The following is a 277,006-nucleotide window of genomic DNA, read 5'->3' as shown; positions in this document are numbered from 1 at the left end:
CCTGCCCCCAATCCCTCCCAGCATCAGAGTCTTTTCCAATGAGTCAACTCTTCACATGAGGTGGCCAAAGTATTGGAGTTTCAGCTTCAGCATCAGTCCCTCCAATGAACACCCAGGACTGATCTCCTTTAGAATGGACTGGTTGGATCTCCTTGCAGTCCAAGGGACTCTCAAGAGTTTTCTCCAACACCACAGTTCAAAAGCATCAATTCTTCGGTGCTCAGCTTTCTTCACAGTCCAACTCTCACATCCATACATGACCACAGGAAAAACCATAGCCTTGACAAGACGGACCTTACCTCAAACTAAAAAGCTTCTACACGGCAAAGGAAACAACCAAAAAAAAAAAAAAAAAAAGAAAAGACAATGTACAGAATGAGAGAAAATATTTGCAAACCAATAAGGATTAACCTTCAAAATATATAAGGAAACTTTTTCAAGTCAATAGCAAAAACCCCTCAAATATCCCAATTAAAAAATGGACAAAGGGGAGTTCTCTGGTGGTCCAGTGGTTAAGAAACCACCTTCCAATGCAGGGGACTTGGGTTCAATCCCTGGTAGGGGAACTAAGATCCCACAAGCTTCAGGGCAGCTAAGCCCAAGCACCACAACTAGAGCTTCTGAATGGTGCAGTTAAGACCTGGCACAGCCAGAAAGTATAAGGTTGAACTCAAAGTGGTGGCTGTCAGAGGCTACGAGGTAGGGGAAATGGGGAGAGGTTGGTCAAAGGATATAAGATGAACAAGTTCTGAGAATTTAATGATGCACTGCGTAGTCACTATAGTTAATAACTCTGTGTTTTGTACTTGAAACTTGCTAAGAGAGCAGATCTTAATTAACTTGATTTGGCAATCATTTCATAATACGTACATATATCAAATCATCATTTTCACACTTTAAATAATATTCACTTTTATTTGTAATACAGTTTAAATGTAATACAATTTTATTTGACAGATATACTTCAATAAAACTGGAGAATACAATTTTAGGAAAAAAAATAGGTGATTTTCCCCTACACTACCTACAATATCCAAAAGAAATTTCTCTCTGAAGGAAGATAACATCATCAAAAGCCTCAAATTATCTATAGTTCTTTTTTTTAAAAAACTATATATATTTTATTATTTATTTGTTTTATTTTTGGCTGCACTGGGTCTCCGTTGCTTTGCGAGGGCTTTCTCTCACTGTGATGCGTGAAGGTTGCCCTTTGTTGCAGTGAGCGTGCTTCTCATTGATGCAGCTTCTCTCGTTGCCTAACACAGGCTCTGAGCAGGCAGGCTTCAGTAGTTGTGGCACGTGGGCTCAGGAGTTTCAGTTCCCGGGCTCTAGAGCACGGGGTCAGTAGTTCTGGCACACGGGCTTACTTGCCCTGTGGCAGGTGGGATCTTCCTGGACCAGGGATCAAACTCATGTCTCCTGCATTGGCAGGTGGATTCTTTACCACAGAGCCACCAGGGAAGCCCTAAGATTGTTTTTAAATAAAATAAATTCAAAGAAAATAAAAGGAATCAGCAATAACAGCAGAAATTAACGAAACAAAAAACAAACTATAATACAATGTCTCAAAGCTAGACTCTTTGAAAAACTAAAAACAGAGAATACTCTGAAGATACTGATCACGAAAAAACAGAAATAAGTCACTACTCTGCCCTACAAAATTTTCTCTCTTTATACACCTTTTATAATATGACTGCTAACATAGAGCAAATTTAAAAATAATAACACTAATTACATATATTTTAAAAATTCAGATATAGTTCATATAGCAAAAAATTCAGTTTTATTTTTTAATGTGTATTTATTTATTTGGCTGCACCAGCTTTTATTTGCAGCATGTAGGATATAGTTCCCTGACCTTGGACCCACTGCATTAGGGGCACAGAGTCTTAGCCACTGGACCAGCAGGGAAGTCCTGTAATGTCTATTTTTGTTTAATTTTATTTTTACTATTTATTTATTTTGCTGCATCTGGTCTTAGTTGGGCACAGGGGATCTCCTCTGCATTATGTGGGGTCTCTCATGGTTGTACAGGGTCTCTCCAGTTGTGGCACATGGGCTTAGTTTCTCTGCTGGCACGCAGGCTCTTTCTGGATCAGGGATGGAACTCACATCCCCTGCACTGCAAGGCAGATTCTTTGCCACTGGACCACCAGGGAAGTCCCCTTTAATGTCTGTTTTAAAGTTTAAATTGGTATTTAATAATAATAATAAATAATAATAATAAAATAATCCAGCTCTCTTTTGGTTACTATTTGCATGAAATATAATTTTCTGTATTTTAATCTTCAACCTGTTTGTCTCTTTAAAGTGAGTCTTTTGTAAGCATATCATCAATTATTAAGATCCATAGTCATGCTGATTTTTCCATCAGCGCCTTAAGCTGTTCAAAATTGATATCATCCTCTTAACAAAACAAATTCCTTCTTCTTAATTCCTCTGCTTACCATCCCCATGTTGTTTTCACCTATATTTTTGTTTCAGAATTCTTAGTAACTGGCTAATAATAATGTTTCTTATATGCCAGTAATGTACAGGTTTAATTATTGTACATTTTAAAAAAACATTTCTGTATTTATTTATTTGGCTGCACCAGGTCTTCGTTGCAGCACCCAGGATCTCTAGCTGTGGCATGTGGGATCTAGTTCCCTGACCAGGGATCAAACCCAGGACCCCTGCATTGGAAGGGCAGTCTTAGCCACTGGATCACCAGGGAAGTCATTACATTTACAAGTGGTGGACAAGGGATGGATTTTTAATACATAGAGAATTCTTAAAAATCATTAAGACCAACAACCTAGTGCGAAAATGCACAAATGTTAGAGAACAAATGTCACTAAGAAGAGGAATATAAATGGTTCTTCAATTAGATGCTCAACCTCAATCATGAAATAAAATTGATGCCACTTTTCATCTATCAGGTTGGCAAAATTATAGTATTAATGCGGTGTTTGCCAAATTCAGACTGAAATTGAAGAAAGTGGAGAAAACCACTAGACCATTCAGGTATGACCTAAATCAAATCCCTTATGACTATACAGTAGAAGTGAGAAATAGATTTAAGGGACTAGATCTGATAGAGTGCATGATGAACTATGAATGGAGGTTCGTGACATTGTACAGGAGATGGGAATCAAGACCATCCCCAAGAAAAAGAAATGCAAAAAAGTAAAATGGTTGTCTGAGGAGGCCTTACAAACAGCTGTGAAAAGAAGAGAAGCGAAAAGCAAAGGAAAAAAGGAAAGATATACCCATTTGAATGCAGAGTTCCAAAGAACAGCAAGGAGAGATAAGAAAGCCTTCCTCAGAGATCAATGCAAAGAAATAGAGGAAAACAACAGAATGGGAAAGACTAGAGATCTCTTCAAGAAAATTAGAGATACCAAAGGAACATTTCATGCAAAGATGGGCTCAATAAAGGACAGAAATGGTATGGACCTAACAGAAGCAGAAGATAGTAAGAAGAGGTGGCAAGACTACACAGAAGAACTGTACAAAAAAGATCTTCACGACCCAGATAATCACGATGGTGTGATCACTTACCTAGGGCCAGACATCCTGGAATATGAAGTCAAGTCGGCCTTAGAAAGCGTCACTACGAACAAAGCTAGTGGAGGTGATGGAATTCCACTTGAGCTATTTCAAATCCTAAATGATGCTGTGAAAGTGCTGTATTCAATATGCCAGTAAATATGGAAAACTCAGCAGTGGCCACAGGACTGGAAAAGGCCAGTTTTCATTCCAATCCCAAAGAAAGGCAATGCCAAAGAATGCTCCAACTACCGCACAATTGCACTCATCTCACATGCTAGTAAAGTCATGCTCAAAATTCTCCAAGCCAGGCTTCAGCCATATGTGAACCGTGAACTTCCAGATGTTCAAGCTGGTTTTAGAAAAGGCAGAGGAACCAGAGATCAAATTGCCAACATCCGCTGGATCATGGAAAAAGCAAGAGAGTTCCAGAAAAACATCTATTTCTGCTTTATGGACTATGCCAAAGCCTTTGACCGTGTGGATCACAAGAAACTGTGAAAAATTCTGAAAGAGATGGGACTACCAGACCACCTGACCTGCCTCTTGAGAAATTTGTATGCAGGTCAGGAAGCAACAGTTAGAACTGGACGTGGAACAACAAACTGGTTCGAAACAGGAAAAGGAGTACGTCAAGGCTGTATATTGTCACCCTGCTTATTTAACTTATATGCAGAGTACATCATGAGAAACTCTGGGCTGGAAGAAGCAGAAGCTGGAATCAAGATTGCCAGGAAAAATATCAATAACCTCAGATATGCAGATGACACCACCCTTATGGCAGAAAGTGAAGAAGAACTAAAGAGCCTCTTGATGAAAGTGAAAGAGGGTGAAAAAGTTGGCTTAAATCTCAACATTCAGAAAACCAAGATCATGGCATCCGGTCTCATCACTTCATGGCAGATACATGGGGAAACAGTGGAAACAGTGGCTGACTTTATTTTTCTGGCCTCCAAAATCACTGCAGATGGTGATTGCAGGAATAAAATTAAATGACACTTACTCCTTGGAATGGTCTTGATCCCTGTCTCCTGTACAATGTCACGAACCTCATTCCATAGTTAATCAGGCACTCTATCTATCAGATCTAGGCCCTTAAATCTATTTCTCACTTCCACTGTATAATCATAAGGGATTTGATTTAGGTCATATCTGAATGGTCTAGTGGTTTTCCCTACTTTCTTCAATTTAAGTCTGAATTTGGCAATAAGGAGTTCATGGTCTGAGCCACAGTCAGCTCCTGGTCTTGTTTTTGCTGACTGTATAGAGCTTCTCCATCTTTGGCTGCAAAGAATATAATCAGTCTGATTTCGGTGTTGACCATCTGGTGATGTCCATGTGTAGAGTCTTCTCTTGTGTTGTTGGAAGAGGGTGTTTGTTATGACCAGTGCATTTTCTTGGCAAAACTCTATTAGTCTTTGCCCTGCTTCATTCCATATTCCAAGGCCAAATTTGCCTGTTACTCCAGGTGTGTCTTGACTTCCTACTTTTGCATTCCAGTCCCCTATAATGAAAAGGACATCTTTTTTGGGTGTTAGTTCTAAAAGGTCTTGTAGGTCTTCATAGAACCGTTCAACTTCAGCTTCTTCAGTGTTACTGGTTGGGGCACAGACTTGGATTACTGTGATACTGAAAGGTTTGCCTTGGAAACGAACAGAGATCATTCTGTTGTTTTTGAGATTGCATCCAAGTACTGCATTTCAGACTCTTTTGTTGACCATGATGGCCACTCCATTTCTTCTGAGGAATTCCTGCCCGCAGTAGTAGGTATAATGGTCATCTGAGTTAAATTCACCCATTCCAGTCCATTTCAGTTCGCTGATTCCTAGAATGTCGACATTCACTCTTGCCATCTCTTGTTTGACCACTTCCAATTTGCCTTGATTCATGGACCTGACATTCCAGGTTCCTATGCAATATTGCTCTTTACAGCATCGGACCTTGCTTCTATCACCAGTCACATCCACAGCTGGGTATTGTTTTTGCTTTGGCTCCATCCTTTCATTCTTTCTGGAGTTGTTTGTCCACTGATCTCCAGTAGCATATTGGGCACCTACTGACCTGGGGGAGTTTCTCTTTCAGTATCATATCATTTTGCCTTTTCATACTGTTCATGGGTTTCTCAAGGCAAGAATACTGAAGTGGTTTGCCATTCCCTTCTCCAGTGGACCACATTCTGTCAATTGTACAGGAGACAGGGATCAAGACCATTCCCATAGAAAAGAAATGCAAAAAAGCAAAATGGCTGTCTGGGGAGGCCTTATAAATAGCTGTGAAAAGAAGAGAAGCAAAAAGCAAAGGAGAAAAGGAAAGATATAAATATCTGAATGCAGAGTTCCAAAGAATAGCAAGAAGAGATAAGAAAGCCTTCTTCAGAGATCAATGCAAAGAAATAGAGGAAAACAACAGAATGGGAAAGACTAGGGATCTCTTCAAGAAAATCAGAGATACCAAAGGAACATTTCATGCAAAGATGAGCTCGATAAAGGACAGAAGTGGTATGGACCTAACAGAAGCAGAAGATATTAAGAAGAGATGGCAAGAATACACAGAAGAACTGTACAAAAAAGATCTTCATGACCCAGATAATCACGATGGTGTGATCACTGACCTAGAGCCAGACATCCTGGAATGTGAAGTCAAGTGGGCCTTAGAAACCATTACTATGAACAAAGCTAGTGGAGGTGATGGAATTCCAGTTGAGCTATTTCAAATCCTGAAAGATGATGCTGTGAAAGTGCTGCACTCAATATGCCAGCAAATTTGGAAAACTCAGCAGTGGCCACAGGACTGGAAAAGGTCAGTTTTCATTCCAATCCCAAAGAAAGGCAATGCCAAAGAATGCTCAAACTACCGCACAATTGCACTCATCTCACACGCTAGTAAAGTAATGCTCAAAATTCTCCAAGCCAGGCTTCAGCAATATGTGAACTGTGAACTTCCAGATGTTCAAGCTGGTTTTAGAAAAGGCAGAGGAACCAGAGATCAAATTGCCAACATCCGCTGGATCATGGAAAAAGCAAGAGAGTTCCAGAAAAACATCTATTTCTGCTTGATTGACTATGCCAAAGCCTTTGACCGTGTGGATCACAATAAACTGTGGGAAATTCTGAAAGGGATGGGAATACCACACCACCTGACCTGCCTCTTGAGAAATTTGTATGCAGGTCAGGAAGCAACAGTGAGAATTGGACATGGAACAACAGACTGGTTCCAAATAGGAAAAGGAGTTCGTCAAGACTGTATATTGTTACCCTGTTTATTTAACTTATATGCAGAGTACATCATGCGAAATGCTGGACTGGAAGAAGCACAAGCTGGAATCAAGATTGCCGGGAGAAATATCAATAACCTCAGATATGCAGATGATACCACCCTTATGGCAGAAAGTGAAGAGGAACTCAAAAGCCTCTTGATGAAAGTGAAAGAGGAGAGTGAAAAAGTTGGCTTAAAGCTCAACATTCAGAAAATGAAGATCATGGCATCCAGTCCCACGACTTCATGGGAAATAGATGGGGAAAAAGTGGAAACAGTGTCAGACTTTATTTTTCTGGGCTCCAAAATCACTACAGATGGTGACTGCAGCCATGAAATTAAAAGATGCTTACTCCTTGGAAGGAAAGTTATGACCAACCTAGATAGCATATTCAAAAGCAGAGACATTACTTTGCCAACAAAAGTTCGTCTAGTCAAGGGTATGGTTTTTCCTGTGGTCATGTATGGATGTGAGAGTTGGACTGTGAAGAAGGCTGAGCGCCAAAGAATTGATGCTTTTGAGCTGTGGTGTTGGAGAAGACTCTTGAGAGTCCCTTGGACTGCAAGGAGATCCAACCAGTCCATTCTGAAGGAGATCAGCCCTGGGATTTCTTTGGAAGGAATGATGCTAAAGCTGAAACTCCAGTGCTTTGGCCACCTCATGCGAAGAGTTGACTCATTGGAAAAGACTGTGATGCTGGGAGGGATTGGGGGCAGGAGGAGAAGGGGACGACAGAGGACGAGATGGCTGGATGGCATCACTGACTCGATGGACGTGAGTCTCAGTGAACTCCGGGAGTTGGTGATGGACAGGGAGGCCTGGCGTGCTGCGATTTATGGGGTCGCAGAGTCGGACACGACTGAGCAACTGATCTGATCTGATCTGACTCCTTGGAATGAAAGTTATGACCAACCTAGATAGCATATTGAAAAGCAGGGACATTACTTTGCCAACAAAGGTCTGTCTAGTCAAGGCTATGGTTTTTCCAGTAGTCATGTATGGATGTGAGAGTTGGACTGTGAAGAAAGCTGAGAGCCAAAGAATTGATGCTTTTGAACTGTGGTGTGGAGAAGACTCTTGAGAGTCCCTTGGACTGCAAGGAAATCCAACCAGTCCATCCTAGAGGAGACCAGTCTTGTGTGTTCATTGGAAGGACTGATGTTGAGGCTGAAACTGCAATACTTTGGCCACCTGATGCGAAGAGCTGACTCATTGGAAAAGACCCTGATGCTGGGAAAGATTGAGGGCAGGAGGAAAAGGGGACGACAGAGGATAAGATGGTTGGATGGCATCATCGACTCGATGGACATGAGTTTGGGTGGACTCCAGGAGTTGTGATGGACAGGGAGGCCTAGCGTGCTTCGGTTCATAGGGTCGCAAAAAGTCGGACACGACTGAGCAACTGAACTGAACTGAACCGAATGCGGTGTTGGTTTTAGAAATCATTCAAGCTTGGGTCTGATCTTCCTTTAAAAAGGTAAGAAATACCCAACCCAAAAGATTTGTCTCAGGAATAGCCAGGAGCCCAGTTCCAAGAACCCATTTTCTTAATCAGTGAACAGTGCTGCTTCCCACACACACTAGCAAAGAATTGAAAGCAAGTACTATGAGAATTTACATCAGGGCTGTCAATGTCAGCACTATTGACATTTGCCTGCATATGCGCTCAGTCACTCAGACATGTCTCACTTTTTGTGAACCCATGGACTATAGCGCACCAGGCTCCTCTGTCCATGGGCTTCTCCAGGCAAGAATACTGGAGTGGATTGCCATTTTCTCCTCCAGGCGATCTTCCCAATCCAGGGATTGAACCTGTGTCTTCTGCATTGGCAAGCTGATTCTTTACCACTGAGCTACCTGGGAAGCCCCCATTGACCTTTAGGTCTGGGTAATTCTTTCTGTTTATTTATTTGGCTGCATCTGGTCTTAGTTTCAGCACTTGGGGGTCTTTCCGCGAAGGGCACAGACTCTGTACCTGCGGTGTACAGGCTTAGTTGCTCTGAGGTCTGTGAGATTTTAGTTCCCTGACCAGGGATGTGTCTCCTGCATTGCACGGTGGATTCTTTACCACTGGACCACCAGAGAATTCCCCAGGGCTGATAATTCTTTGTCCTGGGGGCCTGTTCTGTGCATTGCAGGATGTTTTAGCAGCATCCTTGACATCTTTTCATTAGAAATCCTCGCTCCTCTCCCCAGTTACAACAGCCCAAAGTACCTTCAGATATCACCAACTGCCCCCTGGCAAAACTCCTGATAACCGTTGCCTTAAATATTCCTGCCTTTTAATGTAACCTAAGAGGTCATGAATACAATCTTATGTCTGAATCCTGTTGTCTATAATCCTGCAAAGCAGAAACACTCTAGGTATGCAATAATAGAGGAAAAGATTACATAGACCATAGTATATCTAGTCAGTGGACTGCAAAGCTGTTATTGATGCCCACCTGATGATGGAAACTAGAGGAAAAAAATCAACCCTGTAGAAAAATGGCTGTTTAAAAACTGAGAACTGGACTTGCCTGGTGGCACAGAGGATAAGAATCCACCTGCCAACGAGAGGGACACATGTTTCATCCCTGGTCCAAGATTTCACATGCCGCAGAGCAACTAAGCCTGTTTGCCACAACTACTGAGCCCATGTACGCGACTACTGAAACCCATGTACCAAGAGCCTGTGCTCCACGAGAGAAGCCGCCACAAGGGGAGCTTGCACACTGCAGCAGAGTAGGCCCCGCTCGCTGCAACTCCAGAAGTCCACACAGAGCAACTAAAACCCAGTGCAGCCAAAAATACATAAATAAAAGTATTTTTAAAAAAAGAATATATTAAAAATTGCTAATAACATGGTTATGATGTTAACTTTAAATATATACATAATTACATACTCAAATGAATAGAAAACTTAAAACCTGAACACAGATGTTTAAAGCAGCTTTATTCATAATTGCCAAAATCTGAAAAAGCAACCCAGATGTCCATTAGTAGGTGAATGGTTAAATGATGATACATCTGGACAACGCAATACTAGTCAGTGCTAAAAGGCACTGTCAAGCCAGGAAAAGACAATGAGGAACCTTAAATGCATATTACTAAGTGAAAGGAACCAACCTGAAAACAGCGCTGCATACTGCAGGGCTCCCAACTACGTGACATTTTGGAAAGGGCAAAACTATGGAAACAGTAAAAAGATCTGTGGTTGCCAGGAGTTATAAAGGGGAGGGAGGGAGGAATCTACAGGGCAGAGGATTTTTAGGACAGTGAGTACTCTGTATGCTACGTGATAGATCACAGATCGTAATAGTTACAACAGTTCATAGATTGTAACAAACCACCTGCTCAGGTGTGGCATGTTGATACTGGGGTTGGCTGTGCATGTATGGGGCCAGGGGGTATATGGGAACTCTGTGTACTTTCTGCTTAATTTTGCTGTGAACCTAACTGCCCTTACAAAGTCTGTTGGGGAAAAAAAAGCAGCTTCAGGCTCAAAACTTGTCTGACTTGTTCAAGTGTTATAGAAAAACACAAGCTTCATGGTCATTTCTTATTCAACTGCTTAGACACATAAATGATTTACTACAGTGACTTTCCTTTGGTGAAACATGGCTTCATCACAACCAATGAACCACCAAATGAACTGTTCTACATAGGATGAAGCAGTAGCAACATGTTCCTGTGTCAGGATAACAACAGAAGGGTTAGCATTACATTCAAACTTAGCTGAGCCTCTCAATACCTCTGATTCCTTGGACCTCTCAACCTCTTTGCTGCTATTTATTTGTAAAATGAGACTGTTACCTTAAAAATGATTATTATCTAAAAATATCTCAAATATTATCTAAAAATACCTGGTCCAAATGATGTCAGAGGAAAAATAAAAGAATTTTGTTTTCATGAAGAAAAATTACGTGCATGAATCTCAACTAAGTTCACAATGTTATCGATGTTTTGGTGGTAGTATTATAGGTAATTTTGTTATTCAAATTTTACCTTCTAAATTTGCCATAATAAACATGCATTATTTATATTCAAGAAATAAACATAGTTTCTTTTGGCCATCCCATGTGGCATGTGGAACTTGCCCAACTAGACACTGAACCCGTGCCCCCTGCACGGGAAGCACAGAATCTTAACCACTGTACTACCAGGGAAGTCCTAGAAATAAACACATTAAAAAAAAAGAAATCACAGCACAAAAGCTGTAGAAAAGAATATTTTATTGAAACAGTTTCTCAGTTAACAATGGAGCAAAGTACAATTTGACTCAAATCTGTCCAACCAGCCTCAACTGCTAGTGAAACAATTCAAACATATAGGACAGGATAGGAACCTTAGGGCACATTTCTGCCAATGTGGCAAAAAAAAAAAAAAAGAGAGAAAAAGAAAAAAAAGACAAGAGACAGATACAACCAGGCTCCCCTATGCCCTGGGAGTGGGGGTGGCAGCCCTGGCCCCTGCTACAGAAGGACCCTGGGGGGTGGGCTGCCCGACATCCACGTGGTGGCTAAAGGGCCCCCATCCCAGCAGAGCAATGCACTACAGAAAGGCCAGCCTGTACCCTCCTCCTTTGCCCACAAGGCCTGCCTCCAAGACAGCGAGATGGCAGTTCTACATTCACGCCAGTCTCTCCTGCCCCCAGGGTCTTGGGACAAGGGGCTCACAGTAGAAAGCACATTTTGGTCAGCCCAGGGGGCCAGGGAGTGAGGGAAAGGCTCTGTCTGAGAGGGCAGAACAACAGGGAGAGAAGTGGGGCAGAAGTCCAAGGGCCATGGAGTACCAGGCAACTGGGAAGATGCAGATTTCAACAGCTGCTTGCAGAATGCTGGCACCCTGCGCCAGCCACTCACACGCCTTTCCTGGCCCAGAGTCCACAGGTGGGAGCTACAGGGCTCTCACACATCTCACTCCCTAGAGAGGCGGCTGGATTCTCTTCACTTTCTCCCTGCCTACTCTGGCCACTGGGGTTGTACGTGTGGGTGGGAGTCAATCTCGAGTGACTTAGGCAGTCCAGATGGATGGGCTCTGGCCAAGAGGCAGAGGACTGTCCAACTTGCAAGAGAAAGGCAAGGAGACCCACAGGGGGGAGGCATGAAATAGGGGTTTTTAGGGGAAAAAACCTTGGAGGAGGCAAAAGTACAGATAGGAGCTCAGAAACCAAACCTGGAAAGCAAGGTTCTGCAGACACTGGCCTGTGTGGCATAGATCTCATGGTGGAAAAGGGAGGGAAGGACAACCAGAAAGGCCTGGAGACCCTCTAACAACCCAGGACACCCTTCCCACCACCAGGCCTGTCAGCCAACCACTGACGGCCGCACTCTCACCTACCCGCAGGCGAAGAATGAAGACAGAATAGTGATTTTTCCCAGACTAGGACCTGGATGGGTAGGGAATCAGCAGGTGGGGTTGGGGAACAAAACGATTTCAGTTTGAACCACAGAACTATTCCAGAAGGAACCGGTAAGCCGTCCCTTCCTTCCCCTTCTCCGCACCTCCAGTCGCAGGTGAGAGAAGAGGAACTGAAGCCTCTGGGGAGGCGGGGAACCAACCCTCCCCCAGTCCTTGGTGCTTAATAAATAGAGGTGGTGAGAGAAGGGGGCAGGGACGAGTGGGGAACTGGGAGGTTATAGTTCATCATTCTTCAAAGTTCGCTTCTGTCCTGTTGGCTGTTCCGGGTGTTCCTTCTGTTCGGATTCTGGGAGGAATTGGGGGAAGAGAGAAAAGGATGGAGGGAGGTGAGACAGAGGGAACAGGCCCAGCTCAGGGCAGGCACTGCCCTCCAGCACAGCCCACCACCTACACCCTCACCTGCTGCGGGACCCCCTAATTCCAGAGGCTCAGAGTCTGCTGCTTCAGGTCCTGCTTTGTGGAAAGAACAGGTTAGTGTCTGCAAGGAGGAGGAAGGGGCTAATGCAGGGGTTAGCAAACTTTTCCCGACAAGAGCCAAACAGTAAATGTCAGTATTTTAGGACCTGTGGGCCACACTTGGTCTATTCTGTTTTTGGAAATAACCATCTACAAGATGTAAAGGCCATTCAAAGCTCCAGGGCTGCCCAGAGAGAGGCTGTCCTGCTAGTCTGCTGACCCCTCAGGGCTAAGTGATGTCCATGTTCCCCATCCGCTTCCCCAGCTCACCAGTCTCTTTCTCAGGTTCTGGGATGGGCTTCGTGTCTTCAGTCTGGCCTGGAGGGAAACCAGGAGGAAAAGGTAGTCCCCGGAGGGAAGGGAAAGCTTCCTCCTGCCCAGTGATGCCTGAACCAGTCCTCTGGCCTCACCTGGTGGAGGGATGACCTTCTCACTCTGGTCACTGGTGCTGGCATTGAGGGGAGCCTCTGCCCGGGTCCCATTCTTGTCCCGGGGCCGGGGCCGGGGCTTGGCGAACTTGGCCTTATTGAGCAGATACTGCACCTCGCGGTCCAGGGCCGCCATCTTGGCCTCGATGTCTTTCGAGAGCAACACGGGCTTCTCTGTGGCGGGAAGCTTGGTCTGCTCGGCCACGGTTGTGTTCTTCCAGGCCTGTGGGCGAGGTCAGGACAGGCTCAGAGCCAGCAGATGCCTCTGTCCCGGATGAAACACACCCCAACCAACCTCTGGCTCTTCCCCTCAGACCTCAAATCACTGCCCGTCACTGTTAGCCCCCAAAGCAAACAGATACCTCAGGATGGCATTTGAGGCTCTCCACAAGGGAGTGCCAAACTGCCTATTTCTGGTTTCCATCCTATTTCTATGGACTAACCACAGTTGAACCTCTTATTTTTCTCATTTCAACCGCTTTGGTGCTCTGGTTCAAAAAACAGCCCCCACATCCAGAACGGCTTCTGCATCTCATGACAAGTCATTCTGAGATCCCCTAACCCTGCCCCAATTTCTGCATGCAGTTCAAGCCCCAGCTCCTCAGAGCAGCTCTCTCTGACCCCGCGGGGATGGGCTCTACTACCCCTCTAATCGACGACTCATGCCTATGACCCTGGTCTGGGACTGATTAGACGTGATCCCAAATGCAGCCATCTTTTGTCTTTCCAATGAGCTGCCAAGCCAGGAGGCAATGACTGCTGAGTCTCCATTTCTCCGCATCTCCCCTGCTGCCAAGGATGGCCCACCTTGCCAGGTAAGTCTCCAATTAAGTATTTATATGGGCATTACCCAGGTCTCATTGATGATTTTCTCTAACGTTGTCATCTCCACTTCAGTGAAGATCTGGTCCATCTCTGGGATGAGCCGGGCCCCCCTGCAGTCAGAGAGGAGACAGTCAGCCCAGGAGGGACAGGAGTGGGACTGAGTGGGGAAGAAGAGCAGAGGGGCTGCTCACTTGAGGAACATGCTGGAATGATTGAGGAGATTATCCAGGGCAGACAGCCGTTCGGGCCACTTCTTGCGCTCCTCCACCCGAAAAAACAGCCCGTGGCACAGCTTCCGTAGTTCAGCCAACTTCTCCTTCAACATCTGACGGACGTGGGGGTGGGAGAGGGCAGAGGGGTTAGGGGACGACAGCCTTGCATCCTTCTTTATGACCTCACACCCCAGCTCTCTTTCCTTTCCCCATCCTGCCCACCACGTCCTGGGAGCCCTCTCACCGCTGTGGTGGCCCCAAAGCCCTCATCCTCCAGCCAAGTGGACGTGGCACTGAGCTTCCCAGAGATGTCCTCACGCTGCTCCTCGGTCGACACTTCCTGGTACTCGGGCTGGTACAGCTTGTCCTGGGGAGGTGCACCAGAGCGCAAGTGTGCAGCAGGCCCTCGGGGCAAGGCTCTTGGGGCAGGACCCTCCTCCCCCACCCCGTCCCTTGTCCTGAGGCAGGCCTGTGTCCCAGCCCACCAACCTGGGTCTCAAAGATGAAGGCTTCCAAGCTGTTGGCTGCTTTCTCCCGTTCCTGCTTCTGCAGGTCCCGGAGTGTCAGGTCCTGGAGTCTGTGGCCGAGGGGCAGCAGGCGTGAGGGGTGCTGCTCCATACCCTGCGCCCACCCTCCGCACGCTTGCAGCCTTTACTCACTTCTGGGCCGAGCGGGCCAGCTGGTCCTCGGGCAAGTCAGGCAGGTCCAGGATGACCAGCTCCACTCCGATCTCCTCCACCATCCTCTGCTTCCGGGCTGGTTTCTGCTTCTTTTCTTCCTCCGGGGCTGGAGGGGCACCCTCAGACCCCGCCTCCCCCTTCTCGCTTGGCTTCTGTGGGGAAGAGACGAGGGTGTCAGGAAAAGCATGATCAGCCCTGCTGTCCTCCACAGGTGGGGATGGCTCTGGGGACAGGATGCACAGCAGGTGCTTGTCCTGTCAGCCTCGGGGTCCAGGCCGGCTTCACTCTGCCGAGAGCTCACCTGGGCCTCGGGCTTGTCCCCGCCGTCTTTCTCTGCAGCCTTTTCTCCTTCAGGGGCTGCAGCCCCCTTAGCCTCAGGGGGTGGGGGCGAAGAGGTGTCCTCCGCTGGGGCCTCAGCTTCCTCCTTGAGCTCTGCTTGCTCTCCAGGCTCATCCTTGCTCCCCTCAGCAGGCCCTTCCTCCTCCTCCTGGAAACAGACAGACACACCCTCTGAGGAGTCACCAGCAGGGCCCATGGATCAGGACTGGCTCTGCTTTGAAAGGCTCACTGCCTATGACATAGCTTGAGGGAGACAGAGGACCACTGTGTGGAAATGGGCAATGGGCGTCTGGACTGAGGCAGTCTAGCTGGACAAAGGAAAAGTGTCTGGAGGTGATGATGAGCCTTGGGATGGCTTAGAGTCAGTCCAGAGAAGGGTTTAGTGAACCCAGCTCAGGCTAAGAGAAAAGAAAGAAAGAAAGTTTCAGTCGTGTCCAACTCTTTGCGACCCCATGGACTGTAGAAACCAGGCTCTTCTGTCCATGTAATTCTTCAGGCAAGAATACTAGAGTGGGTTGCCATTCCCTTCTCCACAGGCTAAGAGGAGGCAGGGCCTATCACATCCTGAGAAGCTGGGATCAACACCCCAACCCCCAGTCTCTGCTGCTGCCGCCTGGTCCCATGCACCGTCCTCCATGCTCCCCTGGCTCCACCCTGGCCTTACCTGGACTGTGTCAGTACCATTTTCTTTAGTATCTGGTGTGCTGCCACCTCCAAACAGGCTGGAGATGGTGTTGCCAAGTTCTAGAAAGAGGAAAACCAAAAGACTTAAAGAGCGCCACAGAAGTGACTCCATCCCCAAACCTAAGGGGAAGGCCTGCCCACCTCCCTGGAAGGCACACAAGGACACTCTCTCACACATGTGCACACACTCATCTTACTGGTCAGAGTAGATTCCTCTTCTGGGCTGTCCTCCACCAGCGTCTCAAACACAGACTCCACCTGAAAACAGGGATCCGAGGTGAAGACAAGCACATGCTAACCCACCTTTTCTCCACAAACATCCTGCCTGGCGGGTCACTGTTTAGGCACAACCATGTGACTTCCAGCTGTGCTAGCCTGTCCTCTCCCCTGCCTCCTCCAAGGGCTCCTGGATGGAGTCTCCTCCACCCCTGGTTGATTACAAGCCCTTTGAGGAGGGGACTGGAGCTTCCCCCTCCTCACCCTCACACTCCTCCACTCAACAGAATGGGCCATGGTTGTCCACAGTATGTTCTAACAGATACAAATCCCCTGAACTGTTGTTAATAAGCAGGTTTCTCAGCCATCCTAGACCTGAAAACTACAACGTCCATGAGCATTCACAGGCTCTGAGATGGCCCACACCAGATCCCTTGTTAGCTCAAGATTTATCCAACTCCCAAACCCACTTTATTGACCATGTTTGAACACTACAAGGAACCGCTGTGGAAGAGGCTGGTGGTGCCTGGGCGGGGCCTGGCACAGGGGGGCTCCTGCTCTCACCCTGTCCAGGCTGAGCACACCACTCTCGTCCAGGTTGAAGTGAGCCTTGATGCCCTTGGACTCATAGTCGGGATACTTCTTGAAGCTCTCTCCCACACCTTTTAGCTTCACTGTGGTCAGATTCTGGGAGCCAAATACCCTGGGTGGGGAGGAGAAAGCCGTTCAGGGGAGCCCCCTGCAAGCCTGCCTCCAAGCTCTAGTCTACACAGCCTCTGGGTATGAGACACGGGGCCCTCCCCGAGGACACCCTCAGGATGGAAGCACCTCCCAGAGGAGAAGCTCAGCCCAAACCCAAGCCCACAGGCTGCTTCCCCTGTGTCACCCGCAGACCCCACGCCTCCCTCCCTGGAGTCCCCATCTGGCCCCACCCCCTCACCGAAGATCCTCAGGCCCCAGGAAGCCCAGGTCACCATAGTTGATGTGGAAGTTGAAGTCATGGCTGTAGCGGTTAAAGGTGATGACTTTGCGTTGAGGGTAGGGTCCCATGCGGGAGAAGAGGACGCGCTTATTGTGCTTCAGGCTGCGGACCCCAGTCTCCTCCTCCACCTCCCTCGTGAACTCCACCTACATGGCAGGAGAAGGGAGGCCCGGTGGAGAAGCAGAGCAGGGTTCGGGGTGGGGAATGCCGATGGCAGGAAGACAGAGGGATAGGCTTGAGCAGACAGTGGAGATGACCCTGGGAGAGGTATGGGGAGCCTTCCACCCCAGCACACTGGCTTACTCACCAGGATGGGGTAGATCACTGCATCCCGGACGACGAAAGGCTTCACTTTGAAGGCTTTGCTGAGCGCGGCCGCCTGGTACACAGCCCCCATGGCAGCAGCTTCGTCGGCATTGATGTTCTTCCCCAGCTCCTCCCTGTGAACATCCCAAGTCTCAGGACCATCCATCTGCAGCCTGGCCTGGCCCCCCTCCCCTCAGCCCTCCTGCTGCTCAGGCCCCATACTCACTTGCCCACAGCCTTCAGCAGCACCTCCTGCACTTTGGGGACGCGAGTGGCCCCGCCCACCAGGATCACCTGCTCAATCTCATCCTGTAGGGCGAGAAAGCGGGGGATGGGTCGGCTCCGAGGTCACCCTCCTCCTCAGCACAGACTCTTCTCTGACTTCTTCCCTCCTCCCTGCCACCTCTTCACTTTCCATCCTGTCTGCCTCCCCGCCACGCCCACCCCGATGACCCTGCCTCACCAGTTTCATCTCTGCACTCTGCAGCGCCTGCTGCACGGGCCCAGGGACCCGCTCAAACAAGTCTGCACACAACTCTTCAAACTCCGCTCGAGTCACCTTTGCCTTGAAATCCACATCGTCCATCAGGCCCTCGATCTGGGAAAGGAACAGGAAGGTCAGAGCACTCACCCAGGTCCTGCTCTCTGGGTGGGTGGGTCAGACACCAAGGGGACAAGATACTGGGAGGCAGGCAGAAAGCATGGGAACAAGGGATGGGCCACCCCAAAATCGAGCTCAGGGTGGTGGGGTCCTCCACCCTATGGTGGGGGGTGGGAAATCTTTGCCCTCAAGCAGCCGCGTGTGAGCACCTGGGCCATGTGATCGGCATTGGCGCTCAGAACGGTCTTCAGTCGATTGGCCTCACGCAGCAGCTTGGCCATGGCACGAGGGTTCTCTCGCACGTCCTTTGCTCTCTGACCCTTGCGCTGCTCATTGAAAAGCCCGGCCAGGTGCTCACGCAGGCGGAGCTCCATCTCCAGGCCCCCCAGGGTACGGTCAAACCTGTGCAGGAAAGGGAAGAGGGACAAGTGTGAGGAACACACGGGGTCCCTTCATCCATACAGGAACCTGGCTCTCACCCACACGGCTAACACCTCTCAGCCATAGTCCATCTGGCCATTTATTCAACTGTAACTACTACGCATCAAATTATGTATTTGTCTCTGGAAATACAATTGTAAGAAGGAAAAAAAAAGACAGGGTCCCTGCTATCAAACAGTTTATAATCGAGCAATCAACCACACTGTGAAATTTTAGCAATCCTCTGTGTTATAACAGACAGACAGATGATGCCACTAGAACATAGATAAGTGAAATTTCAGCTATTTAGAGATGTCTGGGAAAGTTCTGTGAAGAAGTGATGCTGGAGCTGAAACTTGAAGATGAGCTGGAGTTAATGAGGTGAAGAAGAGAGGAAAGAACATTCTAGGCAGAGGGTGAGGTGTGAGAGAACAAGAGTGTATAAGTTCAATGGAGGGCAAAGACGGCTGGAGTTCAGGGTCAGAGCCAAGCTGGAGTTGTCAGGGCACATACAGGTGGCTTTATAAGCCAAGATAAAGGTGTGGAGCCACCGAAGGGTTTCTAAAGAAATGAGATACAGACAGGTTTGAAAAGAACCCTCTAGCTGAAATGTGGAGAAAGAACTGGAGGGAGGCCACACTGGCAGCAGTGAGATATGCTATTCTGCAGGTGAGAGGGGACAGCAGTTCAGACTAATATGGAAGCGGTAAAGGTGGACAGAAAAGAATGGGTTCATGAAATAACGTAACATCAGCAACAAGGAAACCAAAGATACCAAGAACAAAGAAATAGTTGAAGCTAACACTCCTCACAGGGCCTATGGCCTTATGGATTTCCTCAGAAGCAGCTTGGGACATTCATTGCCCTCAACCTTCCCAAACTGTCTCCCCGCAACTCCATCTACCTTGTGCTCTTTGGGAGAGGTATCCTACAAAGACTGATGCTTTAGCCAGGAGAGTACTCCTGCAGGGAGCAGGAAAGAGAGGCAGCTGACCCTCCAAGAAGAAACCCGGACCCAACGGCAGCTCAGCAAGCAGCCCTCCTTGCAGCACCCACTTACCCCACACCCCGGATCTGCAGCTGTGGCTGGATCCCCGCATCCTTAGTCTTCACTGTCTGGTAGGTCACGATGGTGCACACAGTGCTGCCTGAGCCCATGTCATAGAACATGATATTCTGCAGAGACATCAAGGCCACTGTCACAGGAACCTAACACAACTCCAGGGTACCTGCCTGCCTGCCTCCAAAGGGCTGCACCGACTCAAATGAAAGCCAAACAGCTCAGCAAAAGGAGCTGAGAGGGGGCTGTTGCCGCATTTGTCAAGAGGCAGCATGCAAATAAGATGCAAAACAAGCCAAGTGGCTTCCATCATCAGACTGAGCCACCCTGCCAGGCCGGTCGGCAGCTCCCCCCAGCTCACCTGGGCAGTGCTGTTGATATCTTTCCTGCGGAAGACACCGTAGCTCAGGGCGGTGGCGGTGTTGTCATTGATGAGCTGCAGCACCTTGAGGCCAGCCATTCGTGCAGCCTGCAGCACGGCTCGGCGCTCAGCCTGGTTGAAGAAGGCTGGCACAGTGATCACTGCATCCTTGATGGGCTGCTCTACAGAGGAAAACAGAACAGGGTTCCCACCAGCTCCACACCTTAGATGGGGGTTTCTCAGTCTCAGCACAGCTGACATTTTGGGCTAGATAGTATTTTTTTCCTTGGCCGCACCACATGGCACGTGGGATCTTCATTCCCCAACCAGGGACTGAATCTGTGCCCCTGCAGTGGAAGCTCAGGGTCTTAACCACTAAACCACCAGGAAAGTCCCTGGGCCAGATAATTCTTTGTTTTGGGGGGCAGAGGTGTGCAGTCTAGGACATCTGGCAGCACCCGTGGCTTCTACTCAGTAGATGGCAGTGGCTGCAGCTCCCCAGTTGTGACAACCAAAAATGTCATCAGATGTTACTACATGTTCCTGGGGACTCAGACCTGCCTTCATTTGAGTCTCCAGGGAACGTGGCTGCCACTGGCCCCACCCTGGCCACCCACCTGCAAAATCTTCAGCCAGAGACCGGGAGTAGTTGAGAAGCATGCTGAGGACCTCCTCTGGCGAGAACTGCAGCTGCCTGGGGGAGGGGGATGGTTAGCGGCAAGGAAAGCCCGGCACCCACACAAGGACAGTGGTGAACACATGTTGACGGGGATCCCACCAGGCCCCGTGAGCCCACCTTCCCCAGCAGGGCACTCACGGGCTGATTTGGAAGTACACAGTCTGCCTCTGCGGGTCAAAGCCCAGCTCATGCTCGGGGAAACGAGCTTTGTAAAGGGCTACATGGGGGTTATTCTCCTGCTTCCCCAGGAGGTGCTGGAAGTAACGCAGTGTTGCCTTTGGGTTCTTGATGGCCTGAGAAGAGGTAAAGAAAGAGCAGAGTGTTAAGACCCCCAAACCTGCCATCACCTACCTTGGAGATCGATCAGGGAGCAGACTTGGGAGTCTGCCATCGCCTCTCCTCTGCCCACTGCTTCTGGGAAGGGGGTGGGCTGCGAGCTCACCATGCTGGCCGCACTGTCGCCAAAGAATCGTTCATTTTCTTTCAGGGTCACAGTCACTGGGGTTTTCCTCCGGGACTCCCTGAGGAAAAGACACTGGGGCCATGTGCCTACGGCACGGCGTGTTCTCAGGAGCCTTAACACCCCCACGTACATACAACACCCCACAACCGTGCAGACACAGAGTGTGTTGAGGCCACTACCAAGAACACACTTGGGCCTGGGGTGTGGACCCTCTTTTCCCCACCCGACCCTGGGGCCACCCTCACTTGTTCAAGACAATCTCCATGGGTACTCCAGGTTTGACGATGGCCACCTTCATAGACTCGCTGCCCAGGTCCACAGACATCACTGCCAGTGTGTCTGAAGGGGAAACAGATCTGTCAATTAGCCCCTCTTTCCCCGCCTTCTACCACTTTCCATGGAGAAGGTAAGACAGCAGCAGACAAACAAAAACGTCTGGGTCTGGCAACCTAAGAGCAGAAAGGTTTCCCATTCACCAGTCTCATTACCCCTGCCCGCCACATATCATCCATCATTCACTCATTTATATTTCTTTTGACGCCTCTGCTGGGGTACATACCACTCAGTGCCAACAGGTCTGCCAAGAGCACAGTCATCAAGGCCCAACAGGCTAGCCTCCTCGGCCTCTGCCTTCTGACTGTGGCTGCCATTGTGTCCCTAGGAGAGGAGAAAAACAACACTTGTAACTGGATGCCCTGAGTGAAGGAGGCAGAACCTCATCCACAACAGAGAAGCTTTAAAATTCATACCTACTCCATCCTCATCCAGGGCAGGACAGGGTACATCCCCTCCCTTCCCTTCTAATGAGAACCAAGCACTCTCACCATCTTCAGAAGTGACCACAGGAAGGCCCAGGTGAACCACCGGGGATCCAAGCCTTTGGCCACCACATCCCGAAACAGTGATGATAACAGGCCAGGAGGAAGGAGACCAAGGCCTTCCGCCCACTGTACAGGCAGCTCGACGGGCGCACCCCAGCACTATCCCTGCTCTCACACACCTGGGGTGCCGCCAGGGATCCCCGCTCAGGACTAGACTACCTCCCTACACCTGGAGCTCCCCCACTGGCGGGGAAAGCCTGGCCGGGCCTGAACGGGAACCGAGAGATGGTGACGCTGGAGGAGGCAGGGATGGAAGAAGGGCACGTCTCGTCCTCAGCATCCCTTCGGGTTGTCCCGCCCGCTCCCCTTCTCCATCCCATCCCGGCCCCGCTGCCTACAAACAGCCGCTGTGCCTGGAACGATAAGGTTCCGCGCCGAGAAGGCAGCGAGTATTCCGAATTCACCTAAGCCTCACCGGCCAAAGGCGGCGGCTCCCACTCCCGGAAACGGGTCCCAGCCCACCTCTAAGGCATGAGAGCACCCCAGGGACCGAGTTGCGGGGCCAAGCGTACCGGCGTCCGTGCGGCCCTCACTCCCGCTACTGACCCGCCCCCGGAGCTAGCACGTTGCCTCCTCTAAGGGGTGGCCGGCTCCCATCGCCATCCCCACCCCCGCTACCTCTTGCCTCCGCTCCCGTGGCCCCAGCTCTGGGACAAACGCAGCTCCGAACAAACCCACCAGGCCAGCAGCGCGCCCCCCAAACCCGCGCCCTCCACAACTCCTCTCCGCTTGCAAACTGTTACATTAGCCACCAACCTCTCCACGGCGTCTCGCGCACCAGCCGGCCCCGGACGCGGCGTGCGCTCATTGGAGCCTCTGCCGCCCGGCCCTGCGCTGCGGGCCTGGCCCCGCCCCCCAGCACCGCGGCGCGCGTACCCATTGGGCCACGTCCTAGACCCACCCCCTCCTCCGTCTCCGGCCGCCGCCGCGAAGGCGTAGGAGAGGCCAGTCCATCAGTTGGAGGAAAACTGCCGATGCCCGCCGCCGATTGGTCCACGTCACGCGCGGCCCAGCGTCTATCCCGGTGCGCTTAAGGGACCTTTCCGGCCGCGGCACCGAAGGTCTGATTGCCCGGGTCTGGAGTGGCCGGTTCCTGGAGCGAGTTGGCAAACGGGCGGTCCAGCACTCGGGCCTCTTCTTCTGGTCATCTGGGCTCTCCTTCCGAGGAGCAGGCATCCTTGCATCCCCGAGGCAGCCACGCGGAAGAGGTGCTAGCTTGCTGGTCGGTATTGAACTGCCCTAGGCTTTGGCTGGAAATCAGAGAACGACTTCTTAGTCCACCTCAACCCCCGCTTTCTTTCTTTGCGGAAACTAAAGCCACCAAGAGAGATGTTCGCTGATGAGTCGGAGATAACGCTTGTAATTAGTGGCAGAAGTTGGCCTGGACTCTTTACTCCAGTTTGAGAAAGAACATGCCGAACTGCAAATCCCTGACACAAAAGCCGCTTTTGTGAGGCTGTAATTGGTTAAGCACAGATGCACCACCTCCTGTTGCTCTTTCATTATGCCTGTGCCCTTTCTGAATTAAAGCACCTCGGAAAGGTATCTGGTGCTCTTAACTCCCCTCTCTGTACTTCACAAGCCCATAGAAATCTGCATGGTCATGAGAGCACACTTTCTTTTTCCAGTTTTATTGACATCAGCGCACTTTTCTTAAATACGGTATCACTGCTTCCTGTCATGAAATCGTTGCCTGGCCTCCCTTTACAGAAGGTTCTTGTGAAGGCCCTGGCTATGACAGCCCAGGAAATCTTATCTGGTCCTTTCCCTAGTTTTTTATAATGCTTAGGGTTGTTACAGAATCCAAGCTTTGTCTACTAGCCAATAGTTGGACGACAAAGTGTTCAGGCAAAGACTAGACTTTATTCGGAAAACCTGGCTACCAAGAAGATGGCAGGCTTGCACCCTAGAGTACCATCTGATTGGGGTCTGAATGTCAGTTTCTTTTATAGAACAGAGAGGAGGAGGTGGTGTGGAAGTAAAGTAAAAAGGCCATAAATCCTGCAAAATAAGCATCAGGGAAGGGATGTGTTAATTTCTTCTTTTCTGTAACCATTCACAGGTGGGCAGGGTCAGATGTATCAGTAGGAGCTGAATAAAGGCACTTTAACATTCAGGCAGGGGGGCAGGTTCCCCTAGCCAGGTCATTATATATTTGTACAGTTGTAGACAGCATCCTTTTAGTGACTAAAAGCGATGAAACGCAAAGGTTAAAGTAAACAGATCCAGCTGGGTTCAGATTTGAGTCTGGCGTCTATGCTTAGAAGATCAACCTACTGGCATATCAAGGGGAGGGCTGTTTTCCTTCCTTTTAAGAATAGTTCAGTCTTCAGGTAGTAGAGAAATTGGTAGAAATAGAAATTCGCTTGAAACTAACACAGTTTAATTACACAAATAATATACAAATGTAATGTTGTAAAAAGTTCTAATATGCCAGATAAAGTTAAATCTCTTTGATAATATCCACAATCTCTAGAGTTATCCGCTGTTATTAGATGTGTAACATTCTAGGCCTTTTTCTCTATTTACATACATGTATGCATCTTGAAACATGTAGCTTCTGTCTTTTTTAAATGGTAAAATGTTATACAATTAGCTTGTTTGCAACTTGCTTTTTTTTTCCTTTGGTTAAAATAAATCATGGTGTATTTTCCATACCAGTGTACAGATTCACCTTGTTTACTGCTATAGAACATTCCATAGCATGGGAGTTGTTTAGTCATACTGATGAACATAGAAGTTGTCATTTCAGTGCCACAGAGAACGATTTTGCTTATTTTCTAAGCCCGTTGTGGTGCGCAGGCTTAGTTGCCCAGTGGTCCATGGGATTTAGTTCCCCAACCAGGGACTGAACCTGTGTCCCCTGCACTGGAAGGCAGATTCCTAACCACTGGGCAACCAGCAAAGTCCCCAAGATTTTGTTTCTCAATAACTGACTCTACTTTTGACCACCTATTCAGTGGGGTGAAAGTGAAGTCACTCAGTTGTGTCTGACTCTTTGTGACCCCATGGACTGCAGCCTACCAGGCTCCTCCGTCCATGGGATTTTCCAGGCAACAGTACTGGAATGGGCTGCCATTTCCTTCTCCAATTCAGTAGGGTAGATTCTTTCAAACAGAATATGCACTTTAACATTTATTGGCCCTGTGCTGCATGCAAGCATTGTGCTAGGTGTTGGGATTCCAGAGATGGGGATGACCTTTCCTTCAGAGGTCAATCTGTTGGGAAACAAGTATGTTCACAGTTTTGCACACTTATTAAAAACCTATTGAATGACTTTCAGTTCAGTTGCTCAGTCGTGTCCAACTCTTTGCAATCCCATGGACTGCAGCACGCCAGGCTTCCCTGTCCATCACCAATTCCCGGAGCTTGCTCAAACTCATGTCCATTGAGTCGGTGATGCCATCCAACCATCTCATCCTCTGTCGTCCCCTTCTCCTGTCTTCAAAGTTTCCCAGCATCAGGGTCTTTTCCAATGAGTCAGTTCTTCGCATCATGTGGCCAAAGTGTTGGAGCTTCAGCTGGACCATCAGTCTTTCCAATGAATATTCAATCCATAGGATTGACTGGTTGGATCTCTTTGCAGTCCAAGGGACTCTCAAGAGTCTTCTCCAACACCACAGTTCAAAAGCATCAATTCTTCAGCGGTCATCTTTCTTTTATAGTCCAACTCTCATATCTATCAGAAGAACCATAGCTTTGACTAAACGGACCTTTGTTGGCAGAGTAATGTCTCTGCTTTTGAATATGCTATCTAGGTTGGTCCTAACTTTTCTTCCAAGGAGCAAGCATCTTTTAATTTCATGGCTGCAGTCACCATCTGCAGTGATTTTGGAGCCCCCCAAAATAAAGTCTTATCACTGTTTCCATTGTTTCCCCATCTATTTGCCATGAAGTAATGAGACCTGATGCCATGATCTTAAGTTTTTTGAATGCTGAGTTTTAAGCCAGTTTTTTCACCCTCATCAAGAGGCTCTTCAGTTCTTTGCTTTCTGCCATAAGGGTGGTGTCATCTGCATATCTGAGTTTATTGATATCTCTCTGGGTGGGCTTCCCTTGTAGCTCAGCTGGTAAAGAATCAACCTGCAATGCAGGAGACCTAGGTTTGATCCCTGGGTTGGGAAGATCCCCTGGAGAAGGGAAAAGCTGCCCACTTCAGTATTCTGGCCTGGAGAATTCCATGGACTATGTAGACCATGGGGTTGCAAAGAGTCGGACACGACTGAGCAACTTTCACTTCTTTCTCCCAACAACCTTGATTCCATCTTGTGCTTCATCCAGCCCGGCATTTCGCATAATGTGCTCTGCATATAAGTTAAACAAGCAAGGTGACAATATACAGCCTTGACGTACTCCTTTCCCAATTTGGAACCAATCCATTGTTCCATATCTGGTTCTAACTGTTGATTCTTGACCTGCATACAGATTTCTCAGAAGGCAGGTAAGGTGGTCTGGTATTCCCATCTGTTTAAGAATTTTCCACAGACTTTTGTGATCACTGGATGGCTTTACTGGGAGAGTAAGGAAGTCTGCCCTGCTCCTTATGTGAGCTCCCACTCCCAGAATATCCTTGGTGGGAGCACAGTCTGCAGCAGCTATGCTTCTCAACCTGGGTGTCTGTTCCCCCCCTCCACCCCGGGAGGGGCAGCAGGTGCAATTGCTCTGGGGAGTCACCTGTTTTGTTCTCTGACCAGATTGAAGTTTCACAAGAGCAAGGTGTAAAACAGTAGGAAAATTTTCATGTAGAACATCTGACTTAGATGAAACAAGACAGCTGCTTCCCTGGTGGCTCAGACCATAAAGCATCCACCTGCAATGCAGGAGACCTAGGTTCGATCCCTGAGTTGGGAAGATCCCCTGGAGGAGGGCATGGCAACCCACTCCAGTATTCTTGCCTGGAGAATCCCCATGGACAGAGGACCCTGGCGGGCTACAGTCCATTGGGTCACAAAGAGTTGGGTACGACTGAGTGATTAAGCACAGCACAGCACAAGACAGCTGAATCTACTAGTTCTGCTCCAGAACAACCTGTAATAACGTTTGAGGACTACCTCCCCTCCCCTACACTGTGCAGAAGCCCAAGGGAGAAAGCTGCCATCTCACAGAACATGAGTAAAATGAACACCTAAGTCAGAGCACATGCATACATTATATAACCATGTCACGGGCCGAGGCCAATGTCAATTATGGTGAACATCCTGGTCCAGGAGAATTTAAAATGTGTTGTCACCCAGTTACCCCATTCTTAGGTATATATCTATTTGAACATATTCATGAAGAGACTTTGTTCACTGAGACTTTGTAATAGCTTAATTCAAAATGCACTAAAATGGAATACTGCTCCAATGCCCAGCAATAACTGTATAGATAGGGAATTCCCTGGCAGTCCAGTGGTTAGGCCTTGGTGCTGTCACTGGTGGGGCCACAAGTTCGATCCCTTGGGGGAACTAAGATCCTGAGTGCCATGTGAAGTTGTTAAAAAAAAAAGTTGGATCAAATAAATAGTGGTAGATTCACACAATGGAATTCTATAGAGCAACTGGTCTCTTACATTCAACTGCTTAAATAAATCCCACACAGTATTCAGTGAAAGCAGACAGAAACCAGAGAGCACACAGTTTATGACTTCACTTGGATAAAGTTTAACAACAGGCAAAATTAAACTCTAGTCATAGAAGTTGGGATGGTACTTACCCTTTCACAGTAAGGAGAGGGCGTAAGGCTGGCTTTGGGGATGCTAGGTGCAATGGCTTTTGTGAAAATTCAGTGGATTGTAGTATGTACATTTAATCTGTTTGCATGTTACACTTCAATAACAATTTCAGAAATTATTTTGTATGTGTCACACAAAAGACTAGATGGTTTATTTACTGTAACTTTAGGCAGGAGAAGCACCAGGGTAAGTTTTTTTTTTCCTACTTTTATAGCAATATTTTTAGAATTACAGAAGAAATGTCTGTTGTGTAGCTCTCCTAGCCCTCAGTTTCAACATCTTTCAAAGAGGCATGCAGGTACATGCCTCACAGGTCATACCAAAAAGTGCCTGTGGGGCTCCTGGGCACAAGGGCTTTGTGTCCCCATTTCTTTGATTGTAGGAAACAGCCTTCATTCAGCCTCCATCACTTCCCCTGAGTTCCAGTAGGCAGATTCAAGCAGTTGTTAACTAGGGAAGGGAGGGGATGCGAGACCAGTCAAGAGCAGTCTTGGGGCAAGGTCCTGTTTCCCCATCAATGGATACACACAGTAGTCTTTGAGTTATTTTTGCAGATACTGAAACCCCTTCGAGGTGACAGAAGTTGACATGGTTAATGATGGTATACTGCCCACAAGCTTGTAGACCTCAGATTAGTTGACCTGAAGGTTAATTATGCTAATTTCTATTTGCATCACCATGAACCCATCAGAAGAATGTCCACAAGCTGATCACGCCCTCTTTGAACAATTACTATAAAACTCACTATCTTCTCCAAGTGGAGACACACAACTTTGAGGGTATTAGCCCACTGTGGCCCCCTTTGCTTGGCAAGCTAATAAAGCTATCCTTTTCCACTTCACTCAAAACTCTGAGATTTGATTCAGCACCTGTGTACAGAGAAGCTGAACTTTCGGCATCACAGGGTTGGTGTCAAAATTAAAGAAGGGGATAAAGTGCTTCACACAGTGCTAGGGAATCCTAAGCACCAAATATACATTAGTTAGCTTTTTTTCCTTTTCAGTCTAGAGAAATAAAACTAAAAGATATGCACTATTGCAGTGCTAAAAGCTTGGTTAAGTGCTTTACCAAATTCATGACGAAGGTTCCTCTTGCAGGCCAGATTTTCACAATCAATAATCAGCTAATTGCTCCTTTCTCCTGTTTTATGGTTGCCTTAAAGCCCTGCGCTCTCTTATACTGTAAGACCTCTGAGTTTTATTAGGTTGACCTTTTTGTTCCTAAAGTGGAAACTGCTGCTAGCCTTTTTAGGGGCTAAGAGAAAAAAAAACATAAGAAAATAGTTTCTACCCAGAGAGCCAGATGTGGGGGTAGGGTGGGGGGGAATGATAGAAAATAAAAATTTGCAGCTGCAACAATAAGTGTTCCTATTTTGCTGTAGTGGATATGACTGTTGTACGTGATAGGCAGCAGTTTGCTGAAGGGCAAAAGAGAGGGAATTGCTAGGTAATTCTTGATTCTGAGTCATGATCTCTTTAATTTCAAGCTAAAGACTCAAGTTGCTTCTTTACCTTTAGTCCCTTCAGAACTCCAGTTCTCAGAGTTTTGCAGAACTGGAAGTGACTTTGTACACACAATCACTTTCTGTGTAGTCTGCCTTCTTACATCCTCACTACACTGAAGTGCCTGGATTCAGACAAGCATACCTAAAAGACAAATCCTGGTGTATGTTCTGACAAGTGTAGCCTAGCTTCACACCCCCGGCAAGTTATTTAATTAAGGGTTAGGGAACTGAAGAATTCGTTTTATTTCCAAAAGACTTTGATGTTTTTGCTCAGGGAGAACCACCTGAATCTCTCTGAGACTCTGTTTCTCATCAGAGATAATGATACTTCTGCAGGTGGTTACTACAAAGAGTCAATGAAGAGTGAAAGCACCTCATTAGGTATAATTCACTACATGAAATTGAGGGCTGGTATCTGGAAAAGATGAAAACTCTAATTTGAAAAGACACATGTACCCCAATATTCATAGCAGTACAATTCACAATAGCAAGACATGGAAGCAACTTAAATGTCCATTGACAGACGAATGGATAAAGATGTGGTATAAAAAGATGTGATATATATTATCAGCCATACAAAGAATGAAATAATGCCCTTTGCAGAAACATAGATGGACGTAGAGATTATCATGCTAAATGAAGTAAGTTAAAGATGAGTATCATATGACGTCACTTATATATGAAATCTAAAAAAGTACAAACAAATGAACTTATTTAGAAAGCAGGAATAGACTACAGACATAGAAAACAAACTTATGGTTCAGATCAGAGATCAGATCAGTCACTCAGTCGTGTCCGACTCTTTGTGACCCCATGAATCGCAGCACGCCAGGCCTCCCTGTCCATCACGCAACTCCCGGAGTTCACTGAGACTCACGTCCATCGAGTCAGTGATGCCATCCAGCCATCTCATTCTCTGTCATCCCCTTCTCCTCCTGCCCCCAATCCCTCCCAGCATCAGAGTCTTTTCCAATGAGTCAACTCTTCGCATGAGGTGGCCAAAGTACTGGAGTTTCAGCTTCAGCATCATTCCTTCCAAAGAAATCCCAGGGCTGATCTCCTTCAGAATGGACTGGTTGGATCTCCTTGCAGTCCAAGGGACTCTCAAGAGTCTTCTCCAACACCACAGCTCAAAAGCATCAATTCTTTGGCGCTCAGCCTTCTTCACAGTCCAACTCTCACATCCATACATGACCACAGGAAAAACCATAGCCTTGACTAGATGAACCTTTGTTGGCAAAGTAATGTCTCTGCTTTTGAATATGCTATCTAGGTTGGTCATGACTTTCCTTCCAAGGAGTAAGCGTCTTTTAATTTCATGGCTGCAGTCACCATCTGCAGTGATTTTGGAGCCCCCAAAAATAAAGTCTGACACTGTTTCCACTGTTTCTCCATCTATTTCCCATGAAGTGGTGGGACCGGATGCCATGATCTTCGTTTTCTGAATGTTGAGCTTTAAGCCAACTTTTTCACTCTCCACTTTCACTTTCATCAAGAGGCTTTTGAGTTCCTCTTCACTTTCTGCCATAAGGGTGGTGTCATCTGCATATCTGAGGTTATTGATATTTCTCCCGGCAATCTTGATTCCAGCTTGTGCTTCCTCCAGTCCAGCGTTTCTCATGATGTACTCTGCATATAAGTTAAATAAACAGGGTGACAACATACAGCCTTGATGAACTCCTTTTCCTATTTGGAACCAGTCTGTTGTTCCATGTCCAGTTCTAACTGTTGCTTCCTGACCTGCATACAGATTTATCAAGAGTCAGATCAGGTGGTCTGGTATTTCCATCTCTTTCAGAATTTTCCACAGTTTATTGTGATCCACACAGTCAAAGGCTTTGGCATAGTCAATAAAGCAGAAATAGATGTTTTTCTGGAACTCTTTTGCTTTTTCCATGATCCAGTGGATGTTGGAAATTTGATCTCTGGTTCCTCTGCCTTTTCTAAAACCAGCTTGAACATCAGGAAGTTCACGGTTCACGTATTGCTGAAGCCTGGCTTGGAGAATTTTGAGCATTACTTTACTAGCGTGTGAGATGAGTGCAATTGTGCGGTAGTTTGAGTGTTCTTTGGCATTGCCTTTCTTTGGGATTGTACCAAACAGCAAAGGAAGGGAGGGATAAATTGGGAATTTGGAGTTAACAGATACACACTACTATATAAAGTAGATAAACAGCAAGAACCTACTGTATAGCACAGGGAACTATACTCAATACCTTGTAATAACCTATAATGGAAAATAATCTGAAAAAGAATATTTATATGTGTGTGTGTGTGTGTGTGTGTGTGTATGTGTGTGTGTGTGTGACTGAATCACCTTGATGTACACCTGAAACAATGTAAGTCAACTTACTTCAATTTATTTATTTATTTTTAAATCAACTTACTTCGATTTAAGAAAAAAGAAATTAAAAGCTCATTACTGTCAGGCCTTTTTATGTCTGTTTCCTATCGTGGTGGTCAAGCTCCCTGAAGAGCAGGCACCATGTCTATTTCATGTATATATGCTGGGCATTTAGTAGTTTCAGGAATACTAAAGACATATTTGTCAAAAAGAGGGAAGGAAGGAAGGCAGCAAGTCTGAAGAGGTGCATGGGTCCTCTGGAGGGCCAGTCTCTGCTTATGTACCCTCACCAACAGAAGATCCAGTGGCTTAGACATCAGAGCCTCTACCACTGGGCAGTAGGGGGAGCAAACGCATCAACAACAAAGATGTCATTCTGCTGTTCACATCTCTCTTTGCTTTCACTTTGCTTCCTTTAACAAGTATTATCCATAGCCTTAATAACGGACATAACTCAAAGGTGAAATTGGGTCCCATCTAAACCCTATTTGTGCTTCTGCTCAGAGACTGAGATTCAAAATGGTACTAATACCTGCATGACAAAGAAGAAAGAAATCTGGGCTATAAATCAGGAAATCTGTGTGCCCTACCCTCATTTATTTCTTTAGACAAATAGACATAACTTTTTCCATCAACTAGATCAAGGAGAGGGTAAGAGGAAAAGCATCCACATCCATTGCTTCAATCCACTTGGAGCATCTACTAGACTGTTAGACCTGGTTCTTGGTAAGCAACACACAGGCCCTGCTTGCTGAGAATCCGGGGAGGGAATAAAGCCTAACATGTTCTGAAAATAGGCTGTGGGGGCAGGAATGCAAAAATAAACTCCACAAATACTAATCATATGGCCACTTTTTCATATTGCATACTGTCTCAAATGACTGTGTCACTCCCATTTGTAGCTTCCAGTGGCGCAAAAACAGTAAGTACACTTGGAGTTTGCCACACAGACAGCTGGTTTAGCCCAAGTTGGGGCCCGATGGTACCATGAAGTGTCTTTGACCCTTGTCACCTGTAATATCACGCAACGGTCAGTGCCACGACTTCAAGGCTCTTTGCTATACTCTGCTTACACCCTGTCATTATGGCAAGGAGAGAAAGGCCAGGTTCTTGGAATTTGTGCCCCAGAAGTATTTCCCAGCTTCCTTAAGAGACATGTTTTAGGTGCCCAATAAACGCCATGCCTCTGACAGAGGGACACAAAAACACACTGACTATAGTTACAATCTGTACCTGGTGGCAGACACAAACCTCTAATATTATTTCTCGTTTCCTACAGCCGAAAAACCAGTTTCATATACACCCACTCACTTAGACCTCAAAACAGTCCTGTGATGCAGAAGGTAATTCACCTAGCTAGGCACAGCGGGTTACAATTCACAAACCGCGTGTCATCCCTCATCTTGATCCCTCACTGCCCGCCAATTTAATTAAAGAGGAAACTGATGCCCAGAGAGGTGAAGGTCTAGCTCTTAAGAAGCATTTCAGTCAAGGCACTTACAGAGCCGGCAAAACCGAGAACTGCGGAGCAAGCTGCGGGTGGTGAACCCTGCCTCAAGCGGCCGCGCCCACTGTCCAAGCAGCGGAAAACCGTCACTTCGAGAGGAGAGCGCAGGTGCACCAGACTCCAGGACGTCAACGGGTCATGTGATACGCCGGCTCCTGTCATGTGACCTCTTCCCCGGAGGCGGGGACCTTCGGCCAAGATGGCGACCTACCTGCAGTGGCGGCGCTTCGTTTTCTTCGACAAGGAGCTGGTGAAGGAGCCACAGGGCAATGATGGGGCTGCTCCCGGGGCCGCGCCTGCCTCTGGACCCGCTGCTTCCAAGTTCCTTTGCCTCCCTCCTGGCATCACAGTCTGCGACTCAGGCCGAGGGAGCCTAGTCTTTGGAGATATCCTTCTTCTGGAGCTGCCCCTTCCCTCCTCGAATCCCTGAAGAGATCCAGCTGAGATGAAATCTGTCCGTCAGAAGGGTTCGTGTTACGTGCCAGTTTCCTTTAGATGGGCGCTCGGTGTTCCTTCTGTGGTTTGAGGGAAGAAAGGAGGAAGTCCATTCTCTTTAACTTGTTGCCAAATGAGCGAATAATCCTGGGCAAGTCGTTTAACCTCTCTGGACTTCAATTTCCTTATCTGCAAAAGGGGCGTAAAATAACAGTTGGGCAAGGTTTTTGTTTTTAAGGTCGATCAAAAGAACAGATGCAAGTTGATTTTAAAAGATGAATCTGTAAGGTGTCATTATCTCCCCAGCCCATATTGTGGGGGAAGAGTTAAATGAATTTTTTTGCTTTGTTTTGTATAATGCTGCCCCTAAACTCTGGCCTTTCTACTGTTTTTAAAATGGGGAGTTTCCAGAGATGATATATGGGAAAACCCTTGAAAATTTTAAACACTTGTATAGATTTTGTTTTTTATTGTGCATGTGTGCTTAGTCATGCCCAATTCTTTGCAACTCCATGAACTGTAGCCCATGCAGGCTTCTCTGTCCATGGAATTTCCCAGGCAAGAATACTGGAGCGGGTTGCTATTTCCTTCTCCAGGGCACCTTCCTGACCCAGGGTTTAAACCCCTGTCTCTTGTGTCTCCTGCATTGGCAGGTGGGTTGTTTACTAGCTGAGCCACTGGGGTGCTGTGCTGTGCTCAGTCGTGTCCGACTCTTTGGGACCCCGTTTACTGTAGCCCACCAGGCTCCTCTGTCCATGGGGATTCTCCAGGCAAGAATGCTGGAGTGGGTTGCCATGCCCTCCTCCAGGGGATCTTCCCAATCCAGGGATTGAACCCAGGTCTCCCGAATTGCAGGTGGATTCTTCACCATCTGAGCCACCAGGGAAGCCCTGGGGGTAGTTGTTATTTGCGTTCTGGCCTAAATATTTAGTAAGAATCTCCCCTTGGAAAGGAGGCTCCTTGACTGCTCTGCACATATGGAAGGCCAGATCTGGTTCTTGCCCCGCTCCCTACAGCTTACGGGTTTCCAAGCCTACAAACTACGGGTGACACACCTGTACCAACTGAAGCAGCACAATATTCTGGCCTCTGTTGGTGAGGATGAAGAGGGCATCAACCCCCTGGTGAGTCCTAGAAAGGAAACAGGAAAGACCCAGAGGCCTGGGAATGATTATTTGCTGGAGAGTGACTAGCATTCACACATCTGAGATCTGTCCCCAGGTAAAGATCTGGAACCTGGAGAAGAGAGATGGTGGCAATCCACTCTGCACTCGAATCTTCCCTGCCATCCCGGGGACAGAACCGACTGTTGTATCTTGTTTGACTGTCCATGAAAATCTCAACTTTATGGCCATTGGTAAGAAGAAAGAAGGCAAAGCTAACACCCCATGATTCTTTATAGCTTTTCTTCAGAGTTGCTTCTACAGCTCATTTTCACTGTTTTCATGAGACCGTTTTGTACTGAAGTGAGGCCTTTTGAGATTTTAAAGTTTGGGATGGGATAGCATTTAGTTTTGTTCTTTGAAAATGAGTCCATGAGTCCTAATCCTCATGGTAACCCCTGGAGAGGTTGGGTATGAGGAGAAAGATGGTCACTTCTAAAAAGTGCCTCTAAAGGTCTTTTTCTGCTTCCGTGCCTTTTCACCCTCATTAAATACTGTTCCCTGCTCTCCTACAGGTTTCACAGATGGCAGTGTTACACTGAACAAAGGGGACATCACTCGGGACCGACATAGCAAGACCCAGATTTTGCACAAGGGCAGCTATCCTGTTACTGGACTGGCCTTTCGCCAAGCGGGAAAGACCACTCACTTGTTTGTTGTGACAACTGAGAATGTTCAGGTATGACCAGTGCCTCCTGGTATGACTGTTGGGGCAAGTAGGAAAGGCTCTTTTATTGCTCAGGGGGCTAGGGTAAGGAACTGACAAAAAAGATTCTTATATTTTTAATCATACAGCCTTGAGTCATTCGCCTAACTTAATATTTTATTTCTTTACTTAGGAGACTGAGAAGAGTTAGAGCTAGGAAGAGAACTCTTGGGCTTGTAGCAGAAGACATAAGTTTTTCTTCTAATAGGCTTGTTAAGCGACACTGGACAAATTACTTCTTTGGTTCTTGTGCTTCTAATATAACAGCTTATTTACACCAATAGTTTTGTTTTCTTTTTAGCCAGAGTTTTCTGATAAAGCAGTAAAATTCTCTTACTTGCCGAATATCTGTAGTAAGTAGTGATAGTGTATACAGAGGAAGAAAATGTGGGTTCTGCTTATATATTTAGTAGATGGTTGATGGTAATGGCCCATTTAATGGAGAAGGCAAGCATCCAGGTAAAGTCTTAAGGTGCTAAGAATTAAGAGAGCCAGTATGGAGGTGGGGATACCTTTGGGAACATTTAGATGCCACCTCCTCAGAGGGAGCCGGTTAACCCCCGTCTTACTTCTCACAGTCCTACATAGTTTCTGGAAAGGACTATCCTCGTGTGGAATTGGACACCCATGGTTGTGGCCTGCGCTGCTCAGCCCTCAGCGACCCTTCTCAGGACCTGCAGTTCATAGTGGCAGGGGATGAATGTGTCTATCTGTACCAGCCTGATGAACGTGGGCCCTGCTTTGCCTTTGAGGGCCATAAACTCATCGCTCACTGGTTTAGAGGCTATCTTGTCATTGTCTCCCGTGACCGGAAGGTTTCTCCCAAGTAAGGATTCTATGGAGAAGCAAAAGGGAGTGGGCTGGGCTTGTTCCTTAGAATTAACCTGATTTAAAACTCCAAATGCCTACATCCTGTCAACTTCCTACTTTGTACTTTTTGTAGAGGTGTTTACACCTAGACTCAGTTATAACTTTTTTTTGCTGAAGTGTGCTTTTGTTGCAGACATTCGCTGAGCAATCCTTTTGCACTAGAATGCTCCAGGGAATTTGGGACCTGCCATTGGGTTTTTTAATTACTTGGGCGAATTGAATTGGGTAGAGGAATAAGGGATTGAGTAGTGGAGAGATTGGAAAATGCTGGGAGATGCAACACGGGGTGGTTTTTTTTTTTTCCTGAGTCATCAGAAAGTGGGACAGAATCTTCAGCATGATGCAGGTGATCCTTGTCAGATATTAGTTTTCATTCAGTACTAAGCCTAGTGGACTACATATACCAGGCACTAATTATTTGTTAAATCTTAGATGTTGGAATGTACTTAAGTTTTCAGTCTGTTGCCTGTATTAATTATAGGATCCTTAAAGGTAAGACCAGGTCTACACATACTCTTCCCACAACTGCCAGCGCCATGCTGCATATTGCAGGATGAGCTGCTATCAGTGACTTATTCTGGGAGGAATAGGTAGCACCAGAGTTGTCAGGGGAAAGGAAATAGAGGGGAGCTGAGACTGAGGTGGTACAGATAAATATCTGGTGCCTTTTCTTTCCCACACAGGTCAGAGTTTACCAGCCGGGACTCCCAGAGCTCTGACAAACAGATTCTCAACGTCTATGACCTGTGCAACAAGTTCATAGCCTATAGCGCCGTCTTTGAGGATGTAGTGGATGTGCTTGCTGAGTGGGGCTCCCTGTACGTGCTGACGCGGGATGGGCGGGTCCACGCACTGCAGGAGAAGGACACACAGACCAAACTGGAGGCAAGGCCGCCAGGTCCCCAGAGCTGGCTGTGGGCACCCAGACACGGCTCTAGGAACAGACTCCCCAAGTCGCCTTGGCCAGGGTGTTTCCTTCCCTTTGGGTCATAGCCTTACTCAGCCTCTTTAGGGTAAGATTCCATGGTCAGTGGCCTGGGATGTGGCCTTAGAGGGAAGCAGTGGGTGGGGGTCCACTCTGCCCGACTGCAGAGAACCTAGTGAGGTGAGCTGATGTTAGTCTGGGGGTGTCTGGGGGTCTCACCCTAAGATCTAGGCTGATTGGAACTTCATAACCGTCAGGCTTGTGTGTTGTGGATGCATTCTGGGAAGGTGTCTTCTCAGGCCTGCTTCTTCCAGTTTTCTAATCTCTATTCCTTTCCAGATGCTGTTTAAGAAGAACCTATTTGAGATGGCAATTAACCTGGCCAAGAGCCAGCATCTGGACAGCGATGGGTTGGCCCAGATCTTCATGCAGTATGGGGACCATCTCTACAGCAAGGGCAACCATGATGGTGCTGTCCAGCAGTATATCCGGTCAGTCTGGAGGCGCTTTAGGATATACCTGTGAATGCGGGAACAGAGAGCCAGCTAGACTGAAACCTGCACTTGGGGACTGGGGTGGGCGGTGGACTCCATCATGAATTGTCCTTTTTTCCTACATAAATTGCGATGCCTCAGATGAGGAGACAGTATACCTTATTGGAAAGGGAATATTTAGGGTCAGATGCTACATGACCAGTGTGTAGTTGAGCTGATGATAAGTGAAAGTGCTAGTCACTAGTTGTGTTTGATTCTTTGCAACCCCACGGACTGTAGCCCACCAGGCTCCTCTGTCCGTGGAATTCTTCAGGCAAGAATACTAGAGTGGGTAGCCTTCTCCAGGAGGTCCTCGCAACCCAGAGACTGAAACCAGATCTCCTGCATTGCAGGTGGATTCTTTACTGTCTGAGCTACCAGGAAAGCTCTCAAGGAAGTTGAGCTGAAAAGTACCTGTTATTTTAAATGTTAGCTTGGCCTTTGTTAATACTCATTTTGATCAAATTCTTTAAAGGGGAAAGGGTATTCATCTCTTGTTTCCACAGTGTTTTCCCTTGGTACTAATTAGTTTTTTGACCTAGTGAAGAGTTCTAAGACCCTGTCTAGGTGTTTTGCCAACCTCTCTAGAATTCCTGTTTTCAGTCAAGTCTAAAAAAAACCAGTGTTCCGGAGCTTTGCTGCTCCTGTGGTCCCCAGTCTAGTAGCATCGATACTACCTGGGATTTTGTGAGAATTGCAGGGTCTCATGCCTCACCCCAGACCTGCTGAAACAGAATTTGCATTTTGAGACCTGCAAGTGATTCCTACGCACATGAAAGTTTGAGAAGTATGATGATCCTGATGCTGTTTGACACGTGTCTCCCTAGAACCATTGGAAAGTTGGAGCCATCGTACGTGATCCGCAAGTTCCTCGATGCTCAGCGCATCCATAACCTGACAGCCTACCTGCAGACCCTACACCGGCAGTCCTTGGCCAACGCCGACCACACCACCCTGCTGCTTAACTGCTACACCAAGCTCAAGGACAGCTCGAAGCTGGAGGAGTTCATCAAGGTGCAGGGTGGTGCTTTCAGAGGGTTCCTTGAGGGGCTTCACCAGGACTGCGGGGAGAGGGAAGAGCTGCCTGTATTTAGGGACCAGAATCCTCTGGTCTGTAGGCAAGGACGAGAAATAGTCTTTTCTGTGAGTTCTCTCCTGTCTCCCCTCTTTTTTTTTTTTTTGCTGTACTGTGCAGCTTGTGGGATCTTCATTCCCAACCAGGGATTGAACCTGGGCCCCCAGCAGTGAAGGCATAGAGTCCTAACCACCGGACCTCCGGAGAATTCCCCCACTTTTGTTTCTTGATGCCAGAAGTTCTCGTGGTATCTAAGCCCCAGGAAGCCCAGTGTCCCCAGAGGCATCCCTCTAACAGTAGAGGCGGAGGAACACTTACAGAGAGGCAGGATAACTCTGTTTTAAAAGCATCATTTTGGGGACTTCCTGGCAGTCCAGTGATTAAGACTTAGCTTCCACTGCAGGCGGCATGGGTTCGCTCCCTGGTGTGGGGCAACTAAGTTTCCACATGCTACTTGGTGTGGCCGAAAAAAAAAAAATCCACCTAACTATTACCTTAAGAATCTGGTCTTAGAATGAGATGCATATCTCCTTTCCCTTGCCCAGCCACAACCTCTCTGTGAATGGTTTTGTCTTATGTCTTCCTGACAGACAAAGAGTGAGAGTGAAGTCCACTTTGATGTGGAGACAGCCATCAAGGTCCTCCGGCAGGCTGGCTACTACTCTCACGCCCTCTATTTGGCTGAGAACCATGCTCATCATGAGTGGTACTTGAAGATCCAGCTAGAGGACATCAAGGTAGGTGAGCCTCCTGACTCAGGCAGGTCGTCGTCTTTTTCTGGTATATCCCTGGGATGGTGAAAGTGCCTCCTGGGACTTCCCTGGGGGTCCAGTGGTTAAAGAGTGTGCCTTCCAATGCAGTGAACATGGGTTCAGTCCTTGGTCAGGGAACTAAGATCCCACATGCTGTGGGGCCACTGAGCGCACACGCGCCACAACTGGAGAATCTGCGCAGGGAGCCCCAAAAAAGAAAATAGTAATAAAAATAAAGTGTGTTTTGATGGGTGAGGCAGGAGCATGCAATTCTGCTGCCCTTTCTGTCCCCACAGAATTATCAGGAAGCCCTCCGGTATATCGGCAAGCTGCCTTTTGAGCAGGCTGAGAGCAACATGAAACGCTATGGCAAGATCCTCATGCACCATATACCAGAGGAGACGACCCAGCTGCTGAAGGGACTCTGTACTGACTATCGGCCTAGCCTTGAAGGCCGAGGTGATAGGGAGGCTCCAGGCTGCAGGGTGAGGCCTCAGGGAGAATGGCTTTTGAACATATGGGGGTAATCTCAGGGGCATGGGTAGGCCCACTCACTCGGCCTCCTCTCTCATCCCTTGCCATCGTAGGCCAACTCGGAGGAGTTCATCCCCATCTTTGCCAACAACCCTCGAGAGCTGAAAGCGTTCCTAGAGCACATGAGTGAGGTGCAGCCTGACTCCCCGCAGGGCATCTATGACACGCTGCTTGAGCTGCGACTCCAGAACTGGGCCCACGAGGAGGATCCGCAGGTGAGGCCTGGCAGAGCCATCAGAGGTGTTGAGAAAAAGACAGCACTTCCATTTCTTCCCTGGTTGCCACTTGCTGCTCGCTTTAGATCAATTACACCTCACCCTGAGGGGCTAAATGGTTCCCCATGAAAAGGAAATTGAAGACTTTCTTGCAAGGAGTCAGACACCACTGAGTGACTTTCACTGCTGGTCTAAAACCAGAGTTTTAGGCAGGCTAAGACTCTTCACTCCCAATGTGGGGGGCCTGGGTTCAAACCCTAGTCAGGGAACTAGATCCCACATGCCTTCCCTGGCAACTAAGAGCCAGCGCAGCCTAAATAAATAAATACTGGGGAGAAAAAAGAGGAAATTGGAGTGAGGGGAAGAGTAGTTGACTTGCTGAGGGGTCACTTTTCCCCTAATGTCCGGCAGCTCCACCCTCCTCTTCTAGGTCAAAGAGAAGCTTCATGCAGAGGCCATCTCCCTACTGAAGAGTGGCCGCTTCTGTGATGTCTTTGACAAGGCCCTGGTCCTCTGCCAGATGCACGACTTCCAGGATGGAGTCCTTTACCTCTATGAGCAGGGCAAACTGTAAGAGTCAGGGGGTCCTCAGGGGAGGGGGCAGAGCTGAGTCACTCGCCCGAGTGAGGGCCGGCCGCTGACGCACACCCTGCCTGGCGCAGGTTCCAGCAGATCATGCACTACCACATGCAGCACGAGCAGTACCGGCAGGTGGTGGCCGTGTGCGAGCGCCACGGGGAGCAGGAGCCCTCCCTGTGGGAGCAGGCGCTCAGCTACTTTGCCCGCAAGGAGGAGGACTGCAAGGAGTACGTGGCAGCTGTGCTCAAGCACATCGAGAGCAAGAACCTCATGCCGCCCCTTCTAGGTACTCTGCGGGGTGGGCTGGGTGGCTAGGTGGGTGCAGGCTGCTGGCGGTCGGGCTCTGGGGCAGGGGTTCTTCAGCTCTGTCCAGAAAGCTGCATGCTTCATGGTTTTGCTTCCTCCCACCTCAGTGGTGCAGACCCTGGCCCATAACTCCACGGCCACCCTGTCTGTCATCCGGGACTACCTGGTCCAAAAACTGCAGAAACAGAGCCAGCAGATCGCCCAGGATGAGCTCCGGGTGCGGCGCTACCGAGAGGAGACCACCCGCATCCGCCAGGAGATCCAGGAGCTGAAGGCAAGGTACTTGGCATCCAGGAGTGTAGAGGTATCCAGGGATAAGCTTGTTCTTCACAGGGTGTCATTTTTTACACACAAAGGTTATATGGAGTGAGTTTCAACATTTCATTCTTGAAGATCTGTTTTAATGGGGGAATTCCAAAGAATGATTTATTACATAGAAGATGATTTATTGGGTTTTGTTATCTTGTAGCAGGTACTTTTCTCTCTAGATACGCCTGTATTTTACCTTTCCTAAACACACATCTAAGTTGTGGTGGGAAGCCCTCGGAAGTAAAAAACGACAAAAAAGTGGATAGTTTACAAGTATTTATAGTAGACATTAACCCTTTACTTTGCCATTAGCTTTATAAAATAATTTGTTATTGTTCTTTAGTTACTAAGTCTTGTCCAGTTTCTTCATTCCATCAATATTTACTGAGTCCGTTTTGCCTTAAGCCCCATTCTTAACACATAGAAAAATCCCTGCCTTCACAGAGCTTACGTTGTGGAGGTAGAGACAGACAGTAAACGTGTTAAATAAGCAAACTATTGTAGTGTGTTCCATGGTGCTAAGTTCTAAGGAGAAAATTGAGGAGGAGGAATAGGGTGAGGGGTTTAGGTGTGTTGTAATTGATAAAGTGGCCAGGAAAGGTCTCGTTGAAAGGGAAAGGGTCACATGAGATTAAGACCTGAAAGACAATTCAGTGGCAATAGTGGAAATTGAAAGAGAGATAGCAGTCCCCCCATAGATTGGATGGACATGCTAGGAGCATGCTGAGACTCCCTGAAGGCCCAGCATGGGGTCTTCCTGTGACCTCCTTTAGGTGGTAGGAAGAACAGGGGCTCATAGTTTCTATTCATCATTCATTCATGGCTGCTCTGGGTCTTTGTTGCTGCACACAGACTTTCTCTAGTTGTGGTGAGCAGGGGCTATTCCAGTTGCAGTGCTTGAGCCTCTCATTGTGGTGGCATCTCTTGTTGATGAGAATGGACTTTAGGGTGTGTGGGCTTCTGTAGTTGGCGGCTTGTGGGCTCTCGAGCATGGGCTCAGTAATTGGAGGGCACAGGGCTAGTTGCCCCAGACTATGGATTGAACCCGTGTCCCCTGCATTAGCAAGCAGATTCTTAACCACTGGACCTTCAAGGGAGTCCTTGTTGTTCCTTAATGGAGACGTCTCTCTTCTTGTTTTGTTGAGCTGTCTCCTCTTTCCACATGGCTCCTGGCCCTGCCCTCATTCTTTGCCACTCTTCTGGTCTCCCTTGCCTGTAGTCCAAAGATTTTCCAGAAGACCAAGTGCAGCATTTGTAACAGTGCCTTGGAGCTGCCCTCAGTCCACTTTCTCTGCGGCCACTCCTTCCACCAACACTGCTTTGAGAGTTACTCGGAAAGTGACGCTGACTGCCCCACCTGCCTCCCTGAAAACCGCAAGGTCATGGATATGATCCGGGCCCAGGAACAGAAGCGAGATCTCCACGATCAGTTTCAGCATCAGGTGGGGAGGGAGGCGTGGCCACATGACTGCCCCACCCACTGGGAGGCGGGGAGTGCTGGAGGGCTACTGTTTTTTTTTCCTCCGCCTCTGAGTTCTGACTCCGACCTTTTCTCTTTCCTCAGCTCAAGTGCTCCAACGACAGCTTCTCTGTGATTGCTGACTACTTTGGCCGAGGTGTATTCAACAAATTGACTCTGCTAACCGACCCGCCCACAGCCCGACTGACTGCGAGCCTGGAGGCCGGGCTGCAGCGGGACTTGCTCATGCACGCCAGGAGGGGCACTTAAGCGGCTAGTGGGAAGGGGTGTGATGGTAGAGGCCCAGCAGCAGGGACACAGGGGTACAGAGACAGAGCTGTTGCATAGGAGTCAGGGAGACCTGCCCAGGACCCCCCTCTCATCTGATGCCATTGCCCTCAGGACTTAAGGGGACTTTCTTTTCCTGCCTCCTCCTTTGGCTGGCCAATCCACCATTCCTCCTGTTGCCTTTCTGAGCAGTGTAGATCATTCCAGACCAGTGGGGGAGGGTACCTCAGTAACCTCAGAGTCTGGACAATAGCTGCTTTATTCTCTATCCAAGAGCACCAGGCTGTGCTTGGGTCCTGGCTCCCAGAGCCTATAAATAAAAGCATATAATGATTTCATGGTTGAAGGATTTATTATGGAGACTTCCTGGTGATTCTTAACTGCAAAATGTACTTCTTTCCCTCTGCTCTCCTAGAGTGTCCTTTCCCTTCCTATAGAGTTCCTTAAAGATGATGTTAAGGAGACTTCATGCCAGTAACGAGTCGGGCCTCTGGCATTTAGCACAGTTCAGTTTACTGAAGAACGTCTGCAAAGGCTAAGGCCTGAGACCCAAGAGCAGCCTGGACTAAGGCTGCTCTGTAGTGTGGCTGGTCTCTGTGGCTCTTGTGTGGACTAGGTATTCAGGCAGGAGGCAGATTCTGGTGAGGGACCTTGGACTGAAGCTTCATAATGGGTGGGTTGGTGTCTTGCTGTATTCAGTACCAGATGATAAGCAGGATAAAAAGGGCCTTTATGAAACATTTTTTTCTCTCTCAAAAGTTGTCAGCTGAAGTTTGTGTTGTTACAGGTGTCTGTGTGTCATTTGGGTTACACTGCCCGTTGGAAAATTGCTCCTATGGGTCTGTTTGATTAAAAGTAGTAACTTGGACATTGTGGTTTAAGCAGTATTTAGAAAAGGTGGAGTGCACTACATTGGTAGCAGCTGAGAATACAGACTTTGGATCAGCTGTCCAGAGCTTGAATCCTAGTTTCACTTAGGGCAATTCTGAACCTTCTCTGAACCTCAGGTCTTCGTCTGTGTGTAAGGAATTAAAACATCTTTCTGGTATGGCTGTTATGAAGCTTTAAGGAGCCAATCAATGGGTGTGTTATTGGTCCCCAGCAGGTTGGTAACTCCTCAATGGATCCTTTGCTTGAAGTTGCAAATGCCAGTAGAAATCAAGTTTGGTATAGCAGAGCAAAAACTTTATTCACTGATGAAGGAATGGAGAAGAGAGAGCACATGCTCTAAAGACACCTCCCTGCAAGGAGGGGAGTAAGGGAATTCAAAAGATAGGAGACAGACAGGTCAGGCTAGGAAAGGGGCAGAGATTTTGGGGGGCAGCCTGGGCATGACAGTCTTCCATGCTTCTTTGCACACAGCAGGAATTGTGCCTAGTAGTGTACAGATAGCCCCCTTGGGCAGGGATCTTGGCAAGGTGATGAAGTAAAGGTAGCTTTAGGACACCACCAGGTCTCATCTGCTTTGGGGCTGGTTTGGGGCTCTTGATCACCCCATATCAGCTGCAAAACATCTCTGTCAAATACTAGGTGCTTTTGAAACACACACAGGTAAGTCAAGTTTACGGACACTTTTAGCCCTCAGGGGCTGGTATGGATGACAGGTGTCCAGATTTGTGGAAGTGGTTAATACACGGTTAGCGCTGTTAATGGGTAAAGCGTTACTAACTAGTCCTTTCTTGGCTAACACTAATAATGTGTTGGCACTCCCTTTTCACAGTTATTTGTCTTTAGGCATGACCTTTGATTTCTGAGCCAGTTTTGACTCATTTTAAAAATAGAAATGCCCTGGCTCACTGCAACTAGATAAAAGTCCACACAGCAATGAAGACCCAGCCCTGCCAAAAATAAAACATTTTTAAATAAAAATAAAAATGTTGCCTACTTCAGGGTTGTAGCAGAAGCACTGCATAAGCTGCACTAATTGCTTCTGACACAACTAAGGAGATAAAGCTGTAGAATTCTGGATGATTAACTTTCAAGAGCAGGCCCTTTTCATTTGTAGGTTTTGAATCCAGCCTGGGGGCATGGTAAATTGCTCAAGTAGCCTTACTTCCAACCCTGCATACACGTATGGGTGCTCAGTCATGTTGGACTCTTTGAGACGCCCTGGACTATAGCCTACCAGCCTCCTCTGTCCATGGGATTCTCCAGGCAAGACTACTGGAGTAGGTTGCCATTTCCTCCTCCAAGAGATCTGGACCCAGGGATCCAACCCGCATCTCCTGTGTCTCCTGTACTGGCAGGCGGGTTCTTTACCACTGCACCACCTGGGAAGTCCACAACCCTGCATAGTAGGGCTTAATATCCTTTTCCTCTCAGGGACTCCCACTTTTGGCTTATTGACTTACTTTTGGGGGGCATCAGGGACGACAACTTATTTTGTGGCTAAATCTGGGGAGTGTATTTTAGCCACAGGACATCAGAACTCCTGGCTAGGTAAAAATAAAATGAACAGTTGGGCCTGGGTCTCAAACAATGAAGACCAGAGCCAGCCTTGGGGAGTAGGGGTGCTCAGTTCAGTCACTCAGTCATGTCTGATTCTCTGCGACCCCATGGAGTACAGCACACCAGGCTTCCCTGTCCATCACCAAATCCCAGAGCTTGCTCAAACTCATGTCCATCTAGTCGGTGATGTCATCCAACCATCTCATTCTCTGTCATCCCCTTCTCCTTCCTTCAATCTTCCTGAGCATCAGGGTCTTTCCCAATGACTCAGTTCTTTGCATTAGGTGGTCGAAGTATTGGAGCCTCAGCTTCAGCATCAGTCCTAGCAATGAATATTCAGGACTGAGTTCCTTTAGAATGGACTGGTTGGATCTCCTTGCAGTCCAAGGGACTCTCAAGAGTCTTCTCCAACACCACAGTTCAAAAGCATCAATTCTTCGGCGCTCAGCTTTCTTGATGGTTCCAGTAGATGACTACTGGAAAAACCATAGCTTTGACTAGAAAGACCTTTGTCAGTAAAGTAATGTCTCTGCTTTTTAATATGCTGTCTAGGCCTGTCATAGCTTTTCTTCCAAGGAGCAAGCATCTTTTAATTTCATGGCTGCAGTCACCATATGCAGTGATTTGGAGCCCAAGAAAAGTCTGTCACTGTTTCCATTGTTTCCCCATCTATTTGCCATGAAGTGATGGGACTGGATGCCATGATCTTAGTTTTTTGAATAGTGAATTTTAATCCAGCTTTTTCACTCTCCTCTTTCACTTTCATCAAGAGGCTCTTTAGTTCTTTGCTTTCTGCCACAAGGGTGGTGGTATCTGCATATCTGAGGTTATTGATCATTCTCCCGGCCATCTTGATTCCAGTTTGTGCTTCATCCAGTCCGGGATTTCGCAAGATGTACTCTGCATTTAAGTTAAATAAGCAAGGTTGCAATATCAATAGCGATGGTAACCCAAGGTAAGGTCTTCGCTATCGCAATCGTTCTAATTCCCGCCCAGGGGAAGTCCCGCCCTGTCTGGCGGCGCCGGAAGTGACGCAGTCCCTTAGCGGAGCCGGGAGTGTGTGGCTGCTGGAGAAGCTGGAGACCTGCGCGAGCCCAGTGTCCGGCCGGCAGGGGCCTTCGGCTTCCCCGACACCGGAGGACATTGGCGGCAGCCCCCGGCCTAGCTCCCGAGCACAGCCATGTCTGGTAATGGCAACGCGGCCGCAACGGCGGTGAGTCCAGAGCCGGTGACCCTCTCAACCTCAGTCTTCCGCACTAGCGGTGCAACGATTGGCCCCAAGTTGCCACTCTCCGTCGCCCATTGGTCGGGACGATTATCTGTCTCCCCCGCCTCCCCGCCCCCCCCGCTTTGGCCCGAATAGTTTTTAAAGGGCCAGTAGCTGCTGCTGCTGCTGCTGGGTTGCCCTTAAAATCCGTATTGTCCTGGGGAAATCTGTGAACAGTGGGGACAGACTTAAGAGCAGAAGATTTGTCTCGAACGGGAACCTCGTTGCTTTGGGGATCTGAATGGCATCATGAGGCCTGGAGTCCACGGCTCTAGATTTAGTGACCCAACCCAGGAAAATTCATGTACACGAGACAGGGTGGTATTCCATGGGATCCTTTCACTCGAGACAGGTCCGAGGCAATTAGGATCGAGAGAGGAGAGCATACCTCTAAGTCTCCGAACTACACTCAAACGTTTTGGAAGTGCACCTTCTCCCCTTTTTTCCTGTTAACGGCCACCTACCCCCAACCTACACTCAAAATTCCCCAGCTGAGGCACCTTTGAGTTACTACCTTTGTGGGTGGGGAGCGCCCTCGAGCCTTCCTATTCTTAGCCTGGGGTCCTAGCTTTGGGCTTGTGCAGATGCAAAGTGCAGAGCTGGTGAGGCCAAAGTCAGCCTGAGATTAGAAAGGAGGCGGGCAGCAGTTTATCTCTTCCTGAACTGCCTGCTGGTAAGGAATGGGATTCTTTGCCATTGTTGACATACCTGAGCGCTGGACTAGGAGTAACAAGATGTGATTCCAGCTCTCAGTGGTAAAGAATTCTTTACCCAGTGGTAAAGAATCTGCCTGCCAGTGCAGGAGACACAGGAGACACAGGTTCGGTCCCTGGGTCGGGAAGATCCCCTGGAGTAGGAAATGGCAACCTGCTCCAGCATTCTTGCAGGGAAAATTTCATGGACAGAGGAACCTGGTGGGCTACAATCCATGGGGTCACAAAGAGACACGACTGAGCCTGCACATGCATGCACCCATGATTTAACCTGTGGCCCTGGTCAAGTTGCTTTGCTCTTCACAGCCAGCCTTTGCTTCTGTAACATGGTTCCTCTCTGCCTGTTAAGTTGTTATGAAGATTAATAGCAATAGCTCTAGTATATACGTACTTGATAAGGATCTTTTTACTGGAAGAGTTTGACTTGAATATGCTGTGCAGAATCAATAAAATTAAGGGATTGTTTGAACATAGCAGTTTCTGGGATGTTTCTGTGGGCTCCTTGTGGCCCAGAATTTTAGTGGCCATGTTTGGCATTTCGAGCTTAGTCTAATTTGCTCAGGGTACCCTAGGGTTTATTTATTGGAGAAGTGATAGCTGTGGAGCAGACTAAAGTCTGAGAGCAACCAGTTGTTACCTCCTCTAGTGACAGAGGCCCCAGATACCTGGCTGCAGAAGAACTCCATAGGATGAAGATTCCAGAATAGGGAAAGTTGATAGTGTCTGTAGGGGCTATTGTCTGATCTGGAAAGAAATGGGACCTCAGACTGGAGAACTCCGTTCTCCCTGGTTGGCACTGAATACGTTTGTCCAAGATATGCTGACAAGAGGAAGAGGTGTGTCCCATTGAGTTCTTGGCTTAGTCTATGACATCCTAATATTTCCTTCTTGGTGAAATCAGAGGCCACATTCTAGGTGAAGGGACATTAGACAGCTTATCCTCTTAGTCTTATAGAATATCAAAAGCAGAAGATACTTGAGTGCAAACTTCATTTTATAGATGAACAAAGAACTTTATAGATGAAAAACAAGATGGTGAATTTAAGGTCACCCTGCCAAGAAGCTGAGCAGGACTATATGTCAGATCTATTGGCCCCAGACCTTTACATGTGCATGCCAACCAGATTACGGGATCCATAGTGTGGCAGCTATGGGGTAGGTCTTATAGTATCTAGGTAGCACCGAAGCTTTCTTGAAGCTGCTCTGTTGGGGATGCTGAACTTGTCCTCAGTGACTCAGCACAAGTTCCCCTGTGTGGCCCCAGCTGCCCTGCCCCTGACTGCTGCAGGCCCACCCTCTCTGGGGCCAGGCTGATGGGCCTTATCTCTCTATCCACCTGGTTGAGTGCAGCATTCCTGGTGCCTTTGCTTAGATGAGCTTCAGGGCTTAGTGTCCTTGTCATTACAGCAACAGCGGGTCCTACTATCGCTTCTCTCTGGTCTCTGCTTCTCTGGATCCGTGAGGAGGCAGAAGGTATTAGGGAAGGTAAAGGGACTGTCTTGGAGAGTCTTTCCCCACTCTGAGGCTCACGTGGCCACAGGGAAGGGGCTGAGGTTCCTTTATTCCAAGCCAGGAGTCTGGTTCTTGGACAAGGTTTTGAGGACCTTGAACAGCAGCGGGGACTGTAACCTGGGGACTTTTTTTGCAGGAAGAAGACACCCCAAAGATGAGAGTGATTCGAGTGGGTACCCGCAAGAGCCAGGTTAGTGCAGGTACCAGGGTGGAGGAGGTTTGTCAGAAGAGTTCTGTGTTCATAGTATTATAAGTTGGGGGGCCCAGAGGGTTCTCAGCAGCCTGGGGATGGAGGAAATGGGGTGACTGAGCATTAAATCCCATGCAGAATGACAGATGGCATTCTGTGAAGAGATAGTCCCTAAGCTGGGGAAGTTATTGGGGTACAGAGGACTCCCAGTCCAGAATCCTCCCCTTTCTAGGTAGCCATTCAATGCCCTGTCTGAATTCCAATCCCTTCAGGATCTCTATGACCCTGTGAGGATTTGAGCCTAGGGCAGTGGCCAGACTACAGGGCTAACCTAAATTTCTCCCCCACAGCTGGCTCGCATACAGACGGACAGTGTGGTGGCAACGCTGAAAGCTTTATACCCAGGCCTGCAGTTTGAAATAAGTGAGTTTTCTGGACAGGAATGGAAGCTGTTTGGAAGCTTTTATCCCCCTGGAGGGGGCTTTCTTTGAGCAGAACCTGGTCCCATTGCCTCTGAGAGTTCTTGGCTATCCCCAGTTTGGAGGGCCCATTCCTCCTTTGAACACCTCCAGCTTTGAGCTTACCTGGGCTAGCCTAGCATTTTAATATCTTCTGCTTTGTGTCTTTTTATGATTGCGTCTGGTCTTCCTCTTAGATAGTACTTTCGCAGGGGATAGGATCTGGTGCTTTTCTGCCTCTGTATCCACTGCCAATCTTAGCACAACTGCTGGGCTTAGCAGGGGCTCAATAAATGCTGTTCCATGAGCATCTAATTGGTTGACTTTCTCTTCAGTTGGTATGTCCACCACGGGGGACAAGATTCTTGATACCGCGCTCTCTAAGGTAGCACCATTTTTCATCCAACCCTTTCCTCCCTCGTCCTCTTTCCTTTCCCCCAAAGATTCACCTTGAAGTTCTTTCTTGCCTGGCAGATTGGAGAGAAGAGCCTGTTTACCAAGGAGCTGGAGCATGCCTTGGAGAGGAATGAGTAAGTGAAATCAGGAGCATGATGCCCTCCCAAGCTCTCACTAGGACCCCAGTGCACATCACATCTGGGTGTCAGCTAGACTGTTAGGCTTAAACGCTTGGATAGGCTAGAGAGGGGCTCATATGTGAGTTTTTCAGGCCTCAGAAAAGGAGAGAGTCCTAGATCTGAGCCTTCTGGCTGCCTGGGGTGCTGGACTGGCTGGGGGAGGGGGGTGAGAGGGAAGAGAAGAGGGGGAGCAAGTCTCAGGGACCCAAGGTCTCAGAAATGCCCACTTCCTGAACTGCTCTAGGCTCCACCAGTGACATACAAGCAGGAGTGAGTGGAGAAGGGCTGGGGCCTGCAGCTCAGACCCCTTCTTCTTGCCTCTCTCCTATCTCCCTAGAGTGGACCTGGTTGTTCACTCGCTGAAGGACCTGCCCACGGTGCTTCCTCCTGGCTTCACCATTGGAGCTGTCTGCAAGTAAGAGCTCTGCCCTTTGGGACTTGGCCTTCTGTCTCTAGGCTGTCTCCCCTAACCTGAGGAATGTCATGCATGGCAGAAAATTCAGAAAATGCTAGTTAGTTGACTATTGAGAAAGACTGGAAGTGACCTGAACTGAGATCTCTCCCTCATTCTATGACCTCTCCATCTCCAGGCGGGAGAGCCCCTATGATGCTGTTGTCTTTCACCCAAAATTTGTTGGGAAGACTCTAGAAACCTTGCCAGAGAAGAGGTAAGTGGACAGGCATCTTGGGATATGTACAGCAGATGGAGGGGTGGAAGGAGGAGATTTCAGAACAGTTCCTGCTTAGAGTTAAATCTCATTTTAAACCATCTCTCTGCACAGTGTGGTAGGAACTAGCTCCCTGCGGAGAGCAGCCCAGCTGCAGAGAAAGTTCCCACATCTGGAGTTCAAGAGTATTGTATCCTTTCAGAAAAGGGAGGAGGCAACAGCCAAGGAGGAAGACAAAGTCCAGAGGGCCCTGGGAGTTGTGAGGGGGAAGGACTTCCAGAGGAAGTGGATTGTGAATGCAGTGGACTGCATGTCGTCCCATTCATCCACCCACCCATCTATCCATCCATCCATTCATAATCCTTTCATGTTTTCTTAGCCCCAAGCAAGTGCCTGGCACTGGGGATATGGTGAGCAAGATCAGCATTGTCCCTCCTAACATAGTTTACATTTTAGTTCTGGAGACAGACAACCAGGCATTGACAATACAGAGTGATGCTGAATATTGATTACATGGAGGCGGTGGGATTGGCAGTTGCTTCCATTTTAATTAAACTTTTTAATTGAGGTATAGTTGATGTACAATGTGTTAATTTTTGGTGATTTGGTGATTCAGTTATACATATATGTTATACATATATATACATATTTTTTCATATTATTTTCCATTGTGGTTTATTACAAGATATTGGACATAGTTCCCTGTGCTATACTGTGGGACCTTGTTTATCTGTTTTGTATGTAGTAGTTTGTATCAGCTCATCTCAAACTCCTGATTTATCCCTACCCCACTACTTTCCCCTTTGGTAACCATAAATCCATTTTTATTTTATGTTCCACCATATTGTTTTGATTTTTACAGTTATGTTTGTAAAGCTGATTTTCAAAGTAATATTTGCTAAGTCCTTCAATGTAGAAAGTAGAGAATTCTCTGGAGGCTTCTAGCTGGAACATCTAAACACAGACTTGAGGGTCAAGGAAGGCTTCTTAGAGGTGTTGTAACCTTGGGTAAGGTTAAGTGTAATAACTTAAAACCTCTATCATTTCCTCATCTGTAAAATGGAGATGTAATACTACTGCCTACTCTTTCACCCTTGGGCTGTGGTGAAAATTCAATGAATTGATGTATATAAAGCACTTCGGGACAGTGTGTGGCATATAGCAAGTATGAGTAAGTGTCAGCAGTTGTCACCAAGCTGAGAACTCAAAAGGTGAGAAGTTAGCAGCTAGAGGGACTCAGGCAGAGGAAACCGCATCAGGCTCCAGCCTGCCCAAAGCTTGTGGTCCTTAGTGTCTCTCCACAGAGGGGAAACCTCAACACACGGCTGCGGAAGCTGGATGAGCTGCAGGAGTTCAGTGCCATCATCCTGGCCGCAGCTGGCCTACAGCGCATGGGCTGGCAGAACCGGGTGGGGCAGGTAGGTTTCCTCTCTCCTCTCTAGTTGCCTTCATCTCCTTCCTGCCTATATTCTTTTTGAATACCCATTTCTAGCCAGTGCAAGCTGGAAATGAGACCCAGGTTAGCCAGGTTGGGGCTCAGAGGCTGGACTCCCACTTTTGCTTATCCAGGCTTTCTGTAGGTAGGGAAACCCCAACTCAGTGCTGTGTGCTTCTGGGCACCCCTACCTCCACCCTTCTGACTGCCTCTTCTGCCCTCACAGATCCTGCACCCTGAGGAGTGCATGTATGCTGTGGGTCAGGTATGCTCGACCATGGAAGCCATGTATTGGGTCTCCTCCTTTTGTTTTCAACCAAGTACTGTCCCTTAGCTCCATTGGCTGGGGAAAGATCGGTACTGGTATCTTAGGCTATTTTCCCATCAGGGGGCTCTGGGTGTGGAAGTTCGAGCCAAAGACCAGGACATCTTGGATTTGGTGGGTGTGTTGCACGATCCTGAGACTCTACTTCGCTGCATTGCTGAACGATCCTTCCTGAGGCACCTGGTAGGACCTGTGCTCCTGTGGAGGGGTGGATATTAGGAAGGGTAATGGGGAGATTTCTCCTGCTGTGTCTTTAGTCATAACTCATTAAGAATGGACAGGACCCAGGTCTGGGCCCCTGCCTCGTTTTCCGTTATGTCCTTGGCGGGAGTCTGTCTGTCTCTGGGCTCTGGTTGCAGGGTGGTGATAAGGGTCTTAAGCTAACAGGGAGAACTTGTTGCAGGAAGGAGGTTGCAGTGTGCCAGTGGCAGTGCATACAGCTATTAAGGATGGGCAAGTAAGCAGGGGAAGATGGGTGGGAGGGCAGGGAAGGAACTGGCATTTCCCCTGTGTATCCACCACCATGAAGAGCACAGGTTTCTAAGTAGTTCTCTCTTACAATTTACTGAGGCAGCCATTTTCTTTCCCAGCTGTACCTGACTGGAGGAGTCTGGAGTCTGAATGGCGCAGAGACCATGCAAGACACCATGCAAACCACCATCCATGTCCCTGTCCAGGTGCCAAGGCTGCAAGGGGAGGGAAACACATCTTTGTTACCTCCCCTTTCGTTCTCACCAAATCCAACCCTTCTTCCTTCACCCAGCATGAAGATGGCCCTGAAGATGATCCACAGCTGGTGGGCATCACTGCCCGGAACATTCCACGACAACCCCAGCTGGCTGCTGAGAACCTGGGCATCAGCCTGGCCACCTTGTTGCTGAACAAAGGAGCCAAAAACATCTTGGATGTTGCACGGCAGCTCAATGAAGCCCACTAATTGGTCTGTGGAGCACAGGTGCCTGCCTTGCTGGTGCCCAGTAGTGCCTACATCCCAGCCCTCTGCTACCTGAGGAGTGACTACCCCCACAGGATTGAACTGCAGGGGCAGAGTCTTCCAGAGACTTGTCTCACCGAGGGGCCTTGCCTCCCCAGTAGGTGGGGGCTTCCTCTCTAGAGAAAAAAAAAATCTTAGTAATAAGCCACAGCCTTTGAATGTAACCAGTTCTACTAATAAACCAAATTTAAAGGTGCTTTTTGGTTTTGGTGGGGCTGCAGAAAAGGACAAACTCAAAACTCTTTATTTATGCCTGATCTCTGAGGCTAGGACCCTTTCAAAGTTCTGAAAAACGCCTTCTGTCAGTAGTTCCCATTTTCTAACAGAATCGAGTGTCTCCCAGGGAACGCCAAGAAAGCCATCATCTTAATAATCTACAATTTGTCGCTCCAGTTAACAGTAAAGCCTTATATCGGTTCCCCTACCCCACTACCTTTAGGTATCTACAGAGTCGACTCTACAACCCTTTCGCAAAATGAAGACACCTCACTTTTCTTTAGGAAAAAACCCTTTAATAAAATTAGTCCATCTGAAACTCCCCCCAATACCTAAAGTACTAGTTTTGGATGGGTTAGCTGCAAAATTCCAGTTCCGAAGCCAAAGGCGGCTCAGTCCAGACGGGGATTAACGGACTTGTGCTGGTATCTAGGTGCTTGGCAGGCGGAGTGGACCCGCCGGGAAGGGAGCGGGGAGGAGGGGCGGGCCCGGGGGCAGGGCTCCCGCAGACCCCACGCCGCCAGGACCCGCTACCGTTGGCGACGCTCACGCCGCGAAGGGTTTCTTCCAGGACGCGCACAGGCCAGCGAATGAAGATGGAGGGAACGCGGGCGTGCGAGGCCCGAGATCCGGCAGCAAAAGGGGTCCCAGGACGAAATGAAGCAACCGACTGACTCCGCCGCCGGCGGCAATCGAGTCCCGTCCTAAGCACCGAGCTGTAACAGAGCGCACGGCCTCGCCGGCGACCGTCCGCACCGACTCACCTTCCTCACTGGCCCTGCGTCAGCTCGGCCGGCCCAGCTTTCCGGAAGGTGCCGCGGCCTCCCCGCAGCCCATCGGCATTCTGGGGCCAAGCCGGCCGAGTCACGAGCTCGCTCCCGGGGCCGAGCGACGTTCGAACGCGCGCCCTCCGCCGAGCTTCGGCGGGAGCGAGCCGCGGGGGGAGGGGCGGACCGGGAAGGGGCGAGCGCGCGGCCGCCCGGCCCGGAGCCCGAAGTGGCCCAGCTCTTTCCGTGAGTGCTGTGGTGGCCCTTAAAAGGGCCTTTGTGGTGTAGAGGGGAGGGCTGGGCGGTGGCGGCACGGGCGCCCTCAGTACTCCTGAGAGGCCTGGGTGGCCTTCTTGCCGCCCGCTGGCGTCTTCGGCCCCACGGTGGCGCTGGTCTTCTTAGGCAGCAGCACGGCCTGGATGTTGGGCAGGACGCCTCCCTGGGCGATCGTCACGCCGCCCAGCAGCTTGTTGAGCTCCTCGTCGTTGCGGATGGCCAGCTGCAGGTGGCGGGGGATTATCCGCGTCTTCTTGTTGTCGCGGGCCGCGTTGCCCGCCAGCTCCAGGATCTCAGCGGTGAGGTACTCGAGTACCGCCGCCAGGTAGACCGGCGCGCCGGCGCCCACCCTCTCGGCGTAGTGGCCCTTCCGCAGCAGCCGGTGCACGCGGCCCACGGGAAACTGAAGGCCTGCTCGCGAAGAGCGCGACTTGGCCTTGGCGCGGGCCTTGCCGCCGGTCTTGCCGCGGCCAGACATGCTGTATGAGGTAGAAGAGCGGTGAGAAGGACGGCTGACAAAACACAGGAACAGCCACCCGCCGCAGTCCAACGCTTCCGCGCGCGCCCAGGGGCTGCCCTTATAAGCCCCTCAGGGCACACCCCCGCGCCCTCCTGATTGGCTCTTTTCTCGAATACCCGCCTCTGGTTGGCTGAGGTTAACTCTTCGGTGACGCGCCTCAGCTGAGGGAACGCGTCCGCCGATTGGTCGAATTTGAAAACCCTTTGCCCGGGGAACAGGAGAGGAGGCGCAGAGACTACCCGACAGCCAGCCAGTCTCGGCTGTAGCCAATCCAAGTGAAGCGCGCCAGATTTAAACGCTACAGCCCGAGACCAGAACCGGAAGACAAGAAGAGTAGAATCGGAAGCCACCTCAAGAGCCTCTGGGAAGTCTGCGCAAGGCAGCCCTAGGATTTTTAAAGGCAAAGAGTCAACACCACAACTACCTCTGCCTCCCGTCCTAGGTCTGGTCACTCCCTCCTCCTACCTGGCAAAAGAAGAGTGAAAAAGGGAAGGAATGAGACCCCTCTGAAAGTCCAACCCTACCCCAGAGAACAGATAACGCCAATCTTATGGCCCCTTGTGCCACCCGAGCATCAGGATTTCACATTTATTCAACATGTTCTGTCTGGTCTGTTCTTTCTGATCACTTCTTGCTAGGAGGCGCCTGATGTGCTTAAAAAAAGAAAGAAAGAAAAAAGGATGGGACAGAGAGAGGCATCCTGTCCAAGGAAATACTTCCTTCAACCTTCCCCATCCACCCTACAATGCCCACATAGGAAATATACCTATAGGAACAACAAGAAAAAGACAATACTTTATTGTCACCACTGGGAGCACCTGGCCCCCGGTCTGCTCTTAATCATCAGAATACTTAATTTATAGTCAAATGTCAAGTCACCTTTGAACCTGTGTCCCTATCCCCAGCCAGAGTTCTGTCCCCAAGTCCAGCATTTTCCTTGAGTGTCAGAGTTGTGGGCAATTGCATAAAAGCTACAGTACCCCAACTTAGGAGGCAGCAAAGATGGGATGGAGAGGGAGAGTGGCAAGCTGAAGAAAGCCATAGGCAAAGTCCAATCACCAGTTATTAGAGAGCAAGACAGGCCCAAGTGTCAATAATCACAGGGGAAAGGAAATGCTGAGAACAAAATCTGGAGGAAAATGAAGGGTGGGAGAGGCCTGGGCCAGTTGGCAGTCTTGGTCCAGGAAATGTTGGCCTGAGTCAGGAACCCCGGAGGCTGTGAAGCAAAGGGCAATGGATCAGGGGACTCAGACATCATAGAAGAGTCGGACAAGCTGGTACCGAATGGAGAAGGTGACAGCACTACCGACGACCTGCAAGGAGAAATGAACTCTAGTAAGAACCCTGGAGAAAGGGAGACAAGGAGGTGTAAGCCACACCCCCAATAGCACTGCACCTGTAGCAACAGCAGGAGGAGGGTGAGGTTTCTCTCATGCATGGGCCCAAAGACTTTAAGTAGCAAGTTGATGAGGGTCATGTTGTTACATTCCGTGAAGGCACCATCCTCATTCTCACTGTGGCGCACCGTCAGTAGCCCAAGGTTCTCTGCTACCTGGAGAGGCCAAAAGTGGAGAGAACTTTCGCTAATACTTATGCTTCAGGAAAGGGATCTGCTGAATGCTTGCAAACTCCCCTCGGGTCTGATGTAGGCCTAGGTTTTCCCATTCCCTGAATTCAGAATGGCAGCCTAGAGCCTTACCTCCTTGTTACCCTGTTACCTTTAGAATAAAGGTGCCCAAGAAAGAGAGGCTCTTGGTCTTGAACTTGGAATAGCTCATCTCCAGTTTGCCTGTCTTGGTATTGAGTCTGCAGGGGAAGAGAGCTTCATGTGACTGGGCCACTACACAAAGAACTCTCCTCACTGGTTAATTCATAGAAAGAGCACTGAATGTAGGGTCAAACACCCTGAGATCTATTTCTGGTTCTGCTGCATACTTCTGTGTGATCAGTGCTGCTGTGAACATTAAATGAGATCATGTAACTAAATGTGCTCTGTAATGTATAAAGGGCTAACTGTGTGGAGAAAGCCCTTCTTTGGGTCCACTCCCTTTGCACAGCAAATGTCTAAGGCATCCCGAGTGACAAAGCTATGATGTCCCTTTCAAGCCCCAAAGCTACCTGGGCATACGGTGGCGAGGACAGGGGATGATATGCAGGAGCTGAGGCAGTGAGTAGAGGAAGTTGAACACCTGGGGCATGAAGAAGAGGAGCATGGTCTTGCTGAAGTGTCCCAAGATGCCCACCACGGCAAAGGTCATGCCAGCAAAGTAACAGAAGGTATCTCCCACAAACACCCGTGATGGGTACCTGCGTGGGGGAGAGGATCTGAGCCAGCAGCAAGAGGTGTTAGCAATTCTTTATCTCACATTAGACATCCTGGGCACTGGGCTAGCCCTAGCTAGATCTGGCTCAGAGAGGGTTTGCGCTCTCCCAGCAACTCTCCAGGAACCAAGGCCCTGATTCCTTTTATTCCTGGGGGCTCCACAGCATCTGCCTCAGTGACTGATTTATGAATGCGTGCATGCTAAGTCCCTCAGTCATGTCTGACTCTTTGTGACCGCATCAACTGTAGCCTCCCATGGAATTTCCCAGGGAAGAATACTGGGGTGGGTTGCCATGTCCTGCTTCAGGGAATCTTCCTGTCCCAGGGATTGAACCAGGTCTCCTATATTGCAGGTGGATTCTTTAGCACTGAGCCACTGCGGAAGCCCAAGAATATAACCAACTAAAGACCCAGAGAACAATACAGAGATGTGCAGGTTTAGCCTCTGTATCAGGAGATGGGTCACAATCAGGACAACACCTGCCACATGTCCAAAGAGCTGTCCCCCCGTCCACAGGCCTACTTACCAGTTATGGTAGAGCAGTCCCAAGGTGGTGAAAAAAAAGGGTATCATGAAGTAGAGAGAAAAGATGTGATCATCTCGATAATCACCTTTGGAAGAAGGGGAAAAAGAAAGAAGGAAAAGTTGATGTCCACTTCCCCTGCACATCATGGTCCTATTTTCCTCTAAGTTCTTTCCCAAGCTATACAGTCCACCTCTCTAAAGTCTCAAGGACTCACTACCCCTTTTATATCACCCAGGCAATTTCCAATACTTCACCTCTTTCATGAACCCCTCCTAAACTAGTTACTGTCTTACATTTGGTTCAGACCATTCACACTCTGGTTTGAATATCAGCTTTACTTCCTGAGTGACCTTGATCATGACACATTTAACCTAACATGACACGTTTAACCTCTCTGAGTTTCTTATCTGTGAAAAAAGTTGATAAAAAATACCTGCTACATAGAGCTGCTACAGAATTTAAAGTGAGATTACATTTTCAAAGTGCTTAACTTTAATAAGCACTTATGGAGGTCCTTCAGCCAAAGACCACTAAAAACATGCCTGGAGTCAAAGCTAGGTTTACTGAGGTGTAACAAGGGACACTTTGGAACCCACACACTGTGGGGAACCTTAGGATGCCTCAGTAAGGAGGTGTTAGGAGCACTTGTTATAGGATTTAAGTAATTCTGCGGAGGATGCAAGGAAACAGAGTTTTGCCCTGGACTGGGTGCTGTCAGCAGGGTTAGTGCCATGATTGAGAAGCTTAATAATTTTTATCCAAGAAGTGAGAAGAACTGAGCTGTTATCAGAAGGAAGCAGCAACCATTCATTTTAGCCAGCAGGGGATCTTGGTCATTGTGAGATGTACTGTGTTCCTGTGGTTTTGTCTATTCTCAGACTGTTATAGAGGGGGTCTGGTTTTGGTCACAGAGTTACCCTATCTGATTTGGGGTTTTATAAAATTGTTTATGCTCAATAGGAGAAGGCTATGGCCTACCTATTAGTGACAATCCCTTTATAAATGCTAGGGCTTTCTTTCTCACATTTAACAAATCTTAGTTACTATTTGTAACTTATTATTAATAAGTAAATAGCTCCCCTTATTTTCCATAATTATTCACATATCACATTTTTTCTGAATTCCCCAAAGCCAGAGATCAGGCCGCTTCCTTAACACTCAGACTTCTCTCCCTATTCCAATCCCACCTACCATCCAGCTCCACCAAGTTGAAGACAATGATGGAAGCAGAAATGACGAGTGACTGGCCAGCCTCAAGGCCATTAATTCCTGCTAGAATATTAATGGCATTGGTACAGAACACTGCCAGCAGCCCCATGTAGACATAGTACAGGATCCCTGCGGGAAGAAGACAGTAAGAAAAGTAATGCTGCCTGTGGAACAAGGATTTAAGGATATTCTTCTGACAAAAGTGGTGAGGACCGAGTGTGGGATGAAAGGTCAACAAAAGGATCTAAGAAGACACAGCGGGGACAAAACAGGAAGGAGAATGTGGCGCACCAGGAAGGATGCTCGGCCGGATATCTCACAGGGGGCAAGGGTGCCCTGAAGTAGGGGTCATAGGGGCAGAAGTGGCGGTGCTACTTACCCAAGTCCAGATGCAGGCCAAGGATCGGGCGTAAGGGCTTGGGTACCACAATGGTCGTGTTGCCAAAGTTGGTGAAATAGACCATGAGGAGAGGTAGTGAGGCAGCTGTGGGCAGCAGCAGCTTATGGCGCCAGCGCAAATTCAGTACATCATCCGCGAAGCCCAGGAAAATCATGCAGCAGATGGCAAGGAGTGCACCTATCAGGGCCACAAACTGGGGGAGGCTCGGGCATGTCATGGCTCCAGCCTACTCCCACTTCACCTTTCCTTTCAAGAAGACCCGTCTTTTCGTTCGTTCTCAGCTCCTCCCCGCAAACCCAAATAACCCCAACTCTCTTCACTAACTCCTAGCCCTAGCCCCAGGCAGCCGCCCGCACTAACCCACTTACTTCATGGTGGGGGAAGGCTTTACACTGCTGCTCCACAAAGCAGTTCAGGAAAGGGAAAGGGATGAAGCAGAAGAGTATGATAAGGAAAACAGCACCGCTGATCACTCCCTGGGACTCTGGGCTGTGGCCCGGCAGCAAGTCAGGTGAAGGGGGGAGGGGGGGGGTGGAGAAAAAGAGGAAAGGGGGCGTGGTCACTCACTAATGCAAGAGTACCGTCACCTAACTCGGCGGGGAAGGGCACCACCACTGGAATCCCAGATACACCCAAGGGTCCCACCTTTCCGCCTCCATCCCTTCCCCAACACTAACCAGATCTGCCCTCCACCTCCCAGAATCCCGGGCTGGCTGCTAGGGTAGCGCTCTGTCTAGCGCGCAGTCAAGCATTCCAGTCCCCGCCTTTGCCCACCCCTTCCCCCCGCCTGCCCGGCCCCTCACATTTGCTCCCGGCTGGATTTGTTGAGGTCCTGGCCACAGAGGCGCGCGGCGATGAAGTGGCCTCGGAAAGCAGGGATAAGGGTCAGTGTGGCCACAAATCCCATCAGCGAGCCGATCAAATTCACCAACAGCGGCATAGGCAACTCCGGGAAGGCCCACATGGTGACCTGCCAGGCGGCCCACTCGGCCGCCTTCTTAGCTAATGGGCAAGCTCCAGCAGTAAGGTGTAGCCGCTCCCCACAGGCTGGTTCTTCCTACAGCAGCCTGAGCAAAACCCAACAACTCTGACCTGAGCCGCCTTCGAGACTCCCGCGAGCCTCTATGAAGCAACCTTGGCTCTGCCCCTCTGCCTCTGCTTACCCACTGTTTCCGCCCGGATCTAGTTCGCAGAGCAACTATCACTGGAAGGAGGCGGCCATTTTTAATACGGGCATAATAGCGGGGACAGAAGTGTGATTTTAAACCAAACCCTTTATTCGAGAGATGAATCATCACCAGGGATCTGGAAAAGCAATTAAAGAAGGACAAACAAAAGCAGATTCTTTCCCAACATCATATTAAAGATGTACAGCCCAAAGCGGAAAAACTCCTTGCCCGGTTCCAAGATGAACGCCTCCTTGTACCACGTGTCTGACGCGGCTTATTTTTGGTTCCACGTCAGGTTTAGCTCCGTCGGCCTCCGCTGGTCACGCTAAAAGAGCCAATGCCTGGCGTTTACTATGGGACACCTCTGGAACCGGGAAGATGGCTACAGGAAGCAGGGGGGGGAGGGGGAGGGCAGGCGAGATAAGGATGTGGAGCAGCACCTGCTCCTTGTAGAAAAACCTGTTGCCAAGGTAGTCAACGTTGAGAAGGAAGCCAAGGTAAACACAACTCAGTTCCCCGAAACTCAGCTACGGTTTGGAAGATGATGTAAATTTTAAGCGCCGACACTTGAAAAGCCCCTCCCCCTTCATGTTTTCCGGTGTCCTTGATTCAGGTACTTTTCCTTCATCATCCCACCCACCTTCTACCCCCGCAGTAGCAGTTAGTTGCCGGGCAACATAGCGGCGCACTTCAGAACTGATGGGGCTGGGAGTGCTCTCAGGTTTGGATTTAACCCAGTACTTGACTTTCCTCCGTATGGGATCATTAGACTGTGGCAGCCTTCCAATCCGAGGAGGTGAGGCCGAGGCTTTGGAAAGAACTAAGTAGGAGAACTCGGAGAAGGCAATGGCACCCCACTCCAGTACTTTTGCCTGGAAAATCCCATGGATGGAGGAGCCTGGTAGGCTGCAGTCCATGGGGTCGCTAGAGTCGGACACGACTGAGCGACTTCACTTTCACTTTTCACTTTCATGCATTGGAGAAGGAAATGGCAACCCACTCCAGTGTTCTTGCCTGGAGAATCCCAGGGACGGGGAAGCCTGGTGGGCTGCCGTCTATGGGGTCGCACAGAGTCGGACACAACTGAAGCGACTTAGCAGCAGCGGCAGCAAGTAGGAGAACCAAACCCCAAAGCGGCTGGCTTCTTGTAAACCTGAGGAATTCCCGGGCAGGTTTCTCCCTCCAGGTCAGGTGCCTTTTGCTTGGCACCTGTTTCCCTTGTTCACGCATTCACGGGCTCTTAGGTGGCAAATGATTCCAGTCCTCAGGGAAGAAATCATCACGAGGAAGTTGAGAGAACTCAAGTATGCTGATAGTTTCTTCATTCTTTTGAATAAGAGTCAGAGTCAGGTTGACTCTTTTTAGGCCAAAGGTAGTCCCTCTTGTCTCTCAAATGTTCTTTCTACTTGAAGGTGGCTCTAATTAACAACATAAAGCCATATATATGGCTTATATATATATATATATATATATATATATATCAAGCCAGTAATTACTTGATAGTTGTATTCCACCAGTTTTTCAGTACTTATTATCCCACTGGTATTGTTTTTCTGTGTGAGTGTGCAGCTGCACATGGGTACATGAGTGTGCATCTGTAATTCCCTAGAGGCACAGTGTTTTCTGTTCCACAGGGTGTCCCCCTGGGGCTAAGCACACAGATATCTGTATAGAAGGCATCAACACATATAATGAGTCTCTATCTGAAAGAGGTACAGAGGGCAATAGGAAAGAACAATTAGTTGTGACCAGGGGAAGTGAGAGGAGCTTGAGGAAGAGTAATATCTCCAAAGATTTCAGTATGTGACAAGAGTGGAAGGGCCTTTCAAACAGGGAAAGTGAGACACCAGGAGCAGGTGGAAAGGAGGAGCTTGTGAGAGCCCCAGAGGAGGCAGCATTCAGATATCTGGTTGATCAGGAGCAGGCTGAGACTCCCTGGAGGTCTGAGGAATAGTCTGTATCTATTTCCTGTTTTATTAGGAGGCCAGTCCTAATAAATCTTCCCATCTTGGCATTGGGAACCTTTGTCTCTTTCTTCTCCAGAGATCGATAGCCCTCCCCCACAACCCCCACTGGAAGAGGATAGGGGACTTGTTCAAAAACAAGACACTGGGGATTCATGGATAGTAACATGCATACATGTTACTATCAGAACATGGTTACTTGGATACTTGTTATATAATCGGAATATTTTTGTTCCCATGATGGTAAATGCCCAATTGATTATCAGACTCACAAGGAGAAACAAACACATGATTGTCTGGGCACACTTGAAATTTTGTGCCTGTCCTGATACAAGTTCAAAGCATCTGCCTATATGCTGATGCTCATCCTAGGATCCATGGATCAGGTGGGTTGTCAATGGTTTCAGCTGGTTTCTTGGGCTGAGCAGGCAAGGTCTGAGATGCACATCTCCTGCTAGGGAGCCCTGAGTGCCTTCCAGTAAGCAAAGCCAATGCATTATTAAGTCCAATTGCCTGAAAAGACTGTCCTAGAAATGTTTCACAGTGCTGAACAAGTCATTATGAGACAGCTTTGGAGGGTTTGGATCTATGACACTTACAGGACCATATCTGTGGCTTTTTCCAGGCAGCTGAGTTACTTTTTTCCATTTCTTCCTGCCTCTCCTTTATCAGCAAGCCCCAAGATCTCCCATTCCACTTGGATGATACAAATAGATTTTCAAAAGATGGAAACAGTATAGAAAATCTCAGTGTTTACATGTATATTGGAATATTTTCTGTTAGGCTTCTTTATATTTATTTATTTGGCTGTGCTGGGTCCCAGCCACGTCACTCAGGACCTTCGATCTTTGTTGTGACATGCAAATTCCTAGTTGTGGCACGTGGGATCCAATTCTCTGACCAGGTACCAAACTCGGAGTTCCTGCATTGGGAGCACAGAGAGTCCCAGCCACTGGACCACCAGGGAAGTCCCTCTGTTAGACTTCTTAAAATTACAAAGAATTTGTGCTTGGGAAACTTTTAAGTACCGTAGGGACACAAACTGAAATAAACATGATTGTTTTCCTGAAGGAGTTGACTTCCTTATATTAAAGTATCTTGACTGAATATGAGGGAAGAGAGATGAGTTAAGACAGGGTCCCTACTTTTTTTGCCCTCTAAAATCCACACTCTAGGACTTCTGTAGTTTGTGGTTTTGTTGCTAAGTCACATCTGACTCTTGCTATCTGATCGCCAGGCTCCTCTGTCCATGGGATTCTCCAAGCAAGAATATTGGAATGGGTTGCCATTTCCTTCTTCAGGGGATCTTCCCGACCCACGAATCGAACCCTGGTCTCCTCCATTGCAGGCACGTTCTTTACCAACTGAGCTACAAGGGAAACCTATAGTTTGAGGGATCCAATGATGATGCATGGGCAGGGCCACAGCAAGGTCACCCACACCCCATTCCTTAGAGTGAAATCTGGGGATGCCCCAGGCTTTCCTACACCTCCCATGGCTCAGGCACCCTGTCGCTAACCTGGCAGGTTCTGCTTAGCTCTGCAGCCCGACACTTTAAGAGGACATTGTTTACTTCTATGTGGTCATTGCTCAGACTAATGACTGGATTTGGGAGAGAGATACTTAACACCTTCCTGTTTACCTCTCTAAGGAAGGCCTGCCATATATATGTGAAGAAAAAGGGCCTCTTGGGGAATGGAGATTCCTCTGAATCTTTTTGTAGAATTTTCCTTCCCCTGCCTCCAGAAAGCAATGACAAGCCTCTGTCCTATAGGAATGGAATCCATCCCCTTACATCTAGGAAAAGGGATGGATTCTGAGGCCAGAGTGTACCTATAACATTTTTGGATGCGTGCTGAGATATCACATATTTCAGTCCTCTGGCTGAATCTATTGATAGTCCAGTGCTGCAGTGCCAGCTCCCTTCTCATTACCAACCCCTCTACACGTGCTCCTTAGGCAGAAGCTGTTACTATGGAAATACATTATTTTTAAAAACAGAAGCAGCCCCAGGCTTGGGAAGTATCTCCAGAACAAACCCACACGAGCAAGGAGGTTAATAGGGTGTCTCTTAGTCCTGGCTCCAAAGGATGGGAGTAGATGATGGGGGTCAATATTCCATGTTCTCAACCTCTCTCGGGTGGGTATCAGCTGGACCTCTGCCAGGCACTTCTGTCTAGGAGGGATGCCCTGCATCTACACACCCAGAGCCTAGCTTCGGCCAGGAACCAGGAAGCTGCGGAACCTGGGTGTGTTGGGATAAGGGGTTGATGCTATCCACAGGGAGTACCTCCTTTTTAACCCCACAGGCGTCCAAACTATGGAAAGCTAAGGAGCGTAGGGGAAAGCAGAGGCGGCCATCTCTGTGAGTGCAGTTACTCTTGCTTACTCTTACCTTGAGCTCAGGGGAGCAGGAGTACCCCCGATTCCAGGATGGGGCGGGGTAGTTAAAGATCCCGCCTATTTCCCACCCAGGAACCTCCTCCCCGTTCCACTCCTCCTCCCACCGTCTTACCAAGCTGGAGTTCCCGGCTCCCTAAGCCCCTCCCCCGCGGGTGCGGCTCCTTTAAGGCAGGGTGGGGGCGGGGGGGCCGGCCGTGTTGTCAGTGTCAGCTCTGCGCACGCAGCCCTCCGGGAGCCGGTGCCGGCCCGTGAGCCACAGCGTCTCTGCAGACGAGTCTCCGCCCGGGTCCGGCGGGGCCCCCGCCGTGGGAGGAGTCGGGCGCTGGCCGGCGACTAACCCGGGTCGCACTGGCGGATCAACCGAGGAGGGCCCCGGACTACGGAGAGAGGGACCCCGGCGTCGCGACCCCCCAGGAACCTCCTCTCCTCGATCTGTGGCACCCCTAGTCCCGGGCACCCAGCCCCGGAGAGCCCCCAATCCCGCGCGCCCAGCCCCGGGGGAGCCCGCCCCCGCCCCGCGGCCCGCCCGGGCCATGCTCCCCCGGGGCAGCGGCTGAGCCTGAGCTGGAACCGGGACCGGAGCCCGCGCGGAGCATGGATCCGGGTTGGGGACAGCGGGACGTGGGCTGGGCAGCCCTGCTGATCCTCTTCGCCGCCTCACTGCTCACCGTGTTGGGCTGGCTGCTGCAGTATGCCCGGGGCTTGTGGCTGGCGCGGGCCCGCGGGGGCCGGGGCCAGGGACCCGCCTTCGCTGCCGAGCCCGCCGTCTCCCTGCGGGAGCTGGGCGTGTGGCGCTCGCTGCTGAGGCTAAGGGCGACTCGGGCCGGCGCACCCGAGGAGCCAGGCGTCCGGGGCCTTCTGGCATCTCTCTTCGCCTTCAAGTCTTTCCGGGAGAACTGGCAGCGGGCTTGGGTGCGAGCGCTGAACGAGCAGGCCTGCAGGGATGGGGTGAGTTGGACAGGACCTAGATGGTCCCCCCACTCTGACTTTTTTTTTTTTAAGAGGAAGGACTGCTCAGGCCAGGAGGACCGTATGGGGGTGGGGATCAACTGAGGAACCCCGTGGCATCTCCTCCCCTCTGGGGTCAGAGAGAAGGGTGCAGGTGTGCCTGGGCGTTGTGGAAATCCAGCTATATCCCAATTTTCTATTCCTGTGGTCTAGGTACTCTCTGGCTCCAAACCGGTGCACAACTTGCTGTTCTCATAGCAACACTAATCCCTGTGTCCCAGGGCACTTCCGCCTAGCCTGGGTGCTGGTTGTGTGTGGTGGTGGGGTGGGGGGGGGGGGGGCAGTGGGGGGAGAGCAGGGCTGGCAGGAGTAGAAAAGAGACAGGTGCACCTGTGACAGAATCTGCTTGGTCCTCTTGCCACCACACCCAGTCAGCACTTCATGCCCCAGATCCCTGGTGTGACCAGGCAGGTCCCCGAGAAGCCTGAATCCCACCCACCCCCCATCCCTCAGTAATTTTACTGCTCCAGTCTAACACATCCTTCTTCATGCTCCCTGCCATGTCTGTGTGGAAGGAAAGGTGTTCAGGTGGAAAGGAGACTGACAAGCATGGCCCTCCCAGCACATGAGCCTAGAGCAGTCCCTTGAGGGTCAGTCACGAACCAGCCCAGCCTACTTCCTCCCATTGCACCACCAGCAGCTGGCCTCCTAGGAAGTGGGGCAGGAAGCATGGTCATAAGACTGAGGTGGGAGTGGGAAGTGAGACCTCCTTGTCTTGGGATCCCCACTCATCTTGGCCTTCACAGCCTATGAACCGCCTCGCTCAGAGGGTTCTCCATTTCCAGCCACCACTAGTTGGAGGGCTTCACTCAACTAGCTGCCCAGATGCCTGGAAACAGAAGTAGACACACAAGAAATTGCTCTTCCTCCTTCACCCAGCTGACCAGAAAGCCAGATGGCATCTGTCAGTCTGCACCATGAACTCAGTCTTCCACCCAGCTCTCCCTGTACCTTGTTCCTCTGTCAGGACTGACTCCCCAAGACGACTGACTCCCCAAGACAGCTGACTCAGCTGGACATTAGCCTCCCTTGGAGGGGGTGGGGAGATTGGGGTTCTAACCATCCATCTCCCTTGGCCTGACCTTCGGACAAGACTGCTACAGTAGCAGAGAAGTTGGCTTTCCCCGGTTTGCCAGGGAAATGAGCCCTGTGGATTTGTTTCTGTCTGTGCCCAGTCTGTGCCCCCTCCTCAGTTCTTCCCATCCTGCTCCCTGGATGGGGCTGCAGCAGTTTGCTTCAACTACCGTGGAAGAATTAGGAAGCTCTTACAACACCTAAGCTAAGCAGCTTTCTGCTCCCTAATGCCACCTTGCTCTCTGCCTTGAGGAATTAGCCAGGTCCCTGGCCGCTGAGCCTTCTGAGCTTGCTTTTCTTCCCAGTTCCTCTGGTAAAGTTCCCCAAGGCCATGCTGAGCTAACCTTCATCTCCAAGAATATGGGTAGAGTCATACTCCTGTGCCTCCACATCCCATTTAGCTGGTAGAAGGCTTAGTTCTTATCTTTAAGTGGCTCTACCGCTTTCACCCTTGGCTCAGCCGTGTCTCTCCCTGCCCAGCTAGGATATATAGGTGGCACCAACACCTTTATTATTTTTTTTTTTTTCTATGCACACCTTTCTTCAAGGGTAGGGAAGAAGGTGGGGGGAGGAGGAAGGCTCCTGGCATTCAAGGAGGAATGTAGGGTCTTCAGCTCAAGGTGATCTGGTCTCTGAGGTGGTCTAGCTCCCCAGGTCTGCCTCACACCTGCAGACCCCTGAAGAGGTGGGATTCAAAAGAAACACTTACTGTCCTAAAGCTCTGAGCCAAGGAGGGGCCAGAAGCCAGCCTGCAGCTGAGGCCTCTGCAGTGCCAGGGCCTAGCCAGCAACTGAGTAGGTCAGCCCTGCGGGGGCAGCTCCAGAGACCTGACCCTATGCCCACATTACTCTCCCAGAGCTCCATCCAAATCGCCTTTGAGGAGGTGCCCCAACTCCCACCCAAAGCCAGCATCAGTCATGTGACCTGCATAGACCAATCAGAGCGCACCATGGTAAGAGTCTGATGGGTTCTGCCTTCTTTAGGACTGGGGTGGGGGCTGATCCTGAGTTCCCTTTACTCTAAGGGTTCTAACCTGAAGTCTGTGAATGCCTTAGGAATCCCAGAATTGGCTTCAGGAGGTTGGAGAATCCCATTGAAGTTACAGGCCAAATGTAGTACTTGTGTGCATATATGCATTTTTCTGGAGGATTCTGAATTTTATCATTCTTTTATGGATTTATGACCACTCCAAGGGCTTCCCTGGTGGCTCAGTGGTAAAGAATATGCCTGTAATGCAGGAGACTCAGGTTTGATCCCTGGGTTGGGAAGATCCCCTTGGAGAAAGAAATGGCAACCCATTCTAGTATTCTTGCCTGGGAAATGCTATGGACAGAGGGGCCTGGCAGGTTACAGCCCTTGGGGTCACTAAAGAGTCGCAAAAGAGTTGGACCCCCCAAAAGGTGATTCCCGAGGGAAACTGGAGAGGGGTCTGCTGACCCACTCTCAGGCAGGACAGGGCAGGGCCGAGGTGAGCATCTTCCTCCATGCCTGACCCTCCTTGCCTCCGTGCCTTGGCTGTCTCAGGTGCTGCACTGCCAGCTCTCTGCTGAGGAGGTGATGTTCCCAGTCTCTGTGACCCAGCAGTCCCCCGCTGCCGTCTCCATGGAGACCTACCACGTCACTCTGACACTGCCACCAACACAGGTGGAGGGGGTGTGGGAAATGGAGTTGGGCAGGGGGCGGGAGGTTCAGCTGCCTCTGCCTTTTCGGTTTGGTTCCTCTCTAAGATGGAATTTGGGAAGAGAGGGTCCTAGGGGGTTGGAGGAGTCAGGCAAGTCAACCCAGTCCCTTTGTCCCTTGTACACAGTTGGAAGTCAACCTGGAGGAAATCCTTGGCGAAGGCCTGCTTGTATCCTGGGCCTTCACTGATCGCCCAGATCTCAGCCTGACGGTGCTTCCCAAGCTGCAGGCCAGGGAGGTAAGGGGGAAGGGCTGGAGAGAAGAGACAGAACAGGGAGGGGGAGGCAGAGCTGAGGGCCTCACCTCCTTGTTCCCCTCCCCACAGAGAGGTGAGGAGCAAGTAGAGCTCTCTACTATTGAGGAGCTGATTGAGGATGCCATAGTCAGCACCCAGCCAGCTATGATGGTCAACCTCAGGGCTTGCTCTGCCCCTGGGGGCCTGGTGAGTAGGCACTCAAAGCAAATAGTTTGCGTGCATGTTGTCTCCAGGGTACTGTGTTGGGATTCTTACAGCTCTTTTTACCTCCTCCTGCTCTTAGGTTCCCAGTGAGAAGCCACCCAAGGCACCCCAGGCCCAGCCATCCATCCCCAGACCTATCCGGTTATTCCTAAGGCAGCTTCGAGCATCTCATCTGGGAGGTGAGCTGGAAGGTGAGAGCCAGAAGCTTCTGGTGGGCTACCAAGGCTGTGGCTGCAGGCATTCCTGGCCCCTCTGCCCAGGGTATGACCTCTCTACTACTCAATGGCCTCTCAACTTGGATATGAGCATTTTTACGTTTCTGGTTCCTCACAGGCACTGGGGAAGTGTGCTGTGTAGCTGAGCTTGACAACCCCATGCAACAGAAGTGGACCAAGCCCACGAGGGCTGGGCCTGAGGTGGAGTGGAGCGAGGACTTGATATTGTAAGGAGTGACTCCCCAGCCCCCACCCCTGCTTCCACGGGTGGACTGAGATCAAGTCCTTCCAGCAGAGTCCTGACATGAATCAGCTGTTTTCAGCTCTTAATTTTTGCTGTGAGCCTCTATTGTATGCCAGGCCCTGGCCTAGTCCCAAGGGCTACAGACATGACCAAGATGCACCTACCTCAACCCTGAGTTGATCACCGGCTCAAAGCAGAGACAGATGTACGTCAAGGAGATGGTATAAGTGCTCCAGTCCAGGTTTATAAAAAGTGCCATGGGTGTGCTTAGGTGAGGGAGCTTAATTCCACAAAAATAAAGATAAGAATAGGCTTCATGGAGGAAGTGGCATTTAAACCACACCTTTGAACAAAAGTAGGATTTCAACAGAGTGTGAGAGACCAAGGGTTCATGGCAGAGGGAACAACTTGAGTAAAAGAAAAAGAGGGTGATTCAACATAGAGAGAGACTGGAAAGGCAGGAACCAGGAATATCTGAATGCCCAGCTGAGGAGTATGGTCCCTGCTCAGCCCCATCCCATTTTCTAAGGAAGAGTCTGTATTTGGAAGCATATTGGAGCACTTGTTCCATCTTATTTACATCCATCTCTCTCTGCCTCTGGGCTTCCCAGGTGGCTCAGTGGTAAAGAATCCGCCTGCCAATGCAGGAGATGCAGGTTTGATCCCTAGGTTTTGAAGCTCCCTGGAGGAGGGAATGGCAACTCACTGGTTTTCTTGCCTGGGAAATCCCATGGACAGAGGAGCCTGGAGGGCTTTCCTCCATGGGGTCGCAAAGAGTCAAACACAACTGAGCATACATGCACGCAGTCTGCCTCTGGCCTGAAATCAATTCAAGGGTGGATTCAGTTTGCTAATCTTCCCCCTCTCTGCCCCACCTCTTGTTGGCCACAGGGATCTGGGCCCCCAGAGCCAGGAGCTGATCCTCAAAGTGCTGAGGAGTAGCAGCTGTGGAGACAGTGAGTACGGGGCAGGAAGGAGCACCTCTGGGTGGGTGCTGAGTGGGGCTGCCTGGTCATGGACTCAACTCACAGTGCCACCCCTTTCCCCAGCTGAACTCTTGGGCCAGGCCACACTGTCTGTGGCCTCCCCTTCCAGACCACTGTCCCGAAGACAGGTGTGCCCACTCACCCCTGGGCCCGGGAAAGCCCTGGGGCAGGCAGCCACCATGGCAATAGAGGTGAGACGCTGCCCCCGGTGGGGAGATGGGAAGACTCGGGAGAAGGCCAGTCCTGAGGCCCTGCCTCTTTCCTCTTTCCCCCTTGGCAGCTTCAGTATGAGGAGGGTTCCCCCCGGAACCTGGGCACTTCCACCCCCTCGACTCCACGCCGCAGCATCACACCTACCAAGAAGATTGAGCTGGACCGGACCATCATGCCAGATGGCACCATCGTCACCACAGTCACCACTGTCCAGTCCCGGCCCCGGGTAGATGGCAAATTAGGTAAAGAGGAGGAGCCTGGGAGTCCAGCTCTAGCCAGGGGCCCTGGACTGCAGATCCGTGGCAGGACAGGGAGGGGGCAAAGAAAGCCCTAATTCCAACTCCTCCTGTTTTCTGACCACATCTTCCATACCGCCTCTGCCTCTCTCAAACTTTCCCTTAAAAGTGAATGTTAAGGCGCTCAGTTGTGTCTGACTCTTTGCCACCCCATGGACTGTAGCCTACCAGGCTCCTCAGTCCATGGAATTTTCCAAGCAAGAATACTGGAGTGGGTTGCCATTTCCTTCTCCAGGGGATCTTCCTGACCCAGGGATAGAACCCGGGTCTCCCTCATTGCAGGCAGATGCTTTACCATCTGAGCCACCAGGGAAGCCCTAAACTTTCCTGTACATCTATCCATTTCCCTAACTAGCCCTCTCCCCTTTAAGCCTGGACCTACCAGCCCCCATGACAGTCCTCATACTTCCACCTCCCCAAGTTCCCCTCTGTCTTTTCACACGTCTGTCTTCTTCCCTTTTCCCAGCCCCAGCTGCCTAATTGCCCCTCCCTCACCCCTCAACCTCTAGCAGCCCGTGGGACCCTCCAACAAACCCAGTGACCTCAGTGGCAATTCTCCTACTCCAGGGCCTCTCCATGACATTTGTCCCAGCTCTATGGGTCCCATGGCATTTCCCCTACTTCCACTGGACCCCTATGCCATCTCTGCACACTCTCAGTATTTTCATGCCCTTGGTGGGCCCCCTGCCTCTTTCCCACACTCCTATTGGTTCCTGTGGTATCTTTTTGTCCCCATGGCATCTTCTTAGTCACCCCTGTGATTAATCATGCCTTAGTCATGAGTCAGCCAAAGTCTGCCTCTCAATAAAGACAGTAGCGGGTGGGGGCCACTCTAAAGCACCTCCCAGCTCACTGACCCTCCCCCACCCACCAGACTCCCCCTCCCGCTCCCCGTCCAAGGTGGAGGTGACTGAGAAGACGACGACAGTGCTGAGTGAGAGTGGTGGCCCCAGCAGCACGTCCCACAGCAGCAGCCGTGAGTAGGGAATTGGGAAGTGTGAGTAGTGGTTGACACCAGAGTCCCGGAGTCAAAAACCACTTTGGGTGGGGCACAGGAGTTCAAGTCCAAGAAGGAGCTGGGGAGGAGTCAGGTTGCCCGTCTTCTGTATCCGTCATCCAGCAGGGGAGAGCCACCTTTCCAACGGCCTGGACCCTGTAGCAGAGACAGCCATTCGCCAGCTGACTGAACCCAGTGGGCGGGCAGCCAAGAAGACACCCACCAAGCGTAGCACACTTATCATCTCGGGTGTTTCCAAGGTAACAGGGCTCTGGGGAAAGGAGGTGGGCTCGGGATAAAGCCCTCATGGGTCACTGTTGCCCATTAAAACTTGTCCTTCCTGCCAGGTGCCCATCGCTCAGGATGAGTTGGCACTGTCCCTGGGCTATGCGGCATCCTTGGACGCCTCAATACAGGATGATGCAGGGCCCAGCGGAGGTCCCTCCTCACCTCCCTCAGACCCCCCAGCCATGTCCCCAGGACCCGTAGATGCCCTCTCCAGTCCCACGAGTGTCCAGGAAGCAGATGAGACAACACGTTCGGACATTTCTGAGAGGCCCTCCGTGGATGATGTTGAGTCGGAAACAGGGTCTACTGGTGCCCTGGAAACCCGCAGTCTCAAGGATCACAAAGGTGGGGTGATATTGGCAGCCCCTCCTTTTTCAAAAAATGTACTTATTTATTGTGGGGTTATGCTGGGTCTTCGTTGCTGCATGCATGCTTTCTCTAGTTTCAGAGAGTGGAGGCTACTCCTTGTTGCAGTGTGTGGCCTTCTCATTGCGCTGGCTTCTCTTATTGTGGAGCACAGGCTCTAGGCGTGCAGGCTTCAGTAGCTGCGGCTCCCAGGCGCTAGAGCTCCAGCTCAGTGGTTGTGGTCCACAGGCTTAGTTGCTCCAGGGCCTGTGGAATCTTTCTTGACCAGGGATCGAACTCATGTCCCTTGCATTGGCAGGCGAATTCTTAAGTATTGTGCTACCGTTGTCCCACCCCCACCCCTCTTTGATGCCCAGTTTCATCACCTGGGTCCCACTGGACACTTAGGGACATGGGAGCCTCAGGCCAGTCTCCTCCTTCCTCCTCCAAGGGATCATCAGAGTTCCCAGCCTGTTTCAGCCACGCCAGAGTAGAGACTGGGGACTTGCTGCCTTGGGTCTTAGCTTGGATCTAACAGGCGTGGGTAATAAGAGACGCAAAAGTATTTCCCTTTTTTAAAAAAACCTGTTTTTCTCTCTTCCTGGATCTAAGAGCATATTTTCCTTCCCTTATTCTTTTCTTCTCCCTTTCCTTTCATTCTATACTCTCCGCTATAGGAAATCCTTCCCTAGGCCAACCCTAGGAGTGTCCCTGTAGCAGTGACACGGTCGGTACATACCTGTGGTATTTCTAATTTATAAGATTGTAGGACTTGCCCCAGATGTCCTCCTCCCTCTGCCAGTGCGTCTTTAACTATTTTAACTATTTATGACTTATGTCTTTAACTATTTATGATTTAAGCCTGCATCACTTCTTGGGATAATAAGGGTCCTAAGTCCAAAGCCTGCTCTGTAAGCACCTTTCTCATTATATTGGTCTTGAATTTACCCCTTTAAAGTGTTCCAGACACACTGCTCTTTGCTCACATCCTGGAATCTAGTCAACAATCAAGGTCAACCCACTTTGTCACTTTGTGATTTTATAGGCTTTTAGGAACACCTCTGTTCAGCTTTTTTCTTTCTTTAGTAAAGAGGCCCAACTGTCTGTCTGTCCTCACAGAGTAGCCAGCCCTGGGACATTCCTCCTCAGGAGTGCACATAGAACCCCACGAGCGCCGCCATGTTTTTCGCAGGAAGGGCATGTCTTTTCTGTTCCATGCCTTGGACCCCTTCATGCTCTTCCATGCTCTGCTCCTCACCTCGCCCCTCAGCCTCCCCTCTCCCCCCACAGTGAGCTTCCTGCGCAGCGGCACGAAGCTCATCTTCCGCCGGAGGCCACGTCAGAAGGAAGCTGGTCTGAGCCAATCACACGATGACCTCTCCAACACGGCGACCACACCCAGCGTCCGAAAGAAGGCTGGCAGCTTTTCTCGGCGTCTTATCAAGCGCTTTTCCTTCAAATCTAAACCCAAGGCCAATGGCAACCCCAGCCCTCAGCTCTGAGGGCCCTGTTCACCCTCTGAGCTAGGAGAGAGCCGGAGTCCTCTCAGCCCTCTCCCCACATTCCCTTCCATTCCCCTCCCTGGATTCCCAACAGCCTGGGCCAGGGAAGCCCCCCGAGTTCCAGGAAGGCCTGTCCACCCTGGGCTGTGGGGCCAGCTGGAAGGGTACTTGCAACGGGAAGCGTGTGAGAAGTGGACACCCGTTGCCAAGGACGTAGAAGAGGGAATGGGTGGCTGGGAGCAAGAGGAGGCTCTGTCCTGACACTTGTGGGCATTCCTCAGACCCGTTTGCCTGCTGTTGACACCCACCCCCTCAGAGGAGTCCCAGGGTGCTCAGCAACTCAGATGATCCTTTCTCCCTTATTTATTCTCTTTTCTATTTATATGTGTGGTCCCAGCCCCTCAGTGAACAGTGGATAGAGGGCATCTCTCCCAGGTGACCCTTCTCTCCTGTCCCAGGAGGGTTGGCAATTCTCTTTGGGATGGGGCTCCCACACCTCCCTCAGGTCCCCACCCCAACCAGCACCAGTGTCTGCCTCTGAGGACATTGGCAGCTCATAGAATGCCGGGCCGGTGCCCGGGATGGGGGGCAGGTACTCCCCACTCCCTGCCTCCCCTTCTGCTCCTCATCCCTCCCTCCCCATTTATTACCGTTTTTGTACTTGATGCCTTCTCTGTGAGCAGTGGCTCTGTTGGAAGGAGGGAGCCAGGAGCCTGCTGGGACGCCTTCCCCAGAGAGACGGCTTTAGGAGTTTTATTTACAGACTGTGTGATGATGGAGCAAGAGCAGGGTTGCCCCTCTGTATAGTGGGAGATGATGATGTCCATTGCTGTGTGATGGCTTGGAATTTAATTTATTAAAGTCAAACTGGAGTTTATAAACTGAATAAATGGTCATCCTTTGAAAGGCAAATGAGGCTGTGGTGTCGAGTGGGAGGATCAGAGATGGGGACCCATGTGGGGTAGGTGACACGTACATTGGGTCTGTGAAGTTCTTGCACAGAGGGAGGGACATGTGAGAGAGAATGGGAGCACAGTGTCTTTGAAAGGTCAAGTTGTAGTGGTAATTTCAATCAGGAAGAAAAAAAGCTTCAGCTAGTACAGGCATCTTCATTCCCCTTCCTTGAACAGGCTGCTCCTCCTAGAATATAGGAGAGTCTGGAGTAGAGGCTCTGGATCTAGCCTGGATCTGAGTCCCAGTTCCACACATAATTATCTGCATGACCTTGGGCAAATTATGTCACCTCAGAGTGCCTCAGTTTTCTCATCTGTAGAGTGGGGACTGTGATTAATAGTAGCTAGCGTTTGGTGTGGTGAGAAGTAAATGAGTAAAGTGCTTAGAACTCAGCTGGCATACAGTCAGCACTGAATAAGGGTGAGCTGTTGCCTCCGAAGAGACAGATTGGAAGGGGGAAGTCTCGTAAGGGTTTCATCACAATAAAAAGTCTCTCACTCCTAAATGAGGGCAAGTTTCAGGTGATTACGACACTAGTAAATTCAAGGATCCTGGTTCCTGTTCTCCCAGACCTTACTCAGGGCTTGAAGCAAATAAGCTGCTGCAGGGTGTCAGACAGAGCACCGAACCAGGGGCAGAAAACCTGGGTGTACCACAGACCCTGCAAGTGACCTTGAGAAGTCCACTTCTCCTTTCTGGACCTCAACTTCCTCATTTCTAAAATGAAGAGTGGCCGAGATAATCTTCCAGGTCACTCTAGCCTTGACATTCTGACTAATCTATATCACAGAGGCTTTAAGGGTACCTGCCTTTGGGGAGTCAGCTTGGAGTTGTTAATATTCCCCCATGTTCCTGTCCATACTAGCCAGAGAATACGGAACATTTTGAAAGGGTGGCAGAATATGGATATTTGGTTCATTTACAGAGGGAAAGTGAAAGTTGCTCAGTTGTGTCCAGCTCTTTGTGACCCCGTGGACTATACTATACTTTATTTTCTTGGGTTCTAACATAACTGCAGGTAGTGCCCGCAACCATGAAATCAAAAGACACTTGCTCCTTGGAAGAAAAGCTGTGACCAACCTAGAAAGCATATTAAAAAGCAGAGACATTACTTTGCTGACAAAGGTCCCTCTAGTCAAAGCTATGGATTTTCCAGGAGTCATGTATGGATGACTTTATAGTCCAACTATAAAGAAAGCTGAGCATGGAAGAATTGATGCTTTTGAACTGTGGTGTTGGAGAAGACTCTTGAGAGTCCCTTGGACTGCAAGGAGATCCAACCAGTCCATCCTGAAGGAAATCAGTCCTGAATATTCATTGGAAGGACTGATGCTGAAACTGGAACTCCAATACTTTGGCCACTGACTCATTGGAAAAGAACTGACTCATTGGAAAAGACCCTGATGCTGGGAAAGATTGAAGGCAGGAGGAGAGGGGATGACAGAGGATGAGATGGTTGAATGGCATCACCAACTCGATGGACATGAGTTTGAATAAGCTCTGGGAGTTGGTGATGGACAGGGAAGCCTGGCATGGTGCAGTCCATGGGGTTGCAAAGAGTTGGATACGACTGAGCGACTGAACTGACTGACTGGACTATACAGTCTATGGAATTTTCCAGGCCAGAATACTGTGTAGCTGTTCCCTTCTTCAGTGGATCTTTCCAAACCAGGGATCAAACCCAAGTTTCCCCTATTGCAGGTGGATTCTTTACCAGCTGAACCACCAGGGAAGTCCCAGAACACTGGAGTGGGTAGCCTATCCCTCTCCAGTGGATCTTCCCGACCCAGGAATCAAACCAAGGTTTCCTGCATTTCAGGCAGATTCTTTACCAGCTGAGCTACCAGGGAAGCCCAATTTGTATGAGAGATATGCCAAATTCTAGTCATCAAAACTCAAAGAGATTTATCAAGCTCCTTCCCCTGATCTAAGAAATGAAACTCTCATTTGTTCACAGAGGAGCAGTTTGTTTATCAACATGACAAGACAGCCAACACACTGAACTCAGAATTTCACGAGAAATTTTTTTTTGATGAGAGGGCAGGTATTCAGGTTCCAACTGGATCTGTGCATTGAGTTGTTGATGACTGGAAAAGTTAGTTTCCAGTGCTGAGCTGCCCAGTGCAGTCACCTATTTTGTAGTGAAGAAGAGTCTCATCACTTTTCAAAAATAGAGATTTAAAAAATGAACTCAGAGGAAACACAAAACATAATTCAACTTATCCATTTTCTACTTTCAGGAGAGATCCAGAGTTTTTGATGAGTATGAATTATGCTTCAAGGTCTTGCGGCAGCTTTTGAAGAACAAATCTCAGGATGTGTCTTGAATTATCCAGCCAAAATTGTGGCCTGTTTTCAAGAGAAGCAGATTGAGATGGAAGTAAACTATGCTAGACAGCAAAGCACTGTCTCAAATTTTGGAAACGTGTGCATTTCAGAGATATCCTGAAATTTTTTCTCTGTAAAAATTGAGTCTATGCAGCTCCGTGAATGAGTTTTTCTTCAGGAATTGCTAAATTAAAGCTAAGAGCCATCTATGGTGGTTTAATCCTGAATTAAAATATGGTTGGCAATTTGTGAAGTATTACTAAAGCTATGTGCTTTTGAATGAATAAAGTTGATAAAACACTTTTGTTACTCGAATTATATTTTAAAACCCTTATTTTAAAATAGGGACAAAATTTAATCATGGTTAGTAAAAAATTTCATGCACAAATTTCTGATTTTCTTGTGACTGCTATTTTTAATGGCATCTTTAAGTTCATTTTATTTATATTGAGCATTTAACGGGTTTTCTGATTTTGTAAACTATATAGGCTTATATTTAGGCTAGAAAATATAATATCAGTCCTAATGAAGAAATGGCAATCCACTCCAGTGTTCTTGCCTGGAGAATCCCAGGGACGGGGGAGCCTGGTGGGCTGCCGTCTCTGGGGTCATACAGAGTCGGACACGACTGAACCGAGTTAGTAGCAGCAGACTTAGCAGCAGCAAGGTACATAATTTTTAAACAAATATGTCTTGGATGCTTACTGAGTTTCAGTTACTAGGCTAAGCAATGGGGTTATAGAAAGTCACACACACACACACTCCCTGTCCTCCCTCACTGAACTGAGTGAGTCAGTGCAGAATGCAGACAAGTTCAACAGGCAAATACAATATAATGTGTGCTCAGTCATGTCTGACTCTTTGTGGCCCCATGAACTGTAGCCTGCCAGGCTCCTCTGTCCAGGGAATTTTTCCAGACAAGAATACTGGAGTGTGTTGCCACATTCTCCTCCAGGGGATCTCCCCCATCCAGGGATCCAACCCTCCTCTCTTGCCTCTCCTGCATTGGCAGAAGGACTCTTTACCAGTAGCGCCACCTGGGAAGTGTGATGGAGCTGTAATAGGGAAACACAGAAAAGGGATGTCCAGGAAGATTTCCAGGGAAAAAAAAAAAAAAAAAAAGCTGCTTCTTTGAGACCAGAAGAATGAGTAGGAATCAGTTCTCATCAGTTTCACAAGATTGTTCCAGGCCGAGGAAACAGTAAGTACAAGGCAGCAGAGGAAAGGCGGCTAGGTGTGGTGGGGAAGCTGAAAGAAATCCAGGGCTGGGGAGCAGAGAGTGAGCTCGAGAAGCACTCAAGATACGATGGGGAGAAGTATGCAGGACCCAGATGCTGAAGGGTCCAGAGAGCCTCAGTATGGTTTGGGGCTTTGACCGTTTAAAGCAGCGTGGTGGTTTGATCAGATTTGCTCTCTGCAAAGATCACTTTGAGAGCTCCGTCGAGAATGGTTTGGAGGGAAGCAGGAGTGACCGCAGGGAGCCAGTTGGGTCAGTGTAGACATCCGGGATGGACGTAGCTAATGGTCAAGAGATAGGACTGCGAAGCTCAAGAAAGGGTGTGTGTGTGTGTTGGGGTGGGGAACTTGAGGGATCCTGTGTTAAGGGGGCAGAATTTATAGGACTTGGCAATGGAATGGATATGACGTGTGAGGGAGGAATCAGACATGACTGCCAGGTTTCAGGAGTCGTTCACTGAGACTGGTAACAAAGGAGGCAGAGTTGTGGGAGGAAGAGAAGATGGCATAAGGAATACTGATATTTAAGAAACAGGAAGATTAAAAAGGTGAAGGACCCCCAGTTTGGGCCGAGCGGGGTTCGTTGTTCTGGGCACCGAGCCTCCGACGCCTTTTCCTCCGCCTCTTCCACCGCCTCTTCCTCTGTCTCAACTCCCACGCGGCCAGCTGGAGCTGTAACCAACAAGAGGGGGGAGACACCTCTCGGCTCACAGCCCGAGCTCGGCGCATGCCCAGTGGGTGCCGTGCGCCGAGCCTGCGCAGTCGGGGAAAATCGGGCCCTAGGGAAGCCTGCCTGCACTTAGCCTGCAGACCGGCGGCGTTCGTAGCGCTACCTTCCCGCGCGGCCCGCTGCCGCTCACTCCCGCCCCTTCCGTGTTTTGGTCGCGCACGGGTTTCGTCAGTCGCAGCGGCGATTGGCTGTTAGAGGGATTTGAGAGCGACGATTGGCTGTCGTTGGCCGTCACTCAAGTGCCCTCCCGGAGACGGTGCGAGGTGGGAGGGGAGCTGAAGAGACCCGGGAGCTGACTGACGGGAGGTAAGCAGGGGATGCCGGGGATGGCGGGGCAGCATCGGTCTGTCCTTTGGGCAGGCTGCCGAAGCCAGGCACTTTTCCGGTCGCTTCGGCGAGGCGCTCTCTTGCTGCTCGGCCACCCTGTTCTGCCTGGCGCCTGCAGCGCCCCCAGCTCCCAACCCGGACTTACTTTCCAGTCTGGGGCTTCGTTGCAGCTGAAGCACGATCGCCGCCACGCCTTAGGGGGAAGCCAGCGGGGCTGAGAGGGGGAGGTTTCCCCGCCCGAATGGTCTCCTTCCTTTTCTCCGAATTCTACCTGTGCTCCAGGGGCCCAGTCCCCACCGCTAAGGGCAACCTTTCCTGCTTAGCCTGCCGCCGCGGTTTCTCCCTGTCCAGCTCCCCTCACCGGGCGCTTTGTTTTGGTTGTTGTTTAAACACGTCAGAATCTTATCTCTTCGGCCAAATTGTGAGTCCTTAGAAGGTTCCAGACCTTGATCCCTCTTTTCTTGCATACCATTCAGGGTTCATTCTCGGTGCCTTGCGTTGCAATTTATACTCAAGTATTTGCTCGTTGCTTCTTTCTGTGATTCCCTATGAAAGGAAGGGTTAGGAATCCTTCGGGTTTTCCTTTTGTTGATCTTTTTGTAGCATTCGTTCTTAGATCATCTAATTTTTAGAAGCAAGGATACGAAGAGCCAACACTTGTTGAGTTAGGCTAAGCATTTTAATATCCATTATGTGTTTTAATCCATAAATCAATTCAGTGAAACAAGCATGATTATTCCCGTGTTAATAATACATGGGAAACCCGGGCTTAAGTAACTTGCCTAAGATCACAGGGCTAGTAAATGTTGGAGCTTTCTAATCATATATAAGTCGATTCCCTCATCCACTGCTGTGATATTAATATCCTGTTTTACATTTAAGGAAACAGGTTCAGAGAAGCTAGGTGATTTTTGCAAAAGTAAAGTAATGTTATAGATTTACTTGAACATTAAAAGAGCTCATAGTAGGTGTGTGCTGGCTCTGCAGTTAGAATGAAGAGAGCACAGACCAGGCTTTCTAGGAGCTCACAGCTTATTAGAGGAGACTTACAAAATAGCTACTCAATAAAGCATGCTTTGGGTATTGTGTATATGGATATGACGTCTTTGGTGAGGAGGGAATCAAACATAAAAAGGTAAGACAGGCAGATGGAGGAGGAGAATGGAGTCATGCTCCCTGGCTTTGAATTCTGTTTCCATCACTTCTTAGCTTTGTGATCCTGGGTAAATTACTTAACCTATCTGGGCCATTTCCTCATCTGTAAAGTGGGATAATCAGGCTGTCTACTTCAATAGGATTGTTGTACTAATGAGTTTTTATAAATATAAGAAACTTAGAACAGTGCTTGGCATATGCTTGCGTGCAGGCTTAGTCGTGTCTGACTCTTTGCCACCTCATGGACTGTAGCTTTCCAGTCTCTTCTGTCCATGGAATTTTCTAGGCAAGAATACTGAAGTGGGTTGCCATTTCCTTTTCCAGGGGATCTTCCCAACCTGGAGATCAAACCTTCATCTCCTGCATTGGTAGGTGGATTCTGTACCACTGAACCACCAGAGAAGCCCAGGTTTCTTATACCCTCTGTGCGGCTGTGTGCTGTGCTTAGTTGCTTAGTCATGTCCAATTCTCTGAGACCCCATGGACTGTAGCCTACCAGGCTCCTCTGTCTGTGGAATTTTCCAGGCAAGAATACTGGAATAGGTTGCCATTTCCTTAAGGCTTCCTTAAAAAGGGGTTTTTGGTACTTCCCTGGTTGTCCAGTGGTTAAGACTCCATGCTTCCAAGGCAGGGATTACCTTTTTGGTCCCTGGTCAGAGAACTAAGATCCCACATGCCATGAGGTGTGGACAAAAAAAAGGGGAGGGGTTCCTTTGGTAACCAGTTAGATATAGTAGGTTCTTATACTTGTAAGTATGAAAGATTTTATGCATTTTGTATTTTCTGGGGTTTTCCCCTTTCGTTGTGTACCAAAGTTCTTTTTCAGAGTTCCCACCTCTCTCTGAAAGAGAGCAATACCGCACTCCCTTCCTGGGTACCACAGTGAGAGTTGGTGAGAATCCTTAAGGAGGTGATGCTCAGGGGACAGAGTCAGGGCCTCTTAGTGTCTTTTCTTCCCCCAGAGATTTTTGTGTGCAGTGTCACCTGTCATTCTGTGTTTTGTTTTAATGAGGAAAACTATCCTTTTATTGTTCCTCAGACTCTGCTTCTGGAGGCCCCATCACAACTGGGCTGCTGAGTTAAAGGGCAGATTTCTAGGCCTAACCCCAGCCTTCCCAAATCTGAATCTCTAGGGCAGGAGCTGGAAACCTCTGCATTTGTGTGCATATTAAAGGTTGAGAACTTCTTGTTTTTTATTTAGCTTTCTTCAACAAATGTTTATTACCTGCCTAAGTGTGCCTAACACTGTGTATACCCAGTATAAACTGGACAGGCACTGCCTCTTAAGTGAAATAGAATTGACATTTTTGTTCAGAGGATATTAGGGCAGTGGTGAAGTAAAGCACCAGATAGGTTAGGCAAAAGGAGTATGTGTGGCACTTTATAAGTCTGATGGAGTACTTACGATGTGATCCAGTGAGAAATAAGGAGCTTCTAGGCTCATCTGTGTGCATAAGAAAAATGTGGACTTTGGAGTCAGCCTGACCTGACCCTACCCCTGGTGTGTGATCTTGAGCAAACCAGTTAACCTCTCCAGGCCTTATGCCCATATCTACAAATGAAATTAAAAACAGTACTTCCCTCATAGGATGGTGTTGGTAATTAGATGACACAATGTGCTTAGTAGGTCCTTGGCATATAGCAGATTAAAAGCAGAAGGGTTTGTTATCCCCATTCTGAAAATAAGGGTGTTCAGGAATAGAAGGGTTAAGCTTACTTGGCCAAGGTCACACAGCTAAGTAGGTGGTGGACAAAGGAGTCTGAATCTGAGCTCTGGGTCTTCAAAGTCATCTTTTTGAACCTGGGCATTGTTCTGCCTTTTGTAGGAGTAATTCCTTCTTGATCGGTTGCTCTGAAGCACCTTGAAAAAGTGTCTGTTAAAGTTCTTAGCTCAGAGCCTGGTACATGCTCAATAATGTCAGTTTGTATTCTCCATTCCCAAGAACACCAAACAGCTTCCAGGGGTTTGAAGAACTGCTACTCTGTCCTTACTGAAAAAGCACAGCGTTTCTCACGGGTCACTGAAAAACATCTCTTGGCTCCAGGCTGGCTGGCTGTCCCGTGTTAACCCCCAGCAGCACTTGGGTGGAATACGTACAGGTGCCGATTTCTTCCTCCTCTAGGGTGAAGGCCATGCCGCCGCCTGGGAAAGTTCCCCGAAAGGAGAACCTGGGGCTGCAGTGTGAGTGGGGGTCCTGTTCCTTTGTGTGCTCGGCCATGGAGGAATTCTGTGAGCATGTCACTCAGCACCTGCAGCAGCACCTGCAGGGCTCCGGGGAGGAAGAAGAGGAGGAGGACCTGCTTGGTAAGGAAGCAGGACACAGGAATGGGAAAGAGCTCAAGGGATGGTGGAAAATCTGACTCTCCTTGCCACAGAGGGAGAAGGCAGCCAGTGAGAGTGGTGGTTTATTTTCCTAATTGTGCTTTTTTTATTTGTTTATAAAAACATTGTAGACTCATTCTGGAAAACTCATTCAGCAAGAATATGTGGAATGAACCTTTCCTCTTGCCATTAAAAGTCAATTAACAACAACAACAACAAAAAAAAAATAACAACAACAACAAAAAAGTCAATTAACTGACAGTACTTCAGTGAACATTCTTTTTGACCTCTCTCTGCATGTATATATATAAATTAGATAGGATTTTACTTTTTTAAAAGGATCATATTGTACAAGCTGTTGGCAGTCTGCTTTTTTCACTCTCTGGCAGTGTTTTTATTTATTTATTTATTTTTTACTGTGAAATGCAGTAAAATTTAGCAATGCATTTTATGTCACAACCCTGTATAGAGAAGTTAAGAAATACTAAAAACAATCCTTGCCTTGATTAAATTCTCTCTGAATTGTTCTATTTTGTTCTCTTTAATTAAAAAGAAATTGTGATTTGCAATCCTCTAAATTGATTTCACTACCCACTAATAGGTCATAACACAGTTTGAAAAAAACTTTTCTACAGAAGGTATAGAGACAGCACTCCTTCCCCCACCTCAAATTCCATTTGAATCTAGTGACTGTAACCTATAACTAATAGCTTCAGAAGCAAGTAATATTTATACAGAAGGGAAATTAGGTGATTATTATATTTTTAAAAGTAGCTACTTTTCAAAACAAGTAAACCTATATAGAGCACTGAAAATTTGGTGCTTAGAGAGATAGGAAGTAGACTGGAATAGCTGATAGGCCTTCCTAGAGAAGACTGATCTTGGGCAGAATATGGGGGAAAGAAAGACCTATGGTTTGACAGGAAGGAGTGGGAGGCATCCCGGGTTCCTCAGGGAACAGCAGAAACTCCAAGCCACAGTAGCAAATGCCAGCCACACCTGCTGTGTCTGAGTCACTGGCACTGGGCTGTGCACACACTGTCTCCCTGCCTAGACCATGCTTCCTCTCCACCTGGTTGTAGCTTTATATTTATGCATGTGATTATTTTGATGTGTTTTTCTTCCTGACTGAAAGCTGTGCAAGGGTAAGGACTGGGACTCTTTTTGTACTCGTTGTTGTATTCCCGGTGCCTGGCACACAATTAGTAGTTGTTAAATGCTAGCATTTGCTAGATGAACTCCTGGTATACCAGGTCATCCCAGCCTGGTCCCTTGCTGCTAAGTGGGAGGAGAGCTTTGGAAAGTCATCAGTCGCTTCCTTCTAAACCCCTTTTTGCAGAGGAAGAATTCTCCTGCTTGTGGCGGGAGTGTGGCTTCTGTTCTCCGGACAATTCTGCTGATCTCATCCGCCATGTCTACTTCCACTGCTACCACACCAAGCTGAAACAGTGGGGACTGCAGGCCCTGCAGAGCCAGGCTGACCTCAGCCCCTGCATCCTGGACTTCCAGAGCCGCAACCTCATCCCTGACATCCCCGACCACTTCCTGTGTCTGTGGGAGCACTGTGAGGTCAGCAGACAGAGCCAGGAGTAGGGATGGAGAGGGGTTGGGGATCTTATCTCAAGACTCCTTAATCCTTTCTGGGATACGCTGTATTCCTGAAGTTCCTGCTAGTAGCTTTCCTTCATTTCTGGGTAGCCCCTTGCTCAAACTTTCCTATCCCCACCAATTAATTTGGGAGAGAACCAAGAAGCCCCCCTCTGGACACCTGGGAGTAGGAGTCCCTCCACCCATCCTCAGTCCTTACCCCAAGTTGCTCCTGGCACAGAACTCCTTCGACAACCCCGAGTGGTTCTACCGGCACGTGGAAGCGCACAGCCTGTGTTGTGAATACCAAGTAGTTGGCAAGGACAACAACGTGGTGCTCTGTGGCTGGAAAGGTAGGGCCACTCCTTAATTTTTGGCTTCTAAAGAAACTTTGGGGTTGCTAAGGGACCAGAGCAGCTAGGGGTAGGACCAGTCCTGCAGGGCAGGGTTGGCTGCTGGCTGGAGAGACTTGGGGGTAGCTGGAGAGACTTGGGGGTACAGACCCTACTCTGGGGGTTTGTGGCTGGACCTGACTGGGCCTTCCTTCCCAGGCTGTACCTGCACCTTCAAGGACCGCTTTAAGCTTCGAGAGCACCTCCGCAGCCATACCCAGGAGAAGGTGGTGGCCTGTCCCACCTGTGGGGGCATGTTCGCCAACAACACCAAGTTCTTAGATCATATCCGTCGCCAGTCCTCGTTGGATCGTAAGCGATTGAAGAAGGGGCATAGGTGCAGGCTGTCCTACTTGGGGTGGTGGCTGGGGGCACGTTCTCAGGAGAGGGGGCCCCTGAAGGTATCTGCAGCTTAGCCATATCTGTCTTGAGGGCTCAGTCACCTGGCACAGTCTCTGCTGATGGGGACTCATTAGAGGTTGTCACTCCATGCTTACGCTGTGCCACGGCTCTTGTCTCAGTGAAGCCTCGCAGTGGCCCTGTAAGGTAGGCTTCTTATCCCCCGTTTTTGCAGATGAGAAAACTGAGGCTCAGATTAAATCACTTACCTGAGATCACACTGCTAGTAAGCGGGCAAGCCAGAATTCTAATTCAGGTTCTCCACTCCAGGTCCCACGCTCCTTCCATGATACTGGGTCCATCCATAGTTCCACAAGCTCCCCTCTTCTTGGGTGGTTTCCCTCTGCCTGGGGGGGTTCCCCTCTCCCAGCATGCTCTCCTCCTCTCTGCCACTGGCTGTGCTCCACCTGTCTTCTGCCTGACCCCCTGCAGAGCAGCACTTCCAGTGCTCTCACTGTTCCAAGAGGTTTGCCACAGAGCGGCTGCTGCGGGACCACATGCGCAACCATGGTGAGTAGCTGGCCACCGCCGTCCTCCGGGCCTGCCCTCCAGGCTTCCGCGAGCTTTGCGGCCACAGCCTCCTCTCTGCCCCTCAGTGAACCACTACAAGTGCCCTCTGTGTGACATGACCTGCCCGCTGCCCTCCTCCCTCCGAAACCACATGCGCTTCCGCCACAGCGAGGCCCGTCCCTTTAAATGTGACTGTTGCGACTACAGGTAAGAGGAGACGGGGCGGGAAATCACGAAACCTGGGTTCCAGGATTCCCCACGCTTTCTGATCCTTCCTGGTCTTTCTTGGCAGCTGCAAGAATCTGATCGACCTCCGGAAGCACCTAGATACCCATAGCAAGGAGCCAGCCTACAGCTGTGATTTCGAGAACTGCACCTTTAGTGCCCGGTCGCTCTACTCTATCAAGTCGCATTACCGAAAAGTGCATGAAGTGAGTGGGGCTGATGGTAGGGAGGGGCCGGCAGAAGTGTGGGGGGTGCCTGGGGCGGGGGGAAGCTGGCCTCACTCTCCCCTCCCCACCAGGGGGACTCAGAGCCGAGGTACAGATGCCACGTGTGTGACAAGTGCTTCACAAGGGGCAACAACCTCACCGTGCACCTTCGCAAGAAGCACCAGTTCAAGTGGCCCTCAGGGCACCCCCGCTTTCGGTATGTCTCTCAGCCTCCCCCTGTACCCGGATTTCTGTATTTTTTTCTTCATACTTTTCAGCAATTTAAAATCCTTGAATTTGATGGTGCTCTGATGTCCACTATCTCCATTTAGGCTCAAGGAACCTCCAAAATATTGGTGGGGCAAAGAGTATTTTTCTAATTTTTGAATCCAGGGAACAATACCAAACCCAATAAATGATCGCAAAAGCCCTGCAGCCAGAACCAGAGCCCAGAGCGTGAACCCAAGGGTCCTAATGAGTAGCTTCATGGCCTTCTCATAAATCCTTTGACAGTCCTACTGTCCAACATAGACAGTTCCTCTCTCTTCTCTCCCCTCCCTTTCCTATTTTTTTTTAAAAATATTTATTGGCTGCATCAGGTCTTGGTTGCAGCACACGTGATCTTCATTGCAGCCCTACTGTGAAGCCTTCTAGAGAGAAGTGCAGGCTTCTCTCTAGTTGCGACGTGTGGGCTCTCTAGTTGAGGCGCATAGGCTTAGTTGCCCTGTGGCATATGGGTTCTTGGTTCCCCCACCAGGGATTGAACCCCCATCCCCTGCATTGGAAGGTAGGTTCTTAACCACTGGACCACCAAGGAAGTCCCTCCCTTTGCTTTCTGAGTAAAGAGCTTTCTTGCCTTTTCTTCTAAATCTTATACAATAAAGACTTTTTTTTTTGTCTTTAATACCCATCACTTAGAATCCCAGGGCTTCTTCCCTCCTGTTGTCCCTTACCTCGCCAGTCTATAGCCTGTGTCTGCCCCCCGTCCCCGCCATGCCCCCCACCCCTGCTTGCTATACCCTCCGTGCTCCTCCTTCACCAGGTACAAGGAGCATGAGGATGGCTACATGAGGCTGCAGCTGGTTCGCTATGAGAGCGTAGAGCTGACCCAGCAACTGCTGCGGCAGCCACAAGAGGGCTCAGGCCTGGGAGCATCCCTGAATGAGAGCAGCCTGCAGGACATCATTCTGGAAACAGTGCCCAGGGAGCCAGGACCCCAGCAGGAGGCTGAAGAGGAAGGTGGGGGCGGTGAGGGCATAGCCCTCCCGGCCTCTCAGGACACGTCAAGCCCTATCATCCACGTGGTGAACCAGACCAACGCCCAGGGCGAGCGGGAGGTCGTCTATTACGTGCTGTTCGAAGCCCCGGGAGAGCCCCCACCCGCCTCTGAGCCCCCCTCGGGGGGCGTCATGGGAGAGCTTCAGGGAGCAGCTGAAGAGCCAGAAGTCCAGATGGTGTGAAGGCTGCAGGCCCCCACCCTTGCTACCTCCAGGCCCTGGAGTCTGAGCCAGGCTGGTGGCAGCGCCCCTAGTGGGCAGCCCTTGTCAACGGATGCCTTTAGGAGTGATGCTGAGAGTAGCGTGGTCCACTCTGGAGCCAGCTTGCGTCACTCAGCGGGCTGAGGGACGTCCTTTTTCTGCCAGTCCACATTCTTTGGTGGTCCTGAAAAGTTTTGATTCTTTGAAGGGGGGCACCCTGGTTGTGTGTGTGTGTGTTCCTGTAGAGAGGGCTAGTGTCAGGCTTAAAACCCTAATCCCCTAGACATGCTAGAACAGGGATGGAAATCCATAGTCAGCTCACATCCATTCCTGTCTGTAGGGGTCCTTGGGCCCAGGGGTGCCAAGGAACTGATCCCTCCAAGGGCCCTTTCCTCAAAACCAGCCAAGGCATTTCCCTCTGAATGGTTCCTCTTATAGCCCCAAGGACTTTCATGGTTATCCTCAGGGATGGGATTAGAGGCACTGAGTTTGCGCATAACAATTGTTTTTGGTAATAAAAGAAATGTGTGGGCCGTGACTCATTTCTTCTTCCTTATGTTTGGTGGATTAACTAGGCAATGAGGAGATGCTGCTGCCCAGAAGTGGAGCAGAATAATTAGGCTTGTTTCCCTTTTCAGTGACTGGGGTTTGTTTTGTTTTTAACTGTCCTCTTGTTCCCTGCCTCTCTCCCCCTCACCCCACCTTTGGTGAAACTTCTCCATTTCCTCTCGGAACATCTACCGAGATGGAGGTCCCAGGCATAGGCCAGCCAGTGGGCAGTAGAACACTGGAATGGACGAGTGGAGCGCACCAGGGAGACGCAGCACCCGACCATGACCGTTCTCAGTGCTGGTTAGGGCCCAGTGCTTCTGGGGCAGGGGTTCTACAGAGGCGGCTCTGGGGGTGGGGCGGGGGGTGGGTGTGAAAGGCCCTAGGGAAGAACAGGTACTTGGAGTCCCAGAACCAAGTTAGAAAGGTATGTGTCTGAAGGTGTGTTTTCCTGAAGAAAAGGGTATGTTTTTTCAGTAGATTCTTAAAGGGGTTGGAAAATTTCAAAATATGAACCATTTTTTTAGGCCTGTCTAGTCACATCTTCCGGAGAAGGCAATGGCACCCCACTCCAGTACTCTTGCCTGGAAAATCCCATGGACGGAGGAGCCTGGTAGGCTGCAGTCCATGGGGTCGCTAAGAGTCAGACACGACTGAGCGACTTCACTTTCACTTTTCACTTTCATGCATTGGAGAAGGAAATGGCAGTCCACTCCAATGTTCTTGCCTGGAGAATCCCAGGGACGGCGGAGCCTGGTGGGCTGCCGTCTACGGGATCACATAGAGTCAGACACGACTGAAGTGACTTAGCAGCAGCAGCAGTCACATCTTCGGAGAAGGCGATGGCACCCCACTCCAGTACACTTGCCTGGAAAATCCCATGGATGGAGGAGCCTGGTAGGCTGCAGTCCATGGGGTCCCTAGGAGTCAGACACGACTGAGCGACTTCACTTTCACTTTTCACTTTCATGCATTGGAGAAGGAAATGGCAACCCACTCCAGGGTTCTTGCCTGGAGAATCCCAGGGACGGGGGAGCCTGGTGGGCTGCCATCTATGGGGTTGCACAGAGTCAGACACGACTGAAGCGACTTAGCAGCAGCAGCAGGAGAAGTCACATCTTAGCACTCTGTGTCCACTCCTAGAGTCTCTGCCACTCTCAAGAGATCAAGGAAATACTCTCAGGGGTCTTGGATGGGCAGGAAGCTATCCCCCCTTCAAAAATTAAATGTAATTCTTATTACAAAAACGTACTTTTTTGTGTGCCTGTTGCTGAAAGAATTCAGGAAGAAAAGTCAGTTAATTCCATCAGCCATTTACTGAGTTCTTCCTCTGTGAGTTCAGGCACTGTGACAGGTGCTAAGGATACAAAGATGGATAAACGCAGGCAGGACCTGCCCTGGAGGGACTTGCGTACAGAGGTGAGGAAAGACCTAAGGGAGTGGCTGGTCAGGGTTCATTGAGGAGACTCAAAGAAGGAGCTGACAGTATTACTTGGGCAAGGGCTCAGGAAGGGCTTCGGCAAAGAAACGAATAGTGCTACCATCTACAAAGGGGTGGCAGGTTATTCCAGGCATAAGCGACTAGGTCTGGAATTTAAAGAGGGACTTTGTGGTCTCGAGCACTGAGGGCCGTAGGTTGTAGAGAGGAAGAAGACTGGGAAAGAACACAGAGCCACCCAGAAGGACTGCATCAGGATTTAGAATGGTGATTCTGGCCACGATGGGAAATGAGAGAGCAGGCCGGCCAAAGTTAAGGGGTTGCTGCAGGAATTCAGGCGGAAATCCTGAGGGCTTTAAGGTCGAGTTAATGTAGGTGTTCATTTGCCTTTGCAAGAGCCCCTTCAGGAAACACCAATGTGTTCACCGTATACAAAAATAAACTCAAAATGGGTTAAAGACCTAAATGTAAGACCAGAAATCAAAATTCCTACAGGAAAACAGGCAGAACACTTTGACGTAAATTGTGGCAACGTATTTTTGGATCTGTCTCCTAAAGTATAGGAAACATAAGTAAACAAGTGGGACCCAATTTTAAAAAGCTTCTGCATAGCAGAACTAAACAAAATGAAAAGACAACCTACAGAGGGAGAGAAAATATTTGCAAGTGATACTCAAAAGAGTATCCAAAATATATAAAGCAACTCATGCAACTCAACATCAAAAAGAAAAAATTAGAAATTGGGCAGAAGTGAATAGATATTTTTCCAAAGAGGACATGCAGATAACTGTTAGGGAAATTAAGGTGGAGGAAGTCTTGTTCAGGTTTCAAAGACAAGAAAGCAGAGCAGGCCTCTGACCTTGCTTATGACCTGCCTTAACCCTGCCTTGACCTTCCCTTGCCTGTGACATTCCTGCTTATGAATGCACTGATTGGTACCAGTAAGGTGCATGACACTGTAGATAAGATAGAGATTGAATCTTGAAATTCTCTTGAGCCCTGAGAATCGGGCCAACTCCCCAGGACCTGAAAAATTTCATAATTCACAAGATAAAAATAGCTTTGTAGAAAGATTAAAAACTAGAGCTGCATTTTTCTTGTAAACATGATGTCAGTTTGAAGCTTGGGATTATAACAGGGAGTCCCCAGAATTGCAATCTGAAGTCTTGCCTGTGGGTGGATGCACTGCCTGGGACCTTTTCTCAGTTGGGACTCCAGATTGCTGTCACACACGATATTGCAGTGCTGTTTGGATGTCAGTCCAGTTCAGTGATGTATGTGCTGTTACTCTCCTCTACTGTTTCTATTCTCTTTTCTTTTAATGGTTGTATATTGAAAGCAAGTTAGATATGTCTCTATTAAATATTACAATTATTTATTTGTGTATAATGAGTGGTTACTTTTGTTAAGGAATCCTTTGAACCTGAAACGAAACTTAACAACTTTCAGCAAAACAATAGCCAACAGGCATATGAAAAGATGCTCAACATTGCTAATCATCAGAGAAATGCAAATCAAAACCACAATGAGATATCATCTCACACCTATCAGAAAGGCTATTATCAAAAAAGAACACAGATAACATGTTGGTGAGGATGTGGAGAAACAGTTCAGTGTTGGTGGGAATGTAAATCAGTGCAGGCACTGTGGAAAGCAGTATGGAGTTTTCTCAAAAAACTACAACTAGACCCGCCATACCATCCAGCATTTCTGCTGCTGCTGCTAAGTCACTTCAGTCGTGTCCGACTCTGTGTGGCCCCAGATGGCAGCCCACCAGGCTCCCCCATCCCTGGGATTCTCCAGGCAAGAATACTGGAATGGGTTGCCGTTTCCTTCTCCAATGGTGATAGTGAAAGTGAAAGCGAAGCCACTCAGTCGTGTCCAACTTGCAGCACCAGGCCCCTCCGTCCATGGGATTTTCCAGGCAAGAGTACTGGAATGGGGTGCCATTGCCTTCTCTGATCCAGCAATTCTACCTGAGTGTATATCTGAAAAAAACCAAAAACATGAATTCAAAAAAATACACTCACCCCAATGGTCATAGCAGCACTATTTACCATTGCCAATATATGGAAGCAACCTAAATGTCCATCAATAGATGAATGAATAAAGATGATGTAGTATGTATGCAAATATATACATATATATATGGGAATACTACTCAGTCGTAAAAAAGAATGAACAATTTTGCCATTTGCAACAATATGGATAGACTTGAAGGATATTGTACCAAGTGAAGTAAATCAGAGAAAGATAAATACTGTACGATATCACTTATTTGTAGAATCTAAAAAAAGTAACAAGCTAATGAAAAGAAGCAGATTCACAGATACAGAGAATAAACGAGTGGTTACTAGTTGGGAGAGGAAAGTGCGAAGGGGCAGGATAGGGGTAGGGGATTAAGAAGAGACTTCCCTGGAGGTCCAGTGGTTAAGAATCTGCCTTCCAATGGAGGGGACGTGGATTTGATCTCTGGTCTGAGAACTAGGATCTCATATGCTACAGAGAAACTAAGTTCCACGTGTGGCAACTACAGAGCTGCCAGCTACAATGAAAGATCACGTGTGCTGCAAGGAAGATCCCACCTGCCCCAATTAAGACTGGACACAGCCAAAAACAAATAAAAATATTTTAAGAAAAGAAATACAAACTATAATATACGAAATAAGCCATGAGAAGAAATTCTCTGGTGGTCCTGTGGTTAGGATTCTGTGCTTCCACTGCTGAGGGCTTGGGTTCAATCCCTGACCAGGGAACTAAGATCCCACAAGTGGCACAGCCTAGGAAAAATAAGGATATACTGTATAACACAGGGAATATAGCCAATATTTTATACTAACTATAAATGGAGTATAACTTTAAAAATTGTGAACTACTATATTTTATACCTATAACATATTATTCTGCACATTGACTATAGTTCAATAAAAAAAATATAAAGAAGGCATTGAAAAGGTAATTTTTAAAACTGGCAACCCAGAGGAGAGAGGAAAAGCGAGTGAAAACTCCATAAGCAAAGCTACTGCATCTCCAGGCTCACTCCTCGAGGATCCTGTGTTAATCTGGCTACCCCACACCCTGTCCCTCCACTAAACAAGTATAATTCTGGTTCCCCCATTAGGCCTTCAGATAGCTGAAGCAACAGAAGCTCTTTGTGCTAAGCACCCTCAGCTGCTTCTAAACTTCCTAGTGTTATGTGGTTTGGGGTCCCCGTTCCATCCCCATGTCCTCGGGGCCTATGGCTTTGGTAGTTATACCACGTTCTCAGTTTGTTATGAAGCCACTGCCCTCTGACATCCCTAAGCCTTTGTATGTGTTGTTATTGCCCAAACCATGCTTCTTCACTTTGGATGTCTGCAGTGGTGATCTTGGGCCTAACAGCAGGCCCTCGTGTTTATCCTCTTTAAATTTTGATTTGTTCGACTCAATTGACAACTGTCACAAAGTGGCAGGTTAACAGGGCCAAAGGCAAACCCCCAAACAAAGGTCAGTTAGAGATCTTTCTCCTAATCAAGACCAGATAAAGATGGGGACTGGCTAAGACTCTGTGCTCCTGATACGGTGGACCTGCGTTTCATCCCTGCTCAGGGTACTGGATCTCACATACCTCAACTAAGTGTTCAGATGCTGCAACTAAAAATTCCGTATGCTGCAATCAAAGATCCCAAGTGCCACAAATAAGACCTGGCACAGCCAAATAAATAAATAATTAATTTAAAAAATTATTTTAAAAAAGACCTGCTGCTGTTGCTGCTAAGTCGCTTCAGTTGCATCCGACTCTGTGACCCCATAGACGGCAGTCCATCAGGCTCCACAGTCCCTGGGATTCTCCAGGCAAGAACACTGCAGTGGGTTGCCGTTTCCTTCTCCAATGCATGAAGGTGAAAAGTGAAAGTGAAGTCGCTCGGTTGTGTCCGACTCTGAGCAACCCCATGGGCTGTAGCCCACCAGGCTTCTCCATCCATGGGATTTTCCAGGCAAGAGTACTGGAGTGGGGTGCCATTGCCTTCTCTAAAAAAAAAAAAAAGACCAGATGAAGACTAAGACCTCTGAGCCCTGATAAGAGTGTGGCACCCCAGGAGCCTCATTCTTGTGTATAATTCAAAATGAAAATATTAAACTGGGAAGCAAATATAAGGAAGAACAGTATGATTATGCTTTCACAAACATATATTTATAACCTATCAAATTCTAGCATTTATTTTTTTTCTTTCATTTTTTTGGTGCCTATGTTTTGCTGGTGTTCTCAGCAATGGCGTGGGCTGCCCCTTGAGTGGTTACTCCAGCATTTACTGATGCCATTCATTGCTCAGCTGAGCAAAGCTTTCAGGGCCAGGACAGCACCCCGGGAAAAAGGCCTTGCCTACCAGTCGTATGGGTCACACCCACACCAAATCCCATTGCTCTGTTTGGACCATGGGGGCAGCAGAAGACATTTTGACCTGACACTGTATGATTCTAGCTCTCCAGGAGGAGGGGATCCAGGGCTCTGTGTGCCTGGATTGCTGCTGCTGCTGAGTCACTTCAGTCGTGTCCGACTCTGTGAACCCCACAGACGGCAGCCTACAAGGCTCCCCCCTCCCTAGGATTCTCCAGGCAAGAACACTGGATTGGGTTGCCATTTCCTTCTCCAATGCATGAAAGTGAAAAGTGAAAGTGAAGTCGCTCAGTCATGTCCGACTCTTAGCGACCCCATGGACTGCAGCCTACCTGGCTCCTCCATCCATGGGATTTTCCAGACAAGAGTACTGGAGTGGGGTGCCATTGCCTTCTGGGTTAGAAAGTGCTAAACTGGAGAGACAGAGTATTGAGTCTAAGCAGTCAGATGCCTGTGGAAGATACTAGAGGCTGGGGGTGGAGCCTCCAGCCTGGGATGGAGAGCAGATCCCTGGAGGGAGGAGGCTGCCAATACTAATATGATTAGAGTTTCATCTAGAGTCAGATCGTGGTGCTTGAAGATTAAGGAGACACCTGTCTTACTCTTCACAAAGGGGTGAAAGTAGGAAGAGAGGGCAGGAGGTCCGGGAGGGTGGAAGCTAATGCTTCTTTTCTCTTCTTTGGAGCAAGTCCCTAACCTCAGACAAGAGCAAGGAAGAACTGAGCCAGTAGAAAAGAGAAATATTTCTCCAAAATGAGAAGGAGGAATAGTCATGGGGAACAGAGTCATTTCTGTCAGATTATGACTTTCAGTGAATGAATGAATGTGGGCAAGACCAGGAATCAGTTCAGTTCAGTTCAGTCGCTCAGTCGTGTCCGACTCTTTGCGACCCCATGAATCACAACTCGCCAGGCCTCCCTGTCCATCACCAACTCCCGGAGTTCACTCAGACTCCCGTCCATCGAGTCAGTGATGCCATCCAGCCATCTCATCCTCTGTTATCCCCTTCTCCTCCTGCCCTCAACCCCACCCAGCATCACTGTCTTTTCCAATGAGTCAACTCTTCGCATGAGGTGGCCAAAGTACTGGAGTTTCAGCTTCAGCATCATTCCTTCCAAAGAAATCCCAGGGCTGATCTCCTTCAGAATGGACTGGTTGGATCTCCTTGCAGTCCAAGGGACTCTCAAGAGTCTTCTCCAACACCACAGTTCAAAAGCATCAATTCTTCGGCGCTCAGCCTTCTTCACAGTCCAACTCTCACATCCATACATGACCACAGGAAAAACCATAGCCTTGACTAGACAGAACCTTTGTTGGCAAAGTAATGTCTCTGCTTTTCAATATGCTATCTAGGTTGGTCATAACTTTCCTTCCAAGGAGTAAGCGTCTTTTAATTTCATGGCTGCAGTCACCATCTGCAGTCATTTTGGAGCCCAGAAAAATAAAGTCTGACACTGTTTCCACTATTTCCCCATCTATTTCCCATGAAGTGATGGGACCAGATGCCATGATTTTTGTTTTCTGAATGTTGAGCTTTAAGCCAACTTTTTCACTCTCCACTTTCACTTTCATCAAGAGGCTTTTTAGTTCCTCTTCACTTTCTGCCATAAGGGTGGTATCATCTGCATATCTGAGGTTATTGATATTTCTCCTGGCAGTCTTGATTCCAGCTTGTGCTTCTGCCAGCCCAGCGTTTCTCATGATGTACTCTGCATATAAGTTAAATAAGCAGGGTGACAATATACAGCCTTGACGTACTCCTTTTCCTATTTGGAACCAGTCTGTTGTTCCATGTCCAGTTCTAACTGTTGCTTCCTGACCTGCATATAGGTTACTCAAGAGGCAGGTCAGGTGGTCTGGTATTCCATCTCTTTGAAGAATTTCCCACAGTTTATTGTGATCCACACAGTCAAAGGCTTTGGCATAGTCAAAAAGCAGAAATAGATGTTTTTCTGGAACTCTCTTGTTTTTTTGATGATCCAGTGGATGTTGGCAATTTGATCTCTGGTTCCTCTGCCTTTTCTAAAACCAGCTTGAACATCTGGAAGTTCACGGTTCACGTATTGCTGAAGCCTGGCTTGGAGAATTTTGAGCATGACTTTACTAGTATGTGAGATGAGTGCAATTGTGCGGTAGTTTGAGCATTCTTTGGCATTGCCTTTCTTTGGGATTGGAATGAAAACTGGCCTTTTCCGGTCCTGTGGCCACTGCTGAGTTTTCCAAATTTGCTGGCATATTGAGTGCAGCACTTTCACAGCATCATCTTTCAGGATTTGAAATAGCTCAACTGGAATTCCATCACCTCCACTAGCTTTGTTCGTAGTGATGCTTTCTAAGGCCCACTTGACTTCACATTCCAGGATGTCTGGCTCTAGGTCAGTGATCACACCATCGTGATTATCTGGGTCATGAAGATCTTTTTTGTACAGTTCTTCTGTGTATTCTTGCCACCTCTTCTTAATATCTTCTGCTTCTGTTAGGTCCATACCATTTCTGCCCTTTATTGAGCCCATCTTTGCATGAAATGTTCCCTTGGTATCTCCAATTTTCTTGAAGAGATCTCTAGTCTTTCCCATTCTGTCGTTTTCCTCTATTTCTTTGCATTGATAGCTGAGGAAGGCTTTCTTATCTCTCCTTGCTATTCTTTGGAACTCTGCATTCAGATGCTTATATCTTTCCTTTTCTCTTTTGCTTTTCGCTTCTCTTCTTTTCACAGCTATTTGTAAGGCCTCGCCAGACAGCCATTTTGCTTTTTTGCATTTCTTTTCCATGGGGATGGTCTTGATCCCTGTCTCCTGTACAATGTCACGAACTTCATTCCATAGTTCATCAGGCACTCTAACTACCAGATCTAGGCCCTTAAATCTATTTCTCACTTCCACTGTATAATCATAAGGGATTTGATTTAAGTCATACCGAATGGTCTAGTGGTTTTCCCTACTTTCTTCAATATAAGTCTGAATTTGGCAATAAGGAGTTCATGATCTGAGCCACAGTCAGCTCCTGGTCTTGTTTTTGCTGACTGTATAGAGCTCCTCCATCTTTGGCTGCAAAGAATATAATCAGTCTGATTTCGGTGTTGACCATCTGGTGATGTCCATGTGTAGAGTCTTCTCTTGTGTTGTTGGAAGAGGGTGTTTGCTATGACCAGTGCATTTTCTTGGCAAAATTCTATTAGTCTTTGCCCTGCTTCATTCTGTATTCCAAGGCCAAATTTGCCTGTTACTCCAGGTGTTTCTTGACTTCCTATTTTGCATTCCAGTCCCCTATAATGAAAAGGACATCTTTTTTGGGTGTTAGTTCTAAAAGGTCTTGTAGGTCTTCACAGAACCATTCAACTTCAACTTCTTCAGCATTACTGGTTGGAGCATAGATTTGGATTACTGTGATATTGAATGGTTTGCCTTGGAAACGAACAGAGATCATTCTGTCGTTTTTGAGATTGCATCCAAGTACTGCATTTTGGACTCTTTTGTTGACCATGATGGCTACTCCATTTCTTCTGAGGGATTCCTGCCTGCAGTAGTAGATATAATGGTCATCTGAGTTAAATTCACCCATTCCAGTCCATTTCAGTTCACTGATTCCTAGAATGTAGACATTCACTCTTGCCATCTCGTTTGACCACTTCCAATTTGCCTTGATTCATGGACCTGATGTTCCAGGTTCCTATGCAATATTGCTCTTTACAGCATCGGACCTTGCTTCTATCACCAGTCACATCCACAGCTGGGTATTGTTTTTGCTTTGGCTCCATCCCGTCATTCTTTCTGGAGTTATTTCTCCACTGATCTCCAGTAGCATATTAGGCACTGAAGAATTGATGCTTTTAAACTGTGGTGTTGGAGAAGACTCTTGGGAGTCCCTTGGACTGCAAGGAGATCCAACCAGTCCATTCTAAAGGACATCAGCCCTGGGATTTCTTTGGAAGGAATGATGCTAAAGCTGAAACTCCAGTACTTTGGCCACCTCATGCGAAGAGTTGACTCATTGGAAAAGACTGTGATGCTGGGAGGGATTGAGGGCAGGAGGAGAAGGGGATAACAGAGGATGAGATGGCTGGATGGCATCACTGACTCGATGGACGTGAGTCTGAGTGAACTCTGGGAGTTGGAGATGGACAGGGAGGCCTGGCGTGCTTCGATTCATGGGGTCGCAAAGAGTCGGACACGACTGAGCGACTGAACTGAACTGAACTGACCTGGGGAGTTCCTCTTTCAATAATCTATCGTTTTGCCTTTTCCTGCTGTTCATGGGGTTCTCAGGGCAAAAATACTGAAGTGGTTTGCCATTCCCTTCTCCAGTGAACCACATTCTGTCAGATCTCTCCACCATGACCCACCCGTCTTGGGATGCCCCACGGGCATGGCTTAGTTTCATTGAGTTAGACAAGGCTGTGGTCCTAGTGTGATTAGATTGACTAGTTTTCTGTGAGTATGGTTTCAGTGGTCTGCCCTCTGATGCCCTCTTGCAACACCTACCATCTAGACGGTATACCATTAATAGATATAGGAATGGGATAGATCACCTGACAGGTCAGCAAAGCTGAAATCTAAGAACAGGCAGAGAAAGTTCAACACAACCAGACACCTTTTTGAAGCCGATATCATCACTCCTGGAGCAAAAGAAGAAGAAAGAAAACTGGATTGATCCTCAACCATGATCTGCCAGCCTGGACATGAATTGCCTATGGTCAAGGAGCAAGGTAATTAGAGCACCCAGAGATGGATCGTGACGTCAAAACTGGACACGGAGGCCCTCGGAGACTAGTTAGAGTCAAATAAAATGAACCTTTCAAGATTAGAGGGCAGGAAGGAAAGGTGGTCAGAACAAAGGGATATCTTTAAGGTCTTTTAAAAAAAACTGAGGTACAGTTAACTTACAATGTTGTGTTAATTTCTGCTGTACAGCAAAGTGATTCAGATATATATATATATATATATATATATATATATATATATATACATTCTTTTTCAGATTCTTTTCCATTATGGTTTATCACAGTTCAGTTCAGTTCAGTTGCTCAGTCGTGTCTGACTCTTTGAGATCCCATGAACCGCAGCATGCCAGGCCTCCCTGTCCATCACCAATTCCTGGAGTTTACTCAAACTCATGTCCATTGAGTCGATGATGCCATCCAGCCATCTCATCCTCTGTCATCCCGTTCTCCTCCTGCCCTCAGTCTTTCCCAGCATCAGGGTCTTTTCCAATGAGTCAGCTCTTTGCATCAGGTGGCTAAAGTATTGGAGTTTCAGCTTCAACATGAGTCCTTCCAATGAACACCCAGGACTGAGCTCCTTTAGAATGGACTGGTTGGATCTCCTTGCAGTCCAAGGGACTCCCAAGAGTCTTCTCCAACACCACAGTTCAAAAGCATCAATTCTGCGGCACTCAGCTTTCTTTATAGTCCAACTCTCACATCCATACATGACTACTGGAAAAACCATAGCCTTGACTAGATGGTTTACCACAAGCTATTGAATATTTTAATAGTTTCCTGTGTTATACAGTAGGACCTTATTGTTCATCCACTTTATATATAATAGTTTTCATCTGCTAATCCCAAATTCCCATCCTATACCACTCTGTCCCTCCCTCAACCTCCCTTTCCTTGGCAACCACAAGTCTGTTCTGTATTTCTTTGAGTCTGCTTCTGTTTTGTGGATAAGTTCATTTGTGTCATATATGTGTCCACATATATGTGATATCATATGGAATTCGCCTTTCTCTTTCTGACTCATGTCACTTAGTATGATAATCTCTAAGTCCATCCATGTTGCTGCAAATGGCTTTTGTTTTTGGAATGACTAAGTAGCATTGCATTGTATGTAGGTACCATGTCTTCTTCATCCACTCATCTGTCAGTGGACATTCAGGGTGTTTCCATGTCTTGACTATTGTGAATAGTGCTGCTATGAACATTGCGGTACAAATACCTTTTTGAATTATAGTTTTATCCAGATATATGCCCAGGAGTAGGATTGCAGGATTGTGTGGTAGCTCTATTTTTAGTTTTTTAAGGAACCTCCATACTATTTTCCATAGTGGCTGCACCAATTTACATTCCCACCAACACTCTAGGAGGGTTCCCTTTACTCCACATCCTCTCCAGCATTTGTTATTTGTAGACTTTTTAAATTATGGCCATTTTGACTGGCTGAGGTGGTACCTCATAGTACCATTAGTTTTGATTTACATTTCTCTAATAATTAGCAATGTCGAGCATCTTTCTTGTGCCTATCAGCCAGCTGTATTTCTTCCTTGGAGAAATGTCTATTTGGTCTTCTTTCCATTTTTTGATTGGGTTGTGTGTATATGTGTGTGTGAAAAGGAACATTTTTAAATGGAGCTTCTAAGAGTCCGGAGTATGCCCACAAGGAAGCAGGCTGCTGAGTGGAGACAGAGGTCACTGGAGTAGCGGAGACCAAGGGAAATAAAGCATTTTGAACACCTACTAGCTGTAGCCTTTCTTCTCACCCTCCAGTGAGTAATCCATGTTGGGAGCAGGAGAAAAGGTCACAGGAAAAATCTGGGCAGACACCTGGTTGGTTCCATGCAAAGGGTACAAAGGGGTGTGGTGGGAGTTCAGGTTCTAGGAAAAGAAAGATGGCAAGCTGAGACTGGAAGGCAGAGGTGTGTGGATTCTCAAGGAATGAGAGCCAATGACTTAGGCAGAGAAACTTGGCATTCTGCACCTTTGAAGAACACCTCATTTTCTTCTTATCAAAAGGAAATGGCAGTACATCACAGCTAAGAGATGGAGAGAGAAATATCACACTTTATTAATTTATTTATTTTGTTACGCTGAAGCCCAGTATCTTGGTTTTAGGTTCTTCTAATGGGACTTACATATAAGCAACTGTTATGACGTAGGAAAAGCTGTTCAGATTTCATGCCTCTGACCCTTAAGCACACTTAAGCTATTCACAACTGCATTACTCTCTATTACACAGTATGTCTGGCAGTAAACTGAAACTGAAGTCGCTCAGGTGTGTCCGACTCTGTGCGACCCCATGGACTGTCGCCTACCAGGCTCCTCTGTCCATAGGATTTCCCAGGCAAGCGTACTGGAGTGGGTTGCCATTTCCTTCTCCACACACTTTAAACATATACTTCAATATTGCTTGATTTTGTTATATATGTTATATTCTTATACTTTTAAACAAAGTTTTAAAAGTTAATTGGGTTTTGGCTGCACTGGGCCTTTGCTGCTGTGTGCGGGCTTCTCATTGCAGAGGCTTGTCTCGTTGCAGAGCATAGACTCTAGGCAGGTGGGCTTCAGTAGCTGAGCGCTCAGGCTCTGTAGTTGTGCCTGTGGGCTCTAAGGTGCTGGGGGGCACCTTAGAGGCACATAGGCTCCGTAGTTGCGGTTGTGTGTCCCAGAGCACACGGACTTCAGTAGTTGCAGCACTTGGACTCGATAGTTTCGGCTCTGGGCTCAGTAGTTGTGGTGCATGAGCTTAGTTGTTCTGTGGTGTGTGGAATCTTTATGGACCAGGGATTGAACCCATATCCCCTGCATTGGCAGGCAGATTCTTGTCCACTGCACCACCAGGGAAGTCCTAACAATAAAGTGGTTTTTTTTTTTTTTTTTTTTTTTTTTTTTTTTTTAAGTAACATCAGGGACTCCTTGTAGATACCACTCCATTGCCTGGACTCAGGTGCCTATACCCCATCTTTACTACCCACCTCCAACACCTCCTTCTTCATCCACCACTCTCTTCCATTTCCCCAAGTAGACAGCAGAGGGTCCTTCCATTGACAAATACAATTGATACTAATCTATCCAAAGATGAGAGACTGTCCTGGTGGACAAGAAACCTGGGGTGGTGGAAGCAAAACTGAGTCAGTTTCAAAGTCCTCAGTCCAATTTCCGCCCAGGTCCCATAGGATCCTGATACCCTTCCCTTTTCCCAATAGGTCCATAAATCTTATCAACTGCTTCTCCCACAAATCTGTGCCCAGAGCACCCTGTGTCTGCTTGATTACTTCCTGGCACTAAGCAGAGACAGGAATTTTCTGCTTCTGCCTTGCTCCTCGTAAGTCAATTACCATCAACACTTACCTATCTGGGTCTAGGGAACCTGTCCTGGATGGAGGCTGTCTTGGTGGTGATGGGACAGGAGGTTCTAGAGTGGGAACTGGGGAGGATCTTAGAGACAGAAGAGGATCAGTGGCAGGGAATGGAGGAGGTCTATTTGAGGAAAGGGGGAAGGGTTCATTGAGGCATTGAGGAAAAGTCCAGGGTAGGAGATTGGAAGTTTATTTGGGGGATGAGAAATCAAAATGTACTCCCAGACTAGCAACATCAGCATCACCTGGGGACTTATTAGAGATGCAGATCCTCTGCCCCCACCCCAGATGTTGAATCAGAAACTCTGGGGGGTCAGGGACCATGATCTGTGTTGTAAGGACCCCTCCAGGGGATACTCATGTGTGCTAAGCTTGAGAACCACTATTCTTGAGTTACAAGGCCTCTTCCAGGAGTTAGAGGTGTGCATACTATGAAATCAAAAGTCCTGTCTGGGAAGGTATACGGAGGGAGTTGGAGGTATCTCCCAGAATGAGAAGGGTCTACCCTAGTGGCTTCTAGAAGGTTGGAAAACTTTTGTATCCTAGAAGGGGGAAAAAGCCTGTTTAGGAGAGTGGAGATGGATCTGCTTCATAAAATGGGAAGATGACACTATCAGGGACTGAGCAAGCTTGACATCGTAGATCAAGTCATGGTTTAGAATGTGTAGTCTTGGATTTGGGTCCCTGGATCCACCACATGAGCTGTATGACCTCACACTAGTACTTACATTTCTTAGCTTCAGTTTCCTCATCTGAAACATGAGAGGATCATAACTGGCCGTAGTGGTCCAATGACTAAGACTCCACATTCCCAGAGCACGAGGCCCAGGTCCAATCCCTGGTCAGGGAGCTAGATCCCACATGCTGCAACTAAGAGTTTGCATGCTGCAACTAAACAAAGAACCATGCATCCTGCAGGGAGCAACTAAATACCCTGCATGTCACAATGAAGACTGAAGACCCTGCCAGTCAGAGCTAAAACCCGGTGGAGCCAAATAAAACAATCACGGCAACAAATACTGGCCTCTAAAGCTGTGAGGGCCGGTTAGACTGTTTAGTCAACAGATAGCCATAGAGTGGGTTTTCTGTGTACAAGTTCTGGGAATTCAGGGGAGAAAGAGAGAGACCTAGCTCCTTCTTCAGAGCTCATATCCCTAAGATGAGAGCCGAGCACATAAGAAGACGTTCAAAAAATGTAGTTCCCTCTCCTTTGCCAAGGAAATGAGAGATTCTTCTGGGGAAAATGAAATGACTTTGAACCATGGTAAGTCTGACTTAGAAAGTAAGACTTAGAGAGTAAGGATGCATGATCTGTTTTTGAGAATGAAAAATCACCAGTCTAGGCACTTGAACACTTGAATCTCATAAGAACCTTCTGAGGTAGATATGCAGGATTTTTATCATCCCCACAACTTGAACTGACACTCAGAGAGGTAGAGAAATTTGCTTCAGTACAGAATTAGTGAAAGCACCAAGGGTAGAACGCACATCTTCCAACTCCAAATTCAGGACACGAAAGAAGTGTTCACAAAATGGGGAGAGGGTGTCCTGTGTCCTAGAGAATGTCCCAGGGAAGAGACAGCCTTTAGTAGGCACATGACAGGTGTTCTAACCCAGGGAATTGGAAGCATCATCTAGGGTAGTGGCTCTCAACTTGGCCCGCTCAGTGGGATCAGTTGGGGAGCATTTAAAAATACTAATACCCAGATCCAACCTTAGAGATCAGCATAAACTGCTTTAGAGTGTTATCTAAGCATCTTTTGAAAATCCCCAAGTGATGTCTAGTCTCAACCAAAGCTGGGGACCACTGCTCTGGGGCCGGGGATGTGAATCACACAGGGTGGAAACCTGGTAGAAGACTTGGGGATGTTGATCTCTGAGGATAGGGAAGTCTGTCCTGAGGAATGGGGACAGAGCATTCCTAAGAAGGGGAGGAAATTTTCCTGAAAATTGTCAGGTTATATGCCATGGAATGGAGGAGAATGTCCTTAAGCTGTGAAGGTTATGAACAGCCTGTCCAGAGAGTGGAGGGAGACAGTCCTGGAACAGGATTTCCAGGGGCTTCACAGCAGAGTGGGTAAAAGTGAGGGCTTTAGGGTTTAAGTCCTTTTCTGCTGCCAATTAGATATATTTTCTTGGCACATGGCTTAACCTCAGAAACCTCAGAAACTTATGCCTCAGTTTCTTTATCTGTAAAGAGTTGTTGTAACACCTGCTTGTAGGGATACTGTGAGAATTAAATGAGATAATGCAACTATGGGGGGGGGGTAGCCTATAGTAGAAGACTGAAGGTTACCTTGGAGAATAGAGGGTCCTGAGGAACAGTGGTGATGTGGGGCATGGGATCAGAGGAAGGTAGAGAGGGCTGGACCTGAAATCTGTTTGCAACTCTAATGTTGGGAGCCGCGTTAGGCATTACTGACCAAATGGAGGCATGGCCCCAGACCCCTCCCCTCATTCCGCAGGCATGGACCCAGGATGAAGGAGTTAGGACTTGTAATTATGACTTGTTTTTTCCTCTCCTCGGTTGAGTTGACTGAAAAGGAATATTAAGGTGCTTATTGTTCTGGAGAGGAGCATGAGAAGGCACAAAGCCTTCTGCAGCTGTGCTCAGAAAATAATTCATAAAGTTAATCATTGACATTTGTTTAAGGATTTTTATAAAAAGTTCCAGGATGAGCACACAGGCTGTAGCTTGAGGCCAGGGAGGGATTGCTATCTGAAGCCTATTTGTGAGGAGAATGTTTATGGCAAAGGAGTTTACTGAATTTAGGGCTTAGAAATAATTAAAACAGTTAGAAGTTAAAGATTTAAGGAATGTTGTAAAGTTAGCATATTTTACTATAGCTTATAGAAGTTAGGAATTTTTAGAGACACTGCTCTCCACCCGGATGCCCTTTCCCAATAAAGTCTTTTGCTTTGTCAGCACATTTGTCTCCTCGGACAATTCATTTCTGAGTGTTAGACAAGAGCCCAGTTTCGGGCCCTGGAAGGGGTCCGCCTTCCTGCAACAAATGGCAACTCTGGAGGGGACTCTTCTTTGCTGAGACTGACATCCTGACCACTCAGGGTATTCAGGGGCCAACTTGCCTGCCAATGGACCAGACCCAGCGGCTGCAACTGGGACCCTTTTGTCCCTGGTCTCCTCCTGACGTGGACAACTGGCCAGAGTGCCCTGACTGGTAAGGAAGAAGAGACTTTATTGACCTCTCTCCCCTTCCCTCTCTCTTTTCTCTCCTTAACCCTTCCTATCCTTCCCCGTTTTTCTAGTTCCCCAGGCCTGGATGCAGGAATCTGGTCGAAGGGCCCACAGCCTGAGCTGAGGATTGGAGACTGATCACCTCCTCTTGGCAGAGAACTCGAATTCTGGTTCTGGTCTGGTCTGATTTCTGGTAGGGGCAAGTTCCAGTCCTCCCTTCTCTGGAGGCCCAGGGAAAAGTCCCATAACGCTTGGGTATCTGTAGGTGGCAGGAGACGTCTGTAAGGCCACGCTTTTCGCCCCCCTCTCCTGCCTCCTCCCCCTTCTTCTTTCAACCTGGCTTCTTCTCCTCCCTTGAAATCTTTGATGTTAGTACTTGGATCTGAAGTTCTGTGTCTCTATACGAGGTTTTCTGAGAGACTGTATTCTTGTATATAAGGGCTTCCCTGGTGGTGCAGAGGTTAAAGCGTCTGCCTGCAATGTGGGAGACCTGGGTTCGATCCCTGGGTTGGGCAGATCCCCTGGAGAAGGAAATGGTAACCCACTCCAGTATTCTTGCCTGGAGAATCCCATGGACAGAGGAGCTTGGTGGGGTACAGTCCACGGGTGGCAGAGTTGGACACGACTGAGCGACTTCACTTTCACTATAGCTAGAAGCTTTTTTAAGAGATAGTGAGCTCAGGATGTTAGGGGTAAACAGGATTTAGGAAGATAAGTAGTAAACTGAGGAATGTAGTATGAGTTACAATGTAAATCACAAGTTAACTATAGGACACATTAGAAGAAGTAGATAATAGATGGTAAGGCTGATTCTGAGAGAATCACTGAAGCAGCAACTCTGTTTGAAGAGCAACAATGATTTATGGACATAATAAATCTGGGTGAGGGGGAACTGAAAATGTCAAACCTCTGACCTAATGCTTTTGTAAAAGTATAAAAGAAAATCTTAAACTTGAAATAAATAGGTAGTCCAAGAAAACTGAGAGGCTGTCTTATTACTCGCCAACACCGTTCATCTCTTCAGGTTGAATCCCTGGCTGCTGGAGCTGGACTCTGGCACTCTAAGTCACGGGGCAGGGCCTGGAGATGTCCTGCAGGGGCCGCCAGACTCCAGGCTGCAAAGAGGCTGGGGTGGGCGGGAGTCGGGGGGAGGTGTGACCTGCAGAGGAGAGGTTTGACTGCTAGTAACCTCTGCTGCGGTAAGGAGAAGCCTCAGCAGTGGCAACAGCCTCCCCTCCCATCCGTCTTTGCTATGTGACAGGTGGGAACTTAAAAGCTCGGGTCACGTGTCTCAGCTGGCTAACCTACTTACCCCTTGAAGACTGGGGCTGGGGCACGCTGGGGCCAGGAGGAGATGCCTGAGAAAGGCACAGGGCAGGGGGAAGCCCCTGGAATGCTCTGGGGTCTTAAAGGCTTGTGGGGTGAGGGTGAGGACGCACACGTGTGTGAGAAGATGCCAAACACAGTGTTCTGCTCTACGCCCTGGCACACATGTATCTCCAGCATCAGGCGTTGTCTGTCTTAAAGGCCCGAATTTGCCTGGGAGAACCGAGATTTCTACAGTTGGAGATGGAGAAGGAAATGGCAACCCACTCCAGGATTCTTGCTTGGGGTGGGGGTGAGGGTGTCCCATGGACAGAGAAGCCTGACCGGCTGCAGTCCACCCGGTTGCAAAGAGTGGATGACTTAGTGACTAAATGGCGATCAGCTGGAGCAGGCTGGGCTCTGGGTACTGGTTTAACCTTGGAGCTGCCTCTGAATTCTCCAAAAGCAGTTCTGTCCCTTTTTGACTGGTCTCCTGGTCCTCAGAGAGGGAAAGGGGAGGTGGGGAAGATGTCCCAAGACTATTGCTTGGGAATTCCTAGGGGATGCTGAGCTCAAGGGCCAGAATTGAGGGAAATTGATGCGGGGTGGGGTGGTGGTGCAGACAGGCTGGCAGCTCCACAATCCCTTGAGAGTGACGGAATCTGCACCCCCCCAACCCCTCCCCCACCACCATTGTATAGTCTGAAATTCAGGGACCTGTCTCCACTGAGCGACTTCAGCTGTCTTCACCGCCTCGGAGTCGGCCTTTTGCCACCAATCTCCAGTTCTGGGTCCATACTTGCACTCTCTCCCGCACCCCGCGTAGCTGGCGCTTCTCTCCCCTTCGCCATCCTCGCTCCCCGCGGGCTGCAGGGAGGCGTGGGCCCTTTAAGAACCGCAGGACCGGCTGGCAGCAGCTTGGGCAAGGGCGCAGTCGCCCCGCGGGTTCGGGAGAACAAGGCACCAAAGATCGGGCTTAGGGAACCGGGTGTGCTCGGCCGAGAGGGGTAGGGGCACGCCCCAGTCGCCCCTCCGCAGGCTTGTCATCTCTTTTCTGACCTGAGTCTCGAGCCCTCCCCTGTCGCCTGCCCCGCCCCGGCCCCGCCCCGGCCCCGCCCCGGCCCGGACGCCGGGTTCGGGAGCCGGGACACCGGGCCCAGTGCCGCAGCCAGAGGCAGGTAAGGAGGACCTAGAGTCTCCATCCTCAGCCCGTGGCAGCGCTCATCATCTCAGCTCTGCACCAGCCCAGGGCGCCTCAAGGTGACCAGGCTTGCGGAAGATGGGAGGGGAATGACCTCCAATGCGGCGCTTAGTTGGCAGTGTGGGTTTTGAGTCCGGGCGGTGAGCCCGTTTGAGGCGAGAGTCCAGGGCGCGCGGACCCAGGGCCGCCGGCAGGAGGGACTGGCCAGGGCACCTCGCCTAGAGATGGGGAGGGAGGCGCAGCGGGAGGCCCAGAGCCTCCTCTTCCTCCGCCTTTGCCTGGTCCATCCTGCGGTCACCCTGCTACCCTGATTTCCTAGCAGGCAGCCTCTGCCTACCGCCCTTTCTGCACCCCCGCTCCCCACCCCCCACCCCCGCGCCCCATCCAGTCCCCAGAGACTGGTGGCCTGCAGGGTAAGGAGATTAGAGCCTCCGCGGGGAGGAGGGAGCGGGTGCAGGCTTCGAGGAGCCCGGCTGGGGTTGGGGCTGGGGCTGCCTGGGACCGAGGAGAGGTGGGGACTGAACGTAGCTGCGCCGTGAGTGGTGGTCGGCGGAGGGCAGATGCTCTGGAGGTGGGACGTGGGAGCTTATGGTAGCGGATCTACCCTGAAAAGGAGGCGGGGAGGCGAGGGCACATGAGAAAGCAAGGAAGCTCCGAGCCAGGGATGGAGGTCTGCCCCAAACTGAGCAGGGCCTCTCCCTTCAGGCCGGACTTGGCGTGATGGCAGAGAAGACTCTGGAGGCCGTGGTCTGTGGACTACGACCTGGAGCTGTGGCCATGGCCGTGGCGCTGGAAGATGGGGCGGAGCCCCCTGTGCTGACCACGCACCTGAAGAAGGTGGAGAACCACATCACTGAAGCCCAGCGCTTCTCCCACCTACCCAAGCGCTCAGCGGTGGACATTGAGTTCGTGGAGCTGTCCTATTCTGTGAGGGAGGGGCCCTGCTGGCGCAAACGGGGTAAGGGAGCAGTCTGGTGGGGAACTGTGGGCCCCCATGAGTTGACTCTTCTGAAACAGGAGGCCTGGGTTTGTCCCCTGTTCTACAAATCCTGCAGGAGCCAGTCCACTAAAATCTCAGCCCCTCACTTACTCTGTGGACAGCTGAGGTGCCAGGGTCTGAGCTCCCTTCACACCTGTAAGCACCAGGGGGCACTAGGTTCAATGAGTTATTTCCTCTTCTAAGTTGATGCTATTGCTTCTGGTCCTTGAGGAATTGTCCTTCTTTGTTTCAGGTAGAGCTCCTGCCTTCTAGGGTGGATATGAGAAAGTCTGGGCTGTATGGCAGCGGTTGTCCTCAGTGGTTAGCAAAAATCCTTGGCCCTATGGAGCACTGCTAATTTTAAAAGATGTTCTCATTCCTGTCTTCTTACTTCATTCTTGCCAAAGTTCTCCAAGGCAGGGAGGGTGAAGGGTTGGTAGGATAGGTGACATCTTGTTGTTTAGTTGCTAAGTCTTGTTCGACTCTTTTGAGACCCCATGGACTGTACCAGGTTCCTCTGTCCATGGTATTTCCCAGGCAAATTGGACTGGGTTGCAATTTATTTCTCCAGATTTGCCCGACTCAAGAATAGAACCTGGGTCTCCTGCTTTGCAGGTGGATTCTTTACTCCTGAGCCACCTGGGAAGCCCTCTCTATGTTGCTAATATGAAAACTGAGGCCCAAAGAAGTTGAATAACTTGACTGATGTCACACAGCTAATAAAGTGGCAGTGTGAGGACCAGAAGCCAGGTTTCCCAGCTCTCCTTGCAGTGTTCCTTTCTCTCTCTTATCTTTCCTGTTAAGCACACCCATCTCCACTGCTTCTCTCTTTAGGACAGGTGGATAATGGGGTTGCCTGCGCCTCCAAATTCTCTGAATCCTCACTATTTCCCGTCTTTTGCCCTTAACCCCTTCCCCCTGCCATGGGCAGGTTGAGCTGGGAATAGAGAAGCTGGGGTTTCCCCAGAGCCTGGGTGTGGATCAGGGGTGGAGCTGGAACATTCTTCTCTGAGGTTTAAGAAATGTTTGGGGTGCTTCAGAGCAGAGCTGAGCCTGTATTCTCTCTGTACTCCCTACCCTCACTCCCATGAGCGACCAAAAGATCACAGGGTCTGAGTCACTAGAATTTGAGATATCTGGGCTCTCTGCTTAGTGCCCTTGGTCCTGAGGCCAGTTTTGGGCACAGAAGTTACCTGTTATTTCCTTAACCCTCAGTTTTAAGGACTTCCCTGGTGGCTCAGATGGTAAAGAATCTGCCTGCAATGCGGGAGACCGGGGTTCGATCCCTCGGTTGGGAAGATCCCCTGGTGAAGGGAACGGCTACCTACTTCAGTATTCTGGACTGGAGAATTCCATGGACAGAGGAGTGTGGGTGGTACAGTCCATGGGACCGCAAAGAGTTGGACATGACTGAGCAACTAACACTTTCAGTTTTAGGAGAAATGAAAATGCAAAAGAAATGTCTAGATGGGCCAACTCTCTGGTGGCTTCAACTCAACTCACTAGCCACAAATGGGCACCCTGACCAGGTCCTGCCCTCCTTTGCCCTTGCCAGCCCCATTCTGTTCTACTGGCCATTCTGCCATTTTTGCATCCCTTGTCCCTCTCTCTGCCCTCTGTACTCCTCTCTCTGCCTGCTTTTCTCACATGAATCCCTGTTCCTTTCTTTGGAGGACAGAGAGCAATTAGAGGCCGTGGTAAAGAATCTGCCTCTTGATGCAGGAAACGCAGAAGACACGGGTTTGATCCCTGAGTCGGAAAGATCACCTGGAGAAGGAAATGGCAATCCACTCTAGTATTCTTGCCTAGAGAATCCCCATGGACAGAGGAGCCTGGTGGGCCACAGTCCATGGGGTCACAAAGAGTTGAACATGACTGAGCATGCAGGCACATTCAGTCATTTCAAGAGGAAAAAGAATAAGGGGCATGGAGAAAGGGAGATTCTGACTTTCCCAGGTCAGAATTTGTCACCTGCCTCTCCTAATTATATATGACATTTCTTGATATTCAAAACACTTTTCTATTAATTATTATTAACCTCACTTAATAGTCATAATAACCTTATTTTGTCCTTGGGAGGAGATACTACTATCCTTATATTACAGATGAGGAAACGGAGGCCCTGAAAGAGTAAGTGACTTCATAAAATTGCAAAGAGAGTTACTGATGGAGGCAGAACTAGAACTCTGGTGGGTCTCCATCCTGAAAGCCTGGGAGGTAGGCCCTTCCCAGGTTGAGCAGTTGGGGTCCAGCAGGAGGCCCAAGACATGGGTTCTTAGCCACTTAAGCTGCGTGATCTTGGGCAGACTGCCTACACTCTCTTGCTCTCACTTTCCTCACTTATAAACAGGGATGACAAGAATACCCACTGCATGGGCTTGTGCAGCTCAGCTGAGACATTAGCCATGAAAATGCTCTGTGAAAGGCAAGCATTAAGATAATATTTGAATTCAGCATCAGAGTTCAATCAAGTGCTTGGTAGTGATTAAATTAGGGGAAGGTTCATCATTGCCAATTTCTTCCCCTGCAGAAGAAATCACTTCTTGTGAGTAGCTCTGAGAGGCATATGCTAGTGTGCACAGCCACACGTCTCTCTGATTGATGGTGACAATGACTGAAGTAGAGGGTTGGAATTCATGACGTCCCTTCTCCAAGTAAAGAACTTGCTGTGTGACCTTGGGTGTCACTGGATATCTCTGGGCCCTAGCTGCCTCATCCATGTTGCCATAGCAGTGACTGAGGCAACGAGCTTTGTAAACCAGAAAGCACCATCCAGGCAGTTAGTATGATCAGGATCCCACAGTGGGCACCAGAGGATCCTCTGTCTGATGGAATGTGTTCAGAAGGACAGCTGGGTGCTGTGGAGGGAGGGTGAAAGATCACATCCCTTCACTGCCTCTGCTAAGGAGGTAGAATGGAGGGAATTGGGCTCCACAGGGGATGGAAGAGAGTGGTAGTGAGTGTTGGCTGGTAGGGATTAGTGTTTCAACCTCACTGAGGCAGGCCTGTAAGCAGGGCAGGCAAGGCCAGCGTCCTTGACTTCATCTTTCCTCTCTACCCCCTTGTCTTGGTAGTTGACTCTGTGGAATCTCTGCCCTCTGCTCCCTGGATTGTATTACATATATGTTGTTATACAGCACCGTTTTCCTCCCAAAGCCTGGAAAGCCTCTGCCTTCTTTTTCCATTTTGAAATGCTGCTCATTCTTCAACACTTAGCTCAAATGCCACCTCTTCCATGAAGCCATTCCTGATTTTCCCCTTGCCCCTCTACCCTCATCAGTTCTATTTTCTAAATTCTCATTGCACAAGACTTATGCTTCTATGATAACTCTTACTTTATCTTTCTTCAGATCTATAGATGATTTATTTTTTAAAAAATTACTTGTTATTTATGTGACTGTACTGGGTCTTAGTTGCCACACGTACTATCTTCAGTCTCCGTTGTGGCATGCGGGATCTTTAGTTGTGGCATGCAAACTCTTGGTTGGGACATGGGGGATCTAGTTCCCTGACCAGGGATTGAAACTGGGCCCCCTGTATTGGGAATGCGGAGTCTTGGCCACAGGATCACCAGAGAAGTCCCCATAGATATTTTCTTATCCATCTCTTTTACCTAGACTATCACTGTCTTGAGTGCAGGAACTGTGTCTCCCTTGTTTTTTTTTTTTTTTTTTTTTGATTGAGTGTCTGATACAGAGCTTGGAATGTAGTGTATATCAATAAGCATTGTCACATGGAATTAACATTAAAATGTCACTTGCTTTTAATGTGCTCTATGTACCAAGCACTGTGTCATATACTTTACATATATATATATTTCTTTCTTTATGGCTGCTCTGGGTCTTGGTTGCTGTGCGGGCTTTTCTCTAGTTGTGGTGAGCAGGGGCCGCTCTCCAGTTGCCGTGCGAGGGCCTCTCATTGCGGAAGCCTCTCCTGTTGCAGAGCACAGGCTCCAGGGTGTGAGCTTCAGTAACTGTGGCACACGGGCTCAGTAGTTGTGGTGCACAGGCTTAGCTGTTCCGTGGCATGTGGGATCCTCCCAGTACAGGAATCTAACCCATTTCTCTTGCACTGGAGGATTCTTTACCACTAAGCCACCAGGGAAGCCCTAGTTTACATATATTATCTCACTGAACCTTTATAGCAACCCAATGAGATAGATACTATCTATCTTTCAAGGAGGCACCTTACAAATGAGGCACCTGGAGCTCAGAGAGGTTAAGCAACTTGCTGCAGGTCACACAGCTAGCTGGTGAGTGTGGAGTTAGAATTTGAATACAGATCCAACTGACTCCAAATGTGTACTCTTAATGCATATGCTGCCCCCCAGTGAGTGAAAGGTGAGATTTTACTGGGCCACATTAGGGGCTGCAGAGATAAGCCTGGTGGGGAGACAGAGCATGCTGATGAAAGACTTTTAGAAGGAGGCCAAGGCTCTGAGAACACACATTCAGAACACTTATTGAGCATCTAGTACATGCCAGCCAATCTACTAAGGTTACAAAGATGAGTCACACACAGACCCTGTCTGCAAGGAGCTCACTGACTAAGAGGCTGGGGGAGGGGGCTGAGGGGCAGGCACCTCAAGTAACAAACGTGCTGGCAAATGAAGAGTGCTGTGGGATTAGAGGACAGTTAGCTAGCTCAGACTGGAAAATTGGAAAAGTCTTCCTTGAGCGGGTAAGAGAGTGAGCGCCGTGTTTGTAGAAGAGAAGTAGGGTCTTCTGTTGGGTCCCCTCTCCATACCCATCCATCAGATGTGGGGGTTTTCCCATGGCTTTCAGAAGAGCACTGTCACCTCGGGTACATTGACATTAGTGGTGGTTGCTTCTGGGGGGACAGAATGAGAGGGTACAGGTCATCATTGGGGCTCTGAGGGTCACTCTGCCATCCTAACCAAGTCACGGTGAGTAGAGACTGCCTAGTTCACTGATAGCCGTGGCTCCTAAGAGTTTGAGGTGTCTCTGTTCATTGAAGCACTGATCAAAAGTTCCTCTTTTCCTCCCACATTGCAGGTTATAAGACCCTCCTTAAGTGCCTATCAGGTAAATTCTGCTGCCGGGAGATGATTGGCATCATGGGCCCCTCAGGGTCTGGCAAGTCCACACTCATGAACCTCTTGGCAGGATACAGGTAAGGATAAGGCTGGGGTGGAGTGGGGGCAGAGCCCAGGAAGAGAGGAACCCTGGGGAGCACGGAAGAGGTTCTGTAGTGACCCTGACCTCCATCCCTAACTGAGGGCGTCCCTGCAGGAAGTCTGGGATGAAAGGGCAGATCCTGGTCAATGGGAAGCCGCGGGAACTGAGGACCTTCCGCAAGATGTCCTGTTACATCATGCAGGAAGATATCCTACTGCCACACCTCACGGTGCTGGAAGCCATGATGGTGAGAGCTGGGCGGCCACCGCCTCCTCCCAGTCCCCCAGGCGCCTGCCGTCCCCACTCTTTCCATTGGCCAAGGGGTCAAGGCCCTGCCGCCCCCACGCATATCTGATCCGCCCTCTCTCTGGGCCCCAGATCTCCGCTAACCTGAAACTGAATGAGAAGCAGGAGGTGAAGAAGGAGCTGGTGAGTTGGGGGGTGGGGGTGTGGGGGGTGTGTGGGGAGGGGAAACAAGGCAGCTGCCCTTTCCAGGCCCTGAGATCTGGGGTGCCCTTGATTTGGGTAGGAGGAGAGGGGTGGCCAAGGTTGGGATGCTGGGTTTAAGGGAGATGCTTATTTAAATTGGGGTGGTGGGACTTGCCTGGTGGCCAAGTGGTTAAGACTCCACATGTCCATTGCAGGGGTCCCAGGTTCCATCCCTGGTCAGGGAACTAAGATCCCACATGCCGTGCTGGGTGGCCAAAAAAATAAAACAATTAAAAAAAATTTTTTAATCAATAAATACATCGGGGTGGTGCTGGGGGAAAGCAGAGACTCTGAAACTGACCTGGGCTGGATCGGGGGCCGGGCCAGGTGACGGAGATCCTGACGGCGCTCGGCCTGCTGTCCTGCTCCCACACGAGGACAGCCCTGCTCTCCGGTGGGCAGAGGAAGCGCCTGGCCATTGCCCTGGAGCTGGTCAACAACCCACCTGTCATGTTCTTTGATGAGCCCACCAGGTAGTTCTCCCCTCCTCTCCTACTGGGCTGCCCCCTCCCCTCAGCCCAGAGCCAGAACTGGAGGCTGCATCCGCTCCACTGCTGGAGACCAGAGCACGTGTTTGCAGCCTCCTGGGGCCAGAGAAGAGCTCCACCCCTGCCAAGCCTGTTGCCTAGCAGCCCTATCCTTCACCCTCACAGAAACCCCGTGTCCTCCCTGGCTGATGCCACCCGCTCCTTCTCTCCCCCACAGCCAATCAATCACAGAGTCCTGCTGAGTCTACCTTCTTTCTCCATCTTTCAGATTTACCCCACCCCCATTCTTAGTGCCAGTGCTTAAATTCAGGACATCATCAACTCTTGCCTGCATTTCTGCAACAGACTCCTCTCTGCTTGTCTCCAGTCTCTCCCAGCCCATCCTTCCTCCAAACTGCAACCAGAGTGAACTTTCTAAAAGACAAGTCTGGCAATACTCACTCCTCTGCTTAAAAACATGCAATGATTCACATTTGCCCTCAGAATAAAGGCAGAGGACGTACAAGGTCTGGGGCTGAACCTACTTCTCTGGCCTCACATCTTGCTTCACGCTGACTTGTATTTTATGCTCTAATAAGATTGAATCGCTTATTATTCTCTTCGTCAAGCCATGTGTTCCATGCCTTTGAGCCTTGCACATGCTGTGTCTTCTGCCTGGAATGCCCTTCACCACTGCACCTGCCCTTGCCCCCTCACTTGACTTAGCTCTTTCTTCTGCCAGACTCACTCAGGAACCTCCTCTGACTCCTCTCCCAAACCTTTGTACAGCAGAGGTGAATTCTCTCCTACTTTTCACCCCCTGTTTCTACAGCATGGTCCACATTGTCTCAAATGATCTGTGCATTTCTCTCTCTCCCTTCCAACCAGAGTCTATGTCTTATTTATTTGTCCTTCTAATCCCAGTGGCTGGCATTCAACAAGTGCTTAATAATTTCTTGTTGCACCTAACCGTAGTCGGGCCTTCTTGGTACCTCCAAACACCTGAATCATACAATGTGGATGGGATATAGGGGTGGCCAGAATGACCCCCTTCCTGCCAGCTCCCTCGCCCTCATAGCAGCTGCCCCATCCAGACACTCCCTTGGCCATACCCACCTCACCCTGCCCCCTGGTGGCCTCTCTCTGGACAGTGGACTGGACAGTGCTTCCTCTTTCCAAGTGGCATCCCTCATGAAGTCCCTGGCCCAGGGGGGCCGAACTATCATCTGCACCATCCACCAGCCCAGTGCTAAGCTCTTTGAGATGTTTGACAAGGTGAGGGTCTCTGGGACTCAAAGGTGACTGACCAGTGATGGGGAGAGGGCCGGCGATCAGTCAAGGTGTGGTGGGACCTGCCTGACCCACTTGTGTTATTTTCCTTGCCCTTCTTTTTCTGCCTCAGCTCTATATCCTGAGCCAGGGTCAGTGCATCTTCAAGGGCATGGTCACCAACCTGATCCCCTACCTGAAGGGGCTCGGTTTGCACTGCCCCACCTACCACAACCCGGCTGACTTCAGTGAGTAGGGGCCTGGTGGTCCAGGCTGGGATATGGTGGCGGGCCAAACCTAGGGGTCCATATCATGTACTTGGACCTCCTGGGGGCAGAGATCTCACTGTCACCTGCCTTCCACACACACTCAAGGAAGGGCTGGCTTGCTCTTGGGAAGCAAGGAGAGATCTTAGCTGAGTGCACCCCCTCTGTGTTCCCCAGTCATCGAGGTGGCCTCTGGCGAGTATGGAGACCTGAACCCCCTGCTGTTCAGGGCTGTGCAGAATGGGCTCTGTGCCATGGCAGAGAAGAACAGCGGCCCTGAGAAGAATGAGGTTCCCACCCTCTGTCCCCCTTGCCCTCTGGTGAGTAGGGGTGGAGGGAGCAGGATGCAGAGTTGGGGAGGGGAGACGGGACTGTGGACATGGCCCAGCCAGAGAGGCTGTGCCTCAGAGGCATCCCAACTACTGGGTACTAGGAAGAACCCAGGACTTGGAATAGACCTACTATTAGCTGTGTGACCTTGGGCACATGACTTAACCTCTCTGAGCTTCGGGTTTCTCATTCATTTATTTGTTCAACAAATTCTTACCAAGCAAGTGTAGTGCCACCTGGTAAGCAAGGTTGACTCTGTCTCTGGCCTTGTGGCCAGTGTGGTTTACTGTCATCTTTAACTTGGGGGTGATGATATTTATTTCACAGGCTTATTGGGAGGACTAATTAGATTAGTCACACAAAGCTCTTCCTAGTGTAGCTGGCTCTTTTCCTTAAATGAGATACTGCGACCCCAGGGGGCCAGCAGGGTTATTGTTGCTGTTGTCATTACCACTGTTACAAATATTACCGTGAAACTGGTTGCATAAAGGTATTATGCCTTTAGGATAAATGTTGTCAATGGATTAAAATTTCCCCAGAATGACTGGGAATTCCCTGGCAGTTCAGTGGTTAGGACTCTGTGCTTTCCCTGCCTAGGATGTGGGTTCAATCCCTAGTCAGGGAACTAAGATCCCGCAAGCCATGCAGCTCAGTCAAATAAAATACAGTTTAAGAATAAACAACTGATCTATTCGTAGCCACCACAGGTGTCCTTGACTCCCCTTCTGTCTCCTCCCTCCCCACGTCTGTTTACTCCCTTTTTGTGTCTCTCTGAATCTCACTCTGATTCACACCTCTAAGGCCAGCTTCCAGGTACCCAGCTCAATGGTGGAGAATTCTGGAGGACCCTTGTCCCTGGGGACAGGCTCAGGGGTTTTCCCACCAACTGAGCTGGCTGCGTGGTGGGTGGGTGGGGCAGGCTCACCTGATCCAGTTTCCTCTCCCCAGGAAGTGGATACCATCGAAAGCCACACCTTTGCCACCAGCACTCTCACGCAGTTCTGCATCCTCTTCAAAAGGAGCTTCTTGTCTGTCCTCAGGGACATGGTGAGACTTCAAGTTGGAGGAGGGGAGGCTGGTGTTGGCCTGGCCTTGTGTGGTGTAGGATCCCAGCAGTGGAGATGGTGATGGGTCCCCCTCCCAGCAGCCCCCCCAGTGCTCCTGTGGGTCTCTGTGCCCGTGAGGGCACACCCACGTTCCTATGCAAGTGTGACTCACCCATCCCTAGCCTGTGATCCATCCTCTCTCCTCATGATCACCCCTCACACAGGTCCTGACCCACCTGCGGTTCATATCCCATGCGGTGATTGGCGTGCTCATTGGTCTCCTCTACCTGCAAACTGGCAACGATGCCAACAAGGTCTTAAACAACACCGGCTGCCTCTTCTTCTCCATTCTTTTCCTCATGTTTGCTGCCATGATGCCAACTGTGCTCACCTGTGAGCTGAGATGCCCTGGGCATGGGCGGGCGTGGGGAGCATGGGGTAGGGTCAGGGTGCTATGCCTCATCAGCCTGTGTCTTCAGTCCCCTTAGAGATGGCAGTCTTCCTGAGGGAGCATCTCAACTACTGGTACAGCCTCAAAATGTATTTCCTGGCCAAGACCATGGCTGATGTGCCCTTCCAAGTGAGCCTCTTCCTCCTACCTCCCTGCTGCCTCCCTCCTATCTTGCTCCTTCCATCCTTGCTTCCCACCCCCGCCTCAACCTTGATACATGCCATCCTTTCCTTCACTTCTACTCACTTAGCAAGAGGTGGTGAGTACCAACCATGTACCAGGCTCTTTGTCAGGCACTGGGGTGTAGCAACGATAATGACAGAAGTAGTCTTGACCTCATGGAATTTATGTTCCAGTGGGAATAAGAGAGATCAAACAACACATGATGAAAATAATAGCCCTACAAATGACTTTTACTCAAGGCAACAGAGAACAGCATGGGCTCTGGAGCCTTGCTGCTCCTTGTTAGCTGTGAGACACTGGGCAAGTCACCTAATCTCTCTTGGCTTCAGTGTCTCCATTTGTAAAATAGAATGATGATAATATCTACCTTGGGATTGTTTATGAGAATGAAATGAGTTAATACAGGTAAAGTACTTAGAATAGTGCTTGGCACATACTGAAGTACCTAATAATGTTTGCTGGGTTTGATTGTTATGGCCACCACCACCCTCTTCCAAGCACCAGGGTCATCAATGATCCATAGGGTACCTTTGAGCAAATTAGAAGAGGTGTCCCTTCCCCAGGGCGAGGGTGCACCGTGCCAGGGTGAGAAGAGTACGAGCGGGGGCTTGGCTTCTGGCTGCCTCTTGGTTGAGGCCTCATACAGGGAACAACCCTCACTCCTGCACTTGATAGTCTCGGTCCCTGCTGCCCAGGAACTGATGGGGACAAAGGGCTCCCCAGGTGGCGCTAGTGGTAAAGAACCCGCTTGCCAATGCAGGAGACATGAGAGACACAGGTTCAGTCCCTGGGTGGGGAAGATCTCCTGAAGGAGGGCATGGCAACCCACTCCGATATTCTTGCCTGGAGAATCCCATGGACAGGGGAGCCTGGTGGGCTATGGTCCACAGGGTTGCAAAGAGTTGGACATGACTGAAGTGACTTAGCAGGTACAGCGGGACAAAAGGCTCTCATATATAAAGGAATTAACAATATAAAGAATATGCTGGTCCAGATGGGATGGATCTTCAAAGAAGTCACCAGGCTTGCATGGGTCTGAGTGGGCCTGATGGAAGATGAATGAGGTTCTTAGAGCCAGGGAAGGGGACCCATGTCAAGTTCATGTGACAGCATGAACAGGAGTACAGAGGACCAGGCGTGGACACTCTAGCAATTGCTGTCCTAAAGGCTCCTGCCTGGGTGGAGTTGAGGGTCTTGGCTGCTGCCCAGCCCCGTGCCTGCTCCCCAGGTGATATGCCCAGCTGTGTACTGCAGTATCATGTACTGGATGACAAGCCAGCCGGCTGAGACCAGCCGCTTCCTGCTCTTCTTAGCCTTGGGTGCCTCCACGGCCTTGGCGGCCCAGTCTCTGGGGATGCTGATTGGAGCTGCTTCCAGCTCCCTACAGGTGAGTGGCTGGCACGTGGGGACCCCCAAGAGAGGGGCCGGAGTCTGGTGGGAGGAAGCAGGGCCTGGCCTAAGGAATGGGATGGATCTCTGGGAAGCCTGGGCCCCACCCCAGCCCCGGTCCTGAGTCTGTCCTGGTCACCCCTGCGATGGCCCGGTCCCCTTCCCTCCCCTGCAGGTGGCCACCTTTATGGGTCCCCTCACCGCTATCCCCGTCCTTCTGTTCTCCGGTTTTTTCGTCAGCTTCAAAGCCATCCCCAGTTACCTGCAGTGGAGCTCCTACCTCTCCTATGTCAGGTCAGTGCCCCTCCCCTTACCATCTGCCCCTGCTCCTCCTTGCAGGAGGTGAGAGATTGCACCTGGCCTCTGGCAGTTTGCCCAGGTGGCAGGAGCCCTGTGCTCTGCGTCCTGGCTCTGATGCCTGTGTTGCCTAGGTATGGCTTCGAGGGTGTGATACTGACCATATATGGCATGGGGCGAGAAGACCTGAGCTGCCTGACGGAACACTGCCCTTTCCAGAAGCCAGAGAACATTCTCCGAGCCATGGATGTCGAAGATGGCAAGCTCTACGTGGACTTCCTGGCCTTGGGCATCTTCTTCCTGTTCCTGCGGCTGCTGGCGTACCTTGTGCTCCGCTACCGAATCAAGTCTGAGAGATAGAGCTCTGCCCTGGCCTGGGCCCCAGCCCTTCGGGACTGTTTTAACCTTGTAGACTTGGGCCCTCCCCTCTCTCAGCTCCTTTGCAGGCTGGCTGGCAGACTGCGCTCCCAGCCTTGGCCCTAGGGGTGGGGATGCCAGCCCTCTCTGCCATGCCCAGGAGTCTTTCCAAGTTGATGCAGTCTGTAGCTTCCTCCCTCCTCTCTCCAACACCTGCATGCAAAGACCATTAGCAGGCTGCCACCCTCCTTCCTGCCCCGCCCCCGACACCCTCCTCTGTTGTCTGCCTGGGAGCCCCGGCTCTCCAGGGCCCCTCTTACAATTGACCAAAGTGGCCCCCCTTTTGGGTCCCACCACACAAGTGTTTGTAAACTGGCTGTTATAAGGTTGGGGTTCTAGGGCTGGGTCCCATTGAGGTCCCCTGGATGTCCTGTTGGAACGGGGCAGGGACAGGCTCTGGAAGTCTCTTCTTCCTTCTCCTCACCTCTCTCCACCCTTAGACCCTGGCTGATCTGGACAATCTGTTGGGACAGGTTTCTGGATCTGTCTGGACCATCCCTCCCAGTCCTAGGGGTTGGAGAGGCCTGGCGCCTTGGGCTGTCCCCCGGACCCATCTGGTTGGGGCTGGGCCTGTGGCTCCTCTGCAATAATGTCTCTGTTTCTTTCCCATCTGTTACTGGAAGTAGAGAATGCACTTTATTCAGGGGTGGGGGTGGGGGTGGGGTGGAGGGGGTGGTGGTGAGTGGGTGAAGACTCAAGCCTCCTTTCTTGCTGTTCATGTGGTCCCGCAGTGGTCCCTCCCCTCTCCTGAGTTACAGGCACATATACACTACACAGACAGGCAATCTCAACCCTACACACACTCGCCGTCCCCCGATGGCTCAGAGGAAGGGTGATGGTGGCATGGTGGTGGCAGGTGCTGTGGGGAGGGTAATGCCAACCTCTTCCTGGGGCTCCCACTTAGACTCTAAGGATGAGGCTGGTGCTGCCCAGGCCGTCTCCAGGAGCTGCAGGTGTCTACCCCCCAGTCTTCCCTTCTTCCCAAGCCTGGAGTGGCACAGGGTACCAGCTCCCTGGAGTTCAGGACCCCACACAAGCACAAAGCGCGAGCATAAGTTGGACATGGTCACTGCCACCCCATGGCTCTTTTGTGTGTCAAGCTGGCAATGTCACTCCTCCACCCCTTCCACGGCCACTTGCTGCTCATTCAAACTCCTGTCCATGTCCTGCTACCTGCTTCCTATCAGCCAAGGTGGGCCCTGGGTGTCAGAGCAGCATGGCCGGGGCACCAGAGTGACAGATGCACCTAGAACGTGTCTGACTTTCCTGGGATGGCTGGGGTCCAGGCTCATTCTACTTCTGATTTCCTCTTCCCCTAGGGCACTTGTCACCCTTTCTTCCAGTGCACATACCTCTCTACCTTCCTTACCCTGCAACGGATTCTCCCCATCACACAGAGATGCCCATTGTATTTGTGGGATTTCACTCATTATTAATAAAACCTATATTTATACAGTATGCTGTGTGGAAATGTGTGTAGCTCTGGCACTCGGTACCATGGGCTATGAGGTGGTCTTCAAAGCTCTTGGCAAGAAGTCTATGTGCTTTAGGGAGCTGTGGCAATGGATGGGAAGTCCTAGATGGAAATCAAGCTGATGAGTGTGTAACTTATGAGATATCTGTATTATGCTCCACCTTACAGAAGCATCTTACAAATGCTTATGTTCACTATCTCAAGGGAGTCTCAGATCAAAGACGCATTATCTCTCGTGACAACCCATTTTGCAGATAAGAGAGCTGAGACTTGGGTTAAGTAACTTGCCAAAGGGCCCTGAGTTAATGAAAGTGGGAATCAGCTGGCAACCAGGTCTTCTGCCTCCTGCCTCATCCTTGGCATCAGCTGATGATGCTTATTTATGGTGGGTCTGCAAACTGTGTGCTTCCCAGGTGGCACTAGTGGTAAAGAATCTGCCTGCCAATATAGGAGACTCCAGAGACGTGGGTTCGATTACTGGGTGGGAAAGATCCCCTGGAGGAGAAAAGGCAACCCACTCCAGTATTGTTGCCTGGAAAATTAATGGGCAGAGGAGCCTGGAGGGCTACAGTCCATGGGGCTGCAGAGTCAGACACAGCTGAGCACACACATACATACACACACATGCAAGCTCTGTGCATGGGTTCTGTGTCTGTTGCATGGGTATGTTCTTGCCTGACTGATAGCTGGCTCTCTTTTCAGAACTCATTGAACCCTGGTTCCCCGATTGTGCCTATGGGAGAGAGGGGAGGGTTAGGAGTCATGAAGGCAGTGAGAACCAGAAAGCTCCAGGGGCCTAAGCCCCAGGATAAGAGTGGCAGGGACCCCACTGAGCTCAGCACAGCTTTCCCCATTTCCTCTTCACTTCTTTCCTACTGAGCCACACTTCCAGGGCCAACCCATCAGCCATGAGGACTGCTCTGGTTGAAACCATTTGGTGTTGTCTGGGGGCTCCGAAGACCTCCGGTGCCATAATTTTTTATGTCTCAGCACAGAGAAGATAGAGAGAAATGATTCATTAGAATAGGATGCTTGTGAGACTTACAAAAAGGCAGGCAAGGGATGCTTCACTCAGAACTTACTGGGCTACAGTTTTATAATCAAAAGAAAAATGAGCAAGGGGAGAACTTCTTTGTCTTTGACATCGTGCTTCTATCATCAACTCCTTCTCCAGGTTGAGCAGGGGAGTTTTCTTGTCCCTATATAGTCAAGCTAGGTCCACAAATTATGGACCAAATTTTGTTTATGTGTGCAGAGAGCATGTCCTAGGAATCATTAACCATTGTTTTCTTGTTTTGGAGCATGTCTTGTGTTTCTGTTGCATGGTTTCACTACTAAACAAGCCTGTGTGGTTTTGTGGTTAAGCAAACCTGCTTTCTTGAGTACCCATTAACTTACAGGGGTCTCCCATATTTTTTTACTTACAACTGCCTAGTGGGATTATCTGTTTAATCACCTACTTTGTCCCTGTACTCTGTCCCTATCATTGTGGCCTGAGATTTGAAGTAGGCAATTGGCCTGAGATTTGAAGCAGGCAATTGTCTGGAAGGCCTTAAGGGCTGGTAGCAGGATTACTCAAGAAGGAATACATTGTCTCACCCTCTTCCCTCCTGATCCTGAGCTTGGGGACTGAAGGAAAGGGCAGCATCAGTCCTGCCGGTTGCCCAGAGTAGTGCCACAGGAAGAGCTAAGTGTCCTGGGCTAGAATAGGGCCCAATCTGTGACTGGCTGGGTGCTTGGCTGGAGATGGACTAACCGAGTTTCTTATGGGGGTGGGCGTGGGGGTTGGGAAGTGGGAAGTCTGAGCCCTAGCTCCTGGCATTCTAGTTAGCTTTAAGCGCCACTCTGGGTGCCACCTTCTCCCTGGCATAATGCCTATAGATGGCTCCCATAAGTCAGAAGGCACAAAATCCCACCACTACATAGTCTTAAGATTCTTCATTTTTACTTTCTCTCTCTCTTAATATTTATTTATCTGGCTGTACCGAGTCTTAGTTGCAGCATGTGGGATCTAGTTCCCTGACCAGGGATTGAACCCAGGGGCCCTGCATGGGGAGTGCAGAATCTTAGCCATGGGACAATCAGGGAAGTCCCTTCTTTCTCTTTTAAGATGAAATTTAAAATACTTTCAAAAGAGTAACACTTATAAGTTCACACATTTGTACATTCCCTCAGGAGCTAAAGGAAATGAACAGCCATTCCAGAACCAGCAAGGGCCCTTCAGGCACAGAGAACATTCGTAGAGTGGCTCACCTAATTGCGAAGAAAGCACTTTTGCTTCTTGCAGCAACTCCCTGAGGCTGAGAGGAGGAGTGTGATCATTTCCTCCATTTACAGAGAAGGAAACCAAGGCATGGAGAAGTGCTTTGAGCAAGCCCTCAAGTTGCAATGCTCTTGTCACCAAGAGCCTTCTCAATTTCTACTCCCAGTCCCAGTAACCTGCAGAGGTGCGGGGAGGCTTTCAAACATGTTTTGAAATGGACCCACTCTCCCTGAATGCCAACCTTCCTGGACCCAGAGATCGTTTCCTGCAACACGGTGCTGCCTTCTGTGTCAGGGTCTGCGCAAGGTGCAGGAGGACAGAGATGACCAAGTCTCTTCTCCGTGCTGTGGCTCTGTGGCACCTGCCGCCTCATCCTGAGGTCAGACGACAGAGCACATGCCCGCAGCATGACTCACAGTGCTTCTGTCTGCAAGAGGCCAAATTATATGTCATTAATAGAGCTTACATGGTTGCCATACCCGCTGAGGGGGCGGGGGAGGGAAATGGTTTGTCCAGTAACCCAGCCAGAGGCCTGTCTGCCTCACGTGGCTAGGGAAGTGGAGTGAAGGTAGAGGAGCCCCCCAGGCCCTAAAACCACATTCGCAGGGTCATTCTGCCTCCTCTCCCCTCACCCCTTACCCCCTCCCACTCCCTGTTCAGAACTCTGTTGAAATCAAATGTGTTGTTTTCCTGCTGCCTGGAATGCCCTTTCATTCCTTGGTTTTTTAAGAAAAAATTTAATTGACGTATTGTTGATTTATAATGTCTCAGGTGTATAGCAATGTGATTCAGTTTTATATATATATATATAGAATTATATATATATTATTTTTCAGATTCTTTTCCATTATAGGTTATTACAAGACATTGAATATAATTCCCTGTGCTATTTGCTGTTTATCTATTTTATTTTTATTTTTTATTATAAAAAAGTATTTATTTATTTGGCTGTGCTGGGTCTTAGTTGTGGCAAGTGGGATCTGCATCTTCGTTGAAGCATGTGGCACCTTTTTAGTTGTGGCATGTTGGATCTAGTTCCCTGATCAGGGATTGAACCCGGGCCCCCTGCAGTGGGAGCGTGGAGTCTTAGCCACTGGACCTCCAGGGAAGTCCCTGCAACAAGTCCCTGTTTTATATGTAGTAATGTGTATCTGTTAATTCCAAAGTCCAAATGTATCCCTCCCTTCCCTTTCCCCTTTGGTAACCGTAAGTTTGCTTTTTATGTCTGCTAGTTTATTTCTGTTTTGTAAATAAGTTCATTTTTTAAATTTATTTTTAATTGGAGGGTAATTGCCTTACAATATTGTGTTGGTTTCTGCCATACATCAGCATGAATCAGCCATAGATATATATATGTCCCTTCCCTCTTGAACCTCCCTCCTTGCATTTATTTTTATTTAGATTCTGCATATAAGTGATATCCTATGATATTTGTCTTTCTCTGTCTGACTTTCTCTGTCTGACTTCACCTAGTATGATCATCTCTAGTTCCATCCATGTTGCTGCAAACATCATTATTTCATTGTTTTTTTGGTCTGAGTATCATCTTATTTTTTAAGATCCAGTTCAAATGTCACTTCCGGGTCACAGTCAGTTAGTAACTTCCTCTCCCAGACTTTCCTAAGGCTTCTATCTGCCTCTGAAGTACGGTTCTTTGGGTCCCCTAGAGGGGAGCTGCTCTGGTCTGGTCCTTGTTCTTCTTCTTCTTGTTGTTCAGTCTTAGCCCAATACCACATGTTTGGTGAAAGAACAGATGTTTACATGTATAACTAAACAAGGAAAAAAAAAAAGTAAACAAGGATGGAGGGTAGAGATTGAGTCAGGAGATAGATGGGCTCCAGGCTAGACATTTACATCTGGCCTCCTGTTTGCATTTCATGGGGCTGGAAGAAGTGGGCTTCAGCCTGGATAGTTAACAACTGTTTGCAATTCCTGATATAACAGATAGGTAGGCTCCAGTTGAGGAATTTATAATCAGCCTCCCCCCAGTCTTTGTCGAGGCAATAGTCATGGCAAGGACAAAGATGTGCAAAACTCTGTTCAAGTAAAGGATTAAGGGATCCCCACTCCCCCCTTTTTGGGACAAAGGAGACACTATACATGCGCAGAAAGGCTCCTTGAGGGTCAAAAGTCAGGGGATAATTCCAGGCAATAATGAATGAGTCTTGTGCCTCCCAGAAGCCTTCACTTTGAGATAAATCTTGACTGAGGGATGCCTGTGCAACCAGGGGAGGGTCCCAGGGTAGGTCAGGTGTAGAAAAAGAAACCAGATAATTGGCTGAAGGAAGACAAAGACCCAGAAGAACTGACTTATATAAATGACTTCACTGCCATTTTACTGCACTCCTCTCTAAGGGGTACGCCCCTTCTTTCCAGGTGTACATCTCTGCCTTGCTTCTGCCTTAACTAAACAAACCATTTCTCTATATGCTCTCCCACCTGTTGTGCTATGTCTCTAATGGTACTTTGTACCGACATTTACAATGTCTGCCTCTGTGATACATGTATTTTTCACTGGGGGCAAAGATCCAGGGAAAAATGTTTTCTAGCCTCTAGCCCTTGCTGGTCTGGTGGCTAGGATTCCTGTTTATCATCCAGGCTACCCAGGTTCAGTTCCTGGAGAGGGAATTAAGATCTTGCTTCAAGCCACTGCTCATTGCTGCCTCGCTGAAACCAAGATCACAAAGCTCTCTTCCCAGCCCTCCCGGCTGCCTCTCTACGGGTTCCCTACTGCACACCTCTGTTCAGTGCACACCTGTGTTTGCTTGCAGAGGCATGCCCTGGCTGTGGGTGGTGGGTGACGCCTCCCTCAGCTTCATGGGTCCTGAGCGTGCCAGGTGTGGAAGCACAGGAACGAGAGTGGGGGTTTTGAGGACCAGGAAGCCCCAGGGCTAGGCTATGACTGGGTGCCAGGCAGGAAGGGCAGTTAGAGGTGGGAGCAGTCCCTCACCCCATTCTTCTGTCTTCCTTGAGGCAAGTGACCAGAAGCCACACACAGAGGTTCTGGGCAGAGGTGAAGAGAGCCAGGTACAGAGGGAAGACCCAAGATCCCAAGATCTCTGCCAAGAGGTACGCTGAAGCGGTGAAGAGGCACAAAGGGAAGAATGTTCTGGGGATGAGGGAGAGAGGGCACCTCGGGAAGGTCCAGGGGTCCGAGGTAGGAAGACCCAGGCCCCGGATTCTTGTTCTGGCTCTTCCAAATTGGGTCAACCGGCGGTGCGAGTCATTTCACCTTTCTGAGCGGCAGTGCCTTCATCTGTACAATGGGCGTCGCAACAAGCCCTGCCTGAGAGACAGTGACTAATGGGATGAGACTGTCGCTCGGTGACCTGCAGAAGACAGTTCCAGCGGCAGGGCCCGCCCGGATGGAGGGGTGTAGCACGGAAGGCGCGGGGAGATGGCCGGACGATTGCGGAAGAAGTCCCTGCCCCGGGCCTGCTCTCCGGGACCCCAGCCTCTCTCGCTATCTGCCTCCTCCCAGGACCCGGAGGCCCGGAGCACCGAGGCGCGTCCTCGCGCGTGCCCGCTGCCGGGCGCGTAGCCAGAAAGGGCAGGGCTCCGCGCAGGCGGGCGGGGCGGGCAGGAAGCGCGGCGCCGCGCCGGGGCCTCTGCGAGTAAGCGAGAGACTCTGGCGACGACCGCTCCCGGCCTGGACGGCGGCGGGTAAAGGTCTAAGCAGCGGGGGCGGGGTGGGGCTGGGCTGGAGCCGCTAGGAGCCGGCTGCCGGGGTTGCGTAGGACGCAGCGGTGCGCTGAATGGTGGCCGTTGTGGCGGGCTCTCCCCTTGGGTCTGAAACCAACTTGAACAAGGAAAGCTGGGGTCCCCGATTAAGAGGAGGAGCTCTGTGCGAGCACAGACCTGGTACCTTTCCTGCGGTGCCCTCTTCTTTTCTCACTGCTCTGGAGACCAGGGGTGATCCTCCGAAAGTTACCCTCCCCACCCCCGCCCCACCACGAGTCCCATCTTGAATCAGAGGCCCTGCGTCTGATTTTTTCCCACTGAGCTAGTTTCCCCAAGCTTTTCCAGCTTGCCAGGGACGCCTCTTAACCCTTCTTCTGCAACCGGGACTCCAGGTCTGAGCCCCAGCCTGCACCTCCACTGGTTGGCCCTGCTGGCAAGAGGGCCCAGTGCACCCACTTCTCCCTAAGTGTGTCCTGCCCTTAAGGAGCCACATCCCAGTGGAGACCGGCTGCCAAGTAGCTGTGTGCTTCATTTAAGGGAGCTCAGGGATGGGGAAGGACTGCCCAGGAGAGAGGGACTTTAAGCAGTTTTTAAAAGCTTGGGTAGGATTCTGGCAGGAGAGAAAGGTCATTCCAAGCTGATGGAAGAGTATGAACAAAGTAAAGTGCAAGCAAGATTCGGAAAGCCTGGTGGATAAGGCACCGGTCAGGGGCATTATCAGAAAAATAGCAGTTGTGGGTCAGGTATTTGGAATCCATACAACCTAGGATTTTAGGGAGGCGATTGGTGGCTGGGATGAGGGATGGGAATGGAATGGCAGTGAAGGCAGAGAGAAGGTAAAGAGAAGAGGGGTCCCCGGAAGTCTGGGGAGGGTCTGAGTTAGCACAGGGGTGGGAGGGATGATGCAACAGGAACAGTATGGCAAAGAATGGGGAGGAGGAACTGGCCAGCGGGCTGATTCCAGTGGATAAAAGAGGAGGGAAGAATTTGAAGACAAAGGGGTCAGATTTCAAGAAGAAATCATGTGATTGGGAAGATGTGCGGTAAAGTAACTGAACAGGGACAGGGCTGCTGAGTTCAGGTCTGCGAGCTTGCATCTTGAAGCATAGGCAGGATGTCCATATGGAGACACAAAGTAGAAAGTCCTTTGTTCATTTATCTATTATTTATGCCAGCCTGAAAAGCAGGTTAGATAAAAGTCACAGAGAAGATAAAATGGTCAAACTATTAAAACTCAGCTAAAAGGACCTGATAGCTACAGAAAAACTTTAGAGGAGAGTGGATGATTGTTTACTGGGAACTGTTGGCTCGGAAAAGCTTCTGAACATGAACACAGAACTCCTATGAGTTTGCTGGAAGCCAAGCAAAAGAAGAAAAGGACAAGGGGGACTTCCCTGGTAGTCCAGTGGTTAAGACTCTGCGCTTGCACTGCAGGGGGTACAGGTTTCATCCTAGTCAAGGATCTAAGATCCCACATGCTTTGCGGTGCAGCCAAAATAAATAATTTTTTTTTAAAAGGACAACTGAATAGTTCATTAGGCTGGAACTCAGGAGAAAGGCGATCATGAAGCCATAGGGTAGAGGCAGTGGATGGTAGGAGATAAAATGGGATCACTCAGGTGGGGGATGTGGAGGAGGGAGGTCTGAAGGCCAGGCCGGGGCTTTGGTGACACTGACGCTTAAGTAAAAGCTAATGTTCTCCTGAGGAGCAAGGCCACCCTTTGGCCTGCTTGCGGAGGTGGGGTGGGAAAGTTGGAGTGTGTGGGGTCCATTCATACCATTTTTCCTACAGGGGAACAGGCTAGAAGGCGGTGTGCTCAGTCCCGCAGGCTCTGATCTTTTCTCCTGCCATGAGGTGGGGCTGCCATTTGCCCAGGGCCTCTTGGACCCCTGGTCTGGGAAGAATACTCCAGCCAGCAGGTGAGCAGGAAGCAGGGGTTTCTGTTTCCAACTCTCCCTTCATCTTCAGAGTCCAGACGGCGCCCCCTAGGAGAGCAGGGATCCAGACACCAGGTGTGCTAGTCCCAGCTCTGTGATTCTCTAGCTGTTGACCTTGAACAAGTCACTGCACCTCCCCAGCTTCCTTTCTCCCATCCTGAACTAAGGGAGTCGAACTGTAAGATCTTTGAGGGTCCCTGTAGCTACATAAGCCCAGGAACACTTGTCTGATTTCATTTTGCATTCAACAGATATTTATTGAGTGCCTGCTGTGTGCTAGACAGACCCTGTGCTTAGTTCTAAGTAGATAATTATGAACAAAACAGATGTAATCCCCGCTCTCATGTAAGAATGGGTGTGTGAATGAATGTTAATGAAATAATTACATAATGAAATATAATAACTGCTGCAAAGGGGCAGTTTGTGATGCTATGAGAGCAAATGATGAGGGGGGCTGACATAGATGTGGGGGTCTGTGTATTGTTGAGCTAATGTGGGTGAGTTCTTGATGCTATTTCTTCCTTCTTCTTTCTCTCTGTAGATGAACGTATCCCCTTCCTGATTCACTGGAGTTGGCCCCTTAAAGGGGAGCGCTCTCTTGGGTCTCCAAGGTGAGGCCTTGGTGTCATACTTTAGGACACATCTGGACACAGCAGAGTAGCCTGGGAAGGGTCAGGACTTGCAGAGCTTGATGCCCTGGGGAGAGGTTGGTCTTCTGGTGGGTAGAGAGCGTAGAGAGTCAGCTACTAGACCTAAAGAGGAAGTTGGCTTATATCATCCATGGTGCAAGTCACAGTGGTCAGCCAGAGGAAGAACTGGTGGAAGGTGGGCGGAATCCGGTAGGGGCCAGCCTAAGTTCCCGGCAGGCAGGGAGTAGCGGGGAGCTGGAGGGCTAGGGGCGAGACCTCAGGCCCTGGGAAGGGTGTGAGAGAATCAGACGAGGCTCTGGACTTGGATGTCCAGGGTCAGGGCTGGATTTCAGGAAGCCAGAAGTCTATCAGCTGAGGCAGGACTGGACTCTAAGCCTCTGTGGAGCCTGAGCCCAACAGCCAAGCCCCAGCTCACCCCCTCTCTTTGCTCACAGGGCCTTTATACGCCACAATGGAAGCTCAGTGGGCAATGGTCCTTCATCCGGGAGGCATGGACAGTTGTTCCGGGGCATTGCTGCATCTGGTAAAGGGACTGGCTTCTCAGTCAGCCTGAGGAGAGGGGATACTGGGCTCCCAGGGGGTGTGATGGGGTCGGGGAAGGTGAGGAGAGAAGCAAGCAGGAAGGTGGTATAGAGCACCCATAACCATCGGCCATCCGTGGACCCACTCTCCCTGGCCTTATTATCCGTCTATCTGTGTACCCCTTCTTGCGACACTCGTGCAGTGCACACTTACGATGTACAAAGCACTGGGAGGGACATATCATCTCTCCCTTCAACACACTGCCTCTAGCTGTCAGAGAAGATCATGCACAGATAATCGTGCAACCAGTCAGCCCAGACTCACCATCACTCATCCCCTGGCTCCCCACTTCCTGTCACTGGGGTCTGAAGTTCCTGGACATTCTGAGGGAGTCCTGTGTGTCCAGCACCATTTTGGACCCCAGCATCTCCCAATGTCGTGTCTTGACTCGGCAGCTTGACCCTAGCTCTAAGGTCTCCCTAAGCTCTCGCGTTTCCCCACCCCTCTTCCTGACCTCCCTCTCTCCTCTTGCCTTCCCATTCAGAAGCTCTCCAGCGGCACCGCCACAACCTGGCCGAGTGGTTCAGTCGGCTGCCCAGGGAAGAGCGCCAGTTTGGCCCGACCTTTGCACTAGACACAGTCCATGTTGACCCTGTGATCCGTGAGAGCACCCCTGATGAGCTGCTGCGCCCACTGGCTGAACTGGCCCTGGAGCGTCAGCCGCCCTCTGCTGGGCTCCCCCAGCTAGCCCTGTCTCAGCTCTTTGACCCAGATGCCTGTGGGCGCCGGGTGCAGACGGTGGTGCTTTACGGGACCGTGGGCACAGGCAAGAGCACGCTGGTGCGCAAGATGGTCTTGGACTGGTGTTATGGGCGGCTGCCAGCCTTCGAGCTGCTCATCCCCTTCTCCTGTGAGGACCTGTCATCCCTGGGCCCTGCTCCCACCTCCTTGTGCCAACTTGTAGCCCAGCGCTACACTCCCCTGAAGGAGATTCTGCCTCTGATGGCCACTGCCGGTTCCCGCCTGCTCTTTGTGCTCCACGGCTTGGAGCATCTCAACCTCAATTTCTCCTTGGCCAGCACAGGGCTTTGCAGTGACCCCGAGAAGCCAGAGGCACCAGCTGCCATCATCATCAACCTGCTGCGCAAATACATGTTGCCTGAGGTGAGTGTGCCCTGCCCTGATTTGCTGTCCCTAACTTGCCCCCTAAGGATTTTTGCATTCTGGGTCCACATATTTAATATATAGGAGTGTAGGCTCTGGGTTAGTTCAAATCCTGCCCCTCTGCTTCCAAGCTGTGGGACTGAGCTGGTCAGTAGCTTCTCCAGGCTTCCACTTCCTTCTCTCCTTGAGTTGCATTGATCAAATGAGATGCTGCATATGAAGTGCTTAGCACGGTGCCCTGGATCATAGTGGGTCCACATAAGTCTGAGTTATTATTACTGAGGTCATCATCATCTTCACCCTTGGACTCTTCCCTGGCAAGTGAGGCAATGAGGACACCAGGGTCTTTCTTAACCCTCCACCATGCCCTTCCCAGGCCAGCATTCTGGTGACCACCCGGCCCTCTGCCATCGGGCGCATCCCCAGCAAGTACGTGGGCCGCTATGGTGAGATCTGTGGCTTCTCCGATACCAACCTCCAGAAGCTCTACTTCCAGCTCCGCCTCAACCAGCCAGACTGCGGGCCCGGAGCTGGCGGGGTGTCGGTCACGCCAGCTCAGCGCGACCACCTGGTGCAGATGCTGACCCGGAACCTGGAGGGGCACCATCAGATCGCCGCTGCCTGCTTCCTGCCCTCCTACTGCTGGCTCGTCTGTGCCACCCTGCACTTCCTGCATGCCCCCACGCCGGCCGGCCAGACCCTCACGAGCATCTACACCAGCTTCCTGCGTCTTAACTTCAGTGGGGAGATGCTGGACAGCACTGACCCCTCCAAGTTGTCCCTGATGGCCTATGCAGCCCGAACCATGGGCAAGCTGGCCTATGAGGGCGTGTCCTCCCGCAAGACATACTTCTCCGAAGAGGATGTGCGTGGCTGCCTGGAAGCCGGCGTCCAGACAGAAGAGGAGTTTCAGCTGCTGTACGTTTTCCGCCGAGACGCCCTGCGGTTTTTTCTGGCCCCGAGCGTGGAGCCAGGACACGCAGGTACCTTCGTGTTCACTGTGCCCGCCATGCAGGAATACCTGGCTGCCCTCTACATCGTGCTGGGTTTGCGGAAGACGACTCTGCAGCGGGTGGGCAAGGAAGTGGCCGAGCTCGTGGGCCGTGTCGGGGAGGATGTCAGCCTGGTCCTGGGCATCGTGGCCAAGCTGCTGCCCTTGCGGGCCCTGCCGCTGCTCTTCAACCTGCTCAAGGTAACAGCCCCAGGACCCCTGGCTGCCAGTCCCCATCCTCCCTGTTCATCCCCTGCCCCTCTCCCAGAAGGAACCTGTTTCCCCTGCATAACTGTGAATCCCCTTCTTGGCTCTGTTTCAGATCTGGGCACTCTGGCTTTTAATGGGATTGGGGTATAAGGAAGAGGGAGAGAGAAGCCATAGTCTGGGGAACGCTTGGAGGGGGATCTGAGGGTGCAGGGACTTTATTAATAACAATCCCATAACTCTGATGATAGGTTTTGGGGGGTGGTTTAATATCTCTCCTTCTAGTCTTCGTTGCTGGGCGGCAGGGGTCACTACAGTCCAGGGTTAGGGTTAGGGTTGTGCTTTGCAGGTCCAGAAACCCAACTGTATCTATTCCTCAGAGGCGATTAGACTCTGGGAGTGATGTCTCATCCTAACTTAATCACCAGAGACAGGTTTATAAAGCAGATGCTGTTTTATTCATTTATACCAGGAGGATAAATGGCATTGGTAATTGATTTAGGACAATCCATCCAGGGTGCAGGTCCGCTCCAGAAACCAAATTACAGGCCTGAGGACTGTGCCGTGAGCAGTGCAGATGCACTAAGTTTTTGATGGGAAGAAATATCCACTCTCAGCTGATGTCTGCCGGATGCCTTGTAAATGAAACACTATTATAATCCTTTTTATAGATGAGGAAACTGGGGCTCGCAGAGGCTAAGTAACTTGACCAAGGTCATTCAGTAAGTAGAATAACTGGGATCTGAGTGCAGGTTTTATAGTTCCGAATCCTGTGCTTTTTCTGCTAAACTTTACAGATGTACTATGGATATTTCTGTGAAGCTGTGGTGCTTTGCTGGTAACCCCAGTCCTCTGTAGAAATGTTTCAGTTACCTATCTTGAGGAAGCAGGGCCTTGGTAAGCGGACAAAATTTTAACAAGTTTTCCTTATAGGCAGCAAAACGTCAGGGTTAAGAATAGGGATTCTATAACACAGCTGCTGCTGCTGCTGCTAAGTCGCTTCAGTTGTGTCCGACTCTGTGCGACCCCATAGACGGCAGCCCACCAGGCTTCCCTGTCCCTGGGATTCTCCAGGCAAGAACACTGGAGTGGGTTGTTGCCATTTCCTTCTCCAATAACACAGCTACCTGGGTTCAAATCCAGGCTCTGCCACTTAACTAGCTGTGTGACTTTGTACAAGTTACTTAATCTCCCTGTGTCTCAAGGTCCTTATCTGTTAAATGGGAATAATGTGTGTGTTCATTCACTCAGTCATGTCCAACTCTTTACAACCCCATGGACTGTAGCCTGCTCAGGCTCCCCTGTCCATAGAATTTTTCAGTCAAGAATAATGGAGTGGGTTGCCATTTCCTACTCGAAACTGGAAAAATAAAGTATCTGTATCATTGGCCCAATATTAGGATTAAATGTCTTCATCTGCAGATCCTGGCACATAGTAAGTGCTATTTAATTGTTTGTTAGGGACTTCCCTGGTGGTCCAGCGGCTAAGATTCCACCCTCCCAATTCAGGGGGTCCAGGTTTGATCCTTAGTCAGGGAACTAGATCCTACATGATGCAACTAAGGTTTTACATGCTGAGAGTAAGACCCAGTGCAGCATAATAAAAATAAATAAAAAGCTTAAAATTTTTTTTGCTGTTAAACATAAACAGGCTCGGGCAGCCCATCCCTTCTTACAGCATCAACCCAGGCAGGAAAGTAATGGCCATTGCTGAGGCTGCTCCACCCCTTTGAGGATGTACTTGCTTCATCTGGATTCCAGTGAGGTTGTGGTCTCCTGACGGGATTCAGAAAGCTGCTCAATTACTTGAGGGGGCACCACACCCCCAGCCCCTCTTGGAGGGAGGGTTGCCTAGCAGAGGTTGGGTCCCATCTGTGTCTATATGAGCCTACTGATTCAGCTTCCCAGGGTGACTGTTTTCGTATCTTGTCTCCAGATGATTGCTGGGGGAGGGACACTCTACCCTCCATGGTGAGAACCTTGCCTGTAACAAGTGAAAAAAAAAAAGGCAGGCATTAGAGGTTATTGTTCAGTTGCTCAGAGAGTCGTGTCTGACTCTCTGCGGCCCCATGGACTGCAGCACGTCAGTAGAAGAGGTGCCACAAAACAACCTCGTGGCTTTGGCTGGAGGTCCTTTCTTCTCAGAACCATTGCAAACATGGGAACTGATGTCACCAACCTCCCAAACATTCGTTTTTTTCGGACAGATATTTGAGTGCCTGCTGTGTGCTAGACAACGTGTTAGATTCGGAGGAAAACAACTAACAGAACCCCAGGTTTTTGTCTTTTCTGATCATGCAGTCTCAACACAAACATGTCAGCATGGCCATATGATTAAAAATCTTGTGAAGTGCCTGGAAAGCCAAGTTCCAGGTGCTGTGGACGTGTGTAAGGTGGGGACCTGATTTAAGGGGATAAGGAAAGCCACTCTGTAGGAAGGGCATTTAATCTGATCCCTGCAGGATTAATCAGGAGAAGCACAGGGGGAAAACACTCCAGGAAGAGGATATAGCTTTGAAGGAGAAAAAATCTTAGCAGTATCAAAAAGACAGAAAGGAGAGAGAGAGAGAAGCAGAGAGGACAAGAGCAGAGTGCGTGAGAGGCTTTGATGAAGGCGCTGTGGTTGGCAGGGGCCTGTCGATGAAAAATTAATCAGTTGTCCATCTGTTGCAAGAGGGAGGACCCTTTTCAGGGCCTCTTGTCTAACTCTTGGAAATGAATTGTCAGTGTGTGTCTGAGGAGACACATACTGACAAAGCAAGAGGCTTTATTGGGAAGGGACGTCCAGGCAGAGAGCAGTAGGAAAAGGGGTGGGGAGAAGGAGAACTGCTCTGCACTGTGACTCACAGTCGCAGGTGTTACGGTGATGAGATTAATTTCTGGGTTGTCTTTGGTCAATCATCTTGTTTGGCCCATATTTAGTCTGACTCAGGGTCCTTCCAAGTGGCTTGTGTGTCTCTTAGCCAAGATGGATTCCAGTGTGCGGATTCTGGGAGGTTAGTAGGCCAATATTATGGGGCTGGCATCTCCTCCCTCCTTTTGGCCCCTCCCAGATTTTCCAGGTTAGTTTTTGGCAGCAGCACCATGTTCCTCTTTGGGGCTTCCTACTGTGAGATAACTCATGCAAGTGGTCATCATCGCTCTGGTCAAGGCATGCTGCTTCAGTCAATGGTTCCGTAACATATCCAAGAAAGAAATGGAAATTTTAATTCAAGCCAATCTGAGGATTATAACCTGGGAGACAGTCTCTCAGAGAGTTCTAAGAACTATTTCAGAGGTAAAGAGGGAGACCAGTACACATACTGTTTTGCTGAAGGGAGTGTGTGTGTGTGTGTCTACGTGTGTTTAGTTGCCTCAGCCGTGTCGTGACCTCATGGACTGTAGCCCACCAGGCTTCTCTGTCCATGGTATTCTCCAGACAAGAATAGTGTAGGGGGTTGCCATTTCCTTCTCCAGGGGATCTTTCTGACGCAGGGATTGAACCCACATCTCCTACTTGGCAGATAGGTTCTTTACCACTGAGCCACCAGGGAAGCCCCATCTAGTCATGAGGAACAGACATCTTAGTTAATGGTTTTAGTGCTTTCCTAAGTATGGAAAGATGCAAGAATCCAGGTTCATAAAAATTTCTCCTGAAAATATCTAAGGACCAGTTCTGTCAGTTTCAGTCCAGTTAAGTCGCTCAGTCATGTCTGACTCTTTGCGACCCCATGGACTGCAGTACACCAGGCTTCCCTGTCCGTCACCAACTCCTGGAGCTTGCTCAAACTCATGTCCATCGAGTAGGTGATACCATCCAACCATCTCATCCTCTGTTGTCCCCTTTTCCTCCTGCCCTCAATCTTTCCCAGCATCAGAGTCTTTTCCAATGAGTCAGCTTTTCGCATCAGGTGGCCAAAGTATTGGAGCTTCAGCTTCAGCATCAGTCCTTCCAATGAATATTCAGGACTGATTTCCTTTAGGATGGACTGGTTGGATCTCCTTGCAGTCCAAGGGACTCTCAAGAGTCTTCTCCAACACCACAGTTCAAAACCATCAATTCTTCCATGCTCAGCTTTCTTTATAGTCCAACTTTCACATCCATTCATGACTACTGGAAAAACCATAGCTTTGACTAGACGGACCTTTGTCAGCAAAGGAGTGTCTCTGCTTTTTAATATGCTATCTAAGTTGGTCATAGCTTTTCTTCCAAGCAGCAAGCGAACTTTGATTTCATGGCTGCAGTCACTATCTGCAGTAATTTTGGAGCCCAAGAAAATAAACTCTGTCACTATTTCCACTGTTTCCCCATCTATTTGCCTGAAGTGATGGGGCTGTATGCCATTATCTTCATTTTTTGAAGGCTGAGCTTTAAGTCAGCATTTTCACTCTCCTCTTTCACTTTCACCGTCAGTTTAACCAGAGCACAAATTGCCTCATCCTGATCTTTGCCCTGAATTCCTTTCAAGGTTATTGTAGGCCAGCAACTGCAGTGGCTAGTGACTTGATTTTGTAGAACCGTGTAGTGGGCAACATTCTTTATTTTACAATCTCTTCCCTTTCAGTCTTAATTTTGATCAAGGTTTGGGAGGCAGTTTGTGACCAATTTGTTCCAGGGAACTAGGACTGCTCATTCCCAGGTCAGGCAAGGATTTCACTGATGGGTCACTCACTGTGCTGTTACTGGACTAGGCCTTATTAACAGTAGCCAAAATCCTCTGACCTGCCTGTCTTACTAGTCTGTTATGATCCAGAAAATGATTTCCTCTTGTTGCTTCGTCCCATATCTAGAGTGACAACGTACAGTCATTCATCTTATAGAACTCTATATTTGATCAGTATTTCAAGTTGCCTTGCCTTCCCTAGTGGCTCAGTTGGTAATGAATCTGCCTGCAATGCAGGAGACTCGGCCAGGTAGGGAAGATCCCCTGAAGAAGGAAAGAGCAACCCACTCCAGCACTCTTGCCTGGAGAATTCCATGGATAGAGGACCCGGGCAGGCTGCAGTCCATGGGATTGCAAAGAGTCAGACGAGACTGTGTGATTAACTTTCACTTTCAAGTTGTCTAATCATTAATTTTATCTGAAACTCAGTCACACGGTAATTCAGGGAACAAGTCTTATAAAATAGGCAAATGCCAGCAAATTTGGAAAACTCAGCAGTGGCCACAGGACTGGAAAAGGTCAGTTTTCATTCCAATCCCAAGAAAGGCAATCCCAAAGAAGGCTCAAACTGTCGCACAATTGTACTCATCTAACATTCTAGTACAGTAATGCTCAAAATTCTCCAAACCAGTCTTCAGCAATATGTGAACCATGAACTTTCAGATGTTCAAGCTGGTTTTAGAAAAGGCAGAGGAACCAGAGATCAAATTGCCAACATCCGATGGATCATGGAAAAAGCAAGAGAGTTCCAGAAAAACATCTATTTCTGCTTTATTGACTATGCCAAAGCCTTAGACTGTGTGGATCACAACAAACTGTGGAAAATTCTGAAAGAGATGGGAATACCAGACCACCTGACCTGCCTCTTGAGAAACCTATATGCAGGTCAGGAAGTAACAGTTAGAACTGGACATGGAACAACAGACTGGTTCCAAATAGGAAAAGGAGTACGTCAGGCTGTATATTGTCACCCTGCTTATTTAACTTCTATGCAGAGTACATCATGAGAAACGCTGGACTGGAAGAAGCACAAGCTGGAATCAAGATTGCCAGGAGAAATATCAATAACCTCAGATATGCAGATGACACCACCCTTATGGCAGAAAGTGAAGAGGAACTCAAAAGCCTCTTGATGAAAGTGAAAGTGGAGAGTGAAAAAGTTGGCTTAAAGCTCAACATTCAGAAAACGAAGATCATGGCATCCGGTCTCATCACTTCATGGGAAATAGATGGGAAAACAGTGGAAACAGTGTCAGACTATTTTTTGAGGCTCCAAAATCACTGCAGATGGTGACTGCAGCCATGAAATTAAAAGACACTTACTCTTTGGAAAAAAAGTTATGACCAACCTAGATAGCATATTAAAAAGCAGAGACATTACTTTGCCAACAAAGGTCCGTCTAGTCAAGGCTATGGTTTTTCCAGTGGTCATGTATGGATGTGAGAGTTGGACTGTGAAGAAAGCTGAGAGCCAAAGAGTTGATGCTTTTAAACTGTGATAAGACTGGATAAGACTCTTGCGAGTCCCTTGGACTGCAAGGAGATCCAACCAGTCCATCCTAAAGGAGATCAGTCCTGGGTGTTCATTGGAAAGGACTGATGCTGAGGCTGAAACTCTAATACTTTGGCCACCTCATGCGAAGAGTTGACTCATTGGAAAAGACCCTGATGCTGGAAGGGATTGGGGGCAAGAGGAGAAGGGGACGACAGAGGATGAGATGGCTGGATGGCATCACCGACTCGATGGACATGAGTTTGAGTGGACTCTGGGAGTTGGTGATGGACAGGGAGGCCTGGTGTGCTGCGATTCATGGGGTCGCAAAGAGTCGGACATGACTGAGTGACTGAACTGAACTCAACTGAACAAGTAATAGACCTAATAGCACTGATAAGATCATAAGTAAGTACTGAAGCTAAGATCTCCCATGAGGTGAGGCCCAGTATCCTCCCAGGTCATCTGAGAAATCTTGTTTTGCATCAATCGCTATGTTTAAGGAAAATGATATATTGGCATTTTACATAAAGTTCACCTAAGATGTTTGCATATACAGTGTGAGGGGTAGATCATCATGACCCCTTCAGTTCAGTTCAGTTCAGTCGCTCAGTCATGTCCGACTCTTTGCGACCCCATGAATTGCAGCACACCAGGCCTCCCTGTCCATCACCAACTCCCAGAGTTCACTCAGACTCAACGTCCATCGAGTCAGTGATGCCATCCAGCCATCTCATCCTCTGTCGTCCCCTTCTCCTCCTGCCCCCAATCTCTCCCAGCATCACAGTGTTTTCCAATGAGGTAACTCTTCACATGAGGTGGCCAAAGTACTGGAGTTTCAGCTTTAGCATCATTCCTTCCAAAGAAATCCCAGGGCTGATCTCCTTCAGAATGGATTTGTGGGATCTCCTTGCAGTCCAAGGGACTCGCAAGAGTCTTCTCCAACACCACAGTTCAAAAGCATCAATTCTTCAGCACTCAGCCTTGTTCACAGTCCAACTCTCACATCCATACATGACCACTGGAAAAACCATAGCCTTGACTAGACGGACCTTTGTTGGCAAAGTAATGTCTCTGCTTTTTAATATGCTATCTAGGTTGGTCATAACTTTACTTCCAAGGAGTAAACGTCTTTTAATTTCATGGCTGCAGTCACCATCTGCAGTGATTTTGGAGCCTCGAAAAATAAAGTCTGACACTGTTTCCACTGTTTCCCCATCTGTTTCCCCTGAAGTGATGGGACCGGATGCCATGGTCTTCGTTTTCTGAATGTTGAGCTTTAAGCCAACTTTTTCACTCTCCACTTTCACTTTCATCAAGAAGCTTTTGAGTTCCTCTTCACTTTCTGCCATAAGGGTGGTGTCATCTGCATATCTGAGGTTATTGATATTTCTCCTGGCAATCTTGATTCCAGCTTGTGCTTCTTCCAACCCAGCGTTTCTCATGATGTACTCTGCATAGAAGTTAAATAAGCAGGGTGACAATATACAGCCTTGACGTACTGCTTTTCCTATTTGGAACCAGTCTGTTGTTCCATGTCCAGTTCTAACTGTTGCTTCCTGACCTGCATATAGGTTTCTCAAGAGGCAGGTCAGGTGGTCTGGTATTCCCATCTCTTTCAGAGTTTTCCACAGTTTATTGTGATCCACACAGTCTAAGGCTTTGGCATAGTCAATAAAGCAGAAATAGATGTTTTTCTGGAACTCTCTTGCTTTTTCCATGATCCATCGGATGTTGGCAATTTGATCTCTGGTTCCTCTGCCTTTTCTAAAACCTGCTTGAACATCAGGAAGTTCACAGTTCACATATTGCTGAAGACTGGTTTGGAGAATTTTGAGCATTACTTGACTAGCGTGTGAGATGAGTGCAATTGTGCGGTAGTTTGAGCATTCTTTGGCATTGCCTTTCTTTGGGATTGGAATGAAAACTGGCCTTTTCCAGTCCTGTGGCCACTGCTGAGTTTTCCAAATTTGCTGGCATGTTGAGTGCAGCACTTTCATAGCATCATCTTTCAGGATTTGAAATAGCTCAACTGGAATTCCATCACCTCCACTAGCTTTGTTCGTAGTGATGCTTTCTGCCCACTTGACTTCACATTCCAGGATGTCTGGCTCTAGATGAGTGATTACACCATCATGATTATCTGGGTCGTGAAGATGTTTTTTGTCCTGTTCTTCTGTGTATTCTTGCCACCTCTTCTTACTATCTTCTGCTTCTGTTAGGTCCATACCATTTCTGCCCTTTATCGAGCCCATCTTTGCATGAAATGTTCCCTTGGTATCTCCAATTTTCTTGAAGAGATCTCTAGTCTTTCCCATTCTGTTGTTTTCCTCTATTTCTTTGCACTGGTTGCTGAGGAAGGCTTTCTTATCTCTTCTTGCTATTCTTTGGAACTCCTTGACCCCTTAGAGGATTGAAAAAGGAACCCCTTAGAGGATTGAAAAAGGAATGTTATCTTCAAAGGAGTCACATAACTAATGCCAGAAAAAGAAACAGATCTTTGTGGCAGGTATTTTTGCCATTGGGGAAGTCTAGTTAAATGTAGAATGGAGATGTACAGTGCATACCAGAAGGAAGGGAGGAGGCCCAAATGGGCAGAGAAAAATTTTATGTTTAAATTTTTCTTGTCTTACCTTAAAATATGAATTTTATTTCATCAGGTCAAGTCATGAGGGGTCTGAAGTAGTAGCAGTGACATCAGTCAGCGCTGCCGTGATGACAGTGATGATGTTGAAGATGGGGATGTATTTATACCACCTAGCCTGGGACCAAGCTAGATGAATAGCATATGCTAATTTCTTCAAGCTAAATGCGTAATATATGCTAATTCGTTTCCACCAACCCTGGACTTGGAAACAGAAGGGGTGTTAGGGAAACAGAATTTCCTTATGTCTGGAATACATGAGACAAGTGCTGAGAGATGACTCTGGAAAGGTCCAGTTGGGGCCAAATTATGCAGTTTTCTATTTCACATGGGCAGCAGGGAGCCACGGAAGCTGCTGCAGGAGGGGCGGGTAATGTGATCTGACAAATCACGCTCCGGTTTAAAGGAGACTGTGAGGCTTAGGCAGGAAGGCTGAAAGGCAAGCAGGAGGCTGCACCCGCCCCCCACTCCTCCACACTGCTTCCCTTCCAGGTGGTTCCACGAGTGTTTGGGCGCATGGTGGGTAAGAGCCGTGAGGCGGTGGCCCAGGCCATGGTGCTGGAGATGTTCCGAGAGGAGGACTACTACAACGATGATGTCCTAGACCAGATGGGTGCTAGTATCCTGGGCGTCGAAGGTCCCCGGCGCCACCCGGACGAGCCTCCAGACGATGAAGTCTTTGAGCTTTTCCCCATGTTCATGGGCGGGCTTCTGTCTGCCCACAGCCGGGCAGTGCTGGCTCAGCTTGGCTGCCCCATCAAGACCCTGGATGCCCTGGAGAACGCCCAGGCCATCAAGAAGAAGCTGGGCAAGCTGGGCCGGCAGGTGCTGCCCCCCTCGGAGCTCCTGGACCACCTCTTCTTCCACTATGAGTTCCAGAATCAGCGCTTCTCTGCCGAGGTGCTTGGCTCTCTGCGCCAGCTCAACCTGGCAGGCGTGCGTATGACGCCCCTCAAGTGCACGGTGGTGGCAGCTGTCCTGGGCAGCGGAAGGCATGCCCTGGACGAGGTGAACTTGGCCTCCTGCCAGCTGGATCCTGCTGGGTTGCGCACGCTCATGCCTGTCCTCCTGCGTGCCCGGAAGCTGGGGTGAGGCCCTGCCCTCCTGGATGGGCAGAGGAAAAGGTTCTCGGGAGACCAAAGGGAGTGAGAAAGGACCAGAGGGTAGGGTGAGTCTGGTGTGGGTGGAGGTGACAAGAACCACGGAAGGGGACGCAGCTGTGGACTACAAGAGGTGCATGAAGAGGGAGGGTCCTGGTGGGTGGGCAGGCTCCAGGCCAAACTCCTTCCTTGATTTCTTACCTCCCCTCTGGCCACCTTCTGCTCTAGGTTGCAACTCAACAGCTTGGGCCCTGAGGCCTGCAGGGACCTCCGCGACCTGCTGCTACATGACCAGTGCCAAGTGACCACCCTGCGGTGAGTGCCTGTGCAGGGTGCTCCATCCTGCTGGCCAGCTATGGTCAAGGGTGGGCTCTCTGCTTCCCAACATGCCTGGTGTAATAAACAAGGCAGGCGGGTAGACCCTGACCCACCCTCCTTACTCCCCCACCCTCCTCTCCCCCATCCTCCCTGTCTAGTACAAGCAGCCAGGCAGGGGGAACGTACCACGGGTCATAGGTATTAAGTAAGCCTCTCACGTGGCTAAAATCAGCCTGGGGAGGGGCCAGTGGAATAACACCCAGGCCAGTTGCCTGGTAACAGCACCACTGATTGCCTCCCAGGATTTTCCCTGTTGCCTCACGAGGATGACCCTGATGCTGGGCACTCTATATAGATGCTCCCAAAGTGTTGACTGGTTGACTAGCAACCGAGATGCCTGGGTTCCTGATTTCAGGTTGGAGTAAGGGGAGATGAATGGGGTGGGAAGAAGGAGGGGCAATTGGGAACAGAGGGCAAAGCAGGGATTGGAAGGGAGTGAAAAAAGGAGGAAGAAGGGAGGAGGAAGGGGAGAGGGAAGGGGGGTGTCACAAGGAGAATGGAAGGCAGGAGGAAGGGAGGGATAAGCCAGCTTCCATCTCACTCTTCCTCCCCTGCAGTGAGCTTACCCCTATTTGTCATTTCCTGGCCTGCCTTTCTCTGCATCCAGGCTGATCTCTGCCCCAGGTGATGCACCCTTTAGGCCCAAGTCTGGTGCTCAGCACAGGTCATCTGCTAGGAGCTCTCATAACCTTAGACTGCTTGTGGCCCTAGGCTGTCCAACAACCCGCTGATGGCGGCGGGTGTGGCCCTGCTGCTGGAGGGGCTGGCAGGAAATACGTCCCTGAAACACCTGTCTCTACTGCACACGGGCCTTGGGGATGAGGGCCTGGAGCTGCTGGCTGCCCAGCTGGACCGAAACCAGCAGCTCCAGGAGCTGAACGTGGCCTACAACGGCGCTGGTGACGCGGCAGCCCTGGCCTTGGCCGAGGCTGCCTGGAAGCACCCTTCCTTGGAGCTGCTGCAGTGAGTTTTCCTGCCCCTCCCCCACCCTGTCCCATCGCCCCACCCCCCATACGTGATGGGCCCTTCCCTTGCCCTGATTCTCCACCACTGTTTCTCTTAGGGTCCTAGGGGCCTGGTTCCTATCGACTCTGGTCCCACTGAATTCTAGTGCCATCCCTGCCTCCCAGTGGCCACCGCCCTCCATCTCTGGCATATTGCAGACACTTTCCCCATCGCATTCCACAGCTAGGGGATGAGTTATGAGACCCCTCGCTTTCTGTCCACCCGCCCTCCACCTTCCTTCTCGGAGCCCCGCTGAATGGCATTTACTCTGCTCTCTCCCGCTAGCCTCTACTTCAACGAGCTGAGCTCAGAGTGCCGCCAGGCCCTACGGGACTTGGGGAGCGCTGCAGAGGGTGGTGCCCGGGTCGTGGTGTCGCTGACGGAGGGGACAGCCGTGTCCGAGTACTGGTCGGTGATCCTGGGTGAAGTCCAGCGGAACCTCAACAGCTGGGATCGGGGCCGGGTCCGGCGCCACCTGGAGCTGCTGCTGAGGGATCTAGAAGACAACCGGGGAGCCACCCTTAATCCCTGGCGTAAGGCCCAGCTGCTGCGGGTGGAGGGCGAGGTCAGGGCCCTCCTGGAGCAGCTGGGCGGCCCTGGAAGCTGAGACCGTGGCAGCAGTGTGTGTCCCCTGGCCCCAGGTCCTTTCTGTCTGTGACCCTCTAGCTTCCACTACTACTTCTAGAAAGATCCCTTCCAGGGATGGATGATGTGCACACAGGTGTGCCAGTTGCTCTCCCAGGGCATGTCCAACCAGTGTTCCAAGTCTGGAGTTTCCAGGATCGTGGAACATGCCTCACCTCCCTTCAGCTAGAAGGGCTGAAAGATGTGGCATTTGGTGGCCACATCGTCCCTTAGCGTGTGTACGTGCATGCTAAGTCACTTCAGTCGTGTCTGACTCTTTGCGACCCTTTGGGCTGTAGCCCACCAGGCTCCTCTGTCCATGGGATTCTCCAGGCAAGAATACTGGAGTAGGTTGCCATGCCCTCCTCCAGGGGATCTTCCCAACCCAGGGAGTGGACCCATGTCTCCTGTGTCTCCTGCATTGCAGGCAGATTCTTGACCGCTGAGCTATTCAGGGAATACACCCGTCCTGTAGCAGCACCACCAAGCGCTTCTCTGATTCTGCCACCAGGGGGCACTCTTCTCATGTCGGACTTGCTACGGGCGTTGCTGTCCAGATGTGTTGGAGGGTTTCCATGTCTTGCCTTTATGTTTTCTGGGGACACCCAGGTTGCCAGCAGCCACTTTCCTCTCTCACTGGTGCTGTCTCCTCACCGTCATCCCCCTTTCACCAATGGTACCCAAGCTCGGTGGCCCCTAGGGACGTGGGGACTGACTTGCTATTAAAGAGCTGTGTCTTCCAACTACTTGGCCTCAATTTTGCCTGTTGCTTTCAAGAAAGGGTACTGTTCTTGGTCATTCTGGTTAAACCACTGGCCACTTTCTGTTGCGGATGTTTCTTGGGCGCTAAGTTCAGAAGCTGCAAGGGCTGGGGAGGGGGTGGTACCTGAACTATTTGTTGGGGTGGGTGGGTGGCCTTGTTGAGCCATAGGGCTTCTGTCACCCATGCCATACACTTATCCCAGGCTTGGAATTACAGTGACCAGCAATTATAGTGACCTTTCTCTGCGCAGAGGGGGACCTGGGACAGCAGAAGAGCCTCCTGAGAAAGTCGGGGCTCAGGAATGGGGCGGGAAGGACATACACACTTCCCCAGAAGACAAGACTCTCCTCCCCTTAACCATTACCCAGCTGCTTCTAAGGCAGTGTCTTGAAGGAGGCGGGACGTGGGGGCGGGGGTAGGTGGGAGGATCAGCTGGTTTCGATGGACCTTGTCCTTACACTGAGCGCTGGGTCGCAGATCCAGCCATGGAGGCAGCTGCAGGTAGGAGGCCGGGAGAAACCCTCCGGAGGGGACTTCAGGGCAGAGGGTGGATTGGAAGGCTTTGGAACTAGCACACACTTGGTATTGGGGCTTGGAGCCCTGAAAATAGACTGGAAGTTAGGAGGTGAGAGGTGAGTGGGTGGATGTGTCTGTCTTCCTGGTCCACGCCCTGTACTGATATGCTCAGATTTCTGTGTATATCAGAAGGCCTGGGCCAGGGAGCAGAAGGAAGGGGAAGGGAAGACCCTTTGGGAGCAGAACACAGGGCGAGTCCTGAATTTGGGGGTTCCCCTAAGTCCTTTCAGTTAATGACCATGGAAGTGGAGTCTCGGGGGGCAGACTGCCTCTCGTCCCCTCACCCCTTCTTTGCCTGGCAGATCTTCAGGACACAGCCTCTTTGGCCCTGTAAGTGCCGTGCTGTGAAAGACTGGGGCAAGGAGAGGAGGGAACTGAAGGTGGGAGGCTCATCAGCTGCCTTTGGCACCTCAAGGCGAGCCTGGGACCCAAGTCTGGATGTCAGCTTTCTCCTACCTGCGTGACTTGCCTCCTTGCAGGAAGTTTGAGTTTAACCCAAAGCTGGGCATTGATAATCCTGTCCTCTCCCTGGCTGAAGACTACGACCCTTCTGGTAACCTCCCCCGACCCCTTGGGACAACCACTTCCTTTCCCCAGAGCCACTAGGGCACCACAAAGCATCCTGTCTCCTTGGACACCACTCACTGTCTCCCTCTGATGACAGCCTTGGTGGGGAGTGACTACATGGAGGTGGAAGGGGGCTGGGCTTTTTCCTTCTGTCCCAGCCACTCTGCCTGGGCTGTGTTCAGCCCCACTGCCCGACACCTAACTGGGCAGAAGCCTGTCTGCTGTTCAATCACACGGGCAGGGGCTACCAGGCACAAGGTGACTTGGGTCATGTCCCCTTTCCTCCACCTTTTCTGCTGCCCACTTCCCCGTCCAGATATCTGGAGCCTGGAACGGCCTCGCTTCTACCTGCTGAATAAAGAGGAGGGCAGGACTTTTGGCTTCCACCTGCAGCAGCAGCCGGGCAGGGCTGGGCATGTGGTGTGCAGGGTGGAGCCAGGCTCTTCCGCCCAGCGCCAGGGTCTTCGAGAAGGAGACTGGATCCTGGGGGTGAACAACCACGCTGTGGAACATGAAGATTATTGGATGGTGAGGTTGGGCTGGAATCCCGGTAGTACGAGAGAACATTCTGTAGCACCTGGGGGAGACAGAAGCCTCTTGGTCACCTCCCTGGGTATGTGGGGATGATATATCTCTCACATGGGAGGTGGGAGGGTGGGGGGTCATCTCCCAGAATTTACGGATGCCCTAGGTCAGAATGGCTGGGTGAAGGCCTCCAGAGAGCTGGTTCCCATGGTGAAGAGTTAGCTTCCAGGGAGTGGACCTTCACAAGAGGGGCCGGCCCAAGCCCACCCTGCGTGCCTGCTGTTCAGGTGATACGCCGGATCCGGGCCAGCGGGCCTCGGGTGCTGCTGACAGTTTTGGCGCAGCATGTGCACGAGGTGGCCCGAGCTCAGCGGGGGAACAACACCCACCTTTGTCCCCCTCTCGGCCAGGGGGTCCGGCCTCGGCTGTGCCACGTAGTGAAAGACGAGGGCGGCTTTGGCTTCAGTGTCACCCAAGGTGAGCTTAGAGTGCGGGAGGGGTCAGCAGGGGTGGCCCTGAGCCCTGTTGTGGGTGGACAGCAGGCAGAAAGTCACTCTTTGGGCTTCCAGGACATCGGGGTCCTTTCTGGATAGTGCTGAGCCCTGGAGGAGCAGCTGAGCGGGCAGGAGTGCCCCCTGGGGCCCGGCTGCTAGAAGTGAATGGGGTCAGTGTGGAAAAGCTCACACATAACCAACTCAACAGGAAGGTATGGCTGGTTCCTCTTGTCCTCACCCCTCTGGGCTTGTCCCAGTCTCGGGAAGCAGACTCTCAGTCTCCCAGTCTGATCTTGTACCTCTGTCCCCATCCTTCCCTTTCCACTCTGTGCTCGACACACCCCTCCCCTCCCGAGGGCTTCATTCCAGGGCCTGGGAAGAAGGGCTGGGAGGGGGTGCCTGCTTCTGCCCTCCCTCCCCAGTTGGTTGATGCTGATGCCCTGCTGGGTCCCCACAGCTTTGGCAGAGTGGCAAGCAGGTGACCCTGCTGGTGGCAGGGCCAGAGGTGGAGGAACAGTGTCGCCAGCTGGGAATGCCCCTGGCTGCACCTCTGGCAGAGGGCTGGGCACTGCCCACCAAGCCCCGCTGTCTGCATCTCGAGAAAGGGCCCCAGGGCTTCGGGTTCGTGCTCCGGGAGGAGAAGGGCCTTGATGGTCGCCTCGGTGAGTGGGAGCCCTGGGGATGGGGCGGGAAGGCGGGCCTTGGGGTGGGCACACCAGTGTCTGCATCTACTGCTCAGTACACGCAAGTGGTGGCCCTGGCTGAACCCCAGCCCAGGGCCTCCTCCTCCTCCTGTGTACCCCTGGGTCAGTCCCCCAGTGTGCACACAGTGGCCTGGGCTGGCGCTGGGGTCGGGGGGCAAGGAGCCATGAGGATGTCTGCGTCCCAGGTCAGTTCCTATGGGAGGTGGACCCAGGACTGCCAGCGGAGAAGGCCGGGATGCAGGCTGGGGACCGGCTGGTGGCTGTGGCTGGGGAGAGCGTGGAGGGGCTGGGCCACGAGGAGACAGTGTCCAAGATCCGGGCGCAGGGCTCCCGTGTCTCCCTCATTGTCGTCGACCCCAAGGCTGACCGCTTCTTCAGCATGGTGCGAGCTGAGGGGCCGGGGATAGAGACGGGGCCGGAATGGAGTAGGGCTCAGGTTAGGGAGAAGCAACGGATTTGTCCTCTTCCTCTTTTCCAGGTTCGCTTGTCTCCGCTCCTCTTCTTGGAGAGCACAGAGGCTCCTGACTCTCCCCAGGGTAGTGGCTTAGCCTCTGTGGTTGAGACCAAAAACCCACTCGTCAAAGATGCAACAGTGGCCCCTGTCCCATGCAACTTCCGCCAGTGCTTCCTGTACCCTGGGCCTGGCGGTGGCTATGGCTTCCGACTCAGCTGTGTGGCCAGCAGGCCTGGTCTCTTCATCTCTCAGGTGACGGATGCCCCGGGCACCTTGGATGTTTTCAATCCTTTGCCTCTTGATGAGCCTTCTTCTGCTTCCCTCCCAGAGCCCTAGAATACCCAGCAAACTTTTCTGTGGTGTTCCAGGCTCCTCTAGACCCCACCTATTCCACCAGGTGACCCTAGGAGGCTCTGCTGCCCAGGCAGGGCTGCAAACAGGAGACATGATTCTGGAGGTGAATGGGTATCCCATGGGTGGAGAGAATGACCAGGAAAGACTTCAGCAGCTGGCTGAGGCGAAGCCACCCCTATGCCTGAAGTTGGCGGCCAGATCTCAGCAGGGCTTGGAAGCCTGGATTCCCCCAGGGTCCAGAGAGGTGAGGAAGAAGAGATGGATGAACTGTGAGGAGCCAGAAGAGGAGGGGGCATGGTCAGAGAGGAGGGCAGAGTGTGAGGCTACAAGGTGAAGCAGTTTGGGGGACCCTGGTTGGGACTTTAGGCCAGGGTAGGTGGGAACAGAAAGACCCCAGAGAAGAAGCCCCTATTCCTGAGCATTCCTGTGCAGATGGGGACAGGGAAAAGGAACTCTTCTGTTCCCTGAATGACTTCTTCCCTTCTTTCTTTGCTTAGGATGGGGTTCTGGCCTCAGATCTGCTGTAGCACCCCATGCTGGGCAATGATCTGCCCAAGCTTCCCTGTCTTCACCCTCCAGCCTGAGGTGGTGGGAGCTGAGATGCTCTCTTTAAACCAGAAGCTGCAGCTTTAGGACTCCTGATACCTCCAGTCACAGGATTGTTCAAGGTCTCTCTCCCTTCCCATGGCTCCACCTCCTGGAAGAGGGTGGGGCCAGAACCCTCAGGTGGGCCCATGAAGGAGCTTCCCATTTGATTCCGGAGGAAGTCATGTGGGGTCTTTGGGAGCTGTACCCCAGAGATGAGGATCTGCTTGAGATGAGCAGTGTGATTTTGTGATTTATAACAAGAAATATATATTAGGTCTTCCTATCCTTTCCTGGCAGAGAGCTTCTAAAATCCTTGGGATTTCCTAAGTAATAAGAGTGATAAAGGTGTCTTCTGTTATTCATAATAAGGCTCGTTCAATTACAGCTATCCTTGTTAACGAGGTACCTTTTGGAAAGCACCTAAGAATGGGGCACTGGTTTCCAGGGGAACCGATCATGTGATTAGCAAGCTGGAACTTTCAGTGCCCCACCCCCTCAGTCTCCTGGGAGGGGACAGGGGCTGGAGGTTGAATTAATCACCAGTGATCAATGGATTGATTAATCATGCCTACATAATGAAGTCTCCATAGAAACCCAGAAGCACAGGTTCAGAGAGCTTTCTTTGTTGATGAACACGTGGAGGTGCAGGGGGTTGGCACACCTGGAGAGGGTATGGAGCTTCCGTGCTCATACCCTACCCTGCGTATCTCTTGCATCTGGCTGTTCTTGAGTTGTGTCCTTTGTAATAAAATGGTGATCTAGTAAGTAAACCATTTCCCTGAATTCAATCACTCTAGCAAATGATTGAACCCAGGGAGGGGGTTGTGGCTATCACTGATTGACAGCCAGTTAGTCAAAAGCACAAGTGACAACCTGGACTTAAGATTGGTATTTGAGGTTGCGGGCACTCTTGTGGGACTCAAGAGTGCCACAAGGATCTGATGCTATGGCCAGGTAGATAGTACCACAACTGAGTTAAATTGTAACACAAAAGTTAAATTATGTCTACAGAGAATTACTTGTTGTGGGAAACCTCCCCCTCCCCCCTTTTAAAATGTGCTATATTTATTTCTCTTGAGAAAGTTTAAGCACCATGGTGGTGTGGTGGTTTAGCTGCTCCATTGCGTCCAACTCTTTTGTGACTCCATGGACTGTAACCTCCCAGTCTCCTCTCTGTCCATGGGATTTTCCAGGCAAGAATACTGGAGTGGGTTGCTATTTCCTTCTGTTACTCCCAAGAGATGGCAAAACAGTTAGAATATATTTGGTTATTACTACTTTATACAAAATTAATTAAACTAAGTAAACTTTTTAAACAACATTATAAATTCAACACAAGGCAATGCTGGGAATTCTTTTCAAAACTTTCCCCTTCCATATTTAACCAGAAATGAAGTAGAACTGAGAATGCTGTAGTAAAATAAAGGAGAAGCAGAGAGTATTCCCTTTTCAGGTGGGCTGTGGGGCTGGCTAGGCTTGAAGCCATCTGGAACTTGCCCTAAGCATGACTCCAGGATGTTAGGTATATTACAAGAATTTGGAGACTAGCTGCACCTTCCCTCTGTGGGCACCTGAGGATTGTGGGGCTGGTGCTTAGTCACTCTTGGTCCTTTGTAGAAATGGCCTTTATCCACAAATCTGGCTGCCTTTGTTGGCGCTGGTGGGGATAGGGTGACCAAAAGGGCTCCAGGCTCAAGGGGTGGGACCCAGACTCTCTAGGATAGAAGTTGAGACCTTGTCAAATTTCTCTCTTCTTATTCCATCTTCAGGGTAATGGGTCAGTCCAGAACTGAGATATTCCCATGAGAAGGACTCCTCTCTGCCAAAAAAACACAGCTCACAGTCCTGCTGAGGTCTACATCAAGACAGCTTTATTGCTGGGGCCTCAGAGGGCCCCAGAGACTAGAGACTCACAGCTTCAAAGATCCAGGGGGTTGAGTCCAAACTGGCGGAGCTGCTCCTTGAGCCTGGTGTGGAGTCTCAGCACAGCCCCGTCCCACTGAGGCTTCACGGCTCTCAGCTTGGCCAGGAGCCGGTCCAGGCTGTCCTGCAGACACCGAGCTTCAATCTCAGGAAGGGAGAGGGTAGGGTAAGGGGTGCCCCCAGCCTGGTCTGTAAGCTTTCCCAGCCAGTGTTGTCTTCAAGCTCTTATTCTTAGTGGGTAGGCATGGTTGTATCCCCTTAAGACAGAGCAGAATCCCCTGTGGAGATGCTTCTTTCCCTTCCCCCTGGTCTGTCATTGTCATACTCGCTGGGATCTGTGGGGATGGGGGAGGGCTGGGCACCGGGATGGCTGGTCTTCAGAGGGTAGGGCTTACATGTAAGATTTTCTCATACTTGGCCTCCATGTCTGCCACGTGGGCCCGAAGCTGAGCCAGAGTCTGGTCCCGCTCTCCGAGGGCCTGCTTGGCCTCCCTCTGGGCAGCCTCAGCCTCCCTCTGGCACAATTCTGGGAGAGATGGTGCCAGTGGGGAGGATGAAAGAGGACAGGATGGTGACACTCTGCCTCTGAACAGAGTCTCCCACCCAAAGAGCACAACATGAGCAGGACTGTTCCAGACTCCCCCAGAGCCGTCAGCTTCCCCTAGTTCCTATAAAGGGCTGACATGTACTGTTAAGGTACAGGAGAGAGGGGGGTGCTTGGGACAAGAGATTTGGCTCCCAAATCAGGTTGCCATTCACTACTTGTGTAACATCTGACACGTCTCTAAGACTCAGTTTCTTCATCTTTATAGAGAAAAATGACACATACTTCACAGGTGTGCTCTGAGAGTTAAATGTGATAACGTGAGGACATCCCCGGTGCCAGTCGCTAGGACTCTGCGCTCCCAGTGCAGGGGGCTCAGGTTTGATCCCTAGTCGGGGAACTAGATCCCACACTCTGCAACTAAGAATTCACATGCCCCAACTAAGAGCAGGGGCAGCCAAACAAACAAATGAAAATACATTTAAAAAAATGTGATAATGTGTGGGAAAGCACCTAGCATGTAGGAGGTGCTTAAAAATGCTGATTGCATTTGAGATAAGGCAAAGATTAGGAAAGGAACTCAGGGTCTGAGTGGGAAGATAAGCAACTCTTGGATATCTAAAGCTAAACTAAAGCTATTTTAGGATAAGAAAACTTTGAGGCCAAAATTGTGGAAAATCCATGCCATGCTAAAATTTTTCAACTCTGTCCTGTTACCAAGATGGAAGAGAGCAAAAGCTTCCTGTTTTTTTGTTTTGCTTTGTTGCTTATTTAGAAGCTCATTTATTTATTAGCCAATAGTTATTCAGGACCTACCACACATTAGGTCTTGAAGATACAGAGGTAAGTAGTTCAAACAGTTATATTCAAGCTTGCTTTCATTCTAAAAATCAGCCAAACTAAGACAGAATTTGTTTTGCTCATGAGAGACATGGGGGCAGTGGGGAGTAAGAATTGTCTTTATAGAGACCATTGAGAGAGGAAGCTGCAGTGAGAAAGTTAGGTCTTCTTCACTTATAGCTTAAAGTTTAAGATTGGGTATTTTTTTTTGCTATCCTGAACCTTCTGTTGCAAGTGGTAGAAGAGTCAGTGGGGAAGACAGTATGAGAACTTAAATTGCAGTTTTCTAAAGAAAGACCATCCTAACTCCACCCCTTCAGGCTGGACTACATCAGTGATCCTCTGAGAGAAAGTGCTGTGAGGGTAGGGTGTGCTGTGTGGGCGTGCTAAATCGATTAGTGTTCAACTCTTTGTGACCCCATGGAATGGGGCTGTCCGGCTCCTCTGCCCATGGGATTCTTCAGGCAAGACTACGGAGTGAGATGCCATGCTCTCCTCCAGGGGATCTTCCCGACCCAGGGATGGAACCCATGTCTTTTAAGTCTCCTGCATTGGCGGGCGGGTTCTTTACCACTAGGGCCCCCTGGGAAGCCTACCTAACTGCTCCCGGAGGCCCTCTACTTCTTCCTCCAGCTGCCTGCTGCGACTCTGCATCGCCTCCTGCAGGCTCCGGTACTGACGGCTCATCTCTGGCAGAGCGGCGGGTGGCCAGGGACCCAGGTGGGGAGAGAGCAGTGGAGCAAGGACAGGGAGTTGTGGGTGGGGAGGGCTCTGCTTGGTCCAGTGGACAGGTGCATAAAGGTCTTTTGAGGGCTTCCCCGGCAGTCCAGTGGTTAAGACTTCACCTACCAATGCAGGGCATGCAGATTTGATCCCTGATCTGGCAGCTAAGATCCCATATTCCTCAGGGCCAAAAAACCAAAACATAAAACAGAAGCAATATTGTAACAGATCCAATAAAGACTTTAAAAATGGTCCACATCAAAAAAAAAAAAATCTTAAAAAAAAAAAAAAGTCTTCTGGATTCTTCCTGTGGTGATCTGAGAAGGTGGGGACAGAGCTGGGAAACAAGATACCCATCTGCTACGCCAGCTCAGTATGTGAATTCAGGCCCTCCTTCCCACCCACTCCCACGGGAGGAGAGAGATAAAGGCTAGGGCTGCGTTTCATAACCCACGGGACATCCAGCACATAGCAGTGCATGTCATGGAAGGTTCCTTCAGGATTCCTTCAGGAATTCCTTCAGGTTCCTTCAGGATTCCTGTGCGTGCTGGGAGGGCTGAGGCTAGGTATGGCAGTTCGAAGTCCCCCTTGTCTCCCTTTCTAGCATCCTCGGGCCCTCCCAGTTGTCCTCTTCCGGGCCCCTGTCTCCCACCCACCTGCTCGATCAACCTCACACCTGCATATATGGCATTCCCTTCGCTCCGGGCTCCCTCCAGTTCAGCCTCCAGGTCTTTGATCCTCTGCTTCAGCTGATCTTCAGAAGCCTTGGCTCTGCGGGCTTCATCCCTCTGCAGAGCTGTGAACAGTCCAGAGCAGGCCTCTGCACTGGCTGGGGACTCCACGAATCAGCCCCCATGGCCTTGATGGACTCTGTCCACCTTCAGAAACCTGGCGGCAGCCTACCAGTCTCTCACTGTCATTCTGTGTGTTTCCCTTCCCTGCCTCAGAATCCTACAGACTCTGTTACTAAGAGGGAAAAACTCCCTCCGTGTTCCAGCTATAAAAGTTAGCTTTCTTTATCAACCCTCACTGCCCACCCTGTCCTCACGACCCCAACTCTTGACAATCTTTTCCCATTGGGGGATGGTTAGAGATCAGCTCAGCCCTCCACCATGGTTCCAAAACTTTAAGCTCCCAGCAATACACAAATGCCCACTGTCTCTGTTGCCCCCAGAACTTCCACCCTTCTTACCCAAGCGGTCTTGGAGCACCTCCTTTTCCAGCAGTGCCAGCCTGCGCATGGATTCAGCCTCCACATCTGCCCTGGCAAGACGGCAGACCCTCAGCTTGTCAGGATCTCAGCCTTCCCTACTCCCCTGCCATCCTCCTCCCGTACCCTGGACTTCTCTTTTTTTGTGGGAGATATGAGGACCATTAAATGAGGGATCTCTGATGACAAAGCCTAATGAGTTCACTACCCAGCTCACAGTAGGTACTTGAAAGATGTGTAATGAATATACAAGGAAGGCACACAGCCAGAAAGGATTCATGGGTGCTGATTTTCCTATGTTCCCAGCTCCATGGCACCCGAGTATGGATATAAAGGGGGAAGGCCAAGACAGCTCCATCTTGTCACGCAGAGGGCTGAATTCTCTCTGGAGGTCTCTGAGCCAGAACAAGGAGAGGCAGGGAGGCACCCACCTCCACCCAGTCTGACTCACCAGCACCTGCATTTCTTTTCTTCTTCTGGGCCCCAGCTTTTGTCCCTTTTCCTTTGGTCTTAGGTGGCATCTCCTTCCTGTTCTGGAGGGAGGGAGGAGGCTCATATTTAGGTCTGGACATGGAGACGCTCTCCTGACTCCCTAGACCAAACCAGGAGTCCCAGGAGAATTAGTGCTCTCGTCTCCAAGTCTGTCTCTCACACTTTCCAGAAGCTTCAGTTCTTGGTTTCCTTGGAAACTTAGGCAAGGCTGGGGCCAGGGGTAAGGATGAACCCGTTTCTCTCTACCAGTCAGGCTCTAAGTACAGAAATCATTCCTCTCAACCCTCTTTCAGAGAAAATAAAGCTCAGTACGTGGCCCCTTCTCTCTTCCCATCATCCTTACCCTGCCTCTTCCTTCCTCCAAGACCCTCACTTGTCTCTGTTGTATCTCCCTGTGGCATGACCCACTCTCCAGGAGGGGCAGAGAAAAGGCCCAACCAGCTAGAAGCTGGAGGAGGAGATTGTGTTCTGGGACCCAATCCAGAGTGGCAAATTTCATTTGGGGGTGGGACTGAGAAGTGGAAGGTTGGGCTTCTGGAGGCTGCACGTTGTCCAGGCAACTGGGAAACATGGAGTTGATAGGAAGGTACATGCATGCTTGCTCAGTCGCTATAATTGTGTCTGGTAGAAGGGGCTAAATACAATGCTTAAAATACCAAGGTCTCAGAGGGCCAATACTCTTCTTGTCCCCAGATCCTAAGTGTAGCTTGAGGAGAAAGGGCTTTGGAACTGATTAAATATGATTCACTTCTATGTAGCACACTTACAAATTACAGATTTACACATACAAAATAATGCTATTGCGCTGATACAGAGGAAAAGAACTGACGGTAGCCATTTGGGGTGATTTACATTTCCCAAAGTCTCATCAACAAAATGACATTATTAAATAGGCTTAAAATTGAAGATCCCTTTCAGGAAGGTATTCTATGGTGAATGAGGGAAAGAAATTCAGGAGACGGTGGTTGAGAGAGTTTCCTATTTCAGATAAATGAGACACAGAGGAGAGTTAGACCTAGGACCTCAAGGTGCTGTGCTAAGTCACTTCAGTCGTGTTCGACTCTTGCAACCTATTGTGGCCCCATGGACTGTAGCCCTCCAGGCTCCTCTGTCCATTGGATTCTCCAGACAAGAATACTGGAGTGGGTTGCCATGCCCTTCTATCCTGACATAGATGCAAATCAAGAAGAAAGGGTACTGGTTAGAGACAGGAGCTTTTGAGTTCTCATCCTTACCCTTCTCCAGATATGTAAATTCGGGTAAGTCATTTTCCTTGCTCAGGGTCGGTTTCTTAAATCTTTAAATCTTTGATTTTGGGAAATTCCCTGGCAATCCAGTGGTTAGAACTCTGTGCTTCCACTGCAAGAGGCATGGGTTCGATCCCTGGTTTGGAAACCAAGATCCAGCAAGCCGCAGGGTGCGGCCAAAAAATAAATCTTCGATTTTGTAAATCTTGAAAGGCTTGGATTTTCACCAGGTATTTACAGGACTATCTTCTTTTATGGTGACTTAATATATTTCCTCTTTCCCCCTATTCCTGTCTGTGGTTGATTTTCAGACAGGTGCTGGGAAAATAACCAGCTTGGTTTCCTGTGGCATTGAGTTGATTTGGGCTCCCTCTAGTGGATTTTCTTGACCTTCTATTGAGTCTCCTGAATTTTTCTATTTAAATTATTTACGGAGCAATGTTGGGGGCGCCCTTCATTTAGGGGTGCTGCCTAGCATCTTGCTGGAGTCACGAATAGTTGGAAAAATAAATATGGGGAATGGAGAATGCTGAGTGGCTTGCCCTGGTCAGCTGTTCCTTCCCCGAAACCCCCCTCTCCAGCCTTTTGCTATTGGGAGCCTTTGTTGTCTGTCTGCCACCCAGATTTGTGAACACCAAAGTGGCTAAAATGAAAACAGCAGAAACTTCAGGGCTTTCCCCCTTGTGGATTTAGGGAACTGCACACTCTTTCTTTAGGTATTTCTCTGTCTTCCTCAACAGTTTTGGTCAATTGCCTGTTATCAGGAACAGATCTGAAGAAACAGCCATGAGATCTTGGGGGCCGGGGGTGGGGTGGGGGGTGGAAATCCTTCTTCTAGGTGGTAGCAGATCCAGGCAGAGCCTGAGGATATTTATTTGTCACCTTCACAGCTGCAGGATACCTCTCTGACTCCAGGACATTTTACAGAGTAAAGGGAAGAGCCATCCTTCTTCTTCGCAATGCTTACTGTTTCTCTACTTCAGTGTCATAAAATCTTGCCCACATGTCCCAAATCAGAAGAAGACTTTTCTTCTAACCTCGACGCATGTTTTCATTTACTCCTGCCCTCCCCCCACCACCCCACCCCACCGACAACCCTCTCTCCCCATGTAGGAAAGCAGTAGAGGTCTCTGTCCTGTCTTTCTCCTCATCCAGAATTCTGTGCTGGGGACTTTTCCATAGAATGATTAGTGTCTCTGCTAGGCTGAGGCAGGGAGTCACATATTGAGGAAGAGATTACAGAGAATAAACAACATATCGTGTCTCAGAAGAGCATTTACTTTTCAAATACGTTCAGTCAACTGACTTTCAGGTGCAGAATGAGGATGTGGTTTGGGGTGAAGGTGAAATGGAAGAAGAGTGCCACGGATCACATGATGCGATACAAACTGAGCCAGCTCTAGAATCATCCAGGAATGAGAATGACATTGTGCTCCACGATTCAATCTCTAGTACATTTTGAAAACAAGCCAAGTGAAAATTGGGAAAGAAAGGTCAATCTTTCGTTCTTTTTTTTTTCTTTTTCATTAACCTCAGTTCAGAAGTGAAAAGAGGAAAGATCATTTCAGCAGAATTCTGCCTTCCTTTAAATAGGATCCCATCTTGGGGTTTTAAAGAGACACAGAGAGAAGGTCACCCTCTCTACTTTATTCAGATGTGAGACATAGGTCATCATGCATTAAAAGAAATATGGCTTGCTGCAGCAGGAACAAAGTGCAAATTACACCATCCCATTCTATAATATACAGACCATACTGAACGTAATACAAATTGGAAGCCTTAAACCAAGCCAGAGATGGAGTAGATGAGCCACAAGCTCATATGCAACTCCATGGGTTAATTTCTCACCCTGAGAAATCTGTATGCAGGTCAAGAAGCAACAGAACTGGACATGGAACAACAGACTGGTTCCAAATTGGGAAAGGAGTACATCAAGGTTGTATATTGTCACCCAGCCTATTTAACTTATATGCAGAGTATACCATGCGAAATGCCGGGCTGGATGAAGCACAAGCTGGAATCATGATTGCCAGGAGAAATATCAATAACCTCAGATATGCAGATGACACCACCCTTAGGGCAGAAAGTGAAGAAGAACTAAAGAGCCTCTTGATGAAAGTGAAAGAGGGGAGTGAAAAAGTTGGCTTAAAACTCAACACTCAGAAAACTAAGATCATGGCATCCCATCAGTTCATGGCAAATAGATGGGGAAACAATGGAAACAGTGACAGACTTTATTTTTGGGGGCTCCAAAATCACTGCAGATGGTGACTGCAGCCATGAAATTAAAAGACGCTTGCTCCTTGGAAGAATAGCTATGACCAACCTAGACAGCATTTTAAAAAGCAGAGACATTATTTTGCCAACAAAGGTCCATCTAGTCCAAGCTATGGTTTTTCCAGTAGTCATGAATGGATGTGAGAGTTGGACTATAAGAAAGCTGAGCACTAAAGAATTGATGCTTCTGAACTGTGGTGTTGGAGAAGACTTTTGAGAGTCCCTTGGACTGCAAGGAGATCCATCCAACCAGTCCATCCTAAAGGAAATCAGTCCTGAATATTCTTTGGAAGGACTGATGCTGCAGCTGAAATTCCAATACTTTGGCCACTTGATGTGAATAACTGACTCACTGGAAAAGACCCTGATGCTGGGAAAGATTGAAGGGAGGAGGAAAAGGGGATGACAGAGGATGAGATGGTTGGATGACATCACCAACTCAATGGACATGAGTTTGAGTAAGCTCTGCTAGTTGGTGATGGACAGGGAAGCCTGGTGTGGAGCAGTCCATGGGGTCGCAAAGAGTCGGACATGACTGAGTGACCGAACTGAACTGAATTATACTCTATTAAATCTAGGATTTGACTACGAGGGAAAAAATGTCCCCTTGCATGTCTACAGTGTGCTAGGTACTGTGGAAGACCAAAGTAGATAGGACAGTATAGCATAAGTTAATGCCCGCATGTGTGCTCCGCTGCTCCAGTCGTGTCTGACTCTGCGACCCCTTGGACTGTAGCCAGTCAAGCTCCTCTGTCTATGGGATTTTCCCAGCAAGAATACTGGAGGGGGTTGCGATTTCCTCCTCCAGGGGATCTTCCAGACCCAAGGATCAAACCTGAGTCTCCTGCGTCGAAAATGGATTCTTTACTGCTAAGCCACCGGAGAAGCCCTCAACTTAATGTGTGATAGGTGAGAAATAGATGGTTATGGAAATTTAGAGGAGAGAAGGATTATTCTGGCTGCAGTGTCTGATAAGGAGGACAACATTTGAGTATAAAAAATGGATTGGACTTCATTGCACTCTTTAGGCAGAGGGAATGCTCTGAGTAACAGTGATGAAAAAAGAATTGTGGTATTTTGTGACTTGGTGAGTCACCCAGCATAGAATATATGTACTGGAATAGTATAAAACTGAAAGGTAGTTTGGAGTTAGATCATGACTATTAACTTCATTAAGGAGGCAATGGGGAGTGTTGAAAGTTTTTGTTTTTTGTTTCATGTTGTCAGAAGCATACTTTAGGAACACTGGTCTGGTGACAGAATGGATTGAAAGTGGCAGGGAAATCAGTAAGGAAAAGGTTTCTATAGACGCAATGGGAGGAAAGGAGGGCCTGCAACTAAGGGTGGACGCATCAGGGGTGGGAAGTTTTGACAATTATCTAAGCGCTTTGCCTGTATTTTTTCTTTAGCCATTCTAACTCTTTCTAGGTAAGTACTGATTAATGGAAATTCTACTGATAGGAAATGATAATTCTGACTCCACAATCAATCGTAGATACAGGCCACTGAGTTACAAACAAGAATGTCTGGCTGAAGAGTCTTTGAGTTCAGAGATCTTTTATCGCCCCTCTCTTCTAGGATCATTTGATAAGCTTAATTCCCTAATCAGTCAAGACCTTTGTAGAAGAGCCAGGTGGAAGGCGGAACTGAGTACTTATTGACACACCAGGGCCTGCAAACTCCCAAGCTGAGGCTCAGAATTAGCAAATTAGGGCAGGGCACTTCCTTCTTCAGGAGGGAAGTTGTGTTTTTTCAAAGTTCTTCCAACGGAACTTTGAGACTAGAAAAGTGGAAGTGACTGGGAACTGCATTGCTGTTCCTGGGAGGGGCATGGCCTCCTCAGGCCAGGGCTCAAAGCTCAAGGTTTCTGTGGTCAGGGCCTGATACTGGCGGTGCCTACCCACCTGCAGAACAAGGTGCTGCTAAGCAGGGGGATCTTAAGGCAAAAAAGGGGGGAAGTGTTTTGTTTTCAGAAGGTCAAAGGGCCTAGAAGAAGAACTCATGGCCTGATGGCGCTAGCCTTTCTGAGGTCTAATCAGGATGCAATGATCTGCAGCATTCCCATTCCTGTCCTTGGTCCTGACTTAACTAGGAGTTTAAAACACTAGGGAGTGGGGGAAAAAACTTCCCTTTTTCTTCCACAATGTTAGGAGAAGCAAATAAAGTTCAATTTCCTAATTTGTCAGGTGTGGGGTAAAGACAACATCGAGATTCTTTCCATGGCACTTGTCTTAATTTTTTCTTTTTTCTTTTTTTTAACAATTGGGGATTCCCAGGTGGTGCGAGTGGTAAAGAACCCATCCGCCAGTGCAGGAGACATAAGAGATGTGGGTTCAGTCCCTCGGTTGGGAAGATCCCCTGGAGGAGGGCATCAGGACTGAAGCGACTTAGCATGCATGCACATGTTCTCTTAAGGCTTCGCAGGTGGTACTAGTGGTAAAGAATCTGCCTGCCAATGCAGGAGATGTGGGTTTGTTCCCTGGGTGGGGAAGATCCCCTGGAGGAGGGCATGGCAACCCAGTCCAGTATTCTTGCCTGGAAAATCCATGGGCAGAGGAGCCTGATGGGCTACAGTCCATGGGGCCACAGAGAGTCAGACACAACTGAATGACTGAGCACACACACGCCCCGCCCCCCCCACTCTTTTCATAATTTAGAAAGGAGCTTTTACAAAGCCAGAAGTTTAGAAAAAGAAGTTTAAGCTCAGATGTCATTCTAAATTTGACTCTCATGAAATTCCCGAATCTCCTTTCTTCTAATATCTTTTCCAAGAATCATTATAAGTAAAATAGTGCAATAGACTCCCTTTTAAGAAGACATTCAGTATAAAATAGGTAACCAACAAAGACCTACTCTGTATCACAGGGAACTATACTTAATATTTTGTAATAACCTATAAGTGAAAAGAATCTGAAATATATTAATAGGTACATATACAACTGAATCAATTTTGCTGTACACCTGAAATGAACACAACATCGTAAATCAAATATACTTCAATTAAAAATAGAAATAAAAATAAAAAAAGAATTCAAATGACCCCTCACCACAAGACTGAAATAGACATGAAACTGAAGGTTGACTCACAACTTAGGCATCAATTTCTTCTATTAAAGTAGAGGTTCATGTGGGTAACCCTCTGAAAAGAACCACTCAGAATCAGTAACTCAGAAGAGGTTACAATCACTTTATGGGAGAACTGGTCGAGGCCTTTGTTCTAGTTCTGATTAACCAGTGGAACTTCCTAGCTCTACCCGTCTTAACTTAAATAGCCCAACGACCTCCTCCAGGGCTGACAACCCACAACCCAGAGGAAACATGGAGGGCCGGCTTCTGCCTAGTGCGCAAACTCCACGTTAGCCACGCCCCGCCCTTTCCCCAACTCTTCCAGCAGGGGGCGAAGGGGGACGGTTCGGCCTGGGCCCGCCCCCCGGGGGCAGGGAAGGGGAGGCGGCGCGGAAACTTGGCGGCGGCTTTCCGGGAGCGGTGACTCGGGAAGGGGGTGGCGCAGGAGAGGCCGCTCCTCAGTCCAGACGCGGCCGCTCGCTTCTCCGAGCCCCGCGCGCTCCCCCCGGGCTCGCGCTCTGTGAGGGGGCGCGCCCGCGCGAACTCGCGCGCCCGGCGCCGCCCACTCCCCTCCCCGCGGCCGCCCCTCCCTCCGCCGGACGGCCGGCGGCTGCGGCGGCGGCGGCGGCCGGGAGAGGCCCCTCCTTCACGCCCTCCTTCCCTCACTCGCAGCCGAGCGGAGCCGGCGGACGCGGCTGGGCCCTGACCCTCTCCCGGGCCATGGCCGGCAACGTGAAAAAGAGCTCTGGGGCCGGGGGCGGCGGCGGCTCCGGGGGCTCCGGCGGCCTGATCGGGCTCATGAAGGACGCCTTCCAGCCGCACCACCACCACCACCACCACCTCAGCCCCCACCCGCCGGGGACCGTGGACAAGAAGATGGTGGAGAAGTGCTGGAAGCTCATGGACAAGGTGAAAGGCCCTGCGGAGGACCCGCGGGAGCAGGGGTGGGCGTGGGCGGAGGGGCTGAGGGAGGGGAAGGAAGGGACGGAGGAAGCTGGGGGAGGGGACGGGTCGTGCGAGGCTGGGGAGGCGAGGAGCCGGGGTGACGGGGCCGAGGGCTGGGGGGTGTGGGGGTAGGGAGGAGATCAGGAGGACGGGGGTCGGCGGAGGGGGAAGGGCTGCGGTTGGGAGTCAGGGGGGAACGTTGAGGTGGTGTGTTTGGGGTTGCGAGACAAAGATGGGGTGGGGGCTGGGGGAGGTTAACTGGGGAGCCACCGGGGCGGAAGTCTAGTGGGGCTGCAGAGTTTGGGGCTCTGCGCAGGATGTAGGGATGTGGGTCACGGAATTGGCCCCGGGAGATAGGAGGGAGGGGGCGGTGAGGAAGAGCGCTTGATTTACCGGCTGGGACTGAGCTGGACGGGCTCTAATTAGGGAATTGGGTTTTACGGGCTCTCATGGAGAGACCTGGGGTCCTGACAACTCCGCGGGCAGACTGCTCTGGGTGAGCGTACAGTTTTTTTGTTTTTCCTTCCCTTCTTCTCATTAAGATGTGACAGAAATAAAAGAAATGGGAAATGTTTAAATGGACCGAGGAAGGAACTTTCCTCCACATCTAGCGCTGGCTCAAGTTTTTCTCTTCCAAAACATTGGATGGGATCCATTGCTGGTGCTGAGATATGCACTGATTAAACCACAAGTTCTGGTTATAACCTTTATCTTCGGAGAGATACGTTGACCGAGTGGGTTAAGCAGCAGATTCTGACTCCTTCCAGAACTTCCTCCTCACACACACTGTTTTTTGTTGGGTTCTACTTTTTTTGGTAATAGATGCTGACTCCTTATTACAGAACCTGACTTTAAAATTGTTAGATGAGCTGCTTTGATTACTTTTTTTTGTTTGTTTTTGTTTTTAGCAAGTGTGAAAAATAACTTCACTTTAAGCTTGGCATTTGACAGAATTTTACTTCCTTATAGTATGTCTGTATAATGAAAGATAGTAGTTAGTCCCAAGTCTAACGGTTTGTTCCAGAGCATTCAATTTTTCCTTTATGTTTTTCAACATTTATCAATAACTGATTTTTGCAAAATTCATTCTGCAGATGAAAGATGGTTAGAAGGATCAGGCGTATATTGTAAGAGAATGGTGTTATTTCCTCCACAGTAAAATTGGTTTTCTTTGGTTCCTCTCTGAGCCTAGGTTCCTCTTCTGTAAAGTTTTTCATGGATTGCTTTGGACTAGAAACAGCTAATAAAAGTGGTTATGAAGCACTTGGCAGATATAAATGTGCTGTAGAAATACTTAATAAGTCCTGTGTGTGAATTAGCGCTCCTGTAGTGCATACCAGTGGCTTCAGAAGCTACTTTTTCAGGGCAGGTTTTTCTCATGTTAAGTAATTGGTATTGTAATTACTGTTACAATGCTAATTTCATTCTTAGAAATTGCAGTAAAACCATTACAGAAAGATAGGCAGTTAAGGGAATTTTAAGTGCATTGCTACTTTAAAAAAATATATATTGAATATATTCAAAATCTGAAGATTGTAGGTTTGCATTTTGGGGATTTAGAGTTGACTTAAAAAGTTTGTCCTGAAATTTGCATTTCTAATTAGTTTCTCATTTGAGACACATGTATCAACCTGCAATGTATCAAGATTGTATTGATTAGAGACCTCTCCTTAAAAATAAAACTTTTTGTCAAACTCTAGAGTCTCTGTAATGTAGTCCTTAAAATGATTCCCCCCACCCTGTAAGACTTAACTCCATCTTTTTAGAGTGTGTAGTATGATTTCTTCTGCAGAATGTTTAATTATTTGGGAAGAATAAAGACCTCTGTTTTGAGTCAAAGGCTTTTCAGGTTTTGATAGTTGAAGGAAAGTAGGCTTCTACCTTTTCCATTCTAGTGTAGGAAGAGCGGTGGTTTTATTCTTGTGTTGATTGTTTTGAAAGATGATTTTTAGTGTTCTGTGCCCTGTATCACATGTTACTGGTTGTGCTGAAATGAAAGCTTCGTTCTTCTTTCTGATGTGTTAATCCGATAGATTTGTTCTGCTTTCCAGATTTTCTGAATACTCCTGTAATGTTGTTAGAGTGCACTCTTTTACTCTTGATGTTTTGAGCATAAATGTTCTCTTTTTTCACTTTATTGTTGACAGTATCACTAACCCTTCTTGACTTCATGTCGTATAATACAAGTGATGAAGAACTTAGTGTTAAATCCTCAAATGTCCCACGCATTTATTGAATTTAGCTCCAAGTCACCATCTCTTACCTGTTTTAACCTTGTCATTAAAGCTAGGTGAATATTATTCCAGCCTATTATTAATCAGCTTATTGATTTAGTACTGGGAACTGTCTCCTCTCCTCCATATTTGATATTCATGGATGGAGAAGTTGGCCTAAGTCATGGGTTCTGGTCAATGTAGGCCCAATTTACTCTTCCATTGCAAAACTTGAACTCGTTGGAAAAATGCTTGTGCTAGGATGCTTGTTATTAAACAGAAGAGGTGGTTCGGTCTGTATAGTTTTTTTTTTTTTCCTTGCCATCCCAGTATATTGTAATTGATATTTATGAAGCTACCCGTATGTGAAGAAAGTGGCTAGTAAGGAAATAGACAACTGGCTAGGGGGTAGAGAAAGCCATGATATAATTGTCTTAAATGTAAATATGGAAGTATCAAGTATTTAATTTAGTGAGAGACTCAAAATTCCACTGTGAGATAGAGTGGGAGTTGACAAGCTTTCTGTCATGGAACAGAGAGTAAATACTTTAAGCATTGCTGGCCACCTATGCAGTTCTATATTCTTGGCTGCTGTTGTTTTTACAACTCTTTCAAAATGTAAAAGCCATCCTTATCTTGCAGGTGTACAGAAAAATCCATCACGTTTTAGTTTGTCCACCGCTGAAGTAGAGCATCATGCCGGCAGTATTTTAGGTCCCTGCTATGTTTTTATTTTAAATTAGCTTATGTTAGTAAAACCTCGAGGTATTGATTTATTTAATGGAATATAATTTATTGGAAAAATGCTTTCCTTTAACTCATGGGTTTGAAAAAGCTTTTTAAAAATATAATCCTTCTACTACTTACCTTTTCATGCTTGCTGTAAAAAAAGCACCTTAAGTAACTTCTTGTATTTTGGAAGTAAGATGCACGTAACAGAATTTATGAATCTGTATGTTTCATTGGATTGCCTTCTCCTTCCTTTTTACCTTTCCCCTATGTTTGCATGCTCACTAAATCCCAAGGATAGCACTACGTGTAAATTCTTGCATTCCAGGAGATTCCATCATAGTGATAAGTGACTAAGTAAGGATGTTCAGTGCGATATGGGATCTCTTAAGTTTAAACATCACGTACAGGGACTTCACTGGTGGTCCAGTGGTTAAGACTCTGCACTGCTAGTTCAGGGGGCGTGAGTTCAATCCCTCGTTGGGGAACTAAGATCCCACATGCCATGCAGTTTGGCCAAAAGATTAAAAAAAAAATGCACATATTTCTTCTCTGTCCTAACCTCTCAAGATGTAAATATCACGAGGACAACAGCTGTAATCTCTTTATCTCCTGCAGTCTCTAATCATGAGGTCTTACACAATAGTAAGTGCATTTGTAAATATTTGTTAAATGAAATTGCTTTGTGTGTCCCCAAAGGAAAACTAAAAGGAAGAGGTATGCAAGTGGTAATCATTATTAATTACATTAATTTTTCACTAGTTCTTTGGAGGTTATGTTACTTAGTTAATAGGGAGCTTGACTTAGAATCCAGGATTACCCACCTCCTAAGGCTTAGTTGGAGAAGGCAATGGCACCCCACTCCAGTACTCTTGCCTGGAAAATCCCATGGACAGAGGAGCCTGGTAGGCTGCAGTCCATGGGGTCGCTAGAGTCGGACACGACTGAGTGACTTCACTTTCACTTTTCACTTTCATGCATTGAAGAAGGAAATGGCAACCCACTCCAGTGTTCTTGCCTGGAGAATCCCAAGGACGGGGAAGCCTGGTGGGTTGCCGTCTATGGGGTCGCACGGAGTCGGACACGACTGAAGCGACTTAGCAGCAGCAGCAGCAAGGCTTAGTTCGGGCTTGTACCTTGGAAGGAAAGCTATGACAAAACTAGACAGCCTGTTAAAAAGCAGAGACATCACTTTGCCAACAAATGCCCGTACAGTCAAAGCTACAGTTTTTCCAAGTAGTCAAAGTATGGATGTGAGAGTTGGACCATAGAGAAGGGTGAGCACCAAAGAATTGATGCTTTTTTGAACTGTGGTGTTGGAGAAGAGTCTGGAGAGTCCCTTGGACAGCATGGAGATCAAACCAGTCAATCCTAAAGGAAATCAACCCTGAATATTCATTGGAAGAACTGATGCTGAAGCTGAAACTCCCAATACTTTGGCCACCTGATATGAAGAGCTGACTCATTGGAGAAAAGACTCTGATCCTGGGAAAGATTGAGGGCAGGAGAAGGGGAAGACAGAGGATGAGATGGTTGGATGGAATCACTGACTCAGTGGACATGAGTTTGAGCAGACTCGGGGAGACAGTGATGGACAGGGAAGTCTGGCATGCTGCCCTGGCATGCTGCAGTTCATGGAGTCACAAAGAGTCAGACACGGCTTAGCAACTGAACAAGGCTTAGTTATTTCCTCCATACAGTAGCTTCTCAGGTATACAACAGTCTTGATAATGAAAGTCATTTTTCAGAAAGTGACCTGTGTAGGTAACAACAGCAGTCCTCATGTACACTCTCACACCACCATTCACACACAAAGTAGATGTTTTCTTAAATGATATTAACATGATGGTTAACTAGTACCATTAAAAGAAATATCTACTTTTAAGTTAAGGATTTGTGTCTTTTTAAATTATGTGTACTGGTTACTTTGCATGGTTATTGTGGTGGCTTCTACATGTTATTTTTCCACAATACTTAATTCATGTTATCTGTGGTAGCATTTATCACTTTTTATTTCATCTGTCTCTTCCTCCACTAGATCTCCTCAAGATCAAGCCTTTGTCTTCAGTTCCTGTGTCTAATATATAGTATTATACTTGCTGAATGAAGCGCGGACATTTTAATAAGTACAATGAGATTGAAACATGCTCCCTTATTTTCTGTGTGATTAATTAGGGGCATAAGGTAGGGAATTTTTTTTTTTTTTGAGTGTTGAATTAAAATAACATTTGCTAAAAGTAGTTTTTACCTTCTTTTGGTTATAAAAGTGATACGTAGTCATTGTAAAAAAAGATGGTGTCGTTTTCAAACCTGTTAAGAATTCCCCCAATGGATGTAATATTCTCCCTTAATTCTTGTGAGATGTGAGCTCACTGAGCATTTCATGTGATTCATGATAGAAATTTTGAAGGGTTTAGGCTGGGGAAGAAGATAATCTGCTCTGTTCATTTTGTGGCTTTGGTTAAAGCTTTTGGTGACTCTTGCTATAATGAAACCTGTTTTTAATATGTTGTTAGCTGTATACACATGGGCAAGTTGGTTCCCCAACTCTACTTTCAGTGGAGTTCATGTTACAGTCAACCATATGATAATGTCCTCTAATGACTAACCTAGAGCATTAAAAGAAAAATGAACTAAGTATTAAAAGAAAAATGGTCGAAGTATTTGTTTGAAAACTGAGCCTAAGTTTCATTCACATTTTCCAATGAAGTTCTTAATTCTGATCTCCATTAGGTTTGTTGGAAGAGGGGAATTATAACAAGCAAGTCATTGTGAAATGTTTTCATGATTAGCACATTTTGTGCTGGAAGGAAATAGGTGGGAGTAGTCAACCAGGAGCACTGGAAGCCAGCCTCAGCTCTGTCCCCACAATGTTCCTTCCTGCAGCAGCTTCCAAAAGGAGGAGGGGAAAGGGGTGCAGTGATGGCATTCATGGTGCACACCCATGGGGAGTCAAGCCCTAGGAGATGGGATGTCAGTACTGTAGAAGTTCCTTAATCAGCAGTGACTTGGGGTCTCCCCTCTGCAACTTCTGGGACTGGTGGCAGGTCTTACTCAGCGGTGTCCACTACCTCGGGCGCCTCCTTACAGCCAGCACCGACCTTCCCTGTGGCTCTGGGATCAGCCATGAGGAAATCTTAAAATGAGGCCAACCCATTGCTACTTCAGTGAGGAGGATGGGATCCTAATTCCTGCCTCCTTTCTTAGGCCCGGGCTTCCCTGGTGGCTCAGTCAGTAAAGAGTCTGCCTACGATATGGGAGATCTGGGTTAGATCCGTGGGTTGGGAAGATCCCCTGGAGAAGGAAATGGCAACCCACTCCAGTATTCTTGCCTGGAGAAATCCATGGACAGAGGAGCCTGGAGGGCTACAGTCCATGGGTCACAAAGAGTTGGACACGACTGAGTGACTTTCACTTCTTCAGTTCAGTTCAGTTCAGTCGCTCAGTCGTGTCCGACTCTCTGCGACCACATGAATCGCAGAACGCCAGGCCTCCCTGTCCATCACAAACTCCCGGAGTTCACTCAGATTCACGTCCATCGAGTCAGTGATGCCATCCAGCCATCTCATCTTCTGTCGTCCCCTTCTCCTCCTGCCCCCAATCCCTCCCAGCATCAGAGTCTTCCAATGAGTCAGCTCTTCGCATGAGGAGGCCAAAGTACTGGAGTTTCAGCTTTAGCATCATTCCCTCCAAAGAAATCCCAGGGCTGATCTCCTTCAGAATGGACTGGTTGGATCTCCTTGCAGTCCAAGGGACTCTCAAGAGTCTTCTCTAACACCACAGTTCAAAAGCATCAATTCTTCAGCACTCAGCCTTGTTCACAGTCCAACTCTCACATCCATACATGACCACAGGAAAAACCATAGCCTTGACTAGATGGACCTTTGTTGGCAAAGTAATGTCTCTGCTTTTGAATATGCTATCTAGGTTGGTCATAACTTTCCGTCCAAGGAGTAAGGATCTTTTAATTTCATGGCTGCAGTCACCATCTGCAGTGATTTTGGAGCCCCCAAAAATAAAGTCTGACACTGTTTCCACTGTTTCCCCATCTATTTCCCATGAAGTGATGGGACCGGATGCCATGATCTTCGTTTTCTGAATGTTGAGCTTTAAGCCAACTTTTTCACTTCACTTTCACTTTCATCAAGAGGCTTTTTAGTTCCTCTTCACTTTCTGCCATAAGGGTGGTGTCATCTGCATATCTGAGGTTATTGATATTTCGCCCGGCAATCTTGATTCCAGCTTGTGCTTCCTCCAGCCCAGCATTTCTCATGATGTACTCTGCATATAAGTTAAATAAGCAGGGTGACAATATACAGCCTTGACGTACTCCTTTTCCTATTTGGAACCAGTCTGTTGTTCCATGTCCAGTTCTAACTGTTGCTTCCTGACCTGCATACAGATTTCTCAAGAGGCAGGTCAGGTGGTCTGGTATTTCCATCTCTTTCAGAATTTTCCACAGTTTCTTGTGATCCACACGGTCAAAGGCTTTGGCATAGTCCATAAAGCAGAAATAGATGTTTTTCTGGAACTCTCTTGCTTTTTCCATGATCCAGCGGATGTTGGCAATTTGATCTCTGGTTCCTCTGCCTTTTCTAAAACCAGCTTGAACATCAGGAAGTTCACAGTTCACGTATTGCTGAAGCCTGGCTTGGAGAATTTTGAGCATTACTTGACTAGCGTGTGAGATGAGTGCAATTGTGCAGTAGTTTGAGCATTCTTTGACATTGCCTTTCTTTGGGATTGGAATGAAAACTGACCTTTTCCAGTCCTGTGGCCACTGCTGAGTTTTCCAAATTTTTTAGACCTATCTGAATAGCAGTATACAAGTATAGCACTCTTTGTGAGAAACAATTTATGGATCCTAAAATATATAGAACAAAATGTAAGTCTCCCTTTACTCCCCTACCCCTAAACTACTATTCTCTGTAGAGTTAACCACTGTCTACTATTTGGGGTCCATCCCTCCAGTTCCTTTTTCTAAGCGGCTCTGAACAAGTTGTTGCCTTCTTAGCATTTAGTCGCAAAGGCTGACAACTAATAAGTCCTTATATTGTGGAGCAGTTTACAATTTCACATCTGCTGATACAGTAAAAATTTCAAAATAATGTGTCTTATGAGATTGAAACAAGATTCAGAGAAATTAAGTAAGATAAGCCACCCAACTCATAGTTTTGGTTTTTAATGTGGATCTTTAACTGGTGTTTAGACTCTGTTAAGTGAGTTTTATAAACCAGTGCTTCTCAGACTTTAACATTAATTCAGATCTGTGCATCTTGTCTGAGTAGGTCTGAGGTGGGGCCTGAAACTCTGTGTTGCTGACATGTTTCATACTTCAAGAAGCAAGGCCCCTTCCACAGTTACTTTTATTTTAGATAAGCTTGACAGATTTTATTAAAAAAAAGTGGAGTATCTTATTTATGTTTAAGATATGTTCTTAAATTTGAAAAGTAGTATATATAACGTTTTTAATATATATAAAATACATTGTTATACAAAAGTGGGATTTTTAAACAAAAATGCTTCTAGAATGAAAAGATTATCTATGTTGATACAACATGTAGGTCTCCTTGAATTCTTTTTTTAAGTTTTATTTAGATTTTATAATATGGATATATATATATATATATATGTTTATTTAACAAATCATAGTGATAGTGTTCTGGGTTGTTTGTGATTTTTAATATTAGAAACGGTTACAGTGACAATCTATTATGCAGTTTCTAGGTATTCTTCAGAATAAACTTCTAGAAATGAAATGTACTGGGTCAAGGGAATCAAACATTAAACTTTGAAAAGTATGTATTGGCACATTGCCTTCCAAAAAATCTGCTTTCATCCACAGTCCTTGTCTAGTTTGTTGATTTAAATATGGTAGCTGATTCCTAGTTCCTTTAGGTGAAAATCGTGTTGGCACCTTTCCACATCACGTTTTCATTGAACTTCTTGCTGGGTGCTAGGGAGTTAAGAATGAGCCAATGCTCACATTTACAAACTAGAGATATAACTGAAGTTACGCCGGGTGAGGAATCCCAGCCCTGCTCCCTATACCCCACACCATGGGAACCATTAGGCAAATCTTTACCTAATCCTTGAGAAGACCAGAAAGGGAATTGGGACTGGGGAGGTGCTTTAGACCAAACTGGAAACTCCACAATATCCTAAATCACAGTTGTGCTCTAATTAGGGTCTGATATCCAAAAATGATGCTAAAATAATTTAATCTCTAGTTCATGCTAAGTATTTGGTTTTGAAGTTGCATTGATAAGTCTGGGGAGAGAATTATTTTTTCTTTTTAAAGACAGAATCCATATATAAAAACTGCACAGTTAAGCTGTAAGCACATGTCAGTTATTTAATTTCCTATTGACTGTATTTTTGTCCTGCGATTAATGTGATAAATGAAAATAATGAGATTGGTAATTAGTTGTAAGTGGCAGAGTGTTTTTAATAAATAGGGTTGGGTGGTATTTGAGAAGTTCAGTTCATTTCAGTCACTCAGTCTTGTCCAACTCTTTGCGACCCTATGAATCGTAGCACGCCAGGCCTCCCTGTCCATCACCAACTCCTGGAGTTCACCCAAACTCATGTGCGAGTTAGTGATGCCATCCAGCCATCTCATCCTCTGTCATCCCCTTCTCCTCCTGCCCCCAATCCCTCCCAGCATCAGGGTCTTTTCCAGTGAGTCAGCTCTTCGCATGAGGTGGCCAAAATATTGGAGTTTCAGCCTCAGCAAGAGTCCTTCCAATGAACACCCAGGACTGGTCTCCTTTAGGATGGACTGGTTGGATCTCCTTGCAGTCCAAGGGACTCGCAAGAGTCTTCTCCGACACCACAGTTCAAAAGCTTCAATTCTTCAGCACTCAGCTTTCTTCACAGTCCAACTCTCCCATCCATACATGACCACTGGAAAAACCGTAGCCTTGACTAGACGGACCTTTGTTGGCAAAGTGATGTCTCTGCTTTTGAATATGCTATCTAGGTTGGTCATAACTTTCCTTCCAAGGAGTAAGCGTCTTTTCATTTCATGGCTGCAGTCACCATCTGCAGTGATTTTGGAGCCCAGAAAAATAAAGTCTGACGCTGTTTCCACTGTTTCCCCATCTATTTCCCATGAAGTGATGGGACCAGATGCCATGATCTTAGTTTTCTGAGTGTTGAGCTTTAAGCCAAGTTTTTCGCTCTCCTCTTTCACTTTCATCAAGAGGCTCTTTAGTTCTTCTTCACTTTCTGCCATAAAGGTGGTGTCATCTGCATATCTGAGGTTATTGATGTTTCTCCCGGCAATCTTGATTCCAGCTTGTGCTTCCTCCAGCCCAGCATTTCTCATGATGTACTCTGCATATAAGTTAAATAAGCAGGATGACAATATACAGCCTTGACGTATTCCTTTTCCTGTTTGGAAGCAGTCTGTTGTTCCATGTCCAGTTCTAACTGTTGCTTCCTGACCTGCATACAGATTGCTCAAGAGGCAGGTCAGGTGGTCTGGTATTTCCATCTCTTTCAGAATTTTCCACAGTTTCTTGTGATCCACACAGTCAAAGGCTTTGGCATAGTCCATAAAGCAGAAATAGATTTGAGAAGTGTTGGGCAGAAAGTGAAGAGGAACTAAAAAAAAAGCTTCTTGATGAAAGTGAAAGAGGAGAGTGAAAAAGTTGGCTTAAAACTCAACATTCAGAAAACAAAGATCATAGCATCCGGTCCCATCACTTCATGGGAAATAGATGGGGAAACAGTGGAATCAGTGTCAGACTTTATTTTTGGGGGCTCCAAAATCACTGCAGATGGTGACTGCAGCCATGAAATTAAAAGACGCTTACTCCTTGGAAGGAAAGTTATGACCAACCTAGATAGCATATTCAAAAGCAGAGACATTACTTTGCCAACAAAGGTCCGTCTAGTCAAGGCTACGGTTTTTCCATTGGTCATGTATGGATGTGAGAGTTGGACTGTGAAGAAAGCTGAGTGCCGAAGAATTGATGCTTTTGAACTGTGGTGTTGGAGAAGACTCTTGAGAGTCCCTTGGACTGCAAGGAGATCCAACTAGTCCATTCTAAAGGAGATCAGTCCTGGGTGTTCATTGGAAGGACTGATGCTAAAGCTGAAACTCCAGTACTTTGGCCACCTCATGCAAAGAGCTGACTCATTGGAAAAGACTCTGATGCTGGGAGGGATTGGGGGCAGGAGGAGAAGGGGACGACAGAAGATGAGATGGCTGGATGGCATCGACGAGTTGATGGACGTGAGTTTGAGTGAACTCCAGGAGTTGGTGATGGACAGGGAGGCCTAGGCGTGCTGTGATTCATGGGGTCGCAAAGAGTTGGACATGACTGGGCAACTGAACTGAAGTGAACTGGATAGTAGTTATAGTTCAGGTCCCTGGATGGGTTTTGATAAATCAATAATGGAGAATAGTAATTAGAAGTAAAAGACTTTTTTTCCTTGGGACCATCACTAGTGATGATATGTTTCTCTTAAAAAAATATTGGTTTCTGATTTCTCTTTGAAAAGTGTCAGGAGTCGTTTTCACTTAAAAGCTTTACTGTGTAGTTACACTTGTAAAACTTAAAATCTCTTTTAAGTTTCTACGTTGATTAGTTTCTAAAATTTGAAGCTTTAAGAAGACTTTAAGAAATTAATTGATCTAACTCTTAATTTGTAGAAGGAGAGAGTCACAGAAAGATGAGTAACCTGCTCAAGGTCACATAGCCAGTTAATGTCAGTCACCAGACTAGGACCCAGGTCTCTTGGCTCCTAGTCCTTTCTGGTACACTTCTTGTTCTCTTGAGCAACTGATTCTTTAAAACTGTGGTCAAATTTTCTGTGTTTTATGTATAGTTCACCATACTGAATACGTGCTTTTGAAGCATAGTGGTTATTTTAATCATGCTTTTTATCATACAAAAAAGTTGGAAATGAAAAATGCTTCCATGGATAAGTTAAGGTTACAGAGATAAAAATACTTAATCATTCATAGTCTATAAGTTATATTAAAACTATAAGCTTATAGTTTTCTAACTAGAAATTTAATTCCTTAGTGTTATAGAAGATTCTGTATTCAGAATAGAGTTAGGTAGTTTCCAACCATAATTTATTCCTCTTTATTGTAATCATAGCCTTTCCAAAATTTTTTTTGTTGACCATTGAGCCCTTGGCAGAAGCAAAGGAAGGTGCTAGTCCAGCGAGGAAGCTATTATGAATGGAGTATATGGCAGCTGTACAAGAATATTGTGGTTCCCGGAGCTGAGTGTTTCTTTTTGACATTGTTCTGAGTGATGCTGTAAATGTACAGGCAGAAGTAAACAAAAGGAAGCCATTTTTGTATTCCAGGACTTGTAAAGTGAAATAAAATTAGTCAAATGGAGAATAGACTAAGAAGGAAAATATCTTTCAGAAATTTTTCTGATGAAGTTTTAAAGCTCAGAATGCTCATTTGTACTTTAGAGGTTAATGAAAACTAAGTGTTTAAAATTCTTTGTGACCCCATGGACTGTAGCCTACCAGGCTCCTCCGTCCATCCATGGGATTTTCCAGGCAAGCTTACTGGAGTGGGTTGCCATTTCCTTCTCCAGGGGGATCTTCCTGACCCAGGGATTAAACCCAGGTCTTCTGCATTGTAGGCAGACGCCTTTAATGTCTGAGCCACCTTGTATCCCTAAGTAGTAAAGGCAGGTTCTTTTGGCTTTCGATGTTTCTTAACTATTGACTTGAATTATTCACAAAGGCTTTGGGAAACTTTTCCCCTAGAGGCTCTGAATATTTGGGGAATTTTTTTTTTCTGGAGATTTTAATATCAAAAAAGTTTATCTATATACTTTCTTTATGGTCTGTGTTAGTGCTAAAGACTCTGAGTTGTCAGTGGAGTGCTGATTTTCCTGGTCATGTGATGATTTATCTTTGAAATATCTTGAGGAAAGCAGATATTTAATCTACAAACGATCTTTATGAGGTCACATTCTAAGGAGGGACTGGTAACATTCATGGGATGTACCATGGGATGGTCGTGGTTCAAAAATGTGAACTAATCAAGTGTTTCGGAGACATTTTAAAACTCATGATATTTTAAATCTGTTTGTTGTGAGGGGTAATATGGTTTTTCAGTTCATTGTCATTAACAGCATTTATTGTTTGCTTACTATAGGTTGGGCAGAACAATTTTAGTTTAGTTTTGTTGTTGGAAGGGAGTATACCTTTTTTTCCAGAGGTATTAGGCAAATACTGCATTTTAGCCTGAATTCTTAATACATTTGCTTTGAAATAGGGAGAATATAGGAGAAGGCAATGGCACCGCACTCCACTACTCTTGCCTGGAGAATCCCATGGATGGAGGAGCCTGGTAGGCTACAGTCCATGGGGTCTCGAAAAGTCAGGTGCAACTGAGCAGCTTCACGTTCACTTTTCACTTTCATGCATTGAAGAAGGAAATGGCAACCCACTCCAGTGTTCTTGCCTGGAGAATCCCAGGGACAGAGGAGCCTGGTGGGCTGCCATCTATGGGGTCTCACAGAGTCGGACACAACTGAAGTGACTTAGCAGCAGCAGGGAGAATATATGGGTTAGGGGTGTGTGGCCCTGGATATAATAAATTTGGAGGGACCTCTGCTTGATTTGAACCTTTGAAGGAGTGGATACTGTAGCTTTTGCAGATTGTTGGTCACCCTATTCTTGGGAGGCTTGCTGCCTTTTCTCCATCTTTTGGTTACGAAGTAGTCTGAGACCATACAGGTTTGGAAGGCTACCTGCGGCATGGCCAGGATGGTAGGAATAATGATGTCAATTTCTGGGAGTCATCAAAGGGTTATGTGAGGTCTAACTTGTCTTCAATAGATAATTCCTATGTAACCTGCAGATAAACCTGGTCAAGTTGTATGGAAATGGGGAGGGGTCGAGCCTTAAATGTCTGCTTTTTTTTGAAATTGTGCAGTCCCTTCATAAACACTTATTATGAGGTGGGTATTATCATTGTCTTACAGGTAAAAACTGAGGCTCAGAGGTTAAGAAATTTACTGAAAGTAAAAGACTGAAACAGGACATTCTGATGCGGCTATTTGGTATAATCTTGTTGTATTAAAACATTTTAATTTTAATTCAACACATAAAAACTTATATTTTAGGCTTTCTCTTACTGTCTCCTTTTTAATTCGCTAATGCTCCACATCTCTCTCTCAATGACCCTCTTCACCTTGCTCTTTACATTTTAGTCTCACTGACCTTTCTGTTCCTCAGATCCAAACCTGTTCCCACTCTAGGGCTGTTGGATTAGTTGTTCTCTCTGTTTGGCCTACTCTTCTGCTGATTCTACATGACTGGCTCCTTCCTGTAATTTTAACTGAGCCTAAGTTCATCTTAGAGAGGCTTTCCCTACTCACTATGCTACAGTGTCATTCAGTATTTTCTTATTCTATTTTAATTATCTGCAAAGAAGCTGATATTTTTCTTATTGATTTCCCTTTGTTGTTTATTGCTTGATTCCTCTCAGATTCAGGATTATTTTATTTTCACTTCTATGTCCCAGTGCCTGACATATTTGTTGAATGGGTACATTGAGAAAACTCAAAACCAGGTGCAACCTTCTTAAATATTTGTGTCTGTTTCAACCTGTCCTCTCTCCCTTTCTTCCTGTTTTAGGGGAAGAAGGTGTCCCTTCTTTTTATGGTATTAGGTGTTTAGTGTTCCTAGCACCCCACTCCAGTACTCTTGCCTGGAAAATCCCATGGATGGAGGAGCCTGGTGGGCTGCAGTCCATGGGGTTGCGAAGAGTCGGACACGACTGAGTGACTTCACTTTGCCTTTTCACTTTCATGGATTGGAGAAGGAAATGGCAACCCACCCCAGTGTCCTTGCCTGGAGAATCCCAGGGACGGCAGAGCCTGGTGGGCTGCTGTCTATGGGGTCGCACAGAGTCGGACATGACTGAAGCGACTCAGCAGCAGCAGCAGCAGCTGTGTTATAGACCCCATTTAATTTATCTTCTCTTCTGGTTCTTTATCCATGTAAAACACATTCAGTAATCTCTGAAAATAAAAACCTTCAGTCTTGGTCTCTTAGTCTCAATGTCACAGTCCCCTAACTCCTTCCATGGACTAATTTAAGAACCTAACATTTTAATTTTTATTATAAATGTATATTCTCAATCATAAATACCTGCCTTACAAATGAGATTTTGGAATGTAATACTTACAAATCGAAGACTACTTTTTAAAAATTAGTATGAGGTCATAACTCTGTTGCATTTCAAGTATATTGTCTTCTGAGGTAGAGTCCTGTTTCTTGGCTGTGTTGTTCCCTTTTGGCTTGAACCCCTTAATAGGATGAGCCGCTTCCTAAAACACTGCTAAAATATTCATAAATCAGATATTTTTGTTGATTCAGCTTGTCTTTATTGCTAGACTTATATAGGGCTATATTTCAAGAGTACAGGAAATGATGTACAGAGGATAAAATGTTTAGTTTAAAAATTTTCATATGCTCTTACATCATTTGAAGAACACTTAGTAATTAAATTGGAATTTTTGCAATTGTTCTAGACGGACCTAGTGATTCCAAAGTTGTTCGTTGCAGTGATATTTGTAATAGCGAAGACTTAAAAACCATATTAATGTTAAAGTGGAAGGGATGGTTTAAGATGCAGTATGTCCATAGAGTACATCATTTAGATGTCTTTAAAAAGTTTCTATAAGCTTTTGGTGACACAAAATAGGAATTTAAAAATATGAATTAAAGCATAGGAAGTCAGATTTCTTCTTCTACCAATGTTAGAATAGGTTGTTTCAGTTCAGTCGCTCAGTCGTGTCCGACTCTTTGCGGCCCCATGAATCGCAGCACGCCAGGCCTCCCTGTCCATCACCAACTCCCGGAGTTCACTCAGGCTCAAGTCCATCGAGTCGGTGAGGCCATCCAACCATATCATCCTCTGTCGTCCCCTTCTCCTCCTGCCCCCAATCCCTCCCAGCATCAGAGTCTTTTCCAGTGAGTCAACTCTTCGCGTGAGGAGGCCAAAGTACTGGAGTTTCAGCTTTAGCATCATTCCTTCCAAAGAAATCCCAGGGCTGATCTCCTTCAGAATGGACTGGTTGGATCTCCTTGCAGTTCAAGGGACTCTCAAGAGTCTTCTCCAACACCACAGTTCAAAAGCATCAGTTCTTCGGCGCTCAGCCTTGTTCACAGTCCAACTCTCACATACATACATGACCACTGGAAAAACCATAGCCTTGACTAGACGGACCTTTGTTGGCAAAGTGATGTCTCTGCTTTTGAATATGCTATCTAGGTTGGTCATAACTTTCCTTTCAAGGAGTAAGCATCTTTTAATTTCATGGCTGCAGTCACCATCTGCAGTGATTTTGGAGCCCAGAAAAATAAAGTCTGACACTGTTTCCCCATCTGTTTCCCATGAAGTGATGGGACCGGATGCCATGATCTTCGTTTTCTGAATGTTGAGCTTTAAGCCAACTTTTTCACTCTCCACTTTCACTTTCATCAAGAGGCTTTTTAGTTCCTCTTCACTTTCTGCCATAAGGGTGGTGTCATCTGCGTATCTGAGGTTATTGATATTTCGCCCGGCAATCTTGATTCCAGCTTGTTTCTTCCAGTCCAGCGTTTCTCATGATGTACTCTGCTTATAAGTTAAATAAACAGGGTGACAATATATAGCCTTGACGTACTCCTTTTCCTATTTGGAACCAGTCTGTTGTTCCATGTCCAGTTCTAACTGTTGCTTCCTGACCTGCATACAGATTGCTCAAGAGGCAGGTCAGGTGGTCTGGTATTTCCATCTCTTTCAGAATTTTCCACAGTTTCTTGTGATCCACACAGTCAAAGGCTTTGGCATAGTCCATAAAGCAGAAATAGATGTTTTTCTGGAACTCTCTTGCTTTTTCCATGATCCAGCGGATGTTGGCAATTTGATCTCTGGTTCCTCTGCCTTTTCTAAAACCAGCTTGAACATCAGGAAGTTCATGGTTCACGTATTGCTGAAGCCTGGCTTGGAGAATTTTGAGCATTACTTGACTAGCGTGTGAGATGAGTGCAATTGTGCAGTAGTTTGAGCATTCTTTGACATTGCCTTTCTTTGGGATCGGAATGAAAACTGACCTTTTCCAGTCCTGTGGCCATTGCTAAGTTTTCCAAATTTGCTGGCATATTGAGTGCAGCACTTTCACTGCATCATCTTTTAGAATTTGAAATAGCTCAACTGGAATTCCATCACCTCCACTAGCTTTGTTCGTAGTGATGCTTTCAAAGGCCCACTTGACTTCACATTCCAGTATGTCTGGCTCTAGGTCAGTGATCACACCATGGTGATTATCTGGGTCGTAAAGATCTTTTTTGTACAGTTCTGTGTATTCTTGCCATCTCTTCTTAATATCGTCTGCTTCTGTTAGGTCCATACCATTTCTGTCCTTTATTGAGCCCATCTTTGCATGAAATGTTCCCTTGGTATCTCTAATTTTCTTGAAGAGATCTCTAGTCTTTCCCATTCTGTCGTTTTCCTCTATTTCTTTGCATTGATCGCTGAGGAAGGCTTTCTTATCTCTCCTTGCTATTCTTTGGAACTCTGCATTCAGATGCTTATATCTTTCCTTTTCTCTTTTGCTTTTCGCTTCTCTTCTTTTCACAGCTATTTGTAAGGCCTCGCCAGACAGCCATTTTGCTTTTTTGCATTTCTTTTCCATGGGCATGGTCTTGATCCCTGTCTCCTGTACAATGTCACGAACCTCATTCCATAGTTCATCAGGCACTCTATCTATCAGATCTAGGCCCTTAAATCTATTTCTCACTTCCACTGTATAATCATAAGGGAATAAGTGAAAAGCAGCCTCAGATTATCTTCATAATTTTTTATATACAGTGTTCAGCCCTCCATAAAAATTAGGAAGGCTTATGAAAAGATAAATTACAATGAACAGGAAAGATTGATAATATAAACATACAAAGGATACAGATATTTGAGCTGTCAGTCATGGGTTTATATCTATGATTATTGTCTTAGAAGAATTGAAAGTAAAATTGATAATTTTGTCAGAGATCTGAAATGGTAAATAATGAAATAGAAATTCTAGAACTGAAAAACAGAAGAACTGATTGTTACGAACTCAGTGGTTGGGTTTAACAGTATAAAGCTGAAGGAAAAACTAGTGAAGTGGAAGATAAGTCAGAAAAAAATCTAGACTGAAGCATTGAGAGACAAAAGGATGGAGAGTATGAGAGGCATATGGAATACTGAGCAAAGTTCTCATGGACAAGTACTTGAAGTTGAGAAAGAGAATAAAGAGAATGAGGCAGAAGCTGTATTTGATGGGAAATTGGTTGAGAATTTTCCCAAACTGGTGAAAATGAAGTCATAAATTAAAAAAGTGTTCTCAACACCAGGAAAAATCCAGAGTAAACTGCACCGAGGCACATTATTAGTAAAGCCTGAAGAAAAGAGAAATCTTATGAGCAACCACAGAATAAAAGACATTTTATATTCAAAGGTGCAGCAGCGAGACTGACAGCATGACTTTTCAGCAGGAACAGTGGTATCCAGAAGGCATACCTCATTTTATTGCACTTAACAGATAACACATTTTTTATAAATTGAAGGTTTGTGGCAGCCCTGTGTTGTCAGTTGAAGATTAGCAATTTTTTAGTAATATTTTAAAATTAAGGTATGTATATTATTTTATAAGACACATTACTATTGCACGCTTAATAGACTGCAGTATAATACAAAGATAGCTTATGTGCACTGGGGAACCAAAAATTTTGTGTGAGTTGCTTTATAGCAGTACTCCCTTCATTGCAGTGGTTTGGTCTGGAAATGGTGGTATCGCTGAGGTATGCCTGTAGCTGAGGAGAACTTACAGCCCATAGCCTATACCCTAAAGGGCATAGGGTGTTCTTTAGGCTGAAGGAAAATGGTTTCAGATGCAATGAAGAGGATTGGGAAGGGTGGTTATGTGGGTAAATATGAATGAATGTTGTCTGTGTAAAATAATAGTAATAATGACTTATGAACTTGATATGCTATTTGGGATTAAAATGTATGATAGTAATAGCACATGACTTGAAAAGAGTAAATGGAGTTAGTGCTCCACGTCGCTTGCGTTGTCTGGGAGTATAAAAGTACTACTTGATAGAAGCTTTCATGAGTCAGAGTGCATTTTATAATTACTAAGGTGTTCATTTAAAGAGTAGCAGAAGAATATATATTTGACAAGCTAATGGCGAAAATTGGGACAATAAACACGTAAACTAAATGAGGGCTAGAAAGGGGAGGTAAAGGAATATGAAACAAGAGAGACACACATTGGAACAGTAAATTATTTTATTATTCACTATATTGTCAGAACTTACTAAGTGAGCCATATGAAATTGGCAGTATTTGGCCTGCAATAATAAGTTTCATAATTGAAGTGTAAACAGGTCAAATTAGTTAAAACCAAAGATTGTCAGGATGGATTAAAAGGAAGCCAGTTATATTCTGCACAACAAAATCATGCCTTAAGTGTAAGAAATTTTTTCTTTTTTTTTTTTTTTTGGTGCACAGCTCGGCTTGCAGGATCTCAGTTCCCTGATCAGGGATTGAACCCAGGCCATGCAGTTGAAAGCCCAGAATCCTAACCACTAGCCCCCCATTTGTAGACTTTTTGATGATGGCTAGGAAATCCCATGGACGGAGGAGCCTGGTAGGCTACAGTCCATGGGGTCTCGAAGAGTCTGACACAACTGAGCGACTTCACTTTCACTTTTCACTTTCATGCACTGGAGAAGGAAATGGCAACCCACTCCAGTGTTCTTGCCTGGAGAATCCCAGGAATGGGGGAACCTGGTGGGCTGTCATCTGTGGGGTCGCACAGAGTCGGACACGACTGTCGCCACTTAGCAGCAGCAGCAATCTGACCAGTGTAAGGTGATTTCCTCACTGTAGTTTTGATTTGCATTTTTCTACTAATAAATGATGTTGAGCTTCTTTTCATGTGTTTGGCCGTTTGTATGTCTCCTTTGAAGATGTGTCTATTTAGATCTTCCTCTTATTTTTTGATTAGGTTGGTTGTTTTTTGAAATTGAGCTGAATGAGCTGTTTGTATATTTTGGAGATTAATCCCTTGTCAGTTGCTTTGTTTGAGAACATTTTCTCCCATTCTGTGGGTTGTCTTTTGTTTTGTTTACGGTTATGATTTGTTTTTGTGTCTTAAGTAATACTTCCCCTTTATGTTGATCATGAAGTTCAACAAATATTTTCCAAATTTTTTTCCTAAAATCTTCAAAGCTTTTTCTCTACACAAAATCTTTAATTCACTGGAAATTTACTTCTTATGTAATGTGTAAGGGATATATTTTTTCCATATGAATAACCAGTTTTCCAGTAGTTTTTCTCTTAAATTGTTTTGTGGGTTTGCTTTTTTTTGGCCATGCCTCAGGGCATGCAGGATCTTAGTTCCCTGACCAGGGAGAGGACCTGTGCCCCCGAAGTAGAAGTGCAGAGTCCTAACCACTGGATCACCAGGGACCTCCTCGTGAACTTATTTGTAATGCCGCTTCTGATACTGAATTTCTGTACGTGTGTGTCTCTGTTTGGTCTCTCTTCTTATCCATTTGATCATTTATCTGTCTTTGGGCGATATCACATTATTTTAATTATAAGATGTGAAAGAGTCTTGATAGCCCATTGGGTAAATACCCCCTACTTCAAAATAGGGTTGACTGGTTTTTCATTTCTTTTTATTCCATGTGAGTTTGGGATCAACTTGTTAAGTTCTGCGAAAAAGCTCTTTGGGGTTTTGATAGGAAGTGCCCTGAATTTATATACTAACTTGGGGGAAAAGTGACATTTCCTTAAACATGATACAATTCTTCCTTAATTTCTGTTTTTATGTTCTTCAGTAAAATTTAATAATTTTCTTCATACAGGTCTTGCACATTGTTAGATGTATTCCTAGGAGCCTTAAAATTTTATTTAAGCCATTTAAAATGACAACAATTAAAATCATGTTTTAAAATTATTTATAAAATGTTTATGAATGCTGTTTTGGTTTATCAGCTTTGAATCCAGGTTACTTTTGAATCCAGTAACCTGTTAGACTCTTTATTTCTAATGGTTTGTCAGTTCTCCTTTATTTTAATCATGGACAGTTATATCAGCTGCAAATAAAATAAAATTTATTTTTTTCTGTTACTCACATTTTTACCACCTATGTATGCACATCTCAACAATTTAATGGGATATCTTTGTAACAGTAGTGTAGTCATATATTGTAATGGTGTTAAGGATATTTTGTTTTCTGGTTTCTTTAGATCTGTTTTGAGAGGAGCATCCATGTGGTAGTGTGGTGGTGGTGGTGTAGTCGCTAAGTCGTGTCTGACTCTTGCGACACCATGGACTGTAGCCTGCCAGGCTCTTCTGTCCTTGTCCAGGCAAGAGTACTGGAGTGGGTTGCTATTTCCTTCTCCAATATTGTAGTGTATTATTGCTAATAAATATACTACAATTTATCCACTCTACTGTTGATGGACATTTGGGTTGTTTGCAGTTGTTAGGTGTTACATATTTTTGTATGTGTATCCTAGTATACCTTTCCAGGTGGAGACCTGCAGGTTCGTACAGCATATAAATCTTTAGCCTGACAATATAGTGCTGAACTGTTTTTCAAGGTGGTTTTATTAGCTTGGATTCCCACCAGTAGTATTTGAAGGTCCTTGCTCCTTTCCAGTGATTAGCATTACCAGTTTGGTGTATGTAGTGGTAGTTGTGAGCATATGATTTTCATTTTAATGAAATTAAAATGATTAATAAGACCAAGGGCCATTTCGTATGTTTAGTGGTTATTTGGATATCTTCTTTTGTTGTGTTCTTGTTCAAGTCTTTTGTTCATTTTGTATTAGGTTGTATCTGCTTTACTGATTTGTAGATGCTCTTTATATATTCTGGACATTTATATATATATGTCTTAATATATACATATTATGAATATCTTCTCTGTTTCTGTACATGCATTTTTACTCTTTCATGGTATCTAGAAGTTCTTTTAGAGTGTAGTAGACTAATATTTTCCTTTATTGCTAATGTATTTATGGTCCTGTTTCAGAATTTTTTCTCCATCATGAGGTAATGAAAGATAGTTTTCCTATCTTCTAAAGCTGCCTTTCACATTTAGGTCTAGAACCCATCTAGGTTTTTTGTTTTGTTTTGTCTTTTTTTTGAAGAGTGGATTCTTTTTATTTTATTTATCTTATTTTTTGGCCATGCTGTATAGCACATGGGATCTTAGTTCCCTGGCCAGGGATCAAACCTGTGTCCCCTGCATTGGGAGTGCAGAGTCTTAACCACTGGACCACCAGGGAAGTCCTTGATTTGTTTTGTTTATTGTATAGTATAAGGTGAGGGTTTAGTTTGACTTTCTTTTTTTCCTGTGTGATTGTACCACTACTGTTTTTGGAAAGATCATCACTCCATTGTGATAAGTCAAGGGTCTATATATGTGTGGGTCTATTTCTTTACTGAAATAGACGTTATTGTTCCGCTAATTTATGTTTTTTTCAGACACAGAAAAATCTATGTAAATGGAAAGTGCTAAATAAGAATAGGAATGAATACAAATCATTAATCATTATAACAAATATAAAATGTACTAAACTCACCAGTCAAAAAATAAAGATTGTTACATTGGATTAAAAAAATCTGACTATATGTTTTTTAAAAAGAGACCTACTTAAAGCTAAGAACTCAAAAAAGTTTAAAAGAAGGTAAAATGAATCACCAAGCACATTCTGAGAGTCTTGCATTTAAATGGGAAGAAATGGTATCTTGAAAGAGTTGGTTTCAACTCTTTGCTGGGTCTTTGCTGGGTCCAACAGCCTGTGCTCCTGTCCCCCAGTGGTTGTCAAAGCTCTAGGCTCCTACATTTCCAAGGTTTTCCTCCCAGGGCAGCCATGTTCTTTATTTGTGCCCCTGGAAATTTTCTGTTCTGTTGTGGGATGAGCCATGCATTTCAAAGGAACTTGCTGTACTTCGTCTAGCTTTTTTTAGGCATGTCTGTGGGTGTCTTCCCCACCCCAATTGTTTAGTCTTCTGTGTGTTATCTGAACTGTTAAATACAGTTTTAAGAACCCACCCTTTTGGGGGACTGCTAAAAGTGATTGCCTGTAGGGGGGGTGTTATGGATCATTTCTTATATTCTTGTGCATTTTTCATATTTTTGCAAAAGAGCACATATTTTATAACTTTTTTAAATTTAAAAAAGGAAGTTGCCCGTAAGATCCTCCAAGTAATAGTCCTTCTTTTCCATTTGTTGCAGGTGGTGCGGTTGTGTCAGAACCCAAAGCTGGCGCTAAAGAATAGCCCACCTTATATCTTAGACCTGCTGCCAGATACCTACCAGCATCTCCGCACTATCTTGTCAAGATATGAGGGGAAGATGGAGACACTTGGAGAAAATGAGTATTTTAGGGTGTTCATGGAGAATTTGATGAAGAAAACTAAGCAGACCATAAGCCTCTTCAAGGAGGGGAAAGAAAGAATGTATGAGGAGAATTCTCAGCCTAGGTAATGGAGAATACTACACAAATATTTATTCAGGTCTGTGGCTGCCCGAATGGGTAACACGTAGAAATAGTGGAGTTGGTTTTAATTTTATGTCAACAGAAATAGAATGCAAAGTTAACATTTTGACTTAAAGCTGTGTTTTGTGTTAAAGGTTGCCTTGGAGGGTAGTGATCCATCCCTAGCTCTGATCATTCATTTACCTCTGAAAAGTGAGTGACTTACAGTCAGGAAGATGAGCTGGAAACAGGCGGTTTTCTAGAGATCTGGAAGTTTGTGGATAGGTGAGTTTGAAAGAAAGAAGTTGGAGTTGACAGTAAATAGTAAGGGGTCAGATTTGGACCATGAACTGTGGCCCACCAGACTCCTCTGTCCATGGGATTCTCCAGGCAAGAATACTGGAGTGCGTTGCCATGCCCTTCTCCAGGGGATCTTCCCCCACCTAGGGATCAAACGTGTCTCTTACATACGTCTCCTGCATTGGCAGCCATGTTCTTTACCACAAGCTCCATCTGGGAAGCCTCATTTGCCTGAGCTGGTAGCATATTAAGTAAGGTTATAAGTTGGGGATAAATAGAAAAAAATTAGCTAGTAGTTTGGATAACTTTAAAAAAAAATAAACCTAAGTGAAATGACATTTTCTTTATAGGTAAAGTAGCTTTTCAATTAGAGAAAATAGAATACTTTTCAAATAGAATTGGCAAAATGCAGTTAATTCAATAAATATTTGAGGAACCATTAAGTATTCTTTTGTAATTATTAAATGCTAAAAACTGTATTGCGGTTCCGTATGTTATTGGCTTGGTTGTTGTAAATTATGTATTGGGAGAGAAATAGATTGATTGCATGTATTGTATAGTTGTGTTTTGTCCAGTCGGAATTAAATATTAACTCACCTGGAACAAGTAATAAGATATAAATTCTGTTAGAACTTTTTAGGGAGTAACTTACTCTTGAGGAGTGACTTGAATTGGGAGGGACAATAATTTCTGAGGGCATTCAGTCAATGTGCCAAGGAATAATTTATTAAATGGTATCCTTGTAGACTTTGATTCTGTTGACTTAGATTCTGGGAACTTTCATCTTTCACTTAAAATTTTACCCACATCATTACTCATGTTAACTTTACTGTGACAAATGACTCAGGTTTGGTCTAGAGTATTAGAATTTTCTTCTTAAGAGGATTTCTGGTGACTGAATTCTATTTGTAGGAACTTTTATAATATCTAATTTATATGAAAATGACCTTTGTCTACTTAAATTATTTAAATTTTATGGCTTTTGTTAAAACCATGACTACTTAGACATTAGCTAATCAGTCATTTTGTATTGCTAAATTAAAATAAAAGTAATTTTGGACTTTATTAAGTACCGTAACTTAAGAATAATTTTATTTATCATCCACAGTGTACTAGGTTCTAATTCTAGGAGGTGAAAAGAAGAGTTAAGCATTTAGTTCTGATGTCATGTGATAAATGCTTTAATAAAAATATGTACAAAATGCTGTATGAACAGTGTTGCCTAGTGGCATCAGGGAAGGTGGCACAGAGAAAGTATTATTTGAGCTAGATTTTGAAGGATCTTTTGAAGGAATTTTCTAGGCAGAGAAGTGAAGCAAAGGCTTTTAACACAGTGGTGTGAAAATGCAGGCTCTGTTTAAAGAACGTGAGCGGTCTGGTTTGGCTAGAACTAGGGGAGATAGATAAGCTGGAAATACAGGTTGGAGTCAGATTGTAAAGAGCTGTTTTTTGACCTCTAGAATTTCTCCTGTTGATAACATGCTGCTATAGAAAAGGTTTTATTTATTTATTTTTTGAATTGTTGTTCAGTTGCTAAGTCATGTGCAACTCTTTGTGGCCTCATGGACTACAGCTTTTTTAAAATAATGAAACAAAAATTGTAGATATTTCAGTCTTTTTGGAGCACACTGAACATTGATTGACATTTTACTTTTTTAAATTTTTATGACTGATAATTCATCACTGAGAGGCAGGATAGTCAACTGGTTAAGAAGAGGATTAACTTTGAAGCCAGCTGCCTTAGTTTGAATCTTAACTTTTCCACTTACTTAGTGTGATTCCTTGGTTTCCTCATCTGTAAAATGAGATAATAATATAACTTTTCTTGTGGGGAATCTGATAAGTAAATGTTTGGTACTTAGAACAGTGAATTTTCTTGTTGGGAATTTGAAGTAAATGTTTGGTACTTAGAACAGTGATTGGCATATGGAAAAAAATGAGTGGATTAGCTCTTATTATATTAATCATCTTCATTACTTTCATTACTATAAACATAGATTATTAGGTCAGGCTGTTTGTCATTAGTAAGCATAACCTGATGAAGTGCGTGGGACTTCCCAAATGGTGCTAGTGATAAAGAACCCACCTGCTAGTGAAGGAGACATAAGAAACAAGTTCAATCCCTAGACGGGGAAGATCCCCTGGGTAAGGGCATGGCAACCCACTCCAATATTCTTGCCTGGAGAATCCCATGGACAGAGGAGCCTGGCGGGCTATATAGTCCATAGGGGTACAAAGAGTCAGACATGACTGAAGCGACTTAGCAGGCACACATACATGCAATGAAATGCATAGACCAGTTTGCTCTTACTATATGGCTTCACAAGATGCTTGTAAGTTCTTTTGCTTTTTAAAAAAAATCTTACTGTCAATATGTCTGTTGGTATCAATTTCATTTCCCCTAATATAAAGCTTTTAATCCACTATAGGCTTGACCATACAACCAGGCTTGTACAAATTATATATAAAGTGGGAATAAATAAATTTGAGGTGAGAATACAATTTTTTTTTTGGTAAAGGAAAAATATATGGCTTTATGATCTTTGTGATCTGTATTTTGGGTGTTAGTAGGCTTTTTTCCTATGCAGTTTTAAAAATTGAGATAGAATTCATATACCATAAAATTCACCCTCATATAGTTTAGTAGTTTTGGTGTGTTCACAAAGTTGTGCAACTGTCACTACCACTTAATTCCAGAACATTTTTATCACCCCAAAAAGAAGCCTCATTTTCATTAGCAGTCACTCGCCATTCCCTACTCCTGCTTCTCCCCAGCCCTTGGTGATCAATAATATTTACTTTATGTCTCTGTGGATTGCCTGTAATAAACATTTCATTTACATATGGCCTTTTTTGTCTAGCGTCTTTGACTTAGCGTGTTTTCCCATTCATCCATCTTATAGCATAGATCATCACTTCATTCCTTTTTATGGCAAAATTATATTTATATTGTATTTGTGTGTGTGTGTGTGCACACTAAGTCATATCCAACTCCTTGCGACTCCATGGGCCATAGTCCACCAGGCACCTCTGTCCATGGGATTTCCTAGGCAAGATTACTGGAGTGGGTTGCCGTTTTCTTCCCCAAGGGTCTTCCTGACCTGGGGATCGAACCCTTGTTTCCTGTGTCTCCTGCATTGGTAGGCGGATTCTTTTCTACTGTGCTACCAGGGTATATTGTAATTATATTTTATTGATATTGTATTGACATTTTGATTACAGACATTTGGATGGTTTCTGTTACTAATAATGCTGCTATGAACATTTAAGCGCAATTTTTTGCGAGACTATATGTTTTCAGTTCTATTGGATATATATCTAGGAGTGGAATTGCTGAGTCATATGGTAATTCTGTGTTTAACATTTTGAGGAACCACCAAATTGTTTTCCACTGCAGCTGCACCATTTTACATTCCCCAAGCAATATATAAGAGTTCCAACTTCTCACCAATACTTACATTTTTTTTGTTATAGCCATCTTACTGGGTATGAAGTAGATACTCATTGTTTTGATTTTCATTTCCCTAATAAGTAATAAAATGAGCAGTCTTTTTATATGTTTATTCTCTGCTTGTGTATGTTCTCTGGAAAAATGTCTATTTGAGTCCTCTGCTTGTTTTTTTGACCTGGGTTACTTGGCATCCGGTTCTATCACTTCATGGCCTGTAGAAGGGGAAAAAGTGGAAGCAGTGACAGATTTTATTTTCTTGGGCTTTAAAATCACTGCAGACGGTGACTACAGCCATAAATTAAAAGACACTTGCTCCTTGGAAGGAACGCTATGACAAACCTAGACAGAATATTCAAAAGCAGAGATATCACTTTGCCAACAAAGGTCCATCTAGTCAAAGCTATAGTTTTTCCATTAGTCAGGTAAGGATATGAGAGTTGGATCATAAAGAAGGCTGAGTGCCAAAGAATTGATGCTTTTGGACTGTGGTGCTTTAGAAGACTCTCGAGAGTCCCTTGAACAGCAGGGAGATCAAACTAGTCAATCCTAAAGGAAATCAACCTGAATATTCATTGGAAGGACTGATGCTGAATCTCCAGTACTTTGGCCACCTGATGCAAACAGCTTACTGTCTGGAAAAGACCCTGATGCTGGGAAAGATTTAAGGCAAAAGGAGAAGGGGGCATCAGAGGATGAGGTGGTTAGATAGCATCACTGACTCAGTGCACATGAATTTGAGCAAACTCTGGGAGATAGTGGAAGACAGGGGAGCCTGGTGTGCTGCAGTCAGTGGGATCGCAGAGTCAGACACAGCTTAGGGACTGAACAATAACTTGTCTTTTTATTGTTGAGTTGTAAGGGTTCTTTACATATTCTGGATACTAGATTCTTATCAGACATATGATTTATAAAACTTTATTCTCATTCTGTGGATCATCTTTTCACTTTCTTGGTAGTATAATTTGGTAGCCTTTCCCTTCTTCAGGGGATCTTCCCAACCCAGGGATTGAACCCAGGTCTCCTACATTGCAGGCAATTCTTTACCAGCTGAGCCACAACGGAAGCCCAAAAATACTGGAGTGGGTAGCCTTTTCCTTCTCCAGGGGGTCTTCCCTACCCAGGAATCAAACTGACGTCCCCTGCATTGCAGGCAAATTCTTTACCAACTGAGCTGTCAGGGAAGCCCAGATTCTTGTCAGATATATGATTTATAAAACTTTATTCCCATTCTGTGGGTCATCTTTTCACTTTCTTGATAGTATCATTTGAAGCACAGAAGTGTTTATTTATTTATTTGGTTGTGCCAGATCTTAGTTGCAGCACACAGGCTCTTAGCTGTGGCATGTGGGATCTAGTACTCTGACCAGGGGTCAAACCTGGGCCCCCTGGATTGGGAGTGCAGAGTCTTAGCCATTGGATCACCAGGGATGTCCCTGAAGCATGAAACTTTTTAATTTTGATTTTTTAATTTTAAGTTCAGTAATTTTTTTCTTTGGTTCCTGTGCTTTTGATTTCATAGCTAACAGTGAAAGTGACAGTGTTAGTTGCCCAGTTGTGTCCGACTCTTTGTGACCCCATGGACTGTACCTCTGTTCATGGAATTCTTCAGGCAAGAATACTGGAGTGGATTGCCATTCCCTTCTCCAGAGGGTCTTCCTAATGTAGGGATCAAACCCAGATCTACATTGCAGGCAGATTCTTTACTGTCTGAGCCAGCAGGGAAGCTTCATAGCAAAGAAACCAGTACCTAATCCAAGATCATGAAGATTACAGTTATGATCATTTTATGTTAATTTTTGTTTATGGTGTAAGGTAAGGGTCCAACTTAATTCTTTTGATTGTGGTCATCCAGTTTTTCCAGCACTATTTGTTGAAAAGACTGTCCTTTTCTCACTGAATGAAGTTGGCATCCATGTTGAAAATTAATTGACCATGTGTGTGAAGTTGTATTTCTGGGCTCTCTATTTTATTTCATTGGTCTATATGTCTATCTTTATGCCTTTCCTGGTAGCTCAGACAGTAAAGAATCTGTCTGCAATGTGGGAGACCTGGGTTCAGTCCCTGGGTTGGGAAGATCCCCTGGAGAAGGGCATGCCAACCAACTCCAGTATTCTTGCCTGGAGAATTTCATGGGTAAAGGAGCCTGGTGGGCTCCAGTCCTTGGGGTTGCAGAGTCAAACACAACTGAGCAACTGACTTTAGCTTTCTGTATATATATCTTTATGCCAGTACCACAGCATCTTGATTACTGTACCTTTGTAGTAAAGTTTTGAAATCAGAAAGTGTGAATCTTCCAATTTTGTCCTTTTTCTAAATGGTTTTGGCTTTTTGAAGTCCCTTGAGATTCTTAGGAATTTTAGGATTAGCATGCTAATTTCTACCAAAAGGGCAGTTGGAATTTTAATTGAAATTGCACAGGACCTTTAGATCAGTGCAGGAATTACTGCTATCCCAACAATACTAAGTCTTCCCAATCTTTGAGCGTGGGATGACTTCCCATTTATTTTGGGGTCTTTAATTTCTTTCAGCAGCATTTTGTTTTCAGTGTACAAATCATTTACCTCTTTGGTTAAATTTATTCCCAAGTACTTTACTCTTTCAGATGCTATTATATGAAATTGTTTTTTCTTAGTTTCATCTTTAGATTGTTCATTGCTGCTGTGTAGAAAGAATATGGTTCAGTTTTGTGAAGTTTTGTGTTTAATTTTGAATCCTGTAACTTTGCAGAAATCATTTATTGGTTCTGGTAGTAGTGGTTTTTTTTTTTTTTTGGTTTTTTTTTTAATGGATTCTTTAGGATTTTCTACAAACAAGATCATGTCGTGTGCAAATAGAGATAGTTTTACCTCTTCCTTTTCCATGCGGGTACTTTTAATTTCTTTTTCTTGCTGAATCACTTTAGCTAGAACCTCATGTGTTGGATAGAAATTATGTTGAATAGAAGTAGTGAGAACAGACATCCTTGTCTTGTTCCTTATATTAGGAGGAAAGCTTTCAGCCTTTCATCACTGAGTATGATGTTAACTGTGGGATTTTCATAGATGCCCTTTATCAGGTTGAGAAAGTTTCTATTTCTTTATTATTATTTTTTTAATCACAAAAAAATGTTATAGGCCTTTTATGATTTGTTCCTGGTTTTTCTTCTTGGGAAAGGAAGATTTTTGGACTCTTAAAATTCTAGAAAAAGTGAGTATCTTGAGTTGCGTTAAGGACAAGAATGCAGGCAAGCCCAAGGAGTAACTGAAATCAGGGTTGAGAATGCTGCCAGGACACTACCTGCATTCTCTCAATGCAGATTAACATCTGAATTGTGGGGAAATCTGGTCTCTGCTAGAGGCTTCTCAGGTGACTCAGTGGTAAAGAATTCACCTGCTGATGCAGGAGATGCGGGTTTGATCCCTGGGCTGGGAGGTCCACTGGAGAAGAAAATGACAACCCACTCCAGTATTCTTGCCTAGGAAATCCCATGGACAGAAAGCCTGGCATGCCACAGTCCATGTGGTCACAAAGAATGAGACACAACTCAGCAACTGAGCAAAAGCAACAGCTGGCCTCTGCTAAACCCAAGATTTACATCTTACAGGTTTCCACCATAGCAGAGCATCTGTGTCTTGATACCCCTTTTGTTTTAGGCTTGGTATAGACCAATTGATTATCTATGGACCAATCAACTCTAAAAGAAAAACTTAGTTCTATGATTAGTCAAACATGGGCAAAGTGTCACTTCTAAACAAACCTGCTGTGGCTTGGGGAGCATACCTGTTCCCTCAAACCATGTACATGAGGGAATTTGTTCCCAGACTGGATGTTAAGGAGCCTATCCCTTAAATATTCTGTAGAAGAGTGTACATAAGTGTCTGTCAGTATATAGTACAGTTACTTCCTGTTTTTATTTTAGAGAGGATATTAGATGAATTAACTTCTCTGAAGATAAATTTGCCCTCATTTTTCTTAGCCTACCAGGCTCCTCCGTCCGTGAGATTTTCCAGGCAAGAGTACTGGAGTGGGTTGCCATTGCCTTCTCCGAGACTTTATAAAAAATGAATTAAGTGAAAACCATAAGCTGCTTTCTTGCCTTTTATCTTTAATTCTGGTTTTTGCACCTGTTTTCCTTAGTGTGCAGGATGTTATAGTAGAAGATGAGTGGGATTATATGGTGCAGTTAATTTTAAAATTATCTTGCTGTATTGTCATTGTCTTATTGTATTCATTTTGAAAGTTAAACTTTTCTGTTGCATGTATATTATCTTTTCAGAGGTGGTTATAAACTGAAATTATCAAAATTTGATTTTGTTATATTCAGCTAGGAAGAATTCAGAAATAGATAAAAGCTTATGTGCTAACCATTCATTAAAGAAAAAATAGTAGTGAGTATTTTCTCTGTGATAGGCACTGCTCTAGGAGCACTGATACAGCAATAAACAGAAGATAGTCCCTTTTCTCACGATGCTTATTGCAAAGAGTTGTACATGACCTAATGACTGAACAACAAAGTTATAACCTTATGTTCTGTCTCTTTACATTTGTTTCAAAAATATAACCACTGAACCAGTATTCTTTTGGTTTCCAGGTTATCCTCCAGTGGAAGAGTGGTGATTCACAAAGAAATGGCAGAATTTGTTACTGCTGTAGTTTTTCCCTAGTAGCCTGAAAATAGGTGTCAACAAGTATGGCAAATCCTATTGGTAGATGATGGTGGCTTAGATCTGTGTTGAGGAGTTTGGGCAGAATTTGAGGTGTTTTAAAGCTTGCATAACATGACTTGTAAATGCATTGGATTAGGTTTCTGGTTTGAGCAAGTGGATGATCTAATGGGAAGCCATGGAAAGGTATAAATAACAAGGGAAGGTCATGAGCTGATTTTTATTTTGCAGTGCTAGTATTGGCTGTTGTGTGGGAAATGGATTAGGCTCGTGGAGGTAGCAGTGATGAAAGTAGAGGGAATAGGTTAAAAGGTTACTGCTATAGACCAGATAAGAGATGAGATAACTTAGGTTAAAGATGAGAAAGCTGAAAGGAAGGAAAATAGAGTGGAGCTAGACTCAGTAAGAATTGCTAGTAGATTGGACAAGAGAATGGTGAGAAGAATGGGCAGGGATGCTTTGTAGGTTTGTGGTCATTAACTCTGCCAACTGGTGGCAGCATTTACTAAAATGGAGAATTCAGAGTAGAGATGGGAAAAGTAAGTTGAGAGTAAGGGAAATTAAGATTTCCATTTTGGACAACTTTAAGTGTGAAATATTCTCATGAGACATCTAAGGTGATACATCAAGCAGGCAATTGCATATATTAGAGTTTGGAGTTTAGAAGGAGAGATCTGGAAGAGAGAGAATTTTGGTAATATTCAGAATAGTATTTAAAGCCAGGATGTCTGGTTGGGGAGAGAAATCATCAAAGGAGACTTAAGACGGGGCACAACTAAGGAAGAAAGTAGAGAATAGATTAAAATAGCCAACACAGTAAAAAAACAAAAACAAAAGAATTCTCTCTAAAATGGAACCCTGCTATGCTGTTGGTAGAACTGTAAATTGGTGCAGCCACTGTGGAAAATAGTATGGATATTCCTCAAAAAAAAAAAAGCAACTAAAAATAGAATTGCCTTATGATCCAGCAATTCCACTCCTGGCTATTTATCCAGAGAAAACAATAATTCAAAAAGATAAATGTACCACTGTGTTCATAGCAGCACTATTCAAAATAGCCAAGACATAGAAACAACCTGAATATCTTTCAGCAGAAAAATGGATAAAGAAGATGTGGAATACACACACACACCTATGTACACACACATCATGGAATAGTACTTGGCCATAAAAAAAGAATGAAATAATGCCATTTGCAGCAACACGGATGGACCTAGAGATTATCATACTAAGTGAAGTCAGTCAGATAAAGACAAATACTGTATGATATCACTTATATGTGGAATCTAAAATATGATACAAGTGAACTTATCTATGAAACAGACACAGGTATAGAGAACATACTTGTGGTTGCCGAAGGAAGGGAGGTGGGGTGAGATTTGGGAGTTAGCAGATGCAAACTAGTATATACAGAATGGATAAACAGCAAGGTCCTACTGTATAGCATGGGGAACTATATTTAATATCCTGTGATAAACTGTAATGGAAAAGAATATAAAAAAGAATGTATATATATATGTATAACTGAATCTCCTTGCTGTATGGCAGAAATTAATACAACATTGTAAATATACTTCAGTTAAAAAAAAAAAAGAAATATCCTTCCTTCCCCTTCTCAAATTCTCTCTAAATACAAAACTAGCAAAGGAAATAAGTAATCCAAGAAAGATGTGGATTGCAGGCACATTCTTTGCGACTGAGCTACGAGGGAAGCCCTTCCATCAATTTGTTATTCGTAAGAAATTTCCTTTTGGCCTGTAAAATTAGCAAAAAGACAAAAAAAGGAAAATCTACTTATAACTAATGTTTCAAAGGAGTGGGTACAGGAATGTGAGTACTCATACCTGGCTGTGGTAGAATGAAACTGGTTTAGCCTTTCTGGAGGGTGATTTATCAGAAAGAACAGAGAAGCGATTTGGGTTAAAATGCAGTTACAAAGCTGTTCATTTAGATGCTGTATGTAAAAGGGAAAAACTGGAGACAACCTAAATGTCCAACATAAGATAAATTACATACACAAGAGAAGATAAGGTGTGCTATGTAGACATACAAGTTTCTGTCAATAAAGATTTTTGATAGGCAGTATATTAAAGAAATAGTAAAAATGGCAAAAGGTACACATTTCTAATTATAAGATGAAGAAGTCCTACGGATATAATGTACATGATGACTATAATATTTTTATAAAGGAAAAGAGGCTACAGAATTGTATCTGTAACTAATAAGATCACATTTTTGTAAAATGTATTTAAGAAATATAGAAAAAACATAGAAGGAATGATACTAAAATATCAACAGTAGTTATTTCTAGGTATTGGAATTAGAGGTAATTTTAATTTTCTTTCTATTTATATCTTTTATCAATTTTCTCCAATTAATATATAATCAACCAAATTATTTTTTGAAAGAAGAAAAAGATGTTGATACTTCTTAGGTGACAACTTGGATTTACAAGGACAATCCTGAACTTCCCATTTCTTGTAGTAACATGATTGGTAGGTTCAGTTGAGTTCAGTGAACCTAGTCAAAGTCCCAAGTTCTCAGCTCGAGAGGCTAGAGAACTGGGCTCAAATGGACAGGGTGAAGTTTAATGAAGGTGAAGAGTCACATTTAGTTCTTAACACCATCCTGTACAACTATAATATGACAGCACTTGCAGACCAGTTAATCATAAATTACTGTGGTTAATTGTTAATATTGATAAGATCTTAAGAAATTCTGATATAGGTGTTTGGCTGAATATTAGTGCCTAAAGTATAGTTTGTTTGTTTTAAAACAAATATCTACATTGTCCTATAGAGCTATTGTTAACTGATATAGTTTTTTCCTTAAAGAAGACCTCAAAGAACTTTCATGTATGTGGATTATATATCTACCAATATTTACCATGAAGAAGTGAAGTGAAGTCGCTCAGTTGTGTCTGACTCTTTGTGACCCCGTGGACTGTAGCCTACCAGGCTTCTCAGACCATGGGATTTTCCAGGCAAGAGTACTGGAGTGGGTTGCCATTTCCTTTTCCAGGGGATCTTCCTGACCCAGGGATCAAACCCGGGTCTCCCGCATTGTAGGCAGATGCTTTACCCTCTGAGCCACCAGGGAAGCCCTATTTACCATATTCACTATTAAAACCAAGAAATTGAAAATATTTAAAATAACATTTAATAATAAGCCCATTACATATTAACATAAAATATTTTTCAAAACATGAGAACATTTTAATAGAAAAAAAATTTTCTTTTTTGGCCACATCACGTGGCTCGTGGGATCTTAAGTTCCCTGAGCAGGTACTGAACCTGTGCCACAGCAGTGAAAGCCTGGAATTCTAACCACTAGGCAACCAAGGAAACTGACCACTAGTTCCTAAGGGAACTCCTTGGGAAATATTTTAAAAAATAAGTATCTCTCCATTTTTGCAAATCTCTTAAACTGCCTCAGACAACATTTTGTACTTGGTTACATCAAAATTCATTGGTCTGTCTTGCATTTGGAATGAATCTTTTACCCCTGCATGGTTTTATAGCATCATCCCTTGATCACTTGGAAAATATTGGTTCACTAGGTTATGTAGATTTTCCAAGTGTTGACACATGACTGTATAATCATATTCATTAGTTAAATATCATTAGAAAAGTTTCATTTGGAAGCTGTTAGGCTCATAGTGGAGGATGGGCGATCACTTGTTTTCCTTGAAGTGACAAGTCACTTTGCTTATTTTGGAGAAACTGCCAAATAGCCGAGTCTGAGTAACCATACTTTGTCTATTAGTCATTCTTTCAAGCAAAAATGGTGTTCTATGCCATATGTGAAAATCCCACAGCTAACATTATACTCAATGGTGAAAGACTGAAAGCTTTCCACTAACATCAGAAGGGACTTCCCTGGTGGTCCAGTGGCTAAGACTCCATGTTCCCAATGCAGGGGGCCCAAGTTCAATCCCCGGTCAGGGGACTAGATCCCACATGCCACAGTTAAGACCTGGCACAGCCAAATAAATAAATAAAAAATTTTTTTTTTTTCAAAAGAGAAATAAGGATGTCTGGTTTCACTGCTTCTATTCAACATGATTTCTGTTCAGCATATGAAGTTCTAGCCAGAGTGATTAGGCAAAATAAAATAAATTAAAAGCACCCACATGGAAAAGGAAGAGGTAAAACTATCTCTGTTTGCTCATGACATGATCTTGTTTGTAGAAAATCTTGAGGAATCCATTAAAAAAACCCCACTACTACCAGAACCAATAAATGATATCTGCAAAGTTACAGGATTCAAGATCAAACACAAAACTGAATTGTATTCTTTATACACAGCAGCAATGAACAATCCAAAGATGAAACTAAGAAAAAACAATTTCATATAATAGCCTCAGAAAGAGTAAAGTACTTAGGAATAAATTTAACCAAAGAGGTGAAAGATTTGTACACTGAAAACAACAAAATGCTGCTGAAAGAAATTAAAGAAGACCCAAATAGACATGTCATGTTCATAGATTAGGAATGAGTCAGTATTGCTAAGATGGTAGTACTACCCACATTGATCTAAAGGTCCTGTGCAATTCCTGTTAAAATTCCAGCTGCCATTTTGGTAAAAATTGACACGCTAATCCTAAAATTCATTAAGAATCTTAAGGAACTTTAAAAAGCCAAAACAATTTAGAAAAAGGACAAAGGTGGAAGATTCACACTTCTTGATTTCAAAACTTTTACTACAAAGCTACAGTAATCAAGATGATGTGGTACTGGCATAGAGATAGACAAATGGAATAAAATAGAGAGCCCAGAAATACACCTTTATACGTATGGCCAATTAATTTTCAACAAGGATGCCAAGTCCTTTCAACGAATGGTGTTAGCAAAACTGGATAACCACAATTAAAAGGATGAAGTTAGACTTTCACCTTATATTACATATAAAAATTAGCTTTAAATGATCAAAGACCTAAATTAAAGATAAACTAAAGAGCTAAATATCAAACCCTTAAAACAGGTAAAGATCTTCATGATGTTGGATTGGGCATTGATTTCTTGAGTTAAAACACCAAAAGCATAGACCAAAAAAAAAAAATTGATCAGTTGGACTTTATCAAAATATAAAAACTTTATCCATCAAAGGACACTAATAAGAGAATGAAAAGAACCACCAACTGGGAGAAAATATTTGCAAAGCCTATAGTAGATAAGGGATTTAAATCCAGAGTATATAAAGAACTACAACTCAACAGACACAGACACACACACACACACACACACACACACACACACCCAGTTCAAAAATGAGTAAAAGATTTGAATAGACACTTCTCCCAAGAAGTTATGTAGTTGGCCAATAGGTGCATGAAAAGATGCTCCATGTCATTAAGAAAATATAAATAAAAACCACAAGATACCACTTCACACTCTTTAAGTGGCTATTATGAAAAAAGCAAAACTAACAAAAATTGGTGAAGAGATATTGGAATCCTTTTCCATTTCTGGTGGAGATGTAAAATAGTGCAATCACTTTGTAAAGAATTTGGTGGTTCCTCAGAAAGTTGAAGTGGAATTACCATATGATTTACTGATTACACTAAGTAAGTATCTACCCCCAAAGAATCAAAAGCAGGGACTTAGATATTTGTGCTCCTGAGTTCATGGCAGCATTCTTCCTGATAGCCAAAAGGTAGAAACAACACAAGTGTCCCTCAGTAGATGAATGGACAAGCAATAGGTGATGTACTCATGTGATGGAATATTATCCAGCTATAAAAAGAAATGAAATTCTGATACATGCCACAACATGGCTGAAACTTAAAAGCATTGTACTAAGTGAAATAGAGACAGAGACAAATATTGTAAGATTCTGCTTATATGAGGTATCTAGACTAGGCAAGTTCATAGAGACAGAAAGTTAGAAAGGAGGTTACCAGGAGGCTGGGCAGAGGGAGAGTAGGTAGTTATTGCTAACATTTCTGTTTGGAATGATGAAAAATTCTGAACATGGGTAGTGGTGATAGTTATACAACATAGTGGATGTACTTAATGGTACAGAATTGTACATTTAAAAATGGCTTACAAAAGAAGATATTCCTCAAAAAAAAGCAACTTCTTCAACTAACTAAACATGGCACGAATGCTTTTTGTGAGGACAACTGTCATTACAGCGAGAATGCTTCTGGGGTACTTATCATTTGGTCACACGTAATATTACTTTGCCAACAAAGGTCCGTCTAGTCAAGGCTATGGTTTTTCCAGTGGTCATGTATGGATGTGAGAGTTGGACTGTGAAAGCTGAGCGCCGAAGAATTGACGCTTTTAAACTGTGGTGTTGGAGAAGACTCTTGCGAGTCTCTTGGACTGCAAGGAGATCCAACCAGTCCATTCTGAAGATCAGCCCTGGGATTTCTTTGGAAGGAATGATGCTAAAGCTGAAACTCCAGTACTTTGGCCACCTCATGCGAAGAGTTGACTCATTGGAAAAGACTCCGATGCTGGGAGGGATTGGGGGCAGGAGGAGAAGGGGACGACAGAGGATGAGATGGCTGGATGGCATCACTGACTCGATGGACGTGAGTCTGAGTGAACTCTGGGAGTTGGCGATGGACAGGGAGGCCTGACGTGCTGTGCTTCATGGGGTCGCAAAGAGTCGGACACAACTGAGTGACTGAGCTGAACTGAACTGAATATTTTTAAAAATATTCTCAATATTCCAAATCTAAAGAAATTACTGGTCTTTCCTGTTTCATCAAGGATATTCTGAAGTGCAATTAGCATTTTGTCTTTTATTTTACTGCAAATCATGGTGATGAATACGGTGCCTCCAAGTACGTTCAGGGCTCCTGCCTTGATTCAGCCGGATACCAGCAAGACACAACTCACCATTGACTCTGTGCCTTCGGTGCAAGTGTCAGCCCAGTGGAAAAGATGAATCATGTCATGTCTTAAGTAGTAGTATGGAAATAGTTTTAATGTTGCAAACTCTCTGAAAGGGTCTCAAAGACCCCTAGGGGTTGCATAGCACACTTTGAGAACTACTATATTGATATACAAATTTTAAAAGTGCTACAGCCATGTTATAGAGAATTGAAAAGTAGTGCAAGGAAAAAGATAGTGATTCCTGCTGCTGTTATTTGGATGTAGTTCCTTCTAGTCTCTTAAAGAGTGACTTGATGTTACACTGTTCCAGTACTGTCTTGTAATTCTGGAGCAAGGCAGGCTAATCTTAATCCTCTTCTATGTTTGAACCATTATACATTTCAAAGGAACAGAATATCAAGGCTGGTAAATAGGTTTTAATAATTGCTGGTCCTATAGCTAGGATGTAGCTGCTTAGATTGTTTTGAGGAGTTCAGTGGGTAAAGGCTGGAATAGAAATGTGGAATAGAAATGTCTTCCTTGGACTTGAGAAAGAGATATGACACTGTTTTAGAAAATTTTTATCTAACTTCTTCAGAAAAAAATTTTCTTTTCTTCCCCTTAGGGGACTCCATTTATATCTGTATTTGCCTACTTGATGTCATCCCCATAGGCCACTGGTATTCTGTTCTTCATTTTTTTTCCACTGTTTTATTTTGAGGATTTTCTATCACTGTGCTTTTGAGTTAATTAGTCTTTTCTTCTGCAGTAGTTAATCTGCTGAGAGTCCCTCCCATTTTAGTTTACATGTCCAGAAGGTAGGTTTAGATCTTTTTTATGTCTTTCATATCTTCAACATGTACAAGAATTTCTCTGCCTTTTTGTACAAATATAGTTAAAATAATTATTTCAATATTCTTGTCTGTTCTGTCATTGGTGTCACTCATGGATTTAATTCTGTTGATTTGTTTTTATCCTCACTTGCTTATTGCTTCATTTCATGTTTGCTGATTTTTGATTGGATGCTAGACATTGTTAATTTTACTGTGGTAGGTGCTCTATACTTCTGTATCCTTATAAATATTTTGAGCTGTATTTTGGGATATAGCTGAATAGTTTGATCCTTTTAAACTTTGTTAGGCAAGGCCAGAATAACTTTAAAAAAAATACTAACCTTTTAAAAATTAAAGTATAGTTAATTTTGTACAGTGTTGTATTAATTTCAGGTGTATATCAGGTGTAATTATAGATATATATATAGAGAGATTTCAGATTCTTTTCCATTTTAGAAACTGAGTATAGTTCCCTATGCTATACAATAAGTCCTTGTGGTTTGTTTTATGTATAGCAGTGTGTATATGTTAATCCCAACCTTCTAATTTACCTCTGCCCCTCTATTATCTCCTTTGGTAACCATAAGTTTTTTTCCTATGTCTCTGAGTCTATTTTTGTTTTGTAAATAAATTCATTTGTATCATAAGTGATATATAATATTTGCTTGACTTCACTTAATAGTCTCTCAGTTCAGTTCAGTCGCTCAGTCATTTCCGACTCTTTGCGACCCCATGAATCGCAGCACGCCAGGCCTCCCTGTCCATCACGCAACTCCCGGAGTTCACTCAAACTCACAGTCCATCGAGTCAGTGATGCCATCCAGCCATCTCATCCTCTGTCGTCCCCTTCTTCTCCTGCCCCCGATCCCTCCCAGCATCAGAGTCTTTTCCAATGAGTCAACTCTTCGCATGAGGTGGCCAAAGTACTGGAGTTTCAGCTTTAGCATCATTCCTTCCAAAGAAATCCCAGGGCTGATCTCCTTCAGAATGGACTGGCTGGATCTCCTTGCAGTCCAAGGGACTCAAGAGTCTTCTCCAACACCACAGTTCAAAAGCATCAATTCTTCGGTGCTCAGCCTTCTTCACAGTCCATTCTCACATCCATACATGACCACAGGAAAAACCATAGCCTTGACTAGACGGACCTTTGTTGGCAAAGTGATGTCTCTGCTTTTGAATATGCTATCTAGGTTGGACATAACTTTCCTTCCAAGGAGTAAGCGTCTTTTAATTTCATGGCTGCAGTCACCATCTGCAGTGATTTTGGAGCCCAGAAAAATAAAGTCTGACACTGTTTCCACTGTTTCCCCATCTATTTTCCATGAAATGATGGGACCAGATGCCATGATCTTCGTTTTCTGAATGTTGAGCTTTAAGCCAACTTTTTCACTCTCCACTTTCACTTTCATCAAGAGGCTTTTTAGTTCCTCTTCACTTTCTGCCATAAGGGTGGTGTCGTCTGCGTTTCTGAGGTTATTGATATGTCTCCCAGCAATCTTGATTCCAGCTTGTGTTTCTTCCAGTCCAGCGTTTCTCATGATGTACTCTGCATAGAAGTTAAATAAGCAGGGTGACAATATACAGCCTTGACGTACTCCTTTTCCTATTTGGAACCAGTCTGTTGTTCCATGTCCGGTTCTAACTGTTGCTTCCTGACCTGCATACAAATTTCTCAAGAGGCAGATCAGGTGGTCTGGTATTCCCATCTCTTTCAGAATTTTCCAGTTTATTGTGATCCATACAGTCAAAGGCTTTGGCACAGTCCATAAAGCAGAAATAGATGTTTTTCTGGAACTCTCTTGCTTTTTCCATGATCCAGCAGATGTTGGCAATTTGATCTCTGGTTCCTCTGCCTTTTCTAAAACCAGCTTGAACATCAGGAAGTTCACGGTTCATGTATTGCTGAAGCCTGGCTTGCAGAATTTTGAGCATTACTTTACTAGCATGTGAGATGAGTGCAATTGTGCAGTAGTTTGAGCATTCTTTGGCATTGCCTTTCTTTGGGATTGGAATGAAAACTGACCTTTTCCAGTCCTGTGGCCACTGCTGAGTTTTCCAAATGTGCTGGCATATTGAGTGCAGCACTTTAACAGCATCATCTTTTAGGATTTGAAATAGCTCAACTGGAATTCCATCACCTCCACTAGCTTTGTTCGTAGTGATGCTTCCTAAGGCCCACTTCACTTCACATTCCAGGATGTCTGGCTCTAGGTCAGTGATCATACCATCGTGATTATCTGGGTCTAGGTCCATCATATTGCTGCAAATGGTGTTATTTCATTCTTTTTTTAGCTGAGTAATATTCCATTTTGTGTGTATGTATATACTCAGATATAAATATGTTGTTCAGTTGCCCAGTTGTGTCTGACTCTTTGCAGCTCCATGGACTGTAGCGTGCCAGGCTTCCTTGTCCCTCACCACCTCCTGAGGTTTGCCCAAGTTCACATCCATCGTATCAGTGATGCCATCCAGCCATCTCATCCTCTGACACCCTCTTTTTCTTCTGCCTTCAGTCTCTCCCAGCATCAGGGACTTTTCCAGTGGGTCGGCTGTTCACATCAGATGAACAAAATACTGGAGCTTCAGCTTCAACGTCAGTCCTTCCAATGAGTATTCAGGGTTGATTTTGCCTTAAGATTGACTGGGTTGATCTCCTTGCTGTCCAAGGGACTTTGAGGAATCTTCTCTAGCACCACAGTTTGAAGGCATTAATTCTTTGGCACTCTGCTTTCTTTATGGTCCAGCTCTCACCGCCATATGTGACCACTGGGAAGACCAAAGCCTTGACAATATGGACCTTTGTTGGCAGAGTAATGTCTCTGCTTTTCAACATACTGTCTAGGTTTGTCATAGCTTTCCTGCCAAGAAGCAATCATCTGATTTCATGGCTGTAGTCACTATCTGCAGTGATTTTAGAGCTCAAGAAGAGGAAATCTGTCATTACTTCTATTTGCCATGAAGTAATGGGGCCTGGTAGCTCAGGTGGAAAAGAATCTGCCTGCAATGCAGGAGACCCCAGTTCAATTCCTGGATCGGGAACATCCCCTGGAGGAGGGATAGGCTACCTGCTCCAGTATTCTTGGCCTTCCCTGGTGACTCAGATGGTCAAGAATCCGCCTGCAGTGCGAGAGACCTGTGTTTGATCTCTGGGTTGGAAAGATCCCCTGGAGGAGGGCTTGGCAACCTACTCCAGTATTCTTGCCTGGAGAAACGCAAGTCACAAAGAGTCAGACACAACTGAGAAACTAAGCATAGCACAGTGGGGCCAGATGCCATGGTCTTAGGTTTTCTTAATATTTAGTTTTAAAGTTGGCTCTTTCACTCTCCTCCTTCACCCTCATCAAGAAGCTGTTTAGTTCCTCTTCACTTTCTGCCATTAGAATGGTATCATCCGCATATCTGAGGTGGTTGATGTTTCTGCCACCTATCTTGATTCCAGCTTGTAACTCATTCAGCCCAGCACATCTCATGATGTGCTCAGTGTATATATACAAACAAACAGGGTGACAGAAGATATATGATAGTCTGTAGGTCCATCATGTTGCTGCAAAAGGCATTATTTCATTCTTTTTTTTAGCTAAGTAATATTCCATTTTGTGTGTGTGTGTGTGTGTGTGTATACACGTATACACACACACATACACACCACATCTTCTTCATCCATACACCTGTTGATGGACGTTTAGGTTGCTTCCATGTCTTGGTTATTGTTAATAGTGTTGTTATGAACACTGGGGGCATGTATCTTCAAATTTAAGAGTTTTCTCCAGATAGATGAATAGCTTTTAATCTAGCTGTGTGTTAGAACTACCTGTGCTCTCTGAATTATAAGATTCCCCCGCTGCCGCCTATGTGAGAACTGGGGTGTGTCCTGTGCTCCTTTCATACGGGTCGTCCCCAACCTCAGGTGTTGCCCTTTGCTCATCGGTGCTCAGCTGTGGATTTCCTGAGCTTGTGCTCTCTATGCATGTCTCTCCTTTCTTGTATTCTGTACTGAGAACTCCAGCTGCCATGGTTTCCCCAGACTCGATTCTGTTTTCTCAACTGAAGAGACGGTCAGGTTCTGCCTGGGTCCCCCCTCCGAGTGCTGAGACCTGGAAACTCCACGCATTAAGTGTAATCAGCCGTAAGAGTTCACCTGCATTTGTTTCTCCTCTCTTAGGGATCACAGTCCTCTGTTGCATGATGTCCACAGTCTGGAAACCATTATTTTATATATTCTGTCCAGTTTTTTAGTTCTTTCAGAGAGGGCATATCCAGTCCCTGCGAATTCCATCTTGGCTGAAAGTAAGAGTCTCAGTCTAAAATTTAATTTGGGGTTTGGGTTTTCCAAATTCAGATACCATTAATATTTATCATGTGATTGCTGTATGCTTGAAAAGTTCAAATGTGGTCTAATCTTTACTGACTCCCTATCTCACCACATATATCAGTTGGGCACTCTGTCTTTTATGTTGAACAAAAAGAGCATGACCTTTGCCTTTTCACTTTATAGATGTGGAAACCAAGGCTCAGAAAGTTAGACTACGTTACCCAAGTGTATGAAGTTATTAAGTGGCAGGGCCTTTTTAATTTAAGCTAGCCTCCAAAGTGTTTGTTAACGATTACTTTGGTTTTCTTGGTTTGAATCTAAAGGAATAATGATTGTGTGTTTCATTTCATATTACAGAAACGATCCCTTGGAGGCCATATTTCAAGTAGTATATGAAATGGTAAACTATATAAACTTGGGGAAGTTAAAACATTTTAATAGACCTGTCTTTTGAACAGGCAAATATTCAATACTGTGATTTACTACAGGATTAGGTATTCACATAGCAAGAGAATTTCACTCAGAATATATCTAACAGAACATAGGCTTGGTTATGCAGATAGAGAGGGAATATGAAGGTACCCTGGCCCTTGCCTCCCCTCAAAGAATCAGTGATGACTTTATAAGACCAGAGCAGTATAGAGAAGTAGGCAGTGAATGTTGAGTAGAATGTGCGAAAACCTTTTGTAATCACTTTGCTCTAATAGTGCCAACCAAGACTTGCTCTAAAACCATAATACTTGTGAAGTCTACAACTGCATTTAAATTAGGACATCTTAAAGAGCAAGCTCAAAAGCTGGCTACAAGAATGCCTTTTTTGCCAGACTGTAGTATACAAAGCAGCAAATGCTTGCTAGAGATATCTAGTAGCGTGAAAATGCTAGAAACATAGTGAACTTGAATCCTGGACACATATATATCTATGTTTAGTTTTACTTGCTGTTTATTGAACCCGAAGTGTATGTTTTGTTCTGAAAGCTTAAAACCCTATATATTAAATTTGTTAAAGAAATGGAATAAAAAACTCCCATTAGCATTTTTCTTTCCTCTTTGTTTAAACCCTTCCCCTACTCCTTTTACATGCAAAACACTCATCCTGCTTAGCATCTAATAAAATATATCTAAATGATTTAAGTATTCAGAGTTACTATATCTTAACTTGTTTCATTCTTATGGTATTTTTCTTATTTACATTTAAAATAACTAGTTGAATGTTTTATTTACCCTGTAACATAGAGCCAGATTGTAGCGATCCCGTTTCTTCTGTTCTGTTCTAACTTAAAAGGGCATGACTAAAAAGCCACTAAGGAAATCTTTCATCATTATTTCTGTTAACAGTGAGTTTGAACTAAGTTCTCTGTTTCCTTAAAAATAATTTTATTTCTGTACTTATTTATGGCTGTGCTGGGTCTTCGTTGCAGCGTGGGCTTTTCTCTGGTTGCGACGAGCGGACGCTGCTCTTGGTGGCAGCGTGTGGACTTATTGCAGTGGCTTCACTTGTCACAGAACTCAGGCTCTAGGGCGCGCGGGCTTCAGCAGTTACGGCGCCTGGCCTCTGAGCACAGGCTCGGTAGCTGTGGCACACGGACTTACTAGTTGCTCCGTGGTGTGTGGGGTCTTCCCAGACCAGGGATTGAACCTGTCTGTCCTGTATTGGCAGGTGGATTCGTTACCCCTGAGCCGCCAGGGAAGCCCCAAGCTAAGTTCTGTTGACATGAAACATTGTGAAGGGCTCTTTAGGCCTGTATATGACTGAATAGTACCTTTTTATTTTAAAAATAGTATTTTTTATTACTAGATGAAGGTTGCATAGATTTGATGAGTGATTAAGGCACTGCTTAATACCACAGGACCTAAGTATTTGATTTTTTAAAAATTAGAGATATACACTCATTGAAAAATTATGGGAGGGGGAAAATGTTAAGAGAAATGTCGTACATATACACTTCAAAATAGTTGTAATAAATTTTATGTCGTGTATATTTGCCATTACTTTTAAAAAAGAAATGGCATGATTCAAAGGCTACTGAAATTTTCTTTATGCAAGTATTCATTCAGCAAGTATGTTTTTTAATTAATTTATTTTAATTGGAGGCTAATTACAGTATTGTGGTGGTTTTTGCCATACATCGACATGAATCAGCAACAGGTGCGCATGTGTCCCCCAATCCTGAACCCTCCTCCCACCTTCCTCCCCACCCCATTCCTCTGGGTTGTCCCGGAGCTCCAGCTTTGAGTGCTCTGCTTCATGCATCGAATCTGCACTGGTCGTCTGTTTTACATATGGTAATATACGTGTTTCAGTGCTATTCTCTCAAATCTTCCCTCCCACGCCTTCTCCCACAGAGTCCAAAAGTCTGTTCTTTACATCTGTGTCTCTTCTGCTGTCTTCAGCAAGTTTTTTTTTTTTTTTTAATTTAACTTTTGCTTTTTGGCCATGCGGAGATCTTGGTTCCCCAACCAAGGATTGAACCAGTCTCCCCTGCATTGGCGCACAGAGTCTTAACCACTGGGCTGCCCCAGAAGTCCCAGCAAGTATTTTTGAAATCTTGCTCTCAGTGCATTCTAGGTGAACATCAGGCTTGAATTCATAAATGGAAGGATGAGCTTGTATAGAGACCCATATTTTCTTGGTGTCTTGTGGAGAGACATGCTCAAGCATAGTTGGCTGTGTCTTGGGAGTGAGCTCCAGGAAAGGGGCTCAACCTCTCCCATTGTACTCCTGCACTCTCTCTGTTTATGGGGGTCAATGTGATAAGTGAGGTAAAAAGTATGTTTGGTGCCACCTCTTTATAGGAGTTGCTGAGAACCAGTTTCCTGGTAGCTAGAGACTTTGGAGGTGGAGGTTCCTTGGGAAGATGTTAGGAGCCGCCCCTGGTCCTAGTTAAGCTCGTTGTCAAGCAATGCAGAAAGAGCAAGATGACCAGTCAGGGGTCAGATGCAGTAATCTGGGGGCGATGATAGTTGTTTGGACTAAGGTAGTAACTGAACTGTGGTGGAAATAAAAAGTCACTGGGTCAATAAAATAATTTCATATATATACACACACATACATTGCATATGAGTAGCTTATTCCTCTGTTTGCTAAGTAGAATTCTATTATATGGGTTTACCACAATTTGTTTATCCATTGATGTACATTTTAGTTGTCTCCAGTTTTTGGCTACTATAAATGCAGTTAACAGGAACATTCATGTCCAAGTCTTTGTGTGGATATGTATTTTAATTTCTTTGGAGCAAGTATTTAGGGTGATTGTGTGTGTGTGTGTGTGTGTATATATACACACACAGAAGTGTATATATATATATATACACACACATATATATATATGTGTGTCACACACATTTATATATATATTTTTTTATATATATATATTTTTTTAATAAGAGAAGCCTGCCACTTCTGTCCTTTTCTGACTCCATCTTACATACCCCCATACTCCCAAAGGGAGAAATTCCAAATCTTTTCAAATGGTGTTTCAGTTTCTTTTAAACTTTTAGAAGTTTATTGAGATGTGATTGACATACAGCGTTCTGTAAGTTTAAGATGTACAATATGTTGATTTGATAAAAGCTCCATTTCATTTTGATTATCCCATGTGAGTGAATTAGCAGATAGGTCATTCTCAACAGTGTAAACGGCCTTATAGAGGTATTCACAAATCTATTTCCTTACTTGCTACCTGCTTCCCAAGTTTCCTGCTAGACAGGCCATGGTAATATCTTTCAGACATCTCACACTCAACATGTCTGAATACTGAATGTGTCCTCTTCATTAGCAAACCAGCTTCCTTTTGTAAGTTCCCTCGGTTAGAATTATATAGTAGTGACAGGCATTAGTTATGAGACTGACGCTTGGATTAGTTTCTTTCAGCCAAGGTTTCTTTCATCTATAAAATGGGGGTAAGAGCAGAATCTGTCTTAGAGGATTGTGTGTGAAAATTAATTAAATAATAAAAAATATAAAATGCCTGACACACAGTAAGCCCTTTAAAAATATTAGCTTTATTGTATATGTATGGCTGAGGCCCTTCGCAGTTCACATGAATCTACCACAACATTGTTCACTGGCTATGAAAGAAAGTGAAAGTCGCTCAGTCCTCCGACTCTTTGCAACCCCATGGACGTCTCCAGAAGTCCGTGGAATTCTCCGGACCTGAATACTGGAGTGGGTAGCTGTTCCCTTCTCCAGGAGATCTTCCCAACCCAGGGATCGAACCCAGGTCTCCCGCATTGCATGGGGATTCTTTACCAGCTGAGCCACAAGGGAAGCCTGTTTATCAGCTATACCCCAATAAAAAAACAAAAAGTTTTTAAAAAATGTATTAATTTTATTAGCATATTATTTTTAAGACCCTACTCTCAACTGCGCAGGCTCAGTTTCATCATCTCTTTCCTCTGACTAATCATCTCGTTTTCTTGGTTTTACTTCTGCTGCTGCTGCTGTTAAGTCGCTTCAGTCGTGTCCGACTCTGTGCGACCCCATAGACAGCAGCCAATCAGGCTCCCCTGTCCCTGGGATTCTCCAGGCAAGAACACTGGAGTGGGTTGCCATTTCCTTCTCCAGTGTAAGAAAGTGAAAGTGAAGTTGCTCAGTCGTGTCCGACTCTTTGGGACCCCATGGACTGCAGCCTACCAGGCTCTGCCGTCCATGGGATTTTTCCAGGCAAGAGTACTGGAATGGGGTGCCATTGCCTTCTCCCTTTACTTTTGCAGTCTCTCTCAAATCTGTCTTATTTTACTGCCCATTTTTGGGCTCCCATTACCTTTCTGCTGCAGTACTATCCTGACTGAGCTTGCTGCTTTTTATCATTTCCTGTCTGTTTCATCTTGCATACTGCTATCGTTTATGGCCTTGAAACAGATTCGATGTCACTCCTCAGTTCCAAACCCTTAATGATTTCCTGCTGCATCTGTAATCTCTCTCATCATGGTAATTAAACCTCTACATTTTGAGTCATACTCAGTTTTATCACATGCTGCCATGATTCTACAGTCTAGCCCATGCTCAGTCGCTCAGTGGTGTCTGACTCTTTGCGACCCCATGGACTGTAGCCTATCAGGCTCCTTAGTCCATGGAATTTTCCAGGCAAGAGTACTGGTGTGGGTTGCCATTTCCTTCTCCAGGGGATCTGCCTGACCCAGCGATTGAACCTGTGTCTCCTGCATTGCAGATGGATTCTTTACCACTGAGCTACTGGGAAGCCCATGTCCATCTATTTGTCAGTCCCTGAACTTTTTTCTACTGAGCCTTTGCTTTGGTCATTACCTTGACTTGGAATCCCTTGCCCTCCCATATTGTCTTTTGAAATCCCATCTATTCTTTAAAGTCCAAGAAGCCTCCTAAAACATACTAGTTTTAATTAGTGGTTCTCCCACCCATGCTCTTTTGACACTTTACTCTACTTTAGTCCTCAGCAAAGTCTGCCTAAATGTGTGAGTTTGCTTTGATAACTGGTCAGGGCCAGGAAGACCTTCTTTCCTGTGTTATCTGACGTCTTTATCTATAGCTTTTTAATAAAACCATATTAAATTTTGTAAAATGTTGCTAATTAAATACTACTAACTAAAATACTAACACCAGAGTTGTACAGACACAGATTCTTGAACTTGAGGAGAATTATTTTTCATGGAAAATACATTGCAGAAAATGGCAGTGATAAAGATTCTCTGATTTTGATGCCTCCACATAGAGGAGATTCAGTTAGATACAGAAAATTTCTTCTTTCCCAACTTTTGAGAACAGCAAAATCTTGTAGTTACTCTGTGTTTGTTCTGGGAAGCCATGTATTTGAAATGGAAATGGATGTCTGATAAATCATATACTCAGGAGTTAAATAATTAATGACAATTTGATATGCTTTTTACGTATTTGATTAGATTCTATTAGAGCTGTCTCTCCCTCGGTATATAATTTGTCTGTATATCTGTATATTTTAAACTTTTTTTTTTAAGTTCATGGGATAAAACTTTTGAAGGTGCTTGGTAGTTCTTATCACTTGTTGAGGGGTATGGGAAGTTTTGGAGATTTCTGTATTATGTTACTGATGTATTTGTATATTCTTTAAGTTACTGGTGTAGAGAAATAGTGGGCTTCCCTTGTGGTTCAGACCATAAAGAATCCACCTGCAGCGCAGGAGATGAAAGTTCGATCCTTCGAGGGCATCTTTTCCAGGAAGACCCTTTGGAGAAGGGAATGGCTCCCCACTCTAGTATTCTTTCCTGAGAAGTCCCATGGACGGGGGACCTGATGGGCTGCAGTCCACGGGGTCACAAAAAGTCAGACACAGCTGAGCGACTAAGCATGCACACATAGAGAAATAGTAATCAGTTCTCAGGGTTAATTTGCTTTTAGCTGCAGACAGATGCTCCAGTGTATGTAACTTACATAGTTAACGTTCAGAATTTGGGCTGAGTAAATTCAGAGGTTATTTTGAAAGATAGGGAAGTCTGATTATATTCTTGACCTCTTTAGGAAATAATGATGATAGTTAGTACCTTAAGTTAATGTAACTTAGTGAACATTTGCTAAGTGTTCTCAATGAATTTTTGCTGTTTTTATTTTTTCCAAATGCACTAAAACCCAAAGGTATTAACTTATAAATACTATGTCTTTATAGTGTGTGCTTTAATGAGAATATCACATTAATCATTTAAAAATAGTGACAAGTTTAAGTGCCCTGTTTTACATGAGTTAGGAAAGAAGGAATGTATCTGTGAAAAAAAAAATCTTTTCCAGTAGTAAGTGGAGAAGCATGGCAAATCCTTAGTGCCTTAACTCAGGTGGTCAAAGTTAATATCACCAGTGATGTCCTGGAACTTCATGTGCCCTCCAGTATTATGTGATGAGTTAGGCACCTACTCAGGTGGTCAAAGTTAATATCACCAATGATGTCCTGGAACTTCATGTGCCCTCCAGTATTATGTGATGAGTTAGGCACCTACTCAGGTGGTCAAAGTTAATATCACCAGTGATGTCCTGGGACTTCATGTGCTCTCCAGTATTATGTGATGAGTTAGGCGCCTCTGTGGTATTGTGACCATAAAGCTGATAACCCCAGTCAAAGCATGAGAAAAACATCGGCTAAATAGAAACTGAGACACATTCTACAAAAATACATAACTGGTACTCCTCAAAACAGTTTAAGATCATGAAAAATAAGGAATGACTGAGGAACTATTACAGACCAGGGGAGACTAAGGAGATGTGTGGATAAATAAACTGTAGTACTCTAGATCCCTGGATAGAAAAGGACATTAATGGAAAAAGGAACTGGTGAACCTGGATAAAGTCTAGGGTTTAGTTAATAGCACTGTACTGACAGTTCTTAGTTTTGACAGATGGCCCACAGGAATATAAGATGGTACTATTAAGGGACACCATTGAATGAGGGGTATATGGGGGAATGCCTTGTACCATCTTTTCAGCTTTTCTGTAAATCTAAAATCCCATAATAAAAAGTTTATTTAAAAATAAGGAATATTTTTCAACCCTCTAAATTTATGGAATGTCTAAGTGCAAGGCAGTGTGCCCACCACTGCAGGGGATAGAGTGTACAAGACACCCTCACTGCGCCTGCCCTTAAGGAGTTGTCATCCTGTTGGGGAATAAGACACCTGATACACAGTGGAACATGATGAAGCCAGTACAAAGTATGAACAAGATGCTGTGAGGCGTGGCAGGCGTGTGTCTGAGTTTGAAACTAGACACTAAATGAAGACTGGGAATACATTTCTGAGAAGACAGCATTTAAAATGAATTTTGAATGGGCAAGATTTCTGTAACCATAGTCATTGGAAAGGAAATGATACCTATCACACCAGCAAGCCTGGGCTCTTGAATCACAGACCTGCTCTGTCACTTACTAGCTCTGTGACCTGGACAGCTTATTTGATGTTACTGAAGTCTTGTTTCTCCTTGTAAAATAGGATTAGTAATTTCTGTTTCAAAGCACTATTATGAGAATTAAATGAGGTATACATATAGCTTAACAAAGCATCTGATACATGAAAAAAGTGCAAGTGTTGGTTGCTCAGTCGCGTCTGACTCTCTGAGACCCTATAGACTGTAGCCCGCCAGGCTCCTCTGTCCATGGAATTCTCCAGGCAAAAATACTGGAGTGGGTAGCCATTCCCTTCTCCAGGGGATCTTCCCAGCCCAGGGATCGTACGTGGGTCTCCCGCATTGCTTGCAGATTCTTTACTGCCTGAGCCACTGGAAGAGCCTATCTGATACATAGTAAACTCTTAATGTTCCTATGAGAAAGAGAGACATAGATTATTGATATAACACCATCACCATAGGCCTGGGGCCTGGAAAATATAGAATGTTTTTGGAAATATTGAGTAGTATATGTCTGGAAAAGTGAATCAGGACCATACTGTGCATGCTTAGACTTATTAAGCAGAGTAGCTTTAACGTTTTTGGTAGTTATTGGTAAATCATTGAGGATTTTGGTATAGGGAGATTAAGGAGATTGAGTCTATGTTTTAAGGTTGTAATAGAGGGTCATGTTGGAGATTCTTTTGCAGGCTACTGCCTTCCCCTTTACCTGGTGAATGAGATTAGTGTTTCTTCAGGTTTAAAATTCTATGAAATGACTCCAAATGCTCTGAATAATACTGTTCTAATCTGTTACCATGTAACTTGGGGGGTCTCAAAAGCATGACCATTAGTATATTATCAAATACACTTAATATGTGTTAAGTAAAGAAGATCATTGATATTTTTAGATATATTGGCTTAGTACTTTTTTTCATTAGGTGATGGTTTTTGCTTCACCTCCCTCCTTTTTTTTTTTTTTTTTTTTTTTAGCAGCTTAAGCAGATAAGAGTTAAACAGTACTTCATTGACTTCCTGTGAAGCTTTGCTGAAAGAAGTTCCGTTGTATCTATTTTTAAAGCTGATTACTGTGAGCAGAGGATGCTGCTATTGAGTTATAAATGTCATCTCAGTATGTTCTCACTCAGCGTTCTTTGGATGACACTGGTGTTTGCATATAAAGTTTTGGAGTTTAAAGAATAGAAGAAGCAACACAGTTATCCCTGAAATGGTACCAGTAAATGAAATACTTAAAAGCATTGATCATGTCACTGTTGAGCAGTATGATTATTTCTCACCATCTGTATAGGTTGTACAGCTCACACCATGACTGAGTGGCAGAGTGAGTTATATTGTGACCTTATTTGGGAAATACTTTACTGCTCCAAAATGGTCTTGTATAATGGTGTGCAGCTTGTTTGTCAGTCCTTGTATTAAGTGTTAATCATTCTGAAATTTACTCCCTGGGAAGTACAGGATCATTGGGTCTACAGATACTATTAAAATAGATTATTAGGCTTTTCCCCACCAGTGTTTTATTATAAAATTTTTCAGTCATACAGGAAAATTGGGAAAAATTTTATAGTAATTACATACCTATCACCTAGATGCTACAGTTACCTAAAGTATTGTTTTCAAGAGGAAAGTTCCACTTTCTTTGCTTTTTAAAAATAAAAGTTCTGAACCAGTTTGAACCATTTTCACATGTGACAGTATTTTCACTTAGCTGGGATGATTTTTGATGTTATTTTTTTCAGAAATGATAAAATTCTTTGAGTAAAATAATTTAGTACATATTCTGGAATTTAGTAGACCCCTAGTACTAGAGTAGACACCAGTATTTTAATTTATCCCCATATATGGTTCATACAAGTAACTTTTTAAATTCCATAAGATGTAAGTTTATTAAATTTTTGCAGGCAGAATAAAATGTACTTTGAAAAATTCTTATTTCTTGACATAATTTCTAGCCCTCTGTCATATAAGAGTAAAGTGCTGGCTTTCTTTCTCTCGTGACTTCTTCAATCTTATTATGCAGTTAAACTGCTGAAGTTAAGGTTTCTTTTGCAGTTTCATATCAGTGATAATAACATACATTTATACATTTTTATAAGTGGAAAGATACCTTTGGGAGTAATTGGTTCCAGTTTCCTTATACTACATTTGAGTCAGTGGAGGCTCAGAAAGTTTAAATAACTGTTGCAGGACACAGTAAATTAATGGGAGACCAGGAAATACATTTTAGATTTCTAGTTGTCTTTTTCCCCCTGTTTTTTGGCCATGCTACACAGCATGTGGGATCTTAGTTCCCTGACCAGAGACTGAACCTGTGCCTCCTGTAGTGGAAACATGGTATCCTAACCACTTGACTGCCAGTGAGGTCCCTAGTCGTCTTGACTATTATCATATATATTTTCAAGTACTCTTCTGTAGAAAGAATAAACAGAGCATGCTGTCAGTTATGCAGTTTAGCCACTGAATGACAGCAGCTGACTATCAAAATGTACTTTCAGAAAAAGTAACTGTGAGAATCTTTATGAATACATTGGACTGATTGTTTTGTAAGTTATCATGGAATTTTTTTCCTAGATCTCAATCTCTTAATATTAATTTCTCAAAAGTCTTTTTCTTGAAACTTTTTTTGGGATGGAACATTCTCATTATAACAAAAAAGAATGGTACTGTTCTCTGTACTTAACTTAAACATTAATAGATACACTTTAATATAGAGGGTTAATATATCTCCCCATACTATGTTCTTTTTTCCATTTCCTCTTTGCGAAGTACTTTGTGGCCAAGAGTAACATGGCAGCTTGTGTTTTAGTATTTTGTGTAATAGAAAATTCATTGGTTGGCCTCCTTTAAGGAGTTTTCTGTTTGTTTCATATTAATATAAAGGCTACTTTCCAACACTGTCTTGCTTGATCTGTAGAAATGGTGATTGTGGTTTCTGTCAGATTGTATTTATCTTTTTACTTTTGAAGCTAAAACAGGAACAGTGGTCATTTAATTTTCAGTATCCTTATGTATTGGTGACACATAAATCTTAGTCCCTTTTAGCTGAAAGTATACATGGAAAAATGTATACCATTACATTAGGCCTGAGGTACAAAGGTACTTTGGCTTTTAGAGTAGGACCCAAGGTAGGGGAGAACTCACACCAGTCCTGAACCTTTTTAAAAACTGACACTGCGTACTGAATCAGCGTTTGATTCTGGGGAAGTTGTGAGAGGACAAGAGAACAGAAAGATGGAAGCTATCGAGTAGAATTTGCAGTTACTTAGATGTGAAGGTCAGTGTTAAGGGTAGTAAAAACTGCCTTCAAATACTGAATTAAAGAAAAGTTTTTGCTACCACTCGAAGTTAAGAAAGACAAGTTTTGTCTTCAGTGCATTTACAAGAAAAATTGAATAGTTGTGTTCCTCTGTGGATCTTTGGAGAAATGTTAGAGCACATTGTATAAGTTGAAGTAACTGCTGACCGAATTTTGAAATGTAATTTCTTGTAATAAGCCCAAATATCCATCATGCTTCATTGCTCTAAGTTTACAAGTTTAGACAGATTTTGCTGGTTAAATTCTGCCCTGAAGGCACTGAACCATAAGCCTACTGCCTTAAAATGTTTTTGAATAGAACTGCAACTCAGACCACTTACCAAATACTCTGATCCATGCATGGGCTTTTATAGTTTCTTTTTTTTCCTTTTAAGAAGTGTGATGCTTATGGTGCACATCTCTGGTGGTTTTAAGAAATATAAGCTGGCTTTTTGGGAGATGCATCCTTGAGTAGGAAAATGTTTTAAATTGATTTTCAGTAACTATTTCAGCCAGCACTTCAGATTGTTCTTATGCACCTGGTGCCATTATATCCTTGTGGTCAATAACTTTCTCCTTGTTGTGGCTTACTCCACAAATTAAAATAACTTTATGGCCCATTATATTTTGGTTCGTGTATTTTATCTCTGATCCAGCATAGTACTGGATACCTGGTAGATACTTAGTGGAAAATTATTTGAAAAGTCAAAGATATCGACATGGCCCAGTCACCCAAAGACTGGCTTCCTACCTTCACTTCAGAATTGGCCTGAAAAATCACCACTCAGAGAGGACCGTAAGACCATCCTCTCTAAAGACAGCAACCATACAGGCTTCTCTTTGCATACTCTGCTTTGTTTTTCTTCAAAGCCTTTTTCTCATACAACCCTGATACCAAGGAAATGGGAGTGCTCTAAAACTAGGAATTTTGTCTTGTTCATTGTTGTATCCATCCCTAGTGCCTAGCACATAGTATAAAGTCACATATTTTCTGGAGGTGTAATAAAGGTTAGAAATTATGCCAGAAGGATATAAATATACATCAGAAATGAATTCAGCCCTCGTGTACACAGATAACTGTAGTACAGGATGGGTTCAGATGACATGGAGAAGAACTGCAGTGAAAATACTCAGGATATTTTAGAGGTTTGTTACCTCTAGCTAGCCTCTTAGGAAACTGACATTTAAGCTGGGTCTTTTTCAAATTAAGGAACAAATACATAGTGATTCGGAGATGAAAAAGTGAATCGGGGTAGTATGTATAAGAAACGGTAAAATGAAAAAGAAATGCAGAAAGGCAAAATGGTTCTCTGAGGAAGCCTTACAAATAGCTGAGAAAACAAGCTAAAGGCAAAGGAGAAGAGTTGAATGCAGAGTTCCAAAAATAGCAAGGAGAGATAAGAAAGCCTTCCTCAGTGATCAATGCAAAGAAATAGAGGAAAACAATAGAATGAGAAAGCCTAGAGATCTCTTCAAGAAAATTAGAGATACCAAGGGAACATTTCAGGCAAAGATGGGCACAGTAAAGGATAGAAATGGTATGGACGATTTCTTGTCCATAACAGAAGCAAAAGATATTAAGAAGAGGTGGCAACAATACACAGAAGAACTATATAAAAAAGATCTTCATGGCCCAGGTAACCACAATGGTGTAATCACTCCCCTAGAGCCAGACATACTGGAATGTGAAGTCAAGTGGGCCTTAGGAAGCATCACTATGAACAAAGCTAGTGGAAGTGATGGAATTCCAGTTGAGCTATTTCAAATCCTGAAAGATGATGCTGTGAAAGCGCTGCACTCAATATGCCAGCAAATTTGGAAAACTCAGCAGTGGCCACAGGACTGGAAAAGGTCAGTTTTCATTCCAGTTCCAAAGAAAGGCAACGTCAAAGAATATTCAAACTACTGCACAATTTGCAGTCATTTCACATGCTAGCAAAGTAATGCTCAAAATTCTTCAAGTCAGGCTTCAACAGAATGTGAACCGTGAACTTCCAGATGTTCAAGCTGGATTTAGAAAAGGCAGAGGAACCAGAGATCCAATCGCCAACATCTGTTGAATCATCGAAAAAACAAGAGAGTTCCAGAAAAACATCTGCTTTATTGACTATGCCAAAGCCTTTGACTCTGTGGATCCCAACAAACTGTGGAAAATTCTTCAAGAGATGGGAATAGCAGATCACCTGACCTGCCTCCTGAGAAATCTGTATGCAGGTCAAGAAGCAACAGTTAGAACTGGACATGGAACAACAGATTGGTTCAAAATCGGGAAAGGAGTACATCAAGGCTATATATTGTCACCCTGCTTATATAACTTATATGCAGAGTACATCATGTGAAATGTCGGGCTGGATGAAGCACAGGCTGGAATCAAGATTGCTGGGAGAAATATCAATAACCTCAGATATGCAGATGATACCACCCTTATGGCTGAAAGAGAAGAAGAACTAAAGAGCCTCTTGATGAAAGTGAAAGAGGAGAGTGAAAAAGCTGGCTTAAAGCTTAATATTCAGAAAACTTAAGATAATGGCATCTGGTCCCATCACTTCATGGGAAATAGATGGGGAAACAATGGAAACAGTGACAGACTTTATTTTGGGGGGCTCCAAAATCACTGCAGATGGTGACTACAGCCATGAAATCAAAAAGATGCTTGCTCCTTGGAAGAAAAGCTATGACCAACCTAGACAGCATACTAAAAAGCAGAGACGTTACTCTGCCAGCAAGTGTTCGTTTAGTCCAAGCTATGGTTTTTCCAGTGGTCATGTATGGATGTGAGAGTTGGACTATAAAGAAAGCTGAGTGCTGAAGAATTGATGCTTTTGAACTGTGGTGTTGGAGAAGACTCTTGAGAGTCCCTTGGACTGCAAGGAGATCAAACCAGTCAATCCTAAAGGAAATCAGTCCTGAATATTCATTAGAAGGACTGATGTTGAAGCTGAAACTCCAATACTTTGGGGCCACCTGATGTGAAGAACTGACTCACTGGAAAAGATCCTGATGCTGGGAAAGATTGAAGGCGGGAGGAGAAGGGAAAGACAGAGAATGAGATGGTTGGATGGCATCACTGGCTTGATGGACATGTTTGAGCAAGCTCTGAAAGTTGGTGATGGACAGGGAAGCCTGATGTGCTACAGTCAATGGGGTCGCAAAGAGTCGGACATGACTGAGCAACTGAATTGAAAATATTCAGTTTGGCTGGAATATGCTAGTGAAATTAGTTATAAAGGTAGATTAGACCCAGGTTAGTGGAAAGTCTAAAATCAAAGCTGAGCTGGATTTTGTCTCACTAGTAGTATAGAAATTGTGTCCCCCTCCCCTTAAAAGGTAATCAGTTATATGTGGTGTGATTGAACATGTATAGGAATAGACTAAAGACAAGTTTTTTGATTGAAGTATAGTTGATTTATAATGTTTCAAGGTTACAGCAAAGTGGTTTAGTTTTATACATATATTCTTTTTCAGATTATTTTCCATATAGGTTATTGCAAGATACTGAATATAGCTCTGTTGTACAGTAGGTCCTTGCTATTTATTTTGTATGTAGTACTGCAGATGGTGATTGCAGCCATGAAATCAAAAGATGCTTACTCCTTGGAAGAAAGTTATGACCAACCTAGACAGCATATTAAAAAGCAGAGACACTACTTTGCCAACAAAGGTCCATCTAGTCAAGGCTATGGTTTTTCCAGTAGTCATGTATGGATATGAGAGTTGGACTGTTAAGAGAGCTGAGGGCCGAAGAATTGATGCTTTTGAACTGTGGTGTTGGAGAAGACTCTTGAGAGTCCCATGGACTGCAAGGAGATCCAACCAGTCCATCCTGAAGGAGATCAGTCCTGGGTGTTCATTGGAGGGACTGATGTTGAAGCTGAAACTCCAATACTTTGGCTGCCTGATGGGAAGAGCTGACTCATTGGAAAAGACCCTGATGCTGGGAAAGATTGAGGGCAGGAGGAGAAGGGGACAACAGAGGATGAGATGGTTGGGTGACATTACCAACTCAATGGACATGGGTTTGGGTAGGCTCCGGGAGTTGGTGATGGACAGGGAGGCCTGGTATGCTGCAGTCCATGGGTCGCAAAGAGTCGGACATGACTAAATGACTGAACTGAACTGTATATATCTGTTAATCTCAAATTCCAAATTTATTAACGCCTCACTCAAAGAAGGTTAGTTTAAGTCTGAGAATGTTGCTTTGAGGTGCTAGCATTTGATTGGAGAAATACAGTAGGCAGTTGGAAAGCTACCAAGGCCTAATATTTGGGAGTCTTTTGCAAAGCAGTTTTTGGATCCTCGAGTTAGCAAAGGAAGAGTCGTAAGAGTGCATGGAGAAAGAAAGGAAATGGAGAGCAGATTCTTCAGTTCAGAGCAGATTCTTGGGAAATAGCTGTTTTAGGAGGATAGAAAGGAAAACCAAAGGAAGAACAAAAGCAAGTAGGAGAACCAAGAGAGGATGACACTGGAGAAACTAAGGAAAGACATTTTCAGGAAGAAGTAGGATTCAAACTGTTTCTTCCAAAAAGATCTCTGTTGCAACTTTGTAATATGTGTATTTTCTGTCATATATGTTCCTCTGCTGTACTGTTTAGCATAGTTCTTTACACATAGTTCTCAGCAATTTAGCATATCTTAAGGGAATCAGGACTCTCTCTTGCTTATCTTTAAGGATTAACATTTGGCAAAATGTTATGTAAATATTAGGGTTTAGTGCGTTGTGCAGTCTGGTATCCTGCTGAAGACTTTGGGAAGTCATTGGGAATAATTTGTGCTTTGCAGATTTTCTATATTATTATCTGTGATATCTCTCTCTCTCTCTCTCTCTCTCAATAGTCTCTGTTTTTGTTCCCTGTTTATTAAAATAGTAACTGTCCTAACCAGCAACAATTGAAGGCTCTTAAAATACCAAGAGGAAAACAATTAGTGGAGTTTAGGGATTGGATAAGTGATGGTGTTTTTCAACTTACTTACTTGAGCTTTACAACTTACATGAGCTATTTGGCGTATGAATTATTTTAGACTGACTTCAATGAATATTGATTTTATCACTTTTTTGGTGCTTTCAAAAATAGGAAAATTAGAAAGAGTAAAACTTGATACAAGTGCAAAAGACAGATACCAGAAAACTTAAGCTGATTTGTTGAAAAGCTGATTAGAAAGGTTTCAGAAGTATTTTGCCGAAAAGTTAGGGCCATAGGGACTTCGTGCAGCATTTTATCTAGGAAGGACAAAGATGGGACTAATGATGAAAAGAAAAATCTGTGTTAAAGAGAATTTTGAGGCAATAAAATTGATCATGAATTGACTTGAAATTTTATTGTCTACTTGTATGACAAGAATTGACTTTTAATACATAAATACTAATTGTTGAGGCAAGGGAAAATAAGCAACTGTAATAGTAGCTGGTTCGGTGAATAGCAATATCTAAGACATCTGTATGTTGTTCTGTAGCAGTACCGTTAAAGATTACCGAGATAATCTGATTTAAGTACACACCTGAAAGTGGGGACATCATCTGGTGTATTGGATTAGTACTTTATAACCACAACCATTATTGGAGAAGGAAATGGCAGCCCACTCCAGTGTTCTTGCCTGGAGAATCCCAGGGACGGGGGAGCCTGGTGGGCCGCCGTCTATGGGGTCGCGCAGAGTCGGATACACTGAAGCGACTTAGCAGCAGCAGCAGCAACCACAACCATTAAACAGAGGTGGTCAGGCGTAAGTTAACTTGTTAAAATATAGCAGCGGCATGTGCACTTACTTAGAAATTTTTACATGGTTTGGATGTTGGTTTTTAGTTTTTTATAAAGAAAAAGAAGTTCCTTAAAGAGGAAAACTTATCTCTTTTAGGTCTGATTAGTGAAAATATTTGTTCTGGATATTTAAATATTCCTCTTTATTGAGGATTTTTAATTTATTTTTAATTTAGATGAGTTGGGATAATTTAAACATCCAGATTAGTTTATGCAAAGTAGGAAATAATATATTTTGCTTTTCTAACATCTCTTTTGTGAGTGAATGGTTACAGCAGTGTACAACTTCTTATACTTTTTGGTTGAGTCCTCTTTTATCCATCAGCCTAAAAAAGGTAGATTTGTTCATAGAAGTTTACGCTCAGTTATATTAGGCCTGATTAATTTGAAAGTCTTGAAATAGATTACTGTTAAATTTTTTTTTATTTACCTGTTAATGCCTATTTAAATGGAGGGACAGGAGTGGACTTTAGTGAACGCAACAGTCTTTCTTGCATTATAATCACACACCTGGTGTAGTGGATTCAGCACATTTAAAATAAAAATAATTTTATGTTCTCATTTAACCATTGCACTTCTGATCATTTTTAGGCGAAACCTGACCAAACTGTCCCTGATCTTCAGCCACATGCTGGCAGAACTAAAAGGAATCTTCCCAAGTGGACTCTTTCAAGGAGACACGTTTCGGATTACTAAAGCAGATGCTGCAGAATTTTGGAGGAAAGCTTTTGGGGAAAAGTAAGTGTCAAAATAATGAATTTAAACTATGAAGAACTGAAGCTTGTATTTTGGGTTTTTGTTTAGTTTGAAACAGAAAAATAATGAATATATGCATAACTACTTCCCAAATGTGGTAAATATTAGCCTAGTTTTTTTGTTGTTGTTGTTCTGATCATGTTTGTGTTTTTTTTTCTTAAAAAAGTAGATAGACCTTTGCCGTTCTGTTGAAACCCATGCTGTTCTCTTTTTTCTAATCCATTATGCTGTTAATGAACACATACATTTCAAATTATTTGCTATTGCAAGCAGTGCTACAGAAAACAAAATTGTATTTGCCTTCATATGCAGGAGTTTCTCAATGCTTACATACTTAGGAGTGGAATTGCTGAGTCAGGGGGTTTCACATCTTCTGTTTTGCCAAACATTGCCTAACTGCTTTCCAAAGTGGTTGTACCAGTTTCTATTCCTGTGAGTAGTATGCACGTGTTCCAGTAGCTCTGCAATTTGGCTAACACAGGTAATATGAATTGGTATCATATTTTGCTTTATATTCTTAATGACAAGGGAGCTTGAGCACCTTTTCACATTTGTCACCTGTCTAGATTCTTTTTCTGACTTGGCTGTTTCTATTCCTGACTTGGCTGTTTTCCTATAGACTTGTCTTTTTCCTATTGTAAGATACTAATTCTTTGTTAGTCACTAACATTAGAGATGTCTGTGGCTTGTGTTTCCACTTTGTTATATTGTCCTTTTTATAAAAAAAAAAAAAAATTATTTGGCTGTGCTGTGTCTTTGCTGTTGCACAGGCTTTTCTTTAGTTGCTGCAAGCAGGGGCTATTCTCTGATTGGGGTGCATGGGCTTCTCATCGCAATGGCTTCTCTTGTGGAGCACAGGCTCTAGGACATGAGGGCTTCAATAGTTCAGGTCCCTGGGCTCTAGAGCACAGGCTCAGTAGTTGTGGCACAGGGACTCGCTCAAGTGCTCCACGGCATTTGGGATCCTCCTGGAATAAGAACAAGGATTGAACCCATGTCTCCTGCATTAGCAGGCGGATTCTTTACCACTGAGCCACCAGGGAAGCCCATGATTTAAGTCAAGTTTTTGTTTCTCAGTATTAATATAAATGTTCTTGAATATACTCTGAAATTTTAAATCAAAGAACTGAAAAAGAAAACAATAAAATTTTTCATTTGAATATACAGATCTAATGTAAGTCTCTCTTTGAATGCTTTTTTTTTTTTTAATTGCAATATAGTTGATGCACACTGTTAAGTTAGTCTCAGGTATATACTGCGTATTGATTTGATGTATGTTAAATGCTTGCTTTATTTTAAAAAGTTGTGTTTAAGCATCAGATATAGAATGATTAGTGATTTTAAAAAACCTAGTTGAAGAGGATGGGCATGATTTTAACTTTGTTACTTTAACTTAGTAACTATCTACTTTAGAAAAGAGTTTGAATTGCCACTTGATCTCTTACTATCAGGCAGGTGAATACATAAAGGCAATGAGATTTTACTTTATTTATTTTTTTAATCTTGAGAAATAGAAATCCCACAGTACCCTTTGCTAGCCACATCTGGAGTTTAATCATTCTTTTGTTAAATAATTTCTTCTTCATTTGTATCAGAACTCTTTTCTTCTTGTACCTTAAGCTTTATATTCCTCAAGTCTAGTCCTTGGTAGTGTGGGTTCCTCAAAAGAATCAGGGTGTTTTATGTGCTTTTAAAAGGTTAGTTTAAATACAGTGAGTGAAGATCTGGCCACAGGTTACATCTCTAATACAAAAAGGATAATCTCATCTCTCTTCCTGCTTCTCTAATACAGCAAATGTCTGAAGGTGAGAAAGGGGATTAACTTGTGGCATTCTGCCAAAGAAAAGTGGGAAAAGATGCACCCCACTCCAGTACTCTTGCCTGGAAAATCCCATGGATGAAGGAGCCTGGTAGGCTGCAGTCCATGGGGTCGCTAAGAGTCGGATACGACTGAGCGACTTCACTTTCACTTTTCACTTTCATGCATTGGAGAAGGAAATGGCAGCCCACTCCAGTGTTCTTGCCTGGAGAATCCCAGGGACGGCGGAGCCTGGTGGGTTGCCGTCTATGGGGTCGCACAGAGTCGGACATGACTGAAGCGACTTAGCAGTAGCAGCAGCATTATTAATTTACTCATTAGGAAGTTAAGAAACGTATCATTTATGCCCTTTCTGTTATCAGTATAAAATATAATTCAGTTTCTCTAAGAAAATTAAAGTGGATTTTGAGAATTTAAAAAGACTGTTTTCCTTGACTGTAGTAATGCCTGGAATTATCTGCTATCTTATTCTGTGCCTTCTCTCTCACCCCCACCCTCATCCTAGGACAATAGTCCCTTGGAAGAGCTTCAGACAGGCCCTTCATGAAGTACATCCCATCAGTTCTGGGCTGGAGGCCATGGCTCTGAAATCCACTATTGATCTGACCTGCAATGATTATATTTCAGTTTTTGAATTCGACATCTTTACAAGACTCTTTCAGGTAGGATGCTAAAATGTTGGCTGAACTAATTATTGCCACTTTTCTGAAGGGGAACCTTTTAAAAAAATAACATTTGGACATTTGGGAGTTTGCCTATTATAAAAGTATTTTCATTCTAGAAACTATAGTTTAAAAAAAGGTTAAAACTACTCTGTATTTTATATGTATGTGTATATATATATGTAAAAAGAGTAACTATATAATCTGCTTATTCTCCTCATATTTATAATCTTTCTCTGTTGTTAAATGTTCTTCTTTACATCATTTTTTTTTCTTTGCATCATTTTAATTTCTGTGTTTTACCCTAAAAATGGGTATAATATACTTCCTGAGTTCAGTTACTGGACATTTATGTATGTTTCCAGCTTTTTCTCCTGTGGTATTAAAATTCTTGACTAATATTGAGATGTATTGATGGTTCACAATTCCTTTCCTTTTCTAAAAATAATGTGTGTATATGCAACCTTGCATAAACCTTTATTTGGAACTTCTTACTTGAACATCAGGCCTTGCCCTGTTTTTTCTGTTTTTGTCTGTTGTTTAACCTCATCATTACTCTAGTAGCTCCAGCAGGTTAGAGCTGCTTGAAAATTTTCTGTATTTTGCACAGTTAGCTTCTCCCTATAAGCATGTGTTATTTTCTTCTTAGCTTTTCAAAGTTTTTATTTCCCAAACATGTTTATCTTCCCTTAAAGTAACAATATGGTTGAAAATTTGTGACACTAAATGGAGAATTTATATTTGAGTGTTGAGGTGGTTTTTTCTTTTGTTCTTCGTTGCTCTGAGGCTGGTTGTATGTTTGGAGCCGGATGGTCTGATTGATCTCTTGTTTCCTTAGCCCTGGTCCTCTTTGCTCAGGAACTGGAATAGCCTTGCTGTAACTCATCCTGGTTACATGGCTTTCCTGACATATGATGAAGTGAAAGCACGACTCCAGAAATTCATTCACAAACCTGGCAGGTCAGTGGAATGAAGCAAAGAGGTTTATTCACCTGAATTTTATTCTGTGACCTTTGCTGAAAAGGAGGAAACATGATCTTTTACTAGTTCCCCAGTGGCCACATTTCTGTGGTAGGATTGATGTCTGTTTATCAGAGGAATTGACTTATTCAGATACTATGATTTGATAAATGCTTTCAAGCCACTTAAGAATTAAGCTTTTGTGCCTTTTCCTTGTGGTGTGGAGTCATTGAAGAATCTATTATTGATGGTCTTTTTGATTTTCGTCTCTGTCTCATCTTCCACCCTAATGCAAGCATATGTAATCAAGGTTTTGTTTCTCTGTTTTCAGTTACATTTTCCGGCTGAGCTGTACTCGTCTGGGTCAGTGGGCTATTGGGTATGTCACTGCTGATGGGAACATTCTCCAGACAATCCCTCACAATAAACCTCTCTTCCAAGCGCTGATTGATGGCTTCAGGGAAGGCTTGTGAGTACCTGCTGTTTATCATCTGTTAGAGTCTAGGAACTTAGGGCTGTGAAACTGCATCATTAATGACTTTATTCCAGGTTTTCTCTACAGGTTAAGATTCAGGAAACATTAACAGCTTATATTGTTTGAATTTTCAACTTCTGTAGGACTTCTGTTTTTATTTAAAAAAGATTCCTTGAGTGAAATTAATTTTTCCTCTACTATTACCGTTGTTACCCTGAGTAGATTTTATCTTTCTTTTTTTTCCACACGTTAACTTTTTTCAGGTCTGTATTAGATTTTAAAATATATAGTACTCTCCAAACATAGGGGCCTCCCCTAGAGCTCAAAAGGTAGAGAATCTGCTTGCAGTGCAGAAGGCACAGGAGACACGGGTTTGATCCCTGGGTTGGGAAGATCCCCTGGAGAAGGAAATGGCAACCCACTTGCCTGGAGAATCCCATGGACTGAGGTGCCTGGTAGGCTAAAGTCCAGAGGGTCACAAAGAGTGACACAAAGACAGGAGTGAGCTACCACAACTTGTCCTCCAGACACTGACACTCCTTCTCCAGGGCACGATGCCACAGGCTCTATTTTAATCAAGGAGCTGATAAGCTTTTTTTGTGAAGGGCCAGATAGTAAATATTTCACCAGTCTTTGCAAACCACATAAGTCTGTGTCACTTGGTGGTGCAGTGGTTAAGAATTCACTTTGCAGTGCAAGGGACATGGGTTCAATCCCTGGTTGGGGAACTAAGATCCCACATGCTGCAGAGCACCTAAGTCCACATGCTGCAACTAGAGATTTCAGTGCCACAGTGAAAGATCCCTCATGACACAGTGAAGATCTCCCCTGCTGCAATTAAGGCCTGACTCAGCCAAATAAATAAATAGATAAATATTTAAAAAAATGTAAAATGTTACCAGTTATTTGACTAGGCAAAATTAGGATGACTTAAATGTTCCTGATGGCAGCAGGCTCAGTGGCCTTCATCCTAACTTCATTTTAATTCAGCAGAATTTCTTCAGGCTATGGGTTTTTGTAATCTCTGCTAATATTTATGACTTAAGTTCCTATTTCTTCTAGAATTCCTATTCCTTTGGGAATTCAAATTGATTATCAGTTGGTAAGCACTAAGAATACTAACAGTTGACCAGGTATGAGAAAACTACTTATGTTTTAAAGTGATTAGGAAAATCCATTTTCCATTACACATCATTTTCTACAGTAATGTTAGAACTGAAAGGGGTACTTCACCAGATGTCAGAGCAATTTGATGCTAGAAGCTTCCTGGTAGTTGATCTCCGTGGCTTAATTTGCTTCTTGTTACTTTCCTTTCAAATTGGGGTCTCTTAGTGTCAAATCTGTAAACAAGGGTGTTTTAAGGTCTTTGGTTGAAGCAAATGTCGATTTTTTAAAATTGAGAATTCACACTTTAATCTGTGGTCATCCACAGATAAAAATAGGAGTTGGTAAGTTGTGGTGCACAGACTATGTCTGTTAGTCTGTGTCTAAGGTAGTTTTTCCTTTTCAGAATGTTGTTAAAAACAATGAAGACTATGTGACACAGACTTATGTGGCTTGCAGAGCCTGAAACATTTACTAACTGGCCCTTTACAGGAAAAGCTTGTCAACCCCTTAATTAAAATAGAGCCTGTGACACCCTGGAGAAAGAATGTCAGTATTTGAAGAGTATCTTCTTAGAACTGATCTGTGTTATTTAATTTTTTTGAAGTACTAATAAAATTTCTCTTTGCACTTCTCCTAAATTGCCCTTTTAGAGTGAGAGAATTCCTAGATAACATTTGTCTGTACTAGTAAGCAGTGATAAATTGGCTTCAGTAGACCCCCAAGATTAGTTACTCTTTTTACAGCTATTTATTTCCTGATGGACGGAATCAGAATCCTGACCTGACAGGCTTATGTGAACCAACTCCTCAAGACCACATCAAAGTGACCCAGGTGAGTTTTGTTTTCCATTTTAATCATATTTCTAGACCCAAGCTTCTGTATATTTCTCTGTAGAACTGACAGAATTACATTAAGTGGTTGGAACACTTAAAATTTTAAACCATCAACTAGATTAGTGAATTTACGTGTGTGTGGTCTCTTTTTAAACCCTGTTTCTTAAAATAGGACCAAGACTAGGTGCTTTCTGTTTTACCTGTTCACTGTTGTGACACTCTGTTTCCAGGCAAAGATTAGTATTACAAGTAACCACCTTCAGTTTTCCTATTTTTAGCATTTATAGTTGCATTCATTCATTCATTCATTCAACAAATATTTGTAGCGGACCGAATAATCTTTTTCTTTTTTAATCAAAGGAGCAATATGAATTATACTGTGAGATGGGTTCCACATTCCAACTGTGTAAAATATGTGCTGAGAATGATAAAGATGTGAAGATTGAGCCCTGTGGCCACCTCATGTGCACATCCTGTCTAACATCCTGGCAGGTATGGATCCAAACCCTGCTTTCTTTCAGCTAAATAATCACAGTGAAGAATTGGGGATTGTATATCCTTTATGGATATAAAGAATGGTTTGTGGGGTAGGTCCTAAACTTTTGGTGCTTTCTTCATTTTTAGGTACTGTATTTTTAGTGGACGAATATTTTAAGAACTTTCAGATGTGTGTGTCACCATCTCCTATTTCCTTTGTAGGAATCAGAAGGCCAGGGCTGTCCTTTCTGCCGATGTGAAATTAAAGGTACTGAGCCCATTGTGGTTGATCCCTTTGATCCTAGAGGAAGTGGCAGCCTGTTGAGGCAAGGAGCAGAGGGAGCTCCCTCCCCAAATTATGAGGATGATGATGATGAACGAGCTGATGATTCTCTCTTCATGATGAAGGAATTGGCTGGTGCCAAGGTAAGTCTACAGTTTAATAGATTGTGGCAAAATCTATCATCAGCTGTGTCCTAAAGCAGTAGATCACTTAACAACATCTAAAATACAAGGAGTAATAATAGCTAATATTTACTGAACATTTACCATGGGAAAGAGAACCATGCTAAATACTTGACTACTTTAACTCATAATCCTGTACTTATCCATATTCATGTAACCCAATGAGTAGAAGCTATTATTATCCTCATCCAGCAATTGAAGAAATCAAAGAACAATGAGACTAAGGAATTTGCTGAAGGTCATACTACTAGTAAGTTGAGCCAGAATCTGTGACCAGGCATCCTGCCTTCCAGGCCCATGGTCTTACTGTCTGTATCCTAGAACTGGGTTCTACTTGGATAGCTTGGTGGAGAAAATGAAAGGGGAGTAAAAGAATTGGACCGTGTCTTGCTACTGTGACTAGAATATTTTCTCTTTGTTTTTTTTCTCTAGTGAAGTCTCGGCAATGGAAAGTTAGGTTTAGGCAGGAGAAACAAGGGCTTGTTAACAACCAAATAAATGGCAACTAAAGTGATTGGAGGGTGGTAGGAGGCACTGTACAGAGACTACACAAACTAGAAAGGCCCTAGTAAAGGTAGGAAAGATAAAGGCCAAGAAAGGATGTGGCCAAATTCTGTTACATCAGCGGTAGGATAAAACAGAGATTTATTCGCTAATTCAAAGGAAGGCAGTCACCAAAGACTTTAATAAATATAGGGCAGACAGAGGTTCTAATATGCTGTCAGTTCTCTAGTTTAGGCTTTTACAGCTTTCATAGGAGGCATTTTTTGGTGCAGAAGAATCTTTTGTATCAGCACCCGACTGCCTGGCGCATGGTAGGTGCTCAATAAATTCTGAGAAGGTGGGTGGGATTCTCTTCAATGGTTGTGTCCCGTTTGTCTCTTCCTCTGTGTCCTCAATGCCACTGCCTTATTTCAGGCTCTCAGAAGCATAGGTTCTCCCTGGTTCCAGAGTCATTGGTCTACAACACACACCTTGATCATCTCATTCCTTTGCCTCATGCTCTTTAGTGACTTCTCATTACTTAATGGGTTAGTCAGTACATTCTCTGTTCTAGGCATTTTGCCCTGATAATCCTTTCCACTTTGTGTTTTGTGGAGTCTGAATCATCAAAGATTTCTCCATGCTTTTGTCTTGATAGTTTCTATGTAATTTAGCTCAGTTTTCATATCCTGAGAAATCTTTCCAGACTATACCCTGCTTCTCCTACCCCTAACTCACACATATTTACCCAAATATAATCTAGGTCTGACTAAGTGTTTTTGGGATACTGTGAAATGTCTGCCATAGAACTTACCACCTGGTAATAATTTATTAAAAGTATTTCCTGGAAATTACATGGCAGTCTATGCCTGGAAATTCCATGGCAGTGGTTAGAGTTCCTTGCTTCCACTGCTGGGTTTGATCCCTTGTTGAGTAACTGATGCAGAGTACATCATGAGAAACGTTGGGCTGGAAGAAGCACAAGCTGGAATCAAGATTGCCGGGAGAAATCTCAATAACCTCAGATACACAGATGACATCACCCTTATGGCAGAAAGTGAAGAGGAACTAAAAAGCCTCTTGATGAGAGTGAAAGAAGAGAGTGAAAAAGTTGGCCTAAAGCTCAACATTCAGAAAACAAAGACCATGGCATCTGGTCCCATCACTTCATGGGAAATAGATGGGGAAACAGTGGAAACAGTGTCAGACTTTATTTTTTTGGGGGGCTCTAAAATCACTGCAGATGGTGACTGCAGCCATGAAATTAAAAGACGCTTACTCCTTGGAAGAAAAGTTATGACCAACCTAGATAGCATATTGAAAAGCAGAGATACTACTTTGCCAACAAAGGTCCGTCTAGTCAAGGCTATGGTTTTTCCAGTGGTCATGTATGGATGTGAGAGTTGGACTGTGAAGAAAGCTGAGCACTGAAGAGTCTATGCTTTTGAACTATAGTGTTGGAGAAGACTCTTGAGAGTCCCTTGGACTGCAAGGAGATTCAACCAGTCCATTCTAAAGGAGATCAGCCCTGGGTGTTCTTTGGAAGGAATGATGCTAAAGCTGAAATTCCAGTACTTTGGCTACCTCATGTGAAGAGTTGACTCATTGGAAAAGACTCTGATGCTAGGAGGATTGGGGGCAGGAGGAGAAGGGGATGACAGAGGATGAGATGGCTGGATGGCATCACGGACTCTATGGACGTGAGTTTGAGTGAACTCCAGGAGTTGGTGATGGACAGGGAAGCCTGGTGTGCTGCGATTCATGGGGTCACAAAGAGTCGGACAAGACTGAGCACTGAACTGACTGACTGACTGACTGACTGGGTAACTGAGATCCCACATACCATGTTGTGTGACCAAAAAATAATAATTTCCCATTGTAAGTTCCTATAAGACAAGAGTCACCTCTCATTTGTAATTGGCTACTCACAAGTGAGCACATAGTAGTTGCTTTGGATGTTTGGGAATTAAAAAGACATTGAAACGGGGATTGATAAATGTGTCTATGCTATATGGATAGTTGAGGAAATCTGGACTATTTGAGTAGTACATTTTAAATTTTTTGAAATTGATCCTTATGGGCATTCTTTTGTGAGTCTGTCTGTAGGGTGAATTGCTAACAGTCGGATTGCTAGATAAGAGTATGTCCATTTAAACTCTTTGAGAGAGGAGAGGGATATAATTAGTGGTAGGGCATATGGGAATTTCAGAAAGCAATGGTATTTCATTTTTTTTAGCTGAAAGGTAGTTTCTATGTGGGTATTTCATCTTATTCTTTGTACCTTATAGTTCATTATCTACTTTGTATGAATAAATATTGGAGTAAAAATATCTGTAACTTTTTTTGGATAGACATTAAAATTTATTCCCCGTATTTTTTGCCCTAAGGTCCCTCCTAAAGTATGTGCAACTGTGAGAGGACCTGCTTCATCACATCCCAGTAGCTTATTGTTTTGTTGCTTACTTTTGATTTGTTTTTAAAATAGTGAATCTACTTTTAAAAATATCCTTGTGATAAATACACATGGTTTTTTTGTTGTTGTTTAAAGTTGAAAAGAATTGCTAAAAATGTCAGTTATCTGCTTCCATCTCCTCCAGCTTCCATGTCCCATTCAGATTTTTCCATTGCTAAAGCTGTTCTTTAGCCATAGGCTATACTGCTTTCTCCTGATTTTTCAATATTAGTTATGTGTTTAGGAAAGGATTTAAATCTCTTATCTTCCTCCTTCCTACTCCCTAACTTCCGACCGTAGTTAATTGGAATGTTTTTTGGTTCAGTCAGTATTCAGTGTTTAAATGATTTTTGCTCCCTATCGTTTCAAGTAATATACTATAATGTGATTACTTTTGCTTTGTTTTACAACCTTGCACTTTTCTGAAGTATTTGATTTGTTTTTATTTCCTTAGTTTTCAATTTGTACCTGCCACTACTGAACGTCCTCTTGATGTAATTTTCTGTGGAGTAAATTCTGTGCATGTATTAATAAAGGAGATGTTATGTAATGTAGTATACTGATGTATGGGAGTCTGCTATGCTTTGGCACCAGTGTGGACTGGTGTTCCACTGAGTGTGCTGCCTTCTGTCTCCCTGAGGTCTCTCTTCGCCATCATCATGGGACGTCATTGCCTCTCTCTGTGTTGGATTTCGTAACTCCCATGTTTTTCTGTTTCTTGCTTTAACTTCCTTGTTTGAGTAGAGTATGCCCTCAAAATAGCATTCTGTGAAAAGGTGAGAGGTGAAATTTTTGAGACATCTGATATCTTAAAAATGTCTTTATTCAGCCCTCAAACTGTCTAAATATAGACTTACTGGGTTGAAAAAAAATTTTACCTCTGTGAATTGTTACAGCCTCAGTGACTTCTAGTTTCTAGCATATTTTTGCTCTTTGATGCCTCCTTTCTCTCTGTCCTCAGAAGCCGTAGTCTTTATCCTTGATTCCCTGAAAAGGGTGTTGTTGTTTGGCTGGTTATGGGTTTCTTTTCTTTCTTTGGGCTACCTATGTAATGAACACTTTCTATATGGATATTTATATCCCTTAGGTCTTGCGAATGCTCTCTTTTTTTTTTTTTTTGTAATTTCTTCCGCATATGCACTTTTATCCTTTTATTGAGCTTTATTATATGTTGAGATAAAAGAACATTTTAGGGATTGGTTATGATATTGAGGCATGAATTGAAGAATATGATTGATTAGCTCAACCCTCTGCCCTTTAGGGATGAGAAGGAGGGATGGATGGTTGAGGGGATCAAAATAGGCAGAGAGGGCCTTCCAAACTGAGAAACAACTTGAAGAAAGTTAAGGAGGTAGGAATTCCAAAATAGAGAATTACAGAAAACGCTATTGGTTAGGGAGACCAAATTAGACTCATGAAAGCCAGGCAGGAAAGTGACATTTTATGACATGGGAAAGTAGGAGTTACTGGTGGATGGTTTTTGAGCTAGTGAGGATTTAAGGATGATTAAGCTGGTAATGGTGAGCAAAATGATTTGGTGAGATAAGAAACTAGAAAGTTGGGAGAATTGTTAGAAGGTGGTTTTGATAAATTAGGTCTGAGGTTGGTAGAATGAAAAGGAAAATATAGATATGCCAGTCTTTTGTGGAAAAATAACAAGATACAGTGAAAGAAAGAAAGTGAAGTCACTCAGTCCGATTCTTTGCGGCCCCATGGACTGTAGCCCGCCAGGCTCCTCCATCCATGGGATTTTCCAGGCAAGAATACTGGAGTGGGTTGCTATTTCCTTCTCCAGGGAGTCTTCCTGACTGAGGGATTGAACCCAGGTCTGCCCACATTGTGGGCAGAGACTTTACCATCTGAGCCACCAGGGAAGGTGCAGTGACTGTCTAGATGTTGGTGGTGGAGGGAGAGTGAGTTTGGCTTTTCACTTTCTTAACCCTTGAGGTGCTGCGCTGCTCGTGCTCCATTGCCTTGGAGGCCATGTTCTTAGGTGTGAGTCAGAGCAAGCAACCTGTAATGCAGGCCTTTTCCCTCATTCCCCTCCTGGCATTAATGATAGGACTTAATATGGAGATGGTTGTTTTTCTGTCATTTTACATAAGTGCTTGTAATACATATTTGCCTATTTTCCATTTGTTTTGCTTTCAGGAAATGCAAATGCAAAGTAGTATTTTGTATAAATTCTCGTATATCTCTTGACAGCCTACTTGGACAAGCTTATCAGCTATTCATCACCCTGCTGTGGGCAGGGAAATGGAAAAGGTTATACATTTTATTTGTTTGTTTTGATTTGGCACAATTTTTGGAATACAAATTGACAAAAAAAATCATTGCTTTTAATTACTGAATCGAAATAACATTTCTTTGGAAGAACACAAGATGCTTTTTAATAATACCACTGATCACTTTATCTTATAAATCTCTCTTTTTTCTTTGAATCATAATAACCTCTGGAGAATTTATTTACTTTGATTTTTTTCTTCATTCTGCTCCTTAAGCATTATTTTCCTAGATGATTTGTTGAGAGATTAATGTGTATCCCTTTCTTTTAATACGACTTTCTTTTTTTAATCTTGAAAATATTTTTCTTCTTCTGAAGATTAAGAGATGTAAAATCGTAAAGTTTTTTTAAAATTGTAAGCTTGGAAGCTTCTTACAGCACAGCAGTTTCTAGATATAAGCTTTGTAGCTTGTATCTCTAGGGTACTTTTGTGATTGAGAGCGCCCTCTTATGGTAACTTAAAAATAATTCAGAAAGCACTTCTGTAAGCCAAAGTCAGGCTCATTGGTATAATCACTGTTCATATTGTACTTCTTTACATCTTTAGGAGTTGAGAGTTACCCCTACTCAAAACAAGAATAATCTATTAGGAAATTTTTACTCGTATTAGGTGGAACGACCTCCTTCTCCATTCTCCATGGCCCCACAAGCTTCCCTTCCCCCAGTGCCACCACGACTTGACCTTCTACAGCAGCGAATATCTATCCCTTCAAGTGCTTCTGGTCTTGGAACTGCTTCGAAGGTAAAGCATTATCCATTTCTACAGTTTTTTCTGATTCTTTTTTGTGGATTAGTGGAATTTGATTACTTCCATCATGCTTCCATAGGCTCCTTCTGGCTCTCTTCATAAGGACAAACCATTACCAATACCTCCCACTCTTCGAGATCTTCCACCGCCACCCCCTCCAGACCGGCCGTATTCTGGTGGAGCAGAAACCCGGCCTCAGAGACGCCCCTTGCCTTGTACACCAGGCGACTGTCCATCCAGAGACAAACTGCCCCCTGTCCCCTCTGGCCGCATTGGAGAAGCATCATGGCTGCATCGGCCAATCCCCAAAGTACCAGTAGTTGCCCCAAACCCTAGTGACCCCTGGACAGGGAGAGAATTAACCAACCGGCATTCACTTCCGTTTTCATTGCCCTCACAAATGGAACCCAGAACCGATACACCTAGGCTCGGAAGCACGTTCAATCTGGATACCTCCATGGTGAGTCCTGATTTTGAAATTATTTATCTTAGTAACAAATATTTGTGGATGACATTGATGGGGAATGTTCTTTGGTATGTTTTGTACTGGATTCAGAGATAATATCATCCCTATTTTCGAGAAATATATCTGTTAATATGTTTATTAATGCAATAAGCATATTTCTGCTATGAGTTGTATAAATAGAAAACACTTTAATTTTAGAGAAAGAAAAGATCATTTCCAGATAGAGCAATCATGAGGGCTTTATGAGAAGAGTGGCATCTGAATCTGAAGTATCCTTTCCAAAGTGGATACTGTTTTAAGATAGACCTACAATGACAGAAATGCTTAAGATGTATTGTGGAATAAGAAGTGTTTAATTTGAGAGGAGAAGTTTTGTGTATCAGAGTAGGAAAGAGGGCTAGAAAGGAACATTGTTGCTAGACTAGAGGACACTCTCCCAGAAGAATTGGAATTTATTTGGTATAAATGAAGAGTACATGAAGATTAAATTAGTGCAGTAATGTGACCAAAATGATGGCTTAAAGAGAGGAATCTAGGAATAGTATGCAGAATGGATTAGAAAGAGAATGGATGGAAAAAAGACAGGTTAGCAGTCCTTTGGATAAGCAAGAGATATGGGATAGAACCGGGGGTGGGAGTGGTGTATTCCTTCTTTTGTTGGTTCTTTATGTGCTCAGCAAGAAATCTTGCCCTCAAAAAATTTACATTCAACTGAAGGAAGGATGGAAAATAAACAGGGTAAACTATAAAATATAAAAGATGTTTCATACTGATGAATGCTGTGGAGAAAAATAGGGTGGAAACGGTGTAGAGAAAGCTGGAGTTGGAATGGGGAGGCACATGAAGGGGCGACATACATTTCTCAGCAAAGATTTGGAGCAACAGGGGATGGAGGGAAAGCAGATGAGTGTGGGAGAGTCTGTGGTTGTAACCACAGAGGGGTTCCACATAGCTGGTACAGGGTAAACGAGAGGGAGACTCCTGGTCCAGGAGCAGAAGGGGGAGCCTGATTAGATAGAGACTTTAGGGAGCATGAAACAAAGACCCAGTGAGTATTGAAAGCAGTTGGTCAGTGGAAAAAAGGATGAGAGGTCGCATATACATATATACACATATGCACACACCCCAGAAGTTTTTAACCTGGCTAACTAGGGATAGACATGTTGAATTTGACACAAGCCATTAAAGGAAGAATTGGCCAGTGGCTAGTTAGAAACCCAAGAAGATAGAACTGGAGGGTAAAGTTGAGAAATGCTGTGGTCCTTAAATGAACTATGTATTTCTTGGTTGAAAGGGAAGGGGGAAGGTAACTTAGCATTTAAGTGGCATTTGTGGGATAGGCAGTCTTAATTAGTGAGAGTGGATTAGGTTTGACTTTCAGTGGCATCAATATAGAAAAATATGTAGATTTTTAAAGCTAGAATGATATTTGTGCAGACAGCAAGTTTCCTCAAATCTTTCTAGAATTAAAACAAACAGTTCCCATTTCCTTGCCTCATTTTTAGATCTGTCCTCCCTAACCCTTATATTTGAGCCTTCAACTATACTTTTGTCGCATATAGTAAGCCCAAAACATGGCATTGAGGATGAGGTCTCTGTCTATATGACTGTTCTTGTTATTTTGAATAGATTAAATAAGAGGAGATGCTTAGCTATATTAAGAACATTGTTTTTTGTTTTTTTTTTTTAAACTCTTTTCTTTCCAGAATATGAATAGCAGCCCATTAGCAGGTGCAGAGTGTGAGCATCCCAAAATCAAACCTTCCTCATCTGCCAATGCCATTTATTCTCTGGCTGCCAGGTAAGTTTACTAAAACTGTATTTCATACAGTAGAGTTGATACTTTCAAACAACTTGTTTATAGGAAATTTAGAAAACCCAGAGGGTTGTAAAGAAGAAAATAAAAATCGACCTGTATTTCTATTATTTAAAAATTATCATGTATTGGACTGTTTCTTTCCATTATTTTCTCTGTGTATATGTGCATAGTAGGAATGCAGAAGCAGGAGGTCAAGAGATATCTGCAGTAACAGGCAAGTTTGGCCTTGGAGTAAAAATGAAGCAGAGCAAAGGCTAAGAGAGGTTTGTCAAGGGAACACACTGGTCATAGCAAACATCCTTTCCCAACAACAAAAAATGAAAAGGAACTTTGAGACCAAAAAAGCAAAAATAAGGTGCAACGAGGAGTGTATTGTGGGAAACTTACATATAGGCAGTATTGGGCAGACACCCACAGAGGCACTTGTAGCTGCGCTGTGCGTCACTGAAAGGGGAGCAAGGGAGTGTGAAGGGGCTAAAGCTAGAGATAGGCTCTGACTCCTGAAGGAGAAGTGCGTCTGCAGCAATAGGAACCCGGTGGGGCGAGCTGGGGGGAAATCTCTTGCCATTATTCCTCACAGACCATTAATCACCTATGTCAGCCGAAGCTATTCTTCCAGTTTTCATTTCAGATGAAACAAAGGTAAAGGTTGATGGGGAAGTTACCTGGCTTGGGCATATTCCTTGTGAGCAGGCTAAAGCCCAGTCACAGAGAAGGGGGAGGCATGGGACTGCAGGTGTAAGATGGAGCTCACAGAATAGAGCCAGTATGGTTTCAGCTACACAGTTATTCAGGAGTGTCATTTAATTTCCACAGTTTTGTGACTTTTCTGTGTTACTTTTTTTTAAATTGATCTGTAACTTTATCTGTTGTGATTAGAGAAAATATTTTGTATGATATTTTTAAAAATCTATTGAGACTTAGTTTGTGGCCTAACATATTGTCCATCTGTAAGGTGTCCTGTTTGTACATGCGAAGAGCGTTTATGCTGTTATTGTTGAGTAGAGTTTTTTGTGTTTGTCTGTTACATCTAATTGGTTTATTGTGTTAAGTCCTTTGTTTCTTTACTTATATTATATTTGATTGTTCTGCCCATGATTATGAGTGGGGTGTTGACATCTCCAGTTATTGTAGAGCTGTCTGTTTCTCCCTTCAGGTCTCTCAGGTTTTGCTTCATGTATTGATATTTGGATGGTCTGTCATTAGGTGTATCAGTTCAGCTCAGTCGTGTCCGACTCTTTGCAACCCCATGAACCACAGCACGCCAGGCCTCCCTGTCCTTCACCAACTCCCGGAGTCCACCCAAACCCATGTCCATTGAGTCGGTGATGCCATCCAGCCATCTCATCCTCTGTCGTCCCCTTCTCCTTCTGCCCCAATCCCTCCCAGCATCAGGGTCTTTTCCAGTGAGTCAGCTCTTTGTATCAGGTGGCCAAAGGATTGGAGTTTCAGCTTCAACATCAGTCCTTCCAATGAACAACCAGGACTGATCTCAGGTTTATAAATGTTTATAATTGTTAAATCTTCCAGTTTATGTAATGTTCTTTGTCTCTTGTAACCTTTTTTGACTGAAAGTCTATTGTGTCTGAATATTAGCATAGCTCCCTCCTCCCCACACCCCTTTGGTTACTATTTGCACAGAATAACTTAATCCATCCTTTGGCTTTCAGCCTGTTTGTGTCATGGAGTCTCAAATGAGTCTCTTATAGATAGCATATCATTGGATCGTATGTTTTAATCCAATTTGCCAGTCTCTGTCTTTTGATTGGAGAGTTTATCTCATTTATATTTAAAGCAATTACTGATATGGAGGGACTTCTATCATTGTGCTGTTTGTTTTCTGTATTCCCTGTAGTTTCTTTGTCCCTCATTTCCTGCATTACTTTGTTTTCTGTTTAGTTTTTTTGTGTGTGTGGTGAAATGTTTTAAGTTCCTTTCTCATTTCCTTTTTTGTATATTCTATAGATTCTTTCTTTGTGTTTACCATAGGGATTATATGTAACATCCCAAAGCTATAACGGTATAATTTGAATTTATACCAGCTTAACTTCAGTAGCATGTAAAAACTCTGCTCCTTTACTGCTCCACCACACCCCTTTGGTTGTTGAGTCACTAAATTACATTTTTATATATTATGTGCCCCTGGTTCTTTTAAACTAGATTATGATCTAATTCTTTTAAGTGCATTAGTTTCCTAAAATTTATATGGAAAAAGAGATTTGGAGTTACCAACCAAAGTTACAGTAAAACTAGCTTTTATACTGTTAATTATGGATTTTTTTCCTTTTAAATGCATTGGTCTCTTATATCATGTAGGAAAAAAAAGGTACAGTTACAAACCATTCTTACAATGATACTAGCTTTTATAACTGTCCATGTATTTACTTTTATGCAAGTCTTTATTTCTCCATACAGCTTGAAGTTACTGTCTAGTTTTTTCATTTCACCCAGCAGGACTTGGGCATTTCTTGCAGGGCAGGTCTAGTGGTCATGTACTCCCTCAGCTTTTGTTTATTTGGAAATATCTTGATTTCTTCCTCAATTTTGGAAGCAATTTTACCAGATACAGGCATACCTCAAGAGATACTGTGGTTTGGTTCCATACCACTGCATTAAGGTGAATATTGCAATAAAGTGAGACACCTGAATTCTTTGGTTTTGGTTTCCCAGTATATATAAATTTTGTATTTACACTATGCTGTAGTCTGTTAAGTGTGCAGTTGCATTTTGTCCTATACACACACACACATCTTAATATAAAATGTTTCATCACTAAAAAACTCTAACCATCACTTGAGCCTTCAGCAAGTCATAATCTTTTTACAATAGTAATATCAGAGATCACTGATTACAGATCACTATAACAAATATAATAATGAAAAACCTTGAAATACCTTGAGAATGACCAAAATGTGGCACACAGACATGAAGTGGAAAAATGCTGTTAGAAAAATGGTGCTAGTAGACTTGCTTGGTACAGAGCTGCCGCAGGTCTTCAATTTATTAAAAAAAACAAAGTGCCGTCTGTGAAGTGCAGTAAAATAAGGTATGCCTGTGCAGGATTCTTGGTTGAGAGCTTCTTTTCTTTTAGCATTTTGAATATATAAGCCGACTGTCTTCTGGCCTTTAAAGTTTCTGATGAGAGGTCTGCTCATAATCTCATTGAGGATCCCTCATGTCTGATGATTGGCTTCTTTCTGTATCTTTGTCTTTTAAGAGTGTGAGTCTTTTTGAGTTCCTTTTACTTGGAGTTTGTTGGACTTCTCAGCTGTTTGTGTTCATTGAGTTGGGAAGTTTGGGGCCCTTATTTCTTCATCTATTCTCTCTGCCCCTTTTCTCTCTCTCTCTTTCTAGGACTCCCACCGTGTGTATGTTGGTCCTTTGGTGGCATGTCCCACAGCTCCCTTAGACTCTGTTTGGTTTTCTTCAGTCTTTTTTTCTTTCTGTTTATTCCTCAGCCTTGATAATTTCCGTTGTTCTCTGTTCAAGTTCACTGATTCTTTCTCCTTGCTGCTCAAGTCTACCTTTGAATCCCTCTAGTGATTTTTTTTTTTTTATTTCACTTTACTTTTCAGTCTAGAATTTCTTTTTTGTTTCTTCTTAGGTTTTTCTGCCTCTATTGATACTTTGATTTTGTTCCACATGGTTTTCTTGATTTTTCTCCACATCTTCCTTTAAATCTCATGGAAGTCACTTCAGCCAGAGTGAGAGGGACTTAGAACAGTGCCGGGAGGGGCAGCAGCGGCTGCTGCGCCTGCCCTTTGTCAGCACCTCTGTGAACAGGAGCAATCCATGGTCAGAACACAGATTCCCAATATTTGAGGGGCTGAGTCCTTTTTGTCCACCTTGACTCCTGAATGTTATGTCAGGCTGCTCCAGGAACATTTGTACAGCTGCCTGCCCTGTGACAAGGGTTGGGAATGGATAGCTGCTACTATGCTCAGAACTGAAATTAATAGCAATTTAGCATCCTGACCTTTACCTGGCAGTTACAAGCCTTCAACAGACTCTGGAGTTCCAAAATGGTTACATCAGACAACTTCTACCATCTTCCCAGAATCCTCATTGAGTATCTGCTTTTTGTTTCATTGCTTTCTCCTCTTATATTTTTTTCTTCCAACTTTCTTTAGGCTTTACTTGTTATTTATCTAGCTCCATGAGCTGGGTGCTGTGTTAATATGCTCAGCCTGCCATAACAAAATACTGCATACAGACTGGGCAGCTTAAGCAGCAGAATTTAATTTTCTCATAGTTCTGGCGACTGGAAGTCCAAGATCTATCAGGATGTCAGCGCATTTGGTTTCTGGTGAGGGATCTCTTATTGGCTTACATGCTTGCATAACCTTCTCACTATGTTCTCACATGGCTCTTCCTTCATACATGTGTCGAGGGAGAGGTATAGAGAGCAACAGCAGGCTCTCCGGTGTCTCCTCATATCAGGACACCATCCTGTTGGCTTGGGGCCCATCCTCATGGCCTCATCCAGCCTTAGTTTCTGCCTCAGATGCCCCATGTTCACATATAGCCACACTGGGGATTCGGGCCTCAACACAGTAGTTTGGGAAGGATACACACATTGAGTCCATAACAGATGCTATGGCTGTAAACCACAGATTTTGATATGTCATGTTTTCTTTATCATTCACTTCAAATTATATGATGATTTTCCCTTTGTGATTTCTTCTTTGACTTATCAGTTGTTTATATGTTCCTTGATTTTCAAATATTGGAAGATTTTCTAGTTATTTTTCTGTTCCTGCATTCTAGCTTCCTTCCAGTGTGGTCAGAAACCATACCCTGTGATTTAAATTTGTACTACTTGTGGGACCTTCCTTATTGACTAGTTTATGATAAATTCCATATGTGTTATACCACTTTCATTTTATAAAAAGGAATATTCTGCTGTTGTTGGGCACAACATTCTGTATATGTCAAGTTAGTTAATTGTATTCAAATGTACTATTTCCTTGCTGATTTTTTTTTTAAATTTACATGTTCTGTCAAATGCTAAGAGGTGTTATGTTAATAACTCCACCTATAATTGTGGATCTCTCTTTTTTCTGCTTATTTCTGTCCACTTTATGTGTATTTAGTCTGTGTACTTAGGGTACATAGAAATGTAGAATTATTGACTAAATAATCATTGTTCTTGTTACTCTGTTTACTCTCTGATTGCACTTCTAACCAGCTTTAGTCTGCTTTATCGTTATTGTTCAGTTGCTTAAGTCCTGGCCGACTCTTTGTGACCCCATGGAATTTGACTTATATTAAAATGTCTGTATCAGAGTCCTAACCCCTGGACTCAGCTCTCTTTTAGTGTTTGCTTGAACTTTTTCCATCCTTTTACTTTCAACTTTCCTGCTGAAGGGATATTGGAAGGTATGTTTCTTGTAAGCAGTATATATAGATATACTTGCTGGCTTTTTTCCCCCTTAAATCCAGTCTAGCATTTTTGTTTTAAAATACTTGTTCCCTACCCTTTCCCCCATTTTTCCTGTCTTTGCTCATTTTTTTTCCCCCTAGTTTCTTTCTTTGGGAGTAAAATAGTTTTTATTATACCATTTCACTCCTTATATTCTTTTAACAGTTATCCTCGGGATTCCAACATATACCCTTGACTCGTGATCATTAGAGTCCACTTGGAATCAGGGCCTCTTAACACTTCAAGGATATTTAAATTTCCACGTATTTATCCTCTAGTATTTTCATTTTTTCCTGCTTTGCCACCATTCCATCTGAAATCTTTTTCCTTCTGCCTAAATAACTTCCTTTAGAGCAACAGAGGGAGAGAAAGAGGAGGGTGTGTTAGTATATCTTCTATTAATGGATTCACTTAAATTTTCTTTGACTTAAATATCTTTTATCTTTCATTTTTTAAAGATTTTTTCCTAAGTATAGTACAGTCAACCCTTGAACAATTCAGGAATTAGGGGCACCAACCCATTATGTATTGGAATATCCAGATATAACTACAGTGCGCCCTCTGTATCCACAGTTTTACATCCAAATTCAACCAACTGTATGAATTGTGTAGTACTATAGTATGCATTTATGGGGAAAATATGCATAAATTGGACCAATGCAATTTAAACCCATGTCTTCCAGCACTTTAAAAATATCATCATCACACTGTCTTTTGACTTTTATTGTTTCTGTTGGAAATGAGAGTAATGTTGCTCCTTTAAGGGTAATGTTTCTTTTTCTGACTACTTATAACACCTTTTTGTCTTTGGATCCCAGCAGTTTTACTATAATGTGCCCATGTAATTTTCTTTATATTTATGCTTAAGGTTTTTGAGTTTATGGATTTTGTCATTTGATGTTTTTAATCAGTTTTAGAAAATCTCAGCCACTGGGAATTCCCTGATGGTCCAGTGGTTAGGATTCTGTGCTCTCGCTGCCAAGTGTCTGGGTTCAGTCCCTGTTTGGGAAACTAAAATCCTATAAGCCGTGCAGTGCAGCCCCTTCTCTCCAACCCCCCACAAAAAAATCAGCATAGAAAATCTCAGCCACTATTTCCTTTTTCTTTTTTAAAATTTTTATTGGAGTCTGGTTGATTTACAATGTTGTGTTAGTTTCCAGTGTGTTCTATTTCTTCAGAAGACTGAAGCAGTGAGGTCTCTCTTCTGTGACTCCAGGTACCTGAAAGTGCAGTCTTCTCATCATACCTCGTGTAGCTCTTTTGGTCATTTCCATGTTTTCCATTCTTTTTCCTCTCTTTACTTGAGTTGGAATAGTTCTTACTCTGTTTCACTTACCTAATCTTTTTCTTTTTCTTTTTTTTTTTCAGTTTCTAATCGGCCCCAGAATCTATCTAACAAATACTGTGTTCTTAGGCTCTAGACTTTTCATGTATAGCTTTCTAATAAAATTCTTTTTTCTTGAACATATAAATTATAACTATTTTAAAGGCCATATTTGTTACTTTCAACTTTGTCTCTCTAGTTTGGCAAGACAGCCAAAGTACTACTGATTTTTGCTTGGTTTCTCAGAATCTTGTCCCATGCATACATGGTTTAAGGATTCACAGTAGCTCTAGGGAAAATTGCAGGCAGCATTTCAAACCTATTTCTCTACTATTCCCTTCTCCAGGATTTTTGACTCCTTGTGTCTTGGCCATCGTGGTATTCCCAAATTCCAATCCCTCTCTCCTCAGTCTGTTGAAAACTACATCGAAAGGTCAAGTTCAGAACTCCTAATATGGGGCTTATTGCAGTGTATTCTCCTTGCCTCTGGAAAGAGAATATGCCTCTGCTTCTTTCTTTTGTATAGTTTCCTGCTTTTATAGCTGGCTGTTATAGGCACACGGTCAGACAATACTTGTTACTTGGCCGTGGCTGTAGGGATATAAAATGTATTTATGTTTTAGATCAATATAGTACTCTTGCCTGGGAAATCCCATGGATGGAGGAGCCTGGTAGGCTGCAGTCTATGGGGTCGTGAAGAGTCGGACACGACTGAGCGACTTCACTTTCACTTTCTACTTTCATGCATTGGAGAAGGAAATGGCAACCCACTCCAGTGTTCTTGCCTGGAGAATCCCAGGGACGGGGGAGCCTGGTGGGCTGCCGTCTATGGGGTCGCACAGAGTCGGACACGACTGAAGCGACTTAGCAGCAGCAGCAGCAGTGTTATGTTTTCCCTTTTTTTTTAACTTAGCATTATATATTGGTCACTTCTTCCTTTCAGTTATAAAGTTCTTCAAAATCCTCACTTTTTTTTCTTTTATTTATTTATTTTTTAATTTATTTATTTTAATTGTATTAATATTGTATTGGCGTTGCCATACATCAACATGAATCCGCCACGGGTGTACATGTGCTCCCCATCCTGAACCCCCCTCCCACCTCCCTCCCCGTACCATCCCCCTGGGTCATCCCAGTGCACCAGCCCCAAGCATCCTGTATCCTGCATCGAACCTGGACTGGTGATTCGTTTCTTATATGATATTATACATGTTTCAATGCCATTCTCCCAAATCATCCCCACCTCTCCCTCTCCCACAGAGTCCAAAAGACTGTTCTATACATCTGTGTCTCTTTTGCTGTCTCGCATACAGGGTTATCGTTACCATCTTTCTAAATTCCATATATATGTGTTAGTATACTGTATTGGTGTTTTTCTTTCTGGCTTACTTCACTCTGTGTAATAGGCTCCAGTTTCATCCACCTCATTAGACCTGATTCAAATGTATTCTTTTTAATGGCTGAGTAATACGCCATTCTGTATATATACCACAGCTTTCTTATCTGCTGATGGACATCTATGTTGCTTCCATGTCCTGGCTATTATAAACAGTGCTGCGATGAACATTGGGGTACACGTGTCTCTTTCAATTCTGGTTTCCTCAGTGTGTATGCCCAGCAGTGGGATTGCTGGGCCATAAGGCAGTTCTATTTCCAGTTTTAAGGAATCTCCACACTGTTCTCCATAGTGGCTGTACTAGTTTGCATTCCCACCAACAGTGTAAGAGGGTTCCTTTTTTTCCCACACCCTAAAATCCTCACTTTTAACAGTTGCATATTATTACATAACATGACTGTTTTGTTGTTGCTCAGTCCTGTCTGACTCTCGGCGACCCCATGGGCTGCAGCACACCAGGCTTCCCTGTCCTTCACTATCTCCTGCAAGTTTATGACATCATATATTTAATCATTCCTGTTGTTGGATATTTATTTTGTTTAAAAGCTTTTAATGTAATGACTTTACTTCAGTGTATCTTTCTACATAGCCAGAGATGGAGCCAAGGTGAAATTACTGTGACAGAGAATGTGAATGTTTTAAAGTATGTATTGCCAAAATGCTTAATGAGTAAATGGTGCAATTTTATATTTTTATTAACATCAACAAAAAGAATTGTAATTAAAATTTTTGCATTACCCTTTTAATGACCTTTTTCTCTTTATGAAAATAGTATGTGTTATAAGAATATTTAAAAAACACAGGTGAGCAATGCTAAAAAAAGTTAGCAGAATCTTACCACCTAGAGTCAGACAGTAATTGGCAACAGGTAATATACTCATTGCCATTCTTATGTGTTTAGAATCATGCTTGCTGTTTTTTACTAGGAGTGTCTTGAACATCTGAGGATGTTATATATTTCTTCTGCCACAGTGATTTTCGAATTACTTTAGGTAATTGCAAAGCAGTTCATTCTTTCTGTTTTTTTATTCTTCCTCTTCCAGACCTCTTCCTGTGCCAAAGCTGCCCCCTGGGGAGCAGTGTGAAAGTGAGGAGGACACAGAGTATATGACTCCTTCCTCTAGGCCCGTGGGACTTCAAAAGCCAGAAGTGAAGTGGCCTCCGGAGATAGCACAGAGTTCACGGTAGGTTCACAATAGTCCTGTTAGGGAATTCAGTTGACACCAACTCACTCACCTGCTTGGCTTGCTGCCTGCACATAGCATTATCCAGCCAAAAATAAAGCAGAAAGATGTGTGTAGCCGCTAATGTTTTAAGCTTCTGGCAGCTGTAAGCAGTTCCACTTAACGTTTCTTCAGCATCACAGTAATTTCAAAAACATACACAGCTGTTACTCATAATAGGAGTCAATCTTATGATATTTACTAGTAGTGACACGGGTGAAGGGAGAGTGGTATCTTGATAGAATCGGGGTCTAGAGAAGTTGTGAATAAGTGACTCCTGGTAAGTTTGCAGATAACAGAGTTCTGTTTCTGAAGATCATTATTCCACTTTCCTTCCGTTCCAGAACATGTGACTGTGACCAGCAGGTCGATAGCTGTACATACGAAGCCATGTATAATATTCAGTCCCAGGTGGCACCGTCTGTCACAGAGAGTGGTACCTTTGGTGAGTAGTCATTCTGCTACTTTATTTGTTTGTTTATTTAAATTTATTTATTCATTTGGCTATGCCGGGTCTTAGTTGCAGCACTTAGTTGCAGTGGGATCTTTAGTTGTGACGTGCAAACTCTTGGTTGCGGCATGTGGGATCTTAATTCCCTGACCAGGGATCAGACTTGGGCCCCTTGCATTGGAGACACGGAGTCTTAGCCACTGGACCACCAGGGAAGTCCCCAGTTTTGCTGCTTTAACAATCATTGATGTGCTGGAGGAATGAGCTGGTAATGTCTGGCCAATGAAAGCTTGATCTAAGTGAAATATTCTTAAATAATTTTCTTTGCAAAATATCTTTGATCTATGGCAGTAAAGGCCTTTCTTCTCTTTTATTTCTCATTCACACAGCCAGTTCCATTTGGGTTTTTCATCCTTCAGGGCCTGGCGGCCCTTGTGTTATATGGCCTGGACCTGCAGTGCTGGCAGCTAGCTCCCTCTTACTCCCATTGCTTTTCAACATTGATGAAATTCTTGTGTGTGTGGGTGGTGACTACTCAATTCCCATGTTAACTAGCTTACCAAGTTGAAAGTTCAAGAAGGCAGTACATACAGCAGGGCCCTTTGGCTGATCTTCCAAGGTGAAGTGCAGATGAAAATATTGACTGAATGCTGTAAAGTGGTGCTTGAGTCTTGGATTTCAGTGGCTCTTAACCTTGGCCAGGGTTGCTTTTGACATATTTAGAAAAGTAGAGCTGCAGGATTGGTGCAGATTTTAGGTTCCTTGTTTCTTTTATTTCTACCCACAGGGCCACACAGTGTTTGGCCCATAATGGATATTCAGTAACTGATGCCATATATGTTCGATGAGTGGATGTCCCTGTCCTGAAATGTTAGAGAAGTACATTAGAAAAAGAGGATAACTGCACGAACTTTTCTCTAGGTGAAGGGAATTTGGCTGCAGCCCATGCCAACACTGGCCCTGAGGAGTCAGAAAACGAAGAGGACGGGTATGATGTCCCCAAGCCACCCGTGCCTGCGGTGCTGGCCCGCCGCACGCTCTCCGACATCTCCAACGCCAGTTCCTCCTTTGGCTGGCTATCCCTGGAAGGTGATCCCCCCACACGTGAGTCTCCAGGCTCCCTCAGGTTTACCCAGAAATGCTGTGTGGCTCCCTATTTATATCAAAACAGAGATGACTGCCTAGGGACAGTAAGTCAGTAGCCAAAAGGAGTGGACCAAAGTGGGAGGAAAGCTGGTGCTGGGACCCAAATTGGGAAGTTAAAGCTGATTTAGACTCTTGAGAATTTTGCCTGACTTAGAAATAAGGTTATTCCTTACACCCTGGCTCTGCCTGTGCTGGGGGTAGTAGGCTTTCTGGTTCATCTGAGCACGCGTGATGACAGTGATAATTCAGCTTGATGATTCAGAGCACACATTCCTGACTTCTAGGCCCTGTCCCGCTGGAAGGGAGGCGTACTGGCTCTGGAAAGCACACTCAGTGGGCCTGGAGCCAGCCCACATTTGGACCTCGACTGTTAAGGGCTGTCCTTGCACCTGTGGCCGCCTGGGAACGCAGCGGCCAGAGTTTCTGTCACTTTAGTAACGGAACACAGCCTTTAGGACAGCTGGTGAAAAAAGATACATGGCCTCCATTGCCCAAACAGGCAGTGATCCCTTGCCACCCAGCCTTGTTTAATGCTTCTTCACTGTGACCTCGGCTTATTTCTGTTCCTTGATTTGTAAAGGGAGAAATCTAGTGTCTGCTCTGGCCCCTCAGAAATGTTTTTTGACTTACTCAGGCAGTAATGCATGTGAAAATTTGATGCTCAGTGTAAAGCGTGTTGCAGATGTTGTGTGTGCAGGGCAGCGTGGTCCCCGTCGGTAGGGCAAGTGCATGGTGTCTTTAGAAAGTTGTCCTGCCATGAGAGGAAGGCTGTACACTAAAACCCTTAAAGCTGTAAAAACCCAGCCGTGTGACTGAAGAACACATGGACCCGACTGACAGTGGGTCAGTAATATCTCATACTAGCACATTGTTATTAGATGAGGCTTTCTCCCCACCCCCACCCGCCCCCAGATTTGCAAATATTCTCTTTCCGATTTCTTCCAGACTTCACTGAGAGTGCCCAGGTTCCTGAGAGGCCACCCAAGCCGTTCCCTCGGAGAATCAACTCGGAACGGAAAGCAGGCAGCTGTCAGCAGAGCAGTGCTGCCGCCTCGGCCGCCGCCTCCCCGCAGCTCTCCAGCGAGATCGAGAGCCTCCTGAGTCAGGGCTACTCCTATCAGGACATTCAGAAAGCCTTGGTCATTGCCCACAACAACATTGAAATGGCCAAAAACATCCTCCGGGAATTCGTTTCTATTTCTTCTCCAGCCCACGTTGCCACCTAGCACACCCCTTGCCTGCTGCAGCTTAGAGGACCGAGGAGCCAGGAGCTCTTGCTCAAGTAGCACCCAAAAGGGCGGCTAGGTTCCTTTGGAAACTTCACAGTGAGATCTTGCCCTATCTGTGGGGTATCACATCTGTGGTTCCAAGATTTCAAAGCAGTGGACTGAGGACGGAACAGCTAGGAGGCTTGATTCTTTTCTTTGTTTTAAGAGTGCATTTGAAGGTGTCCTTCAGTTCCCACTTGGAAAGAGTGGATTTTTGTGAAATGGTAGCCTACCTGGGGAACAGTCCAGAAAGCAGAAGTACTGTGCTGTAAATCCTAATTGAGGACTTAAGACTTTCTTGGGTTAAGGATATGGTTGTGTGCGTTTTGTCCGTCTGTCTGTGGTTGTGTGTGTCCTGTGATTATAAGATTAACCTGCTGTGTGTGTAAATTCCAGGCGGGGAATTAGCACAAGAGGTTCAGGAAGGAATCTTAAAGACTTCCATCTACTGTGGTTTTCTCCCCAACCCAGTGTGTGTTACAGCTCAGACACTCCCCTCTGGCTTGGATTACCATGTGCATAGCTGAAGTCTTGTATTTTTAGAACACGTCCCCCCGCCCCGCTCTGTCTTTTCCCTGTCTCCTCCGCCCTCCTCCTCCTCAGTGTCCGTCATTGGCAGTGGGCTTGCTGTGATCAGCCTTACTGACGCCAAGCAGCTTATAGGATGTTCTTTATAATGTGTGATGGTGTTGGTTTGTTTGGTAGATAGGTGGGAAAAAAGTACTGTTGCTCTGTCATTATGGTCCTGTTTGATACTCGAAGCGAACACTGGTCACTCCAAAGCACTGTTTCTATAGGAACATTGAAATTGTTTTTAAAAAGATGTTTTAATTATCATAATTACATAATGACTGATATGAGTTAGAGGCCTTCAGATACATTCCATGCTCTCCCCAGAAAGTAGTCTGCGGGAGTCAGTTGCCTTGGTGCCAGGTATGTGTTCTAATGTAGGTCATGAGATATTCTACTTAATGGAAAGGGGAAATCATTTGTTTCCGGCATGGCTTTCTGGCCCAAATACCACGAAGCACTTGGAAGCTCCGGTCACACGCTCTCTACCTTGTTATACATAAAATGCACACAGCAGACAATAAGGATTTCTCTCTTCAGCTTTTCTTCCCAGTGAATTTCAGCTTATATGGGTGTCTCCCTGTGATGATGAGCCAGGTTATCTTTTCAGAGATGAGTGTTTTCTTTGCTCTCTACGGAGTCAGGGGATATCACTCCAGGGTAGCACAGCGTTCTGCTGACAGTTAGCACCAACCCTACACTGGTGCTGCCTGGCGACTCGCTTTTCTCTTTGTGCCTATGGCTTTGGGGATGCAGCATTTCCTTCTTCCTCCCCGTCCCCTTTCTTTTTCCCTTTAGCTCTCAGATACTCTTTAGTGACTGTGTTCCCCATGGTCTTTAGACATCGCTAGTGTAATCAATGCCTTTACTGCACTCAGACAACACTGACAAGCCCTGCAGCTTGTGCCCTTGCCAGCTGGTAAAGAAGACTCAGAGTTCGTTGGTCTGTTCCTGTAGATGCTGCCAAGGGACCTCTTGATTTCAGTTAGTTCTCCAGCCCGAGCCTTTTAACTGACTTCCCTGGCAGTGGGTAACCTTCCTCCTGGTCAGAAACAAGCCTGCTCCTTGATAAACCCACCTGCCTCACAATCTAAAACCTGGTTTTGTCTGACAATCCAAACAGAAATGACTTTGCATCTGTTTTCTTTCCCGTGTTATCATCTTTGGAGTTAAAGCTTTTTCTAACTCTTTTCTTAGCTTTCAGTTACTCCTAGATCTTTTGTTTTTCTCCTCTTGCCTCCGAGCCATTTACGTTCCCAGAGTGGATCGTTTGGGGATTCGTGCTGAATTGCCGTGGTTACCCAGTGTCTTCCCTTTATGGCAGAAAATGACACAGCCCCCAGCAGGTGCAGGAGGGCCTGAATCCGGGTGGAGGGGGCAGAGGAAGGCGACAGAGAGTAGTAAAGAGGAACCTAGTGTCTCCCGCTGAAAGCCAGTATAGAGTTTCACTTGTGGCAGTGTTCATTTTTGCACTTTGTTTAGATGTGGAAGGCCTAGGTGAGGAACTAGAAAACGTGGCGGCAGCCTGCATGCCTCTGCTGCTGGAGATTTTCCTCATCTGCAGATACTGCCTGTAGCCTGAAGATCTGTCAAGAGAACAAAGCAGTGGTTCTGCAAATCCTGTCTTTTCAAAGTGCATGCAAAGTCTTCTTTGAAGATTATGTCCTTACTTATATACGCTAAAGGCAAGTGTATCCATTTTTTTTTTCATAATGATTCATTGGGTCATTCAGTATTCAACAGTTCATTGAGTACCTGTGTGGTTCATTGGGTCAGCCCTCAGACTCGGTGTTGAACATATGCACCATTGCTTGGCCTGGTTCTTGGCTTGTCGGTTGTTTGTCTGCGGGCACTCAGGGTCTCAGACCTTTCTGTGAGAGGTTCCTTTGGGTGCTCTGAGTTCATGCCTGGGTCTGAGCCTGAGATTGCCGGGTGAGCCTCAGGCAAGTTTTTGCATGGCTCTTGTTTTGAGGATATTTCCAAAACCCTAATTTCTTAAATTTTCCCTTGAGGCACCAGTCACCCATTCTTCATCCTCAGTTTGTGTGGCAGTTTTTAATTCTTTGGTTCTGCTCTGAATTTAACTAAATTGCCCTTTGACAAGTGGGCTTTGAATGTTGCCGTTTGGAGCAGTCACATCCCCTTTCTCCCTCTAAATTACAAATGGTTCCTCCTCTGTCAGCTATCAGGTAAGTAAGGTAAAAACCACTTTGCTGTTTTCCCTTTGCTCAAATGCATTAGGCTCTTCGGTTCAGCCCTGCTTCCCCATGTCTCCCTGGACTGCTTTCCACAGCGCTCCTTGATGCTGGGTGGCTGTTTCATCCACTGCCCCTGCCATACTCCTTCCATTAAAGTCAGGGGTTCTCAAGGTAGAAAAAAACCTGTGGGCTCAGTGATACACCTACCTCCCTTTAGGTAAATAATAGATTTGGCAGTCTGTCGTCTCAGCATTTATCTGTTAATATCAATAGTGGTATATCCCTGTGGGTGGCCATGCTCTCCCCTAACTCTCTTTGTGCCCCTAGCCCTGCTCTGCGTGTTGTGCCATCCTTCTGTTCTTTTGCTTCTCATGCAGACTCTTAACTCCAGGGCCCAGGGTGTGGGATAGTACTGCTAGTATCATTTAGCTGTTTTGTGGATTTAGAAGAAAAATTAGGGGGGTTGCTATTTCTCACACTTAAAATATTTATTTCCTCTATAGAAAAGTAAAATATATTTTATGGTCCAATCAGAAACCTCACACATGAATTTTGTATATTTGCTTGCAAAGTAGGGACCAGCTGTATGTTCCCTTTAACAAGATCTTGATCTTTTTGCATGTGACCAGCAATGGTGTTAGTGCAGAATATTCTCCTACCTCACGTCATGAGAGGCAGAGGGGTACAGACCGTCTTCCCAAACTGTAAATCTCCTCTCTTGCTGTTGGCCTTTCTGACTCTGCAGTGACCACTGCCCATGGAATAACGATATTCTGACCATTGGCCTGGCTCTCAAAGAGTGTGTGTTCATTCAGTAGGTAGTTCTGAGTGAAAACCATGAGCCTGAAGTGCCAGCTCTGTGTTCTCCCTGCCACCACAGGGTGGTTTACTGATGTTGAGGAATTGTACTTGGACTGTCTAGCATGTGCATTTGGCCCTAAAATACCTATTCCCAATTCACTTGTGCAGTTTATAGTCACAGCTCTGTGCAGACATACGTTTCCTTATAGAGCTGTCCTGGTGAAGAATCAGTTCAAGATGCTCCCTTTAACCCCTGTTATCTTCCTATAGTTTTGACAATGTCTGGGAGATTCCTCCATGTAAGTCTCATGGATTACCCACCATTTTTATGTGTTTACAGCCTGTTTGGTGGGTCTGTTCATCGGCTCAGAGTTGCACAGTAGGGCAGTCAAATGTTTAAGGAAAGCATCTGCCTACAGTCCCCTTTCCACTCTAGTGCCTTCCTTGATCTTTTTACTCAGCTGCTTGTATTCCTATTTCCCTTTATTAGGAAGTTTTCTTATGACCCTTCTGGGACCTCTTACCATCTCCCATCCTGTGTGGAACTGGTTTTCAATCATTCCACCACCTTTCTGCTAATCCTGTGTCTCTTTAGAAGGGCTGAAGTTGCGAGAGGAGGATGAGCACCTGTCTCTGGGTCCTGATCGTCCACCAGTTGTTTGGTCTCCCAAGAGCCAGGCCGTGAAGTAGACTGAACTCAGTTCTCAAAAATGTCAGCCTGTATTTCTCGGAGTATGGAGCTTAGAGACCCTGGAACTTAGTGTAAGAGTCAACACGTTATTCTCCTCCTGGATTTTCAGTGCCCTAGAAATTCGATCTGAAGTATTCTCAGCATAAAGCATTACTATTACTTTGATCTCAGTCTACATTAGCAGCCTCATGTTAGAAATGCATGTTGCCACTTATGCATGGAGGAGGGTGCATAGTGGAAGAAGGTCAAGGCTGTATATTTGACCATCCTGTTGAGTAGTCCTTCGGATACAAGAAACAGAAGAATTCAAGCAGAAGAAAGGAGGGAGTCATCAGGATGCCGAGTGTCTCCCAGAACCCAGCGAAGCAGTACAGTTGATTCTGCATGGAGTGGAGAAACTTTGCAACTTGACCTTTCTCCTCCAAGTAAATCTGTTTGTCAGTAATGTGTGGCCCTGAAATCAGAACGCTAGTCCTCAAGTCCTCATGACCCCCCAGTTCTAGGGATCCTCGCTTTAACAGATACCCAGCTCCTCTTGTTCATATTCTCAAGGAAGACTGTCATCAGCCAGCATATTGATCAGGTGTGAACACCCAACCAGTCAGCCTTTGCCACACAGGGCAGCAGCCGCATGTTCAGGTGGGAAGAAGGGGCAGTGGGAGGTTCTGACTGGAGGTGAGAGAGACCCTAAATCATTTTGGGTTGGCCAAAAAGTTCGATCAGCTTTTGTGTATGATGTCATGACATGAAAACTCAAATGCACTTTCTGGGCAAACTGGTACTTCAGTAGTAAAGTTTACCATACTGCTTTCTCGAGAGGGGAAAGGCAGGCGTGGGACTGTGTCTGGGACATTGAAGAAATGCTTAGGTTAACGTTAACTTGGGTTACTGTCTTCACTGCTTCTGTATTGCCTGTTTTTCTTTCCCTTATGAGGCCTGGCATCCAAGATTTCTTCCCTCTTTCTTCAGGACCCGTTTCTTCTGTTCCAGAGCTAGTCTGTCCTTAGGTGACATTTCTTAGCCTTCATTTAATCTCAGGTTTCTGGCTGGCTTTCAGTTTCTTCAGAGAGCAGATCCCAAACCCCCCGTCGCCCCTGCCTGTGGACTTCTGGGCTCTCTTCAGGTTTTAGTGCTGAGAACATCCTCATTCTCCAGGCGCGTGGCCTCAGTCCCTCCACGTCCTCCTCCCCACCCTCTCATCTAGTCTCCTCTGCAGTGATGTCCTCAGGCAGGCCTTCTGCGGTACCTCAGAAACTACTTTGCAGTGAGAATTTATGACACTGGGACAGTTGCCAGGATGTGAATTAGGTATAGATTCCAGTTGAGAGTTGCTCCTGAGAGCTCTTTCAACAGGATGCATCTGTCCTCTCTGTCCGGTTGCTTCCTTTGTCATCCTGTAGTAAAGCCTTTATTTGTTGGTTTTTTAAAGCCATGCTTCTGCTTGCCTGAATCTTCTGATCTTATTTCTGTCATCCCAGAGGTTGTCCCTTGTTATTAATGCATTTCATAATTACTTACAACTTTTTAAAACTACTGGAGTCATTTGATGTACATTGAAGTCGCCTAATAATCCAAAGATACACACTGAGGCCCGTGATAAAGGCTGGGGCCTGTGTGTTTGAAATTCCTTCTAGGCTCCAGAATTCAGGGGCAGAGGGACAGCAGTGCCACTTGGCTTCACCAAGTCCTAGGAAGTCTGGGTTGGTTTCAGAGAGGGAGCACTAATGTTTCTTATTTCCGGAAAGTAGCCCAGGAGTGAGTGGGGGAGTCGGGGTGGGGAGAGCCAGGCCTGCCTGGGGGCCCCCTGGCAGTCTTCTGGAGAACACGGTGCCAAAGGGCCAGCTGTTGACTAACAGACTAACAACTGTTTGGACATCTTGCTGCCCCTTCCCTTGTTCAGTGCTTGAGAAAAATGTAGCCAACCACTCGCTGTGTGTGTAGAGCGCAGAGGCTGAACGCCAACCTACTGATCTGGCAGTGGAACAAATCAGAGTTCTCATGCCCGGCCCCAGATTCTTATTCAGCCCCCAAAATGTGAGAGGCGCCCTTCACAAATTCTCCTTCTGCCGCTGGATCACTTTGGGAGGCCAGGGGATCCTGCTCGGTACCGGCTGGCTGAGCCTCTGCAGGCCTGGCGCCGCTTCCGTGCTGTGCCCCGCGTTGGCGGGGGGGGCTGTGTGCCTGCACCCAGCGCTCTGACATAGGTGGTAGCGTGCCCTGAGCGTCAGTCCCTCCTCCCCACCTCCCTCTGACCGCGTTTTGTGGCCGAGGAAGCTGCGCTTATGGCTGTCTGGAAGCTGATGGGGCAGGGGACTGCTTACAAGGCTGTAGACCACGTGTATTCTCTTCCTTGGCTTCTTCCTTCTGCTCTCGGGGTGAGTGAGCCTGCAGGCGCCAGGCCCACGAGAGTGGATGCCTCCTGACCTGCCCGTCTCAGCCTTGTTCTAGTGTCTTGGCCTTGGCCTCCTGCTGAAATGTGTGGCAGGGGCGTGGCAGCTAGGAGGTACCTCCTCCCTCTGCTTTCTGGCTGTGGTGACTTGGTATTTTTAACCTTATATATCTTTTTCCTTTATTCAAAACAAAACAATTTTTAGCACACTGAAAAAAAAAAAAAAACCAAACATTTTGTGCCTTTCTAAGGCAGCACTGTATCCCAGGCTGCATTTTAGGACTTAATATGGAAATACCAGAGTCTTAGCTCCTCTACCTTGAGTGTCATTAGTTCTCCAGTCTAGGGGAGAGGAAGTGTCTCCGTGCGGCCGAGGGGGTGGCACCCAGGTGCAGCGGGTCAGCGCTCCCTTCTCCCAGCCACAGTGCTGAGTTGGAAGAAATGAGCATTGTGCCCCAGGATCGTTTGGTTGGCTCCAGTCAGAACCTTAATTGTCAGGTTGGATGTTCTGTACTCAGCAGGAGACAGAATGTTCCATGACAGCCAGGTATCCTCTGGACCGTCTCAAGTGATCCAGCCTCCCGATCCTGTCAATGTCCCACCTGCATGGAACAGTGTAGGGTGGACTCCCGAGAAGAGGCAGTTGTTTGTCTTGTCTTGTCTTGATGCTGGATCCTGAGCTGGCCTAGACCTCCTGCCTCTCTCTTAAGACTTGGCTTTCCTTTCATTTGAAAACTTCAGTCATAGAGCATTAAGCAGATGGTGCCTCTGCAGGGGCGAGTTTTCCCCTGGGCAGGGCGGCAAGGACCACGTACCGGAACAGAAGCCTGTCCTCAGTATGGTGGCCACTGTAGGTTTCAACAACAACTAAAGTTTTCTGTATAATGACGTTTTACTTGTCTCTTTCCCTCTTCTCAGTTCTTCCTTGCCTTTAACTTAATAAAGAATTGGGAGATAGAAACAGTTCTTTTCAAAGTCCTCCTTATTCAGGATTTTGACATTCTTGGCCTGGGTGGGGCTGGAGAGAACTTGATGCTTTCTCCAGAATGAAGAGTCCCATTTGTATATCAGTGTTAAAAATAAAACAAAATGAAACCTTAGATGAGATTTTTGTGGACTATTTTAAAAATGTGTCATTAATATAAAAAAATTATATTAGCAGTATTTAATCATTCTCACCTGTAAAGAATAAAACAGAAGGTAAATATTCTTACAGAGAATAGCAGAGCTTTAAGAGTCATTTTCATTTTAAGTCCATTTTGTTTTGCCAATGTATTAATGTTTAGAGGTTCTGTTATACTAATGTTATTTATTAATTTTTTTCACTTCCATACACAGTTAACTAAAGAGCTTTTTCAGGCACCCATGTCTGTAAAAAATATTTTTAAATAAAGTTTCTTTTGTTGTAGCAGACCAGAGTTCTTGCTCATTCCTGGGTCAGGGAGTAATACATTGGGGGACTATAGGGCCAGATGTATAACCCCACCAGTTCATCACCAGACGTCTGTTCTGCTACCTGGAGGGCCGTCTAAATGACAGGAAAGGGGCAAAAACTCTCTGCTGACAGCTCACCAGGCTCTGCAAGCTGGTGATCAGGGCAGCTCTGCTGCTACGGAGCAAGGTTATCCGCTGTGTTAGAGCTCGAGCCCCCTGCTGAGAAGCAGAGATGCCCTCTGGTCCCTGCTCCCAACTGCAAAGGGCTCTGTGTTCTTTTTGGCACGGTTCCAACTGCAGGCCCCAGGCTGCTGTGGTACCCATGATGAATAAAAAACTGTAAGATTAAGGGACAATTAAGCTTTATTTTTCATATATATATATATACACACACACAATATATAAAAAGGAAACAATTTGCAAATTTACAACCTAACAAAACTGTATATATACACACACGCACACACACATACACGCAGATACACGTACACGCCCCAAAGCTCTAGCCAGGCCCATTTCTCATCTCCAAGTACCATTCTCCCATTAGAACCCTGATGCTAATATAACTTTATAGCCTTAACCCTTGTAAAGGACAATCTGGACCTCATCTCCAGCCCCCACCCCTAGCATTCAGTCATAATGTGATTCCTAGAGAGGGTGGGGGAAGCCAAGTGAAAGGGTGCCTGGGCCCAATGGCCTTCACTCCGGAAAGCTGTGCCTGGCATCCTCACTGACTATCCTGTAAGGAACACCACCAGGTCCTGGCTTCAGCCCAGGGAAAGAAAGGAGTGTTGCAAAAGGGACTCCAGAGGCAGGCAGGCAGCTGCTTCCATTTACTGTGGGGGGTTCTCCCCAGAACCTAAGTGAGGAGCAACCCTCACCCGCGGAGAGAGGCCTGGGCTCACCTCAGCCACACTTCAGCAATATGACTGGATTATGAAGCCAGCCTGGAGCAGGAAGTCAGCTCAAGATAAACAGGCTACCTAATTTGGTTGCTGGTAGAAGACCGGTACTTATATCCATAATGTGTAAAGAGAAAACAAGTTCTGTAAGAAACTCTCCTATGCATTTCTGGGATACTGAGGCCCCTCCTTGGTCTCAACAAATTGAGACCGTGGTGGACAGGTCCCCATAGAGGGGGCCTCCAGGGCCACACGAGGTCTTTCTCAGGACAGCTCGGGTCCTAGCCCACGTGCCCTCTGAAACAGGGTCTGCAGGTGAGCTGGAGGGGGTTCTTCTCCACTTCAGTAGTCCACTTTAGAGGCTTTGGCGACCATCCTGAGTGCTGGGGAGGAGGGTGAGCAGGGAACGGGGGAGGTTCCAGGCAGGGGAGGGAGCGCCGTGTGATTCAGCGGCTAGTGCCTCAGATCGATGTATTTCTCTCCCTAAAGATGAGTAAAGAGCAGAAGTGAGGCAGGAATTCGGAGACACAGACCAGGGTTTAGGTGTGAGCACTAAAAGGGAGGAGGGACTGAAGCCACAGCTGATGGACTGGGTGCAGCGCCTGGAGGGAAGAAGCCAAGGTGGGGTGGGGGCAGGGGGTGGCAGGGCAGGGAATGAGAGATGAGACCCCAAATCACACTGGGCCGCACGTCACACCTAGTGATGTGAGCCACCAGCGCCGTTCAGGAAGTGGTGATGGACTGGGTCCTGCTCTTGGTCCTGGGGGCTACCTTCTCCGGGGTCCCTCAGCCACCTGCCTGGCCCTACCGTCTGTGAGTAGTGTTAGGGAGGCGAGGTGGGAGCTGCTCCCCATTGGAGACGGGGAAGGATGAAGGACAGAGTTAGTGTTCAGCAACCGTCAGCCCCTGCTGCTCCCAATCCCTGAAGACTGTCAGGCTCTGGCCACGGGAACTGCCTCCTACCTGGTCTCCTGGAGCCCTCTTGTCACCGCTGCTGCCCTGAAGGAGGCCCATCTCTTCTGGGAGCTTATCTGACTTAACTTCAACTACAAATTCGCTCTTACGAGACGGGGGCAGCGTGCTGGGAGGAGGGAGGGAGGCAAGAGGTTGGCAACTTGAGGGTAAGGGAAGGGGGGCTGTCAGGAGGGATGGGGCATTGGGTGATGACGGGCCCTTGGGTGTTCTGGGCCAGCTCGGGGAAGGGCAACAGGGAAGAAGGGAAGCAGTGTGGTGGAAGGAGCTGGGTAGTGGTGGGAAAGCAAGTGTCCCGCTCCTGCTCCTGACGGGCGAGTGGGCCAGGGGCTGGCGGGGCAACGTCCCCGAGGAGGCAGCAAGCTGGCAGCATGAGATGGGGGGGTGGGCGTGCAAGATGCCAGGTACCGTGCTTACATCTCTTGTTTGCCTGACCGTCCACATGGCAGCTTGCCCTTCTTGTAGAAGAAATAGAGGACAGCACCAAGCAAGGCCAGGACCAGGACGCACACGGTCACAGCCACGATGACCACACCCTTGCTTTCGGGCTCTGTCAGCTTCTTCTCTGTTCCACAGAGACACTCGGAGTCATTCCCTGCCCCAGGCTGCCACGTTACCATCACTGCCCTGCCCAGTCCAGGGCTGATGGAAGGTGGGCAGCTGCCCAGGGCTCCCCTGGGCTGGGCAGGGCAGAATGAGGGTGCCCAGTCCAGCCCAGCTCACCTGTTGAGGTGCCATTGGCTCTGGCAGGGGGGCTGACGGTGGAGGTACTGAGGTTGCTGGTTCTGTTGGAGTCTGGGGTGGAAGACATGAAATGGATTGGGGCCAGGGGTGGGATAGGAATGAGCCCGACGTGGGCTGGTTCCCACCCGCTCTGCAGGACCCAGCCCTTACCCAGCTCCAGGAAAATGATGGTGGTGTTTCTGCCCAGGGAGTTGGAGGCCACACACTCAGCACCTGTCTCCAACAGCTCTGGGGTCACCAGGACGTTCAGGACACTCAGGACACTCTGCGGCTCCTGGTCTTGCTCACTTGCCTGCAAGGAAGGAGACGCGGCTCAGGGGTGGGAGGGTGTCGGGTGGTGGCAGCAGAGCCCGCAAGGGGACGGCCCAGCACCTGGGAGGCTGCCGTGTGCCCGCTCACCGTGCCCTGGATGCTCCACACGATGCTGGGCCGAGGGTGCCCCGAGGCTTCACAGGACAGATTCAGCACCGAGTTCTCCTTCACCCACATCTTCTTCTCCCTTAATGCCATCCACGGGGGCCCTGCATGAGGGCAGGGCGGGTTAAGACAGCACACTCTGCCAGCCCGCCACCCACTCCCGCACCAGAGTGCCCCAGGGCAACAGGTGATTTCTGGCCCCCAAAGAGCTTGAAAACACTGACCAATTCAAGGGCCTCACCAAAAATGGCCACGGTGACCAGTTGGGAGCGGTTCAGGCCAGGCACACTGGGCACAGAGGCCAGGCAGCGGTAGCCTCCCCCTTCCTCCCGTTTCAGGTTGTGTAACTGGAGCACCTGCCCCTTTGCCAGTAACTTGCCTGTCTGGGGTGAGAGACTGGTCAGAGGTCACTCCCAGGCCCACCCATCCCCCCAGAGTCCTGGGCCCACCTGGGTACCTTTTCTCTCAGCCACTGGAACTGAAGGTCCTGGTTGCTCTCGGCCTCACAGTTCAGGGTGAGGCTGCTGCCCTCCTGGCTCTCAGGGGCTGCGGGGCTCACCCGGACATCAGACACATCTGGGGGTGCAGCAGTGGGGTCAGGCAGGACAGGGCAGGTTGGATTCCCTCTTGCCCCAGCCTGGTCCCCCTGTCCTGGGCCCCCAGCCCCTCACAGTTCACCACCAGCTCCTGTTGGTCGCTCTGCAGCGATGTCGTGGTCTCCAAGTCCAGGCCCTGACATTCATAGCGGCCACTATGCTCCTTCTGGGCGGGATCCAAGACCAGGACCCCGTTGTCATCGGTCCTCTCTTCCTCCATCTCCCTGGTGTGGAGGTTCTGGGAGAGGACGAAGGCGTGATCAGAGCGGACCTCCAGCCACTCCTGCATGCCCGCCTCCACCCAGAACAGAGGGTTCCGCACCTGCTTGATGATGCTGAAGTGGGGCTGGGGGTTGCCATCAGCCAAACACCTGATTTCCACGCGGTCCCCCTCCTTCAGCATCCCCTCAGGCTCCACTTCCAACCACACTCTCTCTGCCGGGTCTGCACAGGCAAAGGGGACAGTCCTCAGCCCAAAAGCGGCCTCTGCGCCGGGTGGGCAGAAGCTTGCAGGACTCAGCCCCACTGTGAAGGGTCGGTACTCACAGAAAACAGGGACAGTGACCTCCTTAGATTCTTTCATGTGGTTCCCACTGGGCAGCCGGTAGCTGAGCTCACAGTAAAACTGGGCATCTTTGTCCTCCTTGGACACCTGTGCCTGCAGAACGCTGCGCAAGGTAAACAGACCACTCGACTCCTCCGTCTGGGATGACTGGATGTGGACCCCTGGGCAGGGAGGAAGGGGAGAAGGGTTCGGTGGGTCTCTGCTCCGCCTCCATCCCCACCCTGTGGTGTCCTGAGTCAGGGAAGGAATGGCAGGGGAGCCCCTGTAGAGGGCCATGGATCATTACGAATGCCACCTGCAACCCTTCAGCCCAGCTGTTTACTGCTTGTTATCTACCCTAAACACACACAGGCACTCATACAAGGGTGTGTGCAAATAATACTGCAGTGATTTAAAAATAAAGAGGAAACACTCTGGACGTCTACTAACCAGAATGGATAGATCACATTATAGCTATATTATATATTACATTGTAGCTCAGCCATGTGAAGTGCTGGGCAGTAGGTAAACGATCAGGTAGATCTAAACACAGCGATCCAGCAAGATTTCCGGGACTTGTTGTCAAAAGGGAAACAAAGTGTAGGGCAGGCCGTGCCCTTCAGGTCAGGGTTTCTCCACCTCAGCACTGAGATTTGGTGCCAGAAGTACTCTGTGCCCTGTGGGATGTTTACAGCATCCTTGGCCTCACTAACCCCCCCACCAGATGCCAGTTGCATCTCTCCATTTGCAACAACCAAAAATATTTCCAGACACTGCCAAGTGTCCCAGAGGAGAGCAAGATCAGCCTTAGAAGAGAACCACTGATTTAAGTAATAAAAAACAAAACCCTATATAGTCCTAGATATATTTACATGTGTGAGTAAGGACCTAGAAATAGGCTTGAAAGAACACATACACGCTGACAGCAGAGATATTTCTGGGAGGGGGGTCTGGGGCAGGAAGGAAATTTTCCTTCTAGATTTTCTGTACAGTTTGAACTCTAATGATAATATTTTCATGGATGGCTTGTGTACTTGAAAAAAGTACAGTAGTGACTTCCCTGGCGGTCCAGTGATTAAAGACTCCGTGCTCCCAACGCAGGGGTCATGGGTTTCATTCCCGATCGGGGAGCTAAGATCCAGCATGCCTCACAACAAAGGGAAAGTGCAAAGCGGCCCCCACACAGTGCCACAAGCGCGGCTTCTAAGGGCAGAGGATGCCTTACGGTTCTTCTCCTCCTTCAGGGACTGGCCGTTCTTGTACCAGGTGACTTGAGGAACAGGGTACCCATTCCTTCCGACACAGGTGGCAACCTAAGGAGGACACGGTGTGAGGCTTCCTAACTCTGTGACCCAGCCAAGCTACCCTCTCTGAGCTCCTGCCTACCCGCCTCCCCCAACCCCGGGCCACCCCAGCAGACCTCACCTCCACAGGTTCCTCACTGTTCACAGAAATGCCCAAGGTATTGACCTGGATGCTTGGCTCCTCTGGAGCTTCTACAAGGGAGAGAGATGGGGAGGCGTGTGGGCCCACTGCTTCCCATGCCCCACGCTGCCCACAAGGCACGGACAGGGCACTCACTGTAGACACGGAGCCGGATGCGGTGCTCCTGAGCCCGGCGCTTGCCCTGGCACGTGAAGATGCGGTCATCGTGGGGGGTGATGCCGGTCAGGACCAGAGTAGTCCCTTTGTCCTGGAGGCTGAGTCGGTTCTGGTACTCCCCAGGCTCACTCTGGCCCTGGCCCTGACGCACACGGAAGATGAGCATCCGCTTCTCCTTGTGGACCTGAGCGGAGGCAGCAGGGCGGGGGTGAGGGTCCTGAGGCTACATGAAGGGCAGGGCCTCCCGCCCCTACTGCCCTCTTCTGCACTCACAGAAAACCAGTCCACGTGGCTGAGGTTGCCCTGGGCGTGGGAGAGGCCACACTTCAGAAGGGCTGTGTGGCCCACTTCCACCTCCACCAGCTCGGGCTCCGGCTGCTCGGCCTCTCCGGGCACACCTGGGGGGGTCGGGGGGGCACCAGCTGCTGAGTGAGCTCCAGCTGCTCACCATGCCCTTCGCTCACACCCGCTTGCAGCAGCTGTTCTCTCTGCCACTTCAATGTTCGAAGGGCACGCTGTCCTCTCTAAGCCTCAACCACTCTGTATGATCCCCAACCTGGGGAACGGCCCTCTCCTGGCTCAAGGGAGCTGGGGATGGACATTTCTGGTCACTGGAGCAGAGACCCTGAGCACCAGGAACTCCCAGATGAGGCTGGCAGAGGGTGGGCCAAGAGGAAGGCCCCTTTCCTTCTAGGCCCCCTCCTCCCTGGGTGAGCTCAGAGTGAGGGAATGCAAGGCATGTGCCAGGCCCAGGCACACAGGCCCTTTTTGTCCCCACACCCAGGGTAAGACATCAGTACTCTACCCTTTGCCCCCCAACGCCCCCCCAAGACCCCAGTGGACAACCCTAGTCAGGAGACCCCTATCTCCTACTCCGTAAGCAGCACCTCTGTGAATCCCTACACTCTCAGGGGACCCCATCCTGGGAGTCTTGTGAGTACCGGAGGGGTCAGAGTCATGGAGGGGCCAGAATCTCTCCCTGGAGTCGGGGGCAGGGGTCAGGGCAAGGGCCAGGCAGTGGGCAAGAGTGACGTCAGCGGTGCCAGTGTCCTGCCCGCCCCACAAGGAGGTGATGTCACTCCATACCATCTGGTTGGACTCGGGTGCCTGGGTGGTTGCCCTGAGCTGGCTCCCATACAATGAGGGCAGATGGAGTGGTCTTCAGCCCAGAGCAAAAGCCTCAGCTCCCTAACTCGGTTTCCCCAGCGCTAGAAGAACGGGGCAGGGTGGGGCTGAACCTTCTGCAGCGCTGGAGCCCCATGCAGCCCTTTCCCCTCCATCCCCCAGAAAGGTTTTGAAGGCAGCAACCGAGGGTACCCCAGGGACACTGTTGGCATGGGCACGAAGCCATGGCATTGGGTATTGCCCAGACCTCCCCTTTCCCAGCCAGCCAGCGGCTAGAGCTCGGAAAACGGAGCCAAGAGAAACGAGCGACACCACTGCGGCCATACAAGGGTAGGGTGAGCTGGGGAGCGCCCGGCTCCTAGGCAGTTTCAGAGAAAAACTCCGAGGTGCAGGGGCCCTTTTCCCACCTGAATCTGGTCCCATTCCGGGAGGTGTAACAAGTCTGAGGCGCTCGCACTCTGGGACTCCGCGATCCCTAGTCCCTGCCACCTGTGACCCCGTCACCCGGGTAGGCGCGAGGGGACCCACACGGCGCTCCAGCCTTTGCCAACGCCCTGGCAGGGCGGGAGCCGCCGTTCCTCCCCCTCTAGCTCACCTCTAGCCTGGCTCGAAGCCCAGGCGGGAGAGGGAGGGGTCGGTGCACCCCTCCAGCTAAGAAAGCTGCGTTTTCCAGCAACAGGCGGGCGCGGAATTCAGGATTTGGGGATGCGCGGTAGCTGCCCCTCCCGCCAAGGCTCCAATCACGCTCCCCGCCCCCCGCCCCCGAGAAAGTACCTGAAGAAAAGCTCTCCCCAGAGCCCGAAGGGTCTCTGCTCCACCCCTTCCCGCTCTAGGCAGCAGCCCCCTCCCCGTCTCCCCAGTCCTGCTCTCGGGATGGTCTGGAACAGAGGCTGCAAACTGGCCACAAAGAAGAGTTGTACGCGCGCAAGGCGCCGGGTGCCGGGGACCCCGAGAGGAGGAGCGCACGCCGCCGCGCAAAGCCCCGGCCCCCGCCGGGATGCGGGCTCTGCTCCCGGGCACGCTCCGCCGAAGACCGCCCGGCCGGGCCGTTCGGGGTGCGGGGCCCCAGCGAGCTCACTCACCCGCGGCGCGGCGAGAACAGCAGCAGACGGCGAGCAGGAAAGCGCAGATGAGCCCGGACCGTCCCATGCTTCCCGGCCGGAGGGCGAGAGCCAAGTGAGGGAGCGTGCGGCCGCCGGGGGCTGACGTCAGGGGGGCGGGGGAGGGGGCCCGGGCGCCCGGGCCGCCCGCCACGCCCCGCGCAGCCCACCCCCCGCCCGGCGCGCCGCAGCCCTAGGGGGCGGGCCCGGCGCCGAGATGCCCGGAGCTGCGCCGCCGAACAGCGCGGCGCGGGGTTAGGCCGGAGCCTTCCTCCCAGCCCCCCGCTAGGGAACGGACAGGGGGCGGTGACAGGTGTCTCCGAGGCGGCTGCAGGGAGAAGCTGGCCCGGATGCTGGAGTCCCGCCGGGTCAGACCCCGCTTAGCCCCAGCCAGCCCTTGTAGCCCTGGGGGACCTCCTGGCGGAGGAGCCACTGGGAGGTCCTTCGTGTCCTTGATGGGGACCTCGCTCCCTTTTAAGCTCTTCTGCCCGCCGCCTCCTCCACTCCCCCGGACCTCTGCCCCAGAGAAATCGGGCTTCCCAGAACGGTTGCACCACTGCGGCGGCCGGAGGCCTGGCACTGCCCCCAAGCCTTGCAGTCCTGGCCGCTTTGAGGGAAGAACCCTGGGCCCAGGGCCCACAGAGCCAGAGGTATCTGTACTGGGGAGCGCGCTAAGGGTGGTCCCTTCACCCCCAGCTCCTGCAAGTCTCAGACCAGAGGAAGCAGGGAGGGGCTGAATTCACAGGCCCGAGGTTGGCACAGTTGTCCCACCGAGCCTGGATCTTGAGGTTTCTGCTGCTTCTGGCTTCAATCACTGAACCCAACCTGGGACTCAGTTTCCCCTGAATGAAGAAAAGAGGGAGAAAAATGAGTTAATGGGCACAAGGTCTCCAGCTTGCTCCCCCCATACCTGTTGCTGTTGCTGAGGGTTGAAGGGACTCCCTGCAGCAGGGCTCTGGCCCCCCAGCAGCTGAGGGTGGGGGGTTTGGAGGAGGAATCAGAACTGACTCCAGGCTGCCGTGCCCAAGTGGAATCTGTCCCAGCGAAGCAAGGGGACCTGCATCTCCCCTTATTTCCAATGCCTGGGTCTTCGAGCCCCTTGAACCTGAACTGAGGCTCTGGGGAGTGAGACTGATTCTTGTCTCATAGAGACAGACCCCCAGCTCCCTGACCCTGGGAAAGGGGTCCACATCAGCTGGGACCCCTCTAACTGGGATGGTCTAAAGGGGGCCTGGATTTGGGATAGAGTCCTGTCCTAGGCAGGGCAGCCTTGCTGCTGGTTGGGGGAGGAGCAGGGTGAGGCAGCAAATGCTGGAGATGGGCAGGTGACTTAGAGGATGCTCTGGGATGGCGTTTTGATGACGCCGAGATGACTCTTGAGCCACATCAGCCCTCATCTTTCAGATCCTTGCTGATCCCCTCCTCCGTCTCCATTAATTTTCAGCCAGAGGCCATGCCAGGCGGGCCAAGGTAGGGGCCTGGAGCCCGGGGTGGGGGTGGGGGGTGAGAGAAGGATGGTGCTTCCTCATCCCCCAGAGTGAATGTATGGACTGGCCCAGGGCCCAGAATGGAATGGATGCGTTTGTTTTTGTCTGCAGGGGCAGGAATGGGAATGGCTGAAGGATGCTGTTTGCCCTGGCAAGCTCAGAGCTGGGCATAGTATTCTGCTCCCTGCCTCCACCCCTCTTCCCTTCTCTTAACACCATTAACTAATCATTCTCCTCTCTCCAGCCTGAGAGCAAAGCCAGTTAACCACCAAGGACGGTCAGTTCAGAATCCTTCCGTTGTGAGAAGAGTGAAGCTAGGAGGGGGTGGTGGAGCCGCCTCTGCGGTGAAAGGGAAGTGAGGACAGAGCCCAGGGTGACCTCTGTGTCCCACACGTCCCCACCAAACTAGCACAGAGACTGTCCTTTAGGGAGGCCAGTAGCTTAGGGTGATCTGGGCTGCCAGGGAGTGGGTGGTAGAGGTCAGGGGGCAGACAACCTCAAGAAGGCTTCATTGAGTGGCGCCCGCTAGGATTCCAAACCAAAGAGGTCAAGTCCTTGGAGAGGCTTCAGAGGGGACTGGAGGCAGGAGGAAGCACAATGATGGCAGCACAGGGTGAAGGAGCAGGAGGTGGAGGGTGTCTGAGACGGGCCTCTCCGTTTCTCTGAGATGCCAGAAGCTAGAGCATCCACAGCTGCAGGAAAGAGGAAGCAGACGGGGAAGAACTTTCAGCGAGAGAGGATGGAGGTCCAGCAGAAGTGGGGAGTCAAGGAGGCCACTGTGGGCTTTCCATCTGCAGACACTGTTGTGCCTGGACTCAGTGGAGGCAGCCTTGCCCAGATGCAGGCCAGGATCAGCAGAGCCCCAGACCAGAGCCCTAAGTTCCCTGCTTCATTTCTCTCCAGAAAGAATGGGTAGGAAGGCTGCCTTCTTCACTCCCATGGCAGACCCAGGGGGCGCAGGAGGCCCTTGGTGCTTCTCTTGGGCATAAGTCTGACCACAGGTAGAGAAACTGAGGCTGCGAGGGGTGGTGGCCACGGTCGGAGTCCCTCAACTGCTGTCTCTGGGGTGAGTGGGGGCTTTCATTTCATTGTACGATGTGGAACCCCGCCCCCATCCCCCACGTGGAGGTGGAGGTAAAAAGACAAGGCTAGTCCTGCCCCGGGGGGTTAGCCCTGCTGGGGTGAGATTAAGCCCAGGAATCCTCTCTCATAGTGGGTACAGTGGTCTCCCACCCACCCCCTCCAGTGGAGGGGCCTTAACCAGGAGGATATGAGAAGGGCGGGCTGAGCAGAGGAAGGAAGCCGATAAAGACAAGTTTACATCTGCAGTAAGAAAAGACGCTATGGGGTGGAGGGGGTGGGCCAGCAATATTGGCAATGACTGAGGCTGGGGAATCCCCCCCTCCCTGGCCTGGCCTAAAAATAGGGTTCAGTCTGAGTCTTTGGAGGGGAGGTAGGAGAATTTTTTCCAGTGTCGGGGGCTCTGAGCTGGGAGGAGACTATGCTAAGGGAGTGAAAAAAAATGGGGTAGGAGGAGGGTGGGGGGCAGTTGCTGCTGAGGCAACCTCAGGCCAGGAAACCGGATACTGGGGGGCTGGGTGGAAAATGTTGGGGAAGAGATTGAATAGGGGGAAGCGGCCCCTGTCTTGGCCGGACGTGGTCTCACCCATGTCCTTCGCACCTGACTCCAGGCAGGAAGGAGGTGCGGCCTGGACTGAGCTGCGCCCCAGAAACGCCATGGGAGAGGAGGAGGGTGACTTGTGCTGGTGGTGGTGGGTGGGGCAGGGGAGATGGGAGGGGTTATTTTTAAACTTGGAGAAACCGTCAGTGAGTTCATCTCCACCCTGAGTGCTGGAGGAGGCAAAGGCCCCATTGTACAGGGGTCCAGAGGAGGGGCGGGGGAGGGGAGGTGGTGGCACAATGGCCGGGATTATACCAGAGCCGGCGGGGGAGAGGGGGCGCGGGAGGGGGCGTCTCCATCACAGCTGGCCTCCTGAACTCCGGGTCGAGCCAGGCTGGGGCTGGGACAGGGGGGTTTTCCCACTCTCACAGAAGCCCCCTCTTGAGGAGATGGGATCTGTCTCTGGCATCCAGTGTCGCATCCTGGGGAGGGGGCTGTGGGTGGGATTCCCACAGCCTGGCTTTCCCAGGGACATTGCAGGGTCCGTTCCCAGGCTCCCAGCATTCCAGCGACTCCCCTGGGAGCTGCCGGCCTCTCCTCTCAGCCCCTTCCCTGCTAAGGGGGTGGGGGGAGAGAGGGAAAAGAGGATGTGGCTGCATGGGGACTCTTCCTGGGGATTAGGGACCCATAAACCAGAGGGAGGGTTTGCAGTGAGTGCGGTGTGCAGAGGGGGGACCCATCCCTCCCATCCTAGTCCCCAGCCCTGTTGAGCCTTCCCTTGGGCCTGGACTGTCCCAGGCCCCTCTCCGACCCCAGGGCCCTCTCCACGTGGGCTGCCCTCCAGCACCCCGGGCCTCAGCCCAGGGGATCCCAGGTCCTGCCCAGGGAAGGCGGGGCATCCGGCTGAGCTTGCCCCAATCCAAACATTACCATAAATGCTCAGGCTGCTGCGGGCCGGGGAGGGGCTCGGGCAGGGGACCTTGGGGGCTCTCCGGAAGCCCCAAATCCGGTCTCCAGGCCTTTCCCAGTGAGGACCGGTAGAGGTGATTCAGTCTCTGCTTTGGGAAATGGAGGGGGAGCTGAGTTGAGGGTGGGAGTCGGGTAGAGTTTGGGGAGAGAGCCAGACGGCATGGGGAGTCCCTGAGCACTGCCTCCCGGGGGCACAGTGACCTCTGATGGAGGGGAGGGGAGGATGATCCAGCCAGGATTTCAGCCTTGGGCAGGGCTAGGGGCTCCTGTCAGCTGTGATAAAGGATTGTCCTGCTTCTGGTCCTGGGTCTGTGCTCTCTGGCCCCTAAGGACCCAAACATCTTCCTACTTCTTCCTCCCATCCTAAATTTGGAGAACAGAGCGAGTTGGGGGCAGGGAGGAGGGCAAAGTGCCGGACCCTGGGAGCCTCTATCTCTCCCCCTCGGGGAAGTTCACATCCGCTCCCCAAAATACCACCACCCATGAGGAGGAGTGTCCCCAGAGAGCTGTTTAAATTTTGACTTTGAGTTGTCCCTGAGGAAGGGCCAGCTAGTCTACCCGAGAGGAGCCTGTAGGAAGCCTAATGATCCCAGATTCTGCTACACCCCTGGAGACACCCAGAACTATGAACAACCCAGGGGGAGCCCCAGAGCAGGGGAGCCTTGTTCCACTGCACTCTGGCAGGGCCTGTGACCCCTTCTGGAGTTGCCACAGCTGGCCTTGGAGGCTGCCAGAGAGGTGGGGGGAAGGGAACAGCAAGCTGAGGGGAGAGGGACACTGAAACCTGTTTCCCGGACCCACATCCCAGGGCCCATGGCCTCAAGGGAACTTGAAAAGTGGAGAGAACACAGGATTTGGAGTCAGAGAAAATCCCCAGACCAGGTCAGACTGGGCCTGCGTTCTCCCTGGCACCTTCCTTCTATGTCCCAATCACATTGGAAAGAGCTAGTCCAACTTTGGTCCCCAGTGTGAGCAAGCACATGTGCTCAGTCCCTTCAGTAGCGTCTGACCCTTTGTGACCCCATGGACTGCAGCCCTCCAGGCTCCTCAGTCCGTGGGATTCTCCAGGCAAGAATACTGGAGTGGGTTGCCATGCCCTCCTCCAGGGGATTCCTGACCCAGGGATCGAACCCACATCTCCTGCATTGTAGGTGGATTCTTTTACCAACCGAGCCACCACAGAAGCGGCTTATCTCCAATACCCGGCTGTAAACTCCATGAAGGAATTGGTGGCTTTGAGATCTCCCTGCCACTTAATTAACTAATCTTGGGCGGATGGCCAAACCAGTGACTGTTGAGAAGGGACATGGCAGTGCTCAGAATGAGAGAAGAAGCTAGTCATAGCTAATATTTTCACAGGGCTGTACAACTCAGCCCATGACTTAAGGGTCATTTTCATTGCTAATGTTTATCTTGATCTTTCCAACAAAAAATGAGGAAACTGAAGTGAAAAGAGTTACATGACCTAAAGTCGCACAGCCTGTGAGTAATGGAGCTACATTTTTTTCAGTGTGGTAAAATACGCATAACCTAAAACTTACCCTTTTAACCACTTTAAGTGTACAAGTCAGTGGCATCAAACATGCTCACAGTGTTATGCACTCATCACCATTGCCTAGTTCCAGAACTTTTTGATCACTCCAAGGAACTAAAATTTGAACCAAGATTGATCCAACTCCCAAATATGGGCCCCCTACCTGTGATAATTTACAGCTGGATTAAGTAAACACATCATGGAAAAGAAAGCAACAGATTGAATACCAACGAATTATGTGGTATAAACAGGAAATGCAACGGGGATTCAGAAGAGGGAACATCTATGGACGGCGCCTGCACTAGCCAGGAATGCCTTTCTGGAAGTGTGGAGGCTCCAGCGAAAAGTCAAGTTTAGATAGGGGAGGAATGAGGCTAGATCATTCCAAGCAAAGCAAATGGCACAGACAGGGAGAGAAAGGGTGAGACTGCAGAAAGGGACACACACAGCAACAACTGCTTCTTCTGTATTAGAGTTTCAGCATCGGCAGCTGGCTAGAAGGTCAGGCTGATGTGGGGAGGCTGGCAGACATGCACTGCTCTTTGCATAGCCAGCTCACCGCTTTCACATTCAATGTATGTTTACTTAGAGTGTCTTGAGGAGAGCTTCAGCCACAGCTACCACCTATTGGCACCACCTTTATACAAACAGCTGGTGCTAAAATCAAGTGTTACACGGCTAACTAGAAATTCAAGAGGGTAGAGGGTGCATCCGCGTGAGAGGTTGGGCAGATGAGGTGGGGTAAAGTCATGGGGGAGGAACTTGGATCTTAAGATAGAAGAGGCAGTGGGGACCCACTGCAAGTTCTTAAGCAATGATGTGACGAAATTGGAACTGAGGTTTATAAGGCTTTCTCCATCCTAAAGGAAATCTTCCCAAAGGAAGTCAGTCCAGCCTAAAGGAAATCAGTCCTGAATATTCAGTTGAAGGACTGATGCTGAAGCTAAAACTCCAATACTTTGGCCACCTGATGCGAAGAAATGACTCATTGGGAAAGACCCTGATGCTGGGAAAGATTGAAGGCAGCAGGAGAAAGGGAGGACAGAGGCTGAGATAGTTGGATGGCATCATGGACAGGATGGACATGAGTTTGAGTAGGCTCCGGGAGTTGGTGATGGACAGGGAGGCCTGGTGTGCTACAGTCAATGGGGTTGCAGAGTCAGACGACTGAGCAATTGAACTGAACTGAAGGGTTTTCTCTATTTCTTCTTGCGTGAGAGCGCCCCCTGGTGCCCCTAATTTAAATTGTTCTCTCATCTCACGGAAAGCAGGTAGGATGGGGGGATGGAAAAACAGAATTGATCAGTTGGAGAAGCCAGAGTCGTAGGCTTCATCTCAATTCATCCTGAGTGATGCCAATACTGCGGTACAAATAGAGGTGACATGTGGACAGAGAGGGTTTGCTTTGAAGGAAAAGGGCATTGTGGCAGCTCCCTTCTCTGTCTCATCATTGAACTAGGATGTCGTGCGTCAGAGACTAAGCTTGGGGGCAGAGGGTGGGATCATAATTAAGACAAGGTTCATGGGCTTAAGAGGTTTGTGCTTTAGTGAGGGAAGGCGTGCTCGGTTGCTTCAGTCGTGTTCGACTCTTTGTGACCCCATGAACTGTAGCCTGCCAAGCTCCTCTGTTTAAAGGATTTTACCAGGCAAGAATACTGGAGTGGGTTGCCATGCCCTCCTCCAGGGGATCTTCCTGACCCAGGGATCAAACTTGCCTCTCTTGCACTGCAGGCAGATTTGTGAACGCTGAGCCACTGGGGAAGCCCTAGTGAGGGGGACTGACAAGTAAACACTTAGAATATAATGTGCAAGTACTAGGGTGCACAAATGCATACAGACAGTTACTTAACTCAACCTTAGGTGGCCAAGGAAGGCTTCCTGAAAGAGTTGACACCTAGCTTCATTTTAAGGGATAATGGCAAGTAACTGGGTAAATAGGGTATGGTAGCATCCTCTGGAAACTCCCATGGACAGAGGAGCCTAGTAGGCTGCAGTCCATGGTGTCGCTAAGAGTCGGACACGACTGAGCGACTTCACTTTCACTTTTCACTTTCATGCATTGGAGAAGGAAATGGCAAGCCGCTCCAGTGTTCTTGCCTGGAGAAT

General features: G+C 46.5%; 13 protein-coding genes, 1 long non-coding RNA gene and 1 other non-coding gene across 47 annotated transcripts; 8 read left to right on the top strand and 7 right to left on the bottom strand.

Moving 5' to 3' along the window:
* Nucleotides 1-10,984: 10,984 nt before the first annotated feature.
* HYOU1 (hypoxia up-regulated 1) lies at nt 10,985-32,970 on the bottom strand. Of its 4 annotated transcripts, none has more exons than XM_006078675.4 (26): nt 32,846-32,970; nt 21,462-21,559; nt 21,148-21,241; nt 20,882-20,960; nt 20,578-20,732; nt 20,378-20,454; nt 19,761-19,942; nt 19,400-19,515; nt 18,129-18,321; nt 17,782-17,916; nt 17,545-17,627; nt 17,320-17,452; nt 16,971-17,158; nt 16,595-16,733; nt 16,012-16,072; nt 15,795-15,874; nt 15,093-15,278; nt 14,771-14,943; nt 14,601-14,688; nt 14,356-14,478; nt 14,091-14,224; nt 13,925-14,009; nt 13,057-13,297; nt 12,917-12,964; nt 12,590-12,643; nt 10,985-12,476 (listed from the first exon to the last, which is right to left on the bottom strand). In XM_006078675.4, exons 2-26 carry the CDS (start codon nt 21,550-21,552, stop codon nt 12,406-12,408), a joined length of 3,009 nt encoding a protein of 1,002 aa, XP_006078737.1. In that variant the 5' UTR covers nt 21,553-21,559; nt 32,846-32,970; the 3' UTR covers nt 10,985-12,405. The 4 variants fall into 4 exon arrangements, with proteins under 4 accessions (XP_006078737.1, XP_006078736.1, XP_006078735.1 ...); XM_006078674.4 differs by lacking the exon at nt 32,846-32,970 and adding an exon at nt 22,540-22,658; XM_006078673.4 differs by lacking the exon at nt 32,846-32,970 and adding an exon at nt 22,402-22,534.
* Nucleotides 32,971-33,017: 47 nt separating this feature from the next.
* VPS11 (VPS11 core subunit of CORVET and HOPS complexes) lies at nt 33,018-43,338 on the top strand. 3 transcript variants are annotated; one of them, XM_006078670.3, is made up of 16 exons: nt 33,018-33,237; nt 34,262-34,410; nt 34,508-34,643; nt 34,965-35,128; nt 35,734-35,981; nt 36,709-36,910; nt 37,290-37,441; nt 38,311-38,497; nt 39,149-39,295; nt 39,607-39,795; nt 39,898-40,059; nt 40,490-40,629; nt 40,722-40,924; nt 41,052-41,223; nt 42,473-42,695; nt 42,818-43,338. In XM_006078670.3, exons 1-16 carry the CDS (start codon nt 33,051-33,053, stop codon nt 42,980-42,982), a joined length of 2,826 nt encoding a protein of 941 aa, XP_006078732.1. In that variant the 5' UTR covers nt 33,018-33,050; the 3' UTR covers nt 42,983-43,338. The 3 variants fall into 3 exon arrangements, with proteins under 3 accessions (XP_006078732.1, XP_044785570.1, XP_044785571.1); XM_044929635.1 differs by having other exon boundaries at nt 38,311-38,626; XM_044929636.1 differs by having other exon boundaries at nt 33,195-33,318; nt 34,303-34,410; nt 38,311-38,626.
* Nucleotides 43,339-46,446: 3,108 nt separating this feature from the next.
* HMBS (hydroxymethylbilane synthase) lies at nt 46,447-53,781 on the top strand. Its single transcript, XM_006078677.3, has 14 exons — nt 46,447-46,661; nt 49,077-49,130; nt 49,481-49,553; nt 49,924-49,973; nt 50,063-50,118; nt 50,501-50,578; nt 50,754-50,831; nt 50,946-51,021; nt 52,136-52,249; nt 52,493-52,531; nt 52,655-52,774; nt 52,995-53,048; nt 53,182-53,268; nt 53,355-53,781. The coding sequence occupies exons 1-14, from the start codon at nt 46,629-46,631 to the stop codon at nt 53,526-53,528; spliced, it is 1,086 nt and encodes a 361-aa protein (XP_006078739.1). The 5' UTR covers nt 46,447-46,628; the 3' UTR covers nt 53,529-53,781.
* Nucleotides 53,782-54,075: 294 nt separating this feature from the next.
* Nucleotides 54,076-56,005, bottom strand: LOC102392520 (histone H2AX). Its single transcript, XM_006078682.3, has one exon. The coding sequence runs from the start codon at nt 55,320-55,322 to the stop codon at nt 54,891-54,893; it is 432 nt and encodes a 143-aa protein (XP_006078744.1). The 5' UTR covers nt 55,323-56,005; the 3' UTR covers nt 54,076-54,890.
* A 141-nt stretch (nt 56,006-56,146) lies between these two features.
* DPAGT1 (dolichyl-phosphate N-acetylglucosaminephosphotransferase 1) lies at nt 56,147-61,552 on the bottom strand. 3 transcript variants are annotated; one of them, XM_044929632.1, is made up of 11 exons: nt 61,433-61,547; nt 60,987-61,317; nt 60,627-60,890; nt 60,192-60,312; nt 59,803-60,016; nt 59,406-59,552; nt 58,215-58,299; nt 57,483-57,671; nt 57,083-57,170; nt 56,761-56,916; nt 56,147-56,677 (listed from the first exon to the last, which is right to left on the bottom strand). In XM_044929632.1, the coding sequence occupies exons 3-11, from the start codon at nt 60,785-60,787 to the stop codon at nt 56,612-56,614; spliced, it is 1,227 nt and encodes a 408-aa protein (XP_044785567.1). In that variant the 5' UTR covers nt 60,788-60,890; nt 60,987-61,317; nt 61,433-61,547; the 3' UTR covers nt 56,147-56,611. The 3 variants fall into 3 exon arrangements, with proteins under 3 accessions (XP_044785567.1, XP_044785565.1, XP_044785568.1); XM_044929630.1 differs by lacking the exon at nt 61,433-61,547 and having other exon boundaries at nt 60,627-61,382; XM_044929633.1 differs by lacking the exon at nt 56,147-56,677 and having other exon boundaries at nt 56,777-56,916; nt 57,064-57,170; nt 60,627-61,317; nt 61,433-61,552.
* Nucleotides 61,553-64,306: 2,754 nt separating this feature from the next.
* Nucleotides 64,307-75,544, top strand: C2CD2L (C2CD2 like). Of its 4 annotated transcripts, XM_044929629.2 has the most exons (15): nt 64,307-65,321; nt 65,584-66,307; nt 68,298-68,393; nt 68,966-69,085; nt 69,249-69,359; nt 69,447-69,563; nt 69,661-69,772; nt 69,915-70,023; nt 70,932-70,996; nt 71,090-71,217; nt 71,307-71,481; nt 72,410-72,511; nt 72,656-72,792; nt 72,880-73,165; nt 74,456-75,544. In XM_044929629.2, the coding sequence occupies exons 2-15, from the start codon at nt 65,954-65,956 to the stop codon at nt 74,665-74,667; spliced, it is 2,124 nt and encodes a 707-aa protein (XP_044785564.1). In that variant the 5' UTR covers nt 64,307-65,321; nt 65,584-65,953; the 3' UTR covers nt 74,668-75,544. The 4 variants fall into 4 exon arrangements, with proteins under 4 accessions (XP_044785564.1, XP_006078747.1, XP_006078746.1 ...); XM_006078685.3 differs by lacking the exon at nt 64,307-65,321 and having other exon boundaries at nt 65,410-66,307; nt 69,661-69,760; XM_006078684.3 differs by lacking the exon at nt 64,307-65,321 and having other exon boundaries at nt 65,418-66,307; nt 72,659-72,792.
* A 3,483-nt stretch (nt 75,545-79,027) lies between these two features.
* LOC102393596 (histone H4 transcription factor) lies at nt 79,028-89,055 on the top strand. 3 transcript variants are annotated; one of them, XM_006078686.4, is made up of 10 exons: nt 79,028-79,150; nt 83,521-83,702; nt 85,060-85,289; nt 85,549-85,660; nt 85,859-86,011; nt 86,531-86,608; nt 86,695-86,815; nt 86,901-87,039; nt 87,132-87,256; nt 88,082-89,055. In XM_006078686.4, exons 1-10 carry the CDS (start codon nt 79,095-79,097, stop codon nt 88,497-88,499), a joined length of 1,614 nt encoding a protein of 537 aa, XP_006078748.3. In that variant the 5' UTR covers nt 79,028-79,094; the 3' UTR covers nt 88,500-89,055. The 3 variants fall into 3 exon arrangements, with proteins under 3 accessions (XP_006078748.3, XP_006078749.1, XP_006078750.1); XM_006078687.4 differs by lacking the exon at nt 79,028-79,150 and adding an exon at nt 80,008-80,221; XM_006078688.4 differs by lacking the exon at nt 79,028-79,150 and adding an exon at nt 80,237-80,663.
* A 19,121-nt stretch (nt 89,056-108,176) lies between these two features.
* ABCG4 (ATP binding cassette subfamily G member 4) lies at nt 108,177-122,839 on the top strand. Of its 6 annotated transcripts, none has more exons than XM_006054388.4 (15): nt 108,177-108,719; nt 109,366-109,618; nt 114,655-114,772; nt 114,892-115,024; nt 115,156-115,206; nt 115,594-115,739; nt 116,885-117,008; nt 117,136-117,250; nt 117,446-117,588; nt 118,547-118,645; nt 118,869-119,037; nt 119,124-119,224; nt 120,507-120,665; nt 120,908-120,961; nt 121,184-122,839. In XM_006054388.4, the coding sequence occupies exons 2-15, from the start codon at nt 109,381-109,383 to the stop codon at nt 121,322-121,324; spliced, it is 1,791 nt and encodes a 596-aa protein (XP_006054450.1). In that variant the 5' UTR covers nt 108,177-108,719; nt 109,366-109,380; the 3' UTR covers nt 121,325-122,839. The 6 variants fall into 6 exon arrangements, with proteins under 6 accessions (XP_006054450.1, XP_025122569.1, XP_006054449.1 ...); XM_025266784.3 differs by having other exon boundaries at nt 121,099-122,839; XM_006054387.4 differs by having other exon boundaries at nt 108,178-108,719; nt 120,843-120,961.
* A 5,181-nt stretch (nt 122,840-128,020) lies between these two features.
* On the top strand, nt 128,021-146,903 carry NLRX1 (NLR family member X1). Of its 7 annotated transcripts, none has more exons than XM_044929620.2 (10): nt 128,021-128,187; nt 130,592-130,812; nt 131,279-131,348; nt 131,822-131,910; nt 132,454-133,073; nt 133,450-134,265; nt 143,543-144,138; nt 144,379-144,465; nt 145,240-145,491; nt 145,819-146,903. In XM_044929620.2, the coding sequence occupies exons 2-10, from the start codon at nt 130,650-130,652 to the stop codon at nt 146,138-146,140; spliced, it is 3,015 nt and encodes a 1,004-aa protein (XP_044785555.2). In that variant the 5' UTR covers nt 128,021-128,187; nt 130,592-130,649; the 3' UTR covers nt 146,141-146,903. The 7 variants fall into 7 exon arrangements, 6 of the variants coding, with proteins under 6 accessions (XP_044785555.2, XP_044785554.2, XP_044785553.2 ...); XM_044929619.2 differs by lacking the exon at nt 128,021-128,187 and adding an exon at nt 128,398-128,787; XM_044929618.2 differs by lacking the exon at nt 128,021-128,187 and adding an exon at nt 128,400-128,781.
* A 135-nt stretch (nt 146,904-147,038) lies between these two features.
* Nucleotides 147,039-153,110, top strand: PDZD3 (PDZ domain containing 3). Of its 2 annotated transcripts, XR_006545380.2 has the most exons (12): nt 147,039-147,421; nt 147,799-147,826; nt 147,976-148,049; nt 148,380-148,591; nt 148,876-149,065; nt 149,158-149,294; nt 149,540-149,744; nt 149,972-150,168; nt 150,265-150,492; nt 150,638-150,838; nt 151,092-151,262; nt 152,952-153,110. XR_006545380.2 is itself a non-coding variant. In XM_025266777.3 (11 exons), the coding sequence occupies exons 1-11, from the start codon at nt 147,406-147,408 to the stop codon at nt 151,119-151,121; spliced, it is 1,518 nt and encodes a 505-aa protein (XP_025122562.3). In that variant the 5' UTR covers nt 147,039-147,405; the 3' UTR covers nt 151,122-151,952. The 2 variants fall into 2 exon arrangements, 1 of the variants encoding a protein (XP_025122562.3); XM_025266777.3 differs by lacking the exon at nt 152,952-153,110 and having other exon boundaries at nt 151,092-151,952.
* CCDC153 (coiled-coil domain containing 153) lies at nt 153,039-163,754 on the bottom strand. 5 transcript variants are annotated; one of them, XM_044929626.2, is made up of 7 exons: nt 163,526-163,754; nt 156,874-156,955; nt 156,405-156,470; nt 155,889-156,008; nt 155,086-155,334; nt 153,501-153,631; nt 153,039-153,250 (listed from the first exon to the last, which is right to left on the bottom strand). In XM_044929626.2, the coding sequence occupies exons 2-7, from the start codon at nt 156,941-156,943 to the stop codon at nt 153,101-153,103; spliced, it is 786 nt and encodes a 261-aa protein (XP_044785561.2). In that variant the 5' UTR covers nt 156,944-156,955; nt 163,526-163,754; the 3' UTR covers nt 153,039-153,100. The 5 variants fall into 5 exon arrangements, with proteins under 5 accessions (XP_044785561.2, XP_006054455.4, XP_025122564.3 ...); XM_006054393.4 differs by lacking the exon at nt 163,526-163,754 and adding an exon at nt 157,258-157,423 and having other exon boundaries at nt 153,039-153,229; nt 155,086-155,178; XM_025266779.3 differs by lacking the exon at nt 163,526-163,754 and adding an exon at nt 157,258-157,357.
* A 324-nt stretch (nt 163,755-164,078) lies between these two features.
* CBL (Cbl proto-oncogene) lies at nt 164,079-261,264 on the top strand. Of its 4 annotated transcripts, none has more exons than XM_006054398.4 (17): nt 164,079-164,413; nt 187,671-187,918; nt 225,760-225,906; nt 228,249-228,405; nt 229,244-229,365; nt 229,697-229,834; nt 231,691-231,778; nt 232,141-232,272; nt 232,480-232,683; nt 237,863-237,922; nt 238,552-238,683; nt 238,769-239,149; nt 240,862-240,956; nt 250,160-250,300; nt 250,684-250,784; nt 251,712-251,894; nt 252,882-261,264. In XM_006054398.4, the coding sequence occupies exons 1-17, from the start codon at nt 164,225-164,227 to the stop codon at nt 253,160-253,162; spliced, it is 2,799 nt and encodes a 932-aa protein (XP_006054460.2). In that variant the 5' UTR covers nt 164,079-164,224; the 3' UTR covers nt 253,163-261,264. The 4 variants fall into 4 exon arrangements, with proteins under 4 accessions (XP_006054460.2, XP_006054461.2, XP_025122555.1 ...); XM_006054400.4 differs by lacking the exon at nt 164,079-164,413 and adding an exon at nt 188,070-188,199 and having other exon boundaries at nt 187,777-187,918; XM_006054399.4 differs by lacking the exon at nt 237,863-237,922.
* On the bottom strand, nt 186,645-186,717 carry TRNAG-CCC. Its single transcript has one exon. It is a non-coding gene; the product is annotated as a tRNA-Gly (tRNA).
* Nucleotides 261,265-261,632: 368 nt separating the features above from the next.
* On the bottom strand, nt 261,633-269,422 carry MCAM (melanoma cell adhesion molecule). 2 transcript variants are annotated; one of them, XM_006054395.4, is made up of 16 exons: nt 269,272-269,422; nt 267,338-267,462; nt 267,044-267,248; nt 266,888-266,958; nt 266,688-266,775; nt 265,465-265,644; nt 265,241-265,362; nt 264,994-265,156; nt 264,780-264,898; nt 264,564-264,705; nt 264,305-264,426; nt 264,056-264,197; nt 263,885-263,956; nt 263,579-263,726; nt 263,153-263,270; nt 261,633-262,672 (listed from the first exon to the last, which is right to left on the bottom strand). In XM_006054395.4, the coding sequence occupies exons 1-16, from the start codon at nt 269,336-269,338 to the stop codon at nt 262,643-262,645; spliced, it is 1,914 nt and encodes a 637-aa protein (XP_006054457.1). In that variant the 5' UTR covers nt 269,339-269,422; the 3' UTR covers nt 261,633-262,642. The 2 variants fall into 2 exon arrangements, with proteins under 2 accessions (XP_006054457.1, XP_006054458.1); XM_006054396.4 differs by lacking the exon at nt 263,153-263,270.
* A 580-nt stretch (nt 269,423-270,002) lies between these two features.
* LOC123329802 lies at nt 270,003-273,460 on the bottom strand. The gene is made up of 3 exons (XR_006545381.2): nt 273,328-273,460; nt 271,273-271,468; nt 270,003-270,131 (listed from the first exon to the last, which is right to left on the bottom strand). It is a non-coding gene; the product is annotated as an uncharacterized LOC123329802 (long non-coding RNA).
* Nucleotides 273,461-277,006: the final 3,546 nt, after the last annotated feature.

Source organism: Bubalus bubalis, chromosome 16, assembly GCF_019923935.1.
Source record: "Bubalus bubalis isolate 160015118507 breed Murrah chromosome 16, NDDB_SH_1, whole genome shotgun sequence".
Taxonomy (NCBI): Eukaryota; Metazoa; Chordata; class Mammalia; order Artiodactyla; family Bovidae; genus Bubalus; species Bubalus bubalis.
This window is presented reverse-complemented; position numbering and strand designations above follow the sequence as displayed.

What these genes read in the sequence shown, in the direction of transcription:
- HMBS (XM_006078677.3), top strand. Translation starts at nt 46,629, where the DNA reads ATGTCTGGTAATGGCAACGCGGCCGCAACGGCG. An exon ending in TGGGTACCCGCAAGAGCCAG is followed by an intron (nt 49,131 to 49,480) that starts GTTAGTGCAGGT and finishes TCTCCCCCACAG; the next exon opens with CTGGCTCGCATACAGACGGA. An exon ending in ATCTGGAGTTCAAGAGTATT is followed by an intron (nt 51,022 to 52,135) that starts GTATCCTTTCAG and finishes GTCTCTCCACAG; the next exon opens with AGGGGAAACCTCAACACACG.
- ABCG4 (XM_006054386.4), top strand. Translation starts at nt 109,381, where the DNA reads ATGGCAGAGAAGACTCTGGAGGCCGTGGTCTGTGGACTACGACCTGGA. An exon ending in TGTCTGTCCTCAGGGACATG is followed by an intron (nt 118,646 to 118,868) that starts GTGAGACTTCAA and finishes CCCCTCACACAG; the next exon opens with GTCCTGACCCACCTGCGGTT. An exon ending in CTGCTTCCAGCTCCCTACAG is followed by an intron (nt 120,666 to 120,842) that starts GTGAGTGGCTGG and finishes CCTCCCCTGCAG; the next exon opens with GTGGCCACCTTTATGGGTCC.
- CBL (XM_006054398.4), top strand. Translation starts at nt 164,225, where the DNA reads ATGGCCGGCAACGTGAAAAAGAGCTCTGGGGCCGGGGGCGGCGGCGGC. An exon ending in TCTTTACAAGACTCTTTCAG is followed by an intron (nt 228,406 to 229,243) that starts GTAGGATGCTAA and finishes TTGTTTCCTTAG; the next exon opens with CCCTGGTCCTCTTTGCTCAG. An exon ending in TTCATTCACAAACCTGGCAG is followed by an intron (nt 229,366 to 229,696) that starts GTCAGTGGAATG and finishes CTCTGTTTTCAG; the next exon opens with TTACATTTTCCGGCTGAGCT.
- C2CD2L (XM_044929629.2), top strand. Translation starts at nt 65,954, where the DNA reads ATGGATCCGGGTTGGGGACAGCGGGACGTGGGCTGGGCAGCCCTGCTG. An exon ending in ACCAATCAGAGCGCACCATG is followed by an intron (nt 68,394 to 68,965) that starts GTAAGAGTCTGA and finishes TGGCTGTCTCAG; the next exon opens with GTGCTGCACTGCCAGCTCTC. An exon ending in TCTGGGAGGTGAGCTGGAAG is followed by an intron (nt 69,773 to 69,914) that starts GTGAGAGCCAGA and finishes GGTTCCTCACAG; the next exon opens with GCACTGGGGAAGTGTGCTGT.
- NLRX1 (XM_044929620.2), top strand. Translation starts at nt 130,650, where the DNA reads ATGAGGTGGGGCTGCCATTTGCCCAGGGCCTCTTGGACCCCTGGTCTG. An exon ending in AGCAGGGATCCAGACACCAG is followed by an intron (nt 130,813 to 131,278) that starts GTGTGCTAGTCC and finishes TTCTCTCTGTAG; the next exon opens with ATGAACGTATCCCCTTCCTG. An exon ending in CGCTCTCTTGGGTCTCCAAG is followed by an intron (nt 131,349 to 131,821) that starts GTGAGGCCTTGG and finishes CTTTGCTCACAG; the next exon opens with GGCCTTTATACGCCACAATG.
- MCAM (XM_006054395.4), bottom strand. Translation starts at nt 269,338, where the DNA reads ATGGGACGGTCCGGGCTCATCTGCGCTTTCCTGCTCGCCGTCTGCTGC. An exon ending in GGTCACTGTCCCTGTTTTCT is followed by an intron (nt 265,363 to 265,464) that starts GTGAGTACCGAC and finishes TTGCCTGTGCAG; the next exon opens with ACCCGGCAGAGAGAGTGTGG. An exon ending in AGAGGGCTCCAGGAGACCAG is followed by an intron (nt 262,673 to 263,152) that starts GTAGGAGGCAGT and finishes ACTCATCTTTAG; the next exon opens with GGAGAGAAATACATCGATCT.
- HYOU1 (XM_006078675.4), bottom strand. Translation starts at nt 21,552, where the DNA reads ATGGCAGCCACAGTCAGAAGGCAGAGGCCGAGGAGGCTAGCCTGTTGG. An exon ending in ATGGTACTGACACAGTCCAG is followed by an intron (nt 15,279 to 15,794) that starts GTAAGGCCAGGG and finishes GTCTGTTTCCAG; the next exon opens with GAGGAGGAGGAAGGGCCTGC. An exon ending in CATTCCAGCATGTTCCTCAA is followed by an intron (nt 14,010 to 14,090) that starts GTGAGCAGCCCC and finishes CTCTGACTGCAG; the next exon opens with GGGGGCCCGGCTCATCCCAG.
- CCDC153 (XM_044929626.2), bottom strand. Translation starts at nt 156,943, where the DNA reads ATGCCACCTAAGACCAAAGGAAAAGGGACAAAAGCTGGGGCCCAGAAG. An exon ending in GAAAAGAAATGCAGGTGCTG is followed by an intron (nt 156,471 to 156,873) that starts GTGAGTCAGACT and finishes TTGCCAGGGCAG; the next exon opens with ATGTGGAGGCTGAATCCATG. An exon ending in GGTGCTCCAAGACCGCTTGG is followed by an intron (nt 156,009 to 156,404) that starts GTAAGAAGGGTG and finishes GACTGTTCACAG; the next exon opens with CTCTGCAGAGGGATGAAGCC.
- DPAGT1 (XM_044929632.1), bottom strand. Translation starts at nt 60,787, where the DNA reads ATGTGGGCCTTCCCGGAGTTGCCTATGCCGCTGTTGGTGAATTTGATC. An exon ending in GGACTGCTCTACCATAACTG is followed by an intron (nt 57,672 to 58,214) that starts GTAAGTAGGCCT and finishes TCCCCCACGCAG; the next exon opens with GTACCCATCACGGGTGTTTG. An exon ending in TCCTCCTGCTGTTGCTACAG is followed by an intron (nt 56,678 to 56,760) that starts GTGCAGTGCTAT and finishes TTCTCCTTGCAG; the next exon opens with GTCGTCGGTAGTGCTGTCAC.
- VPS11 (XM_044929635.1), top strand. Translation starts at nt 33,051, where the DNA reads ATGGCGACCTACCTGCAGTGGCGGCGCTTCGTTTTCTTCGACAAGGAG. An exon ending in AGGGAGCCTAGTCTTTGGAG is followed by an intron (nt 33,238 to 34,261) that starts ATATCCTTCTTC and finishes ACTGCTCTGCAC; the next exon opens with ATATGGAAGGCCAGATCTGG. An exon ending in GCTGTCCAGCAGTATATCCG is followed by an intron (nt 37,442 to 38,310) that starts GTCAGTCTGGAG and finishes GTGTCTCCCTAG; the next exon opens with AACCATTGGAAAGTTGGAGC.
- LOC102392520 (XM_006078682.3), bottom strand. Translation starts at nt 55,322, where the DNA reads ATGTCTGGCCGCGGCAAGACCGGCGGCAAGGCCCGCGCCAAGGCCAAG.
- PDZD3 (XM_025266777.3), top strand. An exon ending in GACACAGCCTCTTTGGCCCT is followed by an intron (nt 147,827 to 147,975) that starts GTAAGTGCCGTG and finishes GCCTCCTTGCAG; the next exon opens with GAAGTTTGAGTTTAACCCAA. An exon ending in AACATGAAGATTATTGGATG is followed by an intron (nt 148,592 to 148,875) that starts GTGAGGTTGGGC and finishes CCTGCTGTTCAG; the next exon opens with GTGATACGCCGGATCCGGGC.
- LOC102393596 (XM_006078686.4), top strand. Translation starts at nt 79,095, where the DNA reads ATGAGTAGGAATCAGTTCTCATCAGTTTCACAAGATTGTTCCAGGCCG. An exon ending in AGAGGAGGAGGACCTGCTTG is followed by an intron (nt 83,703 to 85,059) that starts GTAAGGAAGCAG and finishes CCCTTTTTGCAG; the next exon opens with AGGAAGAATTCTCCTGCTTG. An exon ending in GGTGCTCTGTGGCTGGAAAG is followed by an intron (nt 85,661 to 85,858) that starts GTAGGGCCACTC and finishes CTTCCTTCCCAG; the next exon opens with GCTGTACCTGCACCTTCAAG.